Source organism: Ctenopharyngodon idella, chromosome 10 (assembly GCF_019924925.1).
Source record: "Ctenopharyngodon idella isolate HZGC_01 chromosome 10, HZGC01, whole genome shotgun sequence".
Classification (NCBI taxonomy): Eukaryota; Metazoa; Chordata; class Actinopteri; order Cypriniformes; family Xenocyprididae; genus Ctenopharyngodon; species Ctenopharyngodon idella.
This window is the reverse complement of record NC_067229.1, coordinates 28,442,766-28,715,000: the sequence shown is the minus strand read 5'-3', so window position 1 is coordinate 28,715,000 and position 272,235 is coordinate 28,442,766. Positions and strand designations below refer to the sequence as shown.

Here is a 272,235-nt window from a genome sequence, read left to right as displayed (position 1 = left end):
TCTTGGCTTTGCCAGCAAAACTGATGATTCTCCTGAGGCAGCGCCCAAACTCCTCCAGAATGAGGCGCTCTGCCACGGCCTGAGGCTGGTTGGCCAGTTCCGCCTGCTCGGCCTGCTCCAGCAAACAGTCACATGTCGCTTCAGCCACTTCCTTTGTTACGAATGTGTATGGCAACCTAGGGAGGAATTCATTAACATTTAAATTATTTAAGGAAGGCCATTTTCTAACATTTCTAACATTAACTAGACAGCTGCTAGAAGAATGCCAAGCCATTTCTACGTAGGTTGTTGCGAAAGGCCCCGATATACTCACTGCCAAGTTCTTTTTTGTTCTTCGTTTAGGGGTAAAACGAAGTTCGAAATACGTGAGCAGTGATATACTGTAATCGAACAGGGCACGGAAAAGGGGTGCGTTTCCCAAAAGCATCATTATTCAACTATGGTCACAAGTTCCATTGAACTCCATTGGTAACGAAGGAACTTATGAACATAGTTGGCTTTGGGAAAAGCACTGCTTTGCTAAGGCACTGCAAGGAAGTTACTAGAAGGTTTTTAAAGTGTCCTGGGTTGCTGCTAGGGAGTTGCTAAGGTGTTCTGGTGGTTCATTGGACAGATTGAATGACAGCCCAAAAGGTACTGTGGTAATAAAGAGCTGACAAATGAAAAGGAAAGACTTACTTTCCGCCTCCACTAGTGATGGCTGGTGTGGTTCTGGTGAGCAGATCTGAGATCTGTGAGGAAAGCTTGGTTTTGGCTGCAGTTTGCTGCTGGACCCGCACCTCTGCAGCGTCGGCCAGGTGCATCAGCGTCTTCCTCTCAGGACTCTCCTCAAAGTTCTTGCAGCCCATACATTTGCAGATGGACGAACACATGATCTTTGCCTAATGCGAATGGACATCAGAATGTTATCTGGTCCTCAACACAACTGAAAACTACCCACATCTTCTGTATGACAAGGCCTTGGGCACTTTCACAATCTTTGCCCTTTGACCTGTGAAAACACTCACCTCATAACACTCGCAGTAGTTTTTCAGACAGCCAGATTTCTTACAATTGCAGCCTTTGCTGTGTCTCCTGTCCGACTCTCCTTCTTTGCCTTTACCAATCTTGGGCTTAAAAGCTACAGGGTTTCTGTCTAAACACGCCTGGGCAAAAACACATTACATCATACTTCATTTGATTCCTATGCACTTCAAAGCATTACAGCAGAACTGTCCTGATCAGCGAGAGAAAGAAGATCTATAGAAAGGCAGTAATTCGTTACCTTGATGGCCTTCAGTCTTTCACTCTCATGATCAAGGTTGTTGAAGCAGTTAACACAGTTACAGTTATTACAGAACTCCCCATTGGCAAAGCAATCACAATACCTGTGAGACGAGAGACATCAAACTCTTATAGAGTAAACGCAAAATACAATTCATAAAACAATTCAGCAAAACTTCAGAACTTCAGCTGCCCAAGAGTTACACTACAGTTCAAAAGTTTGGGAAAGGTAAAGTCTCTTTTCACAAAGGCTGCCTTGATTTGAGAATAAAATACAGTAAAAACAGATATTTTGAATAGGGATGCACCTATAGGATTTTTTTTGGCTAATATCAATTTAAACAACTACCGGCCGATACAGATATTTGCTCACTTTTTGAACTTTTGTCATAAAAATGACTGTTTTAATCTGTCATTACAGATTACTGCTTTCATCATGTTTTAAATGAGCAAAGTTCAGAAACGCATGCATTAAGATATACTAGCTAGTTTATTGCTGCATCAAATCATTTTCATTGAACATGGATTCATTTAACATTCAACAGGCCAATGCTTTAAGGGAGGCACGAAGAAAGATAAAAAAAAAAAAAAAAAAAACATAAGAAATGACAACCTTAACAGATTTTTCCTATCAAATATTTCTTAACAACATTAACTTATTTAACTTTATTAGAGAACATTACATATTTCATTAATAAATAGAAAGATACTGTACAACTCCATTCCTTTATGCAGTTATATAAAACTATCGGTTTCTTACATCAGCCTTTTTCACGCTTATAGCTGATATGATGGTTTTAAATTGATCAATTTGATTTGTTAAATTTTTTTTTAAAAAGTTCAATATAACATTTAAAATATTTGAAACAGAAATCTTTTGTAATATAAAGAATGTCTTTACTGCCACTTTAGATCAACGTATCACTGCTGAATAAAAGTATTAATTTTTCGAAAAAAAAAAAAAAAAAAAATTACTGACCCCAAACTTTTGAATGGTAGTACATGAAATGCTACAGGCAAAGCTTGAAAAAAATATTTATGTCAATATTTAAACTGCTTGACAGGTAGTGCTTGTGAGCAATAAAATGTAAAATTATATTTGCACCTCTGATAATCCCCACATCCTGTCTGTCAGAATTAACTGTCCTGGCTGGTGAATTTGACAGTATGAGAACTGAATTGCAGGTTTTTAAAAAGGAAGGAAGTTGTTTAAAAAAAAAAAAAAAAAAAATCACACAATTGGATTTGAAAACTATGAAAGCGCTTGCCAAATGTAGCAGCTGAAACAGATTGCACCCTTTATATGGGCCATTTTCAGAGAATGTAAACAAATGCTGAGGAACATACAATTTCAGACACTGTGACCGTGTGCAGTTGCAGGGTTTTCTCGGCCTTGAAGTTGCTTCAGATGTTGATAAACTGTAATAAAGCACATGCAGAATGTAACCAGAGGGTTAATGAAATCTTTTGTTTTATGCAACTGAAATACATGTAATAGCATGGCATGTGGCGCTCGGCTCACCCATTGAGTGAAAGCCTGGCTTGAGTCTGTATGGGAGTGGCTGTTGAGAAGGTGGAGCTGCTGGTCAAAGTCACAAATGCAGGCTGGGGGAGCTGTGAGAATAAGCAAGGTCAGACAATCCAACAAAAACAAGCAACCAAACTCATCCATCCTTCTCCACCACTGACATACGGACCTGCGTAACGTATGGGGCTGGCAACACAGCGTAGCCCATGTTTCCAGAGCCGTGGGCGGGGGCGAGCACAGTGCCAGGCGGCAGGTTGGTGAGGTTAGGCTGGATCTGTGGCAGATGTGTGGCTGGCATGATGAGACGCTGGGGGGTCTGACTGGTGGTCACCACCTGAGCTGCTGACGTCAAGGGTTTGGGTACAACCTGTGCACAAAAAAAAAATATATATAATTCAAGATGATTGAAATGTGACTGATGAGTTACAGATTATTAAAGGGTTCACCCAAAAATGAAACCTTTTGAGGTCCAGAACAGTATTAAAGACATCATTAAAATAGTCCATGTGACTACAGTGGTTCAACCTTAATGTTATGAAGTGACGAGAGTACTTTGTGAGCAAAAAGCAAAACAAAAACAACGACTTTATTCAACGATTTCTTCTCTCCCGTCAGTCTCCTATGCAGTTTACGTAGTGAACACAATACAGCGCTTCCTTGTTTATGTCCGAACACGGCTCAGTATTGGCCGACGCTGTACATGTGAGCACCACGGCGCATGCGTTCACTACGTCAACTGAGTAGGAGACTGACAGGGGAGAGAAGAAATTGTTGTTCAGAAACCCTCGGATTTCATCAAAAATATCTTAATTTGTGTTCCGAAGATAAACAAAGGTCTTACAGGTTTGGAATAACATGAGGGTGAGTAATTAATGACAGAAATTTCATTTTTGGGTGAACTAACCCTTTAAAAGCAAACAGACCACAAGCTGCAAGACCATTCATAAGAATGGTGTCATTGTGTGCTGTATGTGTGCAGAACTGCTGTGGCAAGGAACTAGGCGTTTCACTGTGTACCTGTTTCACGGTCTGTGCTGGGACGATGGGTACAGACATCCGCACCGCAGCATTCATCATCACAGGCTTGGCTTTACAAACAATACAACAGTAAATAAATGTTATTAGATTTTCTTGAATTCCCATATTCATATACAATCCTAGCATTAAAATCATTCTGAAAAATGGAATGCTGCAGTGCACCCACTATAAAAACAATAGCGCATGAAAAGTTAAAAGTTTATCGAAGGACCACTGCCTAAAACAGGAAATATTTAACTGAAAGTTATCAAAGACAGTCAAAGGGGTACAGTTGGGAACCGAAAACCAATTGGTTAAAAAAAAAAAAAAAAAAATACTGAATCTATATCATGAAACAATGTACAGTCAAACCAAAAATTATTCAGACACTAGAAATAATTTTTTATAAAATAAAGCAAAATAAACTGACATATTATACCCAAAAATTCTTCATACAGTGGACTACCAGTAAAATTGATACACATTTGAGACCAAAAATTATTCAGCCACTTTGACCTGACCATGTTTTGCTTAAGTGTTATTTTTTAGTGTTCTGTGGAGAGTATCATCACCTACGACATCCAGGTGTGGTTTAAAAGCTGCACTATGGCTGATAAAAAGGTTCTGGAGAGTCAGGAAGTCAGCACAGAACATTATAAGGACACAGCTTCCCTCACTGACTGATATATATACAGAGCCAGATGCCTGTGTCGTGCAGCACACATAATCACCCAGGAAACAGTCTGTTCACACTGCTGCCTTCTGGGAGGCGCTATAGGTCCATTCGGGTCCGCACCTCTAGAGTTTTTAGTTTTTAACATAAAAGAACTAAACTCTTAATTATTTACGGAACCGAGTAATACATTGGACTAGGGCTGTCACTAACAATTATTAACAATCTCGCACATTATCAATAGACTGTTTATACACATGGGATTGTGCAATATACTGCTTATTTATCTTTTCTTGCGGCTATGTTGAATTTGCTTGTTGTGTGTTACTGGTAACACTTTACAATAAGGTTCATTAGTTAAACATTAGTTAATGTATTAACTAACATGAACTAACCATGAGCAATACATTTGTTACAGTATTTACTAATCTTCGTTAACATTGGTTAATGAAAATACAGTTGTTCATTGTTTGTTCATTTAAGTTCACAGTGCATTAACTAATGTTAACAAGATTTTAATAATGTATTAGTAAATGTTGAAATTAACATTAACAAAGATTAATAAATGCTGTATAAGTGCAGTTCATTATTAGTTCATGTTAATTAATGAACCTTATTGTAAAGTGTTACCATGTTACCTTTACTCAGTGTTCTGTATTATGCTTGTTTGTGTTACTTTTACCACAAGGAGTTGCAGTTTGAATTTTGTTGTACAGCTGTGCAATGACAATAAAAGCATTCAAATTTCTTACTGAATAAAAAAAATACAGTGTGATCAATGTAGTCTAATTCCTTAAATGAAACTAACAACTAACCGTGAGACTTACTGATATGCTCACTGTTCATATTCAAAGTGTATCATACATGATGCAGTTTCACTATAATATTTCATAAAAAAATAAATGAAATGTTACCATTTTTATTGAACAATTAAGGCCAATTGTTGCACTGTTTATGCCACCTCTTCAAAAAAAAAAAAAAAAAGTGAAAAAAAAATATATAGATTTTATCAGCGTTTAATCAATCTTTTAAAAATGTAAACAAACAAAAATATAACTAAATTATAATTCTTTTTTTTTTTTTTACAACAAAACATTGCTTTTTATCAAATATGGTGCGGCACAACAGACAATGTATACTGTATAAATTAAAATGGATGAAAACATCTTGGCTGTATGATATTCTATGATATGATATATATTATGATAAGCTTGAAATATTGATATGATGTATTATAAGCTTTTTTGAAGTGCAATGCAGGTGAAGTGACTATCAGAGCAGCTCAGGAGATGAAGTTCATGCATTCATGTCCTCATACAGTGAGAAGGAAGATGCTGAAAACACCACAAGCATCTCATGTGCTTCAGTATGTGTGTAACAGACAAAGTAAGCTGCGCCGCTCATTCACACAGAGATAAGCAGCCTGACATGCATCTGATGTAGATTTAGGATAATACCAAAAAAATGACTCAACTTTATCATTGATATGGTGGAATTTTTTTTTTTTTTTTTTTTAAATACCGATTAATTACCCAACTGTATTTAGCAATGGAACTGCAGTACTAAATGATTCTTAAATGGAAACAGAATGACTAAGAGAAACCAGAATTGTTAAATTCTTTCATTTCCCAGCCCTACACATGGGTTTGCCTGTGATATACTGACCTGGTTGGATGGAAGGGTTGGTGTTGGTGCTGGCGCCCGTCTGTGCGGTGCTGCTGCCGGTGGTGGCCGTTACCAGCCGCACATAATGGAAGCGACTGCCCGGCACCTGGATCTGCTGCACGTTGGGAGGTGTGGTGAGGGGGATGATGGTCTTAAACTGGGATGTTCCCACCCCTCCCACCGTAACCGTCTGCACTGGCTTTACAGCCTGTACATAAAAACAGCATAAAAATGTAGTTTTGTAGTGTTGTTCTTATACACCAAATTACAATGTAATACAGCATAAAGAGACTGTTATTGAAGGATGGGGCAGTTAAAATGCATTTTTGACAGGACAGCATACTGGTTTGGTTTTTGAGGGCTCTAGATGGGCGTACCTGTGCGGCGGACTGGCTGGTTCCTGCTTTAGCTGGAGAAGTGGCGGCAGACTGTTGAACAGTGAGGATCTGCTGGCCTAGAGCCACATTGAGCGGCAGCGTCACAGACTTCTGGGGTGAGTTTGGAGACTGACTGGCCACCGAAACCACAGTCAGCTACAGACAGAGGAGAAACATGAAGAAGAGGGTGGCATCAGAAACCAGAGTGTGGCCATCATCAAAAAAAAAAACAAAAAAAACAACTGCCACCACAAAAGACAGGTAAATGTAATTGCAATGCCTGTTTTTACTTTTAAAAGATTTGAGACCTTGCTGGGAGACTTGAGAGGCGAGATGGCGACTTTGCTGTTACCAGATGTATTCTGTGGCACAGTGCTGACGGTCTCGCCAATGGCAATGGTGCGTGGAGGTGTCACCGGGGTACTCTGGGTAACAACTCGCCCTGTTGGCAAAAGAAAGGATTGAAATTTAGATTTCTTAATTGTTCTGATAAAACAAGTGCACTTTTGCTCTTGTTATAAATATAGACAGAAGATTACCAGTAACTACAGGAGCCACTGAAGCTGGGCTGGCCAGTCCTTTATTGTTCAGGGCCTTTGTGATGATGAGCTTTGTAATCATTGGTCCAGCCGTAGATACTGGTGGTTTCTTTGTGATCTGTGAGGAGAAACACGATACTTTGAGATTATTTTAGTTGCCTACGATAGACACTGAACAGGAAACAAGATTTTACTTTCATTATTAGGCGTATTATATTCATATTACATTTTTAATAAATAATAATAATAATAATAATAATAAATAAATTTGCTGATTTAAATACAGCATTAAAAATGGCATTTTTCCTTGTAGAAAAAAAGGCATTTCCTTATAGAGAGATAAAAACCATTTAAAAATATGACTATAAATAATATTACATTGTAAATAATAATAATAATAATAATAATAATAATAATAATAATACCTAATTTCAAAAGTACAGTGATAAAAGGCATTTTCCTTAAAAATAAAAACATTTACAAATATGGATTTAAATAATTTAATATACTATCAATAACAACAATAGCTCATGTTAAAAATACAGTAATAAAAAGCATGTATTCATAGGAAAATTTAATTATAATATAAATAAATATTATATTATAATCATTAACAATAAAAATAATTGATAAAAAAAACAATATAAAAAAGGCATTTCCCTTTTAAAAAAACAAACAATTACAAATATGGCTTTAAATGATTATACTAAAGATCATAATAGCTAATTTTAAAATACATTTCCTTATAGATTTTTTGTGTGACATATTATAAATAATAATAATAATAATAATAATAATAATAATAATAATTCAATACAACATAAAAAGGCATTTACAAATGTCTTTAAATAATTATACTATAAATAATGATGATAGCTCATGTAAAAATATATATAAAAAAAAACTACTATAAATAAATATTATTATAAATAACAATAGCAATAACCAATTTTAAAAATATAGTAATAAAAATGGCATTTATAGAAAAAACATTTACAAATATGAAGATTCTTCTATTCCTTCCAAGCTTGAAAGTGTATAACATTTTGGTAACACTTTATTTTAGTGTCCTTATTACTACAGTAACTATACGTAATGTGTAACAACTATAAATTATGCATAATTAAATTAAACTAACCCTAAACCACACCCTAATCCTAACCCTATAGTAAGTACATGTAGTTAATTATTATTAGTCAGTACTTAAAATGTATAAACTACACTGTAACATGGACACTAAAATAACCATTATTTTCACTAAAAGCCAGTCAGCTGTAGCAGTTACAGTTTCTATATTAGTTAATACCTCAGTGTTACATATAATATATAAATCCCATGAAAAACAAGAAACTGTGGCCAAAGTAAAGATCCTTGCAATTAAAGTTTCTCTTTAGGGTCTTAAAATAAAACAGTAAAATCACACCCACCCAACACAGAGTGGTCTGCTGCTTCAGTTATGCAACGTCTACATCCTCAGTGTAATAATGAGAGGTTGATAAACACCCACCTGAAGTGTCTTCAGCTGCTGGGCCTGCAGTGTTGTGGAGGAGCCCATCAGCTGACTGGCTGAGCTCACAGCTATCACAGGCTTCCCTACTGCAGTCACCATTTTGATCTGCGTCGGCTGGGCCTTGGCATCCCCTGCGCCCTGGGTAGTGGCGGGCTTGTTCCAAGTGTGGGGCAGAGCCAACATAATGGGCTGCCCTGTTTTACTGAGGCCAGCAACCAAGAGTTTTTGGCCCTCTGGCTTGAGCACAGCAGAGCCTGGAGGTTTGCCATCTGCAGCAGGGGAACTGGCCACTTTGTTGATGATGAGCTGGTGGTTGGCTGGGACAGTAACACTGGAGATTTTGGGAAGGTTTTGAGTCACCGCAGAACTGGTGGTTTTGGCAGGGGTGGTGGTGGTTGTGGTGGTGCCAGCCATGAGGCCGGAGGGGGCAAGGAGGAGTTGAGTTCCTGTGCTGGTGCTACACTGAGCATCAGTGGAGGTGGAGCTCATCTGCATAGACGTGGTGGCTGGACACAGGCTGACGATTTCAGGCACCTCTGTTTCCATAGGAACCTGCGCTGGCTCTGGTTCAGATTGGGGAGGAGGAAGAGCAAGGTGATCAGCGGGGAGTTCCTCTTCCATCGCGATAGCTTCCGTATCCATAATCTCATCAGGCAGGAGGCTGTTGAGCTCAGGCGACACCACATCCATCGTGTACAAAGATAATGAAAACACACTAGGGGGGGGGGGGGGGAAACAAAAAAAACAATTATTAAATGTATAACGTTCAAATGTTTGGAGGCAGTAAGATCTTTACAGTTTTTGAAAGAAGTCTCTTCTGCTCACCAATGCAGCATTTATTCAACTTAAAAATAAAGTAAAATATTAATTTTATGAACTATCATTACAATTTAAAATAGTTGTTTTCTATTTTACCATTTTAAAATCTGATACATTTAAGGATTATTTGATGAATAGAAAGTTCAAAAGAACTGTATTTTTTTGAAATATTTTGTGACAATGTAAAAGTCTAAAGAATAAAATGAGCGATTTCTTTCTTTCTTTCAAAAAAAAAAAAAAAAAAAAAAAAAAAAAAAAAAAAAAAAAAAAACCAATTCTAACTGACCACAAACTTTCAAGCAGTACTGTAGCTTGTGGAAGCAGCTTGTGCAGGGATTAGGGATGTCAATTTACATGAATTCCCATAATCAATCATAAAATAATGATCAATTAATTGATCTTATTACTCATTTATTCTATTTACTTTTATTGTGGCATTAATCGACTATTGATAAGTTTATTGATTTAATTATTATTGGCAATTAATCGATCGATTAATCATTAGCATCCCTAGTAGGGATCATAAATAGGCTATTATAGTGTTATAGTATAGTGTATATTTTCGATATCGCTAATGAAATATCTGAAATCGTTCCAATCCTCTTTTTCTGCAGTACTGATACACAGATACAGCTGCACATTCTCATTCTCTCTTCTCTCCGACAGCGAATTGACACACACCCGCCTCCTCTCACTCACTCACTCCAGTTGAATATTGCCTATATTGAATGCAGAATAATTCTGAATATTTGGTGAACCACTTGATGGATTCATTGAAGAAGAAAATAAAAAAAAGTGACTGACAAAGTTTCTCACAAATTGAACATAATTATGGCTTTCAAGCAAGTTTCACTCAACACAAAAACAGTATCTATATATTTTAGAGCTGGGTGTAAACAGAAAACTGCACTACAAAAATTTCCATGACTATACAAGACTTCATTAATTCCAATGACTTTTCTGGGTATGGAAAACAAAATTTTAAATATCCCTGAAATCACAGGGTTTGTTGGATGGAGCCATGTTTAACTTTTTGGGGGTGAACTACAACTCATTAAAAAAAAATGAAACTAAAATAGTAATAATCATGCCCCAGGTTTCACAGACAAGGCTTAAGCTAGTCCCAGACTAAAATGCAATGTTTGAGCAGTTTTGTCAGTGCAAAGCAAATTGCACTGACACATCTTAAAATATGTCAGTGCCATTGTTTTGTCTCAAGATGCACACCAGTAGTTTTTTCTCTAAGGCACATTCATAAAAGGTAATTGTAAATATCATAATTGAACTAAGGCCTAATTCTGGCTTAATCTAAGCCCTGTCTGTGAAACCAGACAATAATTTACATTCAGGTCTACGTTTAAAAAAAAAGTGGAAAAAGCCCACTGAATTTCCTAGCACCAAGGCCTTTTTTTTTTTTTTTTTTTGCTGTGCATGTAATAATAAACATTACCACTTCAGCCTTATACACAGTCTAGACAGCATTTATGAAAACTGAAAAGTACTGTAGTGGGAACAACAATGACCAAGTTTGTTAATAATATACACATGGCATTACATTACAATATCCACACATAAAGACTGCAGCACTTTGGAATAAAAAATACATTGTACAAAATATATAGAACAGATCTCATCGTATCAAGTACATCCAGCACTAATAGTTATGTCACACATACTCTGCTACAGTCAGCTGGCGGGCCATTCAAATCCCCATGTTTATTAAACGCTGTACACACTGCGAGCGACGCGACCGGACCGCTCCCATTCCAATCACCCACAGTCTCCACTGTTGACGGCGTTCATCGCGTCGCGTGCAGTGTAGAGGAGCTGTTTATGCTCAGCTGCTATGTGGCTAACTAGCACAGGAGCTAACCAGCAGTTAACGCAGTTACATGTTAAGAACAGCTGTCACAGCTAACATTAACTAGCCATAAAACTGACCATCTGCAAATAATAACAGCAGTTGTCTACTTAAGATATTGTGGTTTAAACAGCCGCACTAAAACAACACTTTTATGCATGCGTTTAATCGGTAAACGTGACATTTACAGCCGTTTTAAAAACCGTGAAACAGCAGCAGGCCTCTTTGTACATGCCTGAGAATAACAATCCATGTTTAATCCTTTACCTCAACTGTTAATTCAGTGAAAGACTGTCAGTTTCACATCAGATGGAGTTTGTTGATATTCGACGCGCCTGCTTTCCTGTCTATTCTGTTGCCATGGAAATATCGATATTTACAAGACATAGTGCGCAGCATGAGAGTTACTGTAGACTGGGACGTTTGCCTCTTGAATTGAGTCCTGTTATAGGGAGTTTAACACGCGCTGCTTGTCTATTTCAGGCCGGGTTGGATTTCGAAAGATCCGCCATTTTCATCTCGTCATCAGTTCGGACACGAGAAACAGGAGAAGAAAAAACAACAACAACTTGATTTAATGTTTTGTCAGAGTTAGAGCACAAAAGAGGAATGAAGTTTATCGTTTTGAGAATTAAAACTATTAATATGTCATTATTCGATTCAAACCCGCATAACTCGTCCTTCACTGGGGGAAAAAAGAGATGTTTATCAGAATGACAGCCTCACCATTCACTATCATTGCATATTTGTCATACAGTGAAAATGAATGGCGATTGAAGCTGTCATTCTGCCTGGACAAAGAAAATGAAAGCCATACAGGTTTTGAACAACAGGAGTAAAAATAGTTTATTTCAATTTTCTTTTCATCTTTGTGCTCTGTTATGATTTTGATTAAAAGGAATTAATGCAAATACTATGTGAAATAAAAATGTAATATTAAAGTTTGTCCCACAAACAAAAGCCACTCAATTACTCTCTCAGTCTTAATGTCAAAGAGATTTATATAAGAAGAGAGCTTAGAAAATTGAAATAATTAAAATACTTATATTTCCTTCCATTTTTTTAATCACTGCACACTGTGCAAACATAAAACAAATGTCCTAAGCGCAAACTTTTATAACCAAAATACTGTTCACTGTTTATAACAAAGAACAGGTCACTCTGCCACTATATATATAACGTTAGTGTTAATAATATTGTGAACCAGTGACTAAATGTATCCATAAGATGACAGGCGCGTCGGGCCAGCAGCTCGCTGTCATTCACTGGCAGGTATAGTAGCCTCAGGTGCTAACCAGTTAGCCACTATTAACTCCTGCAACACTTCAATCCCTGCAGTAACCTTTGGCTATATTTGGTTGATGATGCTGAAGATCAGCAAACATTAACAGCGATCATTTGTGGTCACAGCTGGGTGTGTGACGTACTCTGGAACGAGCGCGGACGGACATCAGCTGACACTACACTGTTAGCAGCTCGGCTAACTAGCTGAGATCATATTGCCCCTCGCTGAACACCCACCCGAGCTTAAAGCACTTCTTACACTTGTTCGAGATGAGTGTCGAAACGCTTTTCTGAAATCCTCAACGGTTTCCACTTGATCACGCACTGTTAAATCCAACTCGGTGCTGCATCGTGTCGATCATCCGCTCTCAGACGAAGACGATTGTTTAAAATACCGCGCCGAGCGCCATTTCACCTCTAACATCCCATAATCAAGCCACGCCTTCATAGGAAGCAACAAATGACGTCACGCAACAACTTCCGTCCGTGCAGAGGAGACATTTGCACATCTGTTTTATGATTGCCCTACATCCAAACAATTTTGGTCTGGCCTTGGTTCCTACATATTCGATTCTGCCAATGTTACTCATTCTTTCAGTCTAAAAGACATTATTTTTTATTATATTGATGATAAAAATAGACCCCTGGAGTACCTTTTTAATTTCTTTATTTTATATGGCAAATTCTTCGTCCATCCTATCCCTATTTTGAAACTGAATTAACCTCACTTCTTAAATCTCTTTGTTATATAAATAATAAAAAAATCCCTAAGATTTATTAAATATTATGAAGAAATATTAAAAGAAAATACATGTATTTAAAAGCTTTCCCTGTATATTAATGTCTGTATGTTACTGTATCAAAACAGTTGTAGTGTATGCATTTTTGTCATGTCTCTGTGTTATGTCATCTTTTGTTTTTCATTGTTTTAGTATAATCCTTGTTTTCTTTCTTTGTTTGTTTTTATTTTATGTATTTGTATGTAATTCCTTGACAATGTTCTTACGTTATTGAGCATTAATTAAAAAAAAAAAAAGTATTCTACCTATAAACGTAGAAAGTTGAATGGATTGTGGTAAAAAATTAGTATAAATATATATATATATATATATAGGCTATATTTATCATCATGTCAGGCTAATTCCTATGTGTATTTTAATTCTGAATCAAACTTTAGAGTTATTATTCGAGTAAATTACACAAATAGCCCACTTAACATAAGATATCAATCAGTTAAGATATGACATCACTTACAATGTAGCTTTTACATAAAGTAATAAATATACAGTAAACAATAAATGTGTGTAAGGATGAAGAGTGCAACAGAAATACTGATGTATCCTTTTGTATACTATTTAAAAAAAACAATGGCAATGACAAATGATCAGAAAGTGACTAATTTCACCATATGTTAACATTTATTTTGATTTAATTATATTTGTGTAAATAAAAATATAGTATCACATGTTGTTGCCATAAAAAATTAGATTGTTTACTTATAGTTCCACTAAATCCACTAAATCAAACTCATTATATTATATTATATTGCAGTTTCCCTTCTCTGCAGCCACTTGCACTTTGGCACTGGTCTTTATGTTTGTTACTATTCATTATTAGATGTGAAATGGATCAGACTATATGGTTTATAGTATATCATTTAGTAACTGTTTCAGACAGAATATTACAGAACAGTAGTCTAGTCTAGTCTAATGCACAAGAGAGTAATGACCAGATGTCTGAAACTGAAGATAGTCTGGCACTAAAGAGCAGTCATGTTGAGACTTCTGAGGAAGATTTTTACGAAATGCAATGGTGTCATCAAGTGTAATAGGATCCTTAGGTTGGCTGAAAGTCTGGGTGGTAAAGGTATAGGTTGAAAACCGCCGTTCTATACAACTGAATAAAAGATATAAACGCGGAAATAAAAACTTCAAATTTACATGAAATTTAAATTCGGTTAACAAATTCATAACATTCAATAAAATAAATAAATAAATAAATACCCTGATGCCCTCTAGTGGTCAGTGTGTGATGTGCAGTTTCCCCCCGGGCGTGATTGAGTGGCGCCCTCTGGTGGTCCGCTGCATGTGTTGTTGTTTGAGTGACAAGGAAAATGGCGTCCGGCGTGAGGCAGGAGCTCGCACAGCTGATGAACTCAAGTGGGTCTCATAAAGATCTAGCTGGGAAGTATGTAATTTCAAGTCATTTACAAGTATTGGTACTTACTGTATGTCTATTGCATGGATGTATTATTCTGTAGGTTTTTCCCATAGTATGAAAGATGTGATGCTGCAGATGATATGACTACAGGCTAACATTAGCTAGCGTGAGGATATGCACAGATGATACCTGTCAACATGCCTAGATTTGTTTGATAAAAATCGAAATAAGTTATAATAAGTTGTTAATAGTTTGTAGTAGTTAGAATCATTTATAAATAGTCGTATGATAATGTATTTAAGATTTAATGGTAAATTTTGCAAGGGCTGGCCGCTGGAGTTATGGCAATAAGTTAACTTAAAAACCACTTATTTCCTAAATTAAAGACCTCATGAAATCAAAATTGGAGGCTTTTAGTCTACGTCTTTTAGGTTTAAGGTAATTCATATTGTGTGCACCTAAAGGTTGACAAAATGGTATTTCATCAGACAGGTGCAAAATTGTAAGGTCTTTCTTTTCTGGTAAAAATGACCAAAAATACTGGTGACTAATCTTGCATTCAGAGGCATATCTAAATTTTTGTCCAATCAAATGTTCTAGAATGAGCATGCCCCGCCCCCAACACCACCCACCTCTGACTAGCAAAATAACAGTAACAAAGCAGCAACCAATTTTTTTTAATATTGTTATCCAACTTAAGATTGTATAAGCAAATATATGGTTGTGCTCTCTTGCAAAAAAATTCAAGTAATTGTCTAATGAATAGACTAATCAATGTGTTTCCAAAAATTGTGTACTGTTCATCTGACAGATACCGTCAAATATTAGAAAAAGCTCTTCAGTTTACTGATGCAGAACAACTTGAGGCACTGAAAGCATTTGTTGAAGCGAGTAAGTACACTATTATTCAAGTACACTAATCTGATAATATAAATCGAATAGAATCAGCTTAAATTGTTTTGTATGGGATTGCTCTCTTTACATTGTTTAAACTGATAAGCACCCCTATTTTGCACACTTGCACAGTGGTCAATGAGAACGTCAGCCTGGTCATATCCAGACAGCTGTTGACAGACTTTTGCTCACACCTTCCAAACCTACCAGACGGCACTGCAAAAGCTGTGTGCCACTTCACCCTGGAGAAGATTCAGCCCAGAGTAATCTCATTTGAAGAACAGGTAGGCCCCTATGTGTCATGAAAAATATTCTCAACTCAGTGCTCTCAACCATATGGATCATATTTAAGCAAATCTCATGCACTTGCAGGTAGCTTCGATCAGACAACATCTAGCCACAATTTATGAGAAAGAGGAGGACTGGAGGAATGCCGCCCAGGTTCTTGTGGGTATCCCGTTGGAGACGGGTCAAAAGTAAGCCCACTTTTCTCAACTTGTTTTCATTTGGATGCCACCCAAATCTGCTAATGGTGTATTTATGTTATTCTTATCTTTTTTTCTGATTCTATAGACAGTACAATGTGGACTACAAATTGGACACTTACCTCAAAATCGCTCGTCTGTATTTAGAGGACGACGACCCAGTTCAGGCCGAGGCCTACATCAATCGAGCATCTTTACTTCAGAACGAATCCACCAATGAACAGCTGCAGATTCACTACAAGGTGCACCAAATATTTATTTCAAGCTTTGTACACACACAAACACACACACACACACACACACACATACAGTATCAGTCAAAAGTTTGGACACATTGAAATTTTTTTTAATGTTTTTGAAAAAACTGAAATTTCAATTACTCCAGTCTTCAGAAATCATTCTAATATGATTATGTATTATCAATGTTAGAAACAGTTGTGCTGCTTAATATTTTTTATAACCTGTGATACTTTTTTCAGGATTCTTTTATGAATATAAAGTTAAAATAAAAAGAACAGCATTTATATAAAACACAAATCTTTTGTAATAATATACACTCTACTGTTTAAAAGTTTGGGGTCAATTTTTGTTTTACTTTTTTGAAAAAAATTAATACTTTTATTCAATAAGGATGTGTTAAATTGATAAATATGGATAGCAAAGGCTTATGTTGTAGTAAAGATTTCTATTTTGAATAAATTCTTTTTAACTTTTAATTCGTCATAGAATCCTGGAAAGAGTATCACAGGTTTAAATGAATGAATGAATGAATTAATTAATTAATTAAGCAGCACAACTGTTTCCAACATTGATAATAACCGACTATCAAATCAGCATACTAGTATGATTTCTGAAGTATCATGTATAATTGAAGACTGGAGTAGTGGCTGATGAAAATTGATGACATCTCAGAAGTAAATTATATATTAAAGTATATTAAAATAGAAAAACATTATTTTAAATTGTAATAATATTTTACAATATTACTATTTTTTTTCTGTATTTTTGATCAAATAAATGCAGGCTTGATGAGCATAAGAGACTTCAAAAACATCAAAAAAATTGTAATGTGTCCAAACTTTTGATCGGTACTGTAAGGGCTGTGTTAATTTTGTGACAGATTTTTTTTTTCAGCTTAATGCGTTAAAAATATTTAACGCAATGAACACAGCATCCGTTTTTTTTCTGTCATCCTTTGGCTGCGCTACAGTATGATCACGCTATCATTCATTCAAGTGCTATTACAACATTCAAGTGTGATAAGATGCAAAAAAAGAACTCACATCTGTATATGAACAAGAACCTGAAATACGTGCACAAGCCTGCTGTCATTAATGTTAATCAAAGAACAAAAGACAAAGAGAAAATCACTCACTGCTCTTGACTGAATAACTTTTGTTGCTTTAATCAGGATGAATCTATATTCAATTTATAATTTATGCAGTGAAGACTGTTCAGTGTTTGATTATTCAGTTTCTGTATATATACCTGAAAATCTTAAAGCACTGTTTACAAGGTTACATGAGTCAAAAACAATGAAAACAATAAATGTTTTTGTTAAAGATGCACTGATCGACTGGCCAGGGACTGGAATCGGATGATTTTCCGTATAATTGGCCCAGATCGGTGACCGGCTGGTCAGTTTCACGTCTTTCCGATTTAGAGCCAGTCCGTTTTTTTTTTTGTTTTTTTTTTACCATCGTCGCAGACAGTAACATCACAGCCATGCTCGCAATCACGGCCGCATGTAAACATGTTGTTGGCTTGAATGTTTCTCACTGTGAGTGAAGAAGACACAATTCTAATTTCAAATATTATTTAGGATGGATAGTATGTGAATTGGGACGCAGCAACAAAGATGCCAGCTTTGCATTCTCACTCTCTCTTCTCTCTGATGACGAAATGACACACACACCCGCCTCCTCTCACTCCCTTGTCTCATTCACTCCAGTTGAATTGTATTGCATACCCGCAGGTTTCGATCTATGTAAGCTGCGTGCACATAAAGCAGTACCAAAGTCGCAAGTACCAAAATGAGTGGTTTACTGCGCTTAAACCGTCAGATACACGCAAATTTATGTCAAAATGCCCGTCTTGGTGAGTATATAATAAAAAATAAAAAAAATCAGTTTTGAAATCTAATTAGTTGAAAAAGAGAACGCAAGTTGTGTAACAGTATATTGGGTGCATAAACTCTAAAAGTAACGGCAGTCTAATATTCCTGCTGCTGTCTGTCATGTTAATCAAAGAACAAAAGACAAAGAAAATCACCCTCTGCTCCTGACTGAGTAAGGCCGGTTTCACACCGCAAGCGTGAGCATCGCGTTAGCATCGCGTTAGCAGCGCATGAGCATGAACTGCAGCTGCAGAGACGCGCAAGTATTCACACTGGAAGCGTTTGTACAGCGTCACAGCAGCGGCTCCAAGCTGCATATAAAGTGAGCATTTCTTTACACAGACAACTATAAATTTGTTTTTATAAGTTGGTCATTTATAAACTTCATAGTCTTGAAAGTTTGTTAACGTGGGGAGGTGTACAACACTCGCATATAAACGTAAAACAAATAAAAATAAATAAATAAAAGCCTTGTGTTATCCATTGCTGCACACAAATGAGATAAGCTTTGTGTTTTACATCATCTGCCGTGTGCACATGTTTAGAAGACAGCAAACTTGGCGAAAAAAGTTAGCAAACTCGGGTTTGATTTGGGTATGCTAGAGCCTATATAGCTGTCTGTGTAGTAACTAAAATAATGTTTATATATCATGTTTTCTGGCTAGTTTACTTTAGGTTTTTATAATACACCATACTTTAACTCAAACTGAATAATTAAAAACAAGTTTAAATGAATAAATCTTCTATAAATATTTTTAATATTAATTTTCTTTCCTGACATACTCCAATTCTTGTTAAAACACACTAGATATGCTTATTCTGTGCATTTTGAGCACTTTTTGTGTGAAATCATATTTATTTTAGATATCAAAAGTGTACTTTCACTTTAATTGAGCGTTAGCAGCATCTGTTAACATGGGCACCGAAAAAAATACGTGCTGCTTACGCTCTGCTGACGCGTTGCGGTGTGAAACCGGCCTAATGCAGAGCAGAAGCAGCAGTGCCGCGATCATTTCGGCGCTGGGTCTATTTTTGCTGCGCTGCTATGTTATATTTTTTTAAAAAGCCTATTAAATGTTAAAATTGATAGCTTTCAATTATACTGTAAAGTTAAATGGCTATATTTAATGGATAAAATTGAGGAAAAAAATCCATATTTATTTATCTTTAAATAAATCGGCATTTATTAATTTTAGTTAATGTTAATTTCAACATTTACTAATACATTATTAAAATCAAAAGTTGCATTTAACATTATTATATTGATAAATTTATATAGTTACTGGATTTCACTGTAATGTATTTGGAAATAATGGCTGCTTGGTTTAAATCATTTTTCAATAAACAACAACAACAAAATGCTGAGATACATTAGGTCAACCTTCCCAATATAAAGTATCCAAGATGTAAGATTATGTACTTGACAGTGTGTGATTTTGTAATATTTGGCTGTTTTATGGTTATTGTGAAACTATATTTTCCATCATGTTTTGCAGGTATGCTATGCCAGAGTTCTGGATTATCGGAGGAAGTTCATTGAGGCAGCTCAGCGCTACAATGAGCTTTCTTACAAATCCATCGTCCATGAGACTGAGCGTCTGGAGGCCTTGAAGCATGCGCTTCACTGCACTATACTGGCCTCTGCAGGTACTATTAATGTATTACATCACTAATGCTAAGCTACTGCTCATTTCAATCTAATCAGTTCTTCTTAATGTGTCCATAAGGTCAGCAGCGCTCTCGTATGTTGGCTACACTCTTCAAGGATGAGCGCTGTCAGCAACTTGCTGCCTACGGCATCCTGGAAAAAATGTACCTGGATCGAATCATTCGGGGAAACCAGCTGCAAGAGTTTGCTGCCATGCTGATGCCACATCAGAAAGCCACCACAGCTGATGGTATTATATATTATTAGGAATCTGAATGATTATTGCTTTAGTACTGCAATTCATTTGTGATCTTTTCTAGACAAAGGCAATGACTAATACTTGTCTAATGCTTTCAGGTTCAAGCATCCTGGACCGAGCAGTCATTGAGCACAACCTGCTGTCTGCTAGCAAACTGTACAATAATATAACGTTTGAAGAGTTAGGAGCACTTTTGGAGATTCCTCCTGCAAAGGTACAGCTGTGTTGACTGACTTTGTTAGGAAATTTCTGAAAGTATATGTTCAAAACATATATACTGTTCAAAGCATATATATATATATATATATATATATATGTATATACAGTTGTGGTCAGAATTATTGGCACCCTTGGTAAATATGATCAAAGATGACTGTAAAAATAAATCTGCATTGTTTATCCTTTTGATCTTTAATTCATAAAATTAGCAAAAATCTAACCTTTCATTGAAGGAAAAGAATTGGAAGTGGGGGAAAATCACATTATGAAATAAATGTTTTTCTCCAAAACACGTTGGCCACAATTATTGGCACCCTTTTATTCAATACTTTTTGCAACCTCCTTTTGCCAAGATAACAGCTCTGAGTCTTCTTCTATAATGCCTGATGAGTTTGGAGAACACCTGACAGGAGATCAGAGATCATTCCTTCATGCAGAATCTCTCCAGATCCTTCTGATTCCCAGCTCCATGTTGGTGGTGCTTCTCTTCAGTTCACTCCACTCATTTTCTTTAGGGTTCAGGTCAGGGGACTGGGACGACCATGGCAGAAGCTTCATTTTGTGCTCATTGACACATTTTTTTGTTGGTTTTTATGCTTGTTTTGGATCATTGTCCTGATGGAAGATTCTAGCAGAAGTGGTCAGGTTTTGATTTTTTATCTGTTGGTATTTGATAGAATCCATGATACCATGTATCTGAACAAGATGTCCAGGACCTCCAGCAGAAAAATAGGCCCACAACATTAAAGATCCAGCAGTATATTTAACCTTGGGCATGGGGTACTTTTTATCCATGTGTGCACCAAACCCATCTGGTGGGTTTGCTGCCAAAAAGCTCTTTTTTTTTTTTTAGTTTCATCTGACCATAGAAGCCGGTCCCGTGTGAAGTTCCAGTCTTGTCTGACAACTGAATATGCTGGAGATTGTTTCTGGATGAGAGCAGAGGATTTTTCTTGAAACCCTCCCGAACAATTTGTGGGGATGTACGTGCTGTTTGATAATTTTCTTTAGGCTTTCTGAGACTCAAGACTCAACTAATCTCTGCAATTCTCCAGCTGTGATCCTTGGAGAGTCTTTAGCCACTCAAACTTTCCTCCTTACTGTGCATTAGGACGATATAGACACACGTCCTCTTCCAGGCAGATTTGTAACATCTTTACTTGATTGGAACTTTTTAATTGTTGCCCTGATAGTGGAAATGGGGATTTTCAATGCTTTAGCTATTTTCTTACAGCCATTTTCCAATCTTTTGCTGCACGTCAGAACTATATTCTTTGGTTTTACTCATTGTGATGAATGATTACAGGAATTTAGCCTTTGTGTTTCTTCATGTTTATACTCCTGTGGAACAGGAAGTCATGGCTGGACAATTTCATGTTCATGATCACCCTGGTGTGCTAAAATTTTTTTTTAAATATGAATGGGAATAAATACAGAGATAATTTACTTATAAAAATTCTAGGGGTGACAATAATTGTGGCCAACGTGTTTTGGAGAAAAACATTTATTTCATGATGTGATTTCCCCCCCACTTTCAATCCACTTTCAATTCTTTTCCTTCGATGAAAGGTTAGATTTTTGCTAATTTTATGAATTAAAGATCAAAAGAATAAACAATGCAGATTTATTTTTACAGTCATTTTTGATCATATTTACCAAGGGTACCAATAATTCTGACCACAACCATGTGTATATATATATATATATATATATATATATAATATGAGAGAGAGAGAGAGAGAGAGAAAGAATCCAAAGCTTTAATAATATTCTATGGATTTCATGATGTTATAAATATCTTTGTCTTTTCACAGGCAGAAAAGATAGCATCACAAATGATTACTGAGGGTCGCATGAATGGATTCATTGACCAGATAGATGGCATTGTCCATTTTGAAAGTAAGTTTGTTTTTGACTGAATATGTTGGATGAAGACTGTATAGCCAGAGTAAAATTTAAGAGGCTTACAAATATGACATCTCTTATTTCCAACAGCACGAGAGCCTTTGCCTACCTGGGACAAGCAGATTCAGTCACTGTGCTTCCAGGTGAACAACCTTCTGGAGAAAATCAGTCAGGCAGCACCGGAGTGGACGGCACAAGCCATCGAGGCGCAGATGACACAATAAACCTCAGTGATACTCTTTTGTCTACAACACTTTGCTTTCTCGCCTCTCATTGGTTAAAACTGAAAAGACTTCCATTGAATTTAATTTAACCTGGCAATATGTTCTGTTAATCTGGACCTTTCTGCTTGTGAGGCTAATATTTTCATAGTTATGGTCTGTGATTATCTTAATGACTAATAAATGTTGTGAAAATTTCTTTGTCTCAACAATGTTGTCTCCATTTTGCTTCATAGATTTGCTGCTATCAACAACCATTAATCAAAATGCCCCCCAAAGCAAAATGTTTGATTTCAGTGACAAAAGATAAAATCACTATATAGTGAAATACTACAAACCATGTGAATAGAGTAGCGATTTATTTCACATTAAGGTCACTTCTCATAGGCCTCAAGTCTAATGAAAGTTAGCAAAAAAGTGCCTCTTACTAGACCAGTGATTCTGAGAGCAGAGAAAAACAGTGCTTAATGAGGAAAAAAATAAAATGCATCTTGCCATTAGCTTAATTATCAAAATGCAAATGGTTTTCATTGACAAAAAAAAGGTTTAATGTACAGTTAAAATATATCGCAGAGCAATTCAAGATGAGCATTTGTGGTTAAAAAGTATATGCTTTTTTTTTTTTTTTTAGAAAATGAATGATCGTTTCGCTAGACAAGACCGTTATTCCTCGGCTGGGGTCATGTAGAGCCCTTTGAAGCTGCACTGAAACTGCAATTTGGATCTTCCACCCATTGTACACCACTGAAGTCCACTATATGGAGAAAAATCCTGGAATATTTTCCTCAAAAACATTAATATCTTTAAGGTCTGAAGAAAGAAAACACATGAACATCTTGGATGACACGGGGGTGGGTAAATTATCAGGAAATTTTAATTCTGAAGTGAACTAATCCTTTAAGGAGTGAGACATGGAAGGTGGGGTGAATTCTGTAATGTGAGGGAAACTAACTCATAGGTGACGGGATTGACTTGACGGACAACAGGGAAGGGACAAATGTATCTGGGACTAGGCTTCTTGCTGGACAGGTGCTGCTTGATGTCCCGTGTGGAGAGCTATTGGAAAGGAGTGATAACAGTTGCAGGCTGACGGAGGGAGTTTTGGGCGTACTCTGCCCAGGCGAGGAATTTCCAGGAGTTTTGATGGCCGTGGCACAACGTTCTCAAGAAATGTCTCCTAAATTTTCCTCTCCGCCTGCTCGTTCATCTGAGGATGGTATTCAGAGGACAGGAAATCTTGAAATCAAAACGTGTAAAGAATAAGCCCATTTAGCCTGGTGGTGATTCAGTCTTTTAGCCTCACAGAGGTATTCTAGGTTCTGATGGTTAGTTAGCACTGTGAAATGATGACAGTCTCTCTCCAGCCAATGCCTACATTCCTCCATGGCCAGTTTGATGGCAAGATGGTTGCCAATGTCATAATTACATTCCGCCGGGATGAGCTTTCTGGAGAAGAAGGCACATGGATTGAGTCGTGATGGTTGTTTTCCCCTGCTGCTGTGATAGGACCACTTCTACCCTGGTTGTAGATGCATCTACTTCCACTACAAATGGTTTCTCAGGGTCAGGATGAATAAGGAGAGTGGTGCTCTAATGAAAGCATCCTCAAGTTTCTGCATGGCTCGTTTGGCCTCTGGGGTCCAGGACAGAGACTTGGACCTGCCTTTCAGGCGATTTGTGAGTGGAGAGGTAATGGAGATTAAATTTTTGATGAAGCGTCGGTAGAAATTGGCAAATCTCAGGAATCACTGTAGTTCCTTTACTGTGGTGGGAATGGGCCAGGTATGTACTGCATCCACTTTCCCCTCGTCCATTTGGATGCCGTTTTCACAGATGTTATATTCTAGAAACTGAACTGAAGACTGATGGAAAGTACGCTTCTTGGCTTTCAGGAGGAGCTGGAACTCACATAGGCATTGAAGAACCTCTGAAATGTGCTGGCAATGTGCGGCCATGGCCCGAGAGTACACCAGAATGTCATCTATGTAGACCAACACAAAATGGTGGCGGTATCCTGTGGCACCTCATGCATGAAGTCCTGGAATACGGAGGGGCGTTGACGATTCCATACGGCATGACACAGTATATGTAATGGCTGGTAGGTGTCACAAAGGCGGTCTTTCACTTGTCCTCCTCATGTATTCGGATGAAGATATTAGCACTTCAGAGATCTAGCTTAGTGAAAACATTTACTCCTTTTAACTGTTCCAAGACTGCTGAGATGAGGAGAAGTGGATAACGGAAATTACTGTGATCTTGTTAAATGCCCAGTAATCAATGCAAAGCCCCAAACCTCTGTCCTTCTTGGCCACAAAGAAAAAAATGAAAGCAGCAGGGGAAGTGGAAGGGTGGATATAGCCTTGCTGGAGAGCCTCTCCCACATACTCCTCCATGGCCTTCTGTTTCGGGATGGAGAGTGGCAAAATTTTGCCACAGGGAACTGGCTCACCCAGAATGAGGTCAATGGCAAATTCCCATGGTTGGTGAGGTGGTAATTGTGACATTCGTTTGGGGCAGAAAATGTCACTGTAGGGGGCATAACAGGTTAGTATGTCCACAGATTGTTGTTCCACTGGTCTCTTGATAGACATAGAGTTTAGGGAGATAACTCTGGGTCGGAGAGGAAATGGTTTTGGAAAGAAAGGTAAACAGCCAGGAAAGCAGTTATTGCCCCACTTCAAGATTTCTCAAGTGGACCAGGACAGGATGGTCACGAGCCATGTGCGCCCAAGAATAATCCCAGCAGTGGATCTCTCCAGAACCAGGAAATGGAATGATTCATCGTGCAGCTTGCCTACTCATAGTTGTAGAGGTCCAACGCGAAATCCAACATGACCCCGGCTGAGCAGTTTTCCAGTTACTGACTGGACTTGATAGGTGGTTTTGTTAGACCTCTTTTTGAGGTTGGGCTGGTGACAGAGGTCCCCTGATATGAAGTTGTCGGCTGACCCGGAGTTGATGAGGGTGATAACTGGAACAAAAACATCAATAGGGTGTACAATAGTGGTGAGTGGAGTAGATTTAACATTTGGACTGTGAATGAAACGCACCACCGGACGAGGAGGTCTGAATGGACATGCTAGAATGACGTCCTCCAGCACCGCAGTATAAACAGAGCCTCTGGTTCAGTGTCATTGCCACTCAGCCAGGGAAGGTCGAGCATGATAAATTCGCATTGGCTTGTGACCTGGCTCTGGTGTGCTGGCAAACTCTGGCTGATATAAGGAGGACTGCTGACACTGTTGGTCTTCCATACAATTTCTTACTTGGTAGGCTACTTGGATGGACAGTTTAATGAAACGCTCAAGCCCAATGGACTCATCTTATGCCGAGAGATGCTGCCGCAGAGCTGGCTCCAACTGTGACGGTACATGGTGAGAAGCATGCAATTGTTCCATCCACTGGCTGCCACTAGCATATGAAACTTCAAAGCATAGTCATTGATTGAACTTGACGTAAATAGTATAATTGCTCACCAACTGAAAAGTTGCCCTTTCTGAAATGGGCAACGAAGTTGTCAAGTGATTATTTTCTTTTCCTCTCTCCCCTCTCTCGTCTCTGTTGCTCCTAATGCTTCCGTCTCCTTTTCTCTCATCTGTCCTTACCCCCAGGTGCTCCGGCCGCCGTGACGGGTTCTTTACTTTCATTCACGTGTTTGTTGATTTTATGATTATATTAAAGTTGTTGAACGTTCACTGGTTCCTGCCTCCTTCTTCCCTGATCTACATACCTTGCTACAATTGTATACAGTAAACAAATTTTGCTATTTTTAAAAGTACTGTAATCACAAATTAGTAAGATGAATATATTGTACACTGTATGTACTGCAAGTATAGTATTGTATTGAATTTTGTATAGTATTGAATGTATGTATATTCAGCACTTGCATACTGTAAAAATGCAGTAGTCCAACTACAAAAGCCTAAAAGGTCAAAGAAAATTTTAAATGAAAAGCATGTTACAGAACACTCAACCCAGTTGTGCAACTGTAAAATCAAAGTCAATGAAAGATTCATTCTACCTCAGCATCACGCCTTCATGCTGGGTCTTGCCTGAGGACATTGTCCACATCACAGGCAATGTTGTTGTCCCTTGCCAGGAAAAGGGAAAAACCCTCTGGTTTGCTGGATTCAGCTTTGACAATACTGCACATCTTGCTCTTTATTGTCCTCATCCTCTTCCTCCTCGTCCACCACCTCTTACATGTTCTCTTCCTCCTCTGCCTCAGATTGTTTCCATCCACATATCAACATTCAGTGCACCTGTGCACTCTGAACTGACTTAGATTTAATACAGTTGGTTTGATTACATCTTTAGAAACAAGTGTGAACAATTTTACGTCATTGTGTGTAAACGATGACAGTGTTATAGTTGTGTTTGATTTTTGCCGCGTTTACCGTTTTGCAGTTTACCGTCATCACAGTGCAAAATGTATTTTAGTGAGTGAGAATGTGTTTAGAGTTTTGCAAAAATAGTGCATGAGATTGGCAAATAATGTCTAATTGCCTGAACTTGTTTAAGGTTTTGCAGAAAGAGTGATTTATTCAACAAATATGTTTAGGCCATTAAGCATTTGGTTCAGAGAATGGGGTTTGGTGTCTTAACAATTGTGAAAAACTGTAACAAGATACACCTGGGGGAGACAATCAAGGGGATATCGACACTACAAAAGGACTACAAAGATGGCAGACAGAACAGGAGACAGGAAGAATCAAATGTTCAGGGAAAAACACAGAGAACATGACACAAGAAGCAAGAAAAGAAATAATATAATCTTAATAATAATCTTTAATACACACACGGACAAACTTCAGCTGATATAAACTTTTACTAATGAATCATTGTCACATTTTAACATATAGGGACCAATGGTGCTATAAAACCTAAAGAGTTAAATATCCCAAGAATGCATGTGTGTTAGTGGATACATGTGGTGCACTACTGACCCACAGATGTCTTTACATGTCTCATACAGCTATCATGAGAACAGCAAAATGAAAATGAATAAGAACAAAAAATCCAACTCGAATATTCAAATGAATAAACATTATTGCATTCCTGACATGTGTGAGAGCCTAAGGCCCCGATCAGACAGAACACGTTTTTCAGGTCTGAAAAACTTTTTTTGGTTAATTTTAGAAAAAAAAGAGCAATGTGCTGCAGTTTTTTATGTTGCTAGGCAACCACTGAATCAGCTGTCCTGTCGGTGTAGCGCGAGCGCTCTTTGGTTTGCTGTTAAACTGTCATATTATTTACTATCCCTTTGAGAAGTCATACAGCTCCGGGTAACCCGCGACAGCCACAACAAATTTCTCCTCCATCATTGCAGTGTCCAAGCACCTGTAAACTTTCGTCAGCACAATGGAAGGCCCACCTCTCCATTCATTCAACTGGACAATGGAAAAAACGCGAATGACGTCGGGCGCTTTTCTGCTCAGAGTTGCTTTTTTTCAACTTCAGGCGCTCAGAGCGCTCCTTACAAACGTAACCTTGGTTCCCTGAGAAGGGGAACGTGACACTGCGTCCTAGGATGCTAATGGGGAATGCCTCAGCATGATTGATGTCTGAAGCACGTGTTTAAACACAGCAATCGTACTGGCAGACGCCAGCCTGTGACGTCACTACTAGTGCGACCGTGAGGTCTAAAAAGGGCACCTAGAGAACATGTCATGGACTTCTTAGTCTTTTCAGGGAACGAAGGTTACCTTTGTAACCCGAGACGTTCCCTTTCGAATGGGAACTCACACTGCATCCTAGGACTCTAATGGGGAACAAATGCCCAATCTGCTATGCTGAGGGGAATGCATGCCATATTGGCTGTAAGCACAAAAAAAATAACTCAAATGGCCTGATTGCCAGAGTTGAATTCCCCAAAGGTGCACACCAGTAATTTGCTGTCTGTAACATTACTACCTACAGCCATTGCCCAAGCTACATGCCACAGTGAGGAAGTACAATCTTACCATTCATCTCACAATGCAAAACGAAAGGACTTGACCCTGGGCAGAGCTCAAGGGCTTGGGATCATTATTCTAGAAAGATTCCTTTAAGGGAGTATGGCCAGGGATGAAAAGGGACCCTAGCTTGTCACTTTCAAGGGGGATCTAAACATTAACCCCTAAACCCAACTTTGTTTTATCTTAACCCAGTCAGCCTACAACCTGTCTGCTTAACAAAATCTCTATACCTCATACCAGAGGCCTCCAATGAGCGGGTATTGCATAAAGACAATAACCACAACACATCAGATTCCAGAGACGGGCATCCTGGGGAGCAACACTCAACACAATGACCCTCCAAGCTTGGGGAGTGACACTGCTCATCCCGAAGAAGGATCTCCAGAACCTACAGACCATAAAAATCACTCTGGGGAAGCTGAGTACTCTACCTAGAGACCCTCAAAGAGGGGAGTATACTAAATGCAGGACTATCAGGGAGATTTGTGGTCTGTTCTCCCCATTTAATTTACAATTTATCCCATTAATAATTCACTAGAATGCACGAAGAATCTCTCGTTTTTCTCCTCAAATCCTCACGTCTCTTTCCAGGTTTGTTTTCACAGGTAAATACAATTTATTATCTGTCAAAATGATGGAAATCACTTTGAAATAGTATCACGCAACATAATACAGATATATATTACTACAGTGATACCTGTTCGAATTGTGCTTTTGGGGTTATTTATGGTCTGTTGAAAGTACTGTGTTGATGCTTTTACACTTTTAAATGTCCTTTTAACGTTTGATGGTTGAAGGGTGAATAGAATAAATGTCATCTCATTGTACCCAGTTTTAAAAAAAAAAAAAACGTATTATTGCGTTCATAGAGCACTTAACGCAAGTTACACCCATAATTTCCGCAAAGCGTCATGGGGCGTAGGAATAAGGTGGATATAGCAAAACCTCTCGACCAAAGGGAAGTACTGGCCAAGCTCTGGAACCAATTATCAAGGAGGCTCCTGAAGAGCCTTAAAACCTGATACCGAACTGCAGAGTTTTAGGGAGCCGTTAGTTACTATAAACTATCTCAAACTAAGGTACATCCATCCAGGAGGCCCGAAGGGGCTAATGACTCAACAGCATAATTAACTCAAGCAGCAAGGCCCATAAGGGAGGCTGACTCAAGGCCTCCCAGCTTGTCATAGCTCTTGTACAAAGTTCCAAAAATGCAAAGTACTCAGCATGACAACCCGCAAAACGAATACTAAAATGTTATCTAAGCAGCCAGACTTTCAAGGAGGCTATCAAGAAAGCCTACTACTCGAGAACTGTCATAGGCATGTGCTCGGGTTTGCACACAAAGCTCGATCATAGTACTCTACAGATCGACCCTTGAAGCGAGGGGAATACTCAACTGGACTCAACCTAAGCCTATCAGGTATAAAAGGCCACCTATAACACATAGAGTACTATGCTTGAGCTTTGTGTGCAAATTTTCAGGCCATAAGAGCCTGCAACTCCAAGTATCGCCTATTAGTGCAACACAGGCCCCAGCAAAATGACTCTCCCAGTGAGAGGAGGTCCAGTGAACTAAAAACTACCCATAGACAAAGTAATCACAGAGTCTATGTCTCCTGAAAGCTTTCAATGGAGCTGCAGGGAGCGGAGACCTTAAGAATTATCCAAAAAGAGGAGCCATACCACGCTCCACCTGAAGGCTAGTTAGATAGAGGAGGCCCAAAGAAAAGCCTACAACTCCAAGTTACACTCTGTGTTCACCAAATTACTAATGAGGCTACAGGGAACGGAGATCTCTGCAAAACGACTCTCACAAATGTGAGGAGACCTGACAACGCTCACATTTGATACTTGAAGAGCGGAGGCCTTAAAAGAACTCTTAAACTGAGAGGGGGCCTACAATGATATTAAAATCTATAAAACAGCACTCACTCACAAAACCCGAGCCGGACCATTAGAAAACTGTTCTTATTTACATAAGAAACAATAAAACATAATCATTCCAGCCCCAGGGTCTGATGATGCAAGTGTAAGTAAGAACCCTTACCTAGCTGGACAGTGTTTTTACATTTTTTTTTAGAGTACCGTACTTAATCAATATATTTTCTTTAGACATGAGCCAAAATTTTACTTCATGTAGTTTAATATATATATATATTTGGCTAAATACAACTTAATTTCACCATAAACAAAAGCTAATTTATAAAACCCATAATAATTTTTGAAGTCAGTAAATCTATAATTTGCACATCAATTACACTCTGGTGTAAACAAAACTATTTAAACAGAATTGTTTATTTTAATTTTTTCTATGAAGAGTGTTATTTGCTTTTAGTAAAACTGAATGAAATGAACCAGGCTTTCAGTTAGATCAATATAACACACTCTAAATAAATGACATGGTCTTTTCATTTTTCCCGTGTAGTAGAGGTAGATTGTCAGCTGTTTCCCCAAAATTTTCCGATGATATAGGCCTATATGTGTCTGAAGGTCGGTCTAGTTGCTTTAGTTTTGCTTGATCAGATGCAGGATGAAATCTTGATTGTGAAATTCTTGACGCAACCCCCTCTGGGTGCTGTTGCTGTGTTTCTGCAACATTTTGTTGGAAGTTTGCCAGCTGCTGTGGTTCTGATGGCTGAGGATTAAGATGTAAAAATGATACATTGTGTATTTGTTGCTGTCCTCTTGTCTTTGCCTTGTCTTCAGCCAGGTTTTTCAATTCCTTTGTTATATAAAGGTCAGTCTCCTCCAGCAGAAACTTATTATACTGATATGCAAGTGGCTGCATGCAGTGAGATTGTCTTATAGCTGTGAATGTCCAAACGAGACTTAGTGCAAATAAAATCAAAATGGCGATCTCCTTAAAAAGAAAATAATATGAATTAATTGTGAGATAACAGGCACAAGTTCAGTGACTACAGCTATACTTTTTGATTAAAAATTTGATATTATTTAACTTAAAAACAGACATATAACTCATGTGCTTATTATGATGTTACTATTTAGATTTTACAATCAAAACACTACCACAATATTTAAGTTTGACTTTCTGCTTTATTTACAATGTACACTAGACTTGCCACGATATAATAATTCCCATAATACAACAATTCTAAACTGAATTTTATATTTTTAATTCAAAATTAAACATGAAACTGAAAAAATAAAGCAAATGAAATTATTAGTTCACACACTTAAAGGAATAGTTTGTCCAAAATGAAGGAAACGTGTCAGAGTAATGCCTGTGTGGAAAGATCGATAAACTACGCATGCGTCCTCTACTCGAGTCCTTCACAGAAACGAGTGAGCATTTGCATGATCTAAAACAAGTTTAACTGCAAAGCTGTATAGGACAAAAATGACAAACAAATTTCCATGACTATCCCACTAAATTGCCTTTTATTACCAATAGAAAGAAAAGCACGCTCTCTTTCTCCCGATCTCATACACAGATGAACTTGTCTCGCGAAACACATGGAAACATACATATGCACAGTAATTTGTTATAAAATAGATTGCATCTGCATAACCTACATGACATTTCTCAGTAGTGAGGTGGTATCGTCGCTGTTTTTGCATTCTGACATTCCAAACACTGGGTGTTCAAAAAGCCCAAAGAACAGTGTCTCTGTTAAAGGAATTTAACATAATGTGATGAATTTAATTTTAATTTCAAACTTTTTTTATTTTATTTTATGTATCTGCTGTATTTCAAATTGTACTTGCAAAATGTAAAAATTTATTTTGCATTTTCAATGGGTGTGCAGGGGCGGTGGGAACAATCTAATGCTGTACAAATTGACTGTCTCTTCCCTGTACACACACATCAAAATCTGATGCACTCTGATGTGCTTGTGTAGATGCTTTGTGATTTTTTTTTTTTTTTTTTTTACATTACTCCAGTCACTGAGTGGCTTTGTGTTTTCAGAGAAATGATCAACCAAAAACGAAGCCTTGCTTTCTTTCTGGTCATGTCACTTGAATGCTTCACTTTGCGGAATGTTTGAACCCAGACCACTACTTATAAATGAGCCTATCTACAAGTTTCCTATGCCCCATGAGGCCAAAATGGGAGTGTCTTCCGGTTCGAAGTAGGGGTTGAACGACTTCAGATTTTTTAAAGTCGACATTTATGTGATTAAAAGTCGAGTCGACGTCGACTAGTCGACGATGATGTCATTAATGAACAAATAAGGGGCTGTTCACACAGAAGCACTTTTCCATTCCAATGCGCTACTTTTCCATTGTTTTTCTATGTAAACACGCGCTATAGACAGACATGTATGTCCGTTGCGCTCATGTCTTGCGTTTTTTGCAGCGTCTCGCGCATGATATGGCATTCTAAAAACGCGGCGCGTTCAAATCAGTTCAATTTTTTTTTTTTTTTTAAATAAAAACGCGTCTCGAGATCTTGCGTTTTTTCCCCCGATTTCACTGCGCGCATCTTGCGTCTTTGAAAGCAAAAATGCGTTCTGTGTGAACGGCCCTAAGTCTGAACCTCGAGGCGACCTATCAGTTCTTTTGTCTTTGGGTCGTTATATTTCTCACAGATTTCTGCTCGTTCTAAATCAGATACAGATAATGTAGCACAGTAAAGATTACACTTATATGAATGTATAGTGAGAGAGCGAGTGTGTGAATTAATTCTACCTGCAGCTTCTCTCTAGTGAAGCTGTGGGTTTTAGTGACTAAGAAATATATGCCAGAAAGCTATTTAATTGATAAATCACAGAACAGTGTTGACAAAACATTTCTGCGCTACTAAATGATTCTGTGAGCGCGCGCGATCTGCGCGCTACTGTCTATGTGTGTGCGTAATGTAACAGCGCAGTTTAGAATGGCGATTAACTTACGTGTACAATAATCTGTTTAAAACAAGCATTCATCCGATCCATATTGAGAATCCAGATGGTATAATCAAACATATCTTGTGGAGCGCTATTGAAGTATGCATTTGTCAGTAACTGTTGGATATGGAGCGTAAATGTGGACTTTATCCTGCTGCGCCCTCTATAGGCTATGACCAGCGACTAGTCGACATCATACTTACAGCATCGCGGCAGAGCATTAAAGTCTGCTAGTCGATTAGTCGGTGCAACCCCTAGTTCGAAGTAAACAAGCGGGACGTGACACTCATTCATTCTATAGTTGACAGTCATTCAAGATTTAACGATCCAAACTTGCGAACATTCGGCCTTTACAAAGACTTAAGATTCCAACATCAATATTTGAACAATGTTTTACAATAAAAAAATGTTATTTTTAAAAGATTGCTAATTTTCCCTCATCTTATTCTCAATATTAACTGACAGCCTCAGATGTGGGATATTTCCATTATTTTTGTCCGTTAACACGGCAAAAGCTTATGCGTCCATGTTGAATGGGCTTCGTGAATGAAAAGTACCTGTACACATGAGAGGTGGCAAAATTGCAAGAAAAGCTAGATGTGTATTGCCGACTATAGTATACATTGTTTAAGGCTATTCTATTTGTTAGGATATAGATATAGCAACTGTTGTTGTCAAGTAAGTGTTACTTAAAATATTCCCCCCTTTAAACTAGTATAAAATGTCATATACCGACATCTTCTCTCATAACCTGTATTACCTTCTACCGTGACAAGCCTAATGTACATTGTTTAAAAGAAATAAAAAGCATACTTACTCGTGATAAACTTTTCTTGGTTCGGATATCTGCAGCTTCAGCAGGGGTTTTGATAATTTTGCAAAAACTTTGCTCATAAGGAGGCAAAGTATAGTTAGTTGTTGCAAGGCACGCATACCAGTCCCCATCAATCAGTACTGTAATTATCCACAGGCACACTACAGAGAAAGCTTTAATTAATGACATTAAAAGAATAATGCTCTTGCATTGTATTCCTGTTCCATTTCTGCAGAAAATGCTCCTTATGCTCTTGTCAGCTATCACCACTACAATGCAAAGTGAGATGGCGGGAAAAGTCATGTAAACTGCGCAGACATGAGTATTTTCCCCAGGATCACAAGGACATTCAAAATCCAGTTTAAACACAAACTGGAAAATAATCCAAAACAAAAAGGCAACAAATGCACTGCCGGCTGGTACAAAAAGTTCCATTAGGTAATCAGTGGTAAAGTAAGGTGCCATTGTAAATAACGATGGTCCTTCAAAACACAAAGACACAACTGAAAAAGCACTGTCTGAAAAAGAAAGTATGAAGTAAGGGATGAATTCTTTATATCGTCCTGAAAGATCTAGAATAAAGTAAAAGCCTGGTCACGTGTTGAAGACACCACCCCTTTCATAGCTGCTCTGGAGTGAGTTGTTTGTCAGTGACTTCATTCAGTTATTGCAGCTGATACTCGATGCTTTACTGTAAAGATCATATAGATGTTCATACAGAGATTTTTATTGTGTAACATCAACTGTTATTAGATTTTCTTTGATGCTGTTTATCATATTATCACTTTCCTAACATGCAGAACCTTTGAGAGGTTAACCATAAACCATTTTGTTATTGAGTCAATATACACTTAGTCACTTCACTAGCCTACAAATACATCCTTCCATCCATCCTTAACTGCTTTATCCTCTGCAGTGTTGCGGGGATGCTAGACATGATGCTCAAGTCAGGATCTAGGCAACAGTGCTACCCACCAAACCACCCCCTATACATATGTAAGTAAATAACACTTTCAGATGAAAAGGACTTTTACAGAAACAGAACATGATGTAAGTGTAACTGAGAATTTTTTTTAATAAATGTAGAGAAGTATGATTCAGTACTAAAAAGTTAATCTAAAGTTAGTTTTGGCAGTCTGCCAGTACATTTCATTTTAAAATATCTACAAATTGTGTTAAAGTAATTGGTTATTTGGAATAATTTACTGGGTTACTGAGGTACAGTGTTTTGTTGGCAGTGTGCTTGTTGATGAGTTTTAGGTCTAGTAAGGCATTCCTCATTCATGGCTTGGTGCAAGTTTTGACTTGTTTTATTTATTTGATTCTACATTCCCTTGCCTTTGAGTCTCAACAAATACATTTACATATTCATCTGATCCTCCATACTGCCTATATGTGATTATGTGCTTGGCTTATTTTAACGATTGATTAAACAATGGATAAAAATGGACTTTTACATCTATACCATGTAATGATGTAGGTAAACCAAAGAAGACAAAATAATCAGGTTCCAATTCCAACTCAAAAAGCAGGCAAACAGACAGTGCAAACACATCTTAACATAACACTGACTAGACAAAGACTACTGCCATCTAGCTACTCTGCTTGAGGCAGAGTAGCTAGATGGCAGTTAAATCCATAATAATGGCAAAAATTGGGAGAAAAAAAATCTTGTCTTTTGGTCTGGTCTTCTGTCAGGTGTAGTTAAACACGCAAATCCAAATAGAATCAAGAGTCTTTTAATAAATAGGGAGAATATGCAGGAGAATCAGAACAGCAACTACACATTAACATAAAAAAGACTGAAACAAAGAACTGGGGAAACTAAGGGCTTAAATACTCTGGAAAAGGTAATTAACTAGAACAGAAACAGATGCAGGATTAATCAGAAACAAATGACCAAGGAACACAGGCAAAACGGGAGCAGGGAAAACGGAACCAAAACACGATGAAACTAAACAGACATAGACATAACCCTGACAACAGGAAACAGGAAACAACATACATTAAAGGGAACATTAGGCAAAAACCCATCACTGTGGGTAACCCAAGTGCCCATCACTGTGGCATGATATGACATGACATGATATACTAAAACTATTCAAAACTGTTTTGTGATTTTGTACAAAGAATAAGTTATGTCAAAACCAAGCGGCAACATCCCTCAGTTTCTCTTGAAGCCAATATGGAAGTGACTTAAACTGCAATTCATCGACTGGCCGCTAGGGACAGGGTCCAAAAGAGAGCAGAATCTCATTGAGCCCCATGTTAAAATGCCCAACTTTACAGCAGAAAAAAACATGTTTACAGACACGTTACAAATTGTGGTTTTGGTCTATTCAGCTAATTTTGCCCTTCATGACAACTGTTTTTATAACTCATCCATTTAACTTATATTAAGCCTTAAAGTTATGCATAATTAAGGGTGTGGCCACTTGAGTGACAGGTAGATTGCCGCTGCTGTCTGTCACCTCAGCTAATTCCAGCCGCTGAACTTGGCATCTCTGCCGTGTTTGTGTTTTTTTCAGGATTATTTCATACAATTATAAAATAATATGGCTTGCTGTGCGGTTAATGGTTGAGAAAGATGTACGTCTGTGTACATGTGCACACATGCGGAAGATAAACAGAACACACGTTGTTGGATTGTCTTGGCATTGGCTAAAAGTTTTTTCCACCAGATTTACTACAATGACAATGGCTGGAGAATATGCCTCTCAAGACACCACAAAATCCGACAGCACTGCTTGGATATTATAACTAAAACAGCTGCACTATTTTGAAAAATTATACTTTGGATGCGGGCTCATTTGTTTGTGAGAGTCCAATGTATACGATCGTATACAGTTTTGCAACATAAACGCTGCTCAGGTTGCAGAATTTCTTGAAGAACGATGATGGAGAGCAGATCGTTCAGAAGAAATGTGATGCAAACAATGGACAATATATCAATATTTCATGGATATAATGCTTTTGTGGACAAAAAGTGCTGTTGGAATTTTTTCATTGGAGGCTTATGGACATTTTACCCAAGTGCAATGGATTGGATTCATCTCGGGATCGTTATTTCATTACAAAGGTATAAAGTCCCGTTTTGATTTTGCGTGTTGTCATTTGCACACCCGACACAAATTACAATAGTACTGTTGCTGGAGCATCTATATCGCAAAACAGACACTGTGAATTGACAGTAAATCTTTAGAACTTTCAAATGATATAACTTGTTATCTTCATTAAGATTTTAGATAGTATCTAAGATAGATAGCTCCTTTGCCTGAGCTAACTTGGTCACGTCGAGTTAGGCGGGCGTGATTTCAGCAACCAGGCACCTCAGTTCCAACCACGTCCAGCCTCTTTGCCCATTTTCAGTTATCCGGGAGTGACGTGCTGTGACGCGCTGTCAAGATGGCAACGGCCACAGTGACACCTGCTGTAGACTGACTGGAGTAACATGGACTTGAACTGGAGGAGTTTGAACCTTGCAATATGAAGAACATTGTCCTGGGCCTCCTACTGTGGAGCAATGATGTAGCCAAAAGGATTTATAATTGTAATTTGAAAAAATTTAAATTTTAAAACTAAAATTGTAATGTTTTACCTGCATAGTGAAACAAGGAGCAAACAGTAAATCATATCTCTTAAAAAAGACAAGAAATTATTATTTTTTTCTTAATGTATTTTATTTGTTACACTGGAATGCTTTATGAAATGTTGTGAGTAATTTTTTAGACTAAGGCATTTACATATCATATAGATTAATGTATGACAATAATATGACACTACTACATATTTACAACATAATGCTCTTTCTTATAGTTTAGTGACTACCAAGAAAATTTATGTAGATGTAATTGTACTAAGAATATATATCACTGTAAATCTATCTTTATTAAAATAACGTGTTGTCAGAAATTATACAAATTAATAATCAAAATAATACAACAATATTCTCCTAAGGATGGACTCTTAACTTACAGCCACTCATAGCTCCACACCACAACCAACATGGGATAATCTGATAAAGTGCAACCATGACATTTTGAGTGACGATGTCTGTGGTCCAAAGTTTTTAATCAGATGCTATAGCAACAGCCTGTAATTTCATAGTTTCAAAGTTTGATTAGTGTATTTGCATACCTCCATTTTTCTTTAGTTCCCAAGAGCAATAATTAAGGACTATAAGGTAGTGTGCTAGATGGACTGCCGGATAGTATTTTTCTCTGTTGCCTTTTGAAAACAGAACAACTATGTTCACTGCTTTTGTTTTGTGTAAGAAAGTTTCCTCAGAATTCTCCAGTACGCTTCCTAATTTCAATGTCTCTCTTCAGCTGGCAGGCTGCACAAGGCATGCAGAAGTAACCGACACAAAAGTCATTACACATGGATCCCTGGAGAGCAAAAACAAAATTAATTTGTGATAGATAGATAGATAGATAGATAGACAGACAGACAGACAGACAGACAGATAGATAGATAGATAGATAGATAGACAGACAGACACTAACTTGTATGTTGTATTTAGTTCGGTATACACTTCGGATCGGCATGCCTAAACCGCATAAGCAGCACTCGTTCATTTCTCTAGCAATGGAACAGCCCAAACAAGGGAGGCAGAAATAGCCACAACAGCCTATAAAAATATATGATTGATGTTAAAATCACATTATGACTACTTAAAGGGTTAGTTCACCCATAAATGAAAATAATGTCATTTATTACTCACCCTCATGTCGTTCAACACCCGTAAGGCCTTCATTCATCTTCGGAACACAAATTAAGATATTTTTGATTAAATCCGATGGCTCAGTGAGGCCTGCATTCACAGCAATGACATTTCCTCTCTCAAGATCCATAAAGGTACTAAAAACATATTTAAATCAGTTCATCTGAGTTCAGTAGTTCTACCTTAATATTATAAAGCGACAAGAATACTTTTTGTGCGCCAAAAAAACAAAATAACGACTTTTCATTCGACGAATCAGAGCGCCAAAGTTTTCAGCAGTTTAGCCGTTTGATAGGAGATCCGAGTCATTGATTCAATTTGTAAAGCTCCGAAGCAGTATTTTGAAATCGGCCCATCACTATATTGTTGAAAAGTCGTTATTTTGTTTTTTTGGCGCACAAAAATATTCTCGTCGCTTTATAATATTAAGGTAGAACTACTGAACTCGTATGAACTGTTTTAAATATGTTTTTAGTACCTTTATGGATCTTGAGAGAGGAAGTACCATTGCTGTGAATGCAGGCCTCACTGAGCCATCGGATTTAATCAAAAATATCTTAATTTGTGTTTCGAGACGAATGAAGGCCTTACGGGTGTGTAATAAATGACATTATTTTCATTTTTGGGTGAACTAACCCTTTAAGATTTTATAGATTATTGGAATTTGGAATTACTTACATATGCTCATGTCTTCACAGCAGCTCATTAAGCCTGTGTGAAATTCTCTGGGTGCGAATGCAGCAGGTTGAGATGTGACCTCCATGATCTAGGACAGATAAAGAAATGTGAGGCATCAAGAACACTAAAATTTTTCAAAACTGCAAAACAAACATATCTAGTTCACATGACATCTAAGTAAAGCATTCATTTATCCAACAAGTTTGTTCCCCAAAGTTTATCAAAAATTAGATAATATTTAAACATACCTTTACTTTTGAGTCAGGAAACTCCTCTACACACTGAAACTGGCACAGGATGTCTTTATATACAGTTGGAAAGGTATAAGTTCAGACACACCCTTCAAATCTACAGTAAATATCATTAAAAACTTTACACTGACAGTTTTTTATTGTCGAAGAATATATCCTTTAGGTCTAAAGTCCAAAATAGTTAAAAGGCACACGTTCAGTTTTCTGTCACACCTTCCAGTGATGACATTTGTTGCCACATCATCAACCATTCTTGTGAAACCATCTCTTTTACAAGAAAGCACAATGATGGCATATCATTATAGTCAAACAAATTAAATAAATTTAAACATCAGCTTCAAATAAACTACAAAAAACTTATTATCTTTTGGTCACTGCATAAACGTACTAGTTGTATTTCTAGGAAAATATAACATTTAAACTACAGTTCAACAGTCTGGGATCGGGAAGATTTTTTGTTAACACTTTACAAAAAGGTCTCATTAGTTAAGGCGTTAGCTAACATGAACTAACAATGAACAATATATGATTTACAGCATTTATTAATTTTTGTTAATCTTATTTAATAAAATTACTATTAATGTTCACGTTAGTTCACAGTGCATTAAGATGTTAACAAATACAACTTTTTATTGTGTATTTATGTATTGTAAATGTAATGTAAATGTAAATGTGTTGGGTGTAATGAGAGAGAGAGGAAGAGTGGAATAGGTAGAAAGAGATGAGAGGAGAGGAGGAGAGAGTTTAATGTGAAGCCCGTGAATCAGCTGTCTGAAGCACCTGAGAGGATGATGTTACAGACTGCGCTGAAACTGTGAAGTCAACAAGTCAACTGTGATTAACTTTAATAAATGTGATGATGATGATTTATAGTTTTATATTAATGTTTTGTTCATATAAATTTGAATAATTACATTATTGAATTATTACATAGTTTTAGTACATTTAGTTATGTGAATTAGTTTTGTAATATGTACATCACTGCACTTTTGTGATGACTTTTGGACTTCTTCTTGTAATGAGTACTTTTGCAAGCATCACATCCTTTAGAGAACAAAAGTGCTCAACCATGCTTTAAGGCAAGCCATGTTTCCCATTCATTTTGGGGTTTGAAAATGGTTCATAGGTGTTTAAACAGATTCTTTGTTGAAGTAACCAAACTAACCAGCTCTGAGGCGAACCAAGACATTGCAGATTTGTTGTTTAGATTTCACATAGAAATGGAGTGGAATGGATTTACTGATGAGTCTTTAATGAAGGAGTGAAGGAACTACAAAGCCATTAAGTACTGTGAATGATAATCAAAAGAAAAACAAAAAACTATTAAGTTGTTGATTGAAAGCATAGAACAATTACAAAATGTTTAAACATTGTGCCCACCAAAATTTTAAAAATTTTCCAGGTTTTGGACAATCATAAATCCTAATAATTTCTTATCATAACTTGCGAATATCATTGAAGACCAGCAATAAGGAAAACATTTATTTTTGATTGCACAACAATAGTAATGCGTCACAGTAAGACATGCCCCTTTCACAGCTGTGATGCCTGGATTCAACTTGGCCCAGACATTACTGGCAGCAAACATTTATAGCTTTACTGAATGACAGAAAAATGAGGTCATACACGGTTTAGTATTTTCTTGTTCTGAACCACACTTTGCCTAAGGCATTTTCAATATATATATATATATATTTGAAGTGGATCAAAACCTTTCATCCACTTCAAATGCTGACTACTGTGTGTGTGTATATATATATATATATATATATATTAAGTTATACATGGATTAAAATGACCATTTTCATAATAACAGTATTATTTATAAAATCCTTTTTTGGCTCTTTAATATAGCTGCAAGCAGTGATGACGGGCCCAAGCAGGCGCCACCACCACCTCGACGGCTTTTATATAAAAATTATATTAAAACAATTATATAAAACTATGTTGTCAGTGCCCTACAAATGAACTAGTTCTATGACTTTATTTTGTTATTCAAAATGATAGAAAAGATAAGTTCTAAGAGGTTTCTTATCCTTTAATGCAGGCAAAAGCATACAGCAATGAAAGGGTTAAAATCTACACCATCAGGAGTGTAAAAAAAACACTCACTCACACACACACACACACGCACATCTTCCTAGAAGTTACGTGCCACCCACATGGAAACAGATGAGAGCAGTAATGAAGAAGCCATAAATAGAGAGGACAAAGGGTCAATGACATACACTGAAAAAATGTTTTCATTCATCCAATTAAAAAATGTAGGTTAATGGTTCACATCTATATTTTATAACTTGAGCCAATGAAAAATAAATAACTTGCCCTTAACGATATTTTCTATGTCTTTGAAAACTATTTTATAAAACCTGGCACAAAGTATATTTTTCTTGTTGAAGAAAGTCAATTAATTTAAATTCTATTTTTGATCTAAACAAAAAGATATAGATTTAATCAAAACAAAAATTGTTATTTAAGAAATAACATGTATTAGACATTATTTGCTTTATCCAATCAAATAGATATAGATTTAAACAATTTCTCATTTTTCTCTTTCAAAAAATACAAGTTAAAAGAAATTATTTGATTTAAACAAACAAATGGATATGTATTGTTACATGTTAGCTAGGGTTGGGCCATCAGACGTGCGCCACATTAATGACAAACACCTGCTGTTAACAAGCAGAATCCCTGAAGGAAAGAGAAACACAAGAACTACAACTGACTTCAGTCACAGCCTTCGATGAAATCAACTGAAGATAAAAGACATTTAATCTCTCAAGATCTGTTGACTTTAATTGGGCTCTTGACTATAATGTGTCAGTTGTTCTTTGGCTGCTGTAACTGAGTGTTTATAAAACACATTTATTATGGCGTGAATGTCAAGAGAATGTATGATCCGGTGATAATGTGAATCGTTCCCCATCATTCTGACTCATACAGACATCAATAATCAACGTTCTTCAGTGATTCTGCTTTTTAACAGCAGGTGTTTATCATTAATGTGGCGCGCGTCTGGAGAAAGAGAGAACGCGCGATACCGGCTCAACTTCGTGATGTCTGTCAGCATCGGCGATGGACGATGGCATCGTCTATCAGCCTAACACTAGCTAACACGTAACAATTCTTTTGTTTGTTTAAATCAAATCGTTTCTTTTAACTTGTATTTTTAAAAATGAGAAAAATGAGAAATTGTTTAAATAAATCTATATCTATTTGATTAGATAAAGCAAATGATTTCTAATACATATTTCTTAAATGAGAATCTTTGTTTTGATTAAATCTATATCTTTTTGTTTAGATCAAAAATAGAATTTAAATTAATTGACTTTCTTCAACAAGAAAATTATTCTTTGTGCCAGGTGTTATAAAATAGTTTTCATAGACATAGAAAATATTGTTTAGGGCAAGTTATTTATTTTTCATTGGCTCAAGTTATAAAATATAGATGTGAACCATTACCCTAATTTTTTTTTTCAATGTAAATTTTTTTTAATTGGATGAATGAAAACATTTTTTCAGTGTATAAGTGTAACATTTTATGGCAAAGATTAGAGATGTGGATCTATTCTGAGCTGTCACTTCCTGTTTGTTGCTGCCACATGGTTTGAGTTTGGATCTTATAATCAATTTTATAAATTATTTATTCTTTGCTGTTAGATCGGGTGAACATATTCTCAATTTTAGATACTCTTAAATACTTGGACGTGGTAACTGACAATACGTTGAGTTTTCAACTCAATATTTTGGCTGTTTGTAAAAGGCAGAGGTCTCTAGACTCGGTCCTTGAGGGACCGCTGTCCTGCAAAGTTTAGCTCCAACCCCAATTAAACACACCTGATCCAAGGTCTCACTAGGCATGAGAAACTTTCAAGCAGGTGTTTTGGAGCTAGTTGGAGCTAAACCCTGCAGGACAGTGGCCCCCCAGAACTGAGCTTGGAGATCTCTAGTAAAAGGCTTCAACAAAGATTGTTATTTCTGAGGAAATTAAAATCATTTAGAATCTGTCCTACTATGATGATTTTGTTTTACAAACAATTTATTGAATCTGTTCTCTCCTTCTGTACTGTGGTATGGTATGGCATTTTATGTTTGACTAATAAAAATAGTTTAAGTAGCCTTGTGAAGGTGGTAGAGGAAAATATTGGTGTAGATCACAAGTAAATTCAACATCATCAAGTTAAGTAGTTTCAAAGTAATTTTATTTGGTTTCATGACAGGATTCAATTTTCTCGAATTCATACATTGTTTTTATTACATCACTGAATTATAACAAGCTGTTAACAAGCCATATACATATTAGCATACTAAATACTAAGTCAGCTCCTTAAGCAAAGCAGCAAAGACATACTCTTTGTGTATCTGTGGAACCTTTACATTTTTCTTTACACTGGAAAAAGGTTCTTTACATTATTAAAATGTTCTTCACACAAAGAAAAAAAAATGTTCTTTTAACCCATTAGCATTCCTAAGGTCTCTTTTTGAATGCTAAGGGGTTAAAAACTGTTCACGTAAAAAGCTTCTTTGTGGAACCAAAACTATATTTTATACTGCATTGCTGTGAAAACTGCCTTTTGGAACTTTTATTTTTAAGACATTTTCATTATGTACTAAATAATTAACTCTTTTAATTTTCCTTTATCTTTAGTTTCCAAGAGCAATACACAAGGATTCGCTGGTAGTGTAGACAGTCATCTAGAAAGCGGTGCTCTGAAACTCTCATGAACTGAAGTTCTCATGGTTTCAGTGTTCCATTACTCTTCCTTATGTTGATGTCTCTCTTCAGCTGACAGGCTGCACAAGTAAAGCAGCAGTTCGAGACTAACCAGTCTTTACACATGGAACCCTGGAGACAAAACCAAATCCAATTCAAACAAAAATGTAAACAATAGGCCCTATTTGTATTCATAGATAGATAGATAGATAGACACTAACTTGTATGTTGTGTTTAGTTCGGTAAACACTTCGGATCGGCATGCCTAAACCGCATAAGCAGCACTCATTCATGTCGGAAGCAATGGAACAGCCCAAACAAGGGAGGCAGAAGAGGCCACAACAACCTAATAAAAATATATTGATTCAAAAGTAAATTACATCAGCAGGATAGATGTATAACTCACAATTTACTTACAATATATTTGTGTTCAGTGCCACTGGAATCACTTACATACGCCCACGTCTTCACAGCAGCCCATTAAGCCTGTTTGAAACTCTTGGGGTTCAAATGCAGCAGGTTGAGATGTGATCTCCATGATCTAGAACAGATAAAGAAATTTAGGGCATAAAAAAAGAAGAAAAAAAAAAAGAAGAAGAAGAAGCATTTTTCAAATCTATCCTCCTGGGACTCAGAAAAAAATAGTTTTGGAATGTTTTTTTTCACATCATTACATTGTTTAGAGCATAAGAAAAAAAATGGAAAAATAAAATTTTTGAAAAATTATATTTTATGCTATGTCCTCTGTAGTGGAAACCAGGACTAAGTTGTTTAAAAAAAATAAAATGACATGAAATTAGATGTTTAGGCAAAAACAATGGATTTTTTTTTTTTTTTTATTCACCAATCAATTTTTTGGTTTCAGGATTTTTTTTTTTTTAACTAAATATTGTGTAACGGAATGAATCGATATACCATTTTACTTTATGCAATATGTGGGTAAAATGGCCATACATGGGTTTTCCCATTCAATACAATGCATCTATATACTGTATTAATGTGTTCTTGGAGTAACATGTAATGAAAAAAATGTAATAATGGGAGTAAAAATTGGCAACATTTTCATAATAATATCTAATAATTAATAGGAATATATAATTTATTTCGCTATTCACTTGTTGTGTCTCCCAAAATGCCCTGATAATCATGATTTAAGTCCTGATGTCCTCTACAGTTTACATGTATGAAATCAATGCCTTGTTTTGTAACAGAAAGTCATATTTTGATTAGAAACCCCATAGCATTTTCCTGAGATGTTGATTTATAACAAACAATTTAAAAATTAATCTGATTTAAATGATAATTACAAAATATTATCATATTTCCATAAGAGTGCTAAATTTGATCACTAAATTAATGTCAGAACGTAAAACTGTGACATGTATGATGTCAGAGAAATTTGCTAAAATATAATGTCCACTACAGAGGACAAAAGTCTATTCCTGGGTCCAAGGAGGTTAAAATCAGACATAGAAATTGTTGTTTTTTAACTAACACAACATTTGGATGTAGTATTTACTTATATAAAAAGTTTACCAAAACATAGGTAATTTAATAGTAGCTTTACCTGATTTTTCTTTGCAGTTGAGTCAGGATATTCCTCTATGCACTGAAACATGTACAATAAGCCTGTTATATATGGTTTGAGATGTCACATGTTCAGTCCCACCTTTAGATATGCATGGAAAAAGGTCAATGCATACTTTTTTATTGTCAAAATATTTATTGCCCTTCTTATAGGTTCAAAGTCCTGCAACAGTAGTTGTAGTAGCTAATGCTTGTATTATCAAATGTAATTTTCCACTAATAGCAACTAGCTATTAGATGCTATTTGCTTGCACACCTTGATGTACTGCCACACCCGTCTGTCAAAGGGGGGTGAAATTAAATTAATTGAATTGACAGACTTTGAAGATTGAAACTAATAATTAGCTATTGTGGAATAATGTTCTGAATATGAATAAAAGCTGTTCCTAATAAGACTGGGCAGTTGAGGCCATTAAACATGACAATTGCCATTTCTTTTATTAGAAAATTAAAGCGACAGTAGGCTTATGTTACTTGACTTGTGACATTATAGATTCTGTTTATTCAGCAGTTTGAAGCTCAGAAGTGATTTATTGCTAGCTAACTAAAACACTGTTGCCATGAGTATAGTAATGATATACATTTTTTATGACTTTAAAGATTCAGAGTACACACTGCTATTAAGTGGCTGTTTGTACTAGGGTTAATATTGTTAACTACAACTATTAAAAACATTTGTGTTAATTAAAATATGCTGAAATAAAATGATAAATAATAGTTGAAATGCTGCCTTGGCAATAATTTTGAAGCACTAAAATTATTAACTGGAAATAAAAACTAAAATAAAAATAAATTAGCAATAAAAAACTAACAAAATGCAGAAGCACATAACAAAATGACTAAAAATTAACATTAAAACTAAAAATATAAAATTAAAAGCTAATTCAAAATATTAATAAAACTAAAATGACACTGATTTATACCGATGATAATAAGGAAAAATCCTATAAAAACTGTAGAATCCATGTGGCAAGTTCTGAGAAATTGGATTATTTTGTTTTCATATTTTTTTTAAATCAGCATTTTAAAATTAACTTTAAATAAAAAATTATTTTCCTTATACCATACACTCACATAAAAAAAAACTTTTTCAAGGTAAAGTATTTTTTATAATAATGTAAAATATATCAAAATGACTTTGATTTAGAGAAAAAGTTTTTCAAATAATATTTTAAAATATACCTGCTGTACTGCACTGTAAAAAATATTCCGTAGTTTTTACAAAATAATTTTGGCAGCTGTGGTTGCCAGAATAATTTTGTAAAAAATACAGAAAAGCTGTAAACACATTTACAGAACAAACTGTCAATTTTACAGTATAAAACTGTAATTTACAAACAAGAAAATTTGAATGTAAACAAGTAAATTCAACAATGCACACTACTACTAAAATCTGTTTTGTACCTTTAACATATACTGACAACCACCATAATAATGCAGGTGGTAAAAGAGAAAGCCACATGAAGAATCAGAGTTCAGCACAAAAAACTTTTCCACGAGCTGAAGTATATACTAATGTAAAGAGGGTGCAAAGAGTCATTCACGCAAACGCAAAACACTATCATGGTAACCCACAACACTTACATAATGCAATAAACATTCATTAAACAACAGAAGATGTAACATAAAACCCTAATGTACATAACTGATAACAAAAACTATTAAGAAACATGATTTTTTAAACAAAATACTTTCAAATGTGGAGTGTCACACAGGGAATTGTGGGAATACCAGTTTACAGTTTTTGACTGTAAATTATACATTGATTTGTTCTGTTTTCTAAAAATTTTAAAATTTACAGCAGTTTACTGTGAAAATTACATAAAATGTCTGGTAAGAGCTTTTACAGTTTTTCCCTGTAAATAGTACGGGAACTTACTGTTAACCTATTTACAATTTTTTTCCGTAGCGTTTTTACAATATTTTACTGTTAAAATCACATTCATTTTTTACAGTGTGCTTTTTAAATAAATAAATAAATACAGATTATTTCATGATACTGGAGCAGTTTACATATCGTATGTTATATTATATTTTTATCATTATGAAATATACACTATAGACATCAAAGAATTTGATTTGATTTTTTCCCCCAATCTGCTACAAAATCAGCAAGCTCATTACAGGACAATGAGTCAGTATCGGAAAGAGTTTTGTTATCTGTGTACATGGGTTATTCCATTCCCTGTCAAAGTCTAAGAGGCTGGACTCAAATCTTGTGCAACTATGCATATCCGCTCCACCCTCAAAATCGGAAGGATAATAAATTCTTTAAAGCAGAGGAAAATATGATTGTGAGCAATTTAGATCCGCTAAATCTCTGTTAGGGTTATTTATATAATTCTGGATATGAGCAGAAAGAGTTAACTAGATACTGTAAGATAACCAGAGGAAAATGTGAGGTCACATAAAGATAACATTTTTATTAATTGGCTTTCTGGAATACTTGATCCTGATTGATCATCCGTGGCATTCTGTAGTGAAATATTTTGTATAATGACTGCTAACCTGTCTAATATAGCTGTCAGTCATTGCTCTGACATGTTATTTTTTTTCTGGTTTGTCTATTTTTTATTTAAAAAAAAAAAAAAGTAAAACCAATTGCCCATGACCCTTTATTGTTGTATAAATTGTCATATTTTCAGTGGTTTTAGTGAAGCATTATAAAAACACAAGCTAGGTAAAAGTATTCGCCCAAAAGGATTTTGGGTTGTTTTCATTTCATTTATATACAAAATACAGAAACACCACAAAAAAGATCATCAATCAGAGGTGTATGTTACAGGATTATGTACAAATGGCTCTGGCATAAGGTATTTTATAGGTTCACAATATTTTCCAGATTTTTTTTTGCTTCGCTGTGATTGTGTGGTTCTGTAACTGGTTCAAATAAGTGAACTGATTCAGCTTCAATCCGTGTTTGAAGATTCAGTAGAACTGTCAGATGAGGACGACTCTGTGTCTTTCTTTTTCTGTTTTTTCTTTTGTTTCTTTTCCTTCTCCTTTTTCTCCTTTTTCCCTTTCTTCTTGTGGCTCTTGTGTTTTTTCTTCTTCTTGCTCACTTCCTCCTCCTCGCCACTTGATGAATAAGACCTGAGGGTATGAAAGCATAAACATATGATCAAACAGGGCAATATTGACTTATAATATATATAAAAATGTGATATTACTATTCTAAAGATGAAAACAGAATTTTTTTTTATATTTTAAAATGTTTTAGTTAAAAAGAAATATATGTAGGTACATATTTATAAAGGACTAGGAGTGCCACATCAATTTATTTTTTAATTTCTTTATTGGATTTTTCTATATGGAGAAACAAGTACACAGACAACAAACCTATCATTATCAATATGAAAAAAATAAAGCAAAAATACTAAAAAAAAACGGTCCGTGTATCTTTTGGTCATTCGTTTTTTGATTTAATATTGAAATCGGAAAATGAAAAAATGGCATCTTTTTCGTTTTTCATTTTTTTCCAAACAAAATGAAAAACAAGATTTCGGCTTGATTTTTCGTTTTTCGTTCAGGGGTAGAAAATGAATAAACAACTTTTTTTTAATTTTTTTTTTTATTTGATCTGTACATGTGGGCGGGAATGAAACACCCCTTTTTCGCTGATTGGTCAACCAAACATTAAACGGTGCCGTCATCAGTTCTTCCGCAGTTCAGCGCAGCAGAATAATAGTCCTTCGCTACGATGGATTTAACGCGTTTATTGCAACTAACAGTTACATTTAATCTCTTTCTCATCAAACAGCCAGACTAACGAATGGCTTGAGACACAAATCGAGGCAGAGCCTAGACAAGGCTTTCTTCTGTGTGTCCATAAATTCGGCAACTTACGCGTGTTTATCTCAGAAATATTATCATTATACTAGTTTATCTCAGATATAATAATTTACTAAGCACCTGCACTCACAACTACCTAATAGCCAACACCTTTGGCACACTGCCTGTTTTATTATTGCTGACCACCTATCAAAATCTGTGTGGCACGCTGCGCGACTCACGGGACAGACAGAGATATAGTGAAGCCCAGACCAGTATCAATTTAAGTCATCATACACAGATGGCATAACTTTTTTTTTTTTAAGGCAATACTCTGAGATTTGGACAATGGAGGAACTTGAAATAATATGACAGATATGAAAAGAAATGACATCGTATCGTAGTTAATGTTCACAGCACATCTATTATAGTTCTATTATGATTTTTATTCATACAACAGATGAATATCATAATGCCGTTATCCCACAGAATGTTTCAGTGATTGACTTTAGTGAAATATGAATTTGTCATAGGCTAATGATTTTAAGGTGAACTTGTTTGAGTTATATGAATAAAACCCTGAAATAAGACTTTGTACAATAAACCAAAGATGAAAGGTTTTCATATTTAATGCCATCTACCAGTGTCAGAAATTAACTTTCCCATATGGGACAAATGATTTTCAGGGTTTTTTTTTTTTTTTTTTTACCTTAATATATAATTTCTTTCCTAATCTTTTTAATCTTATCTTATTATTGCCACAGATTTTGATAGGTGATCAGCAATAATAAAACAAGCAGTGTGCCAAAGGTGTTGGATATTAGGTAGTTGTGAGTGCAGGAGCTAAGTAAATTGTTATTTCTCAGATAAACTAGTATAATGATAATAATATTTCTGAGCTATAGACGCGTAAGTTGCCGAATTTATGGACACACAGAAGAAAGCCTCTAGGCTCTGCCTCGATATGGTAGCCTATGTGTCAAGTCATTCGTTAGTCTGGCTGTTTGATGAGAAAGAGATAAAGATTAAGATTAAATGTAAATTTAAAAAAGATTATATGTAGTTGCAATAAACGTTGCAATCCATCGCAGCGAAGGACTATTATTCTGCTGCGCTGAACTGCGGAAGAACTGATGACGGCACCGTTTAATATTTGGTTGACCAATCAGCGAAAAAGGGGTGTTTCATTCCCGCCCACATGTACAGATCAAATATTCAAGTTGTTTATTCATTTTCTACCACTGAACGAAAAACAAAAAAAAAATCAAGCCAAATTCTTGTTTTTTGTTTTGTTTGAAAAACATGAAAAACATGAAAAACGGAAAAGGTGCCGTTTTTTCATTTTCTGATTTCAATATTAAATCAAAAAACGAATGACCAAAAGATACACGGACCAAAAACCCCCACAGTTTTAACTCGTTTAAAAGTTAGTTCGTAATCGTAACAAACAATATGTTGAATAATTTTTAAATGCAACATTTTTTTGGCATCATTTACAATGCCAAGCAAGTTAAAAAGTGCTGTGATTTATCAAATATGTACCTCTTTTTGGCCTTTCGATGGGATCTGTCCTTGCTTTTCTTTTTATGCTTTTCTTTTTTAGAGTCTTCATGAGAACCTGTGTACAAAGTATGTGTTAAAAAAAAGTTTCCAAACAATCACTAAATCATTCAGTGACAAATGATCACTGCTAAATCATGAGAACCAACAGTAATCTCAGTAGTCAGGTAAATGTGTCACTGAAATTCTTAATACATATTAAAAAAGACCCAAGACAAGAGTGGAAATGTACAGTCAAACCAAAATTTATTCAGACACCTTGAACATTTCATTCATTAATACAGTTTATTCACTATAGTTTAAAAAATGGTAATAAAATATGTCAAGATCTCAGAGTTAAACTGTGTCAGAAAAAAATGAATCTTAATCATGTCATATAACACTTAAGCAAAATATGGTCAGGTCAAAGTGTCTGAATAATTTTTGGTTCCAAATTTTTATCAATTTTACTGGTAGTCCACTGTATGAAGAATTTTTGGGTATAATATGTCACAGTTTGCTTTATTTTGCTATCCTCACTTACATAAATGAACTATAGTGTCCTGCACCCACTAGTAAAAATATATAAAAAATATAAAAAATGTTTGAATAATTTTTGGTTTGACTGTAAAGCTTTTCAAGTCTAAACAGTGAAGGAACCTTTTGATTGGCTGCTGCCGAAGATCTTTTCTTTACTGACAACTTCCTGTTCCTCCTCGTCACTCTCCTCACTGCTAGTGCTGCTCACATCCAAAACAATGTCCTTCCTCGGATCCACACGAACAAAATTACGGCATTCAAAAGTAAGATGTCCGGCTGATGAAAACATTGGATAATACAAAAGAAATAAAGTATAAATATAGTGAGGCTAAACAACGATTAATAGACAGACAGATATACACAAGACAATAAACAATTCAAACTAAACTGAAAATTATATGCATGTTTTTATGTGTAGACAACAGACAGACATAGACAAAACACAAATCCAACTAAACTTAGACAGACAGACAGACAGACAGATGGATAGATAGATACAGACAGATAGACAAACAACAGACAGAGAGACATAGATAGATAGACAGACAGACAGACAGACAGATAGATAGATACAGTCAGTAAAACAGACAGAGACAGACAGACAAAATACAATTCAAACTAAACTGTATACTCACGATATCCACATCTTTTACAGCCAGCTCTGATGTTGTCCTTGTTTGGACCTGTTGGCAGGGCATTCAATGAGCTTATATCGCTTTAAGACTTCAATTCATGACCACATATCACGAAACCAACCCCAGCTGTAAGAAAACGTGCTTTCGTAGGATATTTAATAAAGGCGTCCTTATCTAAAAATATGCCAGAATTGATCTGACTCACCGTTTTATAAAAAAACACTGTTTTCATTAATTCTTACAAATCGTCAGTTAACAGTAACATGTGTAAAATATGAAGTCTGACATGCAAGGATATGCGCTTGATGTGAATCGACAGCTTAAGTGAAGATACTAATGAAGTGGAGTGATACTTTCTAGAACAATCCAGAGGAAGCATATCGACAACAATGACTAAAACTAATGGACAATCCATTAATATCTGCAAAAGCATACCTGGGACAGCCATTATCTACGGGGCTGTTTATTGGTCTAAATTATAACACAGCAAAACAAAAATAAAAAATAAATCGTTGTTTTGGTTCCGCCGCTTTTCAAAGCATGAAATCAATCCGTCTGGTAAAAGACTCCGGCTGGAAACACCGGTACACTGTGCTTCCACTTACAGACCGTTAATCGAGTTCCCTGTTGTGTATTTGACAAATATTAATACATTAAAAATGTAAGCACCGGAGAAATATAGATAACCATAAAAGAGCACAATGTTACAAGATTAGTAGATAATTAGTTTTAAGAGATGCTCCTATCCTGCCTTGAGACGCTGAGGACGTGTTTTGTCTAATTGCTGACATTTACACACTAAAATATATTAATTCCAATGATTTATAAATGATATACAAAGAAATCAAAGAGATTAAAGAAAATATATTTACTTGGTAATCGCAATCAGATGTGATTGGTCCATCTTGACAGCGCGGAGAAAAGTAATATGTACCACCTGACCTGACAACACCATCAACGACTGCTTCAGTTCAGAAGCCGTCTGGTCAAGAATTTACACTTGTATACCCAGCTTTTATATACATATGAAAATACACACATAAGTTGTGACAGCGTTTACTATCATTCATGTGAATTCTAGTCTTTGACATGATAAATTCATATTGACTCCGTTACGATAGGGGGCGATAAGGCCGAACAAGCGGCGCAGAAGCAAGTGATCGAGACTGTCTGGCGGCATGACATGGTACGCTTGTAAACATCACATAAGAGAATAGTTCACATATATTAGACGTGCTTACTATGTTCTTGTAATATCTGTGTATATTTTGTACTTTTGCTATCAACCAATGAAACAGTTTTGAGGGAAGTATACCAAAATAATACGCGTTAAAGATGAGCAACATATATATTCAAGAACCACCCACTAATGGAAAGGTGAGTTTCAACAACATCTCAAACTCATATTCATGGATAGTGAATATATAAAATAATGAATGCACTGTTACGTTCTCTGTCTAACTTATATTTTATTTGTTCATATAAGTTAATAGTTAACATGCAACGAATCATTATTGCATAGAAAGAAAGCAGTACTTTTGTTACATTTATTTATTTACTTATTTTATTATTATTTGCATATGTTTTATGTTTTGAATCACATTTGATACATCAGTCTTGATACATGATCATTATGATACAGGTGAATATGCAACTCTTATTGGTACTTAGGGGGGTGGTATACCTAAGTTGCTTCAGTCCAGTTAATGTTCATCTTGAAATATTACTAGATTTCACAGCAAAATATCAATCAGATGACAGAAAACATGTAGTAGATTGTGCGTAACAGGTATTCAACTAAAGTTTTGAATCTGTTGATAATTTACCTTAAGAAATCATGTATCAAATATGATACCATTGGATTTATCTGGTTAATTTGAACTATTTTTGCTGTCTCTCTATATGAAGCAAACTTCTTGAAGCACAAAAAATGTTGTGTCTTGTACAGTCACAATAAAGCGATTGAATTGAACTGATATATCTCATAGGTGTTGCTGAAGACCACTGCAGGTGATATTGATATAGAGCTCTGGTCTAAGGAAGCGCCCAAGGCATGTAGAAACTTCACTCAGCTCTGTATGGAGGGTAGGTGGCATCATTGGTAAAATTTGCAGATATAAAATGAAAGGTATTTGCTGTGATTTCAGTTTTTTTTTTTTTTAAATCAAATACCTGCACTATTCTTCATAAACACTGCTTTTGTTTTGCAGGTTACTATGATGGCACAGTCTTTCATCGTGTGGTGCCAGAATTCATTGTTCAAGGAGGTGATCCGACGGGCACTGGAACAGGCGGGGAGTCCATCTACGGTCGCCCTTTCAAGGTTGATCTTGATTTTGTTGATTAGAGTTGGGTTTTTTTCAAGATTGAATTAATGATCTGCAATCATTATTTTTCAGAATTTAATTAAGCACATATGTTTTTATAAGAATGTGCAGGAAAGCATTGTAAATGTTAATGTAGTTTAAAACAGTTTATCTTTTTCAATGCAGGATGAATTTCACTCCAGATTACGCTTCAATCGGAGAGGTTTGGTTGCTATGGCAAATGCAGGACCTCATGATAATGGGAGCCAGTTCTTCTTTACTCTTGGACGGGCTGATGAACTTAACAACAAACACACCATTTTTGGAAAGGTGATGTTTTGCAAAGTGTTCAAGAAATCTGCTTGCAAGTGTATGCCTTTATGACCCATTTAAAGGGACAGTTCACCCAAAAATGAAAATAGGCCAGGACTTTCTGCAAAAATACACTACTGTTCAAAAGTTGGGGTCAGTATGATTTTTTTTTTTTTTTACAGAAATTGATAATAATAACACAAGTTTTTGGTGCAGCAAATCAGCATAGAATGATTTCTAAAGGATCATGTGACACTGAAGACTGGAGTAATGATGCTGAAAATTCAGCTTTGCATTATAGAAATAAATATAAATATATATAAATATAAATATATTGAGTTTCTTGAAAATTGTCAGAGATTTGGCTGGATAGGGTTGGGAAGATCAATCCAGCAGTAAGAAACAGTGAATGAAATGTTCTTGAGAGTGATTTTGTGCCTCTCTGTGATGGTACCACGAGGTGTCGCTCCCTTACCGACCTCAGGCTTCTGGAGGGCACTTAGACTCATAAGAGAGAGAGAGGAGATAGGAGGGTGCGTAACTCGTGGCTGTTTTGTATGCAAGCATCAATGTCTTGAAATCGGTGTGAGCTGTAACCGGTAGCCAGTGCAGAGAGATAAAGAGAGGTGTGACATGGGCTTTTTTGGGTTTGTTGAAGACCAATCTTCGATTGTACATGTTGGAAGGTTTGATTGCACATGTTGGAAGCATGTAAACCTGCATGACGGTGCTGCCATTTCAATGTGTCTTTGAAGATCCAAGATTACCCCAAGATTTCTGTCTGATCTTGTTGGGATTATTGTTGCTGAACCTAGCTGGATGGTGAAATTGTGCTGTACTGATGGAGAGGCTGGAAAGACGAGAAGCTCCGTTGAGTTGCAGGTGATGTTCTTTCATCCATGCCGAGATGTCCACCAGGTAGTCTGAGATCTGTCCAGAACTACACCCGAAATCAACTGTTTGCATCATTGAATCATTTTCCTGTTATCACTGTAAAGCTGCTTTGAAACAATCTGTAACGTATAAAGCGCTATATAAATAAAGGTGACTTGACTTAAAGCTGTGTCATTAGCATAGCAATCGTAGGAGAAACAATGTGCCTGCACAGCAAAAACGTGAGACACAAGGTCAGTGGAATGAAAAAACAGCACAAGGTCTAGAGACATGTTATTAAAATATTTTTTTTAAAGTTGAACTTCTGTGTTTTTAGAACACCGTTTCATTCGTGAGATGCTGCAAAAGATATGAGCGCAACGGTTAAAGATGTCCGTCTATCACGTGTTTACATTGAAAAATGATGGAAAAGTAGCACAGTGGAATGGAAAAACTCGTTCTGTGTGAACGACCCCTTGGTGAGGAGAAGAGGCTTCTTTCAGAAACATTACAAAATCTTACTGACCCCAAACTTTTGAACGGTAGTGTACAGTAAAAGAAATTTCATCTTTGGGTGAAGTGTTCCTTCAAGTCTTAAACATTTATCACTTAATATTGGTCAATGTTTTTTTTAAATGCCTTCTTCAGATTTATTTTTTGTCACATGTGTTATTGTCAAAATGACAGTTTGTCTGTTTTTGTTTTTTGCTGCAGGTCACAGGAGATACTGTCTACAACATGCTCAGGTTAGCAGATGTGGAGTGTGACAATGATGAACGGCCACTCAACCCACACAAAATTCGATCCACAGAGGTTTGTTCAGTCCCCTGAATTGGCTTTAGCATTTTAATTTTATTGACCTTTGTTTTCATATGCAGTCATTGACTGGTCTTACATTCTTAAACAGGTCCTACATTCTGCCTTTGATGACATCATTCCGCGTGAAATTAAAGTGAAAAAAGTAAAAAACAAAGAAGAAGGGAAGAAATCACAGTCCAAAGCAACCAAGTATGCCACTTTCTTTCTTTCATGTATTTAGATACCAGCATCAAAGACAACATGACATAAGCATTCACAATGCATTTAACATCTATCAAGTGATGTATTCCAGTGGTTCCCAACCTTTTTGACTCCAATTCCCCCTGTTATCCAAAGCAATAATTGAAGGCCCTCTCATATAGGCTAAGATATTTTCAGCATTTCTGCAGTAATTATGACAAAAGCTGTGTGTTTATACATTTTTTTTTTTGTTAACAAAAACTTTGATATGTAAATAAATTATAAATTAATTAGCCATGATTCATTTTTTATGATTCCAGAAGTTTAGCTATCGGGAGGGGGGAAAAAAGGAAATATGTAATCAATATTACATCGAGTGTTATTTTATTATTATTTATATAGTATTATATAATTTAATCAATTTTAAATTGGCTTTTATTTTTATATTTTCAGTTTTTTTTAAGTTTGTTATAGTAGTTTTGTCATGTGTATTTGTAATTTTTATCAGTTTTTTTTTAATGTTTCTATATAGCTTTAGATTATTTTTATTTCAGTTTTAGTAACTTTAGCGCTTCAACTTATTTTATTTCCATTAGATGCAAAGGCAACATTTCTAGTTTTCATTTAAGATTTTTAATATATTTCTTAAATTTTTTTATATATAATAAAAACAAACAATATTTCATTTTAATTTTAGATTTTTAGCATTTTAATTTAGGTTAGAGTTAGATTATTTTGAGATATATTAACTCTTTCCCCGCCAGTAACGGAATTTTCAGGCAATCCATGTTTTCATTGTTTTATGATAGGGAGTGCAATTACACATCTTCTGAAAGAGTACAGAATCTCCGGATCAAAACACAGGCAAAAAAGGAGCAAAAACAAGTGATGAAAAGCATTGCTTTTGCACATTATAGTCTTTGGGGGAAAAAAAAAGCTTTTTGTTCAAAATGTTGCTTTTTTATGAAACTTACCCACATTCAAGTGTTGAGTTGATAACATTCAACTTAAATGTTAAATGTTCATTCTTTTTTGAATGTTCAGATCTTCATACAACAAAATATTCTGGGGGAGCATGAAATTTTTGTGCAAATTATCAAAAACACTGGCGGTGGCTGGCAACTTTAGTTTTAGCATGGTTACTGCGAAAAAAGATTCTTATTGGATTGTAAGACCACTTTTCTTTGCACATAAGCAAAAGGCAGCCATCTTAGGCGCCATCATGTAGTCAACTTGGAAAAAAAAAGACGCTGGTGGGGAAAGAGTTAATAATAATTTATGAATTTAAATACTTTTAAGTCATCCTGCAGTGCCCTTGGAAGTTTCCTGAGGCTTCCTATTGGGCCCACGGCCACCTCGTTGAGAACCGCTAATGTATTCTCAGATGAATATATAACTAAAAATAATGTTGATATTTGATTTTATCCATTAGTGGATTGTGGAAAGTCAGCTGTGACATTATGATTCTTGCAAGCACCCCTATAACTATTGCTCTAAACATTAAACTTCTGGAAATCATTCTGCACTTTGGACCGCAGACATGAATAATACATCAAATCATGTAGATTGGCAATCTTATCAAAAGCAGTCAGACTTAAGGATGTTAAAAAATCCAGTATATTTGCAGAAAATAAAGGGTCTATCTTTATTTTTATTATTATTATTATTATTATTTTAACTTGTGATTAGATTTGTTTTTGTTTAATTTTGTATTTTGATGCTGTACAAAAATGTTTCCACAATTTAGTGTTAACCAGGGAAGTTTTATTACAGGAATTTCAGTTTGTTGTCGTTTGGAGAGGAGGCAGAGGAAGAGGAGGAGATGGTCAATCAAGTCAGCCAGGTAGCTTTGTGTCCAATGACAATATTCTTCTATGGAGGTGATTATTCATGTGTTGGAAAACGAGCAGTAGGTGCTTTCAACATGTCTTTTCTTGCAGACCATGAAAGGGAAAAGCAAAAGCAGTCATGACCTGCTGAAGGATGATCCCAAGTTAAGCTCTGTTCCAGTCATTGACAGGTCAGGAAAAAAATCCCTCCGTCTTCACATGAATAGTTCCTATTTCTATTATGTAATGTCATGATATATTGATGATACATTAGCTTAAGCATGCAGATGTAATCCATAATTCCATATTTATACAAAAAAGTTTCATTAAATTGTTTTATATTAATATTTTGAATTACATTTTATTTTTATATTTTTAGTTTAATTTTTAGTCATTTCGTTATGTGTTTGTCATTTTTAAAGTTTTTTTTTTTTTTAACATTACTATTTGGGTTTAATTTATTTTTATTTCAGTATAGGTTTTTATTTATTTCTAGTTAATAATTTTGGCCCTTTAACTTAAACTTATTTCAGTTTATTACCAAGGCAACATTTCTAATTTTCATTTAGTTTAAGTTTTTCAGCTAATATTTGTTTAATTTTATTTCAGCTTTATTTCAGTTAACAGATTTTTTTAAAAATAGTTTTAGCTTTAGTTAATAATAACCCTGGTGTAAATGCAATTTTTGTTTTGTTGTTTTTTTATGTAAAGGAACCAAAGTGCCGGAGATGATTTTGAGGTACGTTCTCTTTGATTTGTTTTCCATTCAGTGATTTCTGATGATGTCATGCTGTGATGTAAGTGCGTGTCTGTTATCCACTACAGGATGCAGACGATGATGTGGAGGACGACAGCGATCGTGAATCGGAGAGAGAGAAGGTCCGAGAGAACATTGCAAAGAAACTGAAGAAAGACCAGATGGATGAGAAGACCAATCAAGAAGTGGTGAAAAAGACCTCTCGCAGGTAAGCTATTCGCTTCTCTTCTGATGATGTCGTTTCCACTTATTACACAATTGACATTCAGTATTTAATAATGCTTATGTATTGTACTTCTGAAATGACATTCACACAACTGGAATCATTTGTTTTCAGTGAGAGTTGGTGAGTCAGGTTGACAGCAAATGAGCAATGTCATGTGGTGATTACAAATAGAAGTTATTATGTTAAAGAGGACCTATTACGCTTTTTGACATGTTCAACTTTCTTTAGTGTGTAATGTTGCTGTTTGAGCATGAAAAAGTTATTCTCTATATCATTAAGCACTGTTTCTGAACTGCCTGAAACGCCTCCATTGTAGTCTTGAGTTTTCTTCCGGGAACGAATGTCACAATAGTCCTCATTTAAATAATTCCCGCCCAAGGCGTACACAAAATAAAGGGCGGGGCCTGGTGGAAAATTGCGTTTATTGTAAGGGGCATGACATTTCTGAAATGTGCTCGAAGTGGTTGTCCAATCACAACACACTGGTCCAGCTGTCCAATCAGAGCACAGTGTGCTTTTCAGAAGGAGGGGCTTTATAGAGACAGAATCTAAAAAGAGCATTACTGACAGACTGGGAAGAGAGGTGCTGCATTTTCAGATGCCACCTTTAGTTTTTAGCTCAACTGTCACGGAGTGGAAAGCACAGGATTGTGGGATATCAAAGGTACCAAAGGATACATCTATGCTACCTTCAAAAATCGATGAAGGTATCTCAGGAGACAGGAAATAAAGCTAACATTGGATTCGGATGTACCTTGATGCCTTCCTACCTTGGAATGCATCCTCCGAAGGCAGCATTTTTAAGCTCCTGGATGCAGCCAAGGTCTTCAGGATCAATAGAAACTATCATGAAGTTGTGTTTGAGCTAAACTCTGCAGGATTTTGGTCCTCCAGAAGCAGGATTGGTCAGTGCTGCTGAACGTACTGTGGATAGAGCATTTAAAGTGTGTCCAGCAGAAGGCACTGTTGGTCTGTAAAGATCAGACGCACATTCTCTCCAGGGATGTGGATGAGTTCCTTTGTAATTAGTGTCACAAAATGCTTTATGTGTTCTTTGTGTTCTTCTAAACTGGGCTGCAGCCCTGTACCTCTGTCTTTTTTAATAGTTTTTCCTATTCCAGGTTAAGATGACAACTTTAGTTATCTATTAAAGTTATCTAACACTTTAATATTTCTACTTATTTTTTTAGGAATTAAACCCTTATTGATATTTTATAAGTTTCTACATGGCTAGTAAATATGATATTGATTGGTTGATACAGATTTTTTATTTATTTATTTATTTTTTTTAAACAATCCCTACTTTGAAATGCATAGTCTATTTCCAGTCAGCATTGTGTCTGGCAACCTGAAAGAGACTTTTGAACTTAATATGGACAGTTAATTGCAAAAAAAGTGAGAAGAGTTGATACTTTAGTGATATTACAAATTACTTTAGTGTATTGTTTATATAATGATTTTAAATGCCTTTTTACCAAAACAACTTATGTGCAAAATGACTTTTTTATTTACAAAATTGATTAGAACGTTTGAACATCTGAACGGTTTGTAAACAAGTTTTAAGAAAGCGCAGATTCGGAGTCTTGATACACAGGAGTCTTTAGTCACGTTTCTAAAAGTTTAACTATTTTAACTTGACACATCATCTTAAGAACTAAAAGCTCCTGCGAGAATAAATAGAGATGTGATCAATGCTGTTAAAGTTGACCTAACTTTAAAAAAAGGTATGAACCTAAAGTAATAACCTATTACAATCAATTTGTTAATTTAAACTTAAAAAAAACAACAACTTAAAAACAACTTGTTAAATGGTAAAATGTTAATTTAATGAGTAACAAGCAGTCTATTGAATTTACAAAATATAAAAAATTTAGTAAAACTAGAGGCAAATATATATCCCTGGTTGGCAGATATATCAAATCCAATAGTTTCAGTGAGATAGATACACATACTTCACCACAGAAATCTCAAACATGGTGATGATCAACAATTGTTAGTTTAGTAAAAATATGAACTCTGAACCACATGACAGCTAACTAACAGTGACAGCTGCAGCAGCATAAAAATGATATATTTTTTAATAATGTTACCATATTTTTTAAGCTGCAATGCATGCTAGAAATTTACACAACATTGTGCCATGTAAAATTGTTTGTTCAGGTAGGGTTGGGACAACATTTGGACATGTTTTGAACAAATACTTGTATCTAACTAAAGCTGGGTGCACACTGTAGGATTTATAATAGTCCTTTACGATTGTTGCTTGTCAGACTGTACGAACATCATCCCCGCTGTAAGCCATGTTACAATGTAAGATCTCAGTTGTCATTAATGTCAGACTGTACGGCAGTCAAGACTCGTTAAATACGGATGCATGCAAGAAGAATCGTCCGGAGTTTTACATCATCATGTTCGGTGACGGTGAGCTGCATTACCTGCAGGATTGAAATTTTTTATTAACTTAGATTATGTAAAAATCATTTGAAATTAATGAATGAAGACTTGTTTCGTCCATTGTTTTTGATCGAATCTCCTCAAATACATTTTAACAGTCACTGGTCGCCACCTTCTGGCATAATCTATCATACAATCTTTATTTGAAGCGTAACATTAGTTTCAAAGGTCAGTTACTCATTTTGATCATGGCTGCCGCAACATCAGAGTTTATATCCAGACTATAACTTTTATCCCAATACTTTAGTTAATTAATATTTGCAACACAGAAATATAGACTACTGTGATGTTGAAAATACTGTTAGTGAAGTTGTTTCAAACATAAAGCTTACATGAGTGCTGCTGCGGATCAGCGGCAGAGCAAAAGCAGGTTTAAATATTCTGGTGTGATCGTAATTTCAAAGGTTTAATAGACATAGCAGAATCATTATCATATAGTAATAAGATCGTGTGTGTATTTGTGATCTTTTAATGATTATTCGTGCATACAAATGAGCTTATAGCCTATGTATTTTTGTAAGTCATATTTGTACCAGACCTCAAAAGAAACCCGGGCCAGATCCATGACTACAGGATCATACCGATGTGTCAGAGGTGAATATATGCAGGTTTTAAAGTGTTTAACGGTTTCTTAACATTTAAACATGTTATCACTTTTGGAGAGAACCAATAAAAAAAAATAAAAAAAAACAGGAAATAAAATATTTAGAGATGACCATATTATATTCCAAATATAATGCTGAAAATAATAATGTAAGAACCATTTATGTTAAATATGGTCTGAAAAGACTACAGAGTGGAAAAGTATGGAATTTTGAAATGGAAAATGTGTAGGAACCCTGATCAGAGGAATCTTTTACGATTCACAAAATTTGTCTCAGATGGCCAAATCATGGCCAGAATTGAACAAAACAACTTTTGTAGGAAACATGTTTAGTGTATTCTTATTCAGTTAGCACAAAATAATAAACTGACTCCTCTTACTAAAAACATCTTTGCTTCACATTTGTTAGAAAAACTTTTAGCAGATTTTTTTTACAGACACCTGTCTGCATTTATACATAAGCAACATTTTAAATAAAATTGTGAAGATTGAATCCAAGAATGAGCAGTATTTTCACAGATATAGTCAGTAAATAAACCGGCAAAATATCAATGACCTTTTATAGCACAAAACTATCGTAGTTTTCTTAATATTTGTTATTTAAGGTGGTTTAGTAAATGCAACAGAAATTGCTTTAGTGTTTTAAAGGGAGTGAAACTTCTTGTAGCATGTTTTAGCTCTCTAAATGGCTATAATGAGTACTGGTAACCACAAATTTATTTTTGGCGCTAAATTTCGGCTAAAAAACCACAGGTGCCTCAGAGCAAAAATACATAAAGCTGACAATAATGGTTGAATACACTGAGGTTTTTTTTGTCAGTCAGCTCATTGTGATCTCAGCGTGTTGCTGGTTGACCAGACGTCTGATTCCTAAGGTGCTAAAGACTAGTGACACCTGCAGTCAACCAGAACCGTGGCACAGTTGCTCCTCATCCTCAGTGGATCCGCTTCAGTGGACACAGCCAGGTCCCTCAAGGTGAAGGAGATTTCTGACTCTCAAATCAAATGACTCTGCCACAGCAGGGGAAAAAGGCTCTCTCTTGCCAACCTGGCAACCCCAGCACTGCTATTCCTGTCCTGAGACCATGTCATTTTCTCTCTTACATTAGAGAAATTAATTGTAAACATGCTTCTGGAATATTTTTTTTTTTTATTTGAAAATTGTTTGAATGTCTCTGTCGATGCAGCACTTCCTTAGAGAGCTGTTGTTGACTTTGCTCTCTGCCCAAAGATGCTTCATTTCATCCTTGCATTTATTTTGCTCAATTACAAAAACAGAGACCCTGCTCAGGGTTGGTTGGAAAACTCTGAAACAAATGAGGTTGATGAATCCCTGAAAAAGAGTAGCATATTTCTATGGTACCACAAATAATAGCTTAAAGGTATAAGCTGTCTAGTTCTGTGAAGGGCCAGTTATTTTTTCAAATTTAATAATGTGCAAAGTAGAACTGGCTGAGATTATTGTTTGCCTGTTCAAAACTGGCTGCAATGATGTTAGGGCAGGGGTGTCCAAACTCGGTCCTGGAGGGCCACTGTCTTGCAGAGCTTAGCTCCAGCTTACCACAACACACCTGCCTGGAAGTTTCCTGTATGCCTAAAAACCTTGATTAGCTGGTTCAGGTGTGTTTAATTGGGGTTGGAGCTAAACTCTGCAGGACAGTGGCCCTCCAGGAGCAGGATTGGACACCCCTGTGTTAGGGTGTTGTGAATCATTGTTAGGACGTTGCTATGAGGTTACTAGGGTATTCTGGGTGGTTGCTATGTCATTACTTATAAAAAAAAAAAAAAAAGTCCACCTCCAAGTCCCCATTTGACGTGCTTGTTAAGCTAATAATTAATTTTCATCTTGTGGCTGATAACCGATATTCTGTATTAAGTGGACGTTTACACGACAACGATGCACTAAAAATGTAAAAGTTTTTTCTTTGCATTTATGTACAGACTACAACATTGTCAAAATGTTTGCATTTTCAGTCCCCCAAAATGCTGTTGTCGTGTAAATGAACGGCCAAAACGCATAAAAAGTTTTCCGTTTTTGAAAACTGTCATGTAAACAGTACCTTAAATTCTATACTACTTTATCTAAAAAAATAAATAAATGCTAAAATTCAGTTTATGCATCACAATATTATAATGTAATTATTTATTTTGAGATTTGCAAAAGATTGTTTAACAGTGTTATATTAATTTTATGTGTGCGTTAGGCCACGGCAAATGTAATAAATGTAAAAATAGGTATGAGCATGTTCTCTGCCATTTAAAAGTTTGGGGTAAGCAAAAGATTTTTTCAGCCAGGATGCATTAAATTTATCAAAATTGACAGTAGAGACAGTTATAATGTAACAAAAGATTTCTGTTTGAAATAAATGCTGAACTTTCTATTCATCAAAGAATCTAGAAAACATCCACAAAAATATGAAGCAGCACAACTGTTTTCAACATTGATAACAATCAGAGAAATTTCTTGAGCAGCAAATCGGCACATAAGAATAATTTCTGAAGGATCATATGACGCTAAAGTAGTGTTAATTTCGTTAACGAAATCTATGACGAAAAATGTCTGTCGGCGACCTTTTACTTAGACGAGACGACGCTGACGTCATTAAACGATAACTGTGACTAAATCCGCAGGGAATATCATAGACAAAAAAGCTGAGACTAAAATGTAGTTTAAAAAAAAACTTTACCAATATCACTCTGTTTTTGTCGAATAAAAAGAGGATACAAAACCTTACAGACTGCTGTACAAGCCTCTGCATGCTTTTATACTTTTGGTTGCCAGATGTCAAGATTTTAAATCCCCAAAAAAATAGATTTAACTTTTAGATTTTTTGTTTGTTTGTTTGTTTAACATCTTATGGCATTTAGATACATTTTATTAGAAAGTATGTGTCCAGTAGAAGAATATAGAATATTAGCAATCACTATGTTAAATGGTCTAAATGTATTTTTATAAATTTATATAATCTGTGGAAGGCGTAGGGTCATAAAATGTTCATCTAATCGTTATATTCGGTCCGAATGAAATAATACGACGTCCTAGCTACCTCTCAACGTGTTTTTACATACCCTTGCGCACCCCTGTTCAGCGCAGACATCATATGTCTATTGCTAGCCTCTCTGATAATGTCATATTGTACCTTTTAGACATAAACGACTGTGTTTACGAAGATACTTGCAAAGACAGGCATTTTGACACATAAGTGTGTGTATTTGACCGTTCAGGACCGTTCGCTGCTTATTGCGCATGAGTGGTTTCAAATCACTTGTTCTTATGTAAATAGCGAGGATTAAAAACACATTGTTTCTTGAGACCGCGTAATAATTCCACACTGGTGATGACGACTGCAGCGCTAAAGTCTGACGTCATCAATTTGTGAGCGTTTGGTGAGGTCGGCCTATTTTAGTGACTCCCGATCGAGTCATAGAATGTGATTATCGGCCGATCGATCGGAGCATTCATAGTGCTTTTAGGTGAAAGTGCAGTAACTCTGATGAAATGTAAAAATAAATTTGTGGAATGACAACAATCGTTGTTTAATTTTAAGCAAAATAATTATGATTATCAGTTTAGCCATTATGGAGCATGACAAAGTTTTCATTGACTAAAACTAGACTAAAATTCCCAGACATTTTGTCGACTAAAACTTGACCAAACAAAAACAGGACAAGGTTGACTAAATATGATTAAAACTAAAGTACATTTGACACAGAACTAAGAATAAGACTAAATAAAAAAAATAAAAAATAGCTGACAAAATTAACACTACAATGAAGACTGTAGTAATGATGCTGAAAATTTACCCTTTCATCACAGGAATAAATTACATTTTAAGATATATCAAAATAGAAAATTTTAAATTGTAATAATATTTCATAATATTACTGTTTTTACTGTATTTTTATCAAATAAATCTAAACTTTGTTGGTAGGATCTAACACTGATAAATTTGTATATAAAAAAAAAAATCTGTAATATCTGCCACTAATCAGTATGGTATGGTTATGTTGTAAATTACTATGTAAAATGCATTTGTTGAAAATTGAGTATAATTATGATCTCAGTAAGTAATAGAGCTAATACTTGTTCCTGTGCAGGACAAGTTACGTGGCAAAGTTTACTATTTTAGGCAAGGAGTTTGATTGAATCCCAGAGCATGACCAAAAGTTAATATATTATAATGCTGCTGAAACTCTCAGAAATGCCTTAGTTTTATGTGAGCTTATAGAGTCAAATTACAAGGTGCAAAACCTATTTGAAGAAAGATCTTTATCTCATTTTTGTCTTTAAAACCCATTTTCCAAAGCCTCTCATACCAAGACCCATTGTCACAGTTGCATCTCTTTCATGTGATCCTTGAAATCAACGTGTGACCTTTGAAAATGGGGGGATTAAAGGATTCATAACCTCACTGACTGAGGCGCAAAAGATGGAGAACCCTTCCCCGCACGCCCTCTTTTCTGGAAGCACACCTGCCTTATCTCACCATCGGTCGTTACGTGTCTGGATAATTTTCCGATCATAATAAACATGCTCTTTTCTTTTTCTACATAATGAAGTAATGGCCAAACCCACCGAGTCTCACAGCTTTGATTGACAGGAAGCAAAATGCAGAAAGACTGTAGTATATTAAACACAAGCGTGGTGTTTGGCTACAAGAACTGTAACCCAACACAGTGGTTTGTCTTGGCTTGCAATCAAAGCGTTGGCTGGTAGGTAGAGTGTTGGTGCAAGACAAAGGGAGCATTGTTGCAGCCCAGAGCTCTTTCCCACTCAGGCTTACAGGAGCTTTTAGGTGAAGAGAGAAGCTTTGGTTGCCAGTCACCTGGAAGGAAGCACAGGCTGTAGGAAGGATCTGATGTTGGTTGGAATAAGTCTATGAGGCTCGAGCTGAAATCTAGCTCCTCTGGATCCATGTCTACTGCTTTAGATAGTATTTCATTTCCTGGTTGGCTATCTGTGTTTTTTGGCTTGCTTCAGCATGGTTTAAAAGAACGCTTCTGGTATTCTTGCTAATGAAAATCGTAATATTTTTTGGGGTGCTACAATCAAACCATTTTTTTTTTTTCTCTGATATTTATTACATTTAACTTTTTTTCCCCCCAAAAAGATATAAACACTTACCACTGTCCATATCATTGGCTTAAAGTGGCATTGATGAATAAAACAGCATGCTTATGGGAGTCCCGACATCACGACATATGGTAGCCACCACTTGCACTAACCCCGACAGGCCATAACAGGGCATAAAGGACAAAAAAAGTGCTTCCATATGGCTTCCATTGGATATAGCCATACACTCTTAATATTTTCATTTAAACCCGAGTGATAGACCACAGCCACAATTCAAAAGAGAAAACTATGAAACCTTGGAGACTTTTTTTGCAACGTTATCTAGCTAACATTTTGTATGCATTTATTAAATATATAATGCAATATTATGTATTTTAATACAAATTTAACTGTTATTATTAGTAGAAGTATTAGTATTATATACTAGTAAATATTTATAATATGAATTAAATGTATAATAACAGTTTGCATACATATATTTAACTTATCTACCTGTATTTAAAATACACTTATGTATTTAAATATGTACAAAGTGTGTATGTGTGTATATATATATATATATATAATATACTGTACGTAAAAAAAAAATAATAAAAATTATGATATGAATCCTCCAAACCATTGGATATTCTTATGTGGACTCATGTCATTATCTGCCTTTCAAGCGCCTCTGGATCATAATGGAAGATTTTACTGGGTTTGTTGAGGTTAAACGTCTACACAATCGAAAAATCTCTTTCAAGAGAGTCCGAACCGCAATTATGCACCAAAGATGATGACTTTTGTGTGAAGTGGCACCTGTCAGTTGTCATCCGTCATAATCCGATGTTTTATCAGCCTCTCAGTAAAAGGTCACCCGGATCAGTAAAGCACTGGCCCTTTTTGTGTGGAGGCCAAAAGGGATCATCTAATTCTTGGCAGCTGTGCCACGGATCTGCAGGTTCATGGATCTCCAGCCCGCTGAGCATGTGTGCCCTTTTTAAGGGCAGTCTGACAGAACGGCTCCAGACTTCAGCATGTGAGGCTCTATTGATGTTCAGCAGAGCAGAGCTAAGAAGTGACGGAGCATCTCTGTATTTGTTCACCATTTTAAATTAACGAACCAGAAATAACCATGTTTTGTTTACTTAATCAAGTTTTGTAAAAGTTTTTCCCTCATGTGACACAATCACAATCTTTTTTTTTAAAAGGCTCATGAAACTAATTTTTTCCTTGACATTTTGACATATCTTAATATGCTATGGGAATTATGTGTAATAGCATTTATTGAAACTAAGCTTCAAAAATGACTCGTTCTTGACTTCCACAATTAAAATAATACAAATATATGAACACACCGTACACATTTACACATCAATTGGCTTAGAAATTTTGGCTAGATATGCTGAGGTAATGAGCAGGAAAATATGTTGGAAAGATTATCAGATCTCATACAATTTTAGTGTGCAGTACCTGCTGCTTTGCAGTTCCTTTTTAAGTATCCCAAGGAATCTGCAATATTTTAACAAGGTTTCTGATTATTTCAGTCTGATCTTAACACTTTGAGTGCCACATTTACAATGTTTGAGTAGAATGATTTAATCATTTTCTGTTTGTCTACGCTTTGGATTAGAAAAAATGTTGCACCTGAAAAAATAGATTTAACTTTTAGATTTTTTGTTTGTTTGTTTGTTTGTTTGTTTAACATCTTATGGCATTTAGAGACATTTTATTAGAAAGTATGTGTCCAGTAGGAGAATATAGAATATAGAATATTCCACCAGTTTCACAGACAAGTCTTAAGCTAGTCCTAGACTAAAATGCGTTTTTGAGCTGTTTTAACTGTAAGTAACTTGTTCTGACATATCGTAAAATATGTCACTGCCGTTGTTTTGTCTCAATATGCACACCAGTAATGTTTTTTTTCTTGTGAACATTTATAAAAAGGATTTAAATGCCTTAATTCAGGGGTGTCAAACATACGGCCCAGGGGCCATATGTGGCCCCCAAAGGTGTCCAATCTGGCCCGGGGGATGATTTTAACTATAATAAAAAAAAAAAAATAGAGATGCACTAGTTCACTGGCAATAAATCCAAATGTTTTTTAGTTTTATTTTGGTCAATCTTTATTCTGGGCTTGCAAACAAACTGCTTTGTAATAATTTCCCAAAATTTCATTTGTGTGAAAATATTTACAAAGTCTGTAAACAGGACGTTAACGCTGAATACGGACACAAACAGGACAACAGTACGCGCCAGCAGAGAAAATACTCTACCATGCACAAGCTCACTTTTCACGAAAAATAGGAAGAATAATATAAATATTGAATTTGGGTTGATATGAATGTATCTCTGAAGGGAACTGTCTCCAGAAAAGATGGCTTTTCCTCTTATCTACGTATAAAGTAGTAGCCTATTTATAAATGCAGCTTTGTGTATAGCAGTAACCATGAAAACGCTATATCACTGCTGTTCCATAAGCGCCACCTACTGTCAGAGATTGAATTTGTATTTTCATTCAGCCCCTCTGCTGATTTTGTTTTGTGCAGGTGTCTTATGTCGCATAATTTCACAAAGCTAAAGTCAGACCATGCTGTTTTTGCATTTAATCTTGAAATTATTAAAATTAAAACTGCTCATGCTCGTGTACATAACATTTTTGTTGGGATTTTTGGGATTTTGTTGGGAATGCAGTGTTTGCCTCTAATATCAAAGAGCTACACATATTTTTTGAACAAACCACGAATAAATTTCTGCAACCAGTATCAGAATCGGCCAATTTGCTAAAATTGCAAAATTTGCAATTTTCTAAAAAAACTGGAATTGGCCATGAAAAATCAAAATAGGTGCATCACTAATAAAAAATATTAAATAAAGCATTATTTTAAAAATCAAATAGTATTTTCGCTGTAGAAACAAATGCAGATTTAAAGAGCAGTGTACTAGTTTTCTTGCAAATTAATTTATTGTTCATATGTTTAATATTAATGCAACTATCAGCACACTAAGGTTTTTTTTAAAAAAGGTAATTCGGCCCGCACATGGTCAATTTTTTTTTCCAATCCGGCCCTCAGCCTAAAATGAGTTTGACACCCCTGCCCTAATTGAACTAAGGCCAAATCCTGGTTTAGGCTAAACCCTGTCTGTGAAACCGGGCCATAGAGTTTTGTCTTTTCTCCATTGTGAATTTTAATTTAATTGAGTGTGTTATAGAATCCCAAATGCTTACTAATGAACTATAATTTCACTTCCAGCAAGTACTTAACGTTTGCTAGCTTTACTTGTGATGATACACACATTCTTGCAGTTTGGAGCTTTAGTTGTGGTAAAATTTGTTAATTTGTGAGCAAACTAGTGGTTGTAGGATGCAGTATATACGCAGTCTCTGTGTTATGGTTACAATTTCTGTGCTCTGCCGCTTATGTCATGTGTTTGGCCACCACTTGACTCATCAACTCCATCATTAATATTTATTATGGAACTCCGTTCTTCAATTATTCAGTCTCCTTTCTAAAACCATAGGTAGACTTTACATTTGAGTCAGAGGGAGACCTGGAAAACTAATATTCTTAAATATCCTCCTTGAAATGTGATATCATATGATTATTATACACCGCCTCTGCTTTAACAATCTGCTTCAAGACCTTGAAAACATTTGCCCTCTCTTCGCAACACTGAGATTATACTGCTTGATTATAAAACTCTGAACCGTGCGTAAAAGTCAAAGTCAGTAGAGAGTGGAGCTCAAGGAACAGTATTTCCACTCCTGCAAAGCGTGAGGAGCCACTCTGCATCCGTTTTAGAAAAACAGATCAAAAACGACCCGCTCACAAGAAGTTTTTGGACTGCAACGGCAGGCTGGTGGAGGGGCGAGGGTTAAATGTTGAAGTCTCGATTCATGAGAAAGATTGGTCGGTGGCCAGTCACTTTGTGTGCTTTCTTTATGAAAAGTAAATCATCCAGAGCTCCCCGGGTTTCGCTTATTTGAATTGTCTGAATGAGCGACAATCGCTGGCTGGTCTGGAGAGCCGTGAGTGACGACAAAGTCTTTCCTCCACTCCTCAGACTTTAAATGTGTGCGTCAGGTCTCGTCCAGCACTTCATCACCAAACGTCTGATTTGTGAAATGACGGTCTCTTCCCTGCTGGCGGGCTGAGAGGGTTTGGTGAATGGCTGTCATTGTGCTGGCTGAGGGGGGATGTCTGTGCCCTCTGGCTGATGAGGCCGCAAGACAGTGGGCACACTTTGGCTCCTCTTCAAAGAGCTCACTCGTTAATAAACTCTCATCCCCTCCTCCTTTTATCACAAGGACACTTTATCACACTGTTCTTTTCTTTTCTTGAGTTAACAAATACCTTTTTATCTCGCTCTGCTGTCTAACAAGGGCATATCTCACAGCTCTGCTATTTTAAACAGCCCATCACACTTCAGCGAAATAGCACAGCTCTTATTAATAGCTGTGCTATTTCAGTCAAATTGCCTAATTTTCTAAATGTCAGGATCACAATTTCTTTGTTTATACAAATGGCTTTCTGCGGATTGTTTGGCTGTTGTTTTGTGTCTTTTACTTGATTCTGTACATTGACACTACTTGATTTTCCTTTCTTTTTTTGTACTTGTCGGTTGAGGACATTTACTTGATGCACAAAAGAATTTTAATTGTTTGTTAGTTTTCTTGAGTATTGGGGTGTAAGAAAATATCGATACACATGAATATCGCGATATTATGTTTGGCGATACTGTATCGATTCTCAAAAACACTTTATCGATATTTATTTATTTATTTAGATCCAAGATTCGTGGCTTTGTGTTCGGTTTAAACCACAGACTGTATAAACCCAACCGCTAGATGTCAGTGTTATCTCAGAACGTAAAGTGACGCGTAGCCGGAGAAGCGCAAGGTGCATCGCTAACGTTAGCATTAGCAAACCCAGCTCACAAGACGATGGAAATATTCCGCTCCCGCGGCATACAGAGCTGAAGTGTGTGGCTCATTTTGGCTTCAACTATAAAGAACCCACTAAGGAGATCGACAAGAGTCAGTTGTTTGCAAAATAGGCCATGTTAAAATCCAAAACTCGGGAAACGCATTGAATCTGAGAGCTCACTTAATATCCCGATGCTGAGAGAGGCGTTCGATAGAATATGTAGTATGTACTGCACGCTCTCCTCTCGGTAACAAAATAAACACACAACAAAAATGACAGCGGTGACAGAATTAAGAAAGCATCTGATCATAGCGATGTGAATATGTTTGCACCAGCTCTGTTCAGCAATTCAGTGAAGTCACGTTTATTTAAATAGCACTTTATACATTAGACTGCTTTATAAAGCAAGCAGCTTTACAGTATTAAATATAAAACAAACAGATATTCAGTCATGAAATGGACTATGCACTAGTTGTTAAATAGTTTAGAAATTAAAAACTGCTATACTGTGAACTTTTAAAACAGACACCTAAAGAATCCTGCAGTCACTTTACTATTTTCCCTTAGATTGCATACAATAGTGATATAAATGCAAATGATACTGCATTGATTAAATAAAATAAAGTTGTTTGTAAGGTTTTATGCATATGGTGGTGTTTTTATGACCGTTTTTTCTAAAATTACATCCTTTTTTCTAAACAAGGAACATCGCAATATATCGCCTTTCTTACAGTATCGCAATACATCACAATATATCGTATCGTAACCCCTGTATCGTGATACGTATCGTATCGCCAGATTCTTGGCAATACACAGCCCTACTTGAGTATAAGTTCAGTTAGTGAGTTAGGCCTAAAACATACTCAAGTACATGAATGCAAACGCTTCTAGCTATGCAAGCTCGATTTCACAACACACTGTTTTCTACTATCATGGCAGAGCTACCGTTTTTAAAAGAATCTTTCTGAGACAGTTAAAATTAATGTCTACCTGAATAATAACACATCTAATGTGATATCGTCACAAACATGGTCACTTTGCTTATTAAATGAATGTGGTAGAGATGGACTCCACCTGAAGAACAAAAGGATATTCTGAGGAATTTGTTGAGCCCTGAGGAGTAAATTAGCAGGTGTTCCTCTCTCTTTGCATTTTTCTCAGCTTTCTCCAGTGGCAATCTGGCTGAGGGGCCCATTGTGTTGCTGTTGCCTAGGAAATGCTTCTCTTGTTTAGTAAATGGTAGCATGTCCAGGCAAGCAAAATTATCACTTAGTTGGAGGTGTTTCCCCATATGGCTTGCTCATTTCCGACCAAGGGTCAATGTAGGCCTCTAATAGATAACTCTTTACCCTTGTGGAATCTTCCCGTCTTTTCTTGCCGAAATGTGCATTTGTTCATTCCAACACAATGAACGCTATTAAAGGAACACTAAAGGGAATTTTCCTTTCTGTACCATTAAAGCACATTTGAGCAGGTGGGCAACTATTAATTTTTAGTCATGTTTCTGAAGCCTATCCATGACTAGTCAGGACATACCCAGCACGTGGTAAAATTAATTGACTAATCATGCCAGAGCTTCAAAAAAAGGACAAAAACCCATCATAAAACACCATAATTGTGATCAGAGTTGTGCACTACATTCCAGATCTTGTGAAGCCATATGAGAGCTTTGTGTGAGAGACCAAAATCGAAGTTGCCCTCCACCCTAGCCAGGGTTGATTTCAGTTAACTATTAAGCACCTGAACCAGCTGAGATGACCTGTACTCTAACTCTCTGTCACCTTAATGGTCCTTGAACTAACAAAACATGTGCAGGAAATGAGAATGTCAGCTTTAACCAAGACAGAGGGCTTTGTAATAATCTGGTTATCCAAGATCTCCAGCAGTGGAACGCTGTTGAGTAACTCCGCTGAAGGTGATGCACTCTTTTCAGGATTGGGGACCTAAAGAGGAGAACAAATGAATACCACTGTCTATGGGGTTGCCTTTTACCTGAGCTCCCAAACACTAGAAGAGGTCCTCTACAAGGACCTCGTTTTAACAACCTTTAAAACGTCCACAATGCCATATGCTTGTTCCTTGAGAACCTAGAAACTAGGAACCTGAAGATTGGGGACCCGAGGTTCAACAGAAGTAACAGAAGAGAGCTGCCAGAGAGAATGATTGTCAGCTGAGAGGAGCAGATGGATGGAACAAAGGCAGTCATTGTTACGGGCTTGAATGGCTCACGTGTTTCTGGGCTGGAGGCCCAGGCTCTGCAGCTTACCTGTGCTTTGTAGCCATGTAAGAATCTGGCATCAAAACTTAGCTGTCAATTCCTATGAAAATATTATTATACCCCAATAGAAGATGCTGTCTTGGGAGCTGCCAGAAGATTCGGTTCTCTAGAAGGCAGCTGTGGGTGGGGGCAGTGTTTGTACATGGAAGCAACTTCCTCTCATCGAGTTGAGCTTAGCAGTTTATCTACAAGGACCTCACACCTTGGAAGTGTGTGTCTGCCTGGGCCTGTCCTTATCAGCTGTCCTGTGACATCTGCATCTATTGTCTGAACAAGAGCACTGGCTGCAAGATCCATTTTTTGGGGGGTTAAATTACCTCAGATGTAAGACCAGTTCAAACAAATTTGATTACCACATGCTTGTTTGGACAGTAGAGACAATGTTTTTGTTTTTTTTCCTGTAAGCTACCATGGAGCATGAGACGACAGGATGTCATCTTGTAGTAGTTGCTCCATTTTGGGTTCAAACATTCAATCCTCATTGAGCAACTAGAGGTAAAGTGCCTTGCTCACTGGCAAATTTTAGTTCATTGATTGCCCCTGTGTGGTGTGCAATCTTATATTTTATACATATGGCAAGATCTTTTAAAGAAATGATCAACTGCTCAAGTTTATTCTTCCATGCAACATAAAAGATGTTTCATGCTGTGACATCAATAAGTCATCATTCACTGACTGTCTTCCCCACCAATTCATATCTCATTAGCACTTACTCCTATTCAAAGTGGCACATCGTGTTCAGTTACAAGACATGCAAGATTATTGTCAAGCCTACTCTTGTGGTTGAACTTTTGAACCATAGTTCAATTCCACCATTTTGGATTCACAAAATCTTCTTAACTGCCATTAACTTCTTATTTTCTAACTTAAGAATAACGTTCAGAATATTTTGTATTCACAAAAGCATGTCTTTGGAATGTTCTTGTTCTAAAAACAAAGATTTTCTTAAAAATGTTCTTAATGTTCTCAAAAATCATCTTAAGTAATCTCTTAAAGGGATAGTTCACCCAAAAATGAAAATCCTGTCATCAATTACTCACCCTCATGTCGTTCCAAACCCGTAAGACTTTGGGTTCATCTTCGGAAACCCAAATGATGTTTTTTTTTTTTAATAAAATCTGAGTGATTTCTGTACCTCCGTTGACAGCTCCGCAGCTACCACTTTGACGCTTCAAAAAGTTCATAATAATTCATGTGAATAAAGCGGTTTAGTCCAAATTTTCTGAATAGACACAATCGCTTTATATGATAAACAGATTTAATTTAGGCTTTTATTTACATATAAACATTCATCAACACACATCAGTTATGGTAAATGGAAGCTCAAGCATGCTTGCTTGACGTGCGAGAACCAGTAAGGTTCATTCTCGTGTATTACGCAGCACGTTTGAGCTTCCTCAAGAACCAATGAGGTTCATTCTCGTGCGTCAAGCATGTACGGTTGAGATTCAGTTTATGTTTGCTGTTCAATGTTTATATGTGAATAAAAGCCTAAATTGAATCTGTTCAGCATATAAAGCGATCATGTCTCTTCAGAAAATTTGGACTACACCGCTCAATTCATTGTATTATTACTTATTATTCGATGTATTATTTGCTCCCAAACTTTAACTTTAGCATTGGAGCTAGATGAGGACAGAGTCAGCATTGTTCACAGTGTCATATCATATCAGTGTCACTTGCCATTAATTGGATGATCATCAACAGCAGTTTACTTCTACAAATTGAGCCAAATTGCTTTCATACTAATTCTGAATGGATCTGGAGTCTGCATGAATTGATATTCCCCATTTTTCAAGTGGACTTGTGTGCGGTACTTTGATGCCGTAGCTTTCTGTTGTCAATTTGAGAGCACAGATTAGGTTCACAGCCATGCTAAAGACCATAATAAGAGCTCACTGTTGGAGTTCTCTGGAGTTGAGGTGTATCGGTTCAGCCACAACATCCCTTCTTGAGGTGCCAGAACCCTGGACTGTCTGGACACCGTGCTGAACTCTTGATCTAACAAGGCGCCACACAATTTATTAGAGATTTTTATACTTCTAATGCACATATTTGTTTCTGACACATGTTGGAACACTATGCCTAAGATAATTGTTGGTTTTATTCCCGTTTTATGTGAACACACACAATCCCCTTGTTAATTGTGGAATGAGAAACTTAATCATTTGGAAACCCCGGAGCTAAGGAGATGTTCATATCCTGTGTTCTGTTCTGGTGATTGTATTTTCATATCAACCATTTCAAATAAATAAATATTAACATGAATGAAGACCAGCACCCTGCAGACATTCAAAAATATTCTTGTTTATTTCCTTCTTGACTATAGTTACGATCCTGAAATTTGCTCTTGCAAAATCTCATGGATACAGAAACTTGATTGGATTTGTGACAGCATTCCAACAACAACAAAAAAACTTTAAAAAAAGGCTTGTGGAAGTTTTTGCACATATTTCAGGGCTCTAAACCATGACCAAATGGTCGCATTTTGTGACCTTATTTCTTGCCAGTGCGACTAAACTTTGTTAGAGGTCGCACTGGTGCGACCACCACGTTGCCCAGCTGACAAGAGCTGCCATTTCTGTTTCGTATGAAAAACATCAAATGGCAAACAAAAGGAAAGCGGAAAGAAACCGCGCTTCCAGAACAGGTTTACTTCCTAATCGATCTCGATCATGTGACACCGTTACTACACAGCACTGTGAGATCCAGTGAGAAAGCATTTGAATTTGCTGCCGTATTAGTAACATCGCTGCGAGATCTAATGAGAAGCATTCAACTTCAGCGCAGAATTCTCTGTTATAAACCATAGATATCAGATCAAATAGCTCTGATGTGGAAACCAGGAGAAACATTGTGAAACATTGTCCACAAATCAATAACATTCACCATGGATTTAATGTACTAAGTGTTGTAAGTGCAGTTAGTGTAGTAATACTAACTGTAACCATGGTATTGTGGCAGAAATAGTTGAATTATTTTACATTATTCTTTTCAGGGTTCTTGCAATCTTTTAAGAGAGATATTTAAGAATTTTTTTTCAAGGGCTTTCAAATGCTTCACACTTTTTCCAGCACTTGAACTCTTTATTTTTAATGTGATGACCAAAAAAAAAAAAAAAAAAAAGTTTTTATGTTACTGTTGTTAACAAAAGTAAATTTTGTCTGCATCTCAACTCGAGCTCAGTGCTTTACTATCAGATGTGCATTTCCAAGAAATAAACATGTAATATTATTAGTTGAATAATATTAGAAAAATTCATTGAAGTTCATGAGCTTGTTGCTCTTTTGCTAGTTGTGCACACCAGACAAATAGTTGCTCATATTTTAAACATCTCATTTTGAAATATTTGTGTCTGTGATGAGTTGGCTACATTCTAGGGCTTTTTGTCGTAGACTTAAAACATTTTTAAATTTCAATTTGTTCTTGAGAACATTTGGTCTTTTGAGTATATTTAAGATTTGGTAAGTTTCCATGTCACGTCAACTCGTTAAAACGTTTTATTTATTATTTGAATGATTTATCTCAGATAGCAGGAAAATATCTTCAATTGCTATGCATACAGAAATTTTGCTACATGTTTTTCCTTCCGTAACATGTTTTTCCCTTCTGCATTTTGCAAGACTTATTGGGAAAGTGTTCCTTCCAAGACTGGAAATTAATTCCAGCTCTCGGTTGAATGTCTTTCCACAGTGATGAATTGCGAAAAGAAGCTCGCCAGCTGAAGAAAGAATTACTCGCAATGAAACAGCAAAAAGAAGATAGTGTGAAGAAAGAAGAGGATGTCACTGAGGGTGAGTGTCTGTGCCACAAAATCACAGCTGTTTTTCTTTTTATTGACAGAATTTGAAAAAGCTCTGTAAAATTATTCTTTGAAATGTCATGTTTTGTACTTTTTTAACAGTGAAAGTGTAATTTATTTCTCACACATGGTGTAATGAAAGCATTTCAACCTCTCCCAAAATCAAGTCAGCATGTACTGAGGTCCTACAAACAACTGAATTGTTCAGTTTTGGAGGTTTGTTTTTGTACATCAGGCTTTGCTTTTTTTTATATATATATAAAAAATCTGAAGCTGCTGTGTTTATGTGTGTTTTGAAAGCCTGAATGTTGGCTGTGAGTGAGTGTGTGGATAACATTAAACGTTTGGCATTGCTAGCTGTTATGTAGTCAATTTTTTTTTTTTTGTAAGTGCCTAGTTGATTGCTTACCTTTTGTGAGCATTTTGAAGTGAGAAATTAAACTTTTTTCAGTCATCATTCGGTAATCATTTACTCAACCCCATATCGGTCCAAATCTGTGTAATGTTTGGATTACAAAAGGAGAGTTTTTGCAGAATGTTCTAAAAATGGGCCCACTTACATCATTTCATGGTGTTGATTGGACTGCTGTTTACTTGGGTTTTCCATAGCTATTTGATTAGTAAAAACACACAAAATGAACAAGTTTAAATATCCCCAAATGAAAGCAGCAGTGACCAGGAGCTGTCAAGCTCTAAAAGTGGCAAAAGCCCCAATGAATTGGTCCATATGACTTGTGCATTATTTTTTTGTTTTTCTTTTGAAACCATACAATACCTTTGTGTGAGGATCAGACAAGATTTAAGTTTCAAAATGATCATTTAGTAACATTTTCTTATTTTCTTTTCTTATTTTAAAACATATTTTAATCTAAATATGAACATAACCATGCCGTATTTCACCCCAAAATCAAAAAAGAAAAAATATATATATTTTGCTTAAAGAAAATTACAATTGACAACATTCCTTTCTAATATTTATCATAACTATAGAAATGTGCCTCTCTATTTATTTTTGTCCTGTTTCCAGTGTTGGGGAAAGTTACTTTAAAAGTAATTCATTACAGTATTGCTTTACTTCCTAAAAAGTAACTAATTGTGTTACATAGTTACTTTTTATGGAAAGTAATGTTACGCTACTTTTGCATTACCTTTTCTTATCTGAACTGGTCACGTTTGTTTGTTTTAATAACAAAAAAACGAACAAAAACAAATAAGCCTCAAGCTGAATGAAATGTAAACACACACCTAAGGAAACACAAAAAAGCAATCACAAATTTGATGTTTATCTGAAGTCATTTTTGCGTGATCATCGAAGTTCAGCAGCAAAGACATGAGTTAACCCTTTAGCATTCCTGTATAATTTGCCTAAAACCCCTAAAAAAGGCATACCCAAAGTAAATTGCATGCTGTTCTTGAACCATTTGGAGTATATGCATGGTTTTGGTCTCTTTTGAAAGGTATGTGTACTGCGGGCAGTACAGTGGAATGCTAACAGGTTAATAAAGTGAAATTTAAATACAAAAAGTATATTTGTTTAATCTAACATTTAATTATTGCAAGTTTACAGAATATTCTGAGTTTGCATTTCACAGTTTTTATTCATGTTGAGAAATACTGGATGTGTTTTTGTGCAACTGTGAGTGTTAATGTCTGCTCACATTTAGTCTAGAACAGTGGTTTCAAACTCAATTCCTGGAGGGCCACAGCTCTGCACAGTTTTTGTCCAACCCTAATCAAACACACCTGATCCAGCTAATCAAGGTCTTCAGGATTACTAGAAACTTCCAAGCAGGTGTGAGTTGGAGCTGGTTGGAGCTAAACTGTGCAGAGCTGTGGCCCTCCAGGAATTGAGTTTGAGACTACTGGTCTAGAACTATAATAAGCATGATGTTCACACAGCGCACCCACCGTCTCTGCACTTACTCACAATTTCTATCAACATGGGGACAGGAGAGGTGTCAGTCAATAAATGGCAAAACAAAGTTACTTGCTTTACTTATTTGAAAAAGTAACTGATATTTTGTTTACTTTACTAGTTTATTTTGTATTACTTTACTAGTTACTTGAAAAAAGTAATCTGATTACGTAACTCGCATTACTTGTAATGCGTTACCCCCCAACACTGCCTTTTTCACTCCATCTCCTTAAAGGGTTAGTTCACCCAAAATGAAAATTATGTCATTAATTACTCACCCTCATGTCGTTCCACACCCGTAAGACCTTCATTCATCTTCGGAACACAAATTAAGATATTTTTGATAAAATCTCAATATCATTTCCTTTTCCGGTGCCCAGAAAGCTACTTAAGACATGTTTAAAACAGTTCATGTGACTACAGTGGTTCAACCTTAATATTATAAAGCGACGAGAATACTTTTTTTGCACCAAAAAAAACAAAATGGCAAATTTATTCAACAATATCTAGTGACGGCAGATTTCAAAACACTGCTTCATGAAGCTTCAAAGCTTGACGCTGCATTCACACGGGGCGTCAGGGTCAATGCTTGATGGAGGGCGTGTCTGAGGCTTGTGTTGACGCGACCGTTATAGTGATAACAGCAAATCACGTTACTTTCCGGTGTTGCATGAATGCAGTTGGCTAGCGACTGCTCTAGAGTGTTTGCATAAGGCGATCTGATTGGCTGACGCCTGCATTGGCGCTTGAAAAGTTGAGAAATCTTCAACTTCTGGCGCGAGCAACGCGAATAAAGCGAGGCGACGCGACGCGACGGAACCCACAATTCAGTTCGGCAACGCATGACGTCACCCATTCAAAGTAAACGAGAAGCGTTAACGCAGACGCCCCGTGTGAATGCAGCATTACGAATCCTTTGTTTCAAATCAGTGGTTCGGAGCGTGTATCAAACTATTACAAATGAATAGTCACGTGAGCTATTGAAATTTCAAAACACTTATGACGTAACAAAGCCTCGTTTACTGAAATCACGTGATTTTGGTGCTCCGAACCACTGATTCGAAACAAAAGATTCGTGAAGCTTCATGAAGCAGTGTTTTGAAATCGCCCATCACTAGATATTGTTGAATAAAGTCGTTATTTTGTTTGTTTTTGTTTACTTTTTGTGCGCCAAAAAACAATTCTCGTCGCCTTATAATAAAGTTGAATCACTGTAGTCACATGAACTGTTTTAAATATGTTTTTAGTACCTTTCTGGGCATTGAAAAAGGAAATGATCTTGCTGGGAATGCAGGCCTCACTGAGCCATCAGATTTTATCAAAAATATCTTAATTTGTGTTCTGAAGATGAACAAAGGTCTTACGGGTGTGGAATGACATGAGGATGAGTAATAAATGACTGAATTTTCATTTTTGGGTGAACTAACCCTTTAATGTCTGCAAAATTGATATGTTAGCCAAATCAGGCAGGAGAAAGGAGTTATTCGAAGTTTCTTATTACCAAAGATGATGTTATCCTCACAGGACTTGAGATGGAGATGTATCTGATTAGAAGAGTGAACTTGATTTTTCTTAGAGGATCCATTCAACCTAACATCCATTGGTAAAAAGACTAAGAACATTTCATTTCACTGCACAAAGTGCACACAGGGCTCACACAGACAAGGAACGGAGCCTTTTTCTGTTTGTCAGACCCAGAAAGCACTCCTGGCTCTAGGTTTTTTCGCTGTACTTCCTGTGAGGATTACTGCATGCTTGAGATTTGCGCAGGCAAACCTTTGACCTCTGCAGAGCTTTGCAATGGCCCTGTTGTATATCACTGTCTTCACATTGTGTGTTCTCAGGGGGCAAAGGTGTGTCCTCTCACCCTTGTCGTTGTCAGTGTCTTTTAACGTTTGGTCTGGAATGTGCTATTTACATTCATGTTCGTGTTTGAGGCCTACTTGCTTTAGCAAGCAGGTCAGTATTTATTATAAAAAGAATTACAAAGAGCTGTCTTGGAGAGTTTGTGTGATAGGATGTTCCAGTGAAATAGGAATGAATTTCAAATAGTGGTTTTAGTTTCACCGGTAAAACTATATACACCCAGATAACCATTCGTTTAAACTTAGATTTAGAACTTGTCATGTGTAAAAATCTAGTTTGTTCTATTGCACGTGCAAATGTACAATAGAAGAACTTAAACATTCTCTCATTGGCTCTTCATTTGGCGCTATGACAGTTTCTTGACAAAACGCTTAAACAGTCACTTGTGCCAGTATGGTGTTGACATTATCCACATTTTTGTGGGTAATGTGGAGTGACCAGCCTTTGCTTATGCAATAGAATTTAAAAAAAATAAATGAAAAAGTAAGTGTTACAAATCATGCTGACAGAGGTATATTATATTTTTAAGACTGTCAGTTTTATTCCAAAGGGCTTTCGTAATGACTGTGAAAGACGAATTTTACCAAACTGTTAAAGACACATGAAATTCCCAAGTCACTTTTGAAAAATATGCAGATATTTATGTATTGATTTAATTATTTACGAGAAGAAAATTAGTGGCAGAAATGCATGTCTGCCAACAGCGACTCATCTGTCACTCTCAGGTATGTTTGAGGGCAGTTCACACAGGACACAACCTTGCTCTTTCTGTTATAATTTTAACTGTTTGTCTATGTAAATAGACTGTTATTTACAAAATATGATGTTTCTTGAGATGAGATGAGACGAGATGAGATGTTTCTTTTGTATTAGATACATCCGTGCCGCGAGATCAAATTATAATAACTTTACTACTTATATATTGAACTTCTATTTCTATAATAATAAAACTTTTTTTAAATATTGTAATTTAATTTTAACATTTATTTGACTGCTCTATTAAAAAACAAAGAAATAAAATGCATGTGAATGCATTTTAAGGCTTTTCCTTCTAAGTTTGTTAGTTCTGTTCACACACACACACACACACACACATTATATTAAACTTATATTTCTATAATAATAATTTTTTTTAATTGTTTGTTTGAACATTAATTTATGACTGCTCTGTTAAATACAAATTAGTAGTAAAAAGATTACATGTGAATGTATTTTAAAGTTCCCCTGAAATCAAAATTTAAGTTTTTTAGCTTTTAGTATTAAAATGTTAGCCCTAAGGTTATGAATAAGCTGGTGTTTTCCAAAACAATGACAAAATTCACATTCAGGAGATATAAGCATTCAAAACTTACAGTCTCTCATTTCCGCTAAAATGGATCACAGATTTTCATGACATCACCGCGCACTTCAGCTTCTCATCAAATCTTCTGTCCAATCAAATGCTCTCTAGAATCTGAAGCCCCGCCCCTCCTACACTATAAACAGACGCTGAAGCTGCGGTTGAAATCGGTCATTTGTTCACACATTTACTAGTTTCTATATGGTGAATGGCACATAGTGCACTATATAGAGGATAGGGAACAATTCAGACAGTGTAAAAATGCTTTCAATTGATGAGAATGAAGTCCATTTTTGTGTTAGGGCCCTGTCGCCAGGCGCGACGCAAGTGTTTTTTGCTAGTTTCAGCCCGACGCAGTTATCATTTTCACGTCCTGTGCCATGTTGTTTAAATAGCAAATGCATTTGCGCCCATTTCGCACCCATGGGCGTGCTGGTCTGAAAAAGAGGTGTGTTCAGGCGCGTTGTTGGCGCATTACTATTTTGCCCAAAACACACTCATTACTCATTAAGAGAATAGGGACAACACTTTTAGACTATGTGCTGGGCGCGGCAACCATTTTTCCGTTAATTAAACTAGCAAAAAGTGGATTCGGACATGCCTGAAGTGCACCTGCGCTGTGCGCATTAGACCATTCACTTGGATAGGGCCCTTAGTGTCACGTGAACCGCCGCAGCATGAGCAGTCTGCTCCATTCCAGAGACACAAGAGCACAGATCATATGCGTGAGTCGGCGCAGACCACAAAACTTATTGGACCCATTTAAATTCTGCACAGAATGCTATTTTAGCGATATAGAGGAGATTAGAAGGAAACCAAAGCTTTACCGAGCTCAGCGGCTCTGGCCGAGCTGTGATATAAACGAAACGCAATTGGCTATTTTAAAAAAGGGCGGGGCTGTTCGATATATCCAGCTCTGTCTTCCTGTTTCAGTTGAAATTACGTCAGTACATTGAATAATGCTGTGCGTTCCAAGACACTTCAGTGGGCCTTTAAGGCTTTTCCTACATCAGTTTTCTGCAACAAGTTTGTTCTGTTCATTCTCAAAAAAATGCAAGAAAAAAAACTCCAAGCCGTGTCTAAAACTGAATTTTATTGAATTTTAAACTAGCTTCACCGATGTTCTGCTTCCATCTCTGTCAATATCCAGAAGTTGCCTCTCTTGCCATCTAGTTGTCTGGTCCCACCTCCAAATCTCAATGTTTGGGTTTGAGTCCTGTTCTCTAGTATTCATATGTCCACAGAGGCTACTTCCAGCTTTGTATTCAGTCCCAAAAGCAAACACATTCCTCCTCTCTCTCTAATAACAGCAACCCGCTCGCTTGGCATCTGGTATCTTATTTTAGGAAGAAGCCAATTGTCTCCTCCGCAATTCACCAAGCAAACTAGAAGACATTTGTACCTTTTTGAATTATTATTTTCGACAGGCATCACTTTAGTTTTCAGGACATAAATTATAGCATGTTCGTCTAGTCTGGTTTTCTCTTTCTTGGCATGGCTGTCATTTGTAAGAGCCAAAAATAAGAGAGACATGCTAAAAACACTGTCCGTTTTCTACCCACCCTAAATGATGTGGCAACATTCTTTCTACTACTCTGAGTTATTTATACAGGTAATGCATGTGTGCACAGGGTGTTTTATTTCAATGGAGCCTTGTCAGTCAAACATGTTGATGTGTAAGAGAAATTGTCAGAGCATAATCTTATAAAAAGACACATTAGCAAATTACTTTCTATCAAAGCATTTCAATGCACTGAAGACTGGAGTAATAATGCTGAAAATTCAGCATATATATATATATATATATATATATATGAGTCCCGTAACTTTGTTTTAAAAAGTGGGTGGGACAGGAGGAATGTGTGTGGTTGGGGGGGGAGGGGGGTGTATTGTAATTGTATTATTACAATAATAAATTAACAAAATTTATTGACATAGACCTCATTTAATATGATAGTTTCATCTACTATACTACTATATTGTTAGTCTCGAGAGTATTTACATTAGTCAATAAATACATGGATCTGCGCTTAATATTAGATTGTCCTGAAGGATTGGCGGTAAAATTTTGTGTTGTGATTTCACCAGAATGAATAGAGTGTCCACAAAAGCGTTAAGCGATAGATTGAAGACTTTGTTCGTGTGAAGAATGCGCAGTGTGCACGAGCGCCAAGAGAACACTGTTGCGCCACTGCCACATAACAGCGGCAACGAACACTCAACATGATTTCAAAAACAACACATCGCAGCACCAGATCGCCTGTTATTTAACACAAACGAACGAATTGCTAATTAACTAGAGATGTTTCTTTTGTATTAGATACATTTGTGCCGCTAGATGTTTGTTTGTGTGTGTGTGTGTGTGTGTGTGTGTGTGTATATATATATATATATATATATATATATATATATATATATATATATATATATATATATATATATATATATATATATATATATATAAAATTAGTTGTTTTCTGTCAATGAATCTACTTATTCAGGTAGATAATATTCAGGCTTCATTACAAATTAAGCTCAATAAACAGAATTTGTGGCATAATGTTAATTACAACAAATTCATTTCAACGTATCTCTCCTTTTATGTAGAAAAAGCAAAAAATTTGGGTTACAGTGAGGCGCTTACAATGGAAATAAAGGGGACCAATTCATAAGCATAAATTACTGTTTTAATAGTACAGCCACAAGACATAAACAATATGTATGTTAACTTGTTTTTAGTGTGCAAAAATTACTTACTAACCTTTTCATTGTAAAGTTCTATCCAGTTTTACATGTTACCATGAGAATGCAATGCTAAAACCCTAAAACAAATGTAAAAAGTATTGAAAAAGCTTTACAGCTCCAATAATACACAAGTTTCATCAGAAGAATTATTTGGTTTTATAAAATTATATAATAATTATAATTATATATAAAACTTGATGTTTCACATTTTAAATGCCGCAAAAATTGGCCCAATTGTCGTAAGTGTCTTATCATAATCAACAAACATTTTTTAAAGAAAAGGGGTCTATTGAGTGCCACAAATTCTATTAATAATAACTTAGAAAGCAACAAGTTATTTAATCAGAAGCAAACTGTTATTTAAAGGATTAGTTCACTTTCAAATGAAAATGACCCCAAGCTTTACTCACCCTCAGGTCATCCTAGGTGTATATGACTTTCTTCTTTCTGATGAACACAATCGGAGACATACAACATCTGCAAAGTTACGACGCTCAAAGTTCAAAGCAAAGGGAGATATTTTCTTTAAAGAATTCTCTGTTTAAGGACTACAACAAACAGCTGGTAGGGACTACAACGAGCTTGTTCCCGGGTTGGTGACATCACTAACCCTAAAATTAACATAAACCCTGCCCCCGAGAACAGCAACAAAGGGGTGAGGCCGTGTTATTGCAATACAGTACGTAACACAAATGCATTAGCATGTCATAAAAGCAAGATGCCAACATTCAACAAGTTATAACCGTAACTAAACTAAACTATAACTGTTTTATCTTCATGCAGCATATATTCTCTGGCCCTGTAAGCATCTTACAGTAGTTCCCACACGAGCGATTTATAGATTATCATGACAGAATATGCTAATCAATGACTTTACGATATCCCACAACAGCTACATAAATTAAGCAACTAACTATTCAGAAACGTCCTGTTGCATTCTACATGTTGTCACTTCTTCTTGAGTCTCTCCATCATTGTCTGACTTCAATTTGAACATAAAAGGCTGAACAGTTTGACATTTTCATTGACTCTTCGTGAGGTAATCGGCGCTGCTAACACTATGTGCTAACACAAGCTCTTGAAACCCCGCCCTCTGCTTCGGATCAGCAGCTCATTTGCATTTAAAGGGACACACACAAAAACGGAGCGTTTACCCTCAAAAAGTGACAAATTTAACATGCTATAAAATATATCTGTGGGGTATTTTGAGCTAAAACTTTACATACTTTGGGGACATCAGAGACTAATTTTACATCTTGTAAAAATGGCATTATACCACCCCTTTAATAAATATCCTAAAGCATCCAGGCTTTATAATGGCATTATGCTTTACCAAATGAGTATGAGCTGAAGAAAGTGCATTGATCCATCATAAACATATTCCACATAGCTCCGGAGGGTTAATAAAGGCCTTTTGAAGCGATGTGTTTGTAAAAAAAAAAAAAAAATCCATATTTAACAAGTTATGAAGTAAAATATCTAGCCTCCGCCAGACCGCCTTCCGTGTTCTTCAAAAAGCTTAATTTTCATTTGAAAGTGAACTAATCCTTTAATCAGAATATTGCAACCTGTCTAGAGGGACCTTCAAGTTTTGACTTTTTTTTTTACAGAGGCTGGTTGAGAACCACTGCCTTCATAAAATGTAGGCTACTAAAGATAATTGTAATCGGTGATTGTGTCAAATGATGTCTTGCACACTAGATTAACTAATTTTATTTTGTGTGTTTCTTCTGATTAAGTTCAAAACCTTAGCATTGAATTATACAGTGTAATTCTCTGCAGAAACTCAAATCCTCACTTTCTGGGCTGCTGAAGATGCTGGCATTGACTGATAGACGACAGTTAGCTTCGAGAATCTTTGAATTCATCCCCTCGTTCTTGACCAGCAAAAGGGAAATAATCCACCTCCCAAATGATGAGGTGTTTGTCGTCCCCATCAACCCCCTGTTGCCTGTTGCTTGATTTGTAGCTTTTTTTGGCCCGAGTGACAAGAGAGGGATGGAATGTTGTTAGAATAGCCGTCAAACTCAAAGACAGTACTTAGCAACACCAGCTGGAGTAGATGGAGTGTGCTGCTGTTGTAGGCCCTAAGGGTGCCATCATTCAGCAATCCTGCAAGTCGCGGTCTGCAGCTGGGCCGAAGCGTGAGCGTTGAGCAAGCCGAGTGGAAGGCATCACTTTTTGCTCACATAAATCACGAAGAAAAGGGTTGTTACCAGCGCTGACTTTTCGGAAAGGTGATTTCGATCACGGCTCTCAATTTGTGGCATTCATGTGTTGAATACCTCTGTAAATGAGTAATTGCATGGTTCGAGTAGCTAATGACAGCCATTCTGTTCAAATAACCTGTTTCACTCAAACTTTAGTTACTCAATTAAGTTCCACTCTACCTGAACATTACACCTCAGGTAAGTCCGGCCCAGTCTGTAAAGAAATGTTTTCAGCTGAAGAACGAGATGTTATATTTATATTTAAGTGGATCCAGTGTCGAGGGGCTTTTGTCAGGTTCTTACTTCATGATAAAGTGGGATAAAGATAAAGTCAAATGAAACATCATTCGCAACTAATGATAATTTTGAATAGTCGACTAATCTGATATTCGAATGATTATTCAACTGTTCTGGGGATTAAAGCTGTAATAGTTATTCAAGAGCTCTACAATAAATCCACTTTTGTCTTAACTTAAGAGGTTGTATTAGAGTTGTGCTTTCAGTGACAGCAATTAATTACTGTCACTGAATCGCAGGTAAAAAAAAAAAAAATACCTGTACAAAATTTTAATTCAGTTAACATATAATGGACCTACTTGCTCTCACCTTTTTTGTTTGGGCTTTTTCATTGGGCTGGATATTGATAGTTACCTCATGATTCTTTTTAAATGACCAATTTTATTAATAATTAAACTAGTAATTGATACATACAGAAAAAAATGACAGATTGCGTGCATCTTTCTTTTCTGTCACACAATAGTCTTCGGATACAATGCTTTTTTATTGCTCGGGCTGCAATAAAAGCATCGTCATTTGAGTTTGAAATGATCTCATGTTACATCTTGTGAAATCAAAAGACACTAACAATATCTTTTTTTTTTTTTTCTTTTTTTTTTTGATAATGTTGACTATTTAGCCCTATTTAAACCTGCTTCGATTTCAGTCCTATTCACAACCCCTTACTTTCAAAATGTTATTTCTGAATCAGGCAGTATATACTGAATCACGTTCATTGAATCACTTTGAGTAACTGCCATTACTGCCATCCAGGTATTAATAATATCTTTTTACTTTTCCCCTCCATTCAAAAAAAAGAAGAGTGCTTGTTTATCAAGGCTGCATTTATTTGATCAAAATATAGTAAGAACACTAATATAATGAAATATTATTACAGTTTAAAATAGCTGTTTTCAGTGTGAATATATTGTAAAATGTAATTTAATCCTGTGATGTTAAAGCTGAATTTTCTGCATCATCTTCAGTGTCTCTGCATTCTTCAGAAATTATTCTAATATGCTGATTTGATGCTCAAGAAACATTTCTTATTATTATCAATGATGAAAAAAAGTTGTGCTGCTTTAATATTTTTGTGGAAATCATGATACTTTTTTCAGGAGTCTTTGATGAATAGAAATTTCAAAAGAACAGAATTTATTTGAAATTTTGTAACATTAATGTCTTAATTTATAGATCAGTTTGATTTTTGATCAATACATCCTAACTAAATAAAAGTATTTGTTTTTTCAAAAAACATTTGAACGACAGTGTGTATATATAATATAACAGTCCTTACATAGAAACATTAAAACTATTGCAGTAATTTTTTTTTTTTTTTCTGATTTACACGCCTGTATGCACAGCATACACAAACTACTCAAAAAATGTCGAAGTTCTTGTACTTTGTTTTAATACTTGTTTATTTCAGTCCTATCAAAGCTGTATCTTTCACTGTTTAAACTACGGCCATGGTAAACATGCTTTTCAGCCCATATTGGCAGCCCTGTTTTTTATAGATTTGAAAAGAGGTAGAGTGTTCAGTTTTCTACACAGTTAATGTGTTTTAATAGTCTTTGGCTCATTACTTTCTTTCTGTCTTTCTAGTTTTCTATTAGCTCATGCCACAGACTAAACATTTTCAAACACAGTCAGTGGCTCTCAGACTAACGCATGGCACGCTCTCTCGGTTGCTGAAAAACAAATTTCCAGCCTCTCTCCGATGCGGTTTTCACTGCACCATAAATACGAAGAATAAACAAGCTTTCCATTTGTGAGGGGAAAAAGATTTTTCGTTACATGACAGCGCTAACATGAAATAAATCACCCAAATGTTGGAGGCTCCGTCTGAAGTAGTTTGTTCCCCTTGAGCTTGTTGTGGAGAAGCATTCAGTCATAGTTGCCATGAGGGCAGGTGTAGTCGAAAGAAACACTGTACCCGCCGGGCAATCTGTGACATCAGTGCCAGCCGTCTGAGCGGGGGAAATTGCAGTTGCACATTAATGCCTATAGACACCAGTGTCAACAGCCCAGCCTTGATGTTATTGACTTTTCCAATTCCTGCAATTCTAGCATGGAATTTATAGAACATACTTTATTTTTAGGCACTTCTCAAATTGGTGGGTACGATTCGGAGATTTTTTTATAACCATTAATTTTAAGTTTTAAATAACCATTACATTGTCTTTATCCTCTTGTAGGGTCCAGGATTCAATGTAAATTGACATTCCCAGAATTCCCTGTGTGACATTTCACATTTAATGTTTTTTTCCCTTTTCCCTTTTCAATTGTTTTTCTTATTGTTTTTTTGTTATCAGTTATGTACAGTAGGGTTTAGTGCTTCATCTTATGTTGTTAAATGAATGTTTATGGCATTATGTCAGTCATTATGCCATGATGGTGTTTTTTGATGATCTTTGACAACTACAAAAGCAAAGGTGGTAGTGAGAACCACATGATAAATCAGTGTATTATAAAGGTTACAGATTTTAGTACTTCAATAGGTTGGTATATTAACATTTATCAGTTAATGAACTTTACTCTCTTTTTTGCTGCTTTTTTTGTGGAAACAAAAAAGAGAGAGAAATTAATACTTTTATTCCTCAAAGTTGCATTAATTTGATCAAAAGTGACAGTGAAGACAGTTAATATGCTTTAATAAATGTAATAAATAAATTAAATAAATGCATGTTCATTGAACTTTCTATTCATCAAAGTAATCACATCTGTTTCCACATTGATAATAATAAAAAAAAATGTTTCTTGATCATCAAATCATATTAGAATGATTTCTGAAGGATCATGTGACACTGAAGACTGGAGTAATGATGCTGAAAATTCAGCTTTGAATAACAGGAATAAATTACTTTATTACTTTAATTTTTTTTTTTTTTTTTTTTTTTAAATGGAAAGCAGTTTTTTTTTAAATTGTAATAATAATTCACAATATCATTGTATTTTTGATTAAATAATGCAGTCTTGGTGAGCAGAAGAGACTTCTTTCAAAAACATTAAACAAACTTTGGACAGGTACTATATGCTGCAAAGTGCCACCAAATAAAGCTGTTATAATATCATGGAGGAAATGACAGAAATTTTGTTTCATTGGATGCTTACATGCTTACATTTGCTCTTTCTCCTTCTTGTGTCTTTTCTCTTTTTTTATTTTGTAGTGTTGGCTGTGATTATTTTGAAAGATGGGAGAGCCTCAGCTTTATATAAACACATTTTGATATGTTTCCCATTTCATTTGTGTAATCCTTTCAGTATATATGTCTGTATATTACACGTGTTTCCTTATAATTTGAATAAAATCCATCTCTTTATAGCACAGAAAGTCATTTGGACTGCAAAAGTCATAAATTTTGGCCTTTGCACTGATGAGGGTCTTAGGACATACATTTTGGCATTGGCTATATGATTATTCTTGGAAGGAATCAGCCCACAGGAGCTGTCATCTTCATCTAAGTTTATAGCCGTATAAACTTTATGTATTTCATAGTTATGTCCATATGATAGTAATAACTTCTGCTCTGGAATTCAGCTGTTTTTCTTTTCATGTAAATCCTTTCAAGTTAGTCACACTACTATCTCTCTCTCTCTCTCTCTATATATATATATATATATATATATATATATATATAAAAAATATAAACTAATAGACAGATGGATCCCTAAGGGTAAGTTAATTTCTCTTATCTAGATTGTGATCACTGTTCTTTTCTCTCAAAGGTGACAGTAAGCCAACAAATGAGGCGGTGACAGAGTACCTGGAGAGCAGGAAGAAGTACGAAGACATGAGGAAGCAGAAACTAAAAAAGGGTTCTGGTCGAGAGGCTCAGGTGGGTCGGTGCTTCAAGACACTAAGGCTGTGTCTGAAATCACTTACTCTTTTGAGTAGGTACTTATTTTGAATAAGCAGTTACTTCACGACCACTAAAAAAAAAAGTACATTCTATATAGTATGAATGTGTGTGGTATGAATCATTATCATGTGACCTACTGTACTAGCATCAGTTGCGTCACTTCAGTGCCATTCACAACTCCTCTCCCATGGCCTCATGGGTTAGTAAAGTGTCCATCGTATGCACAATTCAGAATCTCACTGGAAGTAGTAGGTCATCCAGGTGCTTTTTGCCTACTCTTTTATAATTACTGTAAATTCGGACATACTTCTTTTGCCATACTGTTTTTCGCCTATTATATACTGTAGTAGAGAAGTATGTGATTTCGGATGCGGCCTAAGACTTTCTCCTGCTCTTATAATGGTAAAAAAAGGATTTTAGGATTTAGGAAGAGCTGCCTCATTCCTGCTCGAACTAAATGACAAGTTTCATCTTAAAAGAACTGTTCATTTAAGAATGACGATGCTGCCATCATTTACTCAATTTCCAAACCTGTTTGACTTGCTTTCTTCTGTGGAACACAAAAGGTGAATTCTTCCAAAGTCATGCTTTTTTTTTTTTTTTTTTTTTTTTAAACAAATTAATTATTTGATGTTAATTAGTTATTATTTGATAATGTTCCACCCCAATAGAATGTTATTTAACCTTACGATTACTATGGATATTCTATCTATGTCCATCAAACAAAATGATGTTGCGAGTCGGTTCGCTCGCTGATGTACCTGATGATTAATTTTTTCAAAGGCAGTTTATCATTAAAGCAAAAGCTTTTATTTCATGTTGTTATGTTGACACTATAAATATAACAGTTATCGGCCTGGAAAATAGTAAAATTACAAGGAGAAATCTACGAATCAAGTGTCAAAAAGTTGAACAATCATAAACGTCATAAATATTGACATTATCACAAAGGAAAAATGTGTAACAGATGCTTTCTGCAGATGCAAACTATGGTAAATAATGTTTTTGTGTTTTTCTTAAAATAGTTACCTTTGGCTACATGTATATAGTCTTTGTATTAAAAGGAGAAAACAAATCACAGAAGCGTAAAATGATCAAAGGTCAATGTCATAAATAACAAGAAGTGCTATTTAATTAAATTTAAAGCATCCACCATACTGTATTCTACTATTCCTTTCATTTTTGCAAACATAGAGATGTTTTGCTTGTGGGTGATCATTCAAATTTAGCAAGTTTTGTTGTTCATGCGGTCCATAGCAGAGTCTGATTTAAGGATGTCATACAAATGACAATGACAGCCTGTTCCAGCTGTTTTTGTCCATACAATTACAGTCAATGGGGTCCAATGTTGTGTTTGGACATACTGAAAACATTTTTCAAAATATCTTCTTTTGTGTTCCATAGAAACCATTACAAAATATAGTGCCTCATACACATGAATCATACTTAGGTGTGTAGGATAAAAGTCCAATATAAACTAGAAAATTATAAATCTCGCACACTACTCTAATGACTTGCATCATCGCAAAAATTGTTTATTCAGTTTATTTCGGTTACTCAATATTTCTGTATTATAGAAGAAAGTAAGTCTTACAGGTTTAGAACAAACTGAGGTTGATGACGTATGTTTCTAAGTGAAATATGCACTGGGCATTTATTTATTTATTTTTTTTAAATCATATACAATTTGAAAAGTCAAAATAACATACTTTCTCTTTCCTCTAAAGACACTTGCCCTTTTGGAAAGCTTCAAATCCAAACTATCATCTGCGATCACGGAGACTCCTAGTGTTCCAGAGGAAAACATCGAGGAACTAGACGAGGATGATGATAAGGGCTGGTGAGTGGCTTTTACTCAGTTCTGTACGCTGTGTTCCCCATTCCTACAAAGATTTAATGCTCTAATGGACATGCAGTTGTCTGTGATCAAATGCATTCTCAATAACTCGCACCTCATAGGTTGTCCCAATGCACAGCTACTGTTTCACATTAAGGTAGCAGAGCTATTTATTTGGACTAACATAGCAAAACGTTCATACCTCTCTCCACATCAGGCACAGCTGCTTGCCTTAAGTGTGCCTGAACCACCTCGCTCTCCAGCCAAGTAATGCGTTTGGCTCTCAAGCGCACTGACACCATTAGAACAGTATGCAGTGTTTGTTTTTGCTGCGCTGCAATAGCCACTTGTGGAGAAGTAGTTTTCGCAGCTGACTTAACTGAGTAAATAACTGCTTCAGCAGACGGAGTGCCCAGATGGAACGTGTCACACCCACCGTACGCCAGACAGGGCACGTCAACCTGCAGTCAGACGCGTGCTGTCTTTTTAACAGACGCTCATTACGGGTGCCAGCAGAACGAGCGCTCGGCGATAAACCATTGTTGGAATTTTCCATAACACCAGCATATGTTTTGGATATGGGTGTGCTGATGTCCCCACCAGGCTTTTAATCAGCATAACCAGCGAGACTTTCTTGGGCAACTAGCTTCACTTTGAAGACCAATTTTGGTTAGTTTTGATGGTCAACACGATTCATCTACACCCGCACCAAGCCAGCACTAACCATCTGCCCATGTGTCCTCTGATCGCCAGCTCTGAAAATGAATGATTTCTTGTCGCTTTGTCACTGCAGGTGTTTTTTGTGTTCTGTCTATGCTAGTTTGACTTCTGCAGCACTATTAAATCCATAGCGAAGAGTGGGGTAAGATGTGGCACCCCTAAATCCAGAAAACTGTTTGCACCATCCATCCATCCATCCATCCAAAATTAATTTTGTCAGTGAAAAAACTTTTCCAGGTCAAAAAATATAAATGATGTTTGTTAGTGAATTTCCAGTGTTTAAAATCATATAATTTTGGGCAACATTTTTAACCATGAATTATTATTGTTAAGCAGACCTGTGCCAGTGGCTACAAAAAAAAAAAAATGTATGGCATGAATATTAAACCTTCTTTTCTGGACAGTTTATGAAAATGCAAATCATATGCAAACAAATAGTACTTAGGAATGTGCGTTATTGTTTTTTTTTTTTTTTTTTTTTATGTTCATATTTTTATTTGAAATGTAGATAATTTACGTTTTTCCCATTGGTTCAGCTTACCCCTTGACATGTTTACCCCTAACAAGTTGTGGATATTTTTAGGGCATTGTTATTGATGCTTTCTTGTAATTTCATTTGATAGCAGACATCTGTACATAAAATCAATTATTTGTTTACATTTTCCCCTAGAGGACAACAAAAAACTTACCCCGCTCTCCCCTAATTTTTGTTTTCATGCTATCACTCGCAACTAGGCACTGTTTCTGGCAGTATTGTGAGCTGTAACAACTGCCTTAGCTGTCTGTATGTCACTTGAGATATTCCAATCCAACAGCATACAACGAGATTATGAAGACAGAAATGAAATAATTACCATGTCACATCGGTGCTAGATCACTAAATCACACACCACTCACTGTGCAAATATTAAGTCTGTTCGGTTTTATTTTTGCACTCCTTTAAATATGAAGACTAAACACAGCTTAGTTTTTCTTTTTGGCATCCTCTAGATTATTATTTTTTGTCCTGATCTGATGGGAACATTTCCATGTTGGGCCGAGGGTGTTATTGACAGCTGAGTTCTTTGGCCAGGATAACATTTATGATGCTGCAAAATGAATCAGGCTCCAGGGAGCATCAATCTTAATGCTGTATGCGAAGCATAAAGTTATGGCCCTGATTGTGCGCTTAAATACACAAATAGAATATCAATTAGAAATGTTTCAGTTTGATTCTGTTTTCTCCATAATCTTCCTAGCATATGTGATGAAGATGTATGTGTTTGTAAGTACGGCCTCTGAGATGGCGGTAGGTACTTAAAAACTGATTTTGCTCATCCACATTTATGGCTTTCAGTTTGAAAGATGTGTTTTTCTATTTAATGAACTCTCAACATGATTGGACATTACTGTGATTCATAGATACGCTTTATTTCTGAAGCCCTGCCATGAACAATGCGTCACACGGCACTTCTAGTTTTCCTGAGGATTACGGGAAACAGACTGGTAAATCATTCTGCTTTTTTGCTCTCAGTTAAAATGTATAGCTTCAGCGGTTTGCTTTTTTTTGGGTATTATTTTTTTGGGTATGCCCAATCCATAGATACAGTTCATTGCAAACCCAGGGTAGTTTTCCACTGAAAGTGTTTGAAGTGACTCTGCGGGTTGGTTGCGGCGCGTCTTTGCTTAACTGCTTGGTAGACATCCACTGCATTTATTTCACGCGTTTGCAGGAAGACCGTAAATCACAGTCAAATGTAAAGAATGTGGTCGAGTGCATGCCTCTGCAGAGTAATGGTTTTATGCTTGATTAATTATCAGTCTTAATGGTGTGCGAGTTCGTGCCGCATCCGCACCGGTGACGTGCTGAGGATAAAGAGAAGATCTGTCAGACCGTCGTCCTCCCTCTTCACGCTGCAAGCCACCGCAGGGAAATGAATCGACACGGTGTGTTTTTCACTCGTATTTGCTTTTCATCAAAGGCCTTGAGTCTTTATCTAAATATATCCACTCAAATGCTCCAACAAATACCACATGTGAGTGCAAAAGGGGCGCCGCTGTCTGAGCTTGAGTTCCTATGTGTTTCCAATCAGTTACTTCGTCCTCTGGATAGACCGTCATTACTGTCTAAGGACCCCCGTGACGCTGGGACGTCTTAGGACTGATTCTGGGGTGGAGGAGGGACGAGAGGCCCTCAGTGCTAGAAAAACAGCAATGGGAAGTCTGTACCACTTTCTGAACGCCTGGTGCACCCCACGAACGGAACATGGGTTACAACAGGTCAGACACTGGAAGTCAAGTCTGGGCCAGATTGTAAACTATTCCATCTGTGTCTGCGTCTACAAAAACCCCTTTTCGCCCAGGCCTCCTCTCTCGCTTCCCCCTCTTTTGCAAAAGCGAAAGAAAAATAAATTCAGGAAGAGGCTTCCGAGGGCCTCGGCATCATGGCGGGAGCCCCTCCCTGATAAGAGCCCCAATCAAACGGTGGGATTTGTGTGCAAGCCATAACTCTAGGCGAGGAGTCCGACGGGCTGTCATCACCGAGACTGCTAGACAAATTATCAGTGCCGACTGCCTTACGCGACGGGAGTCCTGTGGGTCTGCCAGAGTATAGCCATGACATTCTAGATGAGCTGTCACATCTCCTACGGACTTCAAATGGATGCAAGCAAGCATGCATGCACGCACACACTCGGTTTAACACTTAAAAATGGGCTCGCATGCACTTCCAGACTCTTTATGCATCTCTTTGGCCGAATTCAGGGGTTCTGCGATTGCTCAAAAATAGGAGCATGGCGGATTACTTACCAATGAGAAGGCTCATAATTTTAGAGAGGAGGCCGCCTCCATTCTCCATTCCTTTATGTATTCATCTTGACTTGGACAACTAGCTCAATTTAAAAATCTTCCTTCAGCTTCTACAGTTACTTCCTGACACACTTCTGTGAAACCACCAAAAGTTGCACCGTATTGAATGACAGCTGGTAGTCGTTGAATTATTGAAAGTTCCGTCACATCAAGTTCTTTCAAACCAGCCCTGGGCTTTGGAGGCGAGTGCGTTCATTACGATACCTGCACCACAGATTTGGATTCTTGAAGGATAAAGTCTTTCCAGAAATTCTGACCTTCACCAGAATAGCTCAAACAAGTGTGGAATGTCAGTTTCTTTAGAATCTTTTTTTTTTTTTTTAAGATGAGACCCCAGAGAGCCATTCAGCCATGTCCATGATGTATAACAATGACCTGTTTCACCCTTCTTGACATTTCTTTGAGGTACTCTCCATGTCTTGATTCAGACAGTTCCTCAGTAGCCATCATCTCAGTATGAAATGTAGGTCAGCAGAGCAGGGGTGACATGTGTGGATCTGCACCTCATCCTAGCCTTATTCCAAAAAACAATGCCCTAAATATGACCTCAGACAGAATGAAAGTTCAGCCATCATCTACTCACCCTCATGTCATTCCAAACCTCTACACTCAAAAATAAATGTTCCAAAAGTGTGTTTTTGCAGTGATGCCAACTTTTCAGTGAACTGTTCTTTTAAAAAAGAAAATTAATTAAATAATAAAAAGGGGGGGTATAATGCTATTTCATGTATTCTGACTTATTTACACTATTAAAGAGTTGGATTCTCATGCTAAACATGGCCAAAGTTTCAAAACACGAGTTGGATGAATGACAGAGTGTTTCTGTGCCAAAAATTCTCTTCCAAATCCTCACGAACTTCAGGGTCTTTTTTTTCGAGTATGGGCCTGTGTTACGTAAACGGGGGCGGAATTCCTTGTACGGGCACTTCTCCCGGAAGAGCGCGCGCACATACGTCGACCAGAGCGAGAGAGCAAGTGCACACCCATCAACGCGCGTTCGGGTTTACAGAAGTCGTCGGCAGCACTGCACAGGTCACAGGACTTCATGAAATCAACAATGTCACCAAAGAAGTGTGTTTTTGGTTGTGAGGGAAAGATAACCTTGCTTCCCAAAGAACCCAGCGTTAAGTAGAGCTGAGATTTTTGTGCTCACGCAATACATTGATGCGCTCTCAACATTTGTTATTAAAATAACCATAGAAACTGATAGTTGCAATCACTTTTTATTGGTTAAAATGAATGGAGAATATCTCATGTTTTTCCGTGGCTGCTCGAGCCCTCAGGATTGGCGCTTATGGTTTCATAAACAAGGCCCAGTTCCACGCTGGATTTACAGATCGTTTGAAACTGAAAGATGGAGCAGTCACAGCGGTAATGATCCCGGTCATGAGTCGGAACCGCTGGTGGTGAGTAAAACTGCTTCAAATGTCTGTTCTGTTGGCAATAGGCGCCTAAGTGCATATAATGTAAACAACACGAACGTAGTGAATTCATAAATTCGTTATTCATCATTCACTATACGCTATATTCATTATAGTGATTCAAAAGTTATCCAGGGATAATGCGATGGTGTGTGTTTAAATACATCTGTTTAGCTGACCATTGATAGCTTGCAGACGATCACTACGCAAAAGCTGCGCGTGCTCGTGACTCTTTAGCTCCGCTCACACGGCACGCCTCCAGGAGCTCGGCTGTTTTCGGAAATACTCGGTACAGCGTATGTATCTTTTATAAATATGATAAAACTAAAGACTTTTTGGAGATATGAAACATGCACTACTACTCTATAGTTACTCAAGATTAACATGAGATTGGCAGAAACTGTGTGTGATACCCCCCCTTTAAAAAATCTTCTTCATGAACCATCAATGCCAATAAAGAACCCTTCATTTTTAAGTATTTTTATGACTTTATTTCTATATTTTGAAGAATGATTCAACTGCTTTTGTGCATATGGTGAAAGTTAATCAGTGCCAAAACAACATTGGACCCCATTAACTTTGATTGTAAAGACAAAGAAGAAATAAAGCATATGGACTTGGAGTGAGAAAATGATGACACAATGTTCTATTCCTTTAAATATCTCAGCGTGGACTTCTGAAATCTTAGAAGCTGTTAGTAGAACCACTCAGATATGACAGAACTGCAGTTCTGTGTTCAGAAACCTGTTGGCTTAGTGTAAACTGTGTCTTGGATTGGGCTGCAGTCTTCAGGAGTCCTCAGGAAGTGACTTAAGCCAGCTGTGAGCTCTTCTTTCTGATGCTGGCACTCAGGAATGCTCCGTGGAATGTTAGTCTGCCTGCCAATCACCTCTCCAGCCGAAACGTGAAGAGAGAGGAAAAGAGCATTACTGAAGAAATGCAATGTAGATGAGCATCTGTGCTGGATTATTGAGACCTCCTACAAGGGGCGTCACTGTAGAGGCAAAAGCTGAAGATCAATCACGTTTCAGAAATATCATGGGTGGATCTGTTTGTGGCAAAGGATGTGCCACCAATGCAAAACTAAGGTTAAGTTTAGAGTTTATGGTAGAATTAGGGTTAGTATTTGTTTCAGTGTAATTAACATGACTAACAAAATCTTTAGAATTGGCCATGCAGCAATGTCTGCGCTTAATTGGTTTGGAAAAAAACATATTTGGAAGTAGGCGCAAGACGGCTGGAAAATGAACAAATTCTTCTGCGTTGAAGACACGTCTTAGTAAGACTGATAATTTTGGCTTCCACATACTCAGTCTTGTTGGTTCTAGCTATACTACAGAAAAACTGTTTTAGCTTTCTGAACATTTGATATTGCTTAAAAAGAGCATTTATCTTATATGTTATTTGTATCATTTATTATTAACTGTTATATTTATAATACTTATAATTTATTATTTGTTTATTTATTTGCTAGGCACCACTCACAATGGGAGCAAATGGCAGAATTTTCATTTTTGGATGAGTTATTCCTTTTTAAAGATGCTGTGAAACAGGCTGTTTGTGGACTCGTCAGATTTGGAAGTCCTCTCTGATCTGTTCTATTCCACCGGGAACTTCCCACTCTGATTTTGATGATTTATTTGCCTGTGAGCTGCGCTTTGCTGTTCTTTTGAACTGAACTCTGTTTCCCCTTGTGATTTAGGATGGCCCATGTTCTGCACTTTGATGAACAAACCAGAAAAGTAAAAGATGCCAACATGCAGGACGAAGACACATTCGAGATCTATGATCCACGCAACCCTGTCAACAAGAGGAGACGTGAGGAGAGCAAAAAACTCATGAAAGAGAAGAAGGCCAGGAGGTGAGACTACAGCTACACTCCTCGTTCACCGCTCACCAGCTGCCTCAAACTGCCCGTCTGGAATGACTCCTACCATTAGAAATCTTATTAACTGATGTCCTGTCAGTGTAAATGGGAGATATCTGCAGCCTCTTTATTAAAAAGACATTCATTTATACCTACTTATACTGGAGATACTTGTGAAGATGGTGGGTGTTTATTGTTTTTAACCCATAGAGGAAAAACAACACCATCTGCTAACAGTGGGTAGTGCATTTTATGAATCTTCATACAAAAACTTTTCATGAACAGGTTTAGTCATCCTTTCAAAATAAGTGTACATTTTCATCATGGTAATAAAAGTCATTATTTCTAATATTTAAGCATTGTTGTTCACTTTGTGACCTAACTAATACATTGATTGAATTCACTTGCACATAGTTCACTTGCTCACTGGTTTGGGGGAAAAAAACGTGTTTGTAAGTAGATTGAATTCTCCGTCAAGCTACGTAGACCAATTAATCCTAAAATTGGTTGGAAATCAGTCATTCACATAGCTGATGCCAATACAGAGAGAGTAAGGTAACCATTAGTTGATATAAAATTTTAAATTCTACACTTATGAGCACTTATTTCTAGACTCCCGTTATAGCAAAGCAAAATAAATCTCATATAGTGTGTACACTGATAAAAATGGGACCGTTCCAGTTTGTTAAACCTAATTTTTGGGCTGTGATTGGTTACAATTGGGGCTGTGAAAATGCATGCTTTGATTCGATTAAAAAAAATTCAGTGTATCCATTAGGGGTTTTAATCGGATGTTCCATCATGATATTACAACATTATTTTACCTTAGCCAGAATATTTGCGATACCTCAAAACATGCCATGATATAATAACCAATCTAACAGTATAGTTTAAATACAATAGTTTTTTGTTAAATAATTCATTACAAAAACTTAAATCTGACATATATACATTTTTTGTTAAAAATACATATATCGTTAGTCAGTTCATTGATGCATTGATCCATATTAATGTATCACCTAATTTAATAATCAATGATTATATTGCCTATCACTGACCATAATAATTATAAATTTTTTTTTAATATGCCCCTATATACATGACATACATTTATATTTTGTTTCAGTATATTTTCTGTCACGTTATGCAAATCTATTACGCATATACAGAAGTCTTTTTAATGTCTGTTTGTGTTATTTACCTACATGTTTTTTTAATCCAATTGGTTCAATGACCAGTCCTATGCAGCCGTATGAAGCTGTAGCAGCATCTCTTATCTCTACTTCATATCACCGGCCATGACTGCCATTGTTAAAAAGGAGCTCTTCTGCAGAAGCTGTGAAAACCTGCGAAAGCTAGATCCACTCCACATCTGCCCTAAATTGAGCAAGTATGAACCTCAGAGTTCAACCTTGTCCATTAAATAACAGGAGTATGCAAGACACACATGACCATAGTGAAGTAAACCAGAGTTACGCTCGACTCGTCCTGCAGCCGTACTTCCAAAAAATACAGTCAAACCAAAAACCTCCCATTTGTTTAAAACGGTGGCAAGATAATAAACAGTTCCTATCGTTTTTCCTGTCGTTCCTATCAGTCTCGTATTTTGTTACCAAAGAGCCGAGTCCATTGGCGTTCCTCATGATGTCGGCTGACTGTGGTTTGGTCTAAATGATCTACCACGAGTGTGCGCGACCAGCAGCACGGTTTGGCCAGCGTGCAACCTTTTACTGCTCCTCTGGGATCACGCTTAAATTTTCATATGGAACAGGAAGGAGAGTTAATGTTACACCATAAGAGCCGCGTGGCCAAAGCCGCTGCAAATTTAAACCAGGTGAGACGCACCAAAGCCAGTGCAGCTACTAGCGCTCTGACTCGCTCTACTGTGCTTTTGTCACTGGGAGACTTTTATAAAGCCGCTGGGTCTGCGATTTCAACACATCATTACACCATGGACACGTTCAGGGTTGTTCCTAAACATAACAGGGACTGATCTGATAAATTATGCTAGATGTATGGAAGGGGAGTTGCTGTCTATATACTGTAGGTGGAGTGCGATATCCTTCATATAATAATTCTTTTACATAAGAAAAAAAAAAGCTACATTCTTCAAAATATCTTCTTTTGTGTTCAACAGAAGAACAAAAGTCATACAGCTTTGAAACAGCTTGAGAGTGAGTAAATGATGACAGAATTTTAGTTTTTGGGTGAACTAGTCCCTAGAATTTGTTCACATGACTCGATTAATTAAATTATGACCACATTTGATTAATTTGTTCCCTAGTTTTAATTTAATTAAATCTTGGCCACAATAATTAAGTTGTGGCTAATTTCTTAATTTGTGGTTGATCCATTAACCCCCACCCCCGCATGTCTTGAGCGGGACTGTGTAATACACACCAGGAGCAATATTTCTTTTCTTTTTTTTTTAGTGTGCAAGTGATAATATTTAACTAAACAACTAAAAGTTACTTACTACATTAAAAATAAGTTTTAATATTATTTTACCAACATTTCATGGTTTTTACTTTGATATCCTTTCACAAAGATCCAGGATGTGCCATGTTGGTGCAGAGACTTAGTCCTGTTAGAGGACCATGATCATGCATTTCATATTTGTCATAATTTTCAGCTCTATTTGAATTATTCACATCAGCTCTTTTCCAGGCGAAGTGTCACCACTGAGCATTTCTAGAGTAATTCCATCAGTTTTTACACATACATTTACTTGGCATTTACTAACATGGGCTAAAAATGAAAACATTTTGATTTTGTGGGATCCTTGAATGCATTTCATTGACATTAGGTAAGAACAAAGTCCTGTAAGAAGCACTAACAAGTAGGTATATGTTATATTTATTTTTAATCAGTCTTTTAAAACTTGATGAGTTATTTGGTAGGAATATTAAAGTAATGTGGCCCCTGTTTGAGTTCACCTTTTTCATTTACCTTTACTCTGGCAAGAAACATGAATATTTGCTCTCACCGTGGACTTTGAGGTGAGAGAAGACAAGACGATGTCACTCTTGCACAGCAACACTTAACATTCTTACTCGTTGCTGGCCAAGATACAAAATACCCATCATTACTGCTGGTCACATGACTGTGGGAGATTAAATGGACCAGTAATGTCATTATCTTGCTCACTATCTTCCTCTGCCCTTGTGAATGAGCACTATAAATAGATCACTTAATCCTTTTTCCCCTGTACGAGAACAAGACGAAATCCTCACTGCCTTTAAGCCCTGGAGAAGCCAAGATCGTTCTGTTCCCACTTTCCCATTTTTCTTTGGCTTCTCTGCTGCAGGAAAATGACTTGTCAGATGACCTTATTACAGGTTGGGTTTCATTTGAAACTTTTACTACAATGATTTGTCCTTTATTTTACATTGTCTGGTCATTTTCTCTCTGATCACACGGTGGGGTTTTGGAAAACAGGGCGTGTTCTACTTCATTGGCTTAATCTGGTGGAAATGTTGCGTGATTTCCATCACTACACATATTCATGGCTTGATATTAGGGCTGTCAATTTACCCTGTAAAGCCTGACACATGAAATAACAGCCAAAGTTAAAAAAAACAAAATTAAATTTATATATAAACTGTATCATATTTGATACATCAGGCTTTTATGGCTCAAATAGTATGATATAGGAGAATATGGAGCTCATACTCGAAGAGGAAAAAACACCTCAGTTTTATTCACAGTCCCAAACGGAGTAAAAATATGCAATTTGGTGCAGTTGCTGATATTTGTATAGCCAAAAAAATAAGATAAAGTTTGATTTAAAACAATTAGATCTTTATAAAAGTATAGCAGACTACCTACATGCATATGAAAATGTATTAGTTGTCACTCTGTATTTCACAATAATATGTCTTTAAATGCTTAATTTTATGATAAAAGCTGAATTTTTGTGGGGGCAAAACATCTAAGGCAGTGAAATAAATGATGATTGAAAGATGTGAAAATAAATGTTCTACAAAAACCTGATTTATCATATTTGATACTTTCATTTTAACATGATTTGTCTAAAATATGATATATGGATAATCAAGTAAACTGCTTCAGTCCAAAAGTGTTCATGTTGAAATATTACAGTAGACTCACATTCACTTCATAAAAATCATTAAAGATATTACAACCTGAAGGAGGACATTTTTACAATGATACTAAAAGGCATTTTGCTAAAAAAAAAAAAAAGTCTAGACTATCAATCAGATGACAGAAGGCATGTAGGTTTTTCAGCATAATAGAGATTTTAAGAATTTCTGTTTCAAATATAATACAGTAGGCATATTATAAAATTTCCACATTTAATCATCCTGAACCATATTTCAGTTCTGTGATTGGTGATCTAATGATCTAATTCTGTGAATTGCGAAGCAGAAAGCGCGCTAAGAAAAACAGACACTGAATGGATTCACTTGTGGAAGCCTGAGTGATATTACCCATGAATCATTTGCTCCTGATGGTAATTATGTTAATCTAAACAGGACTACAGTCTAGTCTGTGTCTCTCATCCAACATAGTATGATAACAATCAACTGAGGGGCCGCTAATTGTGTTGTAGAGCATGACTGAGGCTTCAGAGAGATGATTTCATCTGTCAAGCACAAGAGGTGGATGTCAGGAGGCCTACGTTTCTGACTGAACTTCAGACAGTGTGTGAAGTAAACTGTCATGTACTATTTAGCACTATCTTGGCAAATCCAGTGTGTTTGCAGTCCACAATTCACATTAACATTTATCGTATTTAAATTTATGCTGTTCTAGCTGAATTCACTTTCAGTTCCTCCTCTTTTATACAGTGGTTTTATTCCTTTTAGATTTAGTGTCTGTAGCATAAAGCAGTGTACAGTTTCAAACTGAACTGTTGTTCAATGTTTAAAGTCAACATGAAGTCAGACCCTTTTTTTTTTATATTAACATACATTTCTGGTGCTGTCGTGCATGATTCATTGATTTTGTCTTACTAATCTTTTATTTATAATGTAATATCTTGCTCTTATTCTGAAACGACTTTCCTTTTTGGCTGAAATCACAGAGATGTCATTTTTCAACCCCTTCCCTCCAACCACCTGACTCTATTCTGTTATAGATGAATGTGAGATTATGAGAAATGTCTTGTTAATATGTAGACTTGACCAGCAAAATTTGTCAATTTATCTCTTTATACTGTATGTCACATTACATAACCAAAGCTACAGTACAAATGGCAGGGCTCAACGCTAAGGAATTTTTCTACTGTTGTTCAAATTTTACTTGCCCTGCCACAAAAAAAAAAGTAATAAATAAATGAATAAAATAAAATAACCTTAATAAATAAGGTTATTACACCAAAAACTACTAGCCTAACTCATATAAATTTTATGTTTAAGACAGTCAATAATCAGTTACGAGCAATAGTACAAATAAATACAACAGAACAAACAAATGAAATAAACAGTTCTTTTCAGGTTTTTCATGTAGGTCTAAACTAGATTTTCAGGTACAGAAATAGTAATCAAATGTATAAATATAGATTAATCCTCATTAAAGTTATTCAAACAAAAGCAGTGAGTAATTTTTTTTTTCCTGTCTTTTGTTTGATTAACATAAAAACAGACAGCAGCAGGAATATTATGCTGCTGTCACTTTAAGAGCAGCACGGATCCAATATACTGTTACACATGCATCTTATCTCATGTTTACAGTCACTTAATACATAACCGACTATGTTTACGATGATACTCGAAAAGATGGGCAATTTGACATAATTTTGTGTAAATATGTCCGCACAAGCTCAGAAAGACGTGAAAGAGTATTTGCGCGCTGTGTGATGCGGCTTTCTGGGTGTGCGTTTTGAATATGAGTACCAAACTGGGAGACACGGGTTTTTTCATGTCTGTGCGCTTGAATATTTAAATTGGCAAGGCTTATAAATGCGCAAATTATCAACTTCCATGAAGATGCAGCACTAGCCCGATTGTGACTCTTTCACGCTGGCCCCAGGCCATCGAGCAGTCCTTATTGCAGAGCCCTGAAATGGTAAAGTAAAAAGACGTCATGACAAAGCTGTTTGGTTGATGGTTGAAGAACTTGCACAGTTCCAAATGCTCCTCCATTCTCAATTTCAAGACTTTTAAATGCATAGTTTATGCCATCATTTCATTCCCCACCTTCTGAAAGTTATTTTTTTTAATGTCCACACACACACACACATATATAAAATATACGGACATTTAAAAAAAAAAATATATATATATATATATAAAATATGTGTGTGTGTGTGTGTGTGTATATATGTGTATATATATGTATATATATGTATGACTTTCTTTCTATATATATATATATATATATATATATATATATATATATATATATATATATATATATATATACACACATACATATATATACACATACATATATATATATATATATATATGTATGTGTATATATATATGTATATATATATATATATATATATATATATATATATATATATATATGTATATATATGTTAGACCCCATTGACTTTCATTGAATGGACAAAAACTGTTGAGAAACACTCAGATGGCCACTGGTAAAAACATCCAGTGGGCATCTCATTAAGAATCTGTCACTGGAATGAAATATGTCAGTAGTAGCAGTGGTGGTGCCAACCACAGCGTCACTTAGTGAAATCTGATAGTGTGTAATGACTGAACCATCAACAAAAACACATTCATTTTCCCTCCTATATTTGCCCGACTTTTGGATCCATGGTGTACTGCATGAAGACCTTGGTACTGGAGGAATTTGACGAGACCGATCTGGAATGAATATTATTTCCCGAAAATTTTAAAGCATAGAAAGGAACCAGTCAAAACAATAAATTAAGCCCAAGTCTTCAACCAAGACCAAGGTTAAACTCTAAAAAGGAAACCTCAAAAATATTTTACTTCGGACTGAACGACATTTTGCATTGAATTACACCCTGGATGGTTGTTATCTAACCTTGCAGTCTGCAACTGGAATAATATTTCCATTTAAGGCCTGCCTGAATGTATACTGTGGGAGATCAGCGAAACTTGGGGGCAAGGAAAAATCCTAGACAAATTATTAACCAATGAAGCAATCTTAACTTTTCAACATGGGTTGAATATTGGAATCATCTGACTTGACCCACAATTATAAACATGAGAGTCTTTCATGGATTATTCATTAGTTTCTATTAGTAAGCCTCTTAAAATTTGGATATTCCGGAGTTATGATGAAGCTCTTAACTTCTGAGACTATTCAAGAGGCCACGTTCAGGCGGCATGCAAGACTGCCGGGGGAGGAAACTGGCTAGTCTGCTTCTTATTTTCATACCTTTTTGAAAAACATGTCAGTGTGCTGCCTCGGAGGAGATGTTTGAAGTACAGTCACAGTAATTCACATATTCAACGCTGACATTTTCTTCATAGCTTTGCCAAAGACAGAAATGGTGTTGCTTGGGAAAAAAAATGTCATCAGTGTCAACATTCGCACCTAAACCCATCAGGCAATTAGTTTGACTGTCCAGTTCCTGGTGAGGGATTCTGGAGATATTAGTTTAAACGAATAGTTCACCCAAAAAAATCTAAATTATGCCATCATTTGCTGACCCTCAAGTCATTCCAAATCTGTATGACTGACTTTCTTTCTGCAGAACACAAAAGAAGATATTTTGAAGTTTTTTATTGAATTGAATTTGAATTTTACAATGAAATTCAACAAAAATACAACTACTATGTATTAACATTTAAATGAATCATTTGATACAGTGCACTTATTGTGTACATACATACATCTTTTTACAGTGTATTTATATTTAAAAAAATACCTGCATCTAATTCACCCTTCGCCAGGAGTTTGATTGACAGGCGATCTGACCAATCATGACGCTGAATCTGCCATTTTGTCCAACAAACTGGACAGGAAAATTAATAAATTAACTTTGGTGGAGTTGAACTTAAAAAATAGTGTGTATTGATGTCTTTCTGCAGTTGAAACAACATACCTTCTAATGTTAATTCATGTTCATTACTAGTAGGAAGAGATGATCGGTTCGGAGCTGAGATTCTACAGCGATCTGTCACGACTAGTGGTTCAACGGATCACAAAACTCACGGTTCGGATCATATCACGGTTAACAAGTCACGGATCAGATCATTTTTCGGATCAGCTCAAAAAAAAAAAAAAAAAAAGGAAGGGGGAAATTATTACTTAGCCCACTACTCCGATACCACAGCAGAAACTACTAGCCTAACTAATACATTATTAAAGTCAAGTGAACAAACTGTAAAAAGAACAAATACTGTACACCAATTACAAGCATAGATAAATACAACATAAAGTTAGAAATAAAGTATAAGGTCTAACTGTAGTATTAATTTTCATGTACAGAAATGTAATAATTAAATGTAAAATGACACTGTTCACTGTATAAATTTAATATAGATTAATCTTGGTTAAAGCTGTGTTATGTTGTTTGATTTACATGGCAGACAACAGCAGGTATTTATAGGTTGCTGTCACTTTAAGAGTAAGACCCCATGCACGCACACATCCGATAGATACACATCCGAATTCTCACCTTGTTCAATTAAGACATAACCGAATGTGTTTACGAGAATACTTGCCGAGAGGGGTATTTTGACTGACATAATGCGTGTATGTGTCCATCCAAGTGCATTGAGGACGCGAAAGAGAAATCAATTTGGAGTTTGCGAGCTATCTGAAACGCGCCTCTCTCTCTTTCTCTGTGTGCGCGCGAGCCTTGTATGTATGTGCGTCTGTGTGCACCGATAACAGCGTGGCGTGCGATACATAATTAAATCCTCTTTTGCCTCTTCTAGCGCTGGAATGGTTTTATATCTGTAATGTGTAAACTAGCAAGACAAAACACGTGCAAATGATAACCTTTCACTCTATTGCGGTTAAACTTGCAATTGATCCGCGAATCACATGCGTCCCGAACCGTGGGCTTGGTCCGTACGGATCACGGATCAACAACGATCCGTTTAACCACTAGTCACGACACATTAAAGAGCCACAAAATGGTATTTATTGTTTGAATTTCTTAAAAAATGACAAAAATTGAAAGCTGAGGCTTTGTTTCATATCAAAAGTAACCTGCTCTGTCTTGTCTGTCGGCGCGTTGTCAGTGTCCTCTTTGCTCCGCAATGTATTTTTCACCATGGCGTGTTGGACAAAGCAACAGTAACTATGGGGGGCGGGTCTTTGTGAAGGGTCAATTACACCTGTATTTATTTTCTGTAATTACAATTATAATTACACTGTTAACCCTTACCTTAAGGCTGTGACCAAGCCAATGTAAAAGAGCTAGCTCTGACAAAAGCTGTGTTGTTGCTTCTTGTCGGCTGCGTCTCAGCCAAAAACATGCGCTTCAACATCAAAATGATTACAGGCGACTGTCAACTAGCACTTTTGTTCTGCGCCTGCCTGTAAAGAAATAACTGTCTACATCAGCAGGTTTCAATAGTCTATATTCGTCATTCAAAAAGAGAAACTGAAATTAGGACTGCAGATGTACAAACCGTAAATAAATCAGCGGTTGCTTACCATTTTGAAACTGATCACTTTCTTCGTTCCAGGCGGCTCATGTTGTTATAAAAAATATTTGCGCATTGGAATGCACAGGTAAGATGACGTAAAATTAGAACAGCCTTCTATCTGGACCGTCTTGGTTTTGCTCGCTTTCATCACTTTCACTTTTATTCTCATGCTCAATTGGCCAAAAAGCCCCCCACGAAGTCTGACTAGTGCCAACGGTGTGGGACACACAGCAAAAACTAAGCCGGCCGACGGTCAACAATGGCTTTTTGTGTCAGGGTCTTAACCTAACCTTAAACCTACCCATACCTCCAAACCTGTATCTAACCTTAACCGTATCCCAGCTCAATAGCAGCACAAGTTGTTTTGCAATACAACATGAACACAATAAGTACATTGTTAATTTTTTTCTTTGATGTAAGTACATAGTGTTGTACATAGTGGTGTTCTTTTGGACCCCATTGACCTTCATTGCACAGAAACGGTTCTTCAAAATGTTTTGTGTTCCGCTGAAGACAGGAAGGCATACATTGTCATTGTCTTGAAAATGTTGCCCAGATTGCTCCAGATGGACAACTGCACCCTGACTGGTGCTTGTAGTACTGGGCTGTAGATGTCTCCATAAGCCATCTTTCCACTGAGCACTAGGAGTCAATCATTAAAAACAACTAGACCTCTTACGGTCTTTGTTTTTGTTTGTTATCAACAAGCACAGTACTGCAGTTTGGTAGCAATGGAACATTGCTTGCTTATTGAGAACTGCTTTTGTGTAATACTATGCATGAGCTATTTTTCAGCTGTTCTCTTGCCATGTTATTGTCATTAGGTTGAGATGAGGTCAACACAAATGTTTGACTGGGATACCATGGACACAAACTCAGAGCTGGTAATGATGTGTCTGAATTGGAGGCTGGTGAAAGGTGTGGATCCTTTATCTTCTCTCACATTGTGTCACCTTAATGACTATCATTGTTTTCCTTGGTCATGGCATGCCAGCTGGAATATGCAGCTTAGAATGGCAAAATTGAATTAAAAACTTTATGAAAGCCATTTTTTGTAATTTATATCTAGAGCGCAACAGTGTATTAATAAATAAAAGTATTTTCCAAATAAATTTTCTTCATAGGGATTTCAAAAATGTCTTCAAATCCTTGAACCAAACTAAGTGGCTCTGAGATGAATAACATTACAACATTTATTTAAAAAAAAAAAAAAAAAAAAAGTATAATAAGTATTATAAATTTTCAAATGTATGTGACTAATTTTATTAATATTATAATAGTGTAATTAATACTAAAATAGCACTGCATGGGATACAAAAACTTAGCATAGTTTTTGTATCCCATGCAGTGCTATTTTAGTATTAATTACACTATTATAATATTTATTAATATTTTGAATTAGCTTTATATTTTTTTAGTAATGTTATGTGCTTTTGTTTATTTTTATTAGTTTTTTTAATATTTCTGTTTAGTTTTATTTAATTTTTAGTTTAAGTAATTTTAGTACTTACAAGTTAAGTTAAGTTAAGTTAAGTTTAAGTAACAATAACAAAACTGATCTCATGAAGCATTGTGAATGATAAACTATTTTGCAAACTAATGGGTATTAGTCGTTGATGAAGTATAAAATGTGATCAAGGAATATATCTGTCCTTGGGAGCTTTTAGGACCTCTCCTGTTCAGAGTCTTTACACGGAAGCCAAAGAACCTTCACTCCAGAACAGACGTCTGAAAATGGCTTTAGAATAGGCTGTCAGAATAGCCTGTTCTTACCAGTCTTCTTACCAGTCTTTCTTTCAGAATATCTTCATTTATATGAAGCCAGACCTGGGTATATTAGACCTTTTTGGTTTAAGGATAAAACCTTACTTGGAAAACCTGGATATTAATTTGGACATCTTAACTCAGACTCATTTTTGCTCTATTCCTCCTTGGGATCTGAAAAGGCCAAATGTTATCTTAACTTTGAATCAACAGCAAAAGGCATCAACATGTCATCATGAAAATCAACAGAAGTTTTTGGACTTAAGATGCAGTTTTCCTCTCCATAGACCTGTATTTACAGATTGTGTATCGGCAGAAGCAATAATTGGAGATCAATGTCATGGCATGAAAATCCCAAGACAACGTTCTTATCTTTACAGCTGAAGCTTGTGCTTTACTACTGGCTTTGGAATATGGACAGGAACAAAATTTCTTAAGAAATTTAATTAAATTAAGTAGATTTTTTTACCTAAGAAAAATTTCAGTATCTTTTTTTGCTGGGTTCCAGGTCATATTGGTTTATCTGGTAATGAGAAAGCAGACATCGCTGCAAAGGAGGCTCTCAACTTGAATATTTCAGAGTGTCAAATTCCACCCTCTGATCTCAGACCAGTAATAAACACCTATATTAATAATGTGTGGCAGATGGAATGGGATAAATGCAAAGGAAATAAGTTACATGAAATAAGTCCTAGTATAAGAAGAATGTTTTTTTTTTTTTACTAATTTCAAGTCTTGGTATGATCAAGTTGTTTTTACTAGATGCCGTTTAGGTCATACAAGAGTTACACATGGTTATTTGTTAAAAGGTGAAGAACCACTATCATGCCTTCCATGTCAAACTAAAATGACCATTAAACATATTTTACTGGACTACAATGTTTTTAATGTAAATAGACAACAGTTTTATTCAGAGGTGTGTTTAACTGATGTATTTAAAAAAGTTCTACCTGAATTTATTTTAGAATTTCTATCTTGTGTTAATCTGAAATGTCTTTCATAGTTTTTTGTTAATTGTATGAATTTTGTTGTTTATTCTGTTTTCACCATGAAAATGGCCTTGTTGCTAAATAAATATAAAATGTGATATTTCAAAAGTTTATTGCAAAATATTCAATATATACGGTACTTGAGTGGGCAGTCAAAATTGAGCTCTATTGCGGCCATACACATTTCTATGGTAAACGTGACTTCTGTGATTGGTGGATGTCTCTTCAAGATTATGAGTACTTGGAATTGGGCTATTAAATATAATTTGCAATCATGCAAGGATCTACGTCAAAAGATTTCAATCCCTTATTTGAACCATTTGGCCCATAGTTCTCTCTGGCAGATTAGTCTTAGTGGTATGTAACCCGGATGGCCTGCGTGCAGTGGACCGAGTCCCAGGTCAAAGAATGATGGTCAGGAAACAACTGGCTGCTTATCTGCTATTGGCTGTCAAGGAAACGCCTTAATTTGTACACTGCCAGCTTCTATCCACACATTTTTGTTCATGTTAACTTAGGCACATCCAGCCCCCTGCAGTGCTTCTCAACTGTCTTCTCCAGTCCATCCTCATTGTTTAGTTTAGGGATGAGCACCACTGTTCAACAGCACTTAGGTTTCTCAGCGACTTTTTCTTGCAATGGAAGATCAGTTTGGTTTGCAAATTAACACTCAACAAGTATGGCTTGTCAAATGTGTTAGGTCAGAAACTGCCTTTTGTTCAGACTTGAAGCAGCTAATGACACTGATTCAAGTCTTATTCACCCAAAAGAGCAGAATCATTTGCATTGGAAATGGACCTCACTATAGATTCAGTAGTGGCATTGCAGCACCATGCTCTTTTAGTACAGTGTCTTTTGGTTCTGATTTGTTTTTGTTTTTTTTAAAAAAACAACAGGTTCTGAATAAGATCTAGTTCTTTTTCTCAACCATAGTTAAAACTGAATAATAGAGCTGAATAATAGAGTGCTGTAGTGATGATGTATTGTAGGCCAAACCTGTAAGTTACCCTGTTTCCCTTGACAAAAACCCAGTTGGATTTTTCCATCTGCTTTTGGCTTATTACAGAAAATAAGCTCTGTTACAAACAAAAGTTTATGATTCTTACACATTTTGTTCAGTAAAATCTTTACAAATGAACACAACTTTTATCAGTTTTGAAGTCTAAATACAATCGGCAGAAGTAAAAAGCTAAAGTGAAGCTATAAACAAACTACACCACGGTCGCATGACTTCATTGTAACCCCAATTAAATTTCAGACAACTCTTTCGGTCTTTATTTAAAAACATTTTCCCTAAAAGTTCAAGTCATAATAGTTTGCAAGAGCGTGATTATAAACACAACAAGGCTGTAAAAGTGGACTAGTGAGTAGATGAGTTTACCTGTTTGGCTGGTGAAGTTTAATGTGCCAGACAACCTCTGCGTTTTATGTATTGCTCTCTACAGCATCGGACACATAATGGTAATTGATATGATTAGCCTTTTGCTTGACTATGTTATCAAACAGCTAATAATGTGTTGTTAATATTACACAAACCATGTTCCCATTCACCATCTTAGAGTCAGACAGCTGCTTTCTAAAAATCAGCATCCTTAGAAACGCTTTGAACAACTCAGAACGTCAGTGGAGAAAGGTATATACAGTAGTTCAACATAACATTGTAATATGCATCATATACATAATTCACCTGCTATATTGCTAAATGTACCCCATTTTTCATATCAACAGAAAAACATACCTGGATAACCTGGCTTTTCTTGAGACCCTCCTGCAGCATAGTTAATGATATGCTACAGCCCATCCCACTTTGACTGGATAGGTTACAACATATTTGTGATGTAGAGAACAAGGGCGATTTCAAACTGCGTTTTTGAGTTCACTGCAGTCTTTGGTTTACTGCAGTTTTTAGGAGAAAATTGTGTTGACTGAATTTGCACATGGTTTGTCTTGAAACATATTAAAAATCATTTATTTAGACATAAACAACACTAAAAACTTGATTTTCACCACAGGGGTCTTGAAAATAGACTATGAATCCCACACACAAGAATTTTGCAGAACAGGGGTTACCTCTAGCCACAAAGGAGATATGGAGATGAGATCGAAAGGATATTGGAAGACCAGACTGTGTCAAGAGAGACTCCTTTAACATGACTCCTGTTAACATGCTTTAGCAGTCTGCACAAAACAAAAACAGCAGACTGAATGAAAATGTAAATTCTCTCTCTGTCAGTAGGTGGCGCTTATGGAACAGCAGCAGTTGCTCTGCTGGCGCGTCTGTGTTCTCTTCTTTGCTTTCGTCTTCAGTGTGTTCTGTCTCTGGCCTGCATTAATGTCCTGTTTACAGACTTCTTAATATTTCCACACAAATTAGATTTTGGGAAATGATTGCAATGCAGTTTGGGTGCAAGTCCGGAATAGAGATTGGCCAAAATAAAAACTAAAAATTGGCCAGTTGCGTGTTTGGAACAAAAACCATCCAGTTCTGATTTATGGCCGATTGACCGGTGCATCTCTGTCTTCTTTACTGACCCCTGAAATCAACCCTACATATGTGATAACACATACAGAATGGCATAGTGTTGCCTAAATGTTTCTCAGAAAACGCCAGTCTACGTTTGAAGAGTTAGAGTAATAGTGCAAAGGCATTTAGAGGGTGCAGGACAGCAGGTCCTCTTCATCTCATACTGTCCCCGTCTGTTCCATTAGCAGCATGTGCTTAGAGTGGGAGACATTAGGGTCCTTCACCCTCTTCTGTTTTTTTTTACCGGCTGTCTTTCAGGCTAAGTGATTGGTTATTGATTTGCAGTACAGTTAATCTACTTACCTGCACTCTTCTCAAAGTCAGTGAAACAAATCATCAAAAATGAGAGACATCAAGGTGACCTGCTTGTACAGCTGATGGTTCCAGTGCAGAAGTGTTCATTTTTGGATCTCGCCATGTTTGGAATAGTTCTGTCATTATCTATGCATCCCCATTTCACAAATGAATACAAAAGGAGTTAGCTAGCAGAATGTGTAGGCTGATCTTTTCCATACAATGAAAGTGGATGGTGAATACAGATGTCAAGCTCCAAAAGGACAAAAAATGTATTATGAAAATATCTGTACGACTTATTTACTAATTCTGAAATATGTTTTACTTAAAGCTGTACGTAAAAAAAGAGTGAAAAGGCCTGTTCACACCATGGACGAAAACTATTATGATAACAATAAAGATATAAAGATAGTTCTAAAAATCTTTCTAAAAAAAAAAAAAAGCATAGTTCACACCACAACTACAATGATAACGGCACAAACAAACATATAGTTGGAATCACTTTCAGAATTTTTTTTCCCAGCTGATGAACAATAAAAACTGACAGCCAATCAGAATCCATCCTGCTTTAAAGAGCTTGAGAATTTGGCAGACGAAAATTGGCAGACAACAAAACTGCAGCGCTCTTAGAATAAACAGAACGATATCGTCCGCTGGTGTGGACGCTAACATACTGTAGTTATCTTAATAGTTATCATTCTTTTTAAATGATTAAACACCTTGTTGTCAAAGTATTGTGGCTTTATGTATGGTCAGACACTTGCATTATGCTACTGAACCAGTTCTAGGTTCTAATGGAGGATCTGGGTAGCTGAATCATACTAGGGAGTCTGCAACTGCTTCACTCAGACTCTGGAACAGGGACTGGACTACTGTAACTAACAGGTTCCCTAGTTCAGGGTAAGTCAGCTGTCTAGTTACTCTGTTTTTGTGTTGTTGGTGAATGTTCTCAAACATCTATCTTCAATTTCAGGTTCAGTTTTGTCCATGACACCTCTGCTTCTATTCCTTTCTGTGGTAGTTTGAGTAGGACAATGGACACTGTTCAATTCTCTCTCAGGTCTCCTAGCAGTTGAGTTCTTCTCCTTTGGATCAGGTAAGTTATCTTCGGGATCAGGTAAGTTATCATTTTCAGAAAGAGTTACATCTGAAGTGTCTTGCCCAATGGTGGTCAACAATTTGGGAGGTTCTGGTGGAGTTCTTCCTGGTAAGTACTCAACAGTTGCTGAGGAGGTATGGGTTGAACCTAGGGTTTCCACTCTTAGGCTTCTTGAACCATCATAACAATATTCCTCAAGGTCAGATTGGGAATTGTTCTCATCAGCTTTATTAAAGCTCTTTGCCGCCTAGCTACCTTTGTTATATCAGTTTCATCTTCTGCTTGGGTCATGGGAAGGAAACCTCACAGCAACAGGAGATCATGATAAAGGGTTCTTTGTGGGCCTTCTCCAGTTTGTGGCCGCACTACATACACAGGAACGCCTTCAGATTGTTTCACAACAACATACACATCTGACTCCACCCGGTCAGTTAACTTATGTTTGCTTCTAGGGCGGACGTTCCTGACCAAGACTCGATCACCTTCCTTCAAGGTGGAATTTACAACATGCTTGTCGAATCTTGCTTTGTTGCAATCTGCTGTCTTTGCAATCTCTGTAGCTGTCTTGTAACTGGGACCTCAGGTTGTTGACATACTGGGAGTGTGAGCCTGGCTGATGACTGACTGGAAAGCCAAAGGCTAAGTCAACAGGCAGTCTTGGTTGTCGAACATCAACATCATGGGTTAAAACCAGTCACTTCATTTTTAGTACAATTATAGGCGTGTACTAACGGTTTGACATGATCTCGCCATTGACTCTTCTTCTGATTCTTGAGGGTTCCAAGCATGTCAAGCAGGGTCCTATTGAAACTATTGGGACTCAAAGTCGGGCCCTTGAACACTATGGAGTTTCTCAGGGATGCCATAGTGGGTGAAGAAGTGGTCCCACAAGCAATTAGCTACCGTTCAAGCATTTTGGTTCGGAGTGGGGACAGCCACTGCATACTTGTTGAAGTGGTCGGTAATGACCAGAATGTCTTTGATATTGTTGGAACCTGGCTCCACTAAGATTAAATCCATGCTTATGAGTTTGAGTGTCCTTGTAGTTGTGATATTGACAAGTGGCGCAGCTTTCTCAGGCAAAGGCTTGCACTGTACACAGTGGTGACAGGTTTTGATCTTACGTTCCACACCGGCTAACACATTAGGGCAATAAAAATGTTTGCGAACAAGGTCTATGGTTTGCTCTACACCTATGTGCCCTATATCATCATGCAGGCTTTTCAGAACTAAGAGTTTCAAGGTTTCAGGCAGCACAAGAGTTTCAGGCAGCACAAGTTGATGGTAAGTTTGTATACCTTCTTGTCACTTTCAATACAGAATACCATTTAGGAGTCTGTTCCACTCGCTTAATAAGAGGCCTAATTCAGGGAGTTCTTTTCGGTGGGATGGTGGAATAGTTTCTCCTGCTTCTAATTGTCTGACTATCTCTCTCTTTCTGGAAGAGCCTTTGGATGGCGGCCAAGAGACACAACAAAAGTGTCATTAGGCAAAGTCTCTGCAGGAGGTTTATTGACAACTAGGTAAACAAAGTGCTAATCGAAGATGGCTTTAATAGTGTTTTCATTCATAGTCATGTACAGATCCCAAGTGTCTCTTTGTAAACTCTTGTATTCTTTCCAGCTCTTTCCATGACAAAGTGTCATCAGGTAATCTGCTGTGTGTCCATCTGGACAGCCCATCTGCATCCTGATTTTGTTTCCCGTCTCTGTATTGTAGTTAGAAATCAAACGTTGACAGAGCAGCCAACAATCTGTAGCTTGTTGCATCAAGCTTAGCAGAGGTAAGTATGTTAGCACATTACTGTCAGTGACAACAAGAAATTAACTTCCATGTAGTAAGTTGTTTAATTAGTGGATAGGTTAACTTGATAAACAGAATTGGGGATTGTTTTCACTTTAGAGCCTGCATCTAACAAACAGCTACAATGTCTTTCACACACAAACACTTGTGTAGTTCACTTAGCTCCAACCAATCCTTTTGGCAGGGTAACTGACTGTTTTCTGGTGTGGGAATGTGTGTAAGAGGAGTGACACTTCTTCTTGAGACACTTTACTTGCGTTTCAGTCCCCTTTTGTTCTCCAACCATTACTGGAACTAGTTTTGTAACCCAGAGGTTGCGGGTTCGAGTCTCGGTACCGGTGGGAATTGTCAGTGGGGGGAATGTACAGCGCTCTCTTCCACCCTCAATACCACGACTGAGGTGAGACCCTTGAACGAGGCACTGAACCCCCAACTGCTCCCCGGGCGCAGCAGCAAAAAATAGGCCGCCCACTGCTCCGCGTGTGTGTTCATGGTGTGTGTGTGTGTGTGTGTGTGTGTTTGTGTGTTTGTGTTTGTGTTCACTGCTCACTGCTGTGTGCGTGCACTTGGATGGGATAAATGCAGAGCACAAATTCCGAGTATGGGACACCACTTTCTTTTTAAATGATCAGGCTTTGAGGTGCTATTCTCAACATCCGATGCTAATTGTTTTTCTTTTAGCTGCCTTTGTTTTGTTGCTACTAGTGAGGGGTTTGGCTCACCGTCACATTGGGGTTTGATGTGCCCATCCTCTCCATGCCTGAAGCAATACCAGGGTTTTGGCCCATTGTTTTAGTTGTTATTTGTATCTTGGCTGTGAAACTGTGGCTTTTGGGGAGTGGTTGTGTCAGCTGCAGGTTTTGTAATAACTGACTTGGGTGTTACTGGTTTGGCAGCTGGCTTAGTTGGTGTCTTTCGACTGTCTTTTTGTGCGTTTCGTGTGAGCTAGGATTGTAAGTTAGCTATCTGTCTCTTCAGGTCTTGGATTTCATTCTTGGAATCAGGAGTGGACTGTGATAGGATGCACTCTCCCTTATATTGGAAGTAAACGCCTTGATAATGGGATGATGCTGTAGCGAGGTTAGTAGATGTGGGAAGAAGGAGGCGGGAACCGGCGAACGTTTACAACACTTTAAGTGTTTATAAACAAACAACAAAACGAAAGTAAATGGCCCTCACGGACGACTGCCGCACACACAAACATAATAAAAACATTACACAAATCCAGGCCTGGTCCTTTCTCGTCCTTCACTGTCGTCGCTCCCCCTTTTATGCTTCCGGAGCTCCTCCGTGAGATACGAGACCGGTGCAGCGCGCAGCTAACACTCATTATCACTCACGCCACCGGCCTCGTGCCATTCCCCCACGGCTCTCGCCCCGCCCTGCCTGTCACAAATACTTTTTTCTTTGATGCATTGAAGTATTGCTTCATGCAGGATGCTTTGGGGATCTGTTTCTCTTCTGCTGTGTGGAGTAACAGGAGAAGTTTTGCAAAGGTAGGTGGGTTCTGCTTCCTCTGTTCTAGCTGCAGTTCAGATATTAAGATGTTGTCCCAGCAACCTCTAATAAACATTTCAATGTCAGTGGCAGGCGATGAAAGGCTTTCAAGGAGTTTGTGAGACTTGTATAAATCTGGCTGTTTTGTGTTTTCGAGGAGCAATTCCACATTGGCACACCATGTCTCATAGTCCACTTTATTGCTGGGGCAAGGGCAATGCCCAGAGAATGGTCGGAGTCATAGGAGTGTGTGTACTTCCATAGCAGAATCTTCATTTCTTACTATGTGCTGAACTATTACTCTCTGTACTTCAGGTGGATTGACATCAGAAAGTTTCAAAAGGAGGCAGTGTCTTTCTTTCAGAAGGTGCAAGTAGTGGAGACCAGTTACATTCTGGCTGAACATATGGCTCGCAAACTGTACTGGACGGAGGGCTAACCTGGGCAGTAGCTTCTGGAACATGTTGCTCTGGGGTGTCAAGTGAGTTTGGTCTGATTTCACCATTTTGGGTTTCTGTGTTATCCAGGTCAACAGCTTCACTGATGACAGAGAGTTCTTCTCTGAGGACAGCCGCCAAATCTCTGCCAGTCTGTTTTACTTCCTCTTTCAACTCAGAGAGGTAGGTCTGTGTAACTGATTTACTGACTGCAGGTGTGTAGGCACTGGCTAATGTGCTAAGTAATGTCAGTTTGAGTTTTAGCATGGGATCTGTGAAGCTTGTGTGGTAACATGGGTTAAAGGGATTGCACAGCTGTGCCATATGTGCTTTGATAACTTCTTTGACTGTCTCTGACTCTGGAATCTTCTGGGATCATCCTATGAATAGATCCATACTGCTTAAGTAAGTCATTTATTTCTTCGTCAGCTTCGGTGCCAGTTATTCTGCTAATTATTACTGAGTTAGGGATTTTCACACTGCTCTTTTGAATTACTTCCATCATAAATTAGCTGAAATACTGTTATCTGGTCTTTGGTTGCTAACTCTATATTTGTTTTGGCCACTTCTGGCTTGCCAAATTTGTAGCACTTGCATTCTCCAACAAAACAATTACGCTAATGGACCAGTTCTAATGGCATGGGAGAAATATAAAATTAGACTGGAGACCAGATTTTAGATACAAAAGTCCAACACTTTACTATTGATAGACAAACAATACACAGAACAGTTATTCAGTTAAAAAATCCTACAGGTGACAAAAGGTAAGTAATAATTTTTCTTTCCCTCTTTTTTTTTTTTTAGGAATAATTAGAAATTAGGTTAGAAATAAGTTAATTTAGTGTAGTGGATCCACTTGGGTTTAATAATCTATTAAGGTTAATTAGTATTAGTAAAAGCTGATTAATTATACCTATTTAGGTTTTGCTAAGTTTTCTGAGTTCATTTTTTTTTTCACAGACAAGAGAATGATTTCATCAAACCAAAAATAAGCAAAGTGAAACAATCGTATGTTATATAATGTGTTGCATATTCAGTTCAGTTCAATTGTTGTGCAATGTAATTCAGTTCATCCGAAAGGAAGACAAGTTGTTAAAGGAAAAAGATTGTTCCGGAAGAAGAATTTTTATTTATTTTATTTATTTATTTATTTTAAAAAGGTAAAGTATAAAAAAGGTTGATGTTCTGTTTAGTTCAAAACAAATCCAGAAACTCCTATTGGTCAACAGGGAGTTTACTGACAATCCAGTGCATGCATCAGGTCCCTTTGCAGATGAAACAAGGTCAAAATGAATATTGTCAAAATTATGCATAATTGTATTCAAATTCCTTATAGTGTAACACTAAGGTTCCAATAAAGATGAAGATGAAGATTCAATAACAAGATTTATTACGAACAAGATAACAAGCCAACAGGCGAGACAGTGTGAACTTGACACAAACAATACCGGACACTGAACTGAAAACAGGCAGGAACTTAAATACACAGATGATTAACTTAAACGATGAATAGCTGTGATGATTGGGGTTAGTGTCTGTGGTGATGGATTGTGGCAGGAAAATAGAACAAAGGAACACAAAAGAAAAACCAAAAGAAACAGAACATGACTGTGACATAACGCCTTCTCCGGTAGGTGCGTCCGCGTGCCGTAAAGTGAAGGAGAGAAGAATGAGGAGGCGGCGAAGGGTTGGGAGAAGTGGGCTGGCAAATGGATGGCACAAACTGGCAGGAGGTGGCTTAGGAGGTGGATGGATGACCAGGAGGAGGTCCAACAAAATAGTCCAGGGAGGTGACGAAGGTGGAAGGTGATAGTGGGACGACGAGACCCAGATGTAGACGGTGGAGGAGTCCTGCTTCCCGGAGCCGACAGTCCACGGTGGAGGCGAGGGAGGGAGAAGTCAAGATGTTGCTGGCTTGGCTGACAACATCTGGGGGATGACCAACGTAGACAGAGCGAGGGTCGAGCGGCATCGCAGGAGACCCAGGCAATGTCATGGCGTCATAGGTGGAGCCAGAGTACCAGAGGGCTGGGACAATGATGGTGTGAGCAAGGACAGAGGTGATGCAGATGGGAAGGAGGAACCTGCTGCAGCCGAAGGGGTGGACGGAGCGCAGCGGATGGCCTGTAAGTCTGTGGCGGAAGTGGTGTGATGACTGACCAAGGGGGAGCCGGTGGGGCGAGGGAACCCGGAGGAGCCACTAGAGTCAGGGTCTCTGGTGGAGCTGAAGGTGGGAGGAGCCAAGACGAAGATGGAGTGAAGGGATCCAGGGCCGGAGGCGGATTTCCCTCCTCGGATCCATGCTGCTGGTGGTTGCTCGACCTGCAGCTCGACGTCATTGCAGGGAATCCCCAGAGATGGCGCAGGGCTGCAAGCATCCGGCAGCGATGGGACTGGACGACTGGCTGAGCTCTGTGGTGGTGGCGGCGATGAAACAAGACTTGAGAGGATAACGGTAATCATGACACAGTCCACACAGGTTAGAGCAAAAAATAATTCCCAGTTCTCAAAGTTCTCTTTGGATAATACAGATGATTTAGGATAGGGTGGGAGTTGACAAGTCCCCATAGAAGTCTATCAGCCAGCCCTCCGTCTCAGTTCCCTCGGCCGCTGGTTTTTCAGGCTCACACCCTTGGTCAGATCCACGCTGGGGCACTGCTTGCGGGGTGATGGCAAGCTCTGTCCCCTTATCCTCGGTTTCTGGCTCACTCATCACGACGGGTGGTGCCGCACGGTCTGCGGGGGGCTCAGGTGACTTCTCAACGGTCAATGATGATGAAACTTGCGCTGGGTCTGGCTTCCCAGGTGAAAAAAAGTACACTTCCATAATGTACTTAAAGTGCTCTATTTTCACACACTAATTTTGGGTTCAAGTGTACTACAAGTGGTAACTAAATTTTTAATACAGAGATAGTATGTTAAAAGCACATTTTAGTTGATTTTCATGGTGTATAGCACAGTTGAGTACACTTAGATGTTCTTAAGATTATCTTACATTTTTTTAGTATATTAAGTACAAAATTAGTGCACGAAAATAGAGCAGTTTAAGTACATTATGGAAGTGTACTTTTTTTCACCTGGGTTGGTTTTGGACTGGGGCGCGACGCTCTCCAGACACCGAACTAAGGTTTCCCTCCAGTCCAGTCCTGAGGTGTCTGGGAGGTTGATGGGGTGGTTGAATGGGAGCTGGTGATTGCAAGCCGGAAAAACTCTCGAATACTCCAAGAAATCTGGAGTGATGAACTTTACCCATTCATCCATTGGGTCGGTCCTGTATTCTGTAATGCTCAGGTTCTAATAAAGATGAAAATAAAGATTAAATAACATAAGATTTATTACAAGCGAGATAAGACAACATGCGAGCATATTCTGTCATGATAATCTATAAATCGCTTGTGTGGGAACTGTTGTAAAATGCCTACAGAGTCAGAGAATATATGCTGCATGAAGATAAAACAGTTATAGTTTAGTTTAGTTACAGTTATAACTTATGTTGTCATCTTGCTTTTATGACATGCTATTGCATTTGTGTTACGTACTGTATTGCAGTAACATGGCCTCACCCCTTTGTTGCGTGTTCCCGGGGGACAGGGTTTATGTAAATTTTAGGGTTAGTGATGTCACATGAATCAATGTAGTTATGTATTCAGTTATACTCATTTAGACCATATTTGAATGTGGGTTACACAGGACTTTCACATTCACAATTGAGAGCTGTATGAGGTTTTGCCGACAGATTGAGGATCCACATGAGTTATGAGGTTTATTCACAAGCTCTTAGTATAAAGTTCAATTCAGGCTATGGTATAGAGTATAGGCCAAAAAAAATAAATAATAATAATACAAAAAATTACGTTATTGACTGGTATTTTTTCTAATCAAACTGTTTTCGGAATGATAATATTAAAGAAGGAACACATGAAGAGAAACGTTAAAATACTGATTATGCTTGGAGTGAACTGACTGAATTTTTTTGAAAATGTCACATGTACACTCTGGACTCTGCCCCACTAGCATTCACAGTCACCTGCAATCACCCTAATCACATATGCTGTCCGTCAGTGGCTGGCCTTGTATCATTCTGGGACTCACTATGAGCTCTGCTTCAAAGGAAATTAGTTTACCTGTGTCTACTTACCTGTTTATCCATGATCTGCTCACTATGTTCAAGATAAGTGATTCTTCTGTGGAAAGAAATGACCTGCATGTTTACTCAGCTGTTTACCACGATAGGCAAGATAAATGATTCTTCGAGAAGCATCTCGCCGCAGCCTGCAGTGGACATCCAACCCGGCCCACATCCAAGTGTGACATCAGAAGCCAGGCCCATGCCGCCCTGCAGCTGATTCTTAAGATTTTATTGGTCACTTATGGAAGTTTCAAGTTTGAAGTATGGATTGAAGTTTATGTTTCCTGCTTATTGAAAAGTCTGTTCTGGAGTTATCTATCACTGGCTTTGATTACCTGAAGTACTTCCCTGTGGATTTCAGTAGCGATCATTGGATCGTTCCAAGCATATGTTATTCAAGCTTGCTAAAGACTGTTTTAATACCTGTGTACTCACCTCAAGCTACTTGAATGTTTCTTCTGTTTTTTTGTTTTTTTTTTGTTAAATAAACTCCTGCATCTGGGTTCATCGAATTTCCCATGTTGGTGGGTCGTTATAAAAACAAGCACTCATACAGGGGCACCCATATCTTATGCCTTATCTCATATGCCTCATATCTTAAGTTTTAGGGCATTTTTGTTTGTTATGGTTGCATTTTTACCCCAAGCCTACATTACTTTCCAAACCTATGAAACAGCCATATTTGTGACATTTAAGCAGCATATTTAATTTGAGATCTCTGGCAGAGGGGACTGTTAAGGCCCATCATTGAATAATTACATGTTTTGCGACTTGGAATGTAGTCATGTGGACTAATTTTGTTCTATTAGAGCTTAACAGACATGAATTCTTAATCATATTCTTCTTAGCATATTAGTTTGAAACAGCATTAAAGGAGTAAAATATGTCTGAATATTCATTTTTAGGTGAACTATCTTTTTAACTAGATTGCTGAACTTTTTTTGTCCCACTTATGAAATGGAGTTTCCCAGTGTATTTTGAGAAAGCTTAACCATCTCACTCCTCCTCAAGGTAAGAGCATGCTCTGTTAATGTGAAGCAAGGCTGATGCTGTCCAGCTTGTCGGCTCAGTAGCCATTTGGCTTTGATCTTCTCTAAAGTGTTGCAATATGGCAGTCAGCTGTGGGAAAAGAGCTGGGATCCGAACCTGGGAGAGCCTCTGGAAGGCGCTCAACAGATAGCAGTTGCTGATGATATGACCCTCCAACCTCAGGGCAACATTCCTCTATGACATGCCTCCAGCATGGGTGCAGTGTTTCCAGCAACACCATCTGGGCTGTTGGTGGAAGCTTGTTTGGTCAAACCAAGTTCTGTCAGAACACTTGAGATGCTCTCAATGGGTCTGGGAAAACTGGGTGGCGATTCTTGTTCCTGGAAAAGAGCTGTTTTTCATTTGGCTGTTATTTCCCACACCTCATCATATCAGCTTCTAGTGCATCTGATTCATTAACAGCTGAAGCCTTCTAGATCATGAAGCTATAGTCTGGGTTTTTTTTTTTCCTCTTTTTTTCCCCCCTCAGCATATCTGCCCCTGTATCTTTTTACAGAAGCAGAGTACATGAGCTCGGGGCTTTTTGGTGCCACAGATCAAAACCAGCCCTGTGTGATTTATCTGGAAAACAGTTGTTCAAGTAGAGCCAAAATTCTTTGAAGCACATCATGAATTCTATCCCAGGGTCCCAGACATGTTCCTGTGTCCCATTTAGTGCTTACAAGTGCACACAACCCCATGCAGATCTGGATTTGTGGAAGTTACAGCACTGTGTATCTTTCTTGATTGACATCTCTGGGACACCAGCATGATGCCGATAGCATCTGTCCAGTTGAAGTAAAATTAGACAGGAGAACTTAAAGGGATAGTTCACCCAAAAATGAAAATTCTGTCATCATTTACATCATGTACTCATTCATGTTGACTTCCTTTTATGTGCTGCAGAACACAAAATTATTTTGAAGTTATTTGTTACAACTACTTTGTCTATACAATGGGGTCCAAAACAAAACATTTCGACCTTATTGACTTTCATTAATGGTTTGGACAAAAAAGATTTTTTGTGTTCCACAGAAGAAAGAAATTCATGTTATATATAATTCAGGTTTGGAACGACATGAGGGTTAGTTAATGACAGTTTTCATTTTTGGGTGAATTCATGCATTTTATATCCCGTTATGAATAATACTAAAATATGTAATCAGTTTCTGTAATTAACTGTCTATTTAAAGAAGAATCCTCATTGGGTTGGTACATTCTGGTTCTCATCCCTTTCACACCTTTTTATCAAAACTGCCCCTGATGTGCTAATGAGTTCCCACCTCAGTGAAGCCCCCTGTTCTTGGAAAGCACTTGTGCTGATATTTTCTCTCTGCCTGTAATAGGCTACAAAGCTGAATCACTAGAATCATAGAATTGAAGTCAGATTTGTGATGTATATCCTTGTTCCAAAACCCAGAGAGCTGCCTTTGCTACTCTTCCAACATAGCAGCTGCTTTCTAAGGGGAAAATCACATTAAAAAGAAAAACTACACAGAGCACAATGGAACTGAAAAGAAGGCACTTTTACAACATAAATCCACTTGTCCAAATATGTCCAATTCAGATTAGTTTACAGCTTTAAAATTGCGAGAACTGTGAGAATTGTGAATTCCGTATTGTGACAAAATATGTAAGGTGAGGACTTGGTTCTATGCATCTGTTGTTGACTGAACTTAAAGGGATAGTTCACCCAAAAATGAAAATTTTGTCATCATTTACATCATTTACCCTCATGTACTCATTCATGTTGACTTCCTTTTATGTGCTGCAGAACACAATATTATTTTGAAGTTATTTGTTACAACTACTTTGTACAATGAAGGTCAGTGGGGTCCAAAACAAAACATTTCGACCCTATTGACTTTCATTAATGGTTTGGACAAAAAAGATGTGTTCCACAGTGTTTACCGCATCTTTGGCACTAGTTCTGGTTTCCCTTTTTGAATGGCAGATACAGACTACTGGCACCTGCTGCTATTTCCTCTAATTCAGGCACATAATGTACGTGCTAGTTGGCCGTTGGCTGTAGTTTTTGCGGTGTGTTCAAGCGTAACTTTTTGACTTAGATGCAGACGATGCGAGGCAACAGCACAGTCTACTTTTGTCAATGCTAGTTCTTTGTTAAATGACTTATAATTTAACATGCTGTTAAGAAATGTAAAATTGAGTGCTGTGTAAACAGCCTCTAAAGCAGCAACCTAAATTAAATGAAACTTCATAAATGGCTGAATTGAAACGCTTCATAGGCTGTGACCCCGGGCGTTATATAAGCGCACTGGAGATTAATTTCAAGTGATTCCAATACAATTAACATGTTGCTAAGCTAATGACACAATATTCTAATATGCACGAAAATACATGCCACACACAAATATTGGGTAAAATAGTGTGTTTATAATTAAATTGTGGCATTTTTATTGATACTATTGTTTTGAGTAACAATATTTGAAAGCGGTCATCTTTTTTTTCTACTTAGCTCATTGCAGTGAATTCTGGGATTTCCTTATCTTAGGCCTAAACAAGGTAGTCTATTGATGCATCTGAAAACTAGAAAATGCTGCCTTCGGAGGACACATTTAAAGGTAGGAAGGCATCAAGGCACATCTGAATCCAATGTTAGATTCATTTTGCGCTATTTTGCTGTAGATCATTAAACCATTAGGGGAGCGCGGGGCACAACCTAATGCTTTTTGACTTTCTCAGTTTGTGTAAATCTACTTTATTTTGTTCCACATTAATTTCACACGTCTGGTACAAATATGTGGCTTTGTTTCATTAATACAGTGTATACTTTTTTCTTTATTTACCCCGAAAGAAGGGAAGTGAAATGTGACAACATGCCCCATAGGTGGGGCACATTGTAACATGTGATGGGGCACGTTGTAACATGACCATTTGACAGCTAAAAATGTTATGTGATTCAATTAAAAAAATATACATGACAAACTAAAATATTTTGTCAGTAAAAGACAATAATTATTTTTTTCATATAAAATAATAGCATTTTTTTAGAAATTCAAATTTAAATAATTTTGTAGTTTGACAATGAACACACTGTAAAACACAGCTATACAGCACTGGTAAAAACAATACAGGCAAACAGATGAAGAAACATATTCAGACATTCATAAAAACAGAGCTGAACAAAAACACTCCTCTCCCTCCACTCACAGCTCTCACAGAACACGAGACAAATAGACAAGACAGTACAAATGCTGAACATTTCTTGAAATAATATTTTCTGGATGTTCAGGTTCTTCCTCTCAGTCTTTATTCACCTTTTTTTCCATAGTTTATCAACAGAAATTCATAAAAGTTAATTATTCCAGTTGTATCGTAACTGTATAGAATAGCACAGTTCTAATAGCGGGGCACATTGTAACGCAGTGTTACAACGAACCCTATCTGCGCAACTGGAATTTAAACCTGGTTAGTGTCTTCTGACAGTTAGTGAAGCATTAAAGAACTACCCAAACTGCTAAACAACAGATTGGAGATTAAAATAATATCAGATTTGTCTAAACACAAAAAATATAGATGAAAAATTAGCTTAAGTAATAAATTTACTTTTGCTATTGTTAAATAAATGTTCAGTGATATCTCCCAAAGATTTCTGAATTTTGGCGCAATTTTTTCTCTATATATTTTCGATATGGCAACTAGTAAATACGCTAAGTTTCTTCATGCTAGCGTGTGTGGAAGTATTTAAACCACGTGTGTTACAACTAACCCCACGTTAGTTTGTGCCCCGCGCTCCCCTATGCTGCCTCAGAAGTCTGTCTGAAATCAGTTTCGTGAGATGCCTTCATGCACAAATGCTGCCTTACAAGTCATTGCCTGATAAGGCAGCAAGACAATAAGTCAGCTCCCTAGGTTTTCGGATGCAGCCTATATTAGTATCTACTTTTTGGGACAGCCAGGTACACAGTCTAAATCAGGGGTTCTCAACTCTGGCCCTCGAGATCCACTTACCTCCAACCCTGATCGAACTCACCTGCCTGTAACTTTCTAGTAATCCTGAAGACGTTGATTAGCTTATTCAAGTGTGTTTGATTAGAGTTAGAGCAAAACTCTTCAGAACAGTGGATCTTGAAGGCCAGAGTTGAGAACCCCTGCTTTAAATTTAGCTCACTTGGTTTTGGAACACAGCTATTGTTATTTGTCATTGTTATAGTCTTCAGCACGCGTGCCAGAACTGAAAGTTTGTCTCTAAAACTTGTTTATTGTGCCTAATCCCAGTGTTATAATCCCAATGTACAAATATTATAAGTGTGATACAGGAGGCTAGTTTTGTCTTTGAGCCTGTAACTGTCATCCTCAACGATCTATCATGAAGAAGTCCACATCACTGGCTAGTCTACATTTGGGTAAGACCACATAGGGACAGCATTAAACCATACCCCCTGAGGTCAGGCACTTTCAGGCAAACACTCAGCCACTCCAGAGTAAACAAAGCCTTTGTTCTTCTCTGAGAACCTTCAAAGATAAACATCTGTTTTGGGTAAGTAAAAAACGCAAGTGCAATCTTGCCATCAGCATGTCTTTGATCACCACTGCCTTATGCACATCCCCCTTACGCTAACAATGAGAACGCTCGGCTCTTGGGGGCGCAAAACCGAATGCTGTTCTCAACGTTGCCATCGACTGAAATGTGTTGACATTCACTTATGCAGTTGTAACATAAAGGCTTCAACTTAACCGTTTTTGGCTTCCATGCATACATAGGGCTGACCTGTTATGCTATATCATTATTTCGTTTGACATCTCAGCCTGTCCCTTTAGTTTACAAAGAGATAAAGAATGGAATTGTTTCTTGGCAAGTGTCTCTGCTGTCTTGCTTCATCTTTGTTGTGGCTATGCAGAGAGTCGACATGTAAACAGCCGAATTGTAGCTGACAGTTGCAGCCAGCTGCTAAGACGTCCTTAATCTTCTTTCAGTCTCTGTTTCAATCGCTCTCTCTCTCTCTCTTACTCTCTCTTTTTCCAAGTAAACGAGACAGAAGCCCAAGCAGCCTTTCAGGTATTCAAAAGTAGTTGCTTTAGACAAAACAGAGCTGCTAGTATGTGAACTCTGTAATTCATTAGCATTAGCATTACGCCAAGTAGGGCATAAGTGTTCAAATAGCACAATAGTTGGGTTTCAGAAGTAAAAATTCATTAAATTTGTCTATAGAGAAATTTTTAGCACTATATTGTACAAACTTTCCTAAACCTTTTTGAATTATGAAATTAAGGAATAACATACAGTCAGATGGTCATTCTTGACAAATTATTGGGTTTATTTTGCAATAAAGTAGTATCTCACCTGTTACATACAACTGAATAGATAAATACACCGATTTAACCCTTAAACAGGCAACGTGTACCACAGGATACATATTCTTTAGTCTCTTATAGCAGGCACGAGAGAGAATTTTTCATCCAATACTGTTATCAATATCATAGTTGAGTCTGTTTGGAGTATGTGGATCATGTGACTTGGTTTACATTTTCTGTGCTAGTTTTGTCAGTTTGACCTAAATCCAACATGTCCGCCCATAGTGCTGGACATTCTGACTTTGTAGAAAGTAGGCATATATTAATCTTACTTTTTTAGTACACCTGCTAATATTAATTGTGAACATTGTCTTAAGATGTTATTTACATTGTCTCATGCTGCTATTTACTACATTTTGAAAAGTCTGTATCCCCTGAGATACGCTGCCCTGTTAGGGTAATAAAAAAGGATTATCCACAGTATTGACAATGTGGTGTCCCAAGGTAAACTGGGCCCCCTGTACTGGTCATTGCATTATTGCACATTCCGGGGTGACAGTTTGGGGGTGGGTTTTGGGTGTTGGGGGGCCAGTATAAATCTTGGTCCTGAGAATCTTGTTCTTCCTTAGAGAAAATCCTAGCCTCAGGGCCCCCTGTACAGAGTCCCCATTCTCAATCTATGTATTTTGAGTTAAAAAAAATTCAAATTGTAATATTCACATGTAAAACTGATATTATTACATTTAGTTGACTACATCTTTGCATTTTTAACTAGATATTTTTTTTTTTAGATTTTTATGTTTTATTGTTGAGTTTCACACAGCTCATTTTATGGTAGACTGGGGTGTCCAACCCTGCTCCTGGAGGGCTAACATCCTACAGAGTTTAGCTCCAACCCTGATCAAACACACCTGAAAAATCTAATCAAAGTCTTCAGGGTTGCTTAGAAAATTACAAGTTGTACCACAAATTATAATATATGATTGATTAGGGATGGAGCTAAACCCTGCAGGACAATGGACCTCAAGTTTCCCACCCCTGAGGTTGAAACAATTCAGCAGTGAAAAAATATAAGAAATGTATATTCCTCAATTTTAGGGCACTTAGACATGACTATTTGATAGCTGAATTCCCAGCAAAGAAATACACGACCCACGATCCTGATCTACCAATCAGTCGCTGGAAGTGGAAATCGCATCAAATTGCTCAGCAGCAACATACAATCCCATGAAGCACTGCGAAGAAAATAATCAAGTCCGTTTCCCTCAGGTGGTCAAGATTTGGCATGTTAGCATTACCGTTAGCAGGTTTTGCCGTAACTATATACTATGTGGACAAAAATGACTTTATCCACTGATAGCCATTCAGAAGCAGACTACTTTATTGACTTTTTCTTTAAAGATTCAGAACACTGGACATTCTGCACTGTGGCGTGCAGTGGTGTTCTGAAATGAGGAGGCAAATTTTTTATTTATGAGTCAAATGTAAATTCATGTGCATTACTCTTAACGTTGACACATCTTCCTTGTTATATCAACATTACGTTACATCCAAAAAGAAAAAAAGAAACCAAACACAATTCTATTTTGTAATTTTACATTAACAATGTATTGTAATAAATGTTCTATTTATCAAAACCAAGTCAATCTCATCAAGTTAGTGTTTTAAGCATTTCTACATTCATTCCAAAATAATAACTAAAGGCAATAATAATGTAAATATATTTTATTTGTGTATTGATGTTTTTCTTTTCAATAGTCAACTTAGACTATTTTGGATCATCAGTCATGTTCCGTAAACACCGTCTGTCACAGACACGAATTATATTTTTAATTTCACCAAGCAGATTGCACTAAAAACCCCTGCAGTCATCGTGTTTTCAGTCAATTTCAAGTTTGATTTTGTCTTCCCATTGACGCCATCATTTGTTTATTCAAACTGACGCGCGGAACGTGCACGTAAACAAGAGGCGGGATTTATCGCACAAACCAATCATAACCAATTACATCCAATCATAGCACGATGGCTTTCCTTTCACGTGACTTTCCCCCATTCATTCTCAATTACCCCCCACAAAACCCACCACACGCCGGTTCTGCGATATCTTCTTGTGTGTTCGACAGCAGAAAGAAAGCAATTTGGGTTTGGAACAACATGAGGCTGAGTAAATGATGACAGAATTTTCCTTTTTGGGTGAACTATCCCTATAATGAATGAGCCTGTTGTGCTTAGGCAGTAAACTCATTTAGAATTACTAGGCATTTGTGGGAGACCACAGGAAAGATCATCTAAGCAGACGCAACCCTTTTAAAGTCATTTTATTCAGGATCCATTACATATTTTAGGATTCACCAAGGGTACAAGCCAAAGGACTGAGAATGTTAAAGTTAATATATATATTTTTTTTTGCTTACCCTTTGACACCATTTACCATTATTTATTATTATTTTTTATTATTATTTCTGTGAGCACTGGCCCTTGAGAAACAGTGCAGTAATACCATACCAACATACACACACTCAAACTCACTGACTCACACAAAAGCATTCTGACATACTTTTTTTTTTAGAGCGCCCTAGTAGCAAAAAAGACACATTCAACTCACATTTTACCAAGACTAAAACAAGATCGTGAAGGGTGTTATTCCACTGCATCGTTTTCACTAGACTAGATTTCAGTTTGCATGCAGTGAAACATACATAAGACAAGTGACACATGGCAATAAATTAGCATATAATTTACAAATGAAAAAAAAAAAAAAAAAAAAATTAGTAACAGTGTACCAACATTAATAATACTGAATATAAAATGTAAGCAACTATTCACAAAAATGCAAAACTCTCTTCTATAGGTACAGGTTAAACAATGTGACATTCAAAGACACAAGTTCACAGCGATCAGTACCAGTTTCATTGAGTGTCTTGTTGAGAGTCCGTGTCCCAAAGCCAGTAAACTTGTACTTCAAGCCTTAGGATTTTACAAAGCACAATATCAGGATGCTCAGCATGTTGGGCCTACAGTTCTGCAGTTCAAGGTTCACTCTTGAATAATCCCAGTTTAAACATTTCATAACAATACATAACCAATTAATATTGTTTGTGGCTACAAAAGAGTAGCAGCAGCAAAAGTAAAATGGTTGTATGATTAAAAACAAAACTGTCCCATAATTCAATTGTGTCCCATAACAAAGGTGAGATCTAAAATTGAGGCCCCCCCAATGCTCTATAATTTTATGTTCTCTTGGCTAAGAGAGCAGGGTAAAGACACTCAGTCACGGATGATGGAAAAATGCAACATGTAGTTGGTGGAATGTTTACATATGAACTTAAACCAGTGTGAGGTAAAAGGACAGATAGGAAGGAAAGACAGAACAAATATGCTAAAGCTCTGTTCCAAAACTCAGCGAGCTGCTTTTCTGTCTATGTCTTACATAGCCGGCTGCTTTTTATGTCAAGAAACATGGCTTACGTATGTATGCTAAAGTAAACGCTTGCCCAACATGCACATACGGTCCTGCTGAACATATTTAGCATACTTAGCATGTGCTCTTGCATTGCTCTAATACTAACAGGAATAGAACCTATTGACTGATTGATTTGGAACACTCTATGTAGACAACAACTCTACATGCCACACAAATAGAATTCGTAAAGTGCACAGGAAACTTGACTCAAAATTGATTCCAGTGGAGTTTAATGTTAGCATGTTGCTAAGTTAATGCGTAATAGTCCAACAAGCATAAAAATGCACAGTACATGAGTACTGGTTTAAACTGTATTTTTTATATATTTTTCATACTCTTCAGTATTGAGTCAAATATTTATATTTTTCACTTAGTCTGCAATCTAGAATATTTTACACTGAGATCAACACAATGCATTCTGGGATTGCCTTTGCAAAGGACATATGCTATTCCACCTTAGACTTTGATGAAAAAAAAAAGGAACTGCTTACTTTTTGGAACAGCTTTCGCATCAGGAACACACCTATGATGCCTTAAAAAGCCTGTTTAGGTAGGAAGCTTACTAGAATTTGGAACAGAGCTAAAGTATTCTTGGTTTTCTGTCAGTTGCTTAGACCGCATACCCAGAATGCATCAAGGTCTTATAGCACCATGGGGCCAGTAGAGCCGCCCACTCAAATGATGAACGGAAGAAGGGCAGTGGAACAAACAGTCCTCCACTGAGGGAAGAAAAGCACCATTGAGTATGGAGGGTTTCAGAGTGTGGGCTAAACGTACTGCGATCTCAGGGAAGGAGGAAGAGGGGGTGTTTTGGAGGTAGTTGATGGCAAACCGGATCTGCAGGATCTGGCAGGTTACCCAGGCACTGGCCCTTCACTTAACTTTACTAATGCATCAGCGTCACAGACCTGGAGATCTCCAAGCAAATCATCCCTGTGCTGATGAATTGCCTGTGCATACTGCTGATAATGTGGTGGATTGTGGCTGCAGCACACATTTTATGTGAAAATTACAGCGTCTGGAACACACCGGGCCCCGGAACAGACGCATAAATGTCAGAACCCCAGAATTTAAAGCAAAATACAGATCCATAAAGCAGAATCACATCACAATCACAATTAATGTCTCTCTGGTGTCCACAATAATTCTAGAGACACAATAATAGATATGTCCCTTTGGAACTGATCTGATTTTCAGGCCTTGTTCGAGTGTCAGACAATAGTGGAATTCTTTGGCCTGTAGTCATGTGATTCAGCTCAGTCAAACAGGTGGCTAACACAACTGAACATCTGGAATCTAAAGCTCTAATTGAGATTTCGCCTGCACAAATTCAGCACCAAAGCGCCCAATAGCACTTCCCTGTTTGTCTTTGGCCCTTGGGTCTCAATGTTATTTTAGAAAGTTAAAAAGTGTAACAACTAGGGCTGTCAAGTTTAGAAGCTCCTCAACTGGCAGAGCCTGCCGCTAACAACTCTGAGGTCAAGGGTTATTACCCTTTAATGCAATGTAAGTCACTCTGGATAAAAGTGTCTGCCAAGCGAGTAAATGTACATAGAAGTTCCAGGTTATTCATTTCAATAAAACCACATGCATATCTAACTCCATCCAACCACAAAAAGAAACTGTTCAAGCTGACCAACACAGGCTTTAACCATCGATACCAGGAGTGTCCAGTCCTATTCATGGAGGGCCACTGTCCTGCAAAGTTTAGCTCCTACCTCAATTAAACACACAGCTATTTGAAGAATTCAGGGTTACTAGAAACTTCGAGATAAGTGTATTGGGCGGCTTGGAGCTAAACTCTGTAGGACAGTGGCCTTCCAGGAGGGAGCAGGATTGGATACTTCTTTTCTATACTTTTGAAATCAAACGTCAGTTCAATCTTTCAGGGGTAGCCAACCCTGCTTGTTGAGGGCTACCGTCCTGCAGAGTTTAGTTAAAATTACAGGTAGGCGTGTTGGAGCTTGGTTGGAACTGAAGTCTGCAGAAAGGTAGCCCTCCAGGAGCTAATGGAGACTTGTTTTTAGGGGTGGAAAGTATCATTTGGGTGGAAAATATGAACATTTTTATGCCCTAAAGAGGAGCTCATGTTGTGGTCACCAAGTCGCTGTACTGTCCTTTGCTTGGAAACTTTCCTATTGGACTGCTGTATACAACTGTATCAGGTGGCAGATCACATGAATGGCAGTGTTTGCACTTCCGTTGTTGGTTGTGGTACTTTGTCACATCACCATCAGTCTCCGATGCTTCCGTTGCGTCAAATTGCCAACTCTTTTTGAAAACAAATGACTTCCAATTGCTCTGATGCTGCGAGTGCGAGCAATCGTTATCGATTCGAATGCTTCTGAATGCAGTGTTGCCAACAGAAAGATGGGAGGAGTGTGTATGTGAGACTAAGGGTTATACCAACATCCCGAACTGTAGATGGGCGCCTTGAAGTAAACCTCTGCCGTGCTACTTCTGTGAGCATTGTGTCCAGCACTTTGGATTATAACAACAGAAAGACATTGATAATAATAATAACCATTAGCAATTATTATTATTATTATTATAAAAATAACAACAATAATGATCATTTTATACATTCCCACTTCACAGAAGTGAAAATAAAACAGGTGTCAGCACAGTGCTGAGCAGTGGTTTGGGTTCCACAGGGCTAAAAGCAGTTATGTGTGTGTTGAAGAGCAAGAAAGAGAGGCTTCCTTCTCCATGCCCAGTGTTGACTCCTCCAACACTGGTCTGCTTTTGTTTCTGCCAGTTCTCTCTTTCTTTTCTTGTTGCAGCATCTGTCTCTGCTTCTCTCCGCAGGGTCAGTGTCCTTGGCACGTCTTGCAGCACATCTGCCTGAAGTACGCACGACTGCAGAACTTGAACTTCAGCACCAATGGGCAATATGCCACCTTATTTACGTCTTTGCACTCTAAGGGAAGAGAAAAAAGGTGGAATGAGAAAGGATACGAGAAGGAGTGAGTAAAGTGGTCGATGCAGGGGAACAACAAAGGGGAAACTTGAAGGCTTGTGTTAAAGGGATGATTCACCCCAAAATTAAAAGTCTGTCATTATACACTCACCCTCATGTCTTTCCAAACTTGTATAACTTTAGTGGAACACAAAAGATGAATTTGAGTTGGGACTGTCAAGCTCCAAAATCAGAATAAAGGTATCATGAAAGTACTCCAAACGAGAACGGTCTTGGAATGCGCTGTATTCCAAGACTTACAAAGCCGTATGATAGATTTGTGTGACAAATAGACTGCAATTTAAGTTGCTATTCATTCAAAATCTTTTCAAAGTAGACAGGATAATTCTTCAAGCATTCACCATTTGAGTTCCATGGAAGAAAAAATACAAATGGGTTTAGAACGACATGGAGGCAAAGTAAATAATGACAGACTATTCATTTTGGATTACCTATCACTTTAAAATGCTGAGGAATATGGACTTGCCTATCATTTAATGAAAAGCATGTTTGCATTTCCTCTGAGGACAACCTTTTGGGTTCTTAGAATACGAGTCATATTTCAGATGTCTGTGTGAATCCAGGCGGTAATCAGTCCAGGGGGTGAACGGCTTACGTTTTAATACACTTGTGAAAGACAGCCCCAATGGAAAGACTCAGAATTTGTCATCTCATCACATGGATGATATTTAGTGGTCCATATAAATCTTACTGTCCCGTCAACGAATGATGGTATAGTGTCAGCAGGATGTTTTATAACTTGGCCTGTGCTAATGTTCATTTCCTGTCTATTCCAACCTCATGTTAGATGGTGTCCTAATCAGATACAACATGATAAATTTCCAGTAAGTAATTTGTGTTGTGCAAGATTTTATCCCCCTAGTACCGCAACAGGTAGTCTCAAAAATGTATCATGTTATAACTATCTTCTTCTTCATAATCCAATTAGCCTTTCCAGTTATCCTTATGTAGCAGAGGTAGCTACGAATAGTAAATAGTACAATTCAGTAGTGATAGTGTAGCAAATTCTATATATGCTAAGCTAGAATGATAATTGTTGGTATGCTAAGGTAGCTGGCTAATCTCTTAACTAAGTACTAAGCTTGGCAGACTAATAGTATGTAAACTAGTAGGCTAATCATTTAGGCTGTGTGTCCACCAAAGCGTTTTTTTTTCCCCAGTGGCTAGTGTACTTTTCCAATTGTTTCAATGGCAGTGCCACGTTTTTTTTAAACAGCAAGAGTGTAACGAGGTGCTGAGCAACTGTCACAACATTCTCGTTTTACAACGACATCAACAAGCAGAGAACGGAACAAAATGGATGAGAAATTAATATTGCTGGTCTTCGAACATACAGAGCAAGTACTCTACATTGTGTCGACATTTTTGGTCTGAAACAAATGATCTGCGAAATCAGTTACAAGTAACAGTGCCGCAGATATTCCATATCATAGCAACAAAGCGTCTCAACTGAAAAGAAAAGAAAAAACGCTGCGATGCCGACGCGCTCTCAAGTGCTCACAGATAGGCATTATCAGCAGAGCGTCTAGTGTTTTCAGCTGGCTAAAAACGCTTTGGTGGACACGCAGTCTTAAGAGTATAATTGCCTTGGACTATGCAAAGCTAGTAGGCTAACTAGTTAGCTGGCAGGTTGACCAAAAAAAATAAAAAATAAAAACTGACTGACAAATGCTTAATTAGTTTAGAGTTTTGATTATACACTGCCCGGCCAAAAAAAAGTCGCTGTTTGGATTTTAATAGGCAAATACTTAAGAATCTATGAATGGATCATAATTACAGTGATTATTAGGTTTCTAGCATGGTATATGTATATGGCAACGGTTCTTTTAACTCTTAAAGATGGAGTGTGTAGCTTTTCATTTCTTAAACAACCATGTAGGAAGACACATCATGGCCATATTCCAGGATGACAATGTCAAGATTCACCAGGGTTAAAATTGTGAAAGAATGGTTGTGAGGGAGCATGAAGAATCATTTTCACACATGAATTGGCACCTCTGAATCCAGACCTTAATTTTATTGAAAGTCTTTGGGATGTGCTGGAGGAGACTTTACAGAGTGCTCACCTCTTGCATTGTCAATACAAGGTCTTGACCAAAAATTGATGCACCTCTTGATGGAAATAACATCACAACATTTATTTCCATCGAGAGGTGCATAATTTTTTGGTCAAGATCTTGTATTGACAATGCAAGAGTTGAGCACTCTGTAAAGTCTCCTCCAGCACATCCCAAAAACTTATACCGAGGTTAAAGTCAGTGCCAATTCATGTGTGAAAATGATTCTTCATGCTCCCTCCTAACAATTCTTTCACAGTTTGAGCCTGATGAATCTTGACATTGTCATCCTGGAATATGGCCATGATACATCTTAATACATGGTTGTTTAAGAAATGAAAAGCTACACACTCCATCTTTTAGGGTTAAAAGAACCGTTGCCAAACATATAACATGCTAGAAAAATAATCACTGTAATAATGATCGATCCATAGACTCTTAAGTATTTGCCTATTAAAATCCAAACAGCGACTTTTTTTTTTTTGGCTGGGCAGTGTATATTTTCTATTTACTCTGAATATTCACCAGTGCAAGTTTTTATAGCACGAAACGTATTGTAAATGTACATGGCTATGCACATTGAATAACTGTTATGTTGACATTAGTGTGTGTGCATTTTATCATAGTACTTCTGCGATTGCTTGAGGTTGTGTCTGTAATATAAAGTAAACATGCATGAATATGAATATGCATCATGAATATGAAGGACAGCTGGTTATTCTGTGGGAGGCAGGGCAAAAGCTCTAAGTTTAGCAAAAAAAAAAAAAAAGTGTCTGTATTTTGAATTGATGTCAATGGAGGAAAGACTTCACTATGCTGAATAAACTGCTTTTGTTGGAAAAGAGCTTATTTAATATATCGACAGCTTATCCGCTAATATTCAACATGTTTCCCATTAAACATTCATTTTGGATTGACCTATTTTTAGAGTTTATATACCTGACAAAATTGCTGTTTAAGTCACTGACAGTTTTGCAACAGGTAGGATTCAGTTTCGACACTTCTCATTCATTTCTATGGTATTCGCAAACAGGAAATGAATGTCGCGTAACTCTGACAGAAATTCAATGAAGTCAAGGTTGTAATGTGATTAGTTATCAAGGCATACATGATCCAAGTTGACCATTATGATTTTTCCTTCTGGTAGAGCAGTGGAGGTTGGTATCTCCCAATAATAAGACCATCTCTGGAGGAGGACAGAATCTTGCATGACCCTGTAGCACTGGAAAACTAATAGACTTCCTTTGCATGAAGGCCAAAACTCTCCCTTAAAAGAGGCCATGACTCAGGGCCTGGACACAGACCTCTTATGGTAATTACAGCGTAAAAAGAGAGCGACCTGATTCACAGCGCAGGCAGACGGCCATCTGGATTAGTGTGGCAGCGCACTAACTGGCCCTATCACAATTATTGTGATTCTTATTAGAGTCTTTAAACTGCCATGGCTGATGACAATGAAAGTAGACATTCCGTCACTGCTGTTGATTAGGATGCAACTAATCCCATTAGGGTCCATTAGGAGAGATAATCTAACACTGCTTCCCCTCTGAAGGAATCTGAATAGGGATCCATCTCGCGAGGGTCATGGAGCTTTTATTGAATCCAGGAATGCCTAAATAGTGTCCTGCCTCGATTCCAAACAGAGGTAGTTAATAACGGGCAAGAACAGAACAATATAATCCTTTGTTAATTCAAAATTGAACACAGAGGCCACAAACTTTGTAAATGTCAACACTATGATCAAAGCCAGATGCAGCTCATACAAAAGTCATCATCACCGCTCTTTCATGGGATTAGCAGAAGGGTGATTAATTTACCGTCGCCACTGGAGATGGGTGTAGCGTCACACTTGCTTTCACACTGCTGCATGGTGTTGGGCCGTAGTGAGTCTGGACATTCGACAGAGGGCTGTCCTGTATATGACAGACACTGAACCGTCCGCATCTGCTGCCCAAGTCCACACTGAGCAGAGCACTGTAAAGAACACACAATAGGATGTAAGCTCAGCCTGTAGTCCATCTCATAACTGTAAGCTGATCATTTATTTTCATGTTATGGCTGATAACCGATAAATGGATCATATTAAAATTCTGTATTATTTTGTCTAAATAAATAAGTAAATACATTTTTTTTTAAATCAAAATGTTGTAAATGGTACAATACAACTGAATTATATTTTATTACATTATTATGTACAGTATGAAAGATTGATATATTGATTTTGAGATTTGCTAAAGATGAATTTAATATTATTAGTGTTTTTAAATGTTAGAAAGCGGCAATGGCAACCTGAAAGTAAAAATGATGTGGCTGCTCATAACTTCACAAGCAGTTTCTTCAACCTCTGGGACCTGTTGTTGATATCAACTTTTTTTGTTATAAGAAGTTTAAGTTAAAAAATGGAAACTTACTTACCATGCCTTAAACATTTACTTTCTTGCAAACTACTTTTAATTATAGGATTTTATTGTTTTACTCTTGTCCCAGACCCAGACTTTCAATTATTAAACCATGAAAATCCTCAGATGAATATGAATTATTACGTTTAAAACCATGATGATGAAATAAATCATTTTAATAGTTATTGTGTGAAAATAATATTTTTCAGGAAAAAAAATACCCAATTAACTTACACCACAACCGTCCAACACAAAAGCAAGTTAGTGTACTTGGTTACCTTAAAGACAGCTGTGAAGAGCATATTTGAGATGAAATATAAGGTGTGATGTTTGAATAACAAGCAAAATTAAGGTTAATATAATTCAAGCCACTTTGCCACAATGAGTAAATTGAGTTAGACTTCAGGAACTGGCCCAAAATTGTATATAAATCAGTATACTCAACCCATTAGTGTTGGTTGGTTTTTATTTACGTAGTGTTTAGTGGTATCAAATCTGAAATGAGATGTAATTCTGAAGTTCTCAAGGGTGCTCTTTTACTTAATACCAAGTTTTGCAAAAAAAAAACTCTATCTCTCAAACTCTCAAGAAATGTAGCTAATATTTTCTTGTGATCATAAAAACACGCTGACTTCTTTAAATTGACTGTATGCACAATCACTTCTGCATTTAGCCTCAATAGCCAACACAACTACCAGTACAGTGTATGGAAATAATACACAAATGAAAGAAAAAAAAAGTAGTCTTACAGGGAAGTGTCCCACAACAAGACAAAGCAATATTTTTACAATCTACCTTTATGCTAAAGAAGCTTCTGTAACTCATTACTAACATGTTACATTTTAATATACTAAAACGTTATGTTTGCTCTAGTTACTAATATATATAATATTCTGTATTCTAATATAGTTAGTTGTGATCAACAGTTTGCTACTACCAAAGTTTGCTATGGGAAAATACTGTAACGGAAGCTTCTGTAGTGCCGAGATTTTACTGTGCATAGAGTCCATTGCGAAGAAGCTAAACAATTAGACTGGTGTAAGTGATTTTAAGGTATTTTTGCATGTGGTGTATGTCAGACGGTCCATGGCACGCTTGTGAATTCTGGCCAAAATCATTGCTCCAAAACTAAGGACTGAGAGCTACTTGCGGAATGTCATTGTAATAGTTTAATTGAATCTCTGACTACTGTCAGCTGTTCTACATTAGAGCACTCGACATTGCTGGAGGGACTAAATTACAACTGTCTGAAGTGAAACTGAGATGTATTCCAGTAGTCTCCATGATGTAGCACAGTGATTCAATGGAAAAATCAAAGAGTTGCCTAGCAACCCAATACAATACACAAATTTAGCTCATTAGTCACTCTGCTGCAGTGTCTAGTGCGAATGCCACAGAAACACTGACGATGCATGCCAAGACAAGGATCTGTTGTGGATTTAGTCATAAACACGTGTAAGACCCACAGTGAAGGACACCTCATGGGACTTGGAGTGTGGACATCTCAGATGAGTTTCCAGCAGCCTTTCCATTTCATCCCCTCTATATTAAACAGACTTTATTAGAGCACGAGCCCCTGACAGACGGGATATGTCAGTGAAGGACTTAAGTGGGATTTGAACCTGTGACCTTTTGGCCCACAGCTCCCTTCAACAGCCACTCCATTATAAGAGTCCCAGTTCATTGCAGGAATTATGGGATCGCGTGAAACTCGTATTACAGTAGCTGTCACTTCATTCGGGAAGTTGAAAATGGACTTTTGTTAATTTGATATATTTTTCAGATCATTAAATTATTGCTGCTCTTGTAACCTTAATTGTTGTTTGTACTGAACAAATTTTTCTCATTTTTCTTTTTACTTGAACCCAATGTTGATGCTGTTTACTATTATATTATATTACAGTAGTCAACATTTGAAGTGGATCAAAAAAGTTCATCAAAGTTGTCCTAAGAAGAAGGTTTTAGGACAACTTTGAAAGGTTTTGATCCACTTCAAATGTTGATTATATTATATTATATTATATTATTAGAGTCACACAGTAAGAACGCATGAGTCCGTTATATAGTTGCGCAAACAAATCGTGTATGTACACTCTCGATGCACTGATTACACATTGTATTTATGCACACATTTCAGTACATTCAGTACATTGTTTCCACACACATTCAGGATAATGTTTTTATCTGTCATGTGTATGTTGCTGTGTTTAGTAATTCTGAATGGATCCGTGTACTGTAATAGGTAAATGCAGTCAGGTCAAGGCTGTTGGTTTAGGGTTTTTTTTTTGGCATGTCCATGTGGTCTAAAATGTAAACAAGCCATATAAGGCTCTCAACAAGCTCTTTGTTGTTGCACTGTACACATACTGTACATTGAATTCTGAAAAGTATTGTAATGTTTTTTTCGTGGGTGTTTTTTTTTTTTTCTTTGGAGTGCATTCATTTATGAATTTAATGGACTCATATAATTTGGTTATTTGGTGTCATTTTGGAGTCTCCTTTTTGGAAAGACTTCTAAATTTACCTTGAAAAAAGCTTGCAAAAAAAAATACAGTTTTGTATTTCAATCAGATTGTTTACTTTGCTGGATATAGCAAACAATGACAAAATAAACATGTTAAACAAGACAAATGGTGTATGCTTAATTTCACGGTATATGTGTGATTAATTGTGATTAATTTTAATCTATTGGTAGTCGTTATTATATTCATAATTATACCCAGAAACGAGTTATCATTTTAGCACTTCCACTTCCATCGTCCGGAAGTCAATGTTTTTTTTTTTTTTTTTTTTTTTTTTTTTTAAAGGGTTTTTGGTGTCTGAAATAAGGTCACAAGCTCAAGATATGTTCATGTTTTATTTACAATATAAAATACATCAGTAATACCTCCTTGTGATTTTTTTTTAAAAGCTTTTACTTGTCTTGTAAAAGGCAGTTCCTAACAAGAGGCTAAATGGGACAACAGAGGTTGTCTGGGACATTAAACAATCAGCCGAAGAGGTAAACTCGTCTACTCACTAGTCGCTTTCACAGCCTCATTGTGTTCTTAATTACGCTAATTGCAAACTATTCTTACTTAAACTTTCCAACTAGTAGATTTTAAATAAAGACTAAAAGAGTTATTGGAAGCCAAATGATGGTGATGTTGAAGTCATGTGACCGTGGTGTAGTTTGTTTACCGCCTACATTTAGCTTTTTATTTCTGGCAACTGAATTTAGGCTTCAAAAGATGTGTTCATTTGTGAAGATTAAAACAATGAACAATATGTGTAAGAATCATAAAGTTTTGTTGGTCACAGAGCTTATTTTCTGCAATAATCCAAAAGCCAATGGAAAAATCCTATGGATGCTAACTTCTGTTTTTCAAACTCTTCTTTTCAATTAATTCCTGATGTGTAAGATCATATTCTGCTCTACATTTTTCTTATTATGGAATACTTACCTGTAAAGAGGTACAGTAGTTTTTTTTTGTTTATGAGGCATTTTTAAAAAGTTTTACTACAAGCCACAACAGTTATCCCTATTTTCAAGAGAGAAACCACAGGACAGTCTGAGAGTGATATGTTTTGTCTTTTTAAAAACATATTCTTGGCACTGACAGAAAACCTTGTCTACTGCAGAGATAAACTTCAAACAATCTGGATGATATTACCTCCACTTAAACACTCTTGGGCTGTTATACTCGCTGTCACTCACAGAAACACACGTCACTGGCTTTCCAGAGGCCCTAGTTTATCATGCAAGTGTAACTTCTGTTGACGTCAACTAAACACATGGTCTTTTTCATGCTACATTAAAACAGTCTTTACTCAGCCATTGTCTTTACAGATGTATTGCACAGCAATTCCTGGTCCAAAAATTTTAACTGATTTTCTTTATTTGTTCTAAATCATAACGACACTTGAAATACTTATATAGCTACAATGCTGAATTTGCTCATATTTTACAGTCAACATCAAAACAGCATTGATAACAAATTTTACTTCCATGATATGAGATGTATTTTGGAGTCAAACAATATTCAATGAGAGAAAAAAAAAGTAGGATGGTACTAGATTCTATTGAATCGATTGGATTGTGAAAAGTGGGCATTGCATACCAGAATGAGGCCAGATGATTGGAGGGTAGGGGTTGAAAAATAAGAGCATTTATTTTTTCGGATTAAGATGTATAGCATATACACTACGGCTCAAAAGTTTGGCCTCAGTAAGATTTTACAGTTGTTGTTTTTTATCCTCTGGGTCTGAGGGTGTTTTTGTATGGCGTTAGAAATGTTGCATTATTCCATATAAATAGATTGAGATTCACAAAAATTTATAAAATTCACAAATAAATAAAAAGAGATTTGCAAATAAAAAAAAAAAAATACAAATGTGTTTGAATACAACTCTGCCTGGCATTCATTTGTGAATTGCTTCCTGTGCATTTGTAGATTTTCGCATGCATTTGTGCATGCATTTGTCAAGACATTCAGACAAATCCACAAATAAGTAGACTCCACCCACTATCTACTTAAGCCAACCATTTGCGCTGACCAATCATAACACGCTCTCAGGGAACTTCACAATCAGGGCGGTCTTGAATCCTGAAATAACTTTGCTCATTCATCTGCATTGGCACAAATAGGAATTATAAGGACCATAAAATTAGTACAGTAAAAGATGTTTAAAATTTTGGTTTCGTTAGACAATTAGACTGTGTATTATGCCAAGCCACAGTATTATATTTTATGAGCCTTTGAAACCTTTGAAAACAGCGCTTTACATCTTTGTTATGGGAACAACGCGTTATGGAAGCATCACGTTATTCAACATAGAATAGAAAAGCATCAATAAGTAGCTGACTAACGAATAACTGGATTCAACCTTGTGATAAACATGCAAGTTTGTGTAATAGGTGAAATTACAGTTACACAACAGCCAACAGCGTTTTCCACTTCTTCAATCATTATGCACATGAGCAGCTCTGTGAATCTAATAATCTATAGAGCATTATAAATAGTATTTTAAACATTAAATACATGTATTATGATTCCCATTGTTTGTAGAGAAAATATAAGTGGGTTCTTTTTGAACATGTGACAGGTTGTTGCAGATGCGATGCGATGCTTGAGATATCATGCATTTAAACATGAAATGCCTAGTAGACAAGTGATATGCATATTTATCGGTTAAAACACTTGATCACACAAATAATATTTTATATGAATCAGACTTAAAAGTTTTTGATTGTAAAAGTTACTTACAGTTTACAAAATAAATGCAAAGATGTATTTTTCAGTATTGCAAGATTTTTATTTGCATTATCCACTCACAAAACCCGAGTACAGCTGTAGTGATGCTGAAGCTCGTACTGTTACATCACTGAGGTTAATTGGGCTCATATTTGGTATTATACATGATATTATGTCCTATATTTGTCACTGCAATTGTGCTGTAAAAGGCAAAACCAGCAGTTGTGTCATGTCTTACATTGTGCTTACCCTGTGCAGGGCTGTCTACACAGAACGAGTCAAAGCGAATGTGCGAATCATTTGTCCTTTGTGTAAATTAGAGCAAGTGCATGTAGTACTTTAGAAGTAGAAGTGGCATCCATTGACTGTGGGTGAATCATCGTGTTGTGCTGCGCTGCGTCACGTCCAGTGTAGACAGTATCACTGATAATGTATAATAGATAGTCTACTATTTGCTTTTGACACACTGCGTCGCGCCGCTTGCATCCAGTGTAGAGAGGGTGTTATTGATCATGATGCTCGGGATCTGTGAATGATCATAATTTGTGTATAACTCTGACTTTATCCTGATTCACTGATCCTGATGGAAATTTAAAGAAGACTTAAACTCCAGTAATCTTTTGGAAACGGGGTGTTTTAAGAATATGGCGCCCATAGAATACAGTTCCTTTCCGTGGTGCAAAATTAATCTGTTTTGTTCATCTCTTTACATTTATTTGTGAATCTCAATCGGTTTATTTGGAATAATGCAGCAATTCTAACCCCATATTTTTGAGCCCTGGAGAAGTGTGGACATGCCCTGACATTTGTGCTTTATCAGCTGCTTATAAACATATTAATGGCTAAAGTCTGATTACACTGTATTCAGCACAAATAGGGCTACAATAATATGTGAGCAACATGTATGTACATGTTTGTATTTTTGAGAAAATAACATTTATGCGTGGTTATTTAATTTTTTTTTTTAAGTAACTGAAATAAGGCCATATAACACATACTAAACATTTGTTCACAAGACTTTTGAGAACTGGATCCTGTAGCCTAGAGTTGTTTCTTCAAAACAATGTGAAAATCATCCTGCCCACTCATTCACATAAAACAATACATTGATTTAAATTTTGTAAGACACTTTTTGTTTACAAAGGCTATATGTGTGTAGGCATGAAAAATGATGTGATTCACACCTGAGGAGATTAAGCCCGCCCCCTAATGAGCCTTTCGGTGAGGAATGTGACTGAGAGGGAACTACAAGAAAGAATGTGAGGACAAGAGAAATATATATATTTTGTTTGTAGTTTATTTAGAATATAGTTGACAATATAATCCAAATATAAATGAGGGTCAAAGGCACATTTTGAGTACAGTCATACCTAGAAACAAATCATGTTCAAATATATAAGTGAACATCACATACCTGGCATTTACAAGGTGTTAAATGTTACTGGAGAAAAAAAACTTCCCTGCTTCCAGTCAGTGAGCTCACCTTCACCATAATCATCTAGAATTTCAGTACAATGTAGCTGTACAGCTCACTGATGCTCACATTTGTCCATTTGACTCTGTGACCTTTGTATTTGCCCTGGCAGCCTAAGCAGAACTGAGACAACACTCTCAGAAAAAAATAAAAACAGTTTGAGGAGCGTCAGGTGAGAGTTTGTGGTCCAGGTTCATGAGGGCCGGTATCTAGTCACTGTCATTCTCGCATCTAAAAAATAAAAAAATAAATAAAGCAAACATCGGTGAGCATGCTGATAACAGGATCATACCAACTATAGTATTAACAATTATATAATGTCCACTCATAACATAAAACATGATTTTTGTAATGTCCTGTATTATTGGACAGTACATGAACAAAATTTGTATATTTTATATTATATATTTAACACATTCAAAAACTACATGAGTAGAAATTTGCGAACACTTCATAAACTATCCAAAACAGGCCAATGACATCTTGCCTAAACTTTTATATTACTTTTATAACATATTACATATCATATTTATGTTATATTACAGAGCATATAGTTCATCCTATAGTTTAGTACATTGCTTATAACAAAGAAACTTTATATTTCAACATATTTCAGTCGAGTTTACTCATCTCTGTGGTGTAGAAATTTGGGAAAAGCCAAACTTGTCAATATGTACATATTTATGTAAAATGAATATCATGTTTACTAATGTAAATAAGAATAAACAGCTTACCTGTTAAATACGCTGGATCAAGTCACTCTTCAAAATGAAACTCTTCTTCTGAGGTAAATTCTTCCAGGATTATTTCTCACCGCATCCCAAAAGTAAATGAAACTGATGAAACTTGATGCGTTTTATCGAGTTGATATGGACATTGACTCTATTTGCATGGATCGCCGTGCTGTCCGTAGTTGTATTCACATTAGTGGATAATGAATTTACACGAGAACGACTGACATCTCTCTCTCTCTTTTTTTTTATACAGATTACATAAACAGAGAATATTTGTTTTTGTTTTGAATGAGACAATTTCTAGACATTTTTAGACAATTGAAGTAGACACTTAAATGTTTCTATAGATATATTGTCATGACTGTGAGACAAGTATTCGTTGAGTTTTGTTTCATTTTTGTGACATGCTCCAGAAAAATGTTCACAGTCCCGAGACAGCAGAAAGCACATTCTGTATGTTTTCTTTATTTTAAAAAACCACAATGTTTTGTTTTGATTGCAAGTGGACACATAAAAGTACACCTTTACAGTTTCATATGATGTATTGCTTTTATCTGTATGACCATAAACGGCAGAGTATTTTAAGTCGATTTCGATGCTATTTAAAAAAAATCCACCAAAACGTGCCAGAGCGTTCGTCGATCCCAGAGGGTTAAACAAGGATGCAATAAATTGATCAGAAGTGGCAGTAAAGACATTTACAATGTTACAAAAGATTTCTATTTCAAATAAATGCTGTTCTTTTGAACTTTCTATTCATCAAAGAATCCTAAAGAAAATCATCTTACCTGTCCCCATTCTCCCGGGATCCAGCGTGGCGGTGGACAACGACCAAGGCTGCAGCGAATACGGACCGGAGGTTTGTTATGGTCTGAACAGAGGGCTGGTGGGAAGGTTTTGGTCAGGTCGCTACTTTTACATAGAACGATGCGATGCTTGAAGCCAGGTCCACACTTTGGAGTACACTATAGACAAAAACACAACACAATATGTAAACAACTTTGCAAGAATATTATCAGGAATTCTAGAGGAAATACAGATACATGAAGAGCACATCAAGTCACCTCAGACCAATCCAGCGTCACCCACTGGGGTGGGCAGGACTGATTGTTGCAGGACTCTTGTTCAATTGGTCGATGGGTCAGACAGTGGCTGTCCTGCAGGGTCTCCTCCTCGGTGGGTCCAATTTTACGTATACACAAAACAGTACGTGTTCGGATGCCTCCATCACAGGTTTTTCCACATTCTGACCAGTCACCAATAAACCACCTGAAACAGTATTATACAGAGTACAAAATTAACTTTTTGACACAAAAAAATGGGACTTCTCCATCCATAAATATTTATTACCAACTGTCTATTTGCATGACTTCCTCAAAATATATATTTTGTATGTATTGCATACCTCTGTCCCTGGTGCAGAAAGGTAGGAAAGACATCATTAAAGTACTCCATGTAACTTCAGTGGTTTAACCTCAATTTTATGAAGCAACGTGAGTGCTTTGAGCAAAAAACATAATTTACCACTTTACTTACGGAAATATTGATCTGCAACGCATATTCACAAGAGCATCATGATGCATGTATTCATCAGATGGTGAACACAACATATTGTGTTCAGACTTGCGCGTCAACAACGCACATGCGCGAGTGTTCACGAGAGCACAGCGACGTGTGCGTTTTGTGTTCATGCGAGAGATGACTGCTGCGTAAACAAGCTTTGAATAATATTATTTTGTAAATAAAGTGGAAAATTATGTTTTTATTTGCACAAAGCACCTGTGTCGCTTCATAAAATTGAGCTTACTGGAGTCACATGAATTATTAAAGTACTTCATGTGACTCCAGTGGTTTAACCTCAATTTTAATGTCTTTTCTGGACCTTGAAGTGGTAGTTGCGTTGGATCTCTATGGAGGGACAAAAACCTCTCGGATTTCATTAAAAATATCTTCATTTGTGTTCCGAAGATGAACAAAGGTCTTATGGATGAGGAACAACACAAGGGTGAGTAATTAATTTTCATTTTTGGGTGAACTAACCCTTTAATACTTTTATTCAGCAAGGAGGCAAAAAAAATTATCAGAAGTGACAGTAAAGACATTTACAATGTTACAAAAGATTTTTATTTCAAATAAATGCTGTTCTTTTGAACTTTCTGTTCATCAAAAATCCTGAAAAATCACTTTTCACAAAAATAAAAATAAGAAATGTTTCTTAAGCGCAAATCAGCATGTCAGATGGATTTCTGAAGGGTCATGTGACACTGAAGACTGGAGTAATGATGCTGAAAATTCAGCTTCATTCATATCCAAATAGAAAACATTTATTTTATACTGTAATAATATTTCATAACATTACTGTTTTTACTATATTCTTACCAACCCCAAACATTTTTTTTCACAATAAAATAAATAGATATTCCTTTGCAGTGACTGTTTTGTCACTCACAGCTCCATTTACAATCTCTCAGTGAAATGCAACCAAAAAAATCCATCCAGATCTTGATTTTGATTTTTATATATTAGATTCAGAGGCTTAATGCAAATAATGTCTTGCCACATAACGGCCTAAAATTACCAAGAAGAGAAACATTTGGCATAAATGGCCTGAAACGCCATTTTATTTACTCGCCAAAACCATATTTGTACTCTCAATTGGTTTTTGGACCCTGCAAATGCACTTTGTTACAGTTCAACGCCTGTGAACTCCACACAATGGCAACAACAATTCCAAATTTGCATTCAATTTGTCTTAGTTTTTGGCAAAATTAGTCCTACACTTTAGCTGGGCTGTGGAATACAGACATTTTATATAACCGTCTCTTTTTATCATTTGTTACGGCTGAATTAAGTTTTGTGCGGTTTGTTTGCATTCTCTTGGCGATGCTCTGATAAAGCCACGGACGATGTATCTTATGAAACATTACAAGTAAAATAAAATTAAAGCTGAAAATAAATTATTAATGAAATAAAATCTGTCATTATCTGCAAGATCATTAGAGAGAAATGACCTCCCCAAAAACAATAGGGTGTTCTCAAATGACCATTATGACCCTTTCTGGGCCGGAGACTGCATTCTTTTGACATCAGGTGGAGATGGAAATAGATTTTAGATGATGTTATTAGCGATGCCCATCTTAGGGTTCAGGTTCACTAAACCCTCCACTGGCAAGATGCAGGAGCGCAGAGGCCAAAACCATTTAATTCCTCCTTCCAATTTAAAATTTGCAGACACAAGTGAACTTTGCTCAGCTGCTCGCCCCATTGAAAATGAGCACTAAGTGCGTCTGGCCGCCGCACACGCATACTCCACACACGTTTACGGATACTGTCCCTTGAGGGTTCATAAACTCTGCAAGCCAATACAATTAAACGCAGGTGATCACTCATACTTTTTTTGGATGCCTTTAGGATTTTGGCACCAAAGTCCAAATGAAAATAGGCAACATATGAAGAAATAAATCATGTTGCTTAGTTTTTAAGCTGTCTTCAAAGAAGCTCTTTATGGCCGGGGTGCTATGAAGACAAATTAAACATTACGGGCTGTGGCCCTTTGCGCCTATTGCTGGGCAGCTATGTACTATTTTGATAAGTCTCTTCAAAACAGAATAAAATTTCAGTATTTTTCTATATTTTTTCATTCTAAGCTGACAAAGAGAGCAAAACCTAAAGTATAAGCTGCATGTTAGGGAAATTATATATTTATATACAAGGAAAATGGCTTTAAAAAATACTAGATTTTGCATGGAGTAAATAAATGACATTTTATACCATTTAAGATTTCGATGGTCCAATTTAGACATTCTACTAACTATAAGTAACTTTGCAACAACATGTCAGCTAACACTAATTTGAGTGTTAGTAGACTGTAGTAGACTGTTAGTTTAGGGTTAGGTGTTAGGGTTCGAGACATGATGTAATGCGCAAACCTGTCATTGCCATGATGCAATAAGTAATGATATATTATCTGCATTTTTAAAGTACAATTGTAAAGTACATTTGTAAGTATATATGATGATAGTATTCACTGTACTGAATTTTGTTGATACTATTATAATAAAAACAAATGTAATAAAAACAAAATTGGCAGGATGATTTTTCATACTTCACTGCAGTATTGAGAATTACATTTTTTTTTTTTTTTTGGGGGCCTTAGAGTAATTTAGAAGGAAATTGTGCAAATTGTCATAAAAAAATGTCCCATTGCAATCAGTCCATCAATAAATAAATAAAATTATAAAAAAATATATATATTATTAAATAAATGAATTAAAACTTTTAATCAGTATTTTTGTTTTGTTTTCCAGTTGTACGTGATTTAATGGTTATAAATAGACTATACTTAAATTATGCAATGTATAATTATTAGGGCTGTCAAGCGATTAAAATTTTTAATATAATTAATTACACAATGTGATTTATGAATTTATGAATTTACACATGGTTTTTCTTAAAGCATATTAAAAACACCACATAGATATATAAACAACACTGAAAACTTGATTTTCACCACAGGGGGACTTTAAGTAAATGGCTCTCTTTATGAATGAACCATTGAATCATTGGTTCACCCGACTGATTCGTTCAAACAGCTGATTTATTCAGGAATTAAGTAAATGGCTCTCTTTGTGAATGGACCACTGAATCATTGGTTCGCCAGACTGATTTGCTCAAAACGTGGATTCATTCAGAAATTAAACACCGCTGTGTGTTGCTCGGAGATGCACAACAGTTCTGCTCTGGCTTTATAGATAATATTTGTTGGCAAAACTGAGCAAAAACAGACAATATTATATGTAAAATATATCACAATATTAACTTCTTATTTTTTGAACTGTTGTAAATCCATATCACATTTGCACTTGTGCTACTCGGGACAAAAACAACACTCGTGTGATATTGCGCTCATTACTCTTGTGATATTGCTTAACTATATCCTGATATAAATATATATATAAAGAGACAAAAACTCATACAGGGGCATTTTTGCCCTGATATCTTGAATTTTAGGGTCATTCTAACTGCATTCTATAGGCTTCATGTTTGTTGCCCTGCTTCATGTTCGTCACCAATCAACTTTATGAAATGTAAGATGAACTACGTAGGTCTGGGGCGGGGCGGGTGCGCACATTCCATGTGTTAATAATTTTAACACTTTTTTTTACTAATTAAATGAATGTGTTAAATCAACAGCCCTAACCCTAATAATTATATATCTGGGTTTGTTTTTTCCCCCCAATCAGTACATCTCAAAGTTTCTATACTCACTCCGGAGGACAAGGCTCGGTGTTACAAGGTCGCTGGTTCCCTGGCGGTTTGCTGTCCAGGTCACAGTAGCTGTTTTGGACCACGGAATTGTCATCCAGTCTTTTACACACCACCTCCTGCTTCTGCGAGCCTGCAAAAAGACAATAAAACATCACTTCATTCATCTGCCTCACGCTTTCAGCTGCAAGATCGTTTTCGACACTTCAGCAGCTCGTGCGCAAAGCGCTGTGTGGTCGGCATCGGTCCCTGAGGTTAAACTAGCTCTGTGTCTCTTCTCTAGGGGTCCACTTGCTGACAGAGCACTCTGTGTAGATAGAGGCACGGAGGTGATATTAATTTTCCCTCCATATTATATCTAGGTGTGTAAATGCCTCGGTTGAAGTGAGTGTCTTAGTGAATGACTTTTACAGAGAAGCCAATCTTTTCTTTGGCTCTTGGTTGTGAAAAGTGAGCATTACCACAGTAATAGCAGAGTAGTGCACTATGCTGTATGCTTAGCACTAGAGGCCATTGGGCTCTTTGGGGCCCATAAGGAAAGACATTAGCCTCCAGTTAAGCCGGTTTATGCCAAGCTTGGCTAGCGTGCAAGGCCACCTTGTGAGGTGGATCTAATAGCTGCCAGTACGGCATTCTTGACTGGGTAACCGAAATAACCAAATACTCTGGTGGGAGCTCAATGACCTCTTTCGAGAAAAGAGATTTTGCTAATACCGATTTGATTCACTAAAAACTAGGGGGTAAATGTAAAATCTCATGGCATCAGTTCATGATGTAAGACCGTTATCAGTGTTGTGCACATAGCGATCAAAACAATAAGACAGCAATATTGAAATTTAATGTGAGTTTGTAAAAAAGCAGCAATCAAGTCCAAGCATCTGAATCACAAATCATTTCTAAAAGAATATTGCTGAATTTTATGGCAGTTCACTTGGTGTTCAAAGGCTCCCTGTGTGGCTTGCCAACAGAACAGCCGGGAGTTGTATTAATAACACAAAATTTCACAAATGACATAAGTGTTGCCCTGGGGTTTTTCCATATAAACTGAAATGTGTTCAAATGAATTGAGCAACAAATGAGGTTGAGTTTGCAGAGCTCTGTGAAAACCCTCCGTGGAATAGCCTGCAATGTTTGCATTTTTTGGTGAAATATAACAAGTGCTTTGAATGTTTTCAATGGCCATAACTGAAAAAAGGAGAGAGGAAAACTATTTATTGTTGTAAGAAAGCCATTTATTTCAGAAGAGCCTGAAAAGTCTGGTCATATTTGAGGTGAGGGCTCAAATTTACATGTGGTTACGACATTCAGATGTTGAAATAAGAGGCAGCCTTCCTGCTCACTGCACAACTTGTACGTTGGCAGCACAAATTGGTGAACCATAGTCATATGTCAGATAAAAATACATATTTTGTATACAGACATACAATCATTCTGTAGGATTATTTTGTAATATAGAAAAGATGACTCTGAAAACACCAGCATGAGATATAGAGAAAAATAGAGCTTTCAAGCTTCAAAAAGGACACAAAAGTACCATAAATGTAAAGGCCCTGTTTACACCTGGTATTAAGAAGCATTTTCGTCAACCCGATCACAATTGGACGACTAAATACAGGTGTAAATGGGTCTAAAATGTTTTGAGCTTGTCAACTTTCGACCACTTTCAGAAGTAGTCGAAAACACATTTAATTGGTTTTGTGGTGTAAACGCTCATGTGTCGAGTGTGTTCGAACAGCCACAAAAGACTGCCATACTTGCGTGTAAACTAACGTGTAAACATTATGGGAAGCGCGCTAGCCAGACGTGAATTAAACTTTAAAGTGAAAGACCAAAGTTTCGCTTTCATATGTAAATTGTGTGAGCTTATTTCGTCCATTAGATAGAAAGATCTGAAAAAACCCACACATTTACCCACCCACCAGGTGTAAACGTGTCTCCCTAAAATGTGTCTCCCTCATCTGCTTGTGATCTGATCGACCAAAATGCATATTAATAAAAGGTGTAAACAGTACCATAAATACCAAATTTTAAGTACCAAAATATTTAAAGTACTTAAGTACTTTGCTACCTCTCTCAGTTCAGTTCTTGTTCACTGTAACTGATTAGAAAAGAACGACCTATACATTATTCAAAATATATTCTTTTGTGTAACCTGGAAAATGACAACAGAATTTCATTTTTGGGTGAACTATTCCTTCAAACTACTTCTGAAGCCTGGTGGGGACAATATCAAGAACATGTTTTTGGCAGCCCGCCCAATTATTTTTCGCATTTTCTCATTATTGATCAGTAGGTAACAATAGGCTTTCTTAATAAGGAGGTGAGGAATTGATTGGTTTACCTCCTGCACATGTTGCTGAGCACTCAGACCAGGGCAGATGGTGCCAGGAGAAGCCCACTTCATTGTCCCCACTTCCTGTTCGCTGGATGGGCACATTGAACTTGTAGTGGATGCCCAGGTTCTGTTCCTGCAGTAGCACCTGTAATAAGTAAAATGGACCAGGGGTTACTTTTCTGTTGCTAATACACAGGCTTAACAAAGAGGTCAGGGTCAACCTGGTTAGATTTTTTTCCCAAATTTTTGCAAATAGCACACAATTATTTAGACTATAGTAGATGGGATGTTAGTGACTGGGATGTTAGAGTATTTTATGGCAGGACTGTGCACATTCTTGTAGTCAATCAATATTGTCGCAATGTAATTTCCCTGCCTGACTGAATCAAACAAGAAAAATTCACTGGAAAAATTCACCTGGATGCAGGTTACATTCTTCCAAGGCTGGATATGCCAACCAAGCAACTGTCATTGAGATGAATGGGAATTTCTCCAGGTATTATAGACCTCCATGGTCTTAACCAAGGATTTTGGCAGAGTAAGTTGGTCTTGGATTAGTGACAAAAAGACAAATGCTGAGGTCTTAAAAATGTATGGAATAGAGCAATCAAATCATTAGGAAGAGGAGATATTTTGGATGAGCCCAACCTCAGTTCAGCTTGAACGAGCACATATTTAGCATATCACATCAGCTTTATTCCTGAATTACTTAGTCAGAGAGTTATAATTGTGTGTGTGTGTGTTATAAATTGGAAAGTGAAATTAACCAGTGTGGGCCACAATGGAATGGCTTGTGGTGCATTGGCCACTTGTATGTTTTCCAGCAGTGCTGCGACCAAGCCTGGTATTTCCAGCCCTTTTGTCCAGGCGAAAGCGATTGTGGTTGCCGAGACGGGGCTTTTCAGAATGAACACACACATGCGTGCTAAAACATGTGCACATGAGCACTCGCATTTGGCCAGACAGGGGTTTTTAGTGCAAACATATATAATGGTTAAGTCTGAAACCGCTAGCTAGAGTTCATGTGAGGTTTGTACACAGATGTGGACTTTATTTAGAAGGAGCCAAACAATTTCAAACTATGCATTCAAAACACAAGCTCTACAGTATCACTACTGTGACTTTACTACATGAGCTTTTATAGTCTGAAAATAACAAAGGAAAGGTCCAAATTGTTGTAAAATAGCTTATTCCAGTTTAACTTTATCATTCTTATGTTAAACAAAAATGACACAGTTGTGACACCGTTTGAAATAGTTTAGCTAGTTAATTAAAATAGCATTAATGTTTTACATAAAAAAAAAAAAAAAAAATTTACATTGTAGCTCAAATGTAAATTGTGTCAAATTATGTAAAACCAATCTAATAAAATTGTACTTTTAAATGATGATATATATTTTAAAATATATGTGTTACGTTTACTGCGACATTTTAAACTAATTAAACAAACAAATGTTGTCACACCAAATATTATTAAATGTTTTTGTTTTATTTAAAACTTTAGTAAAATAGCTCATTAAACATTGTCACAAATAAGATTGCATTACGTACTTTTAAATGATGTTACATATTTGTAAAACACTAACCATAAAACTATATTTCACTAAATCTTTACTAAATATTTGATTAACAAATTAAACATTATCACACAAATAATTGCGATATACTTTCAAACAACTTTGTGTTTTAATAACTAATAACTGATTAAACAAACATTGTCACACAAATAATTACATTTTGTACTTTCAGACTACTTTAATTTTTTTTTTAAATAATAGCTTATTAAACAAACATTGGCACACAAATAATTACATTTTGTACTTTCAGACTACTTTGTGTTTTAATAAATAATAGCTTATTAAACAAACATTGGCACACAAATAATTGTCATCCACAACTTTACGTGTTTTAAAGCACTAGCCATAAAATGTTTTACAGAACATAAAATTTGTCAAAACTATGTCATGTATTTTTAAAACAATAATCATGACATAAAATGCATTTTTACATAAAACTTTATTTTTAAATAACTTTTGTCACTTTTAAAAAGGAAAGTGCAGAGATAACAGGAAACTACAGGTCAAACAGAGGGGAAAGGGACATGACACAAGCTAGATTCAAAAAACACAAGTGCTTCAGCGCGTCTCTTGAGCATCTGAACGACCTGCCAGGCCACATCTCTGGCATATACTTCTAAAACACTAGAACTACTGACACTACTGTGTTCCTCATAGTAAATATATAAGGATCTAGATCTACTCACCATAACCACCAAATTTTCAGTGGTGGCCCCTAGAGCTTCTAGAGATTCGGGTTCATCAGTCGGCCTCTTGTAATGGAAGGCTGTTCCTGCGATGTCAAATTTGCGGGGCCAGTCAATGGTCCAGGCTCCGTTGATGTAATAGTCATCCCCCTCCGATTTCAAAGCTGTGACAAGTGAGAGCACCAGTTAATAACCCGACACGAGTGAGATGCTGCCAAGCTGAGAGGGTGATGTCATCGCTGTCATTCGTCAACATGACGAGCATCATCTTACAGAGTAGCCCAGGCTTCCTGATGTCATGGGCAATTTCACTCGCGCTTTCAGACGCAGTGCAGCTTGTAGATCTAACTTACCAAGTTCAGGTGAAAGTCTGCTTTCCTCACAAATGTCATAACTGCTCAGTTGTCAAAACAAAGATCTCATCTCAAAGCATAATTGTAGAAAAACGTCTTGATTGAGATGGGGCCAAATTGTAGAAAAACAATTCTGGTGTTTTTTTACTCGCTCCAGTTCAAAAGGACTTTGGCACCACTTATTTTTCCTAAAGGTATACCAAGTATTTTTTGAAGATTTAAACAAAGAAATGAACAGTACTTTTAATAAATCTTTAATTGGATAACACTCACATTGAGGATGAAGACTGTTTTATTCTACATGGGGCAAGTCACTCCATCATGGTGTACAAAATTTTTGCCAAAAATTTTCTTGGGAATAATATTTGGTTAAAATAGCCAAAAACAGCCCATTATCAATTGTGAATTACTTGAAACAAAAATTATTCCCCATGGAAGAATAAAGGAAAAATTTAGCAGAATGTTTAAACTGCTTTTTTCCATAAATGAAAGTAATGACTTGCTCCAAAAAGCATCCTAAAAAAGTACCTATGATTTGTACTAAAGCCATATGATAGATTTGTGTGAAAACACACTAAAATCCAAGTCATTATTAACTAAAAATTCAAGAATTCACATTTTTAAACTTTAAACTAGTGTGCCAAGATGTGTTGTGACAGGTTACACACATCGATCGATGATGCTAAATGCTAATTGGTTCTTGTAGGTCTCATAACTTAAAGTGACATGGCAAGTTTTAATATGAATGCATTTGCATTCATTATATAGGAAAGAGCTGCGTACAAATTCTTCAAAACATCTCCTTTTGTGTTCCATGGAAGAAAGAAAGTCATATGGGTTTGGAATGACACAAGGGCGAGTAAATGATGACAGAATTTTATGCCCTTAAACTGTCAGTTATATGATGCATTGGGCAAAACCAACCAGAGAGATAAGAAGACAGTTGTTTCAAGTACAACTGAAATTAAATGACTGATGTTAAACATCAATTAACCAATTCTGTAGCATGCTTTCATTATTAGCCAAATATTCGTGAGAGGGTCTCAAGGCCATTTTAAAAGATACTCACTTTAAACTGGACCATGTGTTTATATTCCACAAATATGGTATGCGACAAAATGTGTTTTGCAATTTCCTTAAATGTGTTGCTAACGTCAGCCACTCTGTGCCAGAACATCAGAAAACTTATCTTCCTTTCAAACAGCAAGAAAAACCTCTACGTCAACATGATAGACAACAAAACCCAACAAGCTGTCATACACACAAACTATATTTATGTTCGCACTCAAAACAACTTAATTGGAACCCGCTTGTTTGATTGTTTTAATTAGTTACATGGCTGGGAACCATGATGGTTTTACTCAGCTTGCGGTTGGGGAAAAGACAAAAGGCCCATCTTAAGACAATGAACATGAGAGCGAGGATGGCTGTCAGACTGATCCAGATTTACACCCACAATAATGCCTAACACAAACAACTTCAGCACTTTTGTACCCAGTATAGCTGCACAATTCTGGATAAATTGAGAATTATTATTTTTTTGTTTCAAATAGAGATTGTGATTCTCCCACGATTCTGAACAGACAACTAAACAAAATAACACGTAATTTACTAGAAGTTCTGATAAAATGTTAATCGCTGCAGTCTATTTAAAAATGTTTGGTTTGAATGAATGATTCACTGTCTCATAAATACTTCACTTGTTTCATTACTGGATGGATCACTGTTCTTGAACGAATGATTCAATGATAAATACATTTTTTAACAGTCACTTGTTGCCACCTACTGGCATAATGGTGTAATTAATACAGTCTTTTTACTTTCAAAAGGTAATTTGCTCTGATTTAAACGCTACCGTAGAAATCAGTGTTTATATCTGAACTATAAACTTTTATCCCAGTACTTTTGTGATAATATGAATTATTGTAGCACAGAAATAACTATACTGTGTGGTTGTTTGGTTGAAAAGACTGTTTGTGAAGCTGTTTCATAACTATAATAACTATAACTGCTTTCTCTGGGTCAAAGGTTTAATAGACATAGGCGAATTGTTGTCATTTAGGAAGAAGATCGCGTGGGCAATTGAAATTGAAGTTTCAAAAAAATAAATACAAACACTCACCAATGTAGTTCTTTGACACGGCCACTTCCCTGATTTCAATATGAACCGATCCTTTTGGTATCTGGACGACCTCCATGTAACCTGCAAAATGTAAATCTTCATTTAAAAAAAATAAATAAATAAATAAATAAATAAAGCAAAACCTGAATTTTACTTAGAATGGCACTATTTTGCAGTTGTCGATAAATGCGATAAATGTACATACATGTAGATCTTGTTTTAGCAGCATTTTTTGGCATCATGGTTGCTGCAAACCACAATGACATTATATTTAGGTCATGGTGGTGTCTGTCTGCCCAACATATGTATAACATTTCTCTTTATATTTTTAGCAGTGGTTCTTAAATTAGCATGTTGTGCTTCAATTAGCATTAGTATACTGTAAAACTTTCTCTGAATTTTTGTCTTGGAATTTATCCACAGCTACAGTGGACGTCTTTGGCCATTGTTTCACATATCAAGACATTTTTTGAAAATTGTGTAGTTTTGCAGATTTGTTAAAAAAAAATCGTTTTTGTTGTTGAAAAGTCAAACTTTTTCCCTGCGTTTTTACTTTCAAGAACTTCTTAATTTTGTCCTTGTCCTTAAACCTTTATGGATAATTTTTAGTTTATCTAGTATTTCGTGTAAACCACACAGACCCGGAGCACACAGTTGTATTTGAATAGAATCCCAACATGCTCAAAGAAAACCTAACTAACTTAGCAACAGCAAATTCATTACAAGAGAAGAACCTACACCATACACTTCACTCCCCCTTAAAGTTTTAGATGATTTACCAGCTATACCTTAAAAGGAGAAAACAGCCCCTTACTACAGAGAATACATTTGGATGTGGCCCGACAATGCGTGCAATATTAGAAGTTTTATTGATTCTCTCACTGGATGATGCAATTAATACTCATATATTGTGTTACTGCTTCTATTTTGACAACTTGTTTCTTGACCCAAAAACAAAAGCTTTATCATGGTTGTCTGATGAAAAAAAACCCACTGCATTTCCATGAAAAATGTCGAGCTTGGCCAAAGCACCCCGCTGGCCCCCTGACAGGAGCCACTGCCAAAAAGACAATGCGTTCCTCCACTCGCTTGTGCTGTGCTTTCTTCAAGTGGGATTTCTCTAGTGGAAAGCGATTAAAAACTTGTCGCGTTTGGCAGGCATGCGGCGCGCTCTCTGGAATGGGATTCTGAGGGAAGAGATCGGTCTGCGTCGTGCTCCTCTTGTTCCATCTCAGCAGTGGCCTGTGGATTTCGCCACACTGTATTTTATGTTTTTCAAAGGATTTAGAAACTTCAAATATCCAAAGCAACATGGACATTGATGGCAGGGACAATTCCCCTAAAACAGAGGTTTGAGTCCACTTTAAAGTCCAGCTACAAAGTCAATATCTTCTCTATTTACTTGCATGCCATGTGACCATTATTAACTATTGTCATGCCCAAAAACTTTTTTTTTTTTCTTTTAAAGTTGTCAGTCAGCGCCAGAATTTGATCAATTTCACAAAACTTTCATGGCCCCCTGAATATTAAGTTGGAATATTTGTTACACCAACCAAATACTTACCAACTCAATAGACCTTGTAGGTCATGTCCAACATTTTCTCATGACAATGCACGACAATTTATTGTAAGATACTGAATATGTGTTATTTGTGCGTGTATAATCAGTGACCTCCTGACCTCCTCTGGGCAGCGAATCGTTGAACAGTCCTTCAGTGACCTCACACGTACTGCCGTCCCCGCCACACACACGGCATCTGTCCTCCTTGGCATCTGAGCCCAGGATGTTATCACAGCCAACATGCTGGAAAGACACACAGGCAGGGTGTTTCAGTGCAGGGGAACACGGTCAAAGCGTTCTCAGACCGTGACTGTCTGATTCGAATAATAACATGTCATTCGCACAGCTGTACTGAGTCAGAATATGACATGAAAAGATGAATGGTTCTGGTTTAACTTCGGGACCATGATTTTACACTGGACATCAATACAGAACCAAAATTATTTACAGCATTGTACAAAATTAAATAAAAATGTCTTTTAAATCAAACATTGAAATTTGTTGATATGACAGGTTGATTATGAAAATTGACAATTTTGTAAGTGCATAAACAATAGCAGAAGCATGAGTTACAGTATTTATAGTTCTAGTGTTTTGTTTCTAAATATCTAAATGTCAATTGAATTTTGTTGGTTTTCTGCTCTCAGCAGCCAATAATTCACCACACAAAGCACACTGTGGTCAGCACAAACCATGTTTATCCATTTGCGTCAAATTTTCTTTCATCTTGCATTTTGTTCATGAGGGCATGTCACGCAACCTGTCCATGTTGGCATTTGTCTAAATTGACTGGCTTCTACAAAATTACAGGTGAACTTGTGCCAAAATACCGTAGAGTCTAAATGGACACACAAACTTAGAGATATGAAATACAGTACATTGGTACCATATCGGTCATCAGCCAATATTATAGATTTTTTTTTTTAATTCTCAGTATTGGTTGATATCGGATAAGTTATTTTGCATGCTCATTTTTCCTGTTTTTACATTTTGATTACCTTTACCTTCATCTAATGCTCACATAAAGTGAATCTTTAAAAACACTGATAATTTAATTTATGTTTAAATCTTTATCAAATCCCAAAATTAATAATCATTTTTCGGATTGCACATTATAATGTTGTGATGCCTAAATACACTTGTAGCATTTAAAATGATTAATTTTGAGTATGTTTTACAAGTAAATACTATTTCAGTCTTCCTACTTTAAAATTTCCGGCTTCAATGTGTTACTTGCCCTGTCTTTATTATTTGTGAAATACTAGCAATTTCTGAGTGAAAATTGTTTCAAAGTAAATCCTAAACCATATATTATCATATACATTTCTTTCAGTGAATGCACAATTATATGGTTAGTTGCATTTTACTATTTGAATTTAACATGTTTTTCCCTGCTCAGAACTAACATGTGACCAATTTTTAGGTTGCAACCCACCAGTTGCGAATCACTGGACTAGACATAAGATTGATTGCTGTTTTATTTTGTTTTGGATATTCCCAGTAAAACCCTGTGCGTTCCTTTACTTGCATTATTATTATCATCCAAAAGTCAAATGAGAGGTTGTTGGGCGCAGCACAGATTGATTCCTTAGAGTTTAAAAGAACATTGTGTGCATTTCAGCGCTCCAGATCAGATCAAAGAGGAAACCTTGGGGATCAATTAAAATAGTATCTTAAACCACATAAATCAAGGATGCGGACAACAATGTGTGAGTCTAACAAATACCAAACTGCAGACAAAATCTTTTCTACACAGTGTTCAAAATCCATTTTAACCCTAAAATAAACAAAGCGTCACACTGTTACGTCAATTTGGTTTGTTAAACAAATGACATTGTAAGCGAATTAAATATAATTCTTGAGCGGTTTACCCGCCTTTATAACCAACTTGGGAAAACACAATTAGATTCAAAACTGTACTGTCCTGATAAAAGTGTCAGCCCTTTCAACAGCAGCCTTTATTTAGGCTTCATTGTTCTGTGTTAGTGATTGGCTACGTTCTGTAGACTGTCCGTCTGAGACCGTTAGTGTTTGCTAAACAAAGATAATGCAACATTTTAGGTCACAAGAAAATCAATGAAATATACTAGAAACAAGCCACTCTGCACATTTTTGAAAATTAAGGCCACATTCAAATTCACATACTAACCACACTACATATATTATACAAGATTACGATAAGTCTAAATCATAGTTTTGAATACTACCATATTTTTGCAGTATATAATATATACATCGATGAGCCAAAACATTATGACCACCTGCCTAATATGTGTGGTCCTGCGTGCTGCCAAAAACAAGCAATAGAAGATTGCTTAAAGCTGCAGTTTGTAAGTTTTGCCTCTTTGTCGCCATTTCTGTTTGAAACCTGCAATTGTAGTTATATGCGGAATTATTATCGTTACGTGCATTGTGCATCGGCATGACTCCTCAGTGCGGATGAATCTAATGTTTGGTGTCAGTCACCACATTGGTGTGGATACTGTAGTTCTGAATCACAGATTCTACGTCTTGGAAGTATGACCAAAATAAGAATTTTCACCGGAAAATGTCTGAACAAGTAAAGTCTGCCACTTTTGTTCTGACCAACTGAGGAAAAAAGCATTAGGCCTACAATAAATTGCGCTGCCAATGGTGATTAAATCTAACGATCGCTTAGCTCGGATCATGCCAAACCGTGCAAATTATTATTACTGTTATACTTTGTTCTCAAATTGTTAATGTTAACAACATCAGCATTGCGTGACTATGTTTATTTAGTGTGTATTAGCGTTACCTGTAGATTTCAATTTCTGTAGCCACTCCGCAGTCCAACGTCTTTTGCTTTTGACTACGGGTGAATCTCTAGCTGTTACTGATGATTGTCATTTGGACCTTTCTGGATTACAATCCGCCATCAAAATGATAAGTTTAATTATTTCAGCTGATGTGAGAAAAGGATGATCCACTACAAGCAGCATCCTCACATGATATAGCTAGTAGCAGGGACTCTTTCCTTTCCGTTTACACACGTGACGTAATGACGCAAAGGTGAAAGGCTGCATGCTCGAATTTCCCGCGGAAACCCACCAGTACCGATTTTATTATAAAACATTATTACAAGCTTACCGTTGTGAATCAAGCTAAGGTAAGGAGATAGTTTTGAACACTGGCTGGTTATGTACTTGCTCAAAAATTGATTTTGGATCATTTTTAACCAAAAAAAAGTTACGGACTGCAGCTTTAAGTACATGTAAAATAACGCAATCATCAAACATGAAACAGCATATAAATTAAAGCTGCCTAACGTTACCGAATGAAATGTCGAAACCACGAAGAGGTATACAGGTGCTGGTCATATAATTAGAATATCATCAAAAAGTTGATTTATTTCACTAATTCCATTCAAAAAGTGAAACTTGTATATTATATTCATTTATTACACACAGACTGATATATTTCAAATGTTTATTTCTTTTAATTTTGATGATTACAACTGACAACTAAGGAAAATCCCAAATTCAGTATCTCAGAAAATTAGAATATTACTTAAGACCAATACAAAGAAAGGATTTTTAGAAATCTTGGCCAACTGAAAAGTATGAACATGAAAAATATGAGCATGTACAGCACTCAATACTTAGTTGGGGCTCCTTTTGCCTGAATTACTGCAGCAATGTGGCGTGGCATGGAGTCGATCAGTCTGTGGCACTGCTCAGGTGTTATAAGAGCCCAGGTTGCTCTGATAGTGGCCTTCAGCTCTTCTGCATTGTTGGGTCTGGCATATCGCATCTTCCTCTTCACAATACCCCATAGACTTTCTATGGGGTTAAGGTCAGGCGAGTTTGCTGGCCAATTAAGAACAGGGATACCATGGTCCTTAAACCAGGTACTGGTAGCTTTGGCACTGTGTGCAGGTGCCAAGTCCTGTTGGAAAATGAAATCTGCATCTCCATAAAGTTGGTCAGCAGCAGGAAGCATGAAGTGCTCTAAAACTTCCTGGTATACGGCTGCGTTGACCTTGGACCTCAGAAAACACAGTGGACCAACACCAGCAGATGACATGGCACCCCAAACCATCACTGACTGTGGAAACTTTACACTGGACCTCAAGCAACGTGGATTGTGTGCCTCTCCTCTCTTCCTCCAGACTCTGGGACCCTGATTTCCAAAGGAAATGCAAAATTTACTTTCATCAGAGAACATAACTTTAACTCAGCAGCAGTCCAGTCCTTTTTGACGCTGTCTGTTGTTCAAGAGTGGCTTGACACAAGGAATGCGACAGCTGAAACCCATGTCTTGCATACGTCTGTGCGTAGTGGTTCTTGAAGCACTGACTCCAGCTGCAGTCCACTCTTTGTGAATCTCCCCCACATTTTTGAATGGGTTTTGTTTCACAATCCTCTCCAGGGTGTGGTTATCCCTATTGCTTGTACACTTTTTTCTACCACATCTTTTCCTTCCCTTCGCCTCTCTATTAATGTGCTTGGACACAGAGCTCTGTGAACAGCCAGCCTCTTTTGCAATGACCTTTTGTGTCTTGCACTCCTTGTGCAAGGCATCAATGGTCGTCTTTTGGACAACTGTCAAGTCAGCAGTCTTCCCTGTGATTGTGTAGCCTACAGAACTAGACTGAGAGACCATTTAAAGGCCTTTGCAGGTGTTTTGAGTCAATTAGCTGATTAGAGTGTGGCACCAGGTGTCTTCAATATTGAACCTTTTCACAATATTCTAATTTTCTGAGATACTGAATTTGGATTTTCCTTAGTTGTCAGTTATAATCATCAAAATTAAAAGAAATAAACATTTGAAATATATCAGTCTGTGTGTAATGAATGAATATAATATACAATTTTCACTTTTTGAATGGAATTAGTGAAATAAATCAACATTTTGATGATATTCTAATTATATGACCAGCACCCGTAGCCAGGTAACATAAGCCAGGTTGAAAATTATTGTTTCATTTTGTTGACATATTATAGTAAAAGATTTTTACAAGGGGGATTTTGAATTTCTCTTTTTATCAGAAATCAGAAAATACTGTCAACAGCCTAACCATATTTTTAGAAATAAAATGTTATATAAATCAAGCAAATGATATATGAACACATATCTCTGTAAAAACCTTCAAAATATAGATAGGAATAAAACAATAATGTTTGGTGTATGTAAATGCTACCAAAGTCCCTTTCAAGGAAAGTCTGTTCACTCTGCGGCCGTATTTGCAATGCCTCCGGGCAGCTATTTCGGGCATCTAAGACCAAGTCCTATCCATTTGAATGGGGGAATCCTGAAATCTCAAAAAGTTCTTGGCGAACTTACAATTAAATAACATATTTCAAATCAGCAACAAAATCTGACATGAACTGTCCCATACATGCTGTTTCTTATGCTCAAATAGCATTAAAAAAAAAGGTTATTTTTCAGGCTAGATGAGCCAACGCGCATATGCAGTCCTAAGTGCGAGTCTCAGGTTTCTATGGGAACCGGAGCTTCTAACAGCAGCTGCAGTGACGCAATGACTTTAACAATCAGCGATTGGCTCTTTTACTCAGAAGGCAGGACGTATTCCGCCATATTGTGCGTTACAGTTTCTCTCATTCATAACAAATAGGCGTGAACAGTCTTTCTGTATCTACAGTCTTTGGTGCTATTGAAATGGAGATTTCTGCATGAGAAAAAAAAAAAAAAACATTTTGAAAAGACGTCTTCAGATGCAAAAACAAAGTGTAATAAAAATAAACACTTACATGTATATTTTATTTTGGATGTTTTATGTCCACTCTTCTAAAAGAAAAGTACATTTTTAAAAACTCAAAATTGTCCAGTGCCTGAAAGAACAATGGTTTTGCCTGTAGTGTCTTGCCTTAATAGTAGTATTTAGTGTGTACTGCTTAGCATTGCAGTATGCTAGTACTCCATTCTGAACACAACCATAGGAAGTTGAAAATAATATGCCAAAGGCCTGGATGATATAGGGTGCTTCTCAAAAGAAAGGCCGCATCCTATGTAAGCTGCATATCTCGGCTGCCACGTCATAAAACATCGCTGAAGGTCATCTCAATCGGAAGGATCCTTGAAAGGCAGACTTTGTTTAATGTCCTTCGTTCAGCTGAATGGGATGTATCCTTCGCGATCTTCAATCACCCACAATCTTTTATACACATTCCAATTCATGAATATAAACTGACGGAAAACAAGTCGGTATTGAGCTTGTCTGAATTTATTATGAAATGTAAGTGTTATGAAAGGCTGTTATGAAAGGCTAAAGTTAACATATATTTCATAGGCCTCCCATGGACCACTGGCTAAGCTACTGATGCATAAGGCACACAAAATAAAAAACACTCCGGGAGTTTCGAAGTTGTCATCTGATTGGTTGAATCCTACAGGATTTCATCATGTTTACAACTTCGAAGTCGTCGTGTTTAAAATTTTGACAATGAGTGCCTATCGTGATCAACGTAACGCTGGATTTTTAAAAGATATTTTCAGTATTTCTGCTGTAATTATGACCCCTCCTATGTAATTAAGTTCCTCGCATAGACTTTTTTAAAAAGACATCTAAGACTTTTGCTTGAGGCACTTAGTGGAAACGAAAAGAGATATTTTAACTTGTTTGTTGACGGGATATGAGAAGAGTCTTATTTTCCAAGCCTGAAATTCTCAGAACAAAGTCTACAGTATGTGTCACATGTTTCCAAATAACTTCTTAAGTGATTTGCAAAAAGGTATTTTTGAAGACTTATGCGGCATTGTTGCAGTAAATTTGCACAACGTTCTTAAATGAATCGTTTATTTGTCGCAACGGCGGTCTGTTATTGTAGAGACATCGACTTTACATTTTTACACCCCTAAGTATGGCGCTGAGCAAAATGAAATGTGATTGGTTGCTTTACATGTTAGTCAGACAGACTCTCGCCAGTCCTTGGCCAATGAAAACTACTATAGAGTCCAGACCTTCTGCCATCATGACAAGGGTGTGTAAGGTATCAAGATGCAATTTACATCTCAAAACTGCAATATCTCACTCATGCTTTAAGTGAGAAGAAGTATTCACTGTAAAATGATATGGTACTTCCCATACACTAATAAAAAACATTTTCTTCAGCAACTGTGAGTGAGATTTGGGCTGTAGACTCACCTTGCACTCTCCATTGATGCATATGTCCAGCGAGTCGGCCTGGCAGCGCGTGCCATCGATGACAGCGGGGGAACGTTCAGTGTAGAAGTTGTAACCCTCAGCCAGACAGTTCAAAGCACACGGTTTCACTCCACCTTAGAAACACACCGAGTTTATCGTCAAACAGCTGATGTCACTCTCTCGAACACCAATGGGACTTTTTATCAGGTTATTGATGGTTCCCAAGGTCCTTGAGTACTCCTTTACACCCCAGAAGTGTCTAAGAGGTGGCCACAATTTATGTCATATGATAAACCGAAAATCTATACGAAATAACAGAGTCTCTCGCCTCACCAGTGCATTGATAAGTAATTCGCAGACTGCTTTTCTTGCAACTGTCTCGAGCCAGGGCTCTCAGACGGGGCCCATGGTTTTCTTTTATGCCTTTGTTGATATTAACAATCCAGTCAAAGCACTCGAGCACAAGAGAGGCATTACTCATAGTGGAATCTGAACGTTCTGCCTGACATCATTACTGCACCGACAAGGGGAGAGATTAACACAGCTGCCAACAAAAATCATGGAGACATCGACAAAGGTTATCACAGACTTTACAAGTGAAGTTCACCTCCAAAATGAGTTTTAAGAGCCAAACAATTGGTAATGATAATGCTTATTACAGGGCAGTGAGATAAGGAGATGATTGAGTCGACTGTGAACTTCCTGTCAGAATATTTTGGAAATGCCTCTTGATCTCTCACTGTTTTTCTTTGTTTATTGGGTTCGGGCCATTTTGTTGTAAACAAGAAATACACCCTTCCCTTGGGGTTATCGACTGCACTTTTTCAAAGCAGTCAGAAAATGTGTCAGAGAAAGACCCAATGAAACAACAAATGGGTTAAAGGTAAGGGCGATGGTAGAGGTTTGATATTCACAGTTATACAATGTAACGGTATTACATGCTGATAAATTAAACAAATAAATCACAATTATTCTCTGAAAAAAAAAAAAAAAAAAAAAACAAACCTCCCAATTGAAAAGCATTAAAAAAAATGTTACATAGGGCAGACAAAAGTATTGAATGGACACACACACACACACACACACACACACACACACACACACACACACACACACACACAGAGTTACGTTTTTTTTTTCTTTTTTTAGTTATTTTACTAAAAAAAAATTGTAATAACTTCCCCAAATAAGTAAATAAGTTCCCCAAAAATGATTATTTACTCACCATCATGTCTTTTCAAACCTGTATGACTTTCTTTCTTCTGTAGAACAATACAGAAAATATCTGCCCATACAATGAAAGTCAAAGGGATCCAAAAAAACAATGGCTTTAATTGTATGGATAAAAAACAAAACACTGAGACATTTACTATCTTCTTTATTGTTTCACAGAAGAAATTCATAAAGGTTGGAAATGACATGATGACAGAATTATCATTTTTGGGTGAACTATCCCATTAAATTGACAGGCCTAATTGTCACTCTTTCATTTGCAGATTTGACCTCTCTGAGACACACATACACACACACACACACACACACACACACACACACACACACACACACACACGCACACACACAGACTAGTGATACATGGTGTTCTATCTGGAATCTAAAGAATTTTCAGACCATCAAAGAGACTTTCACAGTGTTGGTGTTAGCAGGGTACACAAAGCAAGCCAGTATGTATACTGTCATTGGAGCCCAGACTTTGGGAAGGCTGTGGGAGAGAGCGGCTCCCTCTGTAGCCCATCATTCTGTGTGTTGCGGGCTGGGAACCTACCTCCAGTGTACGGCTTCCAGTTGTAGTACTTCCCACGGAAAGGCATGTTGTCAAAATCGGCACACTGCTTCTCCCTAAAGTCACGTGATCCTGCTGGACAAGCCTGCAAATGAATGAACCGTTGAGGCCTTGTAAAAGCATTCAGATGGTACTCTCATTTACTCTCATGTATATTAAATTATCTTATAAAATATTTATAATACTTTAATTTTATTCAATTGCAAATCATACCCTGAACAATATTAAATAGTGTCAGAGATTCCCAGCGGTCACTGCTGATGAAAAGTCCCATAGCATGGTGCTACCAACACTATAAAGTACCTCACCATATGTATGATGATTTTTTGAGGTGGCCAGAGTTATGTGGGCACTAGAGCCAGACATATTACCTTTGATTTTGGCTAAAAAGCTCTGCTGGACTCATTTCACCATGGATCCTTTTCTCTGTTGCATCTGGGTTGATATTAACCCTCTCTGGTAAACTCCAGACATGGCTGCACAAAGTTCATTTTGAGTGACGGCTATTTATGTCCCACACAGGCACATGTGCAGAGCTCATGATATGGTTAACCGGTGCACCTTTTACTCCATTCTAAACTAAATTTCTTCAAACTTCTCATTGTCTTCTGAGTGACTTCTCTCACAGGTCTCTTTCTTCTGAGTTTTAATTGAGAATAATGTTTGTAGTTTGCACTTATAACACAACCAACTGTGCTCACTGAGGCATCCAAACACTTATCATTTGAATCCTCGTTCTAATTTATGCATTTTTTTTTTTACAAGTTTATACAGATTTGACCTGAATCTGTTGGTAAATGTTGTCCCCTATCTGTCAGTCACTTCGACGTGGTGTCGAATGCTGACACTAGCGGTCGCAATTTGGGACTCCCAAACACCTCTGATACTTCATAAAAGGCCAATGAGAATTGGCAAGTAGAATTTGCATGCACCACTCCCCCGGACATACGGGTATAAAAGAAGCTGGTGTGCATCCACTCAATCAGACTTGTTCTTCGGAGCCGAGCAGTGTGTATGAATTTGCTCTGCCATTTCACCTCTGCAAGGAAGCTTATTCGGTTATTTGGCTGGATATATGGCACATCATGGCGGTCTCTCCCATGCTGATATAAATAAGTCCAAAGAGTTTCCCTGGGGACTTCAGCAAAAAAGATCAGCTTCACACTGAAAGAGCAAAACACAGACAAAGAGCATCTTTTTAAAGACGCATTTCTGCCTGTGCGTTTCTGATTGTGGTCAATACCTGTCAGCCTTGGACAGCCACGATCGATGCCTTGTATGTATGGGTCGTTCACATGCTGAGAAAACTTTCATGGATGGCTCATGTTCTTACTGTGAGAACATGACCATGGCAACATTGCGGTCGAGAGACAGGGACCTGGTGCTCAAACACCACAGCCCATTGGGACTTTAGGTCAACTGGGAAAACAGCAAGCTCCTGCCAGTGCAGAGCCTCTCTTTTTTCGAGATGGAGTTGGACTCAAGTCTCTATGACAGCGCGTCTCATGAACGAGAGTGCCCAGTCAGTGCTGAATTGCCTGAAGTTATTCAGGGGGAAGACAGCGGTTCCACTAAAACAATTTCAGAGGCTTCGGGGGCATATGGCATCCTCGGCGGTCATGACGCAGCTGGGGTTGATTCATAAGAGGCCGCTTCAGCACTGGCTTCAGACTCAAGCCCTGAGATGGGCATGGTGCCGCAGTATGCATCACATGGCTATCATGCCAGTCTGCCGCTGTACTTTCAGCTCTTGGACAGATCTTGCATTTGTACGGGCAGGGGTTGCCCTAGAAAAACTGTCCAGACACGTTGTGGTCACAAAAGATGCGTCCAAGATGGGCTGGGGCACCATATGCAGTGTGCACGCAGCCTCAGGCTCCTGGATAGGACCTTGTCTCCACCAGCATATCAATTGCCTTGAGTTTCTGGTGGTATTGCTGGCCCTGCGTACATTTCAGCCTTTGATCCAACACAAGCATGTGTTGGTCCGGATGGATAACACAGCGACAGCTGCATACATAAACCACCAGGCCAGCTCAATTGTGCTGTCACAGCAATTGACGTTCCAAGGAGAGTGGAGATTCCACCCTGAGGCAGTCCAGCTGATCTGGTTTGATTCGGTGAAGCACAGGTAGATCTGTTCGCTGGGAATTCTCCCATTGCAGGTTTTCATGGTTGCGCCGCTCTGGCCCACCCGGACTTGGTTCTTAGAGCTCATGCTCTTGTCGACAGCCCCTCCCTGGCAAATCCCTCCTTGGAAGGGGATGGGGCACAATTTGGCACCCATGCCCAGACCTCTGGAACCTTCACGTCTGGCCTCTGGATGGAATGCGGAAGACTTGAGTGGGCTATCACCAGCAGTGATAGACACCATCACTCAGTCTAGAGCCTCCTCTACGAGGCAGGTCTATGCTTTGAAGTGGAGTCTGTTCGCTAACTTCCCATCAGCTGTAGATTTTTCCAAAAAAAAAGAAAAAAGAGAAGAACAGAAAAGGTCAAAGAAGACCAGCTGAACCGACCTGTCCTTCGGTCCCTGAGTGGTACGAAGGACTACACGGCTTGGTAGGTTATGATGTTGCAAGTGCACTTGTTATTCGGGACACACAGCGGTTTGCCGGTATATGCATCGCCAGCACCTCGTAACTCAGTTCAGCAGTTGTGGTGTTTTCTATAGGGACCCCTAGTGTAGAGGTCTGCGCGGGACTGCGGGACTGCGCAGGTCTGTTGTTTTCGTCCCGCTCCCTCCCACTCCAGGGTTCTATTCCGCACCCACGCGCTCCCGCTTAAAATTCACTCTGTGTTCACCTGCTATCCGCTTATGATTTTCTTCCCAACCTGATAAGTCCTGCTAAATATAGATCGTTTCCAAAATCTCACAATTGAAAATTTTTTTAACATCCACGCAAGAACAAAATGTCGCTGATTGATGACGGTTTCAGTAGGCTACCAAACGTTTCTCCTCCAAAATCCGACCACAAAGGCTGAATGTTCTCTCTGAAGGTGCCCTCGTGGCCGGGAAGCAAAGAACACATCTTGCCAGGTTGCTCAGGGCAGGGAACTGGGAACTGTGTGAACGCCACCACTGCAGAAAGTTTTGTTCACTTCAAGTTCAAGCGCGGATGCGCTGTTGTCAAAGGATCTCGGGAGCGGCCAGGTTATTGTAAGACCGCCAACTCCCACCCAAAGTTCACCAGAGTTACCAACCGCTACAGCTTTTCATTCAAAATTTAATCCTGAGCCGCAAGAAATCTTATCGGGTCCCGCGGGAATGCAGACCTCTACCCTAGTGTCAGCATTCAACACCAAATCGAAGTTACTATTGAAACCTCCATTCCCTGATGGCGGTAATGGGACGTGGTGTCCCTCCTGCCACAAGGCTGAACTACCCGCTGAATGGCCAGGATACTCTCAGTGCCTCAGCAAAAACCTGAGTAAGTTGATGCACGCCAGCTCCTTTTATACCCCCATGTCTGGTGGAGTATTGCATGCAAATTCCACTTTCCAATTCTCATTGGCCTTTTCTGAAGTATCAGAGGTGTTTGGGGCTCCCAAGTGCGACCCCTAGTGTCAGCATTCGACACCACGTCTCATTCCCTCCATCAGGGAAAGAAGATGGTAGTCACAGGGATATAGCACATACTACCATGCAAAACTTTGGGTTAATACTTTTTATTCAGCAAGGATGCATTAAATATATCAAAAGTGACAGTAACGACTTTTACATGGGTAAAAAAGATTTCTATTTCAAATAAATGCTATTCTATTGAACTTTCTATTCATCAAAGAATCCTGAGAAAAAAAATGTATCATGGTTTCCACAAAAATATGAAGCAGCACAACTGTTTTTAACATAGACAATAATAAGAAATGTTTCTTGACCATCAATTCAGCATATTAGAATGATTTCTGAAGGATCATGTGACATTGAAGACTGGAGTAATGATGCTGAATATTGAGCTTTACCATCGCAGGAATAAATTACATTTTAATTAATTATAAAATACTACTGTATTACTGTTTTACTGTACCCAAACTTTTGAATGGTAATGTACAGTATATATATATATATATATATATATATATATATATATATAGTGGCACGAAAAGGTATGTGAACCACTTGCAGAATCTGTGAAAATGTGCAAAATTTTAACAAAAGAGAGATCACACAAAATGCATGTTATTTTTTATTTAGTACTGTCCTGAGTAAGATATTTTACATAAAAGATGTTTACATATAATCCATAAGACAAAAAAATAGCTGAATTTATTAAAATGACACAGTTCAAAAGTTTGTGAACCCTTGATTCTTAATACTGTGTGTCGTTACCTGGATGATCTACGACTGTTTTTTTGTTTTGTGATGGTTGTTCATGAGTCCCTTGTTTGTCCTGAGCAGTTAAACTGAGCTCTGTTCTTCAGAAAAATCCTCCATGTCCTGCAGATTCTTCAGTTTTCCACCATCTTTTGCATATTTGAACCCTTTACAACAGTGACTGGATGATTTTGAGATCCATCTTTTCACATGGAGGACAACTGAGGGACTCAAACACAACTATTAAAAAAAGGTTCAAACATTCACTGATGCTTCAGAAGGAAACACGATGCATTAAAAGTCGGGGGGTGAAAACTTTTGAACAGGATGAAGAGGTCCAAATTTTTCTTATTTCACTTGAATATCAATTTTTTTCATTCAGTACTGCCCTTCGGAAGCAACAGAAGATACTTGCATGTTTCCCGGAAGACAAATTAAATACAATTTACCTTGATCTTCAAATTCCAAATGTTTTCATCCCCCATCTGTTAATGCATCATGTTTTTTCTGGAGCATCAGTGAATGTTTAAACCATTTTTAAAAGTTGTGTTTGAGTCCCTCAGTTGTCCTCAGTGTGAAAAGACGGATCTCAAAAATCATTCAGTCACTGTTGTAAAGGGTTCAAATATGCAAAAAATGCTGGAAAACTGAAGAATCTGCAGGACCTGGAGATTTTTTCTGAAGAACAGAGCTCAGTTTAACTGTTCAGGACAAACAAGGGACTCGTGAACAACCATCACAAAACAAAAAAACAATCGTAGATCATCCAGGTAACCACACACAGTATTAAGAATCAATGGTTCACATACTTATGAATGGGGTTATTTTAATAAATTCAGCTATTTTTTTGTCTTGTCGATTATATGTAAACATCTTTTATGTAAAATATCTTACTCAGGACAGTACTAAATAAAAAATAACATGCATTTTGTATTATCTCCCTTATTTTGTTAAAATTATTAACATTTTCACAGATTCTGCAAGTGGTTCACATACTTTTTCTTGCCACTGTATATACACAAAAAGTGAAAGTGACGTGATGTTCCATACTGCACCCATTTCACCTCTGAATTTCACCCATCCAAGTGCACACACACACTGTGAACATGCCCGGGAACAGTGGGCAGCCATTTTTGCTGTGGCGGCCGGGGTTTGGGGTTTCTTGCTCAAAGTTGTGGGTAATGAGAGTGGAAGAGAGCACTCTTCATTCACTCCCCCCATGCACAACTGCCCTATTAAGTTATTAAGTTATATATATGCTGTTAGAATATTATTCTTGATAAAAAAACATTTATTACTGAATTGACTCATTTGTGGATAAAAAATTATCACTTTATTGGCAAATTTGTCTTTTTGCTTCTTGTAATTACAAAAAAATCCCCTCTCTAAAAAATGTATGTGCATTGTGTAATGAACTCACATTGTTATTTAAACATTATTACCCTAAATCCAATTAAACTTTAATATGCGACTCAACTTGGCCTCTTTCCATTGCAGCATTGTTATTAACCCTAGTCTCCATGTAAACTGGGGGATCATGGAGTCAGCAGTGAGCGAAGGGGTGCGGATTAGCTCATTGTTTTGAAAAGTAGAACAAATGATAGCAGACCTTTGCTTGGTACTGAACAATGGCCGTGGCTGGAACCAGAGCCACAGGGAGGCCATATCCTCAATGACTTAATAATTTCAAAGCCACAGCCATAATAAATCCAGACGTTGGAATGCCCCACATAAACATGCCAGAGAGTGGTCCTCAACCCTTGGTTGTCTCCTTCAGAAAGCTTCATTGGGATTCCAAAAGGTCAAAGAACTAATTTCATTACATCTGTGATGGGGTTGTTGTTTTATAAGCGCCAAACCAGTGCCAGGCTGATGTCTAAAGCTCCCAAAATCTGTTCAAATGTCACCAATAGTCCATATCCACAACACGTTTGTGTTGGAAAATACAGTTTCATTTTCAGCGTTTGCTGTTTGTTTTCCAAAGTACACATTCGTTACTTGTGCTTAACTGTTATTTTTAAGATTTGTGGTAGAAAGGACGCCTAACAAGCTAAATTTTTACCTTAAAGACCCCATAAAGTCCTGTGGTGACGTATTTCCTTTGAATCAGGAAGTCTGGATGGGACGTATTGAAAGTCTTTCCCCCTTTTTCCATTATTTAAAATAGTCACAGTCATAAACCATGATTAGCTGCTTGCTAGTCAGTTGTAGGAGGAGGGATTCATTCTAAAGAGCATTCGAAAACATTTTTAAAATGAAGTATAACACTAGTCACCAGAAGAGAAAAGTGAATTGTCATTTTTAGATTTAAACTATATTCTAAAAAACCTTAAAACTAAGACACATGAGCACTAAAGCCATAAAACATTTTTTTTATTACAAATAAAACCATTTTTAAGAAAAAAAAAAAATAGCACCTTAAAGTAGACGAAGAGGGGAAATGTGAATTTTAACTTTTGTTTACTGTAAAAAATTTTTTTAAAGAACAATATTTTTTTATTTTAAATGTAAATTTATGGATTGTGCAGCCAATACTGAGTAATTCTAAATGTTCTAAAAGCTCAAATGTTCCAAAAAAAAAAATCTTAAGCATAAACCAAAAGTATTCAGATTAGAGACAAAGAAAAAAAAACTCACATCAGTGTTGCACGATCTGTAGCGCTTCCTCTCTCCGAGACAGTACTTCCCTCCGCCTGTCGGCCTGAAAGGTTTGAATAAAAAAGACTCATGAGGTACCATCATGAGAGACAAGGAATCTATATAAAAATGCATCCACACACCATTCCAATCAACAACGGACAGCATCTGCACTGCATTTGCAAGAAGAAAGGCAAATGGTCCAGTAACCTCAATTTTAACATGCACCTCACTTGCAGCACTCACACGCAAGCACATTTTTCCAGATTGAAGTTTAGTGTCCTAAACATCAGATTGGGTCATCAGATCACACACATAAAGCCATCTTTCAGATCTGGCTTGACTTTGCTCTTCTGTGCTGATCTCCGATCAGTTTAAAGGTAATGTGTGTCATTTTTTCAACATTAAAATACTTCTTTCTATCCCACTTCAATGTGCCAAAACAAATTTAAGTAAGCCATTCATAGGTTGACTTCCCATAGAGTGAAAACACTGGTGTTTTCAAAACATTCCTCTTTTTAAAGGAGCAACCCGACATAGCCAATGACCAATGACGTGAATTTGGGGCGGAGCTATCCCTAATAAGCTGTTTAGCTGGGTGTGAATTTTTTTAACAAACCAGTTAAGCACAAACTCCACCCTGTAGCTGATTTAATTGGGCAAATCAATCATGCAGTCACCTGTCAAGAAAAGTTGGATCAGACTGCGACAAACAGTAATCTATCAGAATGTGCTACCAACACCATACTAAGGTTAAGGTTAGGGGTTAGTAATGCCCCCTTTTGACTGCTGTTGTGTGGTAAATTTTACCTACAGTTACCAAACTCTATACATGTACATGTTGTTTTTATCTAGCTGGAGAACTTTCAAATTCACAATCATTAGCTCTGCCCAACAAGACGTTAGCCATTTTGGATTTAATGTGGATTTTTTTTTGAAAATCGCAGGCACTGGATTTTTAAATTCTCCTCCAAGAAGTTTTATGATTTCACGTGATTCACAAACTTAGTCAACCGCATGCCAAGACACTGAAGATGCTACATTGCGAACAGATTTTTTATATCCTCAACAGTTTTACCATGATATATGAAAAAATTAATGGCAAAAAAGTGAAACGGGAAGAGTCTTGTATCTTCAAAGTGCATTGTCACATGGATGTGACTAATGTGGGTCACGTTTATAGTGCCACCAGCTGGCAGCAGGAAGTGTGGCACTCAAAACAGACTGAAATAATCCTCTAATATTTACCCATTTAAATGTCAGTTGTTTCTCTAGAGCCCGTCATCAATGATTGCAGCTATATTATATATTTGCTATTCCGCTCTGTGCAAATAGGAGTGCAATAATTATGATCTTCATCTTTAAAGGGTTAGGTTACCCAAAAATAAAATTTCTGTCATTAAGTACTCACCCTCATGTCATTCCAAACCCGTAAGACCTTAGTTCATCTTCGGAACACAAATTACGATATTTTTTATGAAATCCAAGAGCTTTCTAAACAACACATACACAGCACCGTCATTGCACCTTTCAAGGCCCAGAAAGGTAGTAAAGACATTGTTGAAATAGTCCATGTAACTACAGTGGTTCTTAATTTAAATCTACATTTCATTTTGGGGTGAACTAACCCTTTAAATATATCCAATCCAGACTCTGTCATTTAGCTGGATCTTACATGTTACAAAGTTGAATCAGAAAAAGGATCTTTCAGCCAAAATCACTGATATATCATGCTAAACACAATGTGTAATTCATTTCAGCCTTACATGGAGTTCCATTGTTCAAGAGCAAGATGCCCCTCAGGCCAGTGATTTCCAATTCTATAAACAATAATCCCCATAATTAATAACCGGGCCCCTAATAAGCCCCTCGAGTATCCACGTATTCTATCAAGGTTGACTTCAGTTCCATAAATGGAAATTCAGAAAACTCCTCAACCCACAAGCAAATATGAAAAGCACTTTCCATTTGTGTTTGTTTGACAGAGAGCTCAAGACATTTGTACTATCTCCAGTGTCTGTTCAGGTTGTTATGACCAGCAGGGCAATATGCACTTTTTCTCATTGCCTTATAAATACTTAATGTATGTATCCAGGTCTCTCTCAGTGAACGGCTAAGCTGTTTGGCCATTTCTCAGCAGGTTATTTTAACCCATGAGGGCAGCGTAATGAGGTTTGCCAAGACTTAGGTGATCCTGGCCATCTTCCTCTGCCTCCCTCCGTGCCGTCTGGCACCAAGAGCGGCTGGTTGTGCTGTTTTCTCAGGGCCCGCTCTTAATGAATGCTTTCCAGGGCAGCTTGGCTTGAAGTGCTTGGGTTTCCTTTCTCTCGGGTAGCCGGGTTTTAAGGGCCGATCATCTTACACAGGTGTTACATATTACACCGGCCACACTCCCGCCACTGTCTGCAGCAGGAGTGTGAGGATAGACATTTCCACAACTGCCGGGAATGAAACCTAAACTCCATCTACATCCAAACCTATTTTGAGCTCCTGTGGCTACCTATGAAAAGTTTGGAGAAACTGGAAAGAAAAAAAAAAATGGCAAAAGTCGAAAGTAAAAATAATTTTGGACCAACAAATATCTATTACTTTTGCTTGAGTATAGGTTTTCATAACATTGCAACATTTAATATTTTATAAAAATATTAAAAACATTTTTAATACAGTGCCTGGGATTGCTACACCTTTTCTGCAGTTGAAATACACTATTGGTCATAATTACGTTTTTTAAATGTTTTTGATATAAGTCTCATATGCTCACCAAGGCTGAATTTATTTGATCAAAAATACAGCAAAAGAGTAATATTGTGAAATATTATTACAATCTCAAATAACTGTTTTCTATTTAAAAAATATTTTAAAATGTATTCCTGTGATGGCAAAGCTGAATTTTCAGTATCATTACTCCAGTCTTCAGTGTCACATGATCCTTCAGAAATCATTCTAATATGCTGATTTGATGCTCAATTATCATCAATTATTATTGGTGCTCAATTATTATTAATGTTTCTTATATATTGTAATAATATTTCACAATATTAATAATTTTACTGTATTTTTTGATCAAATAAATGCAGCTCTGGTGAGACTTATCCTAAAAAACAACTATTTACATTAAATAACATTAAGTAATTCATTATTCCAGACTTGACTGGTAGTGTACCTGAAACGCTAAAGGTGTGGTCACATTAGCAAAATTTTGCAGGCAAAAAAGGCCCATTGTTTATAGTCAATAGTGTAGTGATATATAAAGCACATATCACTCAGAAGTCACTTTCAAGCCAAGCAGCTTTCTGTTGGCCAACACGACGAATTTACATGACCAACTTGAACCCTTTGCAAAATGAAATTCAAGATCGTGGATTCCTAATGAAATGACTGGATTTTGCCTGGAAAAAAAAAAAAAACACAACCACCAAAATCACCAAACAATGGTAAATGTCACCACACCTTAATAGTATGTCTCAACTTCAGATGTGTAATCAGTCTAGTTTTGATTTGTGCACATCTTTGTGCAGAAAGGTGAGACAGTAATGAGAATAGTGTGAGCAGATATGTGAGAGATGGACTAAATAGGGACCTGTTCAGCTTTGTTCTGGCTTACTTTGCCTACTTACGCTGGGCTGTCACAATGTCTCATGGACGAGGAGACGCCACCACCGCAGGTACGACTGCACTCGCCCCAGGTTGTCCAAGGTCCCCAGCTTCCGTCCACGCTCTGTGGCCATGTCCCAAACGCCACACATTCACCCTGATAACACCACTAACACACAGATATGGAGAAATTAGTTCTTCTAGTTCTTCTGGTTCATCTTTATTCAACTCTGTTGCGATAAGCAATTGATAACTAGGCTAAGAAGGTGATACAAACACACGCAACAAAATGATGTTTTATTAACAAAGTTCGGGAGGAGCATGTTTAAATTACCTTTCCAATCAGCAAGAGAGGAGGCCTATATATGTATATATGGCTGACTCACTTATGTTCCTCAACAGTTTTCTGCATCCCTCCGTCACCCCGACTCCTCACTCTCGGCTGCTTCCTATCCTAGCCAGGGATATCGGGGGAATACTCTGGGTTTGGGCCAAATTCCGAGCTCGGAGGCCTCCCCTCGGAAAGCACGCCAAATACATATACTCTTTTACTCTATCTTATTATTTGTAAGTGTAAACTTGTGAAAGCTCCTTACAACATTTTAAGATGTTCATTACTCAATAATTAATTATACTTGGTGTTAGTTTTTCAAGAGTGCTGTCATTTTCTCAGTGCGATGAATTCATTGTTATTCTTGTCTCATGAAAAAAAAAAAAAAAACACACAGACTGCAAATACATTACCAACCAAACAAAAACATATTCTTTCAATGAGTGTTGTTGTGAGTCGCTGATACCTGATAATTTTGCAGTTAATTACTGAAAATGCAATTTATCATTGTGCAAAACACAATGATAAATTGCATTTAAGCTCAAGCTCAGCTGATTTCTTGATTGGTTACAATGAGAATATGGAGAATATCTCATAAGTTTACATGGGTGGTTGGCCATTTCCATGGGTACTGGAGCCCCCAAACTCCCACAGGATTGGCGTCTATGATAAACACTGCATTTCAATAGAAAAATTCTATTGAATACAAATTTCAATACAAAATCTACTGAAATTATGTTCATGCATATTCAAACTGGTGCATCATGATTGTAATGACATATGGGTCAATGACATGATTTTTTTTGTCCTATCTACTAATTTTTTCAAAAAATACATTAAAAATGTCAGGGTGATACTGTACAACTGCTGCCGTGTGTCAAGATACAGTAATTAAGTCAGAGAAATCTCCTGGCTAAATCTTGTTTTGTGTAAACAGCGTCTTCACCTACTGTCCCTAATCTGAATCTTCTCCAGAATAAAAACAGTCTCAAGGCTTTGTAATGCTTCAGGACCACATGGAATCTTCTCAGCACTCGACCTCATAATCCATCCAACCCAGGGGACATGAGGACAAGGATTGGAGACGCTGGAAACTGTCGTCACTGTGCAACTGTGTCAGTAGGTTAAGTTCTGTCTCTTTCTCACTCTCTCCCTCTGTCTGGATGGTATGTTCTTGTTCTCAGACTCTATTTCTTTCTCTCGTCCAAAGACAGGAAGAACTTGGCAAGGGAAAGGCTGTGTCCTCAGCTACCAGTGTCTGAAATCAGGGTAGTGTGCTAAGACACTAGCAGGCAGGTCCAAAATAACCTCTTAAAGAATGTCTTATCTAACAGACACTCTGTTCTGAAGCCTAGATCTGTTCTGAAACCTAACCAGAAAATCGACGGCACCCATTGACTGCCATAGTATTTTATTTTTTTTCTTACTATGGAAGTCAATGGGTGCTGTCAAATTTCTGGTTACCAACATTCTTTAAAATATCTTCTTTTGTATTTAGCAGACGAAAGATACTCACACAGGTTTGGAACAACATGAGGGTGAGTAAATGATGACAAAATTTTCATTTTTGTGTGAATTATCCCTTTAAGGTAGGTTCATATGCATGCTTTGAAGGCTGTTTAAAAAGTATGCAGCATGATTATGCTGCTTCTTAATACACAGCATCGCATTTATCCTACACAGAGTTCCATACTGCATTGTGACTCAATTATATAAACATATATATAAATATATATACATAATGGGATTTTTAAAATGTACTAAATAAAATAATGTATTTTTGATTCATATTTTAAATTGTGTTCATTTATTTTAAATAAAAAAAATTTGAATACACAAATTGTTTATTATAATTTGACATGATTTATTATGATTATTACTAAACAATTGTGAATTTTTTTTTATTTTATAAATATATATACTGATAAATCAGGGCATTTATTAAGAAAGCAGGTAGAGTTAATTTTGATTTCATGTTGTCACATCACATGAAAAAAAGTGGAAGAGAGTCCTAAATAGCAGAATAGCCGGCTTTCTGGCATTGTGCTTCCTGTAGTTTTCGACAGCCATTCTTTACGATGTGACAAATTCATTATCAGTGCTGATGGTGGAAAGCACATTCAGTAGCATGTGTGGTCACCCCTTTTTCTCTGCCTTTCCATTTCTCATCTTTCTGGAGCTGGCAGGGCCTCCACTCCATTACACGCTGGGTAAGAAATGGCTGACATTCGTATTCCTTTGATGCTGACCCAGCCAGGGGCAGACATAAGTACGCCACCCGCTAAAAAAAAACAGCGGCTCAACCTGGGGCTCGCTGCTTGTCCAAGACAACGCACAAGAGCTTGGCAGTAAATAGATCCACTGAGCGAATGGTAACAAAGATCGACAGCTCATGGTCCTCTTCCATTCTTCTTCTTGAGCCATCCTACGAGCGAGGACAATGGCCACCCTAATCTTTGTTAAAACTTTCTCTCTAACCTGGACCGGCAGAAATGTGAACTGATGACCCAAACGCTGTGTGCATGAGTGAACACTGGGAATAGGCATTCTTATTCCCATATCTGGTACAATGAGAGCAGGACCAGACACCACACCCAGAGCCATGAGGAGTCTGTTTCCCACTACCTGCCATTTCATAACCTTTCCCATTGCATGAAGTTTTCTCCCTCATGGCACACTGACTTACCCCCTTTTCAATGGTGCTGGTCTGGCACAGCGTTCCTTCTGCAGCGGGGATACTGTTGGTGACACAGCGATTACTTTTGCTAAGGCACCAGAGCTCTCTACACACTTCCTAGGAAAGAAGGCAAAAGCAAGTTGGTCAGAATATATCAATTTCCAAGAGAGATAACAAAAAATGGACACAAGACCAGCATTGTGCACTGGGCTGGTTTCCCCAGCAGGCTTTTTAGAGACCCAACGAAATTGTTTCTTTCTTGCGTTGACATATTTCCTATTGAAACAAGATGTTTGGGTGGGGCATATAGAAAGGATACTCCCCCTTTTAATAACCAATAGGCTGTAGTTACATCACTGCTACATAAACATGCTACTTGCTAGTCAGTTTTCGTGGAGGAGACATAATCATTCTAAAAAGAATTTGATTGGACAAAATCTGATTTGAAAAAAAAAAGATTGTACATTATGTGGCAAGACACTGCAAGCAAAAACAGTTCCCTTTTAAAGTGGAACTCAACACTGCATCTTGGATTGACTCTATGGGGAACGCCATCAGCGTGACCAGTGTCTGAAGCATGTGTGCAAATACGACAATTTCATTGGCCAACGACAGTCTATGACGTCATTACCAGATCACCCATGAGTATAAGAGGGCACCTGCAATGTACGTCATCAGCTTTTTTTCTTCAGGAGCCGTTTGTTTGTAGTAGCATGTGGTGAAGACGATTTACTATGGAAAACTCAGACAAGCATTTCAGGAAGTGTGTGCATAGGTGGCCCAGGTTTTTTGACACTTGAGGACGCACACAATTAATATGTTTGGTGTTTGAGTGAAGAGAATGTGCGATCAGTTCAGAATGTGGCCATTGTGAGAAATTTGCAATAAGGAAGGCCTTTCAGTAGCAGAGGCACAATGGAGGTTGGAGACAAAAGAATCACAGGTCGAGCTGGATGAGGAATTTGAATAAGGTATGACTCTTTCACATTCTTCAGTAATCGGTTCGAGCAATCTGTTGGATCAAGATGTGCCGTCTCTTGAGCGGATGAGGGGGGCGAGTATACAGCTTGTGTTGAGCCCTTTCAGCCTGCCAGCCCAGGATATTTGAGGATGCCTCCTGGTAAAGATACATCCTCTTTGAAGGCTCCGATCCTGCCGTCTAGGCCACTACAGGCCACCTTGCATTTAGATGGCAGGGCGTATGCAGCAGCGGGTCAGGCCACTGGTGCCATGCATATGAGGACGTGTTGCAGGCATACCAGGCGGATTCGCTGAGAGATTCGGATCAGGAGCAAGGACTGTCTCATGAAGTGATTGCTGAGTTGTGCCGCACCACGGGTCTGGCCCTCCAAGTCACCAAACAAACAGCCGCTGCCATTGGTCAGTTGCCCAAAACCTCTAGGGATTCGGGCCCATCACAGTATGATGACTGGATGCATGGCCAGAGGGAGAGTGTGGCCACTCGTGCACCTCCTCCAAGGAGTGGAGCACAGAGGCGGCGAGACACTGGAATGAGAAGACAAGACCTGAGGGAAGTAATTAATAAAAAGCGGTTTTGTAAAGCAATCAAATCGCTATTCCTCCTCCTTCCCCTTCCAACCCTCTCCCTGAAATAAGGCCATTGCTCTCCTTTGAGTACCTTACTCAAGGTGGATGCAGGATGAACTAGTATTGTAGGGCATTATCCCCCCTACCTAATTTGCTTCCCTCATCAACTACTGTTGGGTTTTAAGTAAGGATATATGCTCCCCTTTAGAGGGATGGGTTCTTTAGGCCTCTCTAATTGACCCTCTAGCTGACACATGTAGTAGACAATGCTAAGGAGTTGAGGATGTTTGCTGTCATTTACTATTGTTTGTTCTAATATAATCAAGTGTGGGCTATAGCAGGTCTTAGATGAGTGCCTTAACTAAGAGGGTCAAGCTGCCTCCCCCTGGGGTCCCCCTCTGAGGTCTTTAAGTAGGGTTAGCTCACCGGTGACTCCCTTGGGGTGGGCCTCTTATGTATCCTGAGGCCCCCTTTGGAAGGGCAGCAGTATCAAAGGTTGTAGCTGCTTAGGTAACACACACACACACACACACAAAAAAAATGCCTGGCAGGCTCCCTTTGGTAGCTGGTCGTTACGGTTGAGTGAAGAATAGAACCCTCCCAAACTGCCTAAGGTTTTAAAGTAAGTTCCTCTGTTCCTCGTTGGAGTCTTAGCTGATCCATGTAGAACCTAACAAGTTAAGGTAATGTGCCTTATAGCATCCCTTCTTGTTATTGGGCACCTTTTCGAGTACTGAGAGTCTTTGGATCCTGGACAAGTCCAGGCAGGGTGAGAGCACTTTTCCCTGATTGCTTTGGGGTAGTAGAGCTGAAGCTCCCCCGCGGTTCCCTAGGGGTCGAGTTTTTAGGTCAAGGATAGTGAGAAACAATTTTTCTTGCTGTTAACTTATATGCTCCGCCTGGAGGTAGTGGTGGGTCAAGGTCACAGTTTAAAATGTTCTTCCTAGGCAAGTATTCTCTATGGGATGTGTCAAACAAAAGAAATTCACATAGCTAAACCTTAGAGCTCTGCTCTTGGACCTCATGTGGCTAATACCTGGCCCTGGCCCGCAAGAAAGGGAGGAAGGTTGTTAAGGCCGGGACTTTCCTTGTCCCACAGAACAGAAGCTTGGGTAATGGCAGAGGGAATATTACCAATTGACATACTTGCTTTTATTCATAATAAGGGTTGTCAATAGAGAACAGGACCACATGGCGATGCCACAAAAAAAAAAGAACATAATCCAACCGCCTTGACCTGACTGCATATACCTACTACAATACACAGACCCATTCAGAATTACTAAACACAGCAACATACACATGACAAAATCAAAACATTATCCTGAATGTGTGTGGAAACAATGTGAATGTACTAAAATGTGTCTGTGCATAAATACAATGTGTGATCAGTGCATTGAGAGTGCATTGAGAGTGTACATTCATATAATGGACTCAGGCATACTTACTGTATGTCACCGTAATCGTATTTACCTTGATTGCAATCCTCATCTATCAAAACTTTACTAGCAAGACGCTGGTTTGCTTTATCTAGCCGAGAAACACCGCCATACAGCAGTGGTATGTTTTGACATTCCATTCAATCTTCACATAGGGTGATGCATGAGGGCTGGCACTCTTTGGAAACAATCTCAGAATATGACAGAGCTTGTGCTTTAAAGCGTAACACACACTGGAATGAATAATTCAATGAAAATGCAACGTGAGTCGCTTTTCTCTGCCATTTCTGATGTAATCAACAAGGTTTTCTTTACATTAGTACTGTTTTGGACTGATTGTTTGAATGAATTTCGCTTACAGAATCAATGGGACTGAAAAATGTCCCGGAGTTAAGCAGCTTGGTTTGGAAGTGAACTCTCAGTAAATGGTGCTTCATGGACATGGACCTAATCTTGCCTACAAAATGTAGCCAAAGTTTTGCTAATGTGACTGCACCATAAGTATCTAAGCTTTATTAGATGTTTTGGTACTCATCTAGTTAAGTCTCAGAATCAGTGGGACTCCATCAAATTTACCTAACAAGCTTTGCACATAACAGCTGGAAATGGGATGAAATTATTACTCTAAGTATCAACATAAAACTTGAAATTGTCAGGATAAATAAGCTAAAACTACCTTATAAGTAGCTGACAAATGTACAAAAGGCCTAATTTCCATGTGCTCTGAAGAAATTGTGCTGGGGTCTGAAGTTTGAATATAGGAGGATATAATGCTCTCCGTACATTACAAGTGTAACTTTGTAGAACTCTGCATTATATTTCCCAATAAAGTGCACTAGGTCCCTTTAAAGCTTGAACTTCACAGGATTTACAGGACAGAGAAGTGCCCCCATGAAAAAGACTTATGATAGGGAGTACTGCCACTGACCCCAGGTCAGTAAATAAGACTCAGCTGCCCAGCCCATCCAGATTAAATAAAGCAGCAAACTGCCACTCTCAGGTTGCAAAAGCTCCACCTCTGCAGCTGGTTTTAATAAGGTTTCCTGCTGGCCCATTCAAGATGCTCATGCTGAGAAGGTCAGAGGGGTAGGCTTGACCAGCAAGACTCAGGCACTGACGGGTTTAAGCTGGGAGTGCAGGGTAGCATAAAAATTGGCCTACTTCTCTAAGACCAAAGTAATTACTATCAAACTGTTTTAGAATTTCCAGAGCCACTTCTGGTATGAATTTGACTTATCGATCGATCGATCGATCAATCTGTCTGTCTGTCTGTCTGTCTGTCTGTCTGTCTATCTATCTATCTATCTATCTATCTGTCTGTCTGTCTATCTACATTATCTAACTGCCTGTCTGTCTGTGTATCTATATCTGCCTGCCTGCAGAATGTTATAAATATTTGGTTTAGTCTTGCACTGCTCGTCAAATAAAATCTTATTTTCATTGATTAAAATTAGATGGCATTCTAGTAAAACTGTACCAAAAAAGTAAAACTGAATAACACCACTGTATATGACAGCTGAGTCAGGTGCAAGATGTAATGTAATATGACGCATATGCTGTGCCTATATCTGATTAATCACATATGTATATGATGTTTGAGTTCATTAACCACCCATGCAAAGAGGTAAAATAGTCATAATAATCAGCTGAAGGCGAATATACCACAAAAACTGTAAAATTATTTAGTCCTGAAGTGAGGAAATTTTATGACATCATATGTAAAAACATAAATGACGACAGCACAGACGTTGTCACAATTTCACTCGTACGGCTAACCAGACACAGGATAACAACTAAATAACATTAAAGTCCAGGCTCAATATGACCCAGTCACGTCGAAATCACTGAATCCACTTTACCATACTAGGTGTGCTCACTGCCACTAAATATTTTCTTTTATGATGTTCCCATATTCCATGGTGATAATCTCCACATATGCAACGCTAATTAATTGATGGTTTAATAAACAGAAGGATAAAGTCTAATGCCTCCCACATCCTCCCTAGTCACTAGATCCAAACACCTCTGATCTGAAGCAAAATAGAGTAAGAAATAGATTAAGAGATAGATTAAGAAATAGAAAGTTTTTTTTTTTTTTTTCCCCCTTTGAAGCATGGGGTAAAATTCCACTCCACACCATTCAGGATGTGTATGACAGCATTCCAGGAAGGATTGAAGGCAAAAGGTGGTCGTGCACCTTATTAGGTCTTTGATATTAATATATTTTTAGGCTTCAATTTTTTTGTCCACCCCCTGGGTGTGTGTTTATCTCTCCGTAACAGTTTTTCCAAACCAAATTCAAACCTCTGGTCCGCTGGTGTGGTTATAATTCTCCAAAGGCATGTATTAAACAGATGGTTGGCAGAAAAAAATAAGATTGTCAGAATCCACTAACACTACACGCTGTATTAAACTTGAGCCAAGGGAATGCAAGACTTTTTTTCTTTACATGACCGTCTTCCATGCTGATCTATACCACAGTTATGAGCTTAAGAGAGAAATTACAGGGTTCTCTTTTTGGCGTGCATTCATCCACTGTTGGATATATCTCTCAATGAAACAAAAGAACTCTGTAATCTCGGGTAATTTAATTCTTTTCTGGTGTAGAAAGCAAAGCCGCATATTTGTACTAAGCAGAGCGCCATCTCTTATTGATCATTAATTTTCCTGGCTTCATTCAAGCCCTTTTTTCTCCCTGTGTCAGTTTATTTGCTTAAGTTTGTTATTCTTTGGGTAAAATCATTATCATTTCCAAAAGTCTGGGGATTCGGCAGGAAAAGAAACAAACCTCAAGTATGGACTTTCTCTGAAAGAAATGTGGCCCGACTTCAAACGGTCCTTGGCAAAGCTCATTTCAGGTGCTGATAAAACAACGATCTTTAATTTCGACAACATGAATGGCATCATGTGACATACTACAAGAGAGTATCAACTTGGCAGCCTCACTTCTAGCCCTCAAAGGAAGTGAAAATAATCTCAGCTGATTGCTATCACCTGTGTTTCTTAAAGCTTCCAAAAGTTCTTCTCAATCAGGGCAAGTGTTACAAAAACTTAAACTCGATATATTCTTTACAAGTCCAAATGAGACACCACAGCACTCACTCACAGCACATTTTTTTCCCCCTCACTGCTCTGTACTTCAGAGAGCTCTTCTTGTAATGTTGCCTGCTGAACAAATCATGTCCTTTGGCTAGTCTCCTCTGGGTCAGTGGTAAAAATAACTGTTTGACCTCCGGCATCATGTCTCCTCAAAGCTCTTTAAGTAGCGGTCTTGCTCTCTATGTCCAAACCGCCTTCCGAATCGTCCAGTGTTATTAAAATCAGCTCTTAAATTTTAGTACATATACAGCAGGTTCTGACCTCACAGGTAAAGCATCAAGAATGTAGCAAATATCTGATCACATCTGATGTGTTTATGTTATATTACTCTGTGTCCTGACATGAAGTTTCAGGCATTTTCTGGCATAGCACACTTGGTTAGGACAAAAATTCATATTTACACTGAATATTTAACACTTTTTCGCTTCATTGCATTGACTGCAGTTAGGTAAGGTCTCAGTAACATATTTAAAACGTTCCTGAAACAACACCTAAAAAAAGTAATCAAAACAAACTGCTTTTTGGAATGTTTGGAAAGCACCTATGTGGTAGGTTTCTTCAAGTAGACTCAGAACGTCAATATAATGTGTTTTAATGATGAAAACAAAACCAGCTTTTAAAAAAAATACCAAAATACAACCAGTCCATAAACTGCTTACAAACATATTTTGCCCATTGTTGACATCGATTTGGGATATTTACCACAACAACCAAACTTAAGTAACGCTAACAAGGTTGGAACAACATTTCTGCTATGATTAAAAATCCAACATCTACCGCATTACGTACACAATTCAAAAACGTCATCAACTTTCTCCTGACATTTAAGCAACTACAGAATAGTTGTGCTTGCTGCGATGGTAGTTCATTTTTGGTTCTTGATATGTATGCAGATGTTTAGAGCAGATGTCTGTAACAAAAAAAAAAAAAAAAATTGTTGCTCTGTCTGTATAATGACCAGTCTGACACAGCAACACTGTCTCAACCAATGGCAAGAGTTTGGGAAACCTGTTTGAAAACAAGTGTTATTTTTGCAATTCCATTTGGTGACACTAGTGGCAAAAATATTACACACTTAAATTTCATTTTTTTTTCTTTTAATGAATACTTTATGATTAAAGCCATACTGTTATTTAAAAAAATATCCTGGTTTAAGAAAAACTGTCTCCTTTCTGGTCCAAAAATTCTTTGTGTCTGAGCCAGCAAATGTCACCATGTAAGCATGACATTCCCAGAGCATGATAGTGTATTGCAGCCTTCTTACCCCATATTTGCACTGACGGGAGGAGGCACCGTACTGGAAGCGACACTGCTCATCTGCATCGTACACCTGCCCTGGAGCCACAGTGGGGTACAGGAAGTCTCGTTTCAGAGGCTCATTGTCCAGACACGTTCCACGACCCGAGCTGTCAAAAGAACAAACCTTCAATGGGATTGGCTCATCTACAGAGGTTTCATTTGTATCCAACAAGAGAAAAAAAGTGTCTCAGACAAAAGCTCAGATGAAACAAAATGGGAAGGTGTATTGTTTATGGGAATTAGCAAGTGAGAAACCTGGAAAATACAGAAAGTAAAATGAGGGGAGGAAGCGTGAATGACAAACAGTGGCCATAAAAGGCTGAGATTTGGACTTATAAGGTACTGCTGTGTGCCTATGGAATCCTTTGAAGAGTCAATAAAATGACGAAAGAGACTGAACGAGCAAAAAAAACGCAGAAGGTACCGGAGGTCACGCGTCCAGTCAAGAGTTGTGTTTAGTCTGTTTAGTCAGCTAGAAATATGAACGCTCCCAAGAAACCCTGAAAAAAAGGGCCACTGCTTCGTCTGCAGCGAACAAAGTCAAAAAATAAAGCCCAAGAAGAGGCCAGACAGTGCATGTTTTGTTGGACTGTGTTTATTCTGGGTTCAGAAGTGGATCTTGTTTTATTCTCGGCGTCCCTGTTACGGATGCTTTCCCCCCCTCCCTGGCGTGTGCAAGCGGCTGAGAGACGTGTCCGCCCCACGCCGCTGCTGTCCGCCGGAATAAAACAGCCAATTATTATCCCGCTCGCTTTGCCAGCAGCATGCCGCGGAATACGCTCTCCTTCTCTCTGAGGGAACAGTGGGCTCGCTAACAACATAAACGCTAACATTTCATACTGCTGGAGAGCAGGCGGCTCTATTCTAGGTCCTGTCTGGCATTTGCATGATTGCTTCAACTGAACGCGCAACCTAAAACATGTTAACCAACCACCCCACTGTGCGCTGCTAAAAGCAACATGGCCTCTAAAGAGAGTGAGTTTACATTGCATCAGCCAAGACACACTAAACCTCTGACGGTATGCCATTACATTTTTAGACACTTTCTACATGGAATACGTGTCTAACTCGTACTTTTATTGGTCTGAAGATGGAAAAATGAGTGGCTTTAAAACCTAAATTATATTTGTTTTCATGTATAGGGGGCAGAACTAGTTGTCACTGGGGCCTTAACTCATTAAAATCACCTAGTTCTTAAATTAGAATTTTTTTATGAACTTAGCTTTCTCTAAACTAAAATTTAAACAACATATATATTTTTAAACCTTTATACCATATCTATCTATCTATCTATCTACATTTTTATACATAAAATAGTTTGACATTTTTACGTTACCTTATACATTTTTACTTTTCGCAAACTATTTTTTAATTAATTGTGTAATTGCAGGTTTCAGTGTGACAACTTAAACTATATAGTGTGACAACGTGCCCCGCCATTGCATTGTATTGTACTTTTATAAGTAAACCTACTCTGAATAATATTCACTGGAGTAAATAGTGTGACAATCAGCCCTGATTTCCCCTACTTTATTATTAGCTTAATATAATAAAATAGTTAAATAATGTGGTTGATAAAATCATACATTACATTGACAAAAGTCATTCACAAATATATCTAGATGTCTAAAAAAAACATCCTATGGATCTGGTTTCTGTAGCGCATTTTTAGAGGAAGCATTAGGTGAAACAGGGATATCTGGCTTCCCACCACAATACTGGAAGTCTAATCTAATTAAAAACTAAACAAAATACATTGGAAAGGAAAGAAGCACATGAGCTCTAGCCTGGGGGTAACCAATGTTGTATTTGGTTTCATCCATTTAGTTTTCTATTTTTTTCCCATGTATTTTGGTAGAATAATCCCCTTGCCGGGGAGAAAGACAAGTCTGAATATGTTCTCTTGTATTGGAATACACAAACAAAGACTGTTTATTTCTTTAGAGGACGACAAAAATGGTCACTTTAAAAATGGACATGTTTATTTGACATGTCAACAAAGCCTTGGGTAAACTCATTACAGTGAAAAGATATGCCAGCAATGAAAGGAAAACTTAGTGACTAACTATTTACAATATTTCAGCACAAAAACAAATAGTTGAATAGGAAATCACAAAAAACATGACAGTTTGTCCAAGCCAATCATTTTATTTAGCGTTAGATTGATAACAAAACATTTTTAAGCTAGTGATAAAATAGTTAACATTTAGTTCTTGTCCTCTAATCTAATTAGACAAGCAATGTTCCAAGAGAGCTGATCTTTAGTATAAAACACAGAGACACTTTACTGTTTCTATCACTCATTTTGACTGTGCTTGTGTCAGTTTTTTTTTGTTCGAGGACACGCAACTATTGATCCTGCTTTATCTTAATTTAGAATAATTTTCTTTGGCAGAGCAAAAATAGACAAAATAACTGCCCATGTTGGGTCTAAGGCCCTGTTTACACCTGGTATTAAGATGCGTTTTGGTCGATTGGATCACAAGTGGACAATGCTAAATACAGGCGTAAACAGGGTCTAAAACATTTCGAACACTTCCAGAGGTAGTGTAGATACCCCTGTGGTTGAATGCGTTCGAATATTCAATAAAACTGCCTACTCTCCGCTTACTGACCTAATGCGTAAACATTATGGAAACGTGCAAGCTAGACGAAATTTAAACTTTGTCGGCTGAAGACCCAAGTTTGGTTTGAAGATGAAAAATGTACCAATCACAATGTTCTCTCACCAATCCTGATTTCTAACACACACTCACAGTGTTCAGCACGGTCTTGTGGCTATCAGAGCAGAAACAAAAGTTGCTCTCCGTGTGTTGTTCCGTCATCTCGGCTCGTGTTCATATGTAAATTGCATGAGCTTATTTTATCAATTAGATAAAAAGATCTGAAAAAGCCCATTCATTTACCCGCTCATAGACCCTAGCCTCAAATAAATCAGGACAGAGTGGTTGAAGGTGGACAAAAACACCAGGTGTAAACAGGAATGTGTCTCCTTCGTCAACTTGTGATTAGATCGACCAAAATGCATCTTAATACCAGGTGTAGACATGGCTTCTAATGCAAGTTAAGCGATACTAACTAACAGGGTGGCCGATGGTTGAGAAAGTACAGAAATCCAATTAAATGCTTATTAGATACCATTTTTTACTCAATATTGTTCATTAAAATTATTTCAAATATTTGAGAAATGAGAGTTTATGGTTATTGTATACTTTGGAACCGACATGATTAATTTTCAATCGGCCAATGTCGATTTCAAATTGAGCATATACGTCCAATAGATCAGTCTAACAGTAATAATGACTGCTGCGAACAGTAGGCATTTTTCAAAAGCCTCTTTCTTTATTGAAAGATCCGACTGTACATGTACAAATAAGTACACTGAAATAAGTCAGAATCTACAGCCAAACACTGGTTTCTGGTGAGAAAAGACCCATCCACACATCCAGAATCTGCTAGATGGGGATGTTGTGGAAATAGACTAGCATTATCATAGTAAAGCTGTTTTACTGCCAAAGATTACATCAACCTGAGATTTTAGAGAAGGTCCATTATTGATGAATTGCTCTGCACTAAGAAAATCCAAAAAAGGAAGGTTAGTATTCAACCTCAATCCGAAATGGTCACAGATGACACGGTGTGATTATACAACAGGGAGTTCATCCCAAACCAACAGAGCAGCGTTTCTTTGTGTTTGTGTGGGAAGTTGGCACACGATGATAAAGCTTCTGATGCCAGTGATGGCTGTGATGTTAATCTTCTTCCATGAGGTCATTCACCAGGAAAACTTTTTGACAGCCATGGCAACCACTATTCTTTCCTTTCGTCTTACGTTAGGCTAACAATTCACAGTCTAGCCTATGACTGCCTACTACAGATCAACTTCCATGCTCTCGTCTAGCCATGAACGGAATCAAGCACATTTATGTGGTTATAAAAATAGATTCACAATTTTTTTAATTGTAAAGTGACATAATGCATTGGTGGGAAAATAAAGAGCAAAAGCATAAAAGAATCCTCTGACTGCAGACTCTAAACTTAATCAAGTTAATTAAAAATGTTCCAATTTTAGGTTTCAGAAGGGTGCTCATAGACACAAGAGTGGACTCAGAGGTCCACAAATTTAAGACAAGGGCAGTCTGACTGGACTGCTGCTACCCAACGTTTTGGAGTCTGGGTGCACAGATTTTTATCAGTCTACTTGGAAAAAAAGTCATATTTACAATGTACCAGGATGCTACAACAAGCACTAATTACTATATTTGCCAATGTTCTGATGTTCATGACTTTGAGTCCTAGATATTCCTAATTTTATTGTATATACTAACGCACAGTTTTAATCAAGCTGCAGCAGGTTTTTGTATATGCGAGTTACATTCTTCATCTGTCTGTCTAAGCGTGCGGTCACGTTTTGAAATTTTGGTGAAATTTAACGGGCAAAAAGTTCCATTGTCTATTGTCAATAGTGTAGCAATGTATGAAGCACAGCTCACACAGAAGTCACTTTCAAACAAAGAAGCTTTCTATTGGTCAACACAGCAAATCCGCATGACCAATGAACCCGTTTGCAAAATCTGTGTATAGGAAAATCTTTCGTCCACAATCACATTCCCTGATTCTTAAAATTCCTAAAATGACTGGATTCTCCCACAAAAATTCACCAAACAATGGTGTACTTGACACAATTGTGATCAAATAATTGGCATGCATCACCTCTATCTTTTGTATCATGCGCACAACTCCGAAGCCAGTTGTAGTTTGATCCTTATCTAGCTTTTAGCGTGACTTTTCACAAACTGAACTGGCGTGATTTTGTCAGATCAAAATCAAACTTCTAAGGTGCCTGGTAAAGTGCTTAATTAAATAGTAGAAGAATGTCCAATTGTAGAATTATCCAACCCTAAATGTTGTATAAGTAAAACAGTTATTTTGCAAAGTGTTATTTTACAGGTTGCGTCTAGATGTTAAGCATTGTTCTGCAAAGCTTTTGTAAGATTTGTGTTTGGTTCTGTATGGAGTGTACGCAACGTTTTGTAGAACAAGGATTACAATTTCATGACTTTTATAGACTTGATGCTAATAGTTATATAGCAAAATAGTTAAATAGCTAAGACTTTAAGGGCTAGATTTTCTAACAGCTTGCACTAGCGCAAACCCTCTTTTGGCGTTGAAAAAATACTGTCAGGATTTACTAAAGACACGCAGTGGAAAATTAGCGCAAAAAAGGTGTGGACACAGTTATTTTTACAGCTGACCTTATTGTATATGCTTTTGTAGAAGTAAAGTGTAGGACTGAAAAGTACTGGGGTTATAAATTCCAACCTTATTTGTTGATGAAAATTATTCTGATCCTTCTTCGTAATCTGTACGTTAGATACTTTGTTAAGCCATGTGACCAGATAATTTAGCCTATACTTTGTGTACGTCAAAAAACGTAGGAGAATATGTTTTACGTGGATTTTTTTTTACAAATTGTTTTGTTCGAGGAAAAACACTAAAATTCCGTTAGAGTACAGTTATAGCAACAGTACATTGTTTTTCTGATTGAGCGAGCAACTCCAAGTAGATAATCTGCTCACAAGCTTTATGTTACACCTCAAATGACAAGAAAATTTATATTAATGTTAATATTAAGCAAATCCCAGCACGCATTCTCTCAAATGCATCAGGTATTGCAGATTGCAGTTTATATGAACCGCACGCCACTGCTGCATACACCAGTAATTTACACATAAAAGTGTGAACTGATAGAGAACAAAGAAGTAGGATAGTAACATTGTCATAGAATTATTTAATATGTATTTATTAGAAATAATAAAATATTGTTGAATGCACAAAAAAAAAAAAAAAAATAGTGGAAAGTTGGCATATTTTAAAAGAATTCAGGTCTTCTCAGGTCCATTTGGTAAAAGCACATTTATTTAAAGTTGGCATGGAGTCTTTTTTTCTCTATTGTCAAAGTTTTCGAACCCGCTCAGTTTCTCTGATCCTCAGGTTTTCAGATCAACGTGGACCCTTGAAGACCTCTACAATAGGTTCCATATATTTAGATTATGAAATCTTGAACTTTACAGATAAAATAAGCATTCTTCAAATCCTCTTTTCACTTACTCCAAAAAGCTGGTGATATAGTCCTTGCTGCAGGCTGACCAGGAGAAGGGGTTGGTGTTGGCTGTGATATGGGCTGCCATCAGCTTGGCTGTCTCGTGACCTTTGGTCCCGCAGGAGTTCCCGATCCCATCGTGGTTCATGCCGAAACTGCGAGACAAGCGGCAGATCATGAGCTTTGATGGATCATGTCAATCACATGGCCCACCCCGCACACAAGCAACAAGCTTGGGCAGCTCTGAAAGATCAGGAGCGGAGGATGTCTCCTTCAGCTAAGCTGTAAAGAGAGGCTTTTTCTGACTCGGTAACAGCTGTGAGAAGAGGACAGATGGGTCAAAGGCCAGGGGCTGTCTGGAGCTTTGGAGGAGCGCGAAAGTTGTAATCACCACCCTGATCCCGGGCTGTCAATCAATAATTACACGTTTGAGCAGACCTCAATTGGACAGTCATCTCTTAATGAACCTGGCCTGCTTTTCCCCTTCCTCCAAGCTGCTTTCATCTGCTCATGGGCCATCGGCGTACAAGACTGCTGAAGCATTCAGCCACATTCCTTGCCGGCAACTCCACAAATACATCATTTGAGCAGTGCACATTTTGTTCCCTTACATATCTGTCTGGATATTGTATGAAAAAGTTAGATCACCTTACAGCAAGACCTCGAAGCTTTTGTTACCAGCCGGGGTCTATCCAAAATCAAAAATCAGCCTCTAATGCATATAACATACCCCCCACCACATCACACAATTCCTCTGTGTTTTTTTTAAGGTGCACATTTATGACATTTCACTCTACTCTCAATATAAATCAGAGAGAGAGAAACCTTCCCCACAAGAAGTAGGGGTTATTTTTACAACTGATCCACAACAGAAGCAGACGCAAGACATAATAGAGGAAATTGCCATCTCGCTGAACTTAGCCGAAAAGCTACGTAGACCAATAGATCATGGTTATTTTTCTAAGCTTTCGGGATAGGGTTCATTTGTCCAGACTGTCATTTGCATAAAGATGTGTGTGCAGGCAGTTCACGCTTTGCGTTTTGGCTTGTGGAATATACATAATAATGACCACAATAAAACCAATCTAGACACAAATATTCTATGAGATCTGTAGAATATTGAGTAATTTTTCAACCACAAGGGCTAATAGAGTCCTGACCATAAACATTCAGGGGTGAATTCACTAAACAGTTACGCTACTTTTATGTGTTGAATTTCAGCTTATTCACTTGCTACCTGTTATCCAGTTCAACCGGATACTGCTCTGAAATAGAGGTTAAATAAGACAAAGAAAAATCTTTTTTTTAATTTTTTTTTTTTATTTAGTTTAAGAAACGTGACAAATTCTTAAAATGCACTCTTTGGATTCATGTTGCCTTTGAAACACTTTACACCCTGAATACATGTGAGTGCACATCTTTATCAATATTTTTTCTAAAAATAAACAAGTATAAAAAGTATTTTTTACAAATATCATTAGATGATTTATTCATAAATATCAAGAAAAGTGTTTGAGTCACACCACATGACATTTTACAGCCTGTGCCTTGTTATAAAAAGTTAAAATTATCTGATATTTTAAGAGACTTTGACACAGTCATGAGGATCTCCATGTATCTGCTTGTTGGTTGCACCACATGACATTTATTTGGCGAATAAAAGTTTTTCAAATAAGCACTTTTGTAAAAATAATTTTCTTTGGCAATAATAGAAACAAAAGATTCCATCAAACTACTTTTTAGGTTTTATTTTAGAAAATTTCATAATTTGAATTAAAACATTGAGTTATGGTGCTTATACAGGAAAAAATAGTTCTAATCTGGCTTGCAGCATTCTCGTATACTCATCTGCAAATTATTTCCTGTCCTAGGTATTTAAATCTATGGATAAATACGCCACAAAAAGGGACCACAAATGTATAAACTCACTGTAAACAAGGCTTCAATTACTTAGTGAGCAATAGAAAGTGATGTTTGCCTTAGCAAACACCACTAATTAACAACAATTAACAAATTGCAATGTGTGTCCATAAGACTGATCTTACTGATGCAAATGGTCAGCCAGAACACAGAGACAAATAGAAAGAGAAAATATACTTACTTGTGTCCGATCTCATGTGCAATAGTGAAGGCAGAGCCAAGGCCTATATCTTCATTAATACTACAGCTCCTCTCGGGCTCACACATTCCGGCTACGGACGCCAAACCTGGCCACACACACACACAAACACACACACAGATGAGGTCAGGTCAAGGTGTAGAAGTGCTACACTGAGTCACCACCATAAAATGAGATTCTTCACATTAACCTCGAAACCACTGAACTTGAAACTGGTGAAAAGTTTATGCGAAAGTTTTTTTAAATCACCAGGGGGTGGGTCAACACTGACGGCTAGACGATTAAATAAAAAAACAACTGATGTTGTAGCTGGAAAATGTCTAGGCAAGGGGGTTAGATTTATAAATTCTACATCTGGTAACAAGGGACCACCTAGTAATGCAAGCCAGAGCTCGGAATTCAAGAAAACATTTCACTTTGTGCCCCTAAAAATATAGATGTTTTCATTATTCAAGGTTTCAAGAGTCAAAGAAATCATTGTTTTCTTAATCCTGTTTTGTTTGTTTTGTTCCAAATGAGATTTATTTGACAATTTTTGGGTATTAGCACAAAACCGACATAAGCTGAAATTTACTACTGACAGTGTTTTGGTCCCCAGCCTACAGAGACTTGTCTTTTTGAGAGGTTTGTTCTTTAAGTGTTATGTTGCACTGTCATTTTCCTTGCCATAAATAAACAGGCCTGTTATTTAATTCATATGGAATGAAGGAAACATTCAATCTACTCTTGTTTTTATGTTGCAACTTTTGTAGCAAGACACCTGTGTGGCAGGACTGGCATAGGGCACTTAATCTCACAAAACTTTCAAATCTTTCTGTCCACTGACTACATAGGCAACATGACTGATATGAAACATCATAATCATAATTGACTGATTTAAAACACTCTCCATAGACAGCAACTCGTACTGTATGTCATACAAACAACATAATGCGAAGTACACTGGAGACTCAACTCACAATTGATTTAAATAGAGGTTTGGGTTAAGATGTTGATAACCTAAACAACATATTACTCTAATAAACATAAAAAATACACACACACACAAAAAAAATTGGGTAAAATAGTCAGTTTTAATTAGATTAAGCCATTTTAATCTGTATGGATTTGAATAGATCTGAGTTATTTAAAATTAAAGAATAAATTTGAATTAAAGGGTAAGTTCACCCCAAAATGAAAATTCCATCAACATTTACTCACCCTTGTGTTGTTCCAAACCCATAAGACTTTCGTTCATCTTCGGAACACAAATAAAGGCATTTTTAATAAAATCTGAGCCAGTTCTGTACTCTCCATTGATAGCAACTACCACTTTGATGCTTCAAAAAGTTCATAAAGAGATCGTAAAACTAATCCATATGAAATGAGTGGTGTAGTCCAAATTTTCTGAAGAGACATGATCGCTTTATATGATGAACAGATTGAATTTAGGCTTTTATTCACAAATATACATTGATCAGCGAACATAAACAGAAGCTCAACTGTACATGCTTGAGTAACACACAAGAATGAACCTCACCGGTTCTCGCAAGTCAAGCAAGCATGTTTGAGCTTCCATTTACCATAACTGATGTGTGCGTTGATGAAAGTTTATATGTAAATAAAATCCAAAATTAAATCTGTTCAGCGTATAAAGCGGTTGTGTCTCTTCGGGAAATTTGGACTAAACCACTCAATTCATATGGATTAGTTTTACGATCTCTTTATGAACTTTTTGAAGCGTCAAATTTGTAGTTGCGTAGCTGTCAATGGAGCAACAGAAATCACTCAGATTGTATTACAAATATCTTCATTTGTGTTCTGAAGATGAAAGAAAGTCTTACGGGTGTCTCTGATTATTTTTTCCACTGTGCTTGTTCTGGGATTGCCTTCACCACAAATAATTTGGTGGCTTAATTGTGATGAAAATAATGTCAAAAAGACAACAAATACATAAAAAATACAATAGTTCACTCAAAAATTAAAAATTCATATTTCTGGAACAAAAACAGAGAAATTTTGAGAAATTGGTCACTCTTCCACACAATTACAATTAATGAGGTTTTCAAGCATCAAAAAGGATGCAAATGGACCACAAAATTATCATAACAGTAGTTCATATGACTATATTCCATATTTTAGAAGCAATAAGATGTGTAAGGAACAAACCAAAATTTAACTAATAATTCTATTTTAATTGTCCTAAAAAGTCTTAATTTAATATCATGTTTTACAAAACACATCAGATGTTTCTTCCTGACAAAGAAGAAGATGGAGCAAAGATTGAGTCTTCACAGTCTCAAAGCCAGCTGCTTCTGTTAAGGGGAGGGGGTTCCCTTGAAGCTATGAAGTGGGGAAATGGGCTTTTGCGAAATCCAGGTGTCTCTTAGTTCTTTTTTCCCCTCTGTCCAGCCTGGGAGAGTAGAACAATTCTCACCAGATTACATCTGTTGGTGATTGGTGGGAGCAAAACACAAAACCCTAAAGCTAGATGCGTGCAGGACCATCCAAGATCCAAGTAGCTTGGTCTGGCCTCTGATTGGATCAAACATGCAAACATGTGGTGGGTAATTTATCTTTGCAAACTGAAATGAACATGGAGACCTCGGTCCTTTAAAGTTAATATTTCAACAACAGATTCTTGGAAAGGTTTAAAAGTACCTACTTGTGGGGGCTAATAATAGTACTGCACAAGAACTAAAAGAACAAGAAGTAAATGTAAACGTTTTGCATTCATTGTTTTATCACATTCATTAAGAGAGATGTGAGAGCCAATGTTGTTTAGGTTCTTAACATGTCTTGACATGTCTTGAAGTTTGAAAATGCACAGGTTTGTATAAAATTTTAGAGCTATGTTGGAAAATGATCAGTGAATAACTTAAATTCCGGTATGTCCCTCATACATGACTAAGAATATATACTGTACCACAAGTTGTATGGACTCATTTTATGATACTTTTATGCTGTTTTTTTGTTTTGTTTTTTTGTGTTATGGCTTGACACAATATGTTTTTAGTGTATATGGAAAAATGTAAAACATGTATCCCAAGTTCTTAGAAATGCACTCTTTGTATTCATATTGGTTTTATATGGTTTTGAAAAAAAAAAGAAAAAAAATTCTACCATTTTCAAGAAAAGCAGCAATTTAATGATTCTAAAAAAGTAAACAGTAATAACATTTTCCTTACACCTTGCAATACATGAGTGTACTAATCTTAATCATGATTTTCAAAAAAGGTTTTAAATACATTTTTCAAAGTAAAAAGTATGTTTTACAAATATAACGAATGATTTATTCTTAAATATCATTAAGTTTTGTGGAGTCAAATTACATGACATTTTACAGCCTGAACTAACTATGCCATAATTCATATAAAGGTCAAATTATCTGATAATTTAACAGTCTTCCGGCGTCTTTTTTAGATTATTGTTTTCTGCAAGTTGGCTGCACCACATGACATTGTTCGCACCACGTGGGCTTTTTTAAATATTAATAATCAGTTTTATAGGATAAAATAAAATAAAAAATTATTTTAAACTATAAATAACAAGAATTTCATTCTTTTAATAAGTGTTTCTTCATTGATATTAGGACTATCACCTTGACATTTTCTACTTTGCTTCTCCACACATATCAAAAAGAATTTTAATTCAGAAATTAAAACCATGCTCTATTGAAGATGTATTATCTGAATTTTAATGCATTTTTAAACAAACCAACCAACCAACCAACCCCTGGTCCACAGAAAAAAAGAGAAATACAGATTTGAGGTTGAACTACTACTTTAAAGTTGATAATATAACAAAAGAGTACTGGAACGGTCAAACCTGACCTCCCAGTGGGCAAAATATTATTAGAGATATTACATAATAATATGGAATACCAAGGGAGGCTTATGACTGTTTCAGAGCCATCACTCCAACAAAGCACTTCTGGCCTCTTTATCTTCCTTATCCAGAGGCCCAAACAAGAGCGGACATGCAAATCAAAGGCTAATAAGACACCGACTGGAGGCAAGAAGGGTAAGAAAGGAAAGCGATACAGGACGAAAGAGGGCTAGTGGGCCCAGGCTGACTCGAAAGCTCATTGGTGGAGATTGTTTTCCTAAGCCGAGGGTCGCGTTGATATTATCCCCACTCTGCGATGACCCCCAGAGGGCAACACGTTGACCCGAGATCATGACGATGCCTCTGGGTGAGTGGGGGGTGTTGAAGTGGAGATGGAGGTGGAGAAAGAGGAGGGGGACAGCAAGGAAGCAGAGCAGATGCCAGGGCAATTAAAGGGACCCGGGGAATGTGACGAATGCGGTCAATCTGTCAAACCACCCCTGGAGTCACAATATTACTTCCAAGATATACGGTTCAGCCCTGGAGGAGGCTCGTTCAGATAAGACTAGGCTTTGACACTGCCTGCAGACCATTTAGGGGGGAAAAAACGCAAATGTTTGCTTTTTTCTCAGTTATTCCAACTTCTTTAAACATATTAATTCTTCTTTTATCATGTTGTTCTCTGTTATATACTGTATAGTCTAATTTTCTTCACTCCTTTTCTTTTTTGGCTGAACCAGGGGAGGGGTAAACACCTCTGTCCCGTAGCAGACAGAAGTGGGAATGTTAGAAAATGAAACAAGAGACAGCGATGTCTGTAGAGGCAGGCAGGCTTTGAGCCATGTTTGAGCTCAACGTGAGCCAAAGCACCAAACAGCTCAATAAAGACAAGGCAGTGAAGTCTTTCTCAGTAAGCGTGGAGAATTATTTGTTACACCAGTAAAACAAAGCATGTAGCATTTGGCTTTTAGCAGCGTATGTTTAAATCAAAGAATATTTGGTCTTAGGATTCAATTCTGGTACTTACCGAGAGTACCGCAGGGTTTATTCTTATAGGTGCAGATGTCATACCTAAAAGAAAGAAGAAATCAAAAGTGAGGTCTTTAGATGACAGAAATTCATTGTGACTCCATGTGGTAACTTATGAAAAAGACGTGAATGGTGTTTGCCTGTGCAAAACTCGCTGGCTGCTAAGGTTTTCTGGGTAATTGTTTACTGGTTTGAATCCCCTCAAACTTCTATGATATTCTGTCCCCTAGATATGGCCTGGGACACTCCTTCTATATAAGCCCATTTTATCATCTACCTAGTGAAAATCGTAGGTATTAGCACAACACATTAGCACATTTAGGGGTCATGTCCGTGACGCAGATTTTATGGGATTTACGTGTTGAAGTTTAATACTTATTACTACTTTTACTTCTTTTAAGTAAGTTTTAATGCTTAAAACTAAAGTTGTGGTAATATTTACTGCTGCTCTGCAAAATTTCACGGGTGAAATCCAATCATTTCTATTGGAATTTGTCGCATGAGGGCGCAAGATTTCTTCCTGAGGATTTTTTCGAGTTGATCGCATAAATTTGCCACATTGACAAACAGAAAGCAGCTTGGTCTGAAAGTGACTTCTGTGTGAGCTGTGCTTCATGTGTCGCTACACTACTGACAACAGACAATGGCCCTCTTTTGCCCTGCAAAATTTTGCAGAAATTTCGCTAATGTGACCCCACCTTAATGCAATATATTCAAAATATATTACCCACATATTATTGACAGCATCCACTAACTTAACATCTGTTCATGCTTGCCTCATTTTTTTTTTTTTCTTTGTATGTGTTGTTGTTGTTTATTTTGTAACCTAAACTCTTTTTTTTCCCCAATGGGACTTGTCATCAGTCGGCTGACATTTTCGACGGCAGGCCTATATAAAAGAATGCCAAATATTTTCTTATTCCCCAAATGGGGCATTTAACACCTCCTGAAAAATATCACAAGCAGTTTGGTCTGCTGAGTCTGGTCAAAGGCAGGCAGCCAAGCTTTGTTTGACATTGTCCTCAGCGCAGAGGAAAGACGCAGTGCCTGATCTGAATCATATTAAACTATCTTAGAAGCTTTGTGTTTTGCGTCAGGGGCTTGGGGGCGCAGACGTTATGCACGTATTCAGTCAGACTGGTAGTTGGAAAGTTCCTATCGGCCTTCTATTTTGGTGTCGATCTGAAGATATCCATGTGCTTTGTTTACTGTGGCAGCTGAAAAGGCTCAGAGGAGCCAAAAGATCTTTGAATCTGGAAAATCATACTGGAATATTGCAGCCAAAAAAATAAATAATCAAAACAAGGGTTTCTTTGTGCTCATTTGCACAGTTTATAAGCAAGTAAGATGCTTCCTATACAATTTGTATAAATGTGAAAAACGTAAATTCATTGTGAGATCACGCTCATATAAACTCAATTAGATTTTCTTAAGAAAATATGAGTGGTACTTGCTGATGCAAAACATGCTGCCACAATGCTAAGATGTTGTGAGTGGTTGCCAGGGTGTTACTATGCAATTACTAAGGTGTTCTAAGTGGTTGTTGCCCTGTAGCTGTGCAGTTGCTAGGTGGTACCTTACTTAGCCAAGTCAAAAGAGCCTCTCTATGAAAGTCTGGCCACTAGATATTGCTCAGGACCTTTCTTCAGTGTAAGTCTATGGATTTTTTTCATTTATCATTGTAAGTTCCTCAACAAGCTGTGTGATTTGAAGTATCATTTGTGCCATAGTGTTGTGGCATATTATCACAAAAATTAATTTCAACTTGTCCCTCCTGAGGAAACTACAATGGAAGTAAATGGAGCCTATTTGTAAGGGTTTCAATAGTATAGCCACAATAAAATAATGCATCTCTTAATAAATCTCTTATTAACCTTTTCTGTGTAAAGTTATATCCAATTTTATAACTTTGTAACACCTAAACATATAAAATGACTGTAAAAATTGACAAGCTTAAATGCACAGGTTTTAACAGAATAATTAAATGTAAGTGATTTCATACAATCATACATTTCACATTTCTGCATTCAAACCCTCCATAAAATAGCCCCTTTCACTGTATTACATGACTGTAAACTTAATTCTCTTTTTTTTTAAGTTAAATTTTCGATGGTAATCAACATTATACCACAAATACGGTCGACTGAACTTGTACTGAACTCAGTATATTCAGTGCTGTACTCAACCCGCTATAACAGTATTATAGGTTTTGAAAAATATTAATAGTGGTACATGCCTTAGCAACCACAACTTGTAATAAACTATGTAACATTAGCATGACATCAAATTGCTAAAGCTGTATGTATAACCAATACCTTATTAAATGCTTTATCTGTAAGTTTAAATGTAATACCAATGACATGGGTATGACATTAGTATTACAAGGAGAGGGTGACTTATGAGAACATTACCCCATGTCCTCATTTTTCAAAAGGCTTATAAATCATACAGAATGAGTTTTTGTGAGAAAGTAAAAATGTGCACAGTTTTCTGTGATGGGTAGGTTCTGTAGTAGGGGTAGTGTAGGGCGATAGAAAATACGGTTTGTACAGTATAAAAACCATTACGCCTATGGAATGTCCCCACAATTCACAAACACAAACCTGTGTGTGTGTGTGTGTGTGTGTGTGTGTGTGTGTGTAACTGACCCACTGTTTCGCTTGTCTAATTGATGTATATACTGTACTGATAATTCAATAATAATATAAAAGAAATTGCATACATGGCATACACAAGAAATGATGAACAAGATCTCTGCCTTGAAGACGGGCTTTTAATGTATTAGAAAACCGAGGACAATGCAAATTCAATTTTAGTGGCTCCCTCCTCATCCCACGACTCCCCAAGCAGAGCAAACTCCACTAGCATTAGGTACTGTCTCATGAACTTGTGTCGAGAAGCTGACCTCATTTGGACATCGATTTATTTTGATTTAGTTACTTTAATTTCCCTCAGCTCTCGCAATGGATCGTGTTCCAAACAAGCAATATTGCATCCCCCCGTCAAGCTCCGGCCAAAAGTCTAGGACTGGAAAAACATCGCTGAAGAGGTCAGAATGGACCGTCCGTCAGGATGACGTGGTCTTTATCCTGCTAATATTTCTTCCTCATGTACCCGCAGTGGTACTGCAGCAAATGTGGCAAATGCTATCACTCGAAAGCTTCTGTCTAAATAATTACAACTCTGAGCCACCCAATGAGCAGGACAGCTGACCACACGAAACTATCCATATGACCTCTGCTGAATTGAAATTCATTTTTACTACAAATATATGGATATATAATAATGTCTACTATGAGTGCAATGTCATTTCTTAGCTTCTTAACTATCACAATATTACTAAATTTTGTAAACTACAGCAGCTACTGGAATTTTAGTAAACTTTGTAAACTATTGAAATGAACACTTTTAGTAACTGAATTAAGTAAATTAAATAAGCTACCAAAACTATCATACTCTTGTAAACTTCATTAGCTACAAACTTCATAAATTACCAAACTACATAGTGAACGTCACAAAGTGCGGTATATGAGGAATGTTGTATGTTGCTACAATTGTGAAAGTTGTAACTATTTCCAAATTTGACTAAAATTGTCATAAATTGTACTACAATTTAGAATAGTTACAATGTTTACTAAAATTGTGATAGCTACAATAGTTTAGAGCAGTGGTATTCAAATGGTGGACCGCTTAGTTCCATCCAGACCACGGACCAGGGACATAGCTGTGCCATTTTACAGATCAGCGCGTCAAAACAACGGAGCTCTTCACACCACAAGCGCTCAGGGTTGTTTACGGTAATGATCTTTCGCTGCTACATCCTCTAATATTTTTTTTTTCTAGAGCCAAATGAGCTTCATTCAATCCCTTGGCACATTGCTTCTGTCTCCCGCTAAAGACGTAAAGCGCCACATTTAAAGCTACAGATGACGCGGTTATTTTAACAACAGTAGCAGAAACGAGAATGCAGCAAATACAATTATTTCTATCTAACATACAGATGACTCCAACCATTTAGCTAAACCAGGTTTGTGACAAGTTAACACATGGCACCTTTAAACATTTAGTTTTTTTCCCATACATTTAGCAATATTAATCAGCATATTAAGAGCACTGCATAATAAACAATGTTATAATTTGGAAAATGATTTAGAGATAGCAAGGGAAGACAAAAAACTTTGAAATTGCTAGTTAATTTTGTTTTGTCCTCATGATGAGGGATTTGATTATTAGATTATGTACGTTGTTTGTTTTTAGTTATTTTTTAGTTATTACTTTGAGCACAATATAAAAATGGTCCATACTTTTCTTAAGAGGTAAACTCTGCACCCCCTGTATGTTTCCTCAGTCCCAAGGTCTTCTATGTGCCATAGGTGTCTGAAGGTAAATATAAATAAATAAAATAAAAAAATTGCCTGATAAACCATCTGATGTAATCTTTTTATATTCGTATCCAGTTGGAAGAAATATTTACTTTTTTTGATAAATATTGGTAAAAATATTTAGACATCACTGCTTTGACTCTCAGGGCCCAAGATTCTCATCTTCGATGACTATTTTGAGTGTTTAGGATTTTTTTTTTTTTTTTTTACAAAGTACTACGGCTGCCCTGATGGAAATGTATAACTGTTCCAAAAAAGTGTTGTCCGGACCTCCACTTGGACGGAAATATAGAGACCGGACCTATTGGAACTTCAATTGAATACCCCTGGTTTAGAGGTATACTATAAATGGGATTATTGCGTTCATTAACATTTATTACGTTAAAGTTTATTAAAAGTGTGATAGTTTACTAAAATTAAGATAATTTTTAAAAAATTACAAAGTTACTAAAATTGTAATAGTTGCAGCAGTTTACAAAGTTTACTTGAAATGTGATATTATGGTAGATTACATAGTGATATTTTGGCTAAATATTATAGTAAATTTCATAAACAATTGTAACTATCACAATCGTAAACTACAGCAACGGTCACAATTTTAGTAAACTTTATAAACTACTGCAACTTTTGATTTTTTGAAAATTCATAAACTATTGTTACTTTACAGCAAACTCCAAGACAATTTTAGTAAATGTGACTAATAGCATGACAAGTTGCGATGCTCGCTTACACCAAACATAAACAAATAATCACAATTGGCTAGAGAGCTAATGAGTAGAGATATTACATTGTATGGTATGCTGGTGAGTTTACTTTAACAGGCTTTTGAGGAAACATCACTCTGTTTGTTAAGCTCTCCTCCAGGCTATCATTAGTCATATATGAATTCACCCAATATAAATGTCTCCAAATTAAGCACTGCTACGGTCATTAAAATCGCAGGACTGTAGGAGTACTTAATAATACACTAACTGCAAAAAGCTAATCAGCATATTAGCCTTCACGTAAATAGGGCTTATAAATCAGATTTGTTTTTCAAATCCAGTCTTGGACAGACTACACTTTCATTTTACAGCTGATGAAATCTGATCTTTTCATTCATACATTGTAGTTGATGTCTGGTGTATGTCAAATGATTTTCTAATAGAACAGTAGCTGACACTGAAACTTTGCTCATGTCTATCATGACATTTTTCTCATAAGCGTATTTATGCATATAATGGTATGCAGCTGAGTCCAAAAAAAACTCAGACATTCACTACGTACAGTAACTACAAGTCATGTACAAAGTAACTACAATGTTACATAATCCATTACATCAAGAATGTGTCCAGAGTGATGAAAAAATACTTTATTTTTAATAAATAAATAAATAAATTTCATTATTTCTTTCCTTAAAGAAATCCAATCTGAACATTTAGACTGAGACAGATTGCAAACCACATATCATTGTGGTCTGGATCAAGTTTATAAACATGTGGTTTGTCTGTTCAGACTACAAAAAACTAAACAGATTAGAGTTGGAGACACCAAAAAAAATCTGCATGTCTGTATATATAGGTTCCACACATCGACTTGGGATCTAATGAGCATTCTCGGCTTTGGATATAATAGCTATCCATTGTTTTACTTAAACTATTGTTCATTTTCTTGAGCAAAGCCTCAAATAATCAGAACAGATCTCATAAAACAATAGCCGTAGACCCAAAGAATACAATTTGAACTTTGGAGTCATTTATATTTAACTGAAATATGAAATGTCAATTCATCCACCACATGTAGAATAAGACAACACAAGACTCACACAAAGGTTTCCCTCTTTTTCTAAAAGAAAAACTCTCTAACTAAAGTTTAAAGCTGCATTTAATTCAGAATGAAATCCATTTATAGCGGCGAACCAGCAGCATTTGTTTGCCAGACTCAAAACCAGTCTGCCAGAAATTCACAGGACAACAGCTAGTTGTTTACCGCCCGGCTTACTTTGGCAGATATCTGTCTGTTCAGAAGAAATAAATCTAAAATGAAACTTTCTGTAGACTAGCATCAGACACACCGCCTGTTTCAGTTATTTCGAAAAGGTGTTTGGCCTCTACGTGTTTAGCAAAACACTAAGAAGTTAAACAAATTATATGTATAAATAGAAATATCCAGTAACCTCTGCTCAAGGAGTGACGTCTACAGTATCAGCTGACAGCGTCAAGGCTCACACCTGTCCAAACCACACAGTCATGCGTCAGTGAACAGCAATTAACAATGACATTAATAACCAGTTTAGTCTCAGTTGTAAATGACCCACCCAATATATGTTTCCAGTACAAACTGTCAAACTTGAATGCCAAAATGTCAGCTAGCCCTAAAACAAGCCTTTCTTCTCTAATTTAGCTAAATTGAGGAAGTTAGTAAAAAAAAAAAAATGTAAAATTGCAGAGCTGTCTGCCATTTAACAGACTGATCGCCCACAAACTAATCACTGAAACAAACTACTGTAAGACGTTTTTGGCTTCTGGATAAATATGAATTACGGCAGGGTTTTAACAAGGGTGTGTGTTTAACAACATGGACTGAAATAAAAAAGACAACCTCCAGTCAACAAAATCAATAAAAACAATTTTCAACAAGATGTTGACATGTTTAGTTTGCTGGGGTTTCATGGAAGCAATTGTAATGACAATTCCAGGTGATGGTGGTTTAAACATTAGTTCTTAAAGGGGTTATTATGCCCTTTTACAGTCTTGATTTTGTTTTTGGGGTCTACTAGAACAGGTTTTCATGCTTGAATGTTAAAAAAGACACACTATTTTCCACATATTTTACATTGTTGCAGCACCTCTCTTCCATCTGTCAGTAACGCTCTGTTTAGTTCCTGTCTCTATGAAGCTTCTCCTGAAAAGTGCAATGTGCTCTGATTGGTCGGCTGGACCAGTGTGTTGTGATTGGTCAACCGCTTTCAATGTGTTTGGAAAATGTCACGCCCCTTACCATAACCACGAGTTACAACTAACTCACTCAACCAGGCCTCGCCCCTTTATTTTGCGTACGATTAAGTAGGAATTAATTAAATGAAGAATATTGTGATGTGTTTGTTTCTGCAAGAAAACCCAAGATTACAGTGGAGGCACACACTGATAATAAGTTCCTTTGTGCTATATAACTTTGCAGACCTTTTTCATGCTTAAACAGCAACATTACACAAATTCAACAGACAATGAAAATGTAAAAAAATTAATGGAAAGGTAACAATACTAACCTAATCTATCAAATATTGGCTAAATGAATGTTTGTCATCAAACATGATTTTAAACAGATGAAGTGTTGGTGACCAAGTAGGTTGTGTTTCTGGATCAACATCTTGGCTCTGGAAGAACATTCCTTTCAAACAAACATAGTTCTAACCATATTCCCAACCTCAATCATTAACTACCCCTAAAATCAGATGGAATTAATAGTAACCGACCTTGTAATGAGAACAGCATTGTCGTGATGGGCAATCCCATTCTCTGGGATACTGTTTCCATCTCCCTGATGAGAAAGAATGGATTTCTGCCATTTACAGAAGCTGTCTAGAGATTTGTCTGCATGGTGGTTTATCTCCAAGTTGGGCTGCAACACAGAACACCAATGTAACATATCAAACTTTGTTTGAGATGACACAATCTGACCCACAGCACGTTGAAATGAAGTCACAATATAACAAAGGACACTTCAGTTTGTTTAATTATTATTTTATATAATATATTATATATATTATTTGGCTGGTACAATGTGAATTGTAGCTCTAATGACATCATCTTTGTGGTAGTTGGATCTTTTGGTTGGTTTCCCAGTCTGAGAAGAGTTATTTGACTCTTCCAAGAACAAAAAAAACGAAAAAAAAACATAGACAAACGCCCTGGCTCTCTCATTTAAGACATTAACGTGAAATCTTTTACAAAGTTTCCCTGAGGGACAATGTCTAGGCATATCTGTTCGAATAACTTTTATCTTTAAAAGTGGTCAGACGATTCATGATTCTATCTGTCTTATTCAGGCCAATAAAACAGCAGACTACTGTGAGGTGTGATTCTAAGCTTCTAAAAATACTATGAGCTCACACTCATTTAATGCTAACGCAGACAAAAGACAAGAACGATGAATAGTAAGCATGTGCGTGAGACTAGGGAGAAAATGTCACCTAGCCTAATCTTGGGAAGTACTGCTGAAAAACAATGACCTTTTGAAAAACCAAATTGCAGCTGTAAACTGTTTAAACGGTTTGTTTTTGTAGATCAATGCAAAAAAAAAAAAAAAAAAAAAGCATCACCATTAAAGGGATAGTTCACCCCAAAATATAAAAATTTGGTTATCATTTACTCATTCTCATGTCATTCCAAACCTGTATGACTTTCTTTTTTCTGTGGAACACAAAAATGTATCATTGTTTTTTGTCCATACAATGAAAGTCAATCGGGTCCAAAAACAATATTGGACCCCACTGATTTTCAAACAGATGAACGTAAAAAATATAATCTTTTGTGTTCCAAAGAAGAAAGTAAGTCGTACGAACAAAATGAATTTTGAATTTTAAACAATGACAGAATTGTCATTTTGGGTGAACTATCCCTTTAAGACTTCTGAATCACATTAACATTAAAACTTTTGCATCACATTAAAACACTGACCTGATCTTCTGTCAGAACAATCAGTCGGGTTACAATAATGTTCACAACGTTTCCAAGACTGGCATCACGGTAAAGTTTGGCAACCTGACCTCCAGAAAAGAAGAAAAGACACAAAGTCAGCCAAATGCTGTTCGAGTTCTTCCGACGTACCCTTAAAAAGGAATGAAACATGCATTTGAGACAAACACGCATGAGAAAAGTAGGACCAAACTTACAATATTCATTACGGACAGGATGTAGTGCTCGATGTCTTTGCGACCGTGGTAGCCAACCATCATTTTGTCCGCCACCACTAGGGTCTCCACAAAGCGTTCAGAACTGACGGAACGGCGCTGGCGGTGGCTACTCGTCGAGCTGTCGCCGCCCGAGACTGGGTAAGGTGGGGTTGCTTCAGGATTGGTATCGTAGCAGGGTGTCCTGTTTATTGTGAGGTCTAGAGAAAACAATTTTTTTTATCAAAAAGAGATTTATTAGCAGTTCAGTTTTTAGTAAAATGAGATTCAGCTGAACTTTAGATTAGATCTTCACTCAACATTCATGCCGAGGCTGTTTGCAGAGACTTCCAGCCAAACCTGAACCACTGACCATCATTTCCTAAACTGCTATCTATAGCTGTTTATGTCACAATGTGGCCAAATGGAGGTTTACCAACCTGAAACACCACAGCTGAACTCCTCGCTTGGCTTTTGTGGAGAAGGAATGGAAGTCTTTTTATAAATAACATGTGGTTGTCCTTCGTGGTTGACATCACTGAAATTTCTGGATATATTTTTTAATGGCTCTATTAAATATTGCTCATCCTCTGTGGTTATGACACCATGCTTGATAAGAAAAGAGAAAATGATAGGTTACTCAAAAAGCAGAGAGGAAAAGCAAGAAAACACGTTCATTGACAACCTTTGAAATATTCCATCTGCAATATCAAGGACAAGGTTGTAAAATAATGCATTTTAATGTATGTATCACATGCTTATCGTCTCTACAAATAGTCTCTTAAGTTCACGCTGTTAAAACACATACCAGAACACAGATAATTATAACTCATATTATTTCAAGTAATTCATATCATTCAGCATTGCAAGCAAATGCTAAAACATGCCACAATACAAATCAATGAGATAAATCACTCAAAACCACCAATTACATAAAGAACAACGCCGTAATTACCTGGACAGGAACCAAAGCACACAGATCTGTGCCCTTGAACACCCCCAATTTAACATAAATTCAAAAAGTGCCTCAAAAATGTGTTTGTAGGAAAAAAGGAGAAAAAAAAAAAAAAAAGCTCTGGCATGTTCTCCAAGTCTGTAAAACTCCACAATGAGACCAATTAAATCTTTACAAAGAAATAGCAAACGCTGCACACACAAAACAAAAGCGCAGTTGATATAAGCCGTATGCTGTGTGATGCACAGCGAAAACTGCTGAAGCATTCAAAGGATTGTTTCCATTTTTGGTTTCAATAAAATGACTGAGGCAATGCAGAGATCTCAATTTATGAAGTAAGGTGAGCCAGTACTTTTGGCTTCAACAATAATAAAATAACATTTTAGCATCATTGCAACCGTCTCATTCTCCATTCTAACTAAAGGGGAATTATGGTAAAAAGCTAATATTACAGACCCGATAAAGCAGAGATGATTGGACTTTCTCATGTACTACAAACTAAAGCTTTACTGTCAGTTATCTGGTTGATTTTGCGTTTACTTTCAGAATGAGTTTTGATCCCAGCCATTGGGAAAGATCAAGCTTACATGAGTTCAGTTGTGATGCATGATATTAGATTAATTGACTGGTTGGGGTCATATAGGACTCTCTTATGTGGCCAAAAACGTGAAATGGAAAGATAGATGCCTGGTATGTCCTAAAACAATCTCAATTAAGATCTATTGACAGCATTTGTGAATAAAAAGAATTGACTCTTGTCCCTTAGTTTGTAAAAAAAATAAAAATAAAAAAGCTCAACATTATGTTTACAACAAGTCACTTACAATGGAAGTATATGGGGCAAAACAATAGACCAGAATAAATGTTACAGTTTTTGATATTTTAGTCTAAAGACAAAACAAAAGTGTTAACATAGAGCAGGACTTTTCAACCTTTACAGACACAGGGAACTTAGCCAATAGACCATCAATATGAAACAACCATCCCTCTGCAATGTCTTTTCTCATAGATTTTCATAGTAAGTGCATTACTGTAAAAAATGTTTTTGCTTGTTTTTGCTGGTTAGCCTGTTAGGTCAGCAGATAGCCCCTCCAGGTAGATGCTGTAACTACACCATTTTCTGTGAGCAAAGAGCCTCCTTTTCCATTGATGACCATTTAAAAGTAGCTGTACATTTTGACGAATATAATTTTCATTCTATTATACAGACCTATAAAGCCAAAACACAGTAACTGAATATGGGAATTTTTTTTCTCACGAAAAGTGTAATTGAGCCAAAACTGTCCGTCACAGGACTGATCAAAGGCCCTGTTTACACCTGGTAAAACGCATCTTAATACCAGGTGTTAACAGGGCCACAGTCTAAGGCAGGGATAGGCAACATCAGTCCTGGGCTAAATCCGAAAACTGGAAGATGCTGCCTTCAGAGGACACATTTCAAGGTAGGAAGGCATCAAGGCATTGAATCCAATGTTAGCTTCACTTCCTGTTTCCTGAGATACCTTAATCTGATCGATTTTTGAAGGCAGCACAGATATCCCACAATCCTGCGCATTCCATTCTTTGACAGTTGAGCTAGAAAAATAAAGATGGTGTCCGAAAGTTGCGTTTGCTGGTCAGTTTGTGTGTAAATGTACGTTTTTGACCAACATTTTCCACTTTTGATGTAATTTCTAGCGAGAAATTACTACTGTAGTAATTAAATATTTGTTTAGTTCTCACCAAAGCTCACGCTATTTTGCTGTAGATCATTAAATTGTTACACTGCCTCAGAGGTCTGTCTGAAATCATCAATCGTGAGATGCCTTCATGCACAGACGCTGCATTACAAGTCATTGCCTGATAAGGCAGCGAGGCAACAAGTCAGCTGCCTAGGATTTCGGATGCAGCCCTGGAGTGCCGCTGTCCTGCAGAGCTTAGCTCCAACCATAATCAAACACACCTAAACAAGCTAATCATTGTCTTCAGGATTACTAAGGCTACAGGCAGGTGAGTTTTTCTTATTCAGGGTTGGAGCTAAACTCTGCAGGAGAGCGGCACTCCAGGACGGAAGTTGCCTATCCCTGGTCTAAGGTCACGTTTACACCTGGTATTAATATGCGTTTTGGTCAATCGGATCACAAGTAGACGAGGGAGACATTCCCATTTACACCTAGTATTTCTGTCCACTACCACTTCTGTCCTGATTTCTTCGAGGGGAGGGTCTGTGGGTAAATGTATGTTTTTTTTTTCAGATCTTTCGATCTAATGGACAAAATAAGCTCCAAACGTTTTAGACCCTGTTTACACCTGTATGATTTATTGTGGTGACCAACACCATGTCACAAATGCTGCTGAGAGATCCTGAGGTGTATTGAAACTGGTCTAAATCATTATTTTGTTAATCTTTTGCAATATCTAACTGAGGGGTTCAGGTAAAACTCTCTACAGGCTTGCTATTTACTGAACTCCTGAAACTATAGGTCTGCAGAGTAGTTTAGAGAGAAGGTTTTGTGTTTGCACGCAGACACAGTGACTGCAGGAAATGCCTCAGGACCAGCAGAGCCACTCTAAATTCTCATAGATTTATGCGAGGGTGCTGCTGATACCAGGGTGGAATCTAATATCGAGGCCTGTCCTCCCACATGAACACACCAGTTTAAGGTAATTGCACAGGGCCGGCGCTCTTGAGAATTTTCCCCTCAGTCTCTCGTCAAGTTAAAAACACAACATGCACAAATTCTATCTAGGTTCAAGTGTTGGGAAAGTTACTTTAAAATTGAATCTTGCCAAGATACAAGCTACTCATAATTTAAAGTATTTAAACTACAGTAAAGCTACCATTTGGAAAAGTAGATAAAGGTAACTTAAGGTAGCTGTGTTAAAGCTAAAGTTCACAATTTGTTGTTCTAAACCTGTATTACGTTCTTTGGAACACAAAAGATGATCTTTTGAAAAAAATGTCTGAATGTTTTTTATTTGTCCATGCAGTGGAAGTCACACAATATGCGTTTATCTGAATTTTTTCAGAAAAAAAAAGATGCAAAATGTCATGCAAAGACTCTTTTCTTTTTGAAGTGACCATCCAGAATCCAGAAACAGATTTTATACATGCTATTTGACAGTAGGGATGTGCGCAATGACTAACTTCATTAACGTTTAAACAAAAATTTTGCGACCAACTAGTCGACTAGTCCCATTTCTCTAAACACGCCGTGAGTGAAAACGAATGCATACAATCTGAGGTGAAATGAAATGATTTTGTTTTCCACTCCAGATATACACTTTTCAAAATAATATATTAATTTTAAAATGTAACATTAACATGACGGTAATTTAAAGGTGCAGTGTGTAAATTTTAGCGGCATCTAGCAGTAACCCTCCCTTTCGGAGAAGCTATGGTGGCTAAAACAAAGACAAAAATGTCATTGTCTGAGACAGCAGAGTAGCCAGTCAAGCAATGAGGTTTCTTCTTACTTCTAACAAAGAACGGTCTATGCTTCTAATAAACCAGACGACTACTACTACTACTACTTCTTTGTGCGTATTCAACGTAGTGACGATGCAAGCTGCCTCTAAAAACACCAACGAACATAGTGACGAAATGCACTCTGTAGAGCAGTTTGTCCATTTAGGGTTACTGTAGAAACATGCCGGCGCAAAATGACGACTTGACATGGAGGGGGGACCCGCGGTGTATGTAGATAGAAATGGCTCATTCTAAGGTAATAAATACATAACGGTTCATTATGTAAGGTCTTTATACACCTCTCAAAACAGTTATGTATATTGTATTGCATTTCTGTCAATAGATCCTCCTAAATTTTATACATTGCACCTTTAAACGTAGCCTTTGTAAAATATTAAATGTGAAAAAAAAAAAGGAAAAAAAAGTAAAATGACTAGAATTTCCGAGTTGAATAGCAGCAGCAGTATCGTTTAATCAACTTGTCGAACAGTCTTGCACATCCCTACTTGACAGGGGCATTCAAAACATTTTTTTTATTGCCTTAACATGCTAAGCTGTTAAGCTGTGTAGCATTAAAAGCATTTTAGTTGTTAGTAGTTACAGAAGTTAGTTGTCAAGGCAATTTGAAATGTCACACTAGTTTATACTAGTCAGAGCCATGATCTAATATTACGATAATCACATTGCATCACAGAAAGCCATGTTTCACAGCAACCGTGTAGAGTGCGGTTTAGTCAAGCAACGTCAAAGTCCCCTCCAGATGAAATGCTCAGTGTGGGATAGGAATCAGCTGGCAACGGGCTTGCAGGTGCAGGAGGGATTCAAGCCCGATGCAGAGAGATAGCTAAGCTAATATTTTGCTGTCACTCAGCAGTCACTTAACAGTGAGCAGAAGCAGCCGTGTACACAGAGACAGGGACATAGATAAGAACTCTGGCAGCAACACACACGAGGTGCTTTAAGCTCTCTCTCTCTTCTCTCTCTATCTTTCGTGTTAGTCACACATGAGGCATGAGTTTCTTGAAGCTGCCTAAGCTTTATTAATGTAATGTAGACACGCTGACTCATTCTGGACGCTGGCCTGAAGCTCTGGAGTTAAACTGCTGAGCAAGACATTGACATGGACAATGAGCTGCATTTTTCAATGTCAAAATCCTGTCTCCCATCTGAGATTAATAGGCTTAATAGACAACTACAAAGAAGCCATTTGTAGGTTGATTCTCAAGAAAGGGAATCAGCTTCCCTGCACAGCAACATTGACTCAACCAATGCTGTGAGTGTTGGGAGGGACTATCGGTTTGTCCAACCAATAGCAGAGTGTTTAGGAAACCTGTTTGACAACAACCTTTACTTTTGCAGAATTACACACTTCGGCTATAACTAGATTTTTGCTACGCAGTTATTAAGATCGTTCTCAGACTATTCAGAGTCATTGCAATGCGGTTACTTTTTCTAAGGCATTGTGAGTGGTTGCTGTGTGCAAAGTAAAGCATTTTTCACCTATTTCTTTGCCAGATGAAGATCATAAGTCGATCACTAAAAGTAATAGCACATATTCTCATGGTTTAGAAATATTCATCCACAGTAAGGACAGCATATCAGTCACATTAAAAAGGCTAAGTCAGCAAATAAGGGGGCCTTTGAGGAAGTAAACACTTCAGCTGAATATCTTTAGATATGTGGGCAATAAAATGCAATGCATATTCCACATGTCATTGGCCAGCATGCTTTCATATCCCTGTGTGAATGTACAATTTCCAATCTGTTCTTTTATGCAGAAAACAGTGTGCCTTTTCCTGAGGTATTTTGGAGAAAAACAGCATACTTACCTTCTCATACACCCAAAAGCATGAAGATGTTTTAAAATCTGTTGTACTCACCAAGCCTTTGCAGTTGCTCAATGCCACTTTTGTAGTGCTATATTGATCCAGTAGATATCCAGCATAGTGGCAGTTATCGACCACTGAATGCTGCCAGTCTAGTCCGTCTTTGCCCCAGTACTCTACTGTGAAATGTTTAGAAACCAGATTGGGGTTGAGTGTCAGGTTCAGGTGAAAGTGCTTGCCGTAGGCTGAGAGTTTGTAAAAAAGCCTGGTCTCAGTGTGGTCCAGCTCAGCCTGGTCCAGCCCACGTCGCCGCCGACCGGGCCTGTAATGTTTCACAGTGTAACTCATGAACTGGCCCCTCTCGTTCACCCGCACTGGTACTGTTAGCTGATAGTGCTCCAGCGTGGATAGGAATTCCGCTTTTTGTTTTGGGGAATAAAGTGAAGCAGATAACAGTGAGCAAAACAAAGGAGAGGGTAATCATAGGAAACCAAAAATCAACAAGCAATTTCAGTATTGTATGAGGCAGGTGTGCTCAGAGTAAGGTTTAATTGCTCAGAGGTTGATCTTTCACAGCTCAGAAGACTGAGTTTCAGTTACATTTTAATTCTAGTAGCAACTTTGTTTCTAATGTTTCTCTTACAAATCCTTAAGAGCAGTGTTTCTCAACTGGTAGGTCATGACCCAAAAGTGGGTCACAAGTCGTTTTTGGGTGGTCAGAGAGTGTGTAGTCAAAGAAACAACAACAACAAAAAAACATAATTAATTTTTTTTTTTTTTTTTTTTGAAAGACGTGCATGAATGCTGTTGACTTTTTGCAAAGGCTTTGATCTTCTGTTAGACCGAACACGCTTTTCCATTCCACTGCGCTGCTATTCCATAGTTTCTATGTAAACATTCTAGATGGACGCATTTGTGTCATATATTACCTGCGTGTTTGTAGACTTTTTGTTATTTCCTGTCATGTGTTTTGCTTTGTAGTTCTTTGTAGTTTTTCAAGTTCATTAGTTCCCCAGGTGTTTCCCATTAACCTCGCCCCCTCGTTATGGTTCAGTGGTACGGTTCAGTTCAGTGCAGTACAGTACGATTAGGGATGGTAAACTCTGATCCGGCTTGCGTTTCCACCGCCAACAGTACCCTTACTTGATAGGTGTGGTGTATGCTGGAAAGTAGCGATCCACATCATTCTCATGTGAAGAAGGTGACAGTAAACAACAATAGAGGACATACAGTAGCTTTGTTTGAGCAAAGGCTGAAGGCTGCAAGGAAAAACAGCCAAAAATTACCCACTGTGTTGCAACGGTATTGTGTTGTCATTCCCCTTGTAGCACGTGCAAGTGACGATTCTCTGTCAACCAATCAACATTCTGCAGTGAGTGTAGCTCCACCCTTTTGGTACTATTGTGCTAGGTACCTCAATGAAAGAGTCCCAAAAAAGTGTTACGGTACGGTTCAGAATTAGGGTACCATTCACAACTTCTGACAATGGAAACGGCAAAAATCGTATACCGTACTGTACTGTACTGAACCATACCGCTCGGTGGAAATGAGCCATTAGATCTGCTTCCCTGCCTGCTGATTCCACACCCATTATTACAGTTTGACCATTGTGCTTGTGTCTTTTGCAGTGTATTGGGCATGACACGTTATTCTAAAAATTAGGTGTAAAAAAAGTTAACCTTTAAAAAAACGTCTCTAGACCTTGCAGGGTTTTTTTCCATTCCACTAACCTGCATCTTGAGTTGTCCTGTTTTAGTATATGCTGGCAGATGAGGATATATGTCAGTGTCATTATTCTCTCATTATTTTTGTAACTAGTTAGGGCCAGTTCACACAAAATGCGTTTTTGCAGTCAAAATTAAGAGCATACAGTGTCATAGTTACAGTGTCAATTACCAAAACTGCTAAAAAGTACCAAAAAATTACGTAAGTGGTATGTCGTGTGTTAGCTGGGAAGGATTTGCATGGTATGATGTTCATTCTATTCATCAGGATCAGTGTCCATTTGTTTTATTAACAGTTCATGTTAGTATTGTGTATTAACCATGGTAACTCTAGTTTCTGTAACCCTAATCCAAAATACCACCAATTCTATATTTTTGATGACTGTGGGGGCTCATACCAACTTACTATCTAGTTTGGGACTGCTGCCTTACCTATAATACTGTTTATTCATCAGTGTTAGTGAAATTCTTACAATGTATGTGAAGCTTATATTAAGTAAAGTGGCACAGTACTTGTGTGTTGTCAACCATTTTTTGAGAAATAAATTTGCTTGGTTTAAATTCCTAAAAATTTGGATTGCGGCCATGGATTAATGGCCATGGGAAAATGTGGGTCCCACAGCCAAAGCAGTTGAGAACCACTGCTTTAGAGAAATAAAAATGGACATAAATTAATGTGGATATTATAGCTAAAGTAGTTTGGTCTTTGAATAATTTGATGAGAAATGTTGAATTTATTTTTAATTCTCTTAAATGTTTCTCCTTCACAGCAGAGATATTCACAGGGAGCAAATGGAGACTTTTGTATTAGACTTCTGCTTCTCGGATTTCTCTCCCGGTAATCTCACATGTTGCCTCTTGTCGTTTCAGAGTAGATCAACTATGTCTCAAACTAGGGTCAGGTTTGAGTAGTTAAAAGTCAAAGGTCTTAATTTGAACTCATGAACATTTTCAAATTCCTCTTAATGTTTTTCAAGAGCAACACCTGAGACAAAGGTGTTAAGATGACTTAAAAGGAAGCATACCTGATGTCCTGATGCTCTTTTGATATTTAAGACGAAAGGTGAGATTGCTGAGGGGGCTTTCTCAGGAGAAAAAATTAGAAATAGAAATCGCAAGCAAAAATCTCCATTTGCTCTCTATTTTGTCTTACAAATGTCTAAGAGAAACAAATGACATATTAAAAGAGATATTTTACTAGTGTGTTCATATAATACAGAAAAAAAAAGTCACAAATGAGTTTTATTTGTTTCTACTAGGCATAGACATCAGTACGTTGGCTTCTCTGATTTTTCTCCTGCAGAGTTTCTGAGGAGATCTCAAAAATGTCTCAGTCTGTGTTTAGATCTGCCCGATATAAAAGTCAAAGATCTCAAAATGAACTCAAACATTGCTTAAGAAATTCTTCAAAGATCAAATCATTGGAATTATGCTACTTACATATATTTTATAACTCCTGTCTTCGCTGTACAGTATGTCAATGAATGTCTCATTTCTCTAAATGAACTTTAGAAGAAGCATCTGAGACAAGCTTGATATTTTATGTGAAAACATAACTGAGCAATAAAAGTTTTCTCTGGGTAGAGCTGAAAGTGTCTTAATGACATCACTGTAAGCAGAAATGAGTTTTGGCTTGTCTAGAGAATTTTTCAGAACTGGTATGATATCAGCTGTTACAACTACAGTCATCACTTTCTGTTAAACTTACCTTGAGAGTTGTATGAAAGGATCTGAGCTTCAGCAGCGGCCAAGACCAGGCTAAATATCCAAGTCAGCGTCTTCCAAAAAATTTCCATAATTTAGGGAAGATCTGACATGGGTGTGGGGGTAGGGGGGTTGGGGGAGGCTACAAGTGGATTAAAGCGATATGATCAATCCAGCTTCGCACCATAACATATCCGTGACAAGCATCCTCGATACATTCGAATCTCAGTTCACACTTAATCCCAGGTTTAAACGTCTTCCTAAAGGTGAAGTCTCTAGGAAGGACTTGTGCCTGCACCTTTGTCAGCCATGAGCTGGGCAAGAATCCATAAGAACTCTCTTCATGTTATTCCAGAGCAGCGGATCTATATTAGGAGCTTGTCCTGAATGATCCATTTGTTTGCCTGGAAATGAATGAGAGTGGGAAAAAAAACTTGTCAGTGGACAATTGCCAGTTTCTAATCTTACAAAATGTTCCTAAAAGTTGACTGAACACAATTTTTCAACTGCGTCTTATCAAACATCAAGAGCAGATTGCAATTCCGCAGCTGTAACATCTGGACTTGAACAGGTTTGATCACACACACACACACACACACACACACACACACATAATGATGAGCTCATAGGTGTTGAGTGGGATGCCGTAACTTCAGGTTATCATTTTCACACCTGCACTTGACTATTAGCTGCCCTGCCTGTTTCCGATTCAAGGCATGAAAACCTGTTGCAAGTAACATGACTGGTGGATGATCAGACTGAAGTTTCACCAACCAGTTTGAGTTTTGCAAGCTTTTTGATGTGTTAATGGATTCACAAGTATTTCTTTAATGTACAAAGTATGAAATAAAGTGTCATCTGCACTCAAATGCTGCTAAAGCTTTTTCAGAACTAACTCAAGTTTTCTGAGCCATTTTTTGCACAAGTTTTGCAGTACTATCATGGTCTCAAGCTGGATGTATCAGTTCTCAAGTTCACACAGGTGTCCTATCAGAGAAACCACAGGTGCAGAACATGATCCACTAACAACTGACATCCAGAAAGTGTCAAAATATTTTCATTTTGAGCAGCATATTTCTATTTTATTATTATTATTATTATTACTTAAATGATTATTTCTGACACAAAGTGCCACTTTTTAAAGTGTGGATTAAAGGGATAGTTCACACAAAAATGAATATTCTGTCAACATTTACTAACACTCATGTTGTTCCAAACTGGTATGCATTTTTTAGAAGAAGATATTTTGAAGAATGCTGGTAACCAGTTTTGGTGACCACTGAATTCCACTGTATGGACAAAAATACAATGAGAAATTTCCCAAAACATCATTTTTTTTATGTTCCCTAGAAGAAAGTCATACAGTTTTAGAACGGCTTGAGGATCAATCTGTCTGTCTGTCTGTCTCTCTCTCTGTCTATCTATCTATCATAATAAGCACAAGCATGACTGTATTACAGTACCATTGCTAGACTCAACGTTTCATAGCTCTATGTGATAATAGTAAAAGCAACACAAGAAGTAACTCACCGGATGAACATCAGATCAAATGCCGGCTTTTCTGTAGAACATCCAGCAGTAGAGTCGTCCAGTTCCAACAGATATATCCTATAGGTCACCTCCTTTTGCGTGTATTTCTTACTATCGCAGCAGAAGCGGCAACTGTGCAGACGAACATTCATGAGTTTAATGAAGCGGCTTCTTCCAGACAGCAGCTCGAGTCTAAAACGTGTCTGACCCAGACAGCTGGCAACTGCCCAACACTATTACACTGACCGCTGAAATAAAAACACACAAGCCCAGTGAGAAGACTACAAATGTGTACCAAGGGACTTTTTTTTTCTTTTTTATTGTTTGATGAAGTATCTTTCATTAATGTTGTCGTTTGAGGTAAGCAGTCACAAAGTGTTACTATTAAAAACAGACTCCGTCATATTGTCATGCATTGATATTTTCTATGCAAACTCCACTGGGAATGACCAGACTATCCTGTCTGAAAGACCGTAAGAAATGATAGTTACCGTCTTCATCTTTTTTTGTAGAACACATGCAGACGGTAGAAATCTTCATTTGAATCCACTTCAGTGCATTCTTCAGCAAATCTCTCGTTTCCATTCAAGCCATTCTCTACCTCTCATGCCAACAAATGTAGTTGTGTCCTTGTACAGGAACAAAAAAAGCTCTTCATGAACTCACTGCATCAGCAATGCAATGAAAAAGGCTGGGGAAAAAACTCCATCTTCAAAATATGAAAAAGTTGTAGAATAAGTTTGTGTAACTCAGCTCATGTTTAACTGTTTAAGTTTCCAGCGTGTGTGATGGCTTATTGTTTGGTCTCGTGATCTTTGATTCACCAGAGATGAATAATAACAGTAATGCACATTGAACCGGTGCGCATGCAGTACAGCAGAGCTGATGAGAGACTTGCAGCCTTTAATACTGAAGCCGGATCTGAGCCAGCACTCAAACTCAAACACTGGCAGCACGAGAGAGACGGGGAGGGTCGACATGACGTCATTGCAGATGTGCCTTCCCGGTGCGCGCTCATTCGGATCATCAGGTGAAAAGTGCACGCAAGAAGCCGGTAACAATACGAACTTTCAATGAATGATTGATAACAGACATTTTTATGCTTAACATTCAAACCTATCAAGAACACGTCGGAGGAATATAACAATTTTTAAGTCATATTCCGAGTCATATGTAGCCTAATTTTAAAAAGAAAAATTGCTTACGACATTCACAATAAATGACAATTAACCACATTTCACAATAAAAAGAAAAAACGACTGTCATTTATAGTTAGGTAGCCTATAGCTTAGTCCAATAGACTTGGGTTAGGTTTGTAAAGTTGAGCCTGATTCATTTTTGAACGTTTTTTTATATATAGCCTATAAGTTTTGCTATATGGTGATGTTTTATTCGCAGTGAATGACAATAAAAGCAAAATCATGATTAACTTAAGTGCAGGTGTCTTCTTTTTCCAGACATAGCCTAATACAACAGTGGCACACGGAGACAATAAATCTACATCAGAAATAAATAAATGCATATTAATATCATTATCTATATATATATATAAAAAATGTAATATAAAAATATATAGTCTAGTGTTTGGAAGAAAAGGACTGGTATTTCATGTGCATTTAGATGTTTGTACGCTGATAGAGAATTATTGCTTAGTTTGCAGCGCCGCCGCGTGGTGATTATGTGATAGCGCACTGATTTACTGGATTAATACAAAACTATTATATCAAATAATAAGGGAATAAGGTATATGCAATGCAATAAGGGAAAGGTTCATAGGAATGATTCTGCTTCATTTAATGATCTTGATCTGTGTAAAGTGCTCTTGCCACTCCATAGGCCAATCAATATTTTTAGTACTTAGATGGGGGAAAACACCTTGAGGTGTGTGTGTGCTTATTTTTATAATTTATGAGGACACAAATTTGTATAATGACATGGGTATTACACTGGTATTACAGTGTAAACATGTTTTATGAGGACATTTCATGAGTCCTCATATTTAAAATAGCTTTAAAAACATACTAAACAATGTTTTATTAAAAATGTAAAAATGCAGAATGTTTTCTGTGATGGGTAGGTTTAGGGGTAGGGGTAGTGTATAGTGTAACATATTTCAAGCAAAATCGAAGAACGAACTTGTGTGACATCATTTAGAACAAAATTAGGCCAAAACAAAGTTTGTTTGGAATTTATTTTGGGAATTTAAAATGGCTTACCAAAGCTAACTTTCCAGAAAGTTTAGTCTAAACTTCTCATAATAACATAAAATTCTTTAATGTCATGTTTTGCCCCATTGCTGTCAAATGAACTAAAATCGAAAGCACGATAAGGCTTTAGTCCTTATCAAATCGCAAAAGACTGCAATTTAATTAAGTATGTCTGTTTACTCTGAGTGTATCAAAATCAAGTGCTCACTTTGCTCACGCACGCCATCAGCTGATCCGGTGTTTTCTCGGTTCACAGTGAATGAATGCAGTGAGTGAACTCCATCCATCTCTGCATGTGCTGTGGGTCTTGCAATTGGGGACGTAGTGGACACCAGTTTTCACATTTGTATAGTTTCCAACATTTTTGTGTGAAAATTACAGCATTTCACTAGATTTGTAATGAGAAGCGTTTGTAGACCTTTCACTCAAACGTTAGTTTACCATCTAAATAAAAGCAAGGCTTTATCTCTTCCAAGTGTAGAAATTACTATTGTATTGTATTTTCCCTACTGTAGCATTAAATAATATGCTTATGAAACATTCATTTATTTTACAGTGCATTTGTTTTACAATATGTTCTATTACTGTCATAGGAGGAATAATAATAATTTTTATTATATTCTAATTGGTAGAATGGGGGTTCAGGGATGCAAAGACCGGGCAACCATGAGAGGAACCTCTGGACAGGCCAACATGATTTCCATTAGGTATTCTCCACATCTGTGACCTGAAACAAAAACAAAAAGAAGGGTTACTGTCTAAATACATCACACACACACAGTACTACAGATTTGACTAGACAACTTGAACTTAAATCTGAATCAAAATCTTCAAAATGTAGAACCTTAAACCAGTTATAGGGAATGGCCTTGTCCAGCTGAAGCCACTGCTTTGTGTTACCTTGCAGGCAAGAGCAAATTAAATTTCAGCATTCTGTGCAGGAAGACGAGGCAGATGTCTTTGGTGTATGGGGACAGAAGCCAATGAATTGGCAGCATTCTGTGCAAAAGATGGGAGAGATGTCTGATTATTACCTTAAACTTCATACCTGCTCTCTTTGATTAAGAGTCAAATTACTGCATTATCCACATGACTGTCTTTTGTTATTTTGTTCTGTTCTGAATGATTAAGAATTACATTTAGGCCCGATTGCTGTCATAAAAATCTTACCTTGTGACAAGCCATGTTTGTTCCAGAGGTTCTTCTTGGGCATGTACAGGTTGTGTCTCCCTGGATAGTCCGTACATCAATGCGGGTTATGCATTGGTGTGTGGGGACAGGGAGTTCTGGAGCTGGGGCGGCCCATCCGGTCCTTGGGTGCTGATTTTTGCTTAATTAAATGAGTAATTAAAGTACTTGAACCAGTTGTGGAGACTGATATTTTCCAATTCAATTCTCTGGGTCAGTTTCCAGGCAAGAGCAAAGTAGTTTGCAGCAAGATGGGTGAGATGTCTGATTATTACTTTAAACTTTGTTCTAGGGATGTCAATTTACACAAATTCCCATGATCGATTGTCATTTAAATTAACAATCATTTAATCAATTAATCGTTAACCGTAATAGCCAACAGCATGACAAGGTTTTGTAAAGGAACGCCATGTTCCTCACCAAATGAATGAGAAGGGTTTTAGTTTAAATAAAGGGCTAGTATGATTGTAAAATGAGTCTATGTGATTGATCATTTAATTAAATTACTTATTTAATAATCAAATATAACGACTAATACAACGTGTCACCAACGCCGCCTCAGATGCATGCTATTCAGTGGATGCGTTCTTCCTGGAGCAACGTGCTGAAACACGACAACGAAACCCAATGAATTCACAGCGATTTATTACAATAGTGTTCTCATTATAATGTTATGTAATATAACAGTCCCGATCATAGATATTATTAGTCGTGGGTGCATTGCTGTTTGAGCTGCATGCGCTGAAGCGCTGAATAAATATTATATGAGAATAAATTCTATATGAGATATACAAAATAAACATAATATTACAGTTTTCATTACTAATGATATCTGCACAAAATGATGCGAATGCACAAGTGATCTTGAACTAAGTTACGTGATAGTCAGAATGTGTAACTCCTGTTGTGGATGCGCTCTTCACACAGCAACTAAAGCCAAATAATTCACAGCGTTTTGTTACAATATTGTGCTCTTTATAATGTTATGTAATATGTCCCAATCATAGTTATTATTAGTCGTGCAGTTTGCTGTTTGAGCTGCACAGATGATCACCAGCGCTCTTTACTACTGCGTTAATTCTTAACCAAATGCACCCTATATGAGATTAATCAGAAATATACAAAATAAACATATTATTACAAATTATATTACACAAACTTATATTCATGAAGGTGTACTTGTCACGTTTTGAGTTTGATTGTTCGTGTTTAGAGTTTCTTGATCTGTGTTTCTGTTCGTTGTTTGAGGTCTAAGCTGGTTTTCTTGTTCTGTTAATTAGTTCTGTCCTTTGCCTTTTTGTTTCCATGTGTCTGATTTGATTAGAGTTTGAGTTCAGGTGTGTCTTGTTAATTAGCTGCTCAGTTCACTGTGTATTTAAGCCCTGTGTTTAGTTCAGTTCAGTTGTCTGTTATTGTCACGTTTACCCAGTTGTTCTGTTCCTGTTTTATAGTTAAGAGTGGTTTGTTTGTAGTTCTTTTGTTAAATAAACCTTTTACTGCTGCAATTGGATCCTGTCTCTACTTACCCTGCAACCAGCGTGTAACAGTACTATCCTATCCCCTAACGTAAAATAGTCCCAAATATAACTCTGGTGCCCTCGCTTAATTTTTCCTCATGTCTGCTTTACGTGTTTCGCGGTTGAGCAGCAAGTATGCGCACGACCTTGCTTAATCGACGATTGATAAGTTTTATCGACTAAAATTTTTATAGACAATTAATCGATCTAAATTCTAAGCATGTAGAGCATTGTCTAACAATTTAAACAGGTCTGAGAGGTCAAAAGCTCTAAATAGTGAATATAAGATACACCAAGGAGAGTGAGACAAGTGTAAGACAGGGCAAGAACAATTTGTTAAAAAGATATTAATAAGTAAATAAGTGATACCTTAAGGCCATCTGTCAAGCGAATCCCCGCATAAACACTTCCAAAGCCTCCTTCACTCAGCTTCATGCTGATTTCATAGCTGCATGAACTGATGTCTGTTCAAATAAAAATAGGAGTTGATATGATCAAAGATAGACATATTGATATGAGCAAAGACATTAAATGAAATGTTTGTCTATATTGTGTTATGTTGGAGTCATGACAGTCAATTTACCAATAATCTCATAATCCTCCAATTGACTCAACTGAGGTGATACAGTGTCCTCTGTCGGTCTGACTGATGCATGGGGGATGTCGACTCTACAATCTGATGTGACAGACAGGAGCTGATGTGGTATGAGCTAGAACTTGAGGGATATCAACTCTACAGTCTGATATCACACAGACTGGAACTTGAGGGACGTCGACACAACAGTCAGCCGCATCAAAGAGTGAAGCCGATGTGGTACTGACTGGACCTTGAGGGACATCGACTCTACAGTCTGAAATGACACAGACAGGAACTTGGGGGGTGTCCGTACTACAGTCTGCCACTCCACAGACTGGAACTTGAGGGACATTGACTCTATAGTCATCCACATCATGGACTAGAACTCTATAGTCGGATGTGGCATAGACTGTAGCTTGGGGGATGTCAACACTCAAGTCAGTCGCAACACAGATTGGAGTTTGGAGGGTGTTGTCATTAAAGCCGGAGAGGACGTCAGCACAGATCTCCGATTAAATCTTGGAAGACGTCATCACTCCACTCGTACTTGACTTCAGTATGACCAGGTCCCTCTGCAATGGGGAGGACTTCAGGCTCACTGGTACTGGTGACATGCTGAGAAGTCTGATCTCAAGAGGGAAATAATATCAACCAAAAGATGGTTTTAATGAAATCCTATTAATAAAAGATTGCATAACCATATATATTATTGAATACTTATATTATAATTATAGTGTTTCCCGCATTGACAATTTTGAGGCGGCCACCTCTGTCAAATTTTGTGCCAGCTTCAGCTGTCGACAAAACTCAGACAGGCAGTCACATGCTCAGAAACCCCTTTTCTACCGACACGGTTCATTAGCGGGTTTCTGGCCTGTGTCCATTCTTGAATCGTTCCTCTCATTTCCACAGCAGAAAAGGCTGTTTCGGGCCAGAAAGATTGGTTCAACTCTGGCCCTAAAACTATAAGATCAGGGGTAGGGGGTCCCCAGGATGGGTTTGAGAACCACTGCTCTAGATCACCTGCAGTTTGAAGTAGCACACCTAATTGCTGACTCATTCCTCAATTCCCCTTGACCAGACACTTTCCCTGCGTTCCATTCGGAAGTGCTCATCCCTATGCCCTAATCCCTTCAAACTCTTTTTTTGGAATGCACTTCAGCGTCACTTCGGTTTGGAACAACCCTTTCAATATGGCGGCCATGATTGTTTTCACTCCGAAGTGCCCTTCAGAGGGCGATATATCCCGTTTGGAACGCACCGTATGATTGCACTTACTGACTGATTTGGAAGACCTCGCCAGTTAGCCCTAACTTAAATAGCAGCAGTCATGGATGCCCCTGATGTTCAGCCTAGAGATTTGGCCAGTTTTGATAGGTTTGCATTTCAAATCCAAGCTCTTGCTCTACTACTTCATCTGCCAGTATATGCCTCGCTCTTCATAGCTCTGCTGCCGCCATGTTTCCAACACCTGGCCCTGCCTTGACGCAATGATTGACAGGGCGGGGCAGGGACGTGATCGGATCGAAATGCATTTTCAAATCCACATTGAATTTTGCTACATTCATTGCGGGACATTTAATGAAAATGCAATCGCAAGTGTCTTAACTGTGAGTGTAAATGCAATTAAGAAAAATAACATTTAACCCTTTGAGCGGTACGGTCCCACATATGATATTTTTATTTCTGTGCCCCTGGGCGTACAGTCCCACATATGGGAATTTTATTTCTGTGCCCCTGGGCATACGGTCCCACATAAGGGATTTAGAACGTTCAGCGACTTCACATAACTGCCAGATTCAAACTGTGCTTTCGCGCTTTGGCTGCGAGACGGACGCGCTCAGCTCTTGTCATATATCACAGTTATGCAGTATTTTCAGCCACATAATGTTTTTTTTTTTTTTTTTTTAAGGTTTCTGACATTTAAATACGCATAAGCACCAGTAAAACAATACATTTAGAGTTTATAAAATACACACTGATGTCAGACATCAGTAGAAGCAGCAATAACAATCCATTCAAATATAATTTGCCGACTTTTATTCATAACAGACACACATAATGGGGTTAAGTAACTATAAAGTTTACTCTATTATTCTTCCAGTTCACCAGCCACTTACTTGCATATATTTTGGGAGAAATTGATGAATTCACATCCTGTAAATCCGACTGACAGGACTCTGCGAACTGCGGAGCAAACTAAGATGGCGGCGCCCATCTCGCGATAAAGATCATTAATAAAGGTTTTTAAACGACAAAACACACTCACTTACACATATTTGAGAATCGGAATATCAGATAGTTGATGACATGGTAAGCAAGTTTGTGAATATTTTAAATAAAAAAGGAAAAACAAAATAATAGCGATCCATCTGTCATTCAGTGTTATTGTGGCTGCGTTCAGTGTACACGCATGACGCATGGGTTAAATGATCGTTTTGCTACAATTTTTGCTTGAACATGTTAAACCTGTATAACCATTTCTGTAATACATTTTCATTTTGCAACTTATAAGGCATTAAAATATATGTTTAAATTATACTGTAATGTCCGAAGAACGACAGACAAGGGAGGCTTCGTTCTGAACTTTTAATCGGAACGCAGAACAACTGCAACACAAGCGCATCAGACTAACTCTGCTTACATTCATAACTCTGCTTCTCTTCCGGGCTTATTAACTTCCTGCATTAACCTTAGAACTGCAGGTGCAAAATAAAACAGCAATTTCAAAACAATTATAAAGATTTTGTGCGCTACAATATTAGGGGTGTAAGAAAATATCGATACACATGAATATCGCGATATTATGTTTGGCGATACTGTATCGATTCTCAAAAACACTTTATCGATATTTATTTATTTATTTAGATCCAAGATTCGTGGCTTTGTGTTCGGTTTAAACCACAGACTGTATAAACCCAACCGCTAGATGTCAGTGTTATCTCAGAACGTAAAGTGACGCGTAGCCGGAGAAGCGCAAGGTGCATCGCTAACGTTAGCATTAGCAAACCCAGCTCACAAGACGATGGAATTATTCCATTGTCTTTGGAATAATTCCATTGTCTTTTGAGAATCGATACAGAGCTGAAGTGTGTGTGCTCATTTTGGCTTCAACTATAAAACACCCACTAAGGAGATCGACAAGAGTCAGTTGTTTGCAAAATAGGCCATGTTAAAATCCAAAACTCGGGAAACGCATTGAATCTGAGAGCTCACTTAATATCCCGATGCTGAGAGAGGCGTTCGATAGAATATGTAGTATGTACTGCACGCTCTCCTCTCGGTAACAAAATAAACACACAACAAAAATGACAGCGGTGACAGAATTAAGAAAGCATCTGATCATAGCGATGTGAATATGTTTGCGCCAGCTCTGTTCAGCAATTCAGTGAAGTCACGTTTATTTAAATAGCACTTTATACATTAGACTGCTTTATAAAGCAAGCAGCTTTACAGTATTAAATATAAAACAAACAGATATTCAGTCATGAAATGGACTATGCACTAGTTGTTAAATAGTTTAGAAATTAAAAACTGCTATACCGTGAACTTTTAAAACATATACACCTAAAGAATCCTGCAGTCACTTTACTGTTTTCCCTTAGATTGCATAAAATAGTGATTAGTGATATAAATGCAAATGATACTGCATTGATTAAATAAAATAAAGTTGTTTGTAAGGTTTTATGCATATGGTGGTGTGTTCTTTATGACCGTTTTTTCTAAAATTACATCCTTTTTAAAAAAACAAACAAAAAAAAAAAACAAGGAATATCGCAATATATCGCCTTTCTTACAGTATCGCAATACATCACAATATATCGTATCGTAACCCCTGTATCGTATCGCCAGATTCTTGGCAATACACAGCCCTATACAATATATGTTACTGTAGGAAATAGCAAATGTGAATTGTATTATTGAATTTGAATGATCATTTTGCTCCAAACGTTGTACATATGGTATGGAAAATGTAAATTTAAATACAGAAATGCATTGCCATTTTGCATATTACATTTCAAATTGAATATTGCTACACATAAGCTTCCCTAGCTGAATAATGTTCTTCGTGTAGTTACCCTGTGCGCGGTCTTGTCTGGACTTGTGATTCTCCCATCCTGTAGACGGCAGTGTGTGATAGGAGAGACGTTTGGTACGTTAAAACCATCATCGAGGAAGAAACATAACTTTAATTTGAAAATGGCGTCTGACGTGAGCCGTGATGGTTCTGAAAATAAACGCAAACTAGACGAAGATGAAGATGAAGGTGAAGGGGAATGGGTTGGGCCTCTGCCCAATGAGGCAACACAAACAAAAAAGAAAAAAGGTAGGCTTACGTTAAATTGGCTTCTATTACTGTCCCTAAACCGAGTGAGCTGCCTACAGTAAATTACACATAGTCCTAGACAGCATTTTTTGGGCATTAAAGTCGCCTGTATTATGTCTAGATTGGCAGTTAATAAAGTTTTGAGCAACAATCTATGCTAGACAGCCGTTTCTGTAAAAGCTTGCGTGTCTTGTGTTTTCATAGCAGCTAAATGATTTCATTTTACAGTTTTGTTCACATTGAGATGTTTTATTAATGGACCATATGTCTTCTGCTGCAGTTCTTGAGTATGAAAGATTGTACCTGGACAATTTACCCTCTGCCTCCATGTATGAAAGAAGTTACATGCATAGAGATGTTATAACACACATTGTTTGCTCCAAGTAAGTTTTCTCCACCTCAGAATATTTGACTAGTAAATCATTAATATATTAGCAAGGATTTTTTTCTGCAAGCCTGGTCAGGCCAGTAGTTAAGATTTCTACTTGCATTGCCCGCATTAGTCCCACCAAAAAAAAAATGTATTAAATGATTTTGATTTTATGAATGTAAATCTACGTTTTTATATATACAATATAATTGTACATTTCTGACTTACATTGTATTTTCTTTTGTAAATTGTAAATGATTTAATGTTTATTTAAAATGATATATATCATTATTATTTTAACACACATTTTTATAGCTTGAAATTCCACTGTTATTTTAATTATACAAGAAACTCCAAAACTCAAAAAAGCCAGCTAGGTAATTTTACCTAATTAACAAGTTTTTAAAAAAAAAACAACAACAAGCAAAATGTACAACCTTTATGTAACAGAAAACCATATGTTTAAGATCACAAGCTGTAAAAATGCATTAACACAATAAAAAATAAATAAATAAATTGTATGATATAGTGCTGACCCAATATGGACAAGCGACAGAAACTGTCTCTCGCTGGCCCTGGTCAAGCGGGCTTCCTTATTGCTGAGCCCTGGAACTTATATTTAAATCAACACTCAAGTGCATTTTTTTGACATGTACTGTTTATTATTTTCTACCACTCTAGAACAGATTTTATCATAACAGCAAGTCAAGATGGGCATGTGAAATTCTGGAAGAAGAAGGAAGATGAGGGCATAGAGTTTGTCAAGCACTTCCGCAGCCATTTGGGTAGGTTTCTGTTACTACACCGATCCGGTGAGCAGCACCCTAGAAACCACTTTCAGTGCCTTTAGTCTAGCATTGTGGTAGTGTGTTTTTCTTTCAGAAAATGTATAAAAATATTATGTGTAAATAATCTGGCTGCATTTGTCTCTGGTGTGTAGGTGTGATCGAGTGTATTTCTGTGAGTGCGGAGGGTGCGCTTTTCTGCTCTGTGGGTGATGATCAGGCGATGAAAGTTTTTGATGTCGTCAACTTTGACATGATCAACATGCTCAAACTCGGGTAAAATCTTGCTCCTCTGTGTGTGCAATTTTTTTTTTTTTTGTTTGTTTGTTTTTATACTCTGGTGTTCATTTAGTCAAGTCACCTTTATTTATATGGCGCTTTATACAATACAGATTGTTTCAAAGCAGCTTTACAGTGATAACAGGAAAATGATTCAATGATGCAAACAATTTAGGCTCTACAGCAGCTTTAAAAGAAAATAGTGTCATTGTTCAGCTGAAGTCAGTTCTGTATTGATTCAGTTCTGTTGTAAAGATCATCAATTATTAAATTAGTTCATTTCATCTATAAAGCAGTTCTGCAGAAAACAGTGATGTTGTTGTCTAGCTCAGTTCAGTTCAGTTCCAATAGTGTCAGTGCAGTCAAATCAATAATATTGCTGAATATTAAGTGTCCAAAACTAAGCAATCCAGAGGCGACATTAGCAACTAAGGAACCTAAACTCCATCAGGTGATCGAATGGAGAAATAAACAATGGCTTGGGTCACACTTGTTGTCCTTGGCAGTCAAAAAACAACAACTGAAGATTAGTGTAATTATTTTTAAATTTTAAATATTTTAAATTAAGCCAGGAGTAGATCTTAATCTAGAATAGTTAATCATGGCCTAAAGAATGGCTTTTTGAAACACAGATTAAGTACAAATTACTAACACCAGGGCTGTGAAGTCCTGAACTAAAACAAACAAGATTAATTTAAAACAAACTGCTGATCTGAATTACCATGACCAAAGTTGCCTATAAAACATGAAATGAACCAGGAAAAGCTTAAAATTGTATGGAATTAAGAAGCAAATCCAAGGAAAACAATGGCAGAAGGAAAAAGACTGCAATCAAAAAACTTCACTGAACAAGAGAAAACTCTCTTAAAGCAAATAGCAAAGCAAACCTGCCAGCTAAAAGAAAGAATGCCTGGAAAACTATTTGTAATTAATTAAATGCAAATGAACACACATCTACAAGACCAATACAATAACTTAAGGTAAAAGCCATCAGCTTTATTACCTTACTGTTTTGTAAAAGCTGTGGGTTGTTACATTACAGTAGTTATTCAATACATATGTTGTGTAAGAAAAAAAAAAAAAATGCTGCTGACACCCAAAGAGAGAGGTTTAAGACTGGCGGAGGACCTTCAAATAAAGATACTGACCAATTGGATGAATTACTGGCAGGAATAATTGAGAGCCAGCAACCTTCGGAGAACATAATAGATGATGACCATGATTTCCTGGAGGAAGACAAGAGCTACTCCAGGACTAAATTGAGGCTTAAATTAAACCTATAGGAGGCAGGTTTAACTTCCGATCAATGTTGTTTGCACACCTGGAGTAGCTCTGATCTTTCTCCAGGAAATCGGCTTATTAAACTCTGGTCTACACTAAGTATAGGACTTTTTGAAACCATGACAGATAAAACCGATTTCAGTTAATCTGGTTTAAAAGGCTATTTTAGTCTCTGTTTGGGAAACTGCCCCAATATGTTGTATTTTGAGTGAATTTCATGGTACTAGACAATATTCACATCTAAATTATGCATTACTTCTATATAAAATAATGCAATTATTAGAAGAAATATTTCATATTTTATTCATTTCGATTAATACTGTTTTTTAAAAAATATAGCAAAGGTATTAAAAATCCAATGTATCAAAGGCAGATTGGGGTCTTCTGGTGGGAGTAAATCATTTGTGTGTATACATACATACATACATGCACACAGTTATTTATATATATATATATATATATATATATATATATATATATATATATATATATATATATATATATATATATATATATATATATACAGGTGCTGGTCATATAATTAGAATATCATCAAAAAGTTGATTTATTTCACTAATTCCATTCAAAAAGTGAAACTTTTATATTATATTCATTCATTACACACAGACTGATATATTTCAAATGTTTATTTCTTTTAATTTTGATGATTATTACTGACAACTAAGGAAAATCCCAAATTCAGTATCTCAGAAAATTAGAATATTGTGAAAAGGTTCAATATTGAAGACACCTGGTGCCACCCTCTAATCAGCTAATTAACTCAAAACACCTGCAAAGGCCTTTTAATGGTCTCTCAGTCTAGTTCTGTAGGCTACACAATCATGGGGAAGACTGCTGACTTGACAGTTGTCCAAAAGACGACCATTGACACCTTGCACAAGGAGGGCAAGACACAAAAGGTCATTGCAAAAGAGGTTGGCTGTTCACAGAGCTCTGTGTCCAAGCACATTAATAGAGAGGCGAAGGGAAGGAAAAGATGTGGTAGAAAAAAAGTGTACAAGCAATAGGGATAACCGCACCCTGGAGAGGATTGTGAAACAAAACCCATTCAAAAATGTGTGGGAGATTCACAAAGAGTGGACTGCAGCTGGAGTCAGTGCTTCAAGAACCACTACGCACAGACATATGCAAGACATGGGTTTCAGCTGTCGCATTCCTTGTGTCAAGCCACTCTTGAACAACAGACAGCGTCAGAAGCGTCTCGCCTGGGCTAAAGACAAAAAGGACTGGACTGCTGCTGAGTGGTCCAAAGTTATGTTCTCTGATGAAAGTAAATTTTGCATTTCCTTTGGAAATCAGGGTCCCAGAGTCTGGAGGAAGAGAGGAGAGGCACACAATCCACGTTGCTTGAGGTCCAGTGTAAAGTTTCCACAGTCAGTGATGGTTCGGGGTGCCATGTCATCTGCTGGTGTTGGTCCACTGTGTTTTCTGAGGTCCAAGGTCAACGCAGCCGTATACCAGGAAGTTTTAGAGCACTTCATGCTTCCTGCTGCTGACCAACTTTATGGAAATGCAGATTTCATTTTCCAACAGGACTTGGCACCTGCACACAGTGCCAAAGCTACCAGTACCTGGTTTAAGGACCATGGTATCCCTGTTCTTAATTGGCCAGCAAACTCGCCTGACCTTAACCCCATAGAAAATCTATGGGGTATTGTGAAGAGGAAGATGCGATATGCCAGACCCAACAATGCAGAAGAGCTGAAGGCCACTATCAGAGCAACCTGGGCTCTTATAACACCTGAGCAGTGCCACAGACTGATCGACTCCATGCCACGCCGCATTGCTGCAGCAATTCAGGCAAAAGGAGCCCCAACTAAGTATTGAGTGCTGTACATGCTCATACTTTTCATGTTCATACTTTTCAGTTGGGCAAGATTTCTAAAAATCCTTTCTTTGTATTGGTCTTAAGTAATATTCTAATTTTCTGAGATACTGAATTTGGGATTTTCCTTAGTTGTCAGTTATAATCATCATATTTCAAATGTTTATTTCTTTTAATTTTATCAGTCTGTGTGTAATGAATGAATATAATATACAAGTTTCACTTTTTGAATGGAATTAGTGAAATCAACTTTTTGATGATATTCTAATTATATGACCAGCACCTGTGTGTGTGTGTGTATATATATATATATACACACACACACATACTTTATCATTACTGATTTGTAGATCGTATCACCACAAATTTTTTCATTTCTCATTCATTTCCAAAGCTCACATGTGATTATTTTTTAAAGACCTTTAGTCTTTTAGAATTGTCCACAATTTTTTGTGTATTTATATAGCAAGTTCTACAAAAGTCACCAAGTTTCATGCTATTCTGAAGAAGTAAAAAATTCAAAACATACTTTTTTTTTTTTTTTTTTCCCAGTTAAAATTGACCAAAGGCCACCAGAAGGTTAAGAAAGTTTTTATTTATTTTTTTCAGCTTCCACCCAGGCCAGTGCGAATGGATATATAATCCAGGTGATGCCATCTCCACAGTAGCCTGCTCTGAGAAATCCACAGGCAAGATTTTTGTATACGACGGACGTGGAAGTAATCAACCCCTGCACACGTTTGAAAAGATGCACACCGCGCCACTGTCTCAGATCCGTCTGAATCCGAAATATCGCGTCATAGTGTCGGCTGATAAATCGGGAATGTTAGAATACTGGACGGGGCTCCCGAGCGAATTCAAATTTCCACGGCAAGTGGATTGGGAGTTCAAGACAGACACAGACTTGTACGAGTTTGCCAAAAGCAGAACATATCCCACCAGCCTGGTGTTCTCCCAAGATGGAAAGAAAATGGCCACCATCGCCGTTGACCGCAAAGTGAGGATTTTCCGTTTCCTCACTGGGAAGCTGATGAGGGTGTTTGACGAATCATTAACCGTAAGTTAGTGTTTTATATTTATAATAATCATATGTTCACAGATTTCAAGGGTTCACAAATGCACATTGGAAAAACTTTGAGTAAGAATTTGTCTTCTCTGTGCAATGGCAGATGTTCACGGAGCTCCAGCAGATGAGGCAGCAGTTGCCCGATATGGAGTTTGGCCGCAGAATGGCGGTGGAGCGAGAGCTGGAGAAGGTGGACGGCATCCGACTGACCAACGTCATCTTCGATGAGACTGGGCACTTTGTGCTTTATGGTACCATGCTGGGCATTAAAGTCATAAATGTGGAGACTAACAGGTAGAGAATACACAGTACACAATGAAATGCATTTCTTCTATGATGAGCATATTTGTCTTTTTTTTTTTTTTTTTTTTTTATATATATAAATTCATTTTGATATTTTTTGGGGGGAGGCATAAAGGCTACTTTGAAACTGTCAGTCCAATTCTAATTATTTGTGTATCCGATTGGAATCTGATATAAATTCTCAATGTCCATATTGTGTATCGCAACTGTTCAGATCCGATTTGTGTGTCCCGTGGCGCTCTTTTGTTTTCCGGAATATCTGAAACGGATTTCCAGTAATGCAATGTGAATACGATTTCAAACCACATGAATGTAGCTTAAAACTGATTTGTAAATTTTTTTTTTTTTTTTTTTTGCTGTTCACACTTGCTAAATATGATTAGATTCCAATCGTATATGCACAAAAATTTGATTTGGACAGTCTAAATGAGGCTTAAGTCAAATCTGTCAAGGTGGTACTGTCCTGATATCATAATGAAGAAAAAGCCTTAATTAAAATAATTTATTTAAAAGTTCTTCAAAAGAAAATCTTAAGTTATTTGGTATCTTTTTTTTTTTTTTTTTTTATAGTTTCTTAAAAAATATTTGAACAAACTGATTATTAAGAAGCTAAGCTAAGATGACAGCATTCGTCTACATTAAATCAATACATGAGCCATTCTGAAAGTGTTTTACTGTGTCTCTGTGTGAACTGTTTTTTTCTGTCAAGGTGTGTGCGGATCCTGGGCAAACTGGAGAACATTCGTGTGGTGCAGTTGAGTCTGTTTCAGGGAGTAGCCAAGGCCATGCAGGCAGCACCAACTATTGAGATGAAGGCCTCCGACAACCCAGCGCTGCAGAGCTCTGATCCAGACCCCACCATCTTCTGCACCGCCTTCAAGAAGAACCGCTTCTACATGGTGTGATTCCAAAACCCCATTGCATTTCCGATGCTATCCTGAAGCTTTGGTTTCTGTATATATTATTATAGTGATTTATTTTTAGGTTACTATAGTGATTTCTATATGTCTTACTATAGGGCTTTTCACACTTGAACTAGGGTCTTTGTAAACCCTGGGTAAACAGAATCCTGTGTTATCTTGTGCTGCGTTCATGCCATGTTGTTTTTACCATAATTACAAGATTACAACATGACATTCTTTTTTTGAGCTGTTAACGTCCTCAGACTCGGAATTATGCGTTTCTATGGCAATGTTATCAACTCCAAAATCAATCTGCTGCGGTCATGTGGTACAAGTCAGAGCTCTCGGACAATTCAGTTTACAAGCTGTAATTACAAGTTCTGTTACAAGGACACAAACACTTTTTACAAGTCGGAATCTTATAATTATGGTAATTCCAACATATGGCGTGAATGCACCTTTGCTTCATGTTTCACACTGCTCATAATTTACTCGGGGTCAAATGGTTCAAAAATGAGATTTCTGTCATTAATTACTCACCCTCGTGTTGTTCCAAACCCGTAAGACCTTCGTTCATCTTCAGAACACAAATTAAGATATTTTTGATGAAATCCAAGAGGTTTTTTTGTCCCCCATAAAATTCAACGTCCAGAAAGGTACTAAAGACATTGTTAAAATAGTCAACGTGACTACAGTGGTTCAACCTTAATGTTATGAAGCAACGAGAATACTTTTGTGCGCAAAAACAAAAATAACAATTTTATTCAAGTTTGTCTTCCCTGTCATTCTCCTACGCTGTTTACGCTCAGCACTTCCAGGTTCTACGTCAGAACGCCGGCTCAGTATTGGCCAACACTGTTCACGTGAGCAGCACGATGTATGCGTGTGATGCTGACGCAGGAGCTGGCCAATAATGAGTTCTGACGTAGAACCTGGAAGCGCTGAACGTAAACAAGAGTAGGAGAATTATAGGGGAGGGTCGAATTTGTTGAATAAAGTCGGTTTTTTTTTTTTTTTTTTTTTTTTTTTACGCACAAAAAGTATTCTCATCACTTGTGGGGTTTAGAACAACGATAACTCCGGGTTAAGTGCAGTGTGAAAAGCCCTTATGTTACTTTCGATTGGTGTCCAGAAGAATCTAGTCTCTTTAATACTGTATTTTGTTTTTGAACAGTTTACAAAGAGAGAGCCGGAGGACACCAAGAGTGCTGATTCTGACCGTGATATCTTTAATGAGAAGCCATCTAAAGAGGAAGTGATGGCAGCCACACAGGCAGAAGGGCCAAAAAGAGTGTCAGACAGTGCCATTATTCACACCACAATGGGCGACATTCACATCAAACTCTTTCCTGTGGAGTATGTTTTGTTTTTGTTTTGTTTTTTGGCATTTGACAGAAGTTTAGTCTGAGACAGTGGTATGTTTATTTATTTTTTTGCTTCTCAGGTGCCCCAAAACAGTGGAGAACTTCTGCGTCCACAGCAGGAACAGTTATTACAACGGCCACATATTCCATCGCGTCATCAAGGTATAAGCACCTGTAGAGTGTTTAGATGTGTGCCTAAGGATTTGAATGTTTGGATGTGAGTTGAATTGGTGGCTTCTTGTGTGTAGGGCTTCATGATCCAGACGGGAGATCCGACGGGCACGGGTATGGGTGGAGAAAGCATCTGGGGTGGGGAGTTTGAGGACGAGTTCCATGCCACGCTGAGGCATGACAGACCCTACACCCTCAGCATGGCCAACGCAGGACCAGGAACCAATGGGTCGCAGTTTTTCATCACTGTTGTCCCAACTGTAAGACCATCATATTATTTTTATTTTATTTATTTATTTATTTATTTATTTTCAAATTTTGGGTTGTTGACAAATAACATGGGCTTTTTTAATGAAACATAAAGATTTAGGGTATACACTACCATTTAAAAGTTTGGGGTAGGTAAAATTTTTAATGTTTTTGAAAGAAGTTTCTTATACTCACCAGGACTGCATTTATTTGATCATAAAGTAAAACTGTAATATTGTGAAATATTACTATTTAAAATAAGTTTTCTGTTTGAATACATTTTAAATTGTAATTTATTCCTGTGATCAAAGCTGAATATTCATTACTCCAGTCTTCAGTGTCACATGATCCTTCAGAAATCATTCTAATATGCTGATTTGATGAAACATTTATTATCAGTGTTAAAAACGGTTGTGCTGCTTCATATTTTTGTGGAAACCATGATAAAAAATTTCACTGAGGAATAAAAAGTTCAAAAGAACAGCATTTATTTAAAATAGAAATCTTTTGCAACATTATAAATGTCTTTAAAGTCACTTGATCAATTTAATGCATTGTTGCTTAATAAAAGTAATAACTTCTTTAAAAAAAAAAAAAACTGACCCCAATATTTTGAACGGTACATGTGTAAGAGAAAGTGTAAATTTTTAGGGGTTATTTTTGTTGTTGTTATCTTAATAGGACTCTGTATTAATACACATTTCCCAATTTTATTGATTTACATGCTCTCGATTAATTAAATTAAATTCTGATTTTGATTTGGGTGTATTTCAGTTACAATGTCAGAAACAAATACCGATACAGTCCTCAAAAAAAAAAAAAAAAAATCTATTATAACGTGTTAAATTATTGTAGAATTAAACTCCTGTGCACTTCAGCTATAATGTACTGCTGTACTTGTACACAATTTTGTTTTATGTATTTTATTAAAATATTCCATCAAGTAATGATAATTTGATGTTAATTCAGTGTTGCCATCATACTAATTCAGATGGCAACACCTAAGTTGATGAATCTTTTTAAATGATTCAGTAAAAGAACTGGTTCATAAGACTCATTTATTTATTTATTTCACGCCTACATTGGTTGCACTGTTTTTGATTCACTTAAAAAAGGTTTATAAAAGATTTGTTTGTGGAAGAATAAGACTACACTGATCAGGCTGTGTATTGCATTTAGTATGACTTCTTTTGCAGCTGAGACAGGAAATCAATAATGAAGTTGTTCAAATGAATATTAAAAGGTTAGTTCACTCAAATGAAATTTGTCATTAAGTACTCGCCCTCATCTTGTTCTACACCCATAAGACCTTCGTTCATCTTCGTAACAGAAATTAAGATATTTTTGATGAAATCTGCGAGGTATATGACTCGTCCATAGGCCGCAATTTAACCACCACTTTCAAGGTCCAGAAAGGTACTAAAGACATTGTTAAAACAGTCGACATGACTGCAGTGGTTCAACCTTAATGTTATGAAGCAACACGAATGCTTTTTGTGCGCAAAAACTAAACAAAAATAACGACTTTATTCAACAATATCTTCTCTTCGGTGTCATTCTCATATGTTGCTTACGTTCAGCGCTTCCAGTTTCTACGTCAGAATTCATTATTGGCCAGCTCCTGCGTCAACATCACACGAATGCATTGTGCTGCTCACATGTGCATGTGCACATGAGCTTTGGCCAATAATGATACGGCGTTCTGACAAAGAACCTGGAAGTGCTGAACATAAACGGCGTACGAGAATGACAGAAGAGAAGATATTGATGAATGAAGTCATTATTTTTTTGTTTGCGCATAAAGTATTCTTGTCGCTTCATAAAATTAAGGTTGAACCACTGCAGTCACATCGACTGTTTTAACAATGCCTTTAGTATCTTTCTGGACCTTCAAAATGTTGGTTGAATTGTTGTCTATGGACGAGTCATATACCTCGTGGATTTCATCAAAAATATCTTAATTTGTGTTCTGAAGATGAAGGAAGGTCTTACGAGTGTAGAACAGCATGAGAGTGAGTAATTAATGACAGGAATGTCATTTTTGGGTGAGCTAACCCTTTAAGATACTTTTTTTATTTATTTTTTTTAATATTTTTACCCAGCCCCAATTATTCAATTAAGTCAATGTAGTCAAAAAATAAATGTCACACTGCTGCCACTTCTTGAATGTCATGCCAGTTACAATGACTTTGGGAAAATCATCTCAAGTCATTCATTTTGATATGGCAGTTTGGCTAACAGTTCAATTAATTGTTTTCTCATTCTCTCTCCAATTAGCCCTGGCTGGATAATAAGCACACAGTCTTTGGGAGGACCACTAAAGGTATGGAGGTGGTCCAGCGGATCTCCAACTTAAAAGTCAACCCCAAAACCGACAAGCCATATGAAGACATCAGCATCATAAACATCACTGTCAAATAGATGTACAGTCTCAGCTGTACTCTTCTGATTTTGTAAAATAAAGTACCTTTTTTTTAATAATACTCATTTTCATTAGTGATGGATAATTCAGCTTTGTTTTTAATAGCATAACGTTATGAATGGTTATACAAAAAGCCATCAAATCAACAGCAAATGTGGGGGAGCACTGTGCTTCTTGAGAGGCTTCCAAAACTCACATTAACAACAAAGTCTTTCACAATTTCTGATCCTCCTGCAATAGGGGACAAGGAAAGTCTTCACACATGCTTTTCATCTAAATACAGTTAGTCAACATTACATGGCAATGAGGATCAATGTTTCAAACCAAAGGATGGTTCCTAAACCCAACTACTGCAGTTAATCTGTCAAATAATGGAGCGTTTGCATACGGACACGTTTGCGTTATAGGTGAAGTATATCGATGAACCTAAATTCATATAATGTAACAGGTTTTGCTTTAAGATGCTAAGAAATGTTTCTTGTTTTAACAAATCAAGATATAGCCAGTAAGCAGTGGACTGATGAACTAGAAGCAGGTTTATACTTTTTTTTTTTTTTTTTTTTATATATCCATGACAACTACAATTCTTTAAAATATAAATAATCAGTAACATTGTTTTTTTTTTGTTTTTTGCCACAAACACATCCATCTCTCCATACATGGTGAAAATACACCTACACCCATGCATCAGTCTTAAGACCACAAAGTACATTTCAATAAATATTTACAGGCTCATTTAAAGCCCCAAAAATTCACAACAGCCATAAAAAACAGCTGGAGACATTTTTAAAAAATGGTATGCCTTAAAGTGAATCTCACAAAAAAAAAAAAAAAAAAAAAAAAAAAAACGTGTGGATCACATTTTACCCCCAAAATCAAAATATTTTTTCTACCATTCAGAATTTAACCTTGATATTTTCATAACCATTAAGCACATTATAGTCCATACAGATGGATAATTCCCAGTAATTATTTTAATGATTTATTTCAATAAAAATCCATGAAGGCAATACTACCTACCATGTCTAAATACTTTACTTTAAACAATTTCACATTATATTACAGTAACGAGAATATGAGGGTATAATGTGCTTGATTGTAATGAACAATGTTATAATGCAAAAACTCAACATTCCTAAAAGTTTAATTTTCTTGATTCGAAATCATTTTATGTTAAAGGGAATCATGACCTACACATGTTGACAGATTTTGTGAAATTTACCTTATTACTTGCGTGTAACATTTGATCAATGGCAATGGATTTGATCACATGACCTTTCCTATGATTTCAGTAGCTAGGGTTAATCTAACACAACAGGCACTTCACATTGCAGTAACCATGAACCTGGTGATTGAGCCTAGTTTCATCCTTATCTAAGGGGCTTTGCCTACGATTAAAACATTTAATAGATCTATTTAAACCTTGTGTTGTTTGCACACATGATACTACAGGGATTTCATGAGGGTGTCTGTACAAAAATGACCAGTATATTTTGCTTAAGCACATCTAGAAATATTTCCGGGCATTAGTTACTATTAGGCGAATGAGCAAAATGACCTTGAAAAGACGAGCATCATAAACCAGATGTTAAATTTCTGTTTTGACAGAAGGGATAGTAAGTTCAGTTAGTCATGTTCGTTAACTTCTTTTCAAAGGAATAATTCAGGTTAAACAACTTTATGGACAGCATCTGCTAATCTATTTTTGTTTACCAAACACAATTTCAACTCTCACTTTGTAAAAATAAACAAATCTATTATTATTATTTTTTTTTTTTTTTTTACAGTAAAGCATTTACAATGGAAGCCTATGGAGCCACCAAAACAACTACACTTGCCCCATAGGCTTCCATAGTAAGTGTCAAAATTATTTTTATATTTACAAACTAAGTGATGAGCTGAAATTATGTTTGGTGGTATCTGGCAGATGAGTTCTCACATAAAGTACTCCATTTATGTACACCATTGAGCCACGAGCGCACACAGCAGCAAGTCTACTAATGTATGACATGGGTAAACATGAGCAGAGTGACTGTGCAAATGACACAGACAGGCTTGAGTTGTAAGTCATAAGTCTATTGAGTGTGGGTAAGCGTCCCTCAGGCCACATCCAAAACTCCTGCGGCCACCAGCTGGCGTGAGAGCCAGTCCAGCCCCTCGTGTAGACCCATACCGCTGCGGGCGTCACAGCCCTGGATGTGCCAGCTGCGGCCACAGCACAGTTTGTGTAAGCTCAGGAGCTCCGTCATTTCTTCCACAGACACCGCGCCAGGAACGTCCTACAGAGAGACACATCAAATAGTCTTGGTCAAGAGTTCGATTCACAGTGAACACATACACATATTGGAAAAACTTGTTACAGGCCATATAAGTCTTTCTGAATTAAAGCATCTGCCAAATACGGTAGCACTTTATTTTACAGTGTCATTCTTACACAAGCTACACTTACTATAGTAATAACAGTATATTACAAGCAATTAACCCTAATCCTAACCCTATAGTAAGTACATGTTGTTAAATAAAGGTGCAGTAAGCAATTTCTGAAAAACACTGTTGAAAGTGGATCAGACCGAGCAACACACTTGTAGCCAATTAGCAATAGGGGGCGTATACACTCACAATGGGGGACGAGAGATAGCGAGCAAGAGGGGTTATGATCAGGCAAGAGCTTTAGGACCCGTGTTAAAGGATTAGTCCACTTTGAAATGCAACTTCAATATGGAAGGCGGTCTGGCGGAAGCTATATTTTACTTCATGACTAGTTTAAATATGGCTATTTTTTTACACAAACGCAATGATTCGCTTCAGAAGGACTTGATTAACCCCCCAGAGCCGTGTGGAGCACATATTTATGATGGATGGATGTGGATGGAGGCACTTTCTTCAGCTCATACTCATTGATCCCTATCACTGCCATTATAAAGCTCGGATGCATCAGGATATTTATTATTTCTGCGATTATGTTCATCTGAAGGAAGAAAGTCATATACACCTAGGATGGCTTGAGGGTGAGTAAACTTGAGCTAATTTTTTATTTAAAAATGAACTATTCCTTTAAAAGGAGTTCACCCAAAAAAAAAAAAAAGAACATTTTGTCATTATTTACTTACCCTCATGTTGTTCCAAACCTGTATGAGTTCCTTTCTTCTGTTAAACACACAAGAGAAGATAATTTAATTTTAATGTTTGTAATCAAACAGCTGACGGTAGGCATTGACTTCCATAGTGGGAAAAAAATACTATGGATGTCAATGCTACAGTCAACTGTCTGGTTACCAACATTCTTTAAAATATCTTCTTTTGTGTACAACAATAGAAAGAAACTCATACATGAGGGCGAGTAAAAGATAAGGCTGGGACAATACATCGATTCTCAATTCGCGATAAAGTTATTCTGGATCGATTCTGATATTTTCCAAATGTATCACGATTCTCTCTCGAATCAATTCTGAGCTTAGTTTTTAACAACAGATGCCGCTCTAGGCTAGTTTTTAACCGCACACACAAAAGCTCACGAAGTAGAGTGCTGGACAGAGTCATGTAAGTGGTTAAATATACTCAGAATGATGACGCGAAATTAATGTAAACACAACCCACTACGAACACCCTTGTAATTCGCTTCAACCTTTTCAAACTTTATGAATGATTATTTTAGGTTTAAGTGGTGTCTGTAAAGGAATTGGAAGCAGACAGAGTCCGGCTGTTTCTAAAGCTCAGAATTGATTTGCGATACATTCGGAAAATATCTCTTGTGTAATCCAGGTTCATTTTTTGTTCTTTCTTGTTCATTCATCATCTTGGCTTTATTTTTCATGAAGCTTCATTTTGCTTTGCTTCTGCTGTGATAAAGATACACTCTTGCATTTCATGTTCATGCATTTTTTGGGCGGAGCAATAATGGAAGGGGTGTGTTTGATTTCAAACATCAACAGTGTTCAACAATGATTCTCAGAAATCACTTACTGCACCTTTAATATTACTCAGTACTTATTTGTATAATTACACTGTAACAAGGACACCTTAAAATAAAGTGGAATGCCAAATACAAAAGTGCATTTATTATTTGTAACTACTAAAATGAATTATGTAATTAATACAAAAAAATCAATGATTCCACAATCTTTTTAAATGGTGAAATCTTCCAGTTTGATAAAAGAGATTCTTAAAGTACATTATTATTTATTTTTTTAAAGACATGTCAGCATTAATAATAATTATGTTCAAAACAAAAATAATAATAACAAACATTTGTTCACGTCTCACCTGTTTGTTGGCGAAGATGAGCAGCAGAGCATCTCTGAGTTCTTTCTCTGTCAACAGTTTGGCCAGTTCACTGTGAGACTCCATCAGCCGGTCTCGGTGACAGCTGTCAATCACAAATACCACCGCTGGACACAAAACAAATGACCAGCTTCAGTCATACACACTTATTAATTTGCAAAGTAATGTGAATTTCATTATGAACAAAGCCACAATTAAGTGACAAACAGCAACTTCACAGTGACATGTTACCTTGTGTGTTCAGATAGTAGTGTTTCCATAGTGGACGGAGTTTATGCTTGCCACCCACATCCCAAATGGTGAATTTCAGGTTTTTGTATTCAACAGTTTCGACATTAAAACCTAAAACAGAAATAGAATCCTTTATTATCTAAACATAGAGGCATGTTTGCTTTTTCTTTTTACATTTATTCCCATTACACGAGGATACCTATAGTTGGTATGGGCTGCATGAACTCATCTTGCTTCAGTTTGAAGAGAATAGTAGTTTTGCCAGCTCCATCTAAGCCCAAAGTCACAACCCGGATCTCCATCTTTGGACCAATGTGTACACGGTTGTCCTGGAAAAAAAGACAGACTCATCCATTTAATACGGATACATTATAAGCACCTTCAATGCATCATCACTACACAAAACATGCTAATAACACAACCAGACATGGCAAAGTAATTTATGTTATAAAAATGTTATATGGTGCAACTGTCCAAAACTTGACAAAGATAATATGCATGAAAAAAAAAAAAAAAAAAAAAATGTACTTCAGGTGTATGGAAAATGTTACTTTTTACTTGATGGTTACACCACATGAGATGTTTAAGGTGCCGTCACATTTACAGCTGTTCAGTAAATTTTCATGGTCAAAATAATTTCAGTTTCTAAGGCTGAACCACTGTTGACTATTTTAGCAATGTTTTTACTACTTTTCTGGACCTTGATTGTGGTAATTTTGTTGCTTTCAATGGAAGGAAGGTCAATGGAAGGTCTTTCGGGTGACAGAAATTTCATTTTTGGGTGAACTAACCCTTTAAGATACAAAAGCTGTGTTTACGTTTAATTCAGTGGCTTCACGGTTACTTTCCCCATAGGCTACATGTAGCAGCTTTCTCTACCGCAAAGGAGATTATAAAGTTATTCTCCCCGACATTGATGTAGCCTACAGAACAAACATTACATCTGATAAAGACATATATTGCTCTTGGTTGCTTAGTCACCTTAACTTTATATCATGGCTTGGGCGATGCTGCGCTGTAATACTAGGGGGTTTCCCTCATATGTCACACTCCAGGATTCTCCACAAAAGTCTCTCACATAGAGACAGGCAGCGCGAGCCTCAACAGTGCGACCTTGTTACCAGAAATACACTATCCTTTATCAATCGCTCTTTACACTGAATGTAATAAAATCAGAATAATTCTTGCGTTTTAATGCTTCCCTAGTTATTTTAGGTCAGTGAAATTTTTAATCAGACTACTTGTCTAGTTGGGCAAGTAAAATTCTCTTCCACTTGCCCCCTTCAAAAAAATCCCTTTGTCTTGGACAAGCGTTAATGTTGAGCCCTGTAATAGTAGTTAGTAATAGTATTAGTAGACTAAGAGAAAGTATTTTAACAAAAATCTTACATACCTTACTTTTAAAAATTTTATAAAAACTGGATAAAAATAAACATAACATTGCATTACAATGCTTGTGCTGTGTGCAGTGCACTTCTGAGGGCATCTGTTTGTTTGACTAAAGGGATGGTACATTACACTACACTGACTTCAGTTCATATGCATGCAAATGCAAGAGGCTGGATACACAAACTCATGCAAAGTTTGCTGTGCACCAAAGTTCAAGTTTTGTGAACTCTGATTTGAGAATTCATATGAAGTGAAGATGTGTGACCAATAGTAGATCGATACATCACGATACATCGATACATTAACTGAATACAAAGAACACAAAATTTAAAGCTACAGGTTTGCAGCATTGCAGGAAAGTGGAGTAGGTAGTATATTTTTACATTTTGGGTTTATTCTTGAAATGTTACTTTTAAGTTACCTTAGTGAAAGTAACAGGGATCCCTGCATCCAGTTGAATGTGGTCGGCCAGCTCTGTAAACTGCTGCTGCTGTTTCTGCAGCGTCTCCAGTAGTCGGTTGATCTCCTGTTTCGCCAAAACCACCCTGCAATCATCCTAGCAAAAAAAAAAACCACAACAAACCAACTCAAATTCCTTGAACTGCCTATGATCCAACTGATTCGGTCACATGACAGAGTTTGTACCTGCTGCAGTGTTTTCTCGCAGTGCAGACAGGCAGTGGACACTTGTGACAGCAGTATGGTCATGTCCTCCTGCTGCTGTCGAAGCCAGATCAGCCTCTCTCGGACGTGTGCGTCCACCACGCTCAGAGCCATCTCCTCTTGACGGCACAACGTCTCGTGTAGATCAGCAAAGTAGGCGCGTACGCAAGACCGGGCGCTTTCTGCTGTTCCTGGAACCTGAGTAGAAACCAAGATGTGAAGGAAAACTTGCTCAGATGCAAATGAATTAGGCGATTACGATCACCCAAAAACACTCATACATGTTCAGTGTGGGCCATGCCCATGCTGTCCTCCACGATCTGCTCTCCTCCTTCAATCTGCTGCACAATGCCCACTAGTTTCCTGGAGTACTCCGACACTTCCTCTGTGAACGTACGGATGCAGTGTGCCATATCCAGGATGGATGCTCGAATCTGGTTGGCTTCACCCTCTAGTACAGCATGCTGGTAAAACATTTTCATGAAAAGAGATCAGGGAACAAGTGACTGAAAATGAGAATAGTGATGGGTACAAAACATTGAATTTGGAATTACCCAAAAATATTTGAATGATCCAATGACAATTCTTAAAATACACCATAACCTTTTTAATCCATGCTTTTCTGATGGATGCGTTAAAATTTTTGCTATACATTATTTGTAGCAGACCTCCCAATTCTTAACCTTTTTGTGAGTTTCTGCTCACAAAGGAAACTCAGGAGGGTAAGAATTGTTTGGTTGACAGCAAATTGATTTGATTCTATATTAACTAATTTTGTATTTGATAAGTAAACTGAAAACAGTTCAATTTGTTTTAAAATAGTGAAGGGCAAATCGATTACATAACCCATACTGAATCTTGTGTTATTTTAGAATCATTGATATATACTATTATATTTTTATCAGTGTGTGTGTATATATCTTTCATTTTAATCTTAGGTAAAGTATAGTCTTTTTGTTGTTTTCTCATCATTTTGCTTTTTTTAAGTATGTCTATTCAGCTTTTATTAGTTTTTTTATTTAAACAAAAATGAGAAATGTTGCTAGATGAAATAAGTACATGCAATTAGTAGATGAAATAAAGTTTTTGTACATTTTATTTTCATTTTAGTTAATGTTTATTTTATTCCAAGTAACATTTTTGTACCTGAACAACAGAAATAACACTAAAACAACTGATTAATTATTTAAAGGCAAATTTCAACATATTTCTTGAATATTTCAACGCAGTTGCTTCCGAATGACTTTTAAACAATGCATCTAAAAAAAACAAGCATTGTTGTTCCATTCCTAAAACTTAGGAAAACTAAAACTTTTCCTTAAAGATATTACAAAATTTGGAAGAATCGATATTGGATTAAAAAAAGAATCAAAACTTTGTGAATGAGAATCAAACTGAATCAAGAAATCCAAGCCAATATCTATGCCTAAAGATTAACAAGTGATTTTGAATTGAGTTGCATTGAAGTTCCACACCTTATGCCCTTGATGCTTTCCGTACTCCTTGCACACGCAGCACATGAGCGGCCCAGGCTGGCAGCCATCTTCCAGGCAGACAAACTCAATGGCGTGCACCTGGTGCTGCGGGCAGAGCATCTTCTCATGGGGCTTGTCTGCCAGGGGCACACGCCGGTGCTTGGCCAGGGTTCGGGTGGAATGAGTGAGCTGGGAACACTCGGCACACAGGTGCGTGGCACACACCGTGCAGTACATGGAAGCAGTGTGAGTCTCATCCTCATCACAGCGGATTACGCACTAATGGAGACATGGCAGAAAAGAAATTCATAAGATCCCTGTTATTATTATTGTTATTATTATTATTTATTGTTAATATAAATTGTTATTATTGTTATTATTATTATTATTTATTGCTAATATAAATACACATTTTAAAACCGAAATCGCATTTTTCTAACCTCGCCCATCTCACGAAGCGCATCCTCTGACATGCCTGACTGATTGGTGGCCCCATTCTGTAGCCGTTCAAGCAATTCTAACAGCGCAAAGTTCTTCTTTAGGCCCCACACACCCGAGTCTCCTGGAGAGCAAAACAAGAAAATGTTTCTTCCCACTACAGAAAGCCTAAATATTGAATTATACCGTTATTATAAAGAACAGAACGGCAATGTTAAACTCACCCAGCTCTGTGACCTGTCTGTCAAAGGGGCAGCGAACTGCCCTGCCGTGAAGAGGCAGACGGGTCAAGCAGTCGTGACACACCGTGTGTCCGCACAGCAGCAGCCGCGGCACCTTGTCCCCTTGTAGTGAAAACACATCCTCACACACACCACACTCCAACACCTTTACAATAACATGCATACGTGTGATTAAAATGTATTGATTTATCATTTTAAAAATCTAAAATCAAAAATTGTATTGATTGACAAATGTTTTCAATCAATATATATATATATATTTTAGGGGTGCTCCGATTGATAGGCTACCAAATTGCAATTAAATTATCAAATACACACACATGTATATACAAAATTACTGTTCTGACGAGTATGCACATAAATACAGCCGTTTTTTTTTGTAAAGGAACGTAAACAGTTCTGTAACTGCATGTGTAACAGTAGCCTATATAGAGTACCTCAGGGATGACGTGTTTTTAGGCCAACCCAGAAGTTAGCGGCGCACGGGTTCCCTCGATCGAAAGCCTATGCATTTTTCCCATAGACTTTTGGAAAATCGCAAAAAATAAGCTGTGTTTAACAAAGGATTATGACACTTACACGTTTTGTCTACCAAGATAATCTTTACATGTTAACACAACATTTATACATTTTGAAGCCTAAACAAAGTCGTCAGATATAAAAAGCTAACAGTAGGCTATAAACGGACTACAGCACACCATGGTCGCGGATCAACGTCACCACCTCCAAGCTTCCTCAAACTTTATTTAAAAAACAACTTTATTTAAAAACATGCTCGCTGATTATGATCTGCGCTGTGTATGAATACTTGTCCACTTTTTCATGAGAAATGCTGTCCAAATGTCCTGTTTGTCATGATGACGTCTAAAGTCCCCGCCAAAGGAAGTAATTCCTTTTAGCAATTTGTTAGCAACCACCGTTTTTAAGACACAATAAAGGTTTAAAAAAAAAAAAAAAAAAAAAAATCACAAGCGGGTTATAACTGGTGTGTTTTATGTCACAGATCAAAACGTGAAAATATTTAGAGGCTTTGTTAACCACAGACCTTATTTCAGGCGATTTAGCAAAAACCCATTCAAAAAACCCATAGACTTTAGTGCGATGGAACTGGAAGTCCTAAAATGTTAACTCGCTTCCACGTTTTGCCTACAAAAACACGTCATCCCTGGGGTACTCTATTGGACCCATGAATTCGGTCTTAAAGTGACAGCTGCTGTCACTGATTTTTTTCAGTCTTTTGTTGTTGATTAACATAAATGACACTCACTGCTCTTGAATAACTAACTTTTGTAACCTTGATTGTAAGGATTAATCTGTATTTAATTTATTCAGGGAAGACTATCCAGTATTTACATTTGATTCCTTATTAAGTATTTCTTACCTCAACACTACTGTTAGACCTACCTGAAAACAATACTTAAAGCACTGTTTATTTTATTTGTATCTTTGTTCTATTTATTTGTGCTACTGCTAGTAAATTGTTTCTTTGTTCTTATTTTATTACTGACTGTTTACTTGTGTTTTTTGTGAATTCAATTCAGAGTTTGAAATCAGGCTTGTGCTGTGTGTAAGTTATTGTGTAAAAATTGCCTCACTGTAAAAACAAAACTGCACTGCACGATCAAACATTTAGGTGAGATAATTATGTTTTTCGCCCCTGTTTCCTGTGATCGACGATCAGCTCCAAAAATCATGATCGGAGCACACGTGAAATAGTGTATATGTGTATATGTTATGACAGCAGTGGTGCTGAACAGGTTAGATGGCTAGCTAAATTACTTTCTAGTATTCTGACCGGTTGGTCATTTAGCCAGCTAACCTATTCAGCACCACTGTTATAACAGTATATTTATCAATACAACACGCCATTTCATAACGACTTTTTAATCGTGTCAGGAGCTTTTAAATGAGTATCCAACAGTGCGTTTAATATAAAAACCGCAGTGACAGTTTTGAATGATGCTATCATTAGCGTGCTAACGCCCTGCAGAATCTCACTGAACTCCAGTGGGACAAAAAATAATAATATCATTCTCATGATTTTGTAAACTAAACATCTAGCGTGTAGTTATTTATGTCATGGGCGTCATACCTTCACCGCATTAGCGGTGGTTCCGCGGCCGTGTCGCACACACGGATCCATCGACGCTGCGCTTGCCTGTTTATTTACACCGACAGCAGCGGCCATCCTCGGACTGAACCATCTGATGACACGTCGGTGTGAACATGACATACTGCTTTTGAACAAAATCAAGTTGTCATATAATAAATAAAGAAAATGAGTTCACAACATGTACTTGTTCACTTATTCGTATTATAATAAAAAATGTATAACATTTGTTGTATGACTGAAATTATAAAAAAAATTACCATTCTTTTCACAGAGTCACCCTATGAAGTCACTCTATGACAATGGATAAGTCCGTCAGCTGTTTCAGTCTGTAGTTCAGGAAATGTACACAGGCTGCGTTAGAAACCGCATACTCTCTGAGTAGGTACTTAATTTCAATAAGTACTTTCTTATCGAGCACTAAAAGAGTACGTACTTTATACCCCGATCCCGTTAAGCATGAATGCGATTCGGACATCATCCGCCATGTTGACGTTATCATGTGACCTACGACGTTATCACAAGCGCAACCACTTAAAAGACATGAGCGACAGCTTTAATTAATCTATGTGTAAATATCTTGATATTGATGAAACTTGCTCATTTTGTGGTCTTGTTAAAGAAACAGCTGCCCATACACACCAACCCCAACCAACGCGAACATCATTCATATATTAATTGGTGCGTTTGAACATCATTGCTATATTACTTAATATACTGTATATAGAGTGCATGCACCCCGTTTATACACTGGACGCAACAAAGTAACCATTGCAAATCCATTTTTGTGTTTGTGTCAGAAGTAACGGAGTATGTCAGAAATAGAACGAGGCATCAGTTTACTGTCGGGGGATTTTGTGTGTTGCATCGCGCTGCTCGCGTCCGGTGTAGACAGGGCAGTTAAAAACTGAAACATTAAAAATATAAACAGCTTACCGACTTTAGAGTGACGGCTGAGCTTGTTTTTCATTCATTTTAACCTTAGTTTTTATCATCTCTGCTATTCTTCATTTTTGCAAGCCACCAGTCCATTTTGTTTTTACTCAAATTCAGTTGCGCCAAATCTACCAATAGCCAACGATTAGCTGGGAGAATAGTCAAATTGCCCCCTCTAGTGGATGACTAAAGATTTGCTAGAGCCCTGCATGCATTTACAGGTGCTGGTCATATAATTAGAATATCATCAAAAAGTTGATTTATTTCACTAATTCCATTCAAAAAGTGAAACTTGTATATTATATTCATTCATTACACACAGACTGATGTATTTCAAATGTTTATTTCTTTTCATTTTGATGATTATAACTGACAACTAAGGAAAATCCCAAATTCAGTATCTCAGAAAATTAAAGGTTCAATATTGAAGACACCTGGTGCCACACTCTAATCAGCTAATTAACTCAAAACACATGCAAAGGCCTTTAAATGGTCTCTCAGTCTAGTTCTGTAGGCTACACAATCATGGGGAAGACTGCTGACTTGACAGTTGTCCAAAAGACGACCATTGACACCTTGCACAAGGAGGGCAAGACACAAAAGGTCATTGCAAAAGAGGCTGGCTGTTCACAGAGCTCTGTGTCCAAGCACATTAATAGAGAGGTGAAGGGAAGGAAAAGATGTGGTAGAAAAAAGTGTACAAGCAATAGGGATAACCGCACCCTGGAGAGGATTGTGAAACAAAACCCATTCAAAAATGTGGGAGAGTTTCACAAAGAGTGGACTGCAGCTTGAGTCAGTGCTTCAAGAACCACTACGCACAGACGTATGCAAGACATGGGTTTCAGCTGTCACATTCCTTGTGTCAAGCCACTCTTGAACAACAGACAGCGTCAGAAGCGTCTCGCCTGGGCTAAAGACAAAAAGGACTGGACTGCTGCTGAGTGGTCCAAAGTTATGTTCTCTGATGAAAGTAAATTTTGCATTTCCTTTGGAAATCAGGGTCCCAGAGTCTGGAGGAAGAGAGGAGAGGCACACAATCCATGTTGCTTGAGGTCCAGTGTAAAGTTTCCACAGTCAGTGATGGTTTGAGATGCCATGTCATCTGCTGGTGTTGGTCCACTGTGTTTTCTGAGGTCCAAGGTCAACGCAGCCGTATTCCAGGAAGTTTTAGAGCACTTCATGCTTCCTGCTGCTGACCAACTTTATGGAGATGCAGATTTCATTTTCCAACAGGACTTGGCACCTGCACACAGTGCCAAAGCTACCAGTACCTGGTTTAAGGACCATGGTATCCCTGTTCTTAATTGGCCAGCAAACTCGCCTGACCTTAACCCCATAGAAAATCTATGGGGTATTGTGAAGAGGAAGATGCGATATGCCAGACCCAACAATGCAGAAGAGCTGAAGGCCACTATCAGAGCAACCTGAGCTCTTATAACACCTGAGCAGTGCCACAGACTGATCGACTCCATGCCACGCCGCATTGCTGCAGTAATTCAGGCAAAAGGAGCCCCAACTAAGTATTGAGTGCTGTACATGCTCATACTTTTCTTGTTCATACTTTTCGGTTGGCCAAGATTTCTAAAAATCCTTTCTTTGTATTGGTCTTAAGTAATATTCTAATTTTCTGAGATACTGAATTTGGGATTTTCCTTAGTTGTCAGTTATAATCATCAAAATTAAAAGAAATAAACATTTGAAATATATCAGTCTGTGTGTAATGAATGAGTATAATATACAAGTTTCACTTTTTGAATGGAATTAGTGAAATAAATCAACTTTTTGATGATATTCTAATTATATGACCAGCACCTGTATATTCTAATAAAAACAGACGTAAGCTGTTTTAACTCCTAATTTTTAGAAGCAAGGGCTAAAATGGGCCGTGGCAGTCCAGAACATATATTCTGTAGGCCTATCTATTTAGTGATTGTGCTCACTCAAGAAATCTTCAAAACCTTTTGACATTTCTGCTTAATTTCTGCTTGCTTGTTCACAAATTTAAATATTTTAGGCTACAGTATATACAGTATACGTATATAAGAGTTGGACGTGAAGTTAGACTGCAGGTTCAACACTAGGGGGCGTATCACTGATACATACTGGACATACAGTACATTGGCGAAGCTCAACAGGCAAAGATGGCAATTGTTTCTCATGATGTGGCTACAGAGCCATTATAAAAAAACAACACTAAATTTTAGTGGGTGGTTTTCCTTAGTATGCCAAAACAAACTGTTTACCAATGCAATTTTAAAACAGTGTAAACTTTGAGATTATTAAGGCCATATTTTGTTTAAACAGTCCAAATGTTTGCCTACTGTACTGTTTTACATTTTAATGGAGTTACAGTAATCTAGTACTCCATTTTGTGTCCATTAGGTAAAATAAATAAAAGTAAATCCAAGTCATACAACTGAGACAAAGTCAAATAAATGGTTTATTAAAGAAGTAAATGGTTTATTTTCAAATAGTTCTCAAGTCATTCAAATATGAGCAATATGAGATCCTTCTCTCTGGAAATTCTTTTTATTGTGGAGCATTGCTTAATCTGTGCCTGGGAAACCAGCCCTCCTGGTTCATTTTAGGTCAAGGCATTTTTTAGGACATTCATTTTTAGACAATCACACATCAAGCACAGACTTGTTTGTAGTTCTGCAAAAGGATTTTGAAAGCTCTAGAATGTGTGGTTCTTTGTCCAGGGGCCACACTCCTGTTCCTGCTGAACTGAGCCAGTAATTTACTACAACTGATATCAGCTCAGAAGGCACTGGAGCTCAGGTCCTGATGAGACACACAACCCTACAAGATTATCATTTGACATTTAAAATAAATAACCATACAGGTGCGTGGAAAGACATTACCAAGTTAGAAAGCCAACTCTTATCTTTTCAGGATTGATAATGCATTATTATATTTTATTATTACACTTTAAATCATGTTCATTTGCATCCTTATTTAAAGCTGAAGTGCGATGTTAAAGAACTCTTATCCCAGCCTAACATTCAGAAAGAATTACAAGTCATATATTTGTAGGTTGATTCCCCGCCAAAGTTTAAATACTGTGGCAAAACACTTCTCTGTTTGTTTGAGGATCCTGATCCGCCCAAACAACAGCCCAACCAATGGGGTTAGTGGGGCAGGGCTATCTGTTTGATTGACCATTGGCAGAAACCTGTTTGAAAACAGTATTATTTTTGCAGTTCTGTTTAGTGACGTTAGTGGCACAGAAATTACACACTTTACCTTTAAGATAATGATCATCTGTTTTGAATGAGACATTTTTATACACAATGAAAGCTTCAGCCAACAGTCACAGGGGAGCAGTGTTTTGTTTCAACATTGGCACATTTCTCTATTTTTTAAGCAAGATTTATCATTACCCATGTGTGTTTAATTATGACACTGAACATCTATCATCTTCAATTTAGATATGTTCGTTATTCATTATGTTTGGCTGATGCTAATACCTTCCTCGTTAACACTTTGAAAAATGGCCTGAGAAAATTCTGTCAGCAGTTTACCAAACCTTATGTTGTTTGACACCAGTATGACATTCTTTGTGTTGTGAAAAAAAGGTGATATGCTGTGAAAAGAGAACTGTCACGCTCCTAAAATGAAACAAAAGTATATTTACTTATATATATATATAACTATACTTCTTAAAAATATAGTTAGAAGGTGATGATTCCACACATCCAAACCACATGCACGTTATGCCAGATTTGACATCAATGTACCAAACATTAATTTTGGTATGCATCACGTAACCAACTGTGACATGCTAAGTTTGAGTACTTGAAAGTGCAAATTATGTTTGAGTGTTACACCAGAGGAGAGGACTTTCAGTTAATGTTGATTCACTTTTGCTCTTTTCATCAAAAAACTATATTGTATGGCTTTAAATGATTTGGATTATACATGTATAATACTTTCTTAGCCATTTTCAATCACCATGTGCTTTAGTTTGAAAAGAGCAGCATGAACATTCCTAAAAGTATCTCCTTTTTTGTGTTCCATAGGGGGAAAAAAAGTAAAGTCATACAGGTTTCAAGCAACATGAGAGCAAGTAAGTGATGACAGCATTTTAATTTTAATTAGAACACTACCCTTAAGAAGAAGAAGTGCACTTGTAGTGTACTTCAAATCTTGAAGTATATTTTCAAAAAACTGTAGATAATGTAATATTAATTATATAAAAGGCCACTTAAGTGTACTAAACGAGAGTACACTTTTACACTTGACTATTTCCTAACACACTTAAGTTCACTTTTAAAAGTGTACTTTCTTATAATGTCAAATTAACAGTTTTACTTTGAATTACATTTTTAAATCATGTTGTAATACTTTAAATGATTTAAATATTATATAATCTTTTGTCATGTTTTAAAGTACACTTATTTTGATGTGTTGACTAACACTAAAGCACATGTAAAGTACTTGATTATAATTTTAACTGTAGTGTTAATTTATTTAAATGTACATGGCATACAAATTTCAATGTGCTTAATGTATTTCAAATGTACTCAAGTCCTACTTAAGTGGGTCAAAAAGCACTCTAAAGTCCAGCTAATTACATTTAATATGAATTTAAGCAATAATACATTTTCATTAAATTGCAATTAACATGCAATTAAGTGTCCGAAAACATTTCATTCAGTCTATTCTTTTAAAGTATATTATTGCCATGAAAGTATGCTAAAGTGTACTACTTTTTCCACAAGCTTTATATTACCAATATCTTTACCATGTTAGCACATATGCATAGTCTTGCCAACAGAAAAAAAAAAAAAAACTGCACTTTCTTAGTTTCTTTTCACGTGAAGAACTTAGCCACTGTGAACAACAAAACAAACCGTGCATGTTCACCAATCAGCTAAGCTCTGCACCCGCTCAGAACAACATCACAAATGCAGTTGTTTTGCTGTTGAAGTAAACACCCTAATGAAGTTCCCCTTTCTCATTCTGCCATGTCAGGTGCCCTTTTTTCAAATTCCCTCCATTTTTGTCCATTTCCTTATGAACTGCTGGTAAGGCCATGGCAGTGTGGTAATCCCTGGCAATGTGATTTTTCACTACAGTCACAAATCAGCATGCCAGGAACCCACACAGCCACAACAAGCCGGTAACCCCCGCCATCCCACCCCATCTCCTGCTTCTCCCATGCTTGGTTTAACTCTAGGTATTTCCCTAATTATCCACTACACCCAGATAAGAAACTTGATGGAATTTTTTCTCTGTAAAAAGGCTTTTGAAACGAACAGTTAACATCACTTATTGCATCCAATAAGATTAAATCATGGTCTTCGTGAGGTGAGAAAGAGATGTAAATCTGACTCTCATTACATTGCGGAAAAGATTCTTATCTGCAGTAGCTCTTGCAAAAAATGACTGTACCAGGGTATAGTGATGTTATTTGATGGTGGTAACATCTTACTTACATCATATAATATATAAATAATTATTTAACATATAAATAATTGTATTTACATGGTATTTTGAGGTACTCCAAAGAATACCACAGTATTACCATGGTACATGTCCGCAAAAACATGACTAATTTGTAATAAGTGGTTTGGCATTTTGAACCGGAGCCATGTGAGCTGATCAGCTTTCACAGTTTAGTATGTAACCCCTCATTACTTGCCACCAAAGTAGAGTGGACATGATTACGTAATTTTAAGAAATCATTAGTCTAGTGTAATCGTGAAATTTTTTAAAGATGTTTTATAAAAACCATTTCCATCTCCATTTGGCATTTTCCTCTATCTGATATTTCTCATATCTCTAGTTTAAGTACTTTGCTTTACTATATGTGGGAAAGGAAGTGTGAAGGGTTGGTGCCACATAAAACAAGGATGAATCAAACAGATTGCATCTAATTCTTGCAAAGTAAAGTGCAGTCTGGTGAGATGTGAGTCCAAAAGCCTCACAAACTCCAAAGAAGAACTGTAATTCTCCAGTCTTAATGTTCCTCCTTGCTCTTCTGAAATATCCAGCAATCTCTGCCAAGAGGATAGCCGTGGAGTCTAGTGCAGTTATTAGGCTAAAAAACAAAGAAATATAAATTAGAACCGAATGTTTTACACTGTTTTAGATATTCAGTACATTTGTGTTAAAATGTTTAGCTGTCCCCCCCATGTGTTTCCCCGTTTTAAAAATGGAACGTTCAAGAAAGGTACATGTAAAAGAGAAAGTCACAGAGACAATCAAAGAATCAAAGTTCATCACAAGTAGCTTTTCCACAAGCTAAGGTAAATACTAATATATGAGCGCAGTGTATCATAAATACAAAACACCATCATGGTGACATACATGACACTAAAATAATGCAATAAACATTCATTTAACAACATAAGATGTAACATAAACCCTAATGTACATAACTTATAACAAAAAAAACTAAGAAGAAATAGTTATTTAAAACTAAGAAGAAACCATCAAACGTCAAGTGTCATGCAGGGAATTCTGGGAATGTCAGTTTATGGTTTTTCACTTTTAACTTGTTCTTTTTTACTTTCAAAAACTGTAAATTATATATTATATAAATTACAGTAGAATAACAGTATTTTTACAGTGAAAATTATAATTTTTTATTTTTTTTATTTATTTATTTTTTTTACAAATAACCAGTCAGTTTTTATGAATGTTGTAGTGCTATCACAACCAACCATGCTAAACTAATTAAGTTTAATCTTTTTTGTAAACTAAGTTTATACCCTATATCAGACAACTGTTTTTTGTTCATTCCACTGTGCTACTTTTCCATTGTTTTTCTATGTAAACACTCTCCAGACGGTTTTACTTGCGCGTCTTGCAATTTTTGCAGCGTCTCGCACATTACACGGCATACTAAAAATGCAGTGCTCAAGGTAAAATAAGTTTGACTTTTAAAAAACGCGTCTCTAGACCTTACCCTTTTTTTAATCTTTCCACTAACCTGTATTTTTAACAGCAAAAGCACACTCTGTGGACCGGTCCCTTATTCTGGCATCCATTTGTATTAGCTATTTTCTCGTATATTAGCACTGGGAAAATGTTTATTGTTAAAATGTGACAATCAAACTCATCATGGTCATGTCCCAAATTTTTGTATTATTTTATAGTATTTATTATATAATAGATCATGCAATATTTTTGTTTGACCTCATGAGGTGGACAGCCTACATTTTCTGAGAGTTAAACACCTTTCACGTATCCTTATTCTCGCTCTTTTATATATTTCAGCTCTTGAAAGAAATTGGGGTAGTGTGCTTCATCTGTGTTGCTTTGAGTACAGTCCAGACTGTCTTTTTTGAGGACATGACCTGTAGGCTTTGTTTGATAAGAATCTGTAATACTGTAATAATGTCATTATTGTGTCTGGAGCAGACCCTGATTACAGAGGCTAATCAAACGTTGCTTCCGTTCCACTTCGTGCAGCGTAATGTGGGTGTGGAGGGGCATGAGTGAAGAAACAGCCTTCTGTCTTCAGCAAAATTGGGGGAATATTACATTACATGATACATTGTGCATGCAGTTGTATCCTGCTCTTCAGAATCATTATATTATTACTGATTATAGCTTTCTGTATAGTAGCTTCATACACATTTAGACTATATTTAGAGGTGACTTCAGGCAGATTTATGGGTATACGTTTTTAAACTAGATATAAACATTTTCTGAGTCATGCTTGCCAGTGCTGTCACAATGCTACAGTGTTGTGGGTGGTTGCCTGGGCATTGCTATGGAGTTGCTAAGGTGTTGACCCAAGTCAAAAAAGCCAATCCCAATATTTCGTGTCATAAGGCCCTCCTTCAATGTACATGAATGAGTTTTCATCACCTGTACATTTGTCTGTTCAGTCATTTAAAAACATAATAGCAAGCAACACCTAATACCTACTTACAGTTGCAAAACTGAGCAGAATGTCCTCACACCCCAGTCCCAGCTGTGCTGAAACCTTTTTAACACTGGTTACTTTCTACCTCATTTTTGTTTAGCTGTGCAATGTGATGCAAGGGAATTGCTTGGATGTGCTATGATTATGAGCAATTGCAATTGCGACGGTTTTATGGTTGTCAGTCACCATGAAATTTTGACATAAAGCCATGTGAAAGCTCCCAGCCAATGTTACATTTTTTGCATTTATCACAAGTTTATCACAACAAAAGGTTTAGGGTCCTGGAGGACAATGTTATTGCTCAAATGTTGCTCAAGAGACATACAAGAGTTCACAGTTAAGTATCAGTTGTATCTCAACTATATCTAAATAGCAACAAATGAAACAATTGTTGACAAGATTACAGATGTATAAAAAGATTTTTAAATATTTGAATTCATATTGAACACTCTGAGTTCTGAAATCTTGCAGACTTTCGTATTTTATAACATTTGAGCACAGTTTGAGACATTGATGAGATCATTTTTGTGATGGGGTGAACAAAATTACATATTACAGTAATTTAACCATTTAAATGTAAGCCTGTTCCTCACACAAAACTATTGTATGGCTTCAGAAAACTTGCAATATTGCGTCATATGAATTACTTTTTTTAAATGTATTATTATTATTATTATTTGTTAATGTGGTCACTGTGAACTATTATGTCAAAGTGCCACATTAACATTCTTCAAAACTTCTCCTTTTGTGTTCTATGTAAAAATATAAATAATTACAGAATGCTAATTTTAGGGTAATCTATTTCTGACCTCTTTTGATCATCTTTTGTAACTTATTTGACTTTGCACAGAAATCACTTGACACAGTGAGGCTCCATCCATGGTTTGATGAGTAGTTCTTCATACATGCTTTTGGATAAGAGAGAGACAAGCTGGGCCCCAAAATATACCCCTCATGATCTCCACATGTGATCCTTTGTTTCACCGCTTTCAGCGGCCCTCACTACCCTCACTGCTAATGCAATGACTGCTAATGAACAAGGGGGGACGAGGCCAAAGCAAAGTGGTAGGAAATGATCTGAGAAATTACAGTTCCCGTCTCTCGATACCTCCATTAACAGCGTGAACGTGCAGCCCTTGCTCTCTCTGAACAGAGAAACAACACTGATCCACCCCCATCAAGACCACTCATCCTGAACACATAACAGCCCAGACCCCTCACTCAACCCCAGCCTAACCTTATCATGTGAGAGAACTGAGATTACAGCACTCGGCCCCTTTCAAAGCAGAAAAACAACACTGGCTCTCTGGCCATGAGTCAAGGGTGCGAGTTTAAATTAGAGAGCAGCCTTTCACACTTGACATTTAGTGTGGCACAATATATCGTCACCTTATTTCCACACCCCCTGAGTCTTATTAACACAGAGACTCTATTTTGTTTGGACTGGATTACTCATTAGACTGCTTAAATCAGCATGACTTAATAGTAAGTGGTTTTATGTCATCTACAAGGCAGGTAAAGAAGTCTTTACAGTCACTGCTGTAAGTTTTAACTCTTGGTGGGATGCCACCCATGCGAGACCAAGGATACGTCTTAATGGGTGCGGTTGGCCTGGGACTTGTAACCATCTGAACTCATATTACTAAATTAAAAAAAAAGAAAAGTTGTCCTTTCTTAGAGCTGAGATTCATTACAAATTTTGATTTTGAGGTGTTGGTGTTTTACTTTTGATGTCCCTTGTGAATAAGAAGTGTGCTTAATTATATTGAATGTGCACTTGTAGTGGTACTTCACATTTAAAAGCATATTTAAAAAAAAAAATGTACTTACAGATAACATAATACTATATTTAAGGCCAAAGAAGTGTACTTAAAGACATTTCTTTACATGCACTTTTAAAAAGTGCACTTTGTAATGTCAAATTAAAAGTTTTACATTTAAAATTACAAATACTCAAAATTACATTAATCAATATGTTTTAATAATTGTTTGTACAGTAGAAGATCCAACACTGAAATCTTGGATAATTGTTTATAAGATATATATCAAAATACCAGAAAACATTACAGAATGCCATACAATCTCATATGAAATTTTAAATTTCATTCAGGTTGTTCTTTCGTAGCTTAGAAGACGTTTCTAATCAACTTTGTCTCAGATGTTTCTCCTTAAAGTTCCTTATGAAAATAAAATACACAAATCAGTGAACATAAGAGTATAGAGTTAAAGAGAACATGCATTTTATAGGTCAAATCATTTGATTTCATAGGGGTTTGAGTTCTTATTTGACTGCAGACATTTGGTATCTTGAGCACAATTTGAGATACTGTCAAGATCTCATTGTACTGGGTTTTTTCCTCAGGAGAAAAATCTGAGAAGCATGAAAAAGTTTCAGTTTGCTCTCTAAATAATGTCATTACTATCCAGTAACAAACAGTTTGTTCTTTTCTCTGGCATATAACTGCGTACCCTACTAGATTCTTAAAAAAACATCTGCATACATCATAAAAACAGGAATCCTTACCTTTTTATTGCCTCTTCAGGCTTCACTGGGATCAAAACATAATGGACTGCATAACAGAGGCAAACGAGAGTGGATTGTACGATCCGAAGGAGACTCCCCACTGTTTCCCCTGACTGACTCGGCCAGTCTTCAACATCATCCCCTCATACCGCTCATTAAAGCTTCACCCCACTCCGGTTTCACAGAGACGGTCCAGCATCCAGCAGTGAATGCCTCTGTGTGTGCGTGCGTGTGTGTGTGTGCTGGAGGAAACTGGCAGTAATCCTGTAAAAAGTTCCTCAACTCTGAGCCTTACTGTAATCAAATGCGGCCGTTAGATGAGGGGCTCATAAAGGAGAACATGAGCTTTACTCATCGCTGCTTTTCCTGCCAGTCCCACCCTTTTGTCTGCTGTATGCCAAGCATTTCTGCTCTCTGCTAGAGTAGAGTGTTTCCCTCTCTGAAGGTCAGAGTTAGAGATTTAAACAAACTCCTAACCGTAAGTATTAAACTTTGGTGTGCAATTCACCTTCCACCATTTGTGAAACGGATATGAATGATACACCATGAGACTTGTTTAGGAGAGGTGTGCTATTAAGTGATGAGATGTACGAAGAAATCTGATAGACTTACCTTGGAGAAAGGACCCAAACCATATCTGAAGACCAGAATATCGTAGAGACTTAAGGTGAGCCCTTTTGACTTGGACCAGTAAGCAACCATCAATCAACGTCCTAGAAACCACTCAGCAACCGCATAGCAACACCCTGGGAACCATCCAGAACACCTTAGTTTTGCACGGACAAACCACAGAAAATTTATTTAAGTACACTTCCCTAACATAAGTGCTCCGGAGTGTGACAAAAAAACTAGCTTAACACAGGAGCCTGAAGTCTAATCATGTGTGTAATGTGTAACCTGAGCACTTTTGCCTTCACTGACTCTTCTTATCCGTGCTTTTATGTAGCCATTCTGTGGATCTTAATCCTGTGCACAAAGTGTAATAAGACCTTTAGACACACAGTAACATCATATCCTGTTCACAGTCTCTTGTATTGGGAGAATACTCGAACTGTGGATTCATTACCACATTTTGCCTCAGAGCACAGTTCATCACCTGAATACAGTGCAGTGAATCACAATAGAATCGGTGTATGTTTTTTTTTTCTTTTCAATAATGCTTGCCAGTGCATGACACCTCCGTGATTATAGGGTGTTGCTATGCAGTTACTAGGGTGTTCAGGGTGGTTGCTAGTTGCTTGTTTACTGGCCAAGTCAAAAGACCCCACAGCCATGTCTCTATAATATTCTGGTCTCTAGATATGGCTAGATATAGAATTTTGCATCCATTTTATCATCATAAAAGTCAAACAGGTTGGAAAATAACACACCTCTCCTCAACAGGC

At 37.1% G+C, this 272,235-nt stretch overlaps 7 protein-coding genes and 3 long non-coding RNA genes across 19 annotated transcripts in view; 4 read left to right on the top strand and 6 right to left on the bottom strand.

Moving 5' to 3' along the window:
- The window catches only part of lin54 (lin-54 DREAM MuvB core complex component), a 13,409-nt gene extending 435 nt beyond the window's left edge, over positions 1-12,974 (bottom strand). The window contains exons 1-14 of one of the 4 annotated variants that reach the window (XM_051910777.1): positions 12,774-12,974; positions 8,570-9,287; positions 7,063-7,180; positions 6,814-6,965; positions 6,524-6,679; positions 6,147-6,354; positions 3,809-3,879; positions 2,961-3,158; positions 2,786-2,877; positions 2,611-2,682; positions 1,265-1,367; positions 1,008-1,145; positions 679-881; positions 1-176 (exon numbers count right to left, since the gene is read on the bottom strand). The exon at positions 1-176 is cut by the window's left edge and continues 435 nt beyond it. In XM_051910777.1, coding sequence (XP_051766737.1) covers positions 1-176; positions 679-881; positions 1,008-1,145; positions 1,265-1,367; positions 2,611-2,682; positions 2,786-2,877; positions 2,961-3,158; positions 3,809-3,879; positions 6,147-6,354; positions 6,524-6,679; positions 6,814-6,965; positions 7,063-7,180; positions 8,570-9,262 — 2,380 coding nt within the window. In that variant the 5' untranslated portion in view covers positions 9,263-9,287; positions 12,774-12,974. The other 3 variants (XM_051910776.1, XM_051910779.1, XM_051910778.1) reach the window with 3 other exon arrangements.
- Positions 12,975-14,576: 1,602 nt separating this feature from the next.
- Positions 14,577-22,641, top strand: cops4 (COP9 constitutive photomorphogenic homolog subunit 4 (Arabidopsis)). The gene is made up of 10 exons (XM_051910975.1): positions 14,577-14,723; positions 15,508-15,587; positions 15,723-15,874; positions 15,963-16,066; positions 16,164-16,317; positions 19,688-19,838; positions 19,919-20,089; positions 20,197-20,312; positions 22,132-22,216; positions 22,313-22,641. The coding sequence occupies exons 1-10, from the start codon at positions 14,650-14,652 to the stop codon at positions 22,444-22,446; spliced, it is 1,221 nt and encodes a 406-aa protein (XP_051766935.1). The 5' UTR covers positions 14,577-14,649; the 3' UTR covers positions 22,447-22,641.
- Positions 22,642-48,615: 25,974 nt separating this feature from the next.
- On the bottom strand, positions 48,616-53,099 carry srek1ip1 (SREK1-interacting protein 1). The gene is made up of 5 exons (XM_051909855.1): positions 52,935-53,099; positions 52,500-52,547; positions 51,985-52,140; positions 51,328-51,403; positions 48,616-49,107 (listed from the first exon to the last, which is right to left on the bottom strand). The coding sequence occupies exons 1-5, from the start codon at positions 52,945-52,947 to the stop codon at positions 48,924-48,926; spliced, it is 477 nt and encodes a 158-aa protein (XP_051765815.1). The 5' UTR covers positions 52,948-53,099; the 3' UTR covers positions 48,616-48,923.
- Positions 53,100-53,485: 386 nt separating this feature from the next.
- Positions 53,486-102,177, top strand: cwc27 (CWC27 spliceosome associated cyclophilin). Of its 2 annotated transcripts, XM_051909854.1 has the most exons (15): positions 53,486-53,685; positions 53,798-53,876; positions 54,488-54,584; positions 54,710-54,822; positions 54,992-55,135; positions 56,705-56,803; positions 56,898-56,998; positions 58,763-58,832; positions 58,930-59,009; positions 59,530-59,557; positions 59,644-59,783; positions 78,812-78,912; positions 93,001-93,110; positions 94,862-94,974; positions 101,662-102,177. In XM_051909854.1, exons 2-15 carry the CDS (start codon positions 53,835-53,837, stop codon positions 101,822-101,824), a joined length of 1,401 nt encoding a protein of 466 aa, XP_051765814.1. In that variant the 5' UTR covers positions 53,486-53,685; positions 53,798-53,834; the 3' UTR covers positions 101,825-102,177. The 2 variants fall into 2 exon arrangements, with proteins under 2 accessions (XP_051765814.1, XP_051765813.1); XM_051909853.1 differs by having other exon boundaries at positions 53,643-53,876.
- A 19,397-nt stretch (positions 102,178-121,574) lies between these two features.
- LOC127521029 (uncharacterized) lies at positions 121,575-126,443 on the top strand. Its single transcript, XR_007932263.1, has 2 exons — positions 121,575-121,985; positions 126,036-126,443. It is a non-coding gene; the product is annotated as an uncharacterized LOC127521029 (long non-coding RNA).
- Positions 126,444-134,521: 8,078 nt separating this feature from the next.
- adamts6 (ADAM metallopeptidase with thrombospondin type 1 motif, 6) lies at positions 134,522-228,721 on the bottom strand. The gene is made up of 26 exons (XM_051910974.1): positions 228,314-228,721; positions 227,823-228,070; positions 226,297-226,696; positions 222,919-223,283; positions 217,076-217,244; positions 216,639-216,856; positions 216,424-216,507; positions 215,220-215,365; positions 207,382-207,425; positions 202,530-202,635; positions 200,437-200,583; positions 194,291-194,432; positions 186,950-187,057; positions 183,956-184,101; positions 180,339-180,402; positions 173,369-173,471; positions 171,586-171,719; positions 164,579-164,702; positions 162,899-162,979; positions 160,424-160,587; positions 158,167-158,305; positions 155,829-155,958; positions 151,625-151,829; positions 151,349-151,525; positions 142,537-142,693; positions 134,522-138,602 (listed from the first exon to the last, which is right to left on the bottom strand). Exons 3-26 carry the CDS (start codon positions 226,382-226,384, stop codon positions 138,493-138,495), a joined length of 3,351 nt encoding a protein of 1,116 aa, XP_051766934.1. The 5' UTR covers positions 226,385-226,696; positions 227,823-228,070; positions 228,314-228,721; the 3' UTR covers positions 134,522-138,492.
- A 1,274-nt stretch (positions 228,722-229,995) lies between these two features.
- On the bottom strand, positions 229,996-237,532 carry LOC127520772 (uncharacterized). Of its 3 annotated transcripts, none has more exons than XR_007932204.1 (5): positions 237,391-237,532; positions 233,104-233,198; positions 231,200-231,359; positions 230,930-231,028; positions 229,996-230,756 (listed from the first exon to the last, which is right to left on the bottom strand). It is a non-coding gene; the product is annotated as an uncharacterized LOC127520772 (long non-coding RNA). The 3 variants fall into 3 exon arrangements; XR_007932205.1 differs by lacking the exon at positions 237,391-237,532 and adding an exon at positions 235,432-235,525; XR_007932203.1 differs by lacking the exons at positions 233,104-233,198; positions 237,391-237,532 and having other exon boundaries at positions 231,200-231,521.
- Positions 237,436-248,737, top strand: ppwd1 (peptidylprolyl isomerase domain and WD repeat containing 1). The gene is made up of 11 exons (XM_051909326.1): positions 237,436-237,638; positions 237,919-238,021; positions 238,690-238,793; positions 238,949-239,069; positions 242,809-243,256; positions 243,369-243,559; positions 244,278-244,467; positions 245,645-245,826; positions 245,915-245,996; positions 246,083-246,265; positions 248,532-248,737. Exons 1-11 carry the CDS (start codon positions 237,512-237,514, stop codon positions 248,673-248,675), a joined length of 1,875 nt encoding a protein of 624 aa, XP_051765286.1. The 5' UTR covers positions 237,436-237,511; the 3' UTR covers positions 248,676-248,737.
- Positions 248,738-248,751: 14 nt separating this feature from the next.
- Positions 248,752-260,027, bottom strand: trim23 (tripartite motif containing 23). 4 transcript variants are annotated; one of them, XM_051909328.1, is made up of 13 exons: positions 259,942-260,027; positions 259,766-259,834; positions 259,488-259,632; positions 257,378-257,540; positions 257,156-257,277; positions 256,716-256,994; positions 255,522-255,704; positions 255,223-255,438; positions 254,999-255,133; positions 253,388-253,517; positions 253,189-253,299; positions 252,940-253,064; positions 248,752-250,955 (listed from the first exon to the last, which is right to left on the bottom strand). In XM_051909328.1, exons 3-13 carry the CDS (start codon positions 259,626-259,628, stop codon positions 250,776-250,778), a joined length of 1,785 nt encoding a protein of 594 aa, XP_051765288.1. In that variant the 5' UTR covers positions 259,629-259,632; positions 259,766-259,834; positions 259,942-260,027; the 3' UTR covers positions 248,752-250,775. The 4 variants fall into 4 exon arrangements, with proteins under 4 accessions (XP_051765288.1, XP_051765289.1, XP_051765287.1 ...); XM_051909329.1 differs by having other exon boundaries at positions 259,488-259,629; positions 259,942-260,014; XM_051909327.1 differs by having other exon boundaries at positions 259,766-260,015.
- Positions 260,028-265,840: 5,813 nt separating this feature from the next.
- LOC127520963 (uncharacterized) lies at positions 265,841-271,456 on the bottom strand. The gene is made up of 2 exons (XR_007932241.1): positions 270,851-271,456; positions 265,841-266,490 (listed from the first exon to the last, which is right to left on the bottom strand). It is a non-coding gene; the product is annotated as an uncharacterized LOC127520963 (long non-coding RNA).
- Between the last annotated feature and the right edge of the window lie 779 nt (positions 271,457-272,235).

Excerpts from the sequence above, each read along its gene's own strand:
- cops4 (XM_051910975.1), top strand. The coding sequence starts at position 14,650 with ATGGCGTCCGGCGTGAGGCAGGAGCTCGCACAGCTGATGAACTCAAGT. Across the intron at positions 20,090-20,196 it reads GAAAGCCACCACAGCTGATG|GTTCAAGCATCCTGGACCGA; the intron begins GTATTATATATT and ends TAATGCTTTCAG. Across the intron at positions 20,313-22,131 it reads TGGAGATTCCTCCTGCAAAG|GCAGAAAAGATAGCATCACA; the intron begins GTACAGCTGTGT and ends GTCTTTTCACAG.
- srek1ip1 (XM_051909855.1), bottom strand. Across the intron at positions 52,141-52,499 it reads CTGTAAAAGATGTGGATATC|CCGGACATCTTACTTTTGAA; the intron begins GTGAGTATACAG and ends TGTTTTCATCAG. Across the intron at positions 49,108-51,327 it reads CATCGAAAGGCCAAAAAGAG|GTCTTATTCATCAAGTGGCG; the intron begins GTACATATTTGA and ends TCATACCCTCAG.
- cwc27 (XM_051909854.1), top strand. The coding sequence starts at position 53,835 with ATGAGCAACATATATATTCAAGAACCACCCACTAATGGAAAG. Across the intron at positions 55,136-56,704 it reads AACACACCATTTTTGGAAAG|GTCACAGGAGATACTGTCTA; the intron begins GTGATGTTTTGC and ends TTTTTGCTGCAG. Across the intron at positions 59,558-59,643 it reads GTGCCGGAGATGATTTTGAG|GATGCAGACGATGATGTGGA; the intron begins GTACGTTCTCTT and ends TATCCACTACAG.
- adamts6 (XM_051910974.1), bottom strand. The coding sequence starts at position 226,384 with ATGGAAATTTTTTGGAAGACGCTGACTTGGATATTTAGCCTGGTCTTG. Across the intron at positions 200,584-202,529 it reads GCACATGAGATCGGACACAA|TTTCGGCATGAACCACGATG; the intron begins GTAAGTATATTT and ends CTTGTCTCGCAG. Across the intron at positions 151,526-151,624 it reads TGACGCTGGATTGGTCTGAG|TGTACTCCAAAGTGTGGACC; the intron begins GTGACTTGATGT and ends TTTTGTCTATAG.
- ppwd1 (XM_051909326.1), top strand. The coding sequence starts at position 237,512 with ATGGCGTCTGACGTGAGCCGTGATGGTTCTGAAAATAAACGCAAACTA. Across the intron at positions 238,022-238,689 it reads ACACACATTGTTTGCTCCAA|AACAGATTTTATCATAACAG; the intron begins GTAAGTTTTCTC and ends CTACCACTCTAG. Across the intron at positions 239,070-242,808 it reads ATCAACATGCTCAAACTCGG|CTTCCACCCAGGCCAGTGCG; the intron begins GTAAAATCTTGC and ends TATTTTTTTCAG.
- trim23 (XM_051909328.1), bottom strand. The coding sequence starts at position 259,628 with ATGTCATGTTCACACCGACGTGTCATCAGATGGTTCAGTCCGAGGATG. Across the intron at positions 256,995-257,155 it reads CGCTTCGTGAGATGGGCGAG|TGCGTAATCCGCTGTGATGA; the intron begins GTTAGAAAAATG and ends TGTCTCCATTAG. Across the intron at positions 255,705-256,715 it reads GAAAGCATCAAGGGCATAAG|CATGCTGTACTAGAGGGTGA; the intron begins GTGTGGAACTTC and ends ATGTTTTACCAG.